At 40.1% G+C, this 288,358-nt stretch overlaps 25 protein-coding genes and 1 pseudogene across 25 annotated transcripts; 16 read left to right on the forward strand and 10 right to left on the reverse strand.

Annotated features, from left to right (window-relative positions):
• Nucleotides 1-6,998: 6,998 nt before the first annotated feature.
• Nucleotides 6,999-10,926, reverse strand: LOC105069976 (olfactory receptor 1L8-like; annotated as a pseudogene).
• Nucleotides 10,927-27,955: 17,029 nt separating this feature from the next.
• On the reverse strand, nt 27,956-30,982 carry LOC105069974 (olfactory receptor 1L8-like). The gene has a single exon (XM_010956225.3). It carries the CDS (start codon nt 30,905-30,907, stop codon nt 29,963-29,965), a length of 945 nt encoding a protein of 314 aa, XP_010954527.2. The 5' UTR covers nt 30,908-30,982; the 3' UTR covers nt 27,956-29,962.
• Nucleotides 30,983-33,864: 2,882 nt separating this feature from the next.
• Nucleotides 33,865-42,616, reverse strand: LOC105069937 (olfactory receptor 1L8-like). Its single transcript, XM_010956180.3, has 3 exons — nt 42,492-42,616; nt 38,340-39,549; nt 33,865-34,001 (listed from the first exon to the last, which is right to left on the reverse strand). The coding sequence occupies exon 2, from the start codon at nt 39,334-39,336 to the stop codon at nt 38,392-38,394; it is 945 nt and encodes a 314-aa protein (XP_010954482.2). The 5' UTR covers nt 39,337-39,549; nt 42,492-42,616; the 3' UTR covers nt 33,865-34,001; nt 38,340-38,391.
• LOC105069973 (olfactory receptor 1L8-like) lies at nt 42,512-176,271 on the reverse strand. The gene is made up of 4 exons (XM_010956224.2): nt 176,220-176,271; nt 97,239-97,319; nt 50,071-51,113; nt 42,512-42,627 (listed from the first exon to the last, which is right to left on the reverse strand). Exon 3 carries the CDS (start codon nt 51,086-51,088, stop codon nt 50,156-50,158), a length of 933 nt encoding a protein of 310 aa, XP_010954526.2. The 5' UTR covers nt 51,089-51,113; nt 97,239-97,319; nt 176,220-176,271; the 3' UTR covers nt 42,512-42,627; nt 50,071-50,155.
• On the forward strand, nt 59,033-61,497 carry LOC105069971 (olfactory receptor 1J4-like). Its single transcript, XM_010956223.3, has 2 exons — nt 59,033-59,040; nt 60,499-61,497. Exons 1-2 carry the CDS (start codon nt 59,033-59,035, stop codon nt 61,439-61,441), a joined length of 951 nt encoding a protein of 316 aa, XP_010954525.3. The 3' UTR covers nt 61,442-61,497.
• Nucleotides 67,525-68,463, forward strand: LOC123617183 (olfactory receptor 1J4-like). The gene has a single exon (XM_045517515.2). It carries the CDS (start codon nt 67,525-67,527, stop codon nt 68,461-68,463), a length of 939 nt encoding a protein of 312 aa, XP_045373471.2.
• On the forward strand, nt 78,560-79,498 carry LOC105069936 (olfactory receptor 1J4-like). Its single transcript, XM_010956179.2, has one exon. The coding sequence runs from the start codon at nt 78,560-78,562 to the stop codon at nt 79,496-79,498; it is 939 nt and encodes a 312-aa protein (XP_010954481.2).
• LOC105069970 (olfactory receptor 1J21-like) lies at nt 86,206-87,144 on the forward strand. Its single transcript, XM_010956222.2, has one exon. It carries the CDS (start codon nt 86,206-86,208, stop codon nt 87,142-87,144), a length of 939 nt encoding a protein of 312 aa, XP_010954524.2.
• Nucleotides 92,738-93,697, reverse strand: LOC105069969 (olfactory receptor 1J1-like). The gene has a single exon (XM_010956221.2). It carries the CDS (start codon nt 93,695-93,697, stop codon nt 92,738-92,740), a length of 960 nt encoding a protein of 319 aa, XP_010954523.1.
• Nucleotides 104,265-105,205, forward strand: LOC141577376 (olfactory receptor 1J2). Its single transcript, XM_074361435.1, has one exon. The coding sequence runs from the start codon at nt 104,265-104,267 to the stop codon at nt 105,201-105,203; it is 939 nt and encodes a 312-aa protein (XP_074217536.1). The 3' UTR covers nt 105,204-105,205.
• Nucleotides 109,413-110,354, forward strand: LOC105069935 (olfactory receptor 1J4-like). Its single transcript, XM_010956178.2, has one exon. The coding sequence runs from the start codon at nt 109,413-109,415 to the stop codon at nt 110,352-110,354; it is 942 nt and encodes a 313-aa protein (XP_010954480.2).
• LOC105069968 (olfactory receptor 1N1) lies at nt 114,196-117,846 on the reverse strand. Its single transcript, XM_074361436.1, has one exon. It carries the CDS (start codon nt 116,116-116,118, stop codon nt 115,174-115,176), a length of 945 nt encoding a protein of 314 aa, XP_074217537.1. The 5' UTR covers nt 116,119-117,846; the 3' UTR covers nt 114,196-115,173.
• LOC105069967 (olfactory receptor 1N2) lies at nt 127,273-131,105 on the forward strand. The gene has a single exon (XM_074362175.1). It carries the CDS (start codon nt 129,997-129,999, stop codon nt 130,951-130,953), a length of 957 nt encoding a protein of 318 aa, XP_074218276.1. The 5' UTR covers nt 127,273-129,996; the 3' UTR covers nt 130,954-131,105.
• LOC105069966 (olfactory receptor 1J4-like) lies at nt 140,350-141,434 on the reverse strand. Its single transcript, XM_010956218.3, has one exon. The coding sequence runs from the start codon at nt 141,428-141,430 to the stop codon at nt 140,489-140,491; it is 942 nt and encodes a 313-aa protein (XP_010954520.3). The 5' UTR covers nt 141,431-141,434; the 3' UTR covers nt 140,350-140,488.
• Nucleotides 149,469-150,413, forward strand: LOC105069965 (olfactory receptor 1G1-like). Its single transcript, XM_010956217.2, has one exon. It carries the CDS (start codon nt 149,469-149,471, stop codon nt 150,411-150,413), a length of 945 nt encoding a protein of 314 aa, XP_010954519.1.
• LOC141577377 (olfactory receptor 1J4-like) lies at nt 159,492-160,538 on the forward strand. Its single transcript, XM_074361437.1, has one exon. It carries the CDS (start codon nt 159,546-159,548, stop codon nt 160,488-160,490), a length of 945 nt encoding a protein of 314 aa, XP_074217538.1. The 5' UTR covers nt 159,492-159,545; the 3' UTR covers nt 160,491-160,538.
• Nucleotides 166,352-167,284, forward strand: LOC141577574 (olfactory receptor 1f45-like). Its single transcript, XM_074363177.1, has one exon. It carries the CDS (start codon nt 166,352-166,354, stop codon nt 167,282-167,284), a length of 933 nt encoding a protein of 310 aa, XP_074219278.1.
• Nucleotides 176,272-179,371: 3,100 nt separating the features above from the next.
• LOC105069934 (olfactory receptor 1Q1) lies at nt 179,372-180,316 on the forward strand. The gene has a single exon (XM_010956177.2). It carries the CDS (start codon nt 179,372-179,374, stop codon nt 180,314-180,316), a length of 945 nt encoding a protein of 314 aa, XP_010954479.1.
• An 8,453-nt stretch (nt 180,317-188,769) lies between these two features.
• On the reverse strand, nt 188,770-189,752 carry LOC141577575 (olfactory receptor 12D2-like). The gene is given in 2 exon segments (XM_074363179.1): nt 188,770-189,098; nt 189,101-189,752. Coding segments are annotated over 2 exon segments (981 nt in total).
• A 9,007-nt stretch (nt 189,753-198,759) lies between these two features.
• LOC105069962 (olfactory receptor 1J4-like) lies at nt 198,760-199,697 on the reverse strand. Its single transcript, XM_010956213.2, is given in 2 exon segments — nt 198,760-199,403; nt 199,406-199,697. Coding segments are annotated over 2 exon segments (936 nt in total).
• Nucleotides 199,698-208,378: 8,681 nt separating this feature from the next.
• On the reverse strand, nt 208,379-209,335 carry OR1B1 (olfactory receptor family 1 subfamily B member 1). Its single transcript, XM_010956212.1, has one exon. It carries the CDS (start codon nt 209,333-209,335, stop codon nt 208,379-208,381), a length of 957 nt encoding a protein of 318 aa, XP_010954514.1.
• A 17,800-nt stretch (nt 209,336-227,135) lies between these two features.
• On the forward strand, nt 227,136-228,220 carry LOC105069933 (olfactory receptor 1L1). The gene has a single exon (XM_010956176.1). It carries the CDS (start codon nt 227,285-227,287, stop codon nt 228,218-228,220), a length of 936 nt encoding a protein of 311 aa, XP_010954478.1. The 5' UTR covers nt 227,136-227,284.
• A 5,982-nt stretch (nt 228,221-234,202) lies between these two features.
• LOC105069932 (olfactory receptor 1L3) lies at nt 234,203-235,174 on the forward strand. The gene has a single exon (XM_010956174.3). The coding sequence runs from the start codon at nt 234,203-234,205 to the stop codon at nt 235,172-235,174; it is 972 nt and encodes a 323-aa protein (XP_010954476.2).
• A 24,041-nt stretch (nt 235,175-259,215) lies between these two features.
• Nucleotides 259,216-260,249, forward strand: LOC105069931 (olfactory receptor 1L4). The gene has a single exon (XM_010956173.2). The coding sequence runs from the start codon at nt 259,278-259,280 to the stop codon at nt 260,247-260,249; it is 972 nt and encodes a 323-aa protein (XP_010954475.1). The 5' UTR covers nt 259,216-259,277.
• An 11,278-nt stretch (nt 260,250-271,527) lies between these two features.
• On the forward strand, nt 271,528-272,556 carry LOC105069960 (olfactory receptor 1L4-like). Its single transcript, XM_010956211.2, has one exon. It carries the CDS (start codon nt 271,627-271,629, stop codon nt 272,554-272,556), a length of 930 nt encoding a protein of 309 aa, XP_010954513.1. The 5' UTR covers nt 271,528-271,626.
• A 9,509-nt stretch (nt 272,557-282,065) lies between these two features.
• LOC105069959 (olfactory receptor 1L6-like) lies at nt 282,066-282,995 on the forward strand. The gene has a single exon (XM_010956210.1). It carries the CDS (start codon nt 282,066-282,068, stop codon nt 282,993-282,995), a length of 930 nt encoding a protein of 309 aa, XP_010954512.1.
• Nucleotides 282,996-288,358: the final 5,363 nt, after the last annotated feature.

The following is a 288,358-nucleotide window of genomic DNA, read 5'->3' on the forward strand; positions in this document are numbered from 1 at the left end:
CTGTGCTGTTTAGGCAAATCCTTTTTGGGTACTTCATCCTACAAAACATATTAAAATGCATCCATACGCCGCATCTAATATAATTTATAAATGTATAGGTTACATATATGTTGAGGTGGGTTTTAGTTGACTAGTTAACATACTACATTTTGTAGACATTTAATTAAATGTGTATAACTACAATTTTATCATTTTATTTTAGTATTTTGGGCAACATATTATTTTTTTCTCCAATAATTCTATAACCTCTCGAAAAGCTCAGTGACCAGTAGGCATGGTACCCATGACTTTATTGGATTCCCTGGTTTGTGGGCCTGTCTGGATGGTCCTGCATCATCACTGTTGGGCAGTGTCCTTCTCCTTGGTCTGAATCTGACCATCCTTCTCACCCAGCCAGACAGAGGGTTCCCTTTTCTCCACATCCTTGACAACATTTGTTGCTTCTTGTCTTTTTGATAGTAGCCGTTCTGACGGGTGTGAGGTGAGATCTCACTGTGGTTTTGGTTTGCATCTCCCTGATGGTTAGTGACGTTGAGCACCTTCTCAGGTGCCTGTTGGCCATCTGTATGCCTTCTATGGGAAAATGTCAGTTCAGGTCCTCTGCCCATTTTTAAATGGGGTTGTTGGGTTTTGTCTTTTTTTTTTTTTTTTTTTGGATAGCAAGCTGTATGAGTTCTTTCTATACTTTGGATATCAGCTTCTTAGCAGGTACATGGACACTTCTAATCGCTGTCAAATGAGGGGGAAAGTAGGGCATCTCACCACTGAATGGGCTTTGAGCAGCGTAAAAGTTGGCAAAGGATGGGGTACCTGTGGGCATAACCTTTCATTTCTTCCTGCATTCTGTGCTTTCATCTGGGATCCTTGTCCTTCACCCTTTAGTGTTTCCTTTTAGTGTGGGACTTCTAGCAATACATGGTCATGTCTTTCTCTTCGCTGATTATTCACTCTGCTCTGAATTCTCAGGGCTGTTATGTAGCTAAACCTTCAGTGGTATCTTTAAAGAGGAAGGTTTGTTGAATATTCATTTTGGCTATTCTTATAGGTTCCTTTTTTTTTTTTTTTTTTTGTCTCCTATTTCCCCCTACAAACATCTCTACTCTTCTTGAGAAGAGTGTCACTGCCAGCCTCTTTTGTGGCCTGTCTTCTCAGCCCATCCACCAAGAACTTCTCTCTAGAAGTTATTCTTGCACAGCATCTCACTCACCCAGATCAGTGCAATACTTGCAACAACAATCCGATGTTAAAAGCACAGTGGAGACAGTTCTTAATCCCATTTGGACCCAAAGATAAGGAAGAATACTCAGTGAAAGCCAGAGAAGAAGAGGCAGACCTTAAAGGATGAAAATTAGGCATTAACTAAGTGGAAAAGAGAGGCAAAGATATTACAATCCCGTATGAAAACATGGAGGTGTGAAAAGTGTTGTGTCTGGGGAATGCGGCATGTGATCTAGGGCATGGATGGTGAACGCATAGCTCACATGCTACAGTCTCCCCCATTCCACATCCATGGCAGACATAGCTAATCTGTCACAGAGCATGATTCCTTGCTGGGACTGAGCAGAGGATTTGAAACATTCTGAAACTAGCACACTAGGCAGCTGCTCTTAATTAAATAAGGGTTGCTTAAAAGATGAAACTGATTTGTTATTCTGGGGGTGGGAGAATGATAAGTCATGGAGAGTAATGAGCCTGGAGAGTTGGATAGGACCCAAGTTGCTTTTGATGATGACGTTGGTGATTATAGCCTCTTGAGGAAGCCTGGAGAGTTCAAAAGTGAAATATCAGAAAAGTTTAAGTGCTCTTGGAACTGCCTCCATGGGGCCTGGTCTATTTTATGATCTTGTTAACAAGGCCCCAGAGAAACTCCATCTGACAATCCCCTGGCTACCTTGCTTCCAGACTAATTAGCCACTCAGGGAAGTTCTCTGTGGCTTAATTAAGTTACATCTGTAGTTAAAAGTTTGGCTTTTCCTAAGTGAACAGTGATTAGGAATTAGGCATGGATTCTCAGTGGAAACACAATCTTTGGTCACCATCAACTCAAAGTACCCCAGGGACAGAGATCCCTTCTCAAGCTCATCTGACGCATTTCCCAATTGGACAGGTAGGGACTATCTGGGTTTGGTCTGAAATTACACCTAAATTGAGGCACCAAGTTGAAGGGTGGGTCTTGCATGGCCATAGTCATCCCTTGTAATTTATTTTGTGTGGAAGGAGACAGTACAGTTCGAAGATGGGATTGGTAAAAGCCCCGAGGCAGAAATGTGCCTGATGTGTTTGAGAAATAATGAAAAGGAAAATGGTCTGTACTGAACGAGGAGAAAGATGCAGGAGATGAGACGAGAGTGGTCAAAGGGCCAAGTTCATGTAGAGCATTCTCGTAGAGCATTCTCGTAGTCCATTGCAAAGCTTTTGGTTTTAATGCTGAGCTGGCTTTATCAATATTTTGTTGTCAATGCATTTTGATCTTACTTAACAAACGTTTCTCTAGCCCAAGGTTCAAAATATTATAATCTTTATATTCTATAGTGTTTTATTTCTTAAAGGGAGGTTTTTATTGTACATAAAGTATAATTTATATACCATAAAATTTATCCAAGTTAAGTATTTTGTCCATGAGTTTTGACAAATGTATGCTGTTATGTAACAATTACAATCAAGATATAGAACTTTTTCATTACCCTGGAAATTTCTCTCTTTCCCCTTTGTAGTCATTTTTCTTCTCCCATTCCCAGCTCCAGACAAACACTGATCTGATTTCCTGGGTTTTTTCCCCCTGAATGTCATAGAAATAGGATTATATGGTATGTAACTTGTTTGTTTGTTTAGCTTCTTTCACTCTGTTTGCTGCTTTTGAGATTCATCCATGTTGTTGCTTGTATCATAGTCTATTCCTTTTTTACTGCTGAGTAATATTCCATGTATAGATGTACCATAATTTGTGTATCCATTAATCATTTCCTAGACTGTCTCCAATTTTTGGCTGCTATGAATAAAAATATTATAAACATTGGCATATATTTCTTTCTGTAAGCACATATTTTCATTTCTTTTGGGTAAAATACCTAGGAGTAAGATTGCAGTGTTTTATGATAGGTGTATGTTAAACATTTTAGGAAACTGTCAAACCACTTAAGCAATTGTTCCATTTTGCAATGAGTAAGATTTCCAGATGCTCAGGACTTGATATGGCTGCTTTTAAAATTTTACCCATTTCAGTGGCTATGTAGTAGTATCTCATTACAGTTTTAATTTGCATTTCCCCAATGACTAATGAGGTTGGACATCTTTTCACATGGTTATTTGCCACCTGTATGTCTTCTGTGGTTAACTGTCCAGATCTTTTGCCCATTATTTAATCAGGTTGTCTATCTTAATTTTGAGAATTCTTTATCTATTCTGGGTATAATGGTTTATCAGATATGTGTTTTTCAAACATTTTCTCTCAGTCTGTTGCTGTCTTCCCATTCTCTGAAGAGTATCTTTCAAATAGCAGAAGATTAATATTTTAATGAAACTGATTTTATCAATTTTTTCCTATGCTTTATGAATTTTGTTTCTTATTGAAGAAAGCTTTGCCTAATCCAAGGTTACAAAGCCTTTCTCTATGTTTCCTTTCATAAGTTTTATAGATTTAGCTCTTAACTTTAAGCTACGTTGAATTAATTTCTCAGTATGATGTGAGTTAAGGATTTAGGACTTAGTCTTTTTTTTTTTTTTTTGAATATGGATATCCAATTGTTCTAGCACTTTGTTGGAAAAAACAAAACCCTACACTTTCTCTAGTGTGACATTTCGAATTGCCATGACACTATTGCCAAAAATCAATTGCCTATTTACTTGTGGATCTATTTCTGAACTCTTCTGTTTGGTTGATCTATAAAACCAACAGCATACTGTCTTGATTATTGTAGCTTAGTAAGTCTTGAAGTTAGGTAGTGTGAGTACCCACCCCCTCCACTTTTTTTTCCTCAAATTAATTTTGTTTCCTCTAGGTTCTTTGGCATTTTCATATAAATTTCAGAAAAAGTGTTTCAATTTCTACAGAAAAACTGGTAGAATTAAAACAAATTTTGGCTTTTAATATTTTTATTTATTTATTTATGTATGACAAATAAATATGGTATGTATTTCAGGTGTAAAGCATGATAGAATTTTGAATGAGATTTCCTTGATTCAATAGGTTAAAAGGTGGCAAACTGTGATCCATGGCCCACTGTTTTTCTATTTTGGTGGGTTTTCTTCTCTGATTTAAAATTATTTATGTTTCTAGTAAATCTTACTTCTGAAGAGTTTAAGGCAGCTTGGAAGACCATGTAATATAAAAGATAGGATAAACTGAAAATGTTAGGCAAGAGCAAAAGAAGGAATAAACAAGGGTGGGGACATAAAATTGAGCCAGGAATGACTGAAAATGAAGATGGTAATGACTTGTTATGGATGTAAGACTCTTAAGTTTTTTGGCCAGTCACAGAGTTCATAATGACTAAAGATAAAAATAAATCAGTTGCTTAGATGAAATACAAACATCTAAGAACAGACACAACGCATGGACTTTCTTTTAATCACCTTCAGTGTAGACTTTTGGCAATCATGTTGGTGCATAAAAATTCACATAAGCAATAGTTTTGAGGCAAAAATAATACTGTCTAGATGTCTAGGTCTCCAGTGATTTGGGTTGTCCAATTTTTTTAGATTTCACATATGAGTGATATCATGTGGTATTTTTCTTTCTCTTTCTGGCTTACTTCACTTAGAATGATGATCTCTAGGTCCATCCATGTTGCTGCAAATGGCATTATTTTTATTCTTTTTTATGGCAGAGTAGTATTCCATTGTATAAATAAATCACAACTTCTATATCCAGTCATCTGTCAATGGACATTTAGGTTGCTTCCATGTCTTGGCTATTGTAAATAGTGCTGATATGAATATTGGGGTGCATGTCTCTTTTCAAATTAGTTCCCTCTGGATATATAGCCAGAAGTGGGATTGCTGAATCATATGGTAAGTCTATTTTTAGTTTTTTTGAGGAATCTCCATACTGTTTTCCATAATGGTTGCACCAAACTACATTCCCACCAGCAGTGTGGGAGTGTTCCCTTTTCTCCACACCCTCTCCAGTATTTATCGTTCGTGGACTTTTGTGTGATGGCCACTCTGACTGGTGTGAGGTGATACCTCATTGTAGTTTTGATTTGCAGTTCTCTGATAATTAGTGATATAGAGCGTTTTTTCATATGTCTATCCTCTGGTTGTTCCTGAGATTATCTCCTTAGATTTGGTTTCCAGCAGTTTGACAATGATAGCCTACATACCGTTCTCTTTGTGTTTATTCTACTTAGGTTTCATTGAACTTTTCAAATCTGTGAGAAAATCCTTAACCATTATCTCTCTAAATATTTCTCCTGCCTTTTCTCTCCCCTCTCCTTAAACTTCAATTTTTTGATGTGTTGAAACTTTCTCTATGGTACCACTTACTCAGATGCTCTATTTCCCCCCACTCAATTTCTTCTTTGTTTCAATTTGTATAATTTCTACTGACATGTCTGACAATTCACTGATGCTTTTTTGGGTACTATTTTCAGTCTCCTTATTAGCCCATCAGGAGAATTCTTTACACCCAATACTGTATTTTTTTTACTTGTAACATTTACGTGAGTCTCTTTTATTAAAAATATATATGAAAGTTTCTTTTTCACAGCTGAAACTGTCCATCTGTTCATACATTTTGCCTATCTTTTCCATCATGTCATTTAACACGTTTATTACAGTTAAATTAAACTCCTTCTCTAATAATTCTAACATCTGGGCCATTTCTGGGTCATGCTAGATTGACTATTTTCTCTCCTCATGATGGGTCACATCTTACTTTTTCACATGTGCAAAATAACCATAGAGAAAAAATAAATAATATTTATGTTCCATAAAAGACACTCTGTTTTCTGTGGGAAATGGAGTCAATCTAATCTACATTTGAGCAAGGTATGGGCTTTGTTGTGGCTTTAGATAGATCCATTTTATTATTGACTTCAAATGACATGATGGCAGAAATACAACCCCCTCAAGAGGGCTTGGGATGTGACTACATGTGGGGTTTATTTTAGCTCTCTGCTCTTTCCTCATCATTCAGCAGGCCCAGTGCACCTATGCCTGGTGAAGTGGGAATTTTGTGTGTGTGTGTGTGTGTGTTGTGTGGTTTGTTCTCTCTCATCTTTTCAGCCTCTCTTTAGCCTAGACAGAAACATTGCACAGGGACAGATTCTAGAGATACTTACCAGTCTTAGTCTGTTTGGGCTGCTATAGCAAACATACCATAGACTGAATTGCTTAAACAACAAATACTTATTTCTCATCATTCTGGAGGCTGGGAAGTCCAAGATCAAGGTGCTGGCTTACTTGGTTTCTGGTGAAGGCTGCCTTCCAGGTTCATAGATAGCTGTCTTCTTGTGTTTTCACATAGTAGAAGGAAGAAGGGAGATCTCTGGGCTCTCTTTTAAAAGGGCACTAATCTCATTCATGAGAGCTTCACCCTTATAACCTAATTCTCTCCCAAAGATCCCACCTCCAAATACCATCACCTTAGGGGTTAGGATCTCAACATATGAATTTTGGGGGGGACATAAACATGCAGTCTATTGCATTACCTGAGGCATGAACTTGGTGCATGAATTTGTACAGGCCCAGATCTCAGCTTATCCCTAGATGGCTCACTTCTAGCTTCGTAAAGCAAAGCCAACTTGGTTTTCAATATATTTCAAGATACTTGCTATGTAAGGGCTTAAAACAGTGCCTCACAGTGTACAGTGGGTGTGGATTTAAGCTAAAGAAATGATCCCATTCAGAATCACATTAAGGTAAGTTCCTGGCTATTTTATATAAAAGGCTATACTACAATTTTTTGTCCATTTGTCTGCTGATGAACAACTGGATTGTTTCTAGTTTTTCACTATTAAAAACAAAAGCTTCTTACACATGAATGCTTACAGCAGCTTTATTCATAATTGCCCCAAACTGAAAACAACCAATAGGTGAATGAACAATCACACTGTGGTACATCTATACAATGAAACATTATTTATATTATTGAACAATAAAAATAAATGGGCTATCAATTCACAAAAAGAGAGAGAGGAACCTTGAAAGCATACTGCCAAGTGAAAGAAGTTAGTCTGAAAAGGCTACATACTGTATGATTCCAACTATATGACATTCTGGGAAAGGTAAAACTATAGAGACAGTTAAAAAGATCAGTGGTTGCCAGAGGATTTTTGTTCTTGTTTTTGTTTTGTTTTGTTGTTTTTTGGTGATGAATAGGTGAAATGCAGGGCAATTTTAAAGCGGTGAAACTATTGTGTTATGCCTACAGCTCAAATTGTCATTGCACTAATTATGTACACACTTGATTTTAGTATTGAAGAATAAGGGCACTTGCTCTCCAAAGCGACTAAACCAAGTTATACTCCTAGGTTCACTGTCAGAGACTTTCATTGTTCCTCACACTCACTGAAACTCAGAACTGCCAGAAATATTTTTCCCTTGTCCACCTGTTGTGTGTACAATAGCAACTCATTGTGATTTTGATTTGTGTTTTCCTAATTACTCCTGAGGGTGGGCATAAATCATCTTTTTGTAAACAATCTTTCTAAATGAACCATAAGTTTTTCTTCCTTCTGAAAGAGGAGATATTTCATATAGTTTAATTTTTCTGATGAGTCATGGCCTCTATATATGCCCATCTGTCTTCAAGACATAAGAGAATGTTATCTTTGGTCAGTTTGCACTTAAAACGAATGGCCCCAGTTCCAAGAGCACTGAAACTTTTGTATTTCACATTCGAAGCCTCCTGGCTTCCTCAAGAGGTTATAATCACCCCAGACCGCCTTACCGTCTCGCTCAGCTTGACTAAATATTGGACAGGCTTCTTCCTGTCTCTATACCCTTGACTTTCCTCTTCTTGGAAAAATTTTCCTTCTAAATCTTTTCTCTGCCTCTTTGAATTATAAATCTTTTAAAAAGCCTCTTGCCAGTTTTACAGTCTAACTATGTCTTTCTCAAGGACCTGGGTACCATCTCTTTGAAATGTAACCATCAAGGAAGAAAGTGCCCCCAGCTCCCAGTCTGTGGGTGCCTGGCTCCACGTTGTAAAATTACCTTCTGTCATAAAGATATGTGACAGCAAATGCCAACTAGGAAATACATATGGCCTATGAATCCCCTCTAATGTCCTCCAATACTTTTATACTAGCTCATCCCAGTGCTTAAAAACTCTCCCAATCTTTCTTTCAATAGAGTTGAATTAGGAAGTGTTTTGGCCTCTCTCCTCTATTGCAATAGCCTTGAATAAAGTCTTCCTTGCCTGTTTAAATTTGCCTGATGTACATGCCAAGTAGATGCTTCTCAAATTTACCAGTCAGACAAGAGACTCATCTTCCCTGGAGTAGAAACAATAATAGGGTGAAAAAAAGCAAAGGTATTCCACTAAGCTCTCTTAACATGGGAGGGAAGATCAACACAAGGAAAGAAGTGCCCCCACCAAATGATGACGTTTAACATTGCTACTTTCACACGTTCACTTATAACATCAATTTTTCCACCCCAATCTGTTTTCATTTCTTGACACAGGATCAATATCTCCCCAAGATAACTGAAAGAGTAACATTTATGTTAAACATCAAAAATTATAACAAAATGTCTAAAACTAGAACATTTTCTCAGGTCTGTGTTACCTGGACATTGACTTTATTACAAAATATTATTGCTGTCAGTTTTGAAAATGGGGAAACTGAAGCCCTTTAGTATTAAGCAATTTCTCTAAATTGGAAGTGACCTTACATGTTATCTAGTTGAACTTCTGCCTGATGTATGAACTGTCTGTGCAATATCATTCTCTAGTGAAGATGGATTTCTTCTTTCTATAACTCTGACTTTTCAATTTCTTCCTTTTGCTCTGCTAGGAATTACCTTCCTAACTTTTAAACATACTAAGTTGAGTTCTGTCTTCAAAAGCCATTCAGAATAAATCTCATTACAGATGAGCTACCCTCTTTACAAAACAGGCAGATTGATGGGCAGTAATAATTTTGGAACTATGGATACCTCTAGGGTCAATGGCACCAAAAAGAGTCTCAGGAAGAGTGATGGACCAAGACCTGTCAGAGGTACAAAGGGAAGGAAACCCAGGCAGAGACACAGAAGTAGACCTCAGTTCTACTGCATATGGCTGGTCACCTGGAGTGCTGGACTTGAGTTGCTAAGTCAATTAGCTTTTGAGTACAAACTCTTGATAGTATTCTGTGTTCAGGACCCAGGATACTGTGCTGAGAGAGGTTCCAGAAGAGGAGGAGATGCCATCTGTTCTTTGCCTGGTGGCCAAGAAATTGTCCCTGCTCCTGGGAGACCCTAATCCTATAGGAAGACAACATGTGCATGTACCTGCACACACACACACACACACACACACACACACACACACACACTCACATGCATGCATGCACACACACAAGGATGTACTAACAACTCAAGCAATTGCACAGACGTTGAAACTGCTGCAAATTGAGTAGCTGATCGCAGTTCTTTCTTAAAATATGTTAAGATACTGGGAACTCAGACTTATTGAACAAGGAGAAATTTGGTCAAGAAAAAGTGAAAAATATTAGTTTTCATTCACTTGGAAGGAGTGAATGAGGAAAGAGAATGGGAAGGGGAATGAGGAATGGGTGCAAAAACTCTAGGCCAACCAGGGGGCCCTAATAAAGTGGCCTTGATTGGTGGAGATATATATATATATTTCACCAATATATATATTTCATTGTATTATAAATAAATAAGACTGGGTACAATATTCTAATCTTGTCATCTACACCATTTCTTATGAACTCTTGGCTTAGGTGTGCTAACTGCTATTAGCTTGATATACACACCAGGAAGCATCAGGAATGAGGACCCACAGGAGAAGACTCATTGATGAGCATGGCCACGGAGGTGCTGGCTAGGACATCCTCCTGCTCATCAGCCTCCTCAGGCCCCGCTTCATGTCTTTGTTCCTCAGGCTGTAGATGAAAGGGTTCAGCATAGAGGACAAAACTGTGTAGATGACTGTGGCCACCCGATCCTTGATGGTGTAAGTGGACAGGGGTCGGAAATAAACATAAATAATGCTTCCATAAAAGAGGGTCACCATGGTGAGGTGGGAGCCACAGGTAGAGAAAGCCTTATGCTTCCCAGCAGCTGACGGGATCTTCAGAACAGCAACGAGGATTCGTAGGTAAGAGATGATAACACATATAATGGGGTCATCAAAGTGATCAGCCCTTCTGTGTTAATTACAATTTCACTGACAAACGTGGAGGAGCAGGATAATTTCAGCAGAGGGTTGATGTCACAGAGGAAGTGGTGAATGACGTTAGAGTCACAAAAGAGAAGACAATTTATCAGGAGAACCAGTAAGAGAGAATGGAGGTGAGAGATGGAGCAGGAGAAGGCCACCAACAGAACACAACGATGGTGGCTCATGGCAGTGACATACTGGAAGGGGTCACAAATGGCCACATAGCGGTCAATGGCCATGGCTGCCAGGAGGTAACTTTCTGTGTTGGCAAAAGCCAAGAAGAAATACATGTGGGTCATACATGCAGCATAAGAGATGGTCTTCTTCTTTGACAGAAAGTTCATCAGCATTTTGGGGACGATGGCTGTTGTATAGCAAACATCAATAAAAGACAAAATGCTAAGGAAAAAATACATGGGTGTCTGGAGCTGAGTGTCAGAGCGGATAGCCAAGATGATAAGCAAGTTTCCCACCATGGTAACCACATACATGATGAAGAACAGGGCAAAGAGTGGCTTCTGGTCCTCCGGCCGGGAGGAGAGTCCCAGGAGGATGAACTCGGAGACACTGCTCGTTCAGTTGACCCTCTCCATGGTCCTGCATAGGCCAACAAATATAGAAAGACTCTAGATTTTTCAATTCAACAAGTTTCAATTTATTCCTATCTCTCTTAGGATTCCTATAGATGGTCCACAATTTTGTCTTCCCTTCCCACAAAAATGAGTTGAACAATAAAAGAGTTTAGCTTGTGTTAAATGCAAGGACATCAGAGAGTGGATTTCCCTTCAGAAAGAATCCCAGGTAGACTTCAGTGATGCGTATTTCTCTAGTTTCCCCCAAATACTTAATAGATATGTCAGGCTGAAGCTCATCTCTCTACTGTCCTTGCAAACAAAACAAAACAAACAAACAAACAAAAACAAACGACCAAGTGAATCAGGCAAATAAGGTGCATGCTGACACAGGCACACAGTGTTTATAGTCCCCCTTTCAGAGGGAATATTTTCATTCAAACCTGGTTTTAAAAAAGCTATATTATATATGAACCTGTGTATTAAAATTGTCCTAGATGTTGGGGATTTATGCTCTCACAATTATGCAACACCATTGTATTAGGAGCCCAACACTGAGATTATAAAGATGAGTGATTCTTCTTAAGCTCCTATTCATAAGGTGGTAAAAGTTGGGTGGGGAAGACAAACTTTTAAACAAATAATTGCAACACGGTGCTATAGGCGTAGTGACAGACACACTGGAAAACAACAAGCCTTGTGTGGTACCTCTGCCAAGAGCACACATTTTGAAATTAGCCCCTTCACCTTCTGGCTGTATGGTCTCCACCTAACATCTTTGATTCTTGGTGTCCTCGTCTGTAATCTGGGACAGTAAACACCTCCCTACTCCACATCCTCTCCTCCATCGCTTGCCTCACTTCTTCCTTTACTTCCTGCCCAAATCCTCTTCTCTGTCAGGCTTCCTGAATGCTCTTGAAAACAATTATTCTCTATTTCTTTGCACAATCCCAAGGCCTTTATAGCTTTCATTGTTTGACCACTCTTCACCTGAGTTTGTGAGACTTTGTAGGAGAAATATTTATTCGTGCTCTGTATGATTTGAAAATGAGTATGCTTTTAAGGCAAATAATAATTATGCCTAAGATATATTGAAACTTACTATAAGTTAGAAACTGAGCTACAGGCTTTATGTATATTACTCAAGACAAGTCTCTGATCTGGCTGTCAACAACATTCCCTTTTAACAGAAAAGAAATTTGAGGTTAAAGGTGTTAAGTGGTTTTCTCAAGATCACACAGCCCGGAAGGTCCAGAGCTCGGGTCCCAATCAGGCTGGTCTTAAACACAAAATGCTTTCGTAAAGCTTCAGAAGCTTACACCAGAAACAAAAGTGCAGGGATGTTTGTTTTCCACTGTGGAATTTTCCACCTTGACATCTTTAGTCCGGTGACCGACAGGCTTGGAAAATCAGCGTTGCACGTAGTCCCTTACTGTGATTGCCAAAGACAGGACCTCTCACAAGCCTCGTGTGGACCGGGGGCTGTATTTCTGCAGAGCTGTGGCAGGGCAGAAGGAAACATTCAGGATGTAGAGACAGAAGGCGTGGGTTCAAATCTTGACTCCACTATCTACTCACAATTTGTCTTTGGCAAAACCCTTTCACCGCTCTGAGTTTCTCTTTTCCCCATGCATAAGACAAAATAAAATCTGCTCTCAAGATAAGAGTGGGGAACAGGTGTGTGAAAGCAGTTTGTAAACTACAAACATGATATATGTCAGGGGGATGACTGGGAAGTGTTTGATGGAGAAGAAACTAGCCGTGGAGGAAAGAAAGGCGGAGCTAGACTACATGCAGAGACGGGAAAGGACTTAGGCTATGAGAACAGAGGAGGCTATGGCCAGAAGCATGGTGGGGGGTTGTTGCTGGAATCAATGCTTTTCCCATTTTTTCCATTCTATCTGGCACCCACCAGCATGGGCTTTGTTTCTTCAAGGATCTCCATGGTTTTGCCTCCTAGATATCTCATGAATCTTGCAACTCTTTGCATCTCTCCCACCAGCACTCTGTTGAAAGCCATCATTTCCCACGGAAATCATTCCAGTGTCAGCTGAATGATATATTTGGCTCCCATGTCTTCTCTTGACACCTCCTTCCCCACCCCTTCTGCACCCAGAGTGATCTTTTAGCAATAAAACTTCAATCACCTAACTTTCTAGGTTAAAAGTCTGTGACTGTCTGTCTTCCCAGGGCTGCTTTAACAAAGCACCACAAACTGAGTGACTTAAAATAATAGAAATGCATTTTCTCACATTGGAAGTCCAAAACCAAGGTGTTGGCAGGGTTGATTCCTTCTGGAGACTCTGAGGGAGGTTCTGCTCCAGATTCTAGCTTCTGGTGGTCGCAGGCAATCACTGGTGTTCCTTGGCTTGGAGATTGCATCACTTCAACCTCCGCTCCTGTCTTCCCATGTTTCCTCTGCATCCTCATGTGGCCTTCTCCTTTCTATGTCTGTGTCCAAATTCCCCTCTTCTTATTAGGATACCAGCCTTTGGATTAGGGCCAACCTGACCTCATCTTAACTTGATTACATCTACAAAGACCCTATCGCCAAATAAGGTCACATTCTTAAGTTCTGGATGAATATAAATGTCGGGGGGACATGACTCAACCCAGCGGAAAGTCTCCATTCATTTAACGTGTGCTGAGCTCCTAGTCCCCTCCAGCCTCACCTCATGCCTACTCTCCCCAGCGCCTTCATCCTGTCCCTCAAACGTGTCAGGTTCCATCCTACACTGGCTCTTTTTTTTTTTTTTAATTGAAGTATAGTCAGCTTACAATGTTGTGTCAATTTCTGGTGCACAGCATAATGTTTCAGTTATACATATACATACATATATTCATTTTCATGTTCTTTTTCATTATAGGTTACTACAAGATATTGAACATAGTTCCCTGTGCTATACAGCATAAACTTTTTGTTTATCTATTTTATATATAGTAGTTAGAATCTGCAAATCTCAAACTCCTAATTTATCCCTTCCTATTCCATTTCCCTCCTGGTAACCGTAAGTTTGTTTTCTATGTCTGTGAGTCTGTTTCTGTTTTGTAAATAAGTTCATTTGTGTCTTTTTCTTTTTGGATTCCACATATGAGTGATATCATATAGTATTTTTCTTTCTCTTTCTGGCTTAATTCACTTAGAATGACAGTTTCCAGGTCCATCCATGGAGATTGTCCAGCTATTTGAAGTGAATCACGGCGCTGTCATTTTCTGATATAGTAACTCAGAGAATTAAAGATTTTGCTGCAAATGAAAGACTGGGGTAATATCTGGACTGCAGAGTTGAACTTTTGCCTTAAAAATGGATAAAACAACTCTAATTTGAAAAGATATATGCACCCCAATGTTCATAGCAACACTGTTTACAATAGCCAAGACATGCAAACAACCTAAATTTTCATCAACAGATGAATAGATAAAGAAGTTATGGTTTATATATACAATGGAACACTACTCAGACATAAAAAAGAATAAAATAATGCCATTTAAGCAACATAGATGGACCTGGAGATCATCGTTCTAAGTGAAGTAAGCCAGAAAGAGAAAGAAAAATACTATATGATATCACTTATATGTGGAATAAAAAAAATGACACAAATGAACTTATTTACAAAACAGAAACAGACTCATAGGCATAGAAAACAAACACGGTTACCAGGGGAGAAAGGGTGGGGGTGGTGGAGGGATAAATTGGGAATTCAGACTTTGCAGATACCAACTACTATATATACAATAGATAAACAACAAGGTCCTACTGTACAGCACAGAGAACTATATTCTATATCTCATAATAGTCTATAATGAAAGAGAATATGGAAAGGAATATATATCTATAACTGAATCACTATATTGTACACCACAAAGTAACACAACATTGTAAACTGACTTTACGTCAATAAAAAAATAAAGCAAAAAGCAAAAAAAACCAAAAAACAAAAAACCCAAACCACCCCCAAGTGTCAGCAAGGTTGGTTCCTTCTGAGGGTGTGAGGGAAGGGTCTGTTCCGTGTCTCTCTAGTAGGTTTGTACATGGCGGTCTTGGCCCTGGGTCTCTTCCCATCCTCTTCCATTATGCATGTGTGGTTTTGTGTTTAAAAAAATCCCCCTTTTATGAGCACACCAGTCATGTTGGATTAAGGCTCATACTCATTTTAACTCGCTTACCTCTGTCAAGACTCTGTCTCCAAAGAAGGTCACATTCTGAGGTCCTGAGGACTCCAATGGGTCTTTCTGGGGGAACACAATTCAGTAGCAGTCTCTTTCCTGCTGCATAAGCCTCCTTGTTACCCACAAACAAAAGGCCAGTTTCTTCCTGTGTCTTCCTGAGCTTCCTGTGACGGGCCTATTTTCTTGCCTCCCTCCCTGCTTTCTTTCATGCCAGCATTTTTTTTGCTGCTTCTTGCCTTGGGGACTTACTGTTCTGTCGGTTTGAAGTGCTCATTCCCCCTGTTTGTTAGCTCTGGTGATCAGTGGGCACTAAGAGCAGACCCCCCATCCTTTTGGAAGCCTGGCCTGCCTTTCTTCCACCAGTTCTGGATCGGGCATCCTTTCGCAAACACACTACAGAAGTGAATCTTAGTGCTTACAAAACTGCTTTCCCCACTCGAGCTGCGCGAGGATGAGGACTATGTCTGGTCCTGTGACACCACCCGCCTGGCGTGCTGCCTGGATAAATATTTGTAAAATGAAAGAATGCCTGGATGGTCATTTAGGATTCTGAACAGATGCAAGGAAGAAATACAGTGGACCTCAGGTCACCGTCTTTAGAGTGGCATTCCATTGAATTCACAGCGTGCGGGTGGAGCAGAGTCCAGGCAGAAGTAGCCATGCCTTCTCTCCTGGAAGGCGCCCCCTGAGTTCTCATTGCTTCAGCTTTCAAACAGATATCCAGGGGCTCTGAGCTGGAGAAACTCTTAGCGATCATGCAGTCCAACCCCCTCATTTTAAATTGGGGCCTGGTGGGTGGAAGGACCTGATGATCACAACATTTTTATTGTCTGAACCAAGACCGGAACGCAAGCATCTTGGCTTCTCCCTGGAGAGAGAGGATGCTTTGCCCTTTTGGGGGCCAAGGCGGCTGAGAGCATGGGCTCTGGCCCACTTTCTAGGTACGGGGTCCTGTCCTTACCAGCTAAGTGGTCTAGGGCAAGCTGCTTAAGCTCTCTGCGGACATGGTCTTTCCACCAGTAAAGCTGGGATAATGGGGTTCCCCATCCCTTAGAGTGGTCGGGAGGACTCAGTGAACTCACGTGAAAGTCCAACGTCTGGCAAGTGGTCAGCACTCTCACCCTCAAAGTTAGCTATTTAGACTATGAGGCAGAGAGAAATATTTTGGTAAAGTAAGTAACCAGTCGTGGTGAAATGTTGGAAGTCTGCCTGCTCTGCACTTAAGTTACCCAAACATGTGAGAACCGGAGGCTGAGTCATCGCGGTCACTCACTCCTTTTTGTATACAGAGATAGCGCTGGATTTCGTCAGGTTAATTTTCACAATAACACATGGATAACCTTTTCCTGATTCATTGCTATCTTATCAAAACACTCAAAAAGTTTTTGATAAATCTGATGCATGGCCACTTTGGAACTCACTGTTCTCAGCTGGCGGGCAGGGAGGAAGGCGTACCTGGTTGGCGCGGATGGAAAACGGGGACTGTTTAGTCCCGGTTGCTTCCTATGTCCAGATGTTTTCTCCCTGAAGCTGTCTGTCCAGATGTGGAAGACTTTCCCATGCCATGTTGGCAAATTTATTCAGAATCCACACTTCAGCTAAAGGTTTCCAGCCTCCTTACATCCCTCCCTCACCTCTGCTAGAGGAAACCGTGTCAAGCATGGTGAACAGCAGGGTATCAGTTTCCTGACACTGTTTCAAATCCTTTCTCATTCCCCACCTCTGGACCCCAGCTGCATCCTGACTCCTCGTTTCAGAAGACAGAGCTACCCAGAGCCGCTGAGGACTCTCCCAGCCCTTAATGGTTGAAGGTCCCTTCACCGGGCCTCTTTGGGGCCCCTGTCTCTGTGGAACGGGTGCTGTGTCTCCCAGCTACTCCCCCGGGGAATTCTGCTCTGTGCCATCTCCCAAGTTTAGGCAGAGACGCAAAGCCCAAGGGGTTGGAGAGTGTTGGGTGCCACTTACATGGTGTTGAGACTATTCCAAGAGCCTCCTTGGATGCATGGTCGTGTCTCACTGGTGTGACTCAGCTTCCCCGTTTGTAGGGGACCAAGGGTTGAGGAACGCTGCTGGGCATTGTGGAAAACAGGGATGTCGTGAGAGGGGAATTATTATTTTGTTTGTTTTTTAAGATATGAGGTAGATTAATATGGGGGGACAACAGTTTTCAGGTGATGGAAAAATGTGTGGGGTGTGTGTGTTTGTGTGTGTGTGTGTGTGTGTGTGTGTGTGTGTGTGTGTGCGCGCGCGTGTGAATATCAGTCCAGGGACAAGCGAGGAAGTGAGGTCAGAGTTCCAGGTTGGTTTATGAGGTAGCCTCTTTGGGGTCCAGCGATACAGGTGATGTCACGAGCTCCTCAGTGTGGATTATCAATATGGAGTCGGAAGAATATTAAAATTGGGATGGCGGTTAGTATTGTTCTAGTCTCAGTTGCCATGGTAGCCCAGCAGCTCCTCCAGCTGTTGGCCTCTGTTAGCTGAGATGGACTCATCTGTCCTCCGGGGAGCGCTTCTGGCTTTTGGGCCAAGGAGGGGGAGGCAGACCTGGCCCTTTGGTTGCTGGGAAGCACCCCAAGGACTTCTGTACATATCACCAGAGCTTGAGGCATGGTCGGGGGGAGACTAGACATTCTGTTCATGTATATTTTGGGGTTCCTAAGTTTTAGAGAGTCACGTGAAAAGACCTAATCAAGTGCCTGGCTGGCTAGATGACTTCCTTCCACTCCTCATTTTTTTTTTTTTTTTTGGCTTCCTCTCTCCTCCCCCTCCTCCCTTCCTTCCCTTTCCTTTCTTTTTCTTTTTTTTTTTTTTTTCCACTTTATTTTCTTCTAAAAAGAATGGGTTGTTTAGAAAGATAGATACAACACAGGATAAAATTTAAAAAATCACTGAAGAACAAGAAGCAAAAAAAGTGACGTGTAGGAAAAAGGTGATGGCGAGTGTGAGGCGAGTGTACAAAATCAGGAGGAAGTTCTGATGCCTTTGTTAGAAGCGCATGTGATTCGGAGTTCATGAATGACCAAGGTGAAGAAGGTGCAAAGAGCATCTCAATGATTCTCAGCGTCCAAGAGGTAAAAACAAATTGATGATTTAGGACATACCCTACTCATTCTGGCTCTGTGATCTGAGAGAAACATCTATGGATTTTCATGAAGAGATTGCTGTGAAATGCAAAGCCAAGCCTTTCCAACAAGGTCCTCAGAGGAAACATTCTTCTCAAGTCTTCTGAAGGTCCTCAGAGGAGGCCTAGGGGGCAATCTGCCAAGATCTAATTGAGTCCCAGTGATCCTAGGGGATCTGTAGTATTTGCATGTAGTCTGCTTGCTGATAGCCTGGTTTATTTCAACATTAGTATTTTCTTATGGACAGTAGTTCTTAATTTACAGACACCCCTGACTTTCCTAGAGCAGTTGGATGGCCTAGAGGAGACTGGGTACTCTCTGACGAGGCACGTACATTTTATATGTAGGTAGAAAAGTGCTTTTTTTTCCCCTGGGGGATGATATACATCAATATAGTTAGATTCTCACAATGATCCTTGATTTAAGATAGACTGAACCATCTATGCAGAGGACTGATGCTCAGGAAGTACTCCATGAATCTCCATTAGTTTTTTTTTTATATATATATATACTTTAATGTATTTTAATAGCAAACTTACAGGAACAGCATAGAAGACAGACAACATTAAAAACACGTACTCACATGTAGGACAACTCAGAAAAGTATAGTGAATGGATGGAATCTACTGTATGATAAAAATGCTACAAACACCATTTAGTTGCCATCAATAAGAAATTTACTTGTTTGAAAAAAATCCAAATGCTGGCATTGTCCAGAAAAATTTAACAGGTTTATTTATAATTGTTATAAAGTTGAACTGCTGAAACTTGCTCACTGAAACATTTTGACTTGCATTAATGCTTTATGTCCCCGCATATTAAAATTCACACACAAATTAAAATGGAAAAACTGCCAATACCTGATTTCTGTCCCCTATTTTTCCACTTGCAATCATATACTTAGGCACCTTTTGACCCCATGGGAAAAAAAAATCTAACGTTCAGAAATACCAATAACAGGAAGAGATTTTTTTTTTAAAGAATGAAATGTTTCCATCATAGTGGATTCTTAAGCACGTTCTCCACGTATGCGGCGTGCTAGCTGGATGTCTTTTGGCATAATCGTTACACTTTTGGCATGGATAGCACACAGGTTGGTGTCTTCAAAAAGGCCAGACAGGCCTTACTTGCCGCCTGCAAAGCACCAAGAGCTGCACTCTGGAAGCGCAGATCTGTTTTGAAGTCCTGAGCAATTTCCCGCACCAGACGCTGGAAGGGAAGTTTGCGAATCAGAAGTTCAGTGGACTTCTGATAATGTCTAATTTCACGGAGTGCCACGGTACCAGGCCTGTAACGATGAGGTTTCTTCACCCCTCCAGTAGAGGGCGCACTCTTGCGAGAGGCTTTTGTAGCCAGGTTCTTCCTCGGTGCTTTGCCGGCGGTCTGCTTTATACCAGCCGTGGTATAGAGACCTCCTTACTTACCCTCTTTCTCCTTCGGTTGGAGCTCGGCAATCTAGAGGCAGCGCTGGCGTTGGAGAGCGACAGCGGCGCGGCGGCGGCTGCGAACACCTCCATTTGGTTTTAATAGTCATGTTAGTGGTGATGAGTTCTGCATTAGCAAGTGCCCAGAGGACCACTCTTCTGAATGTCTAGTAAGGGCTGAGCAATTAGCATTCACCGTCAGCCATGCAAGGCTAGGACTGAGATCTGACTGGGGAGGTTGAGGGGTCTTTGAAAATCTAGTTAATGCGACTGGGATCCTGTGGAGTGGGTCAGAACACCCTTGTCGGCTTAGGAGGTTAACTGACTTCTGCTTGGATGTGAGCCTGGAACATTCCCCTGATAAATCCAAGCCTCCCATAGAAGGGGAATCTGATGTCTGTTCTAACTCAATGCTCGAAGCCACCAAATTTCTTTGCCAAAGAACAGGACCACTGTCATTTTAGCCTGGAACTTTTTTTTTTTTTTAACTTTTTTTTTATTGATTTATAATCATTTTACAATGTTGTGTCAAATTCCAGTGTACAGCACAATTTTTCAGTTACACACGAACATATATATATTCATTGCCACATTTTTTTCTCTGTGAGCTACCATAAGATCTTGTGTATATTTCCCTGTGCTGTACAGTATAATCTTGTTTATCTATTCTACATTTTGAAATCCCAGTCTGTCTCTTCCCACCCCTGCCCCCTTGGCAACCACAAGTTTATATTCTATGTCTGTGAATCTATTTCTGTTTTGGATTTATGCTTTGTGTGTGCTTTTTTTTTTTTTTAGATTCCACACGTGAGCGATCTCATATGGCATTTTTCTTTCTCTTTCTGGCTTACTTCACTTAGAATGACATTCTCCAGGAGCATCCATGTTGCTGCAAATGGCATTATGTCGTCGGTTTTTATGGCTGAGTAGTATTGCATTGTATAAATATACCACATCTTCTTTATCCAGTCACCTGTTGATGGACATTTAGTCTGTTTCCATGTCTTGGCTATTGTAAATAGTGCTGCTATGAACATTGGGGTGCAGGTGTCATTTTGAAGTAGGGTTCCTTCTGGATATATGCCCAGGAGCGGGATTCCTGGGTCATACAGTAAGTCTATTCCTAGTCTTTTGAGGAATCTCCATACTGTTTTCCACAGTGGCTGCACCAACCTGCATTCCCACCAGCAGTGTAGGAGGGTTCCCTTTTCTCCACAGCCTCTCCGGCATTTGTCATTTGTGGAACTTTCTTTTTGTAGTACTGTGTTTAAGTTTCAGAAGTAGTGTATGCTCATTGTAGAATATTCAAATAATTCAGATGTTTAGTTAGTAAAATTCTCCCCTCCCAGTTCCAAAGAACTATTCCATTTATACACAAATAAGTACAAACACAAATATGAAACCATGCTTTTGTACTGTTCTGTAACTTCTTCCTTGTAAAATAGATAATGGCAGTATTCCATAAAATAACCCATGTTCTAATCTGCGAATTTCTGTATGTCCTTCCATTCATTTGTCTTACTAAATTTTATTCAATCATGTTTTATAATTGTCTGTATAGAGATCCTCCATATCTTCATCTGATTTATCTCTAGGTAAATCATTAGATTTGTCTCATTTTTCATGTAATTTAAATAAGATCTTCTTTTTAAAAAAATCATGTTTTTGTAGCTTTATGGAAAAACAATCTATTTTTGTACAGTGATTTTGTATCCAGGAACTTTGCTAAACTCACATTAATTATAATGATTTATGTATAAAATTTTTTAGATTTAATGAATTTATAACAGTGGTATCTGTGAATAAATGGTTATGTCTTGCTCTCAAATCTTTATGCCTTTTGTTTTTGTTTTTTTTTTGCCTTACTGTATTGACTAGAAATTCCAATATAGAAATTGTAATAGTGGGAATTCTTGTCTCATTCCAAATCTCAGCAAGAAAGCATTACCTGTTTTATCTTTAAATGTGATGTTTGCTATAATTTTTGTAAACTACTCTTTATCAAATAAAGTAAGTGTTCTTTTCCCCCTAGTTTGCTAAGTTTTTATTTGTTTTTGTTAAATTATAAATTAATGCTAAATTTCATCAAAAGTTACATCTACATTTGTTATACTAATATGATTTTATCCTTTATTCTATTAATGCAGTGAATTACAGTATTGATTTAGACTGTTTAAACAATAATGCCGTATTGAAAGAAATCCTACATGCCATGAAATACTTTAATTTTTGTATATTGTTGTATTTTATCTGCTAGTGTTTTGTTTGGGATGTTCATGAGTGAGATTGGGCTCTAACTTTCCTTTATTGTAACAACTCTTTCAGATTTTAGTATTGCAATGCCTATTCTGCTTGACCGTGAAGGCTGAGTCTTAGATAGGGACCGGGTGTCAAATTTGTGAGCCACAACAGGCTTCACTCAGCATCAATAAACATGACTTCACAGTAAGATAAATGAGGAGCTACACAACACGTACTGCAATAACACTGTGGAAGTCTTGTTTATCTTCTGTGCATCTTCGTACATCCAGAAAAATCTCCTAGGAGAATGTGAATGGTCGTGAGAGTCAAGCCAGGCTCCCACAGGTCAAGAATTGCACCAGGTCTGGGGTCTCTCTGGCTTTCATATCTTAATGATCATGTAGCCCTCTCCGGGATGTATTTTTAGGTCCTTCTTTTCTGTGCAGCTGCCCTTTGTCGATTACTGGTTACCCAATAACCAATCCCGCTAAAGACACAGCATCCTGGTTCACTACATAGCAGAATCCTAATTTATCTTACATCTGATATACTGCTATACATTCTCTGAATTACTGTTGCAAGATGTGCAAACAAGAGTCAAATCCTCAGGTTTTTCTGGAGGATGAAAATTGATTATGGTCCACTTGTTAATTATTTCCTTCCGTTTACCTCTGACTGTTGTCTATACTTCCTTGCCATAGATTCCTTAAGCATTTAAAATGCAATTCTAAATATAGTAACTTCTACAATACTTGATGCATGAAAATAGACCTCTTAAAACTCTGAAACACTAGAACCTCTATCATCCAATTAGGAATTGATATTCTTTTCCAACAATCACTATGTGATTGACTATATTCCCTCACAAGATTTCTGATATACCTTTTTCAGCTGGACTATATCCTCCCTCTTTTTTTTTATAGACTTCCACGGAGGCATTCGGTTGTATATATCACTTTTCTTAAGATAAAATTACCTTTTCTAGCCAATAAGTCTCCATGGGCATTATATCAATTGGAAATTTTAGTTTGACTTCCCCCCAAATCTTATAATTCTGGCAACCTATTTATTTATTTAAAAATAAAGTTGACATACAATATTATGTTAGCTTTAGGAGTGCTACATAGTAATTTGACATTTGCATACACTATGAAATGACCACCATGATAACTCTAGTAACACTCTGTCCCCACACAAAGTTATTACAGTATTATTGACCATGTTTCTGATGCTGTATATTACATTCCCCCTAGCTTATTTATTTATATATATGGAAGTTTGTACTTCTTAATCATCTTCAACTATTCCTTCTGCTCTCTCCACATCTGTTCCCTCTGGCAACCAGCTGTTTGTTTTCTATATCTACGAGTCTGTTTTCATTTTGTTTTGTTTATTTGTATGTTTGAGTTTTTTTAGATTCCATATTAATGTGAGATTGTACGGTATTTGTGCTACTCTGTCTGACTAATAAGTTCTAATTTCACTTAGCATAATACCCTCTATATTCATCCATGTTGTTGCATATGGCAAGATTTGATTTTTTATGGCAGAGTAATATTCCATTATATATATATATATATATATATATCTACCACATCTTTATCCATTCACCTATGAGTGAGCACTTAGGTTGTTTCCATATCTTGGCTATTGTAAATAATGCCACAATGAACATTGGAATGCAGATATCTTTTCAAATTAGTGCTTTTGTTTTCTTCAGGTAAATACACAGAAGTGGAATTGCTGGGTCATAAAGCAGTTCTATTTTTGAGTTTTTAGGGAACCTCCATATTGCTTTCTATAGCGGCTTCACCAATTTATGATCCCACCAACAGTGAATGACAGTTCCCTTTTCTCCACATCCTTGCCAAGACTTGTTTCTTATTTTTTTGATAATAGCCATTCTGACAGGTGTGAGGTGGTATCTCATTATGGTTCTGATTTGCATTTCCCTGATGATTAGTGATGTTGAGTATCTTTTCTTGTATCGGTTGGCCATCTGTATGTCTTCTTTGGGAAAAAGTCTATTCAGGTCCTCTGTCCATCTTTTAATTGAGTTGTTTGATTTTTTGATGTTGAGTTTTTTGTGTTCTATGCCTAGTTTGGATATTATTAACCTTTTATCAGACATATCATTTCAAATATCTTTTCCTATTCAGTGGGCTGCCTTTTCATTTCATTGAGAGTTCCTTTTCTTGTGCAAAAGCTTTTTAGTTTAACGTAACTCCATTTGTTCATTTTTCCTTTTGTTTTCTGAGGACAGATTTAAAAATATTACTAAGACCAGTGTCAAAGAGCAGATTGTATATGTTTTCTTCTAGAAGTTTTTTGACTTTGGGTCTTACATTTAAGTATTTATTCCATTTTGAGTTTATTTTTGTATATTGTGTAAGAAAGGAGTCCAATTTGATTTTTTTTTGTTTGTAGCTGTCATGTTTTCCCAACACCATTTACTGATGAAGCTGTCTTTCCCCCGTTGTATACTTTTGCCTCCTTTGTCATAGGTTAATTGTCCATATAAGTATGGGTTTAATTCTGAGTTTTCTATTCTGTTCCATTGAACAGTTTTTGTGCCAGTCCCATACTGTTTTGATTACTGTTGCATTGCAGTATAATGTAAAATCAGGGGGTGTGCTACCTCCAGCTTTATTCTTTGGTCTGTTCAGGCTGTCTGCCTGGCCTGGCAGGGCTTGGGGCTGCTACTGGCCTTTAGTGTGTGTGTTGAGCATCAGGCACTAATAGGCTAGAAAGAGAATTCCAAAATGGCATTTGCCAGCGGGAGTGTTATTGTGGTAGAACAAGCTAATAAAAGGGTGACACTATCAACTCCATCCCTGGGGCAGGGTTGTCCCAGTTACCTCTTGCCTCTCTGGGAGTCTCTCCAAGATCAACATGTGGATCTGACCCAGACCCCTTTCAAACTACTTCCTCTGTACTGGGACTTGGAGCATATGAGATTTTGTGCATGCCCACTAATAGTTCTAATAGCAGTCCAGCTCTCCTGAATGTAAGTCCAGCTGCTTTTCAAAGCCAGATGTTCCAGGGGCTCGACTTCCCAGTGCAGGACCCCCTGGCTGGGATGCCCGATATGAGGCTCAGATACCTCCCTCCTTGGGGACAGCCTCTCATTTGTGGGTTGCTGATCTGGGGATGTAGGTCCTGATTATATCGCATCTCTGCCCTTCTCACCTGTCTCATTGTGGTTCCTTCTTTATGTCTTTAGTTGTGATAAATCTTTTCTGCTAGTCTTCAGGGCATTCTCATATATATTTACTCTATAAATAGCTGTAATTTTAGGGTGTCTGTGGGAGGAGGTGAGTTCATGGTCTGCTTAGTCTGCCATCTTGGCCACCTCTCTGCAACCATTTCATACCTACATTCCATTTTTGTTTATTTTTATAACTCAGTCAGAAAAACTTTACTATGCCATATAGCTGTGGCAGAGAGATTAAATGACATTTAACACATCTACATTAGTTACTATAACAATGCCAATTTAACTTTTTTAGCAAAAATACCATTTTCTCATATATCATTTATTTTCCATAACTGGTATAATTACTAAAAGTCATGGCTCAGGAAATTCTAGGTTCCATGTGGTCTGGGGGCATAATTGTACTTCATTGGACAAAGAGCAAGTTTTATATTAACTCTGGATTTAGGTATCTTTGTAGAGAAGTGCCCATCTCTCTTCCACCAGGGTAATCCAAAATTGATCCTTAACCTGTTCAAATTCTCCCAATTATAATATAGAGAGCCAATTATACTTTTAACACTGGGGTTCTGAGGGAGGATCAGTAAATACCATGCTTACCAGTAAAATCTTGCCATCATTTAGGCTATCTTTAGTGTTCCCACAAATAAGCCTCCTCTTACCTAAGCCTGTAGCCCAGTTGGCCACTGCTGTTTAAATATATAGGATGCTATTTCCATCAAAATGGCGGCAGTTCCTTCCTGGGTGAGGGTATGTGTTTTTTTCTGACAGTTATTGACAAGCTAGTTGCTGAGTCAGTTTAGTAAATGCATATACATAGTCTATTCAAACATTGCTTCATCATACTTCCGGGCCATATGCCAAGTTCAGTCAGTTTCCTGGAGAGGACTCCCTCTAGTGACCATTTAGATTATGAGTCTCCAGGAAAGTTAATTTCTACTTGACTCTACACACTTAATCACGTTCCCAACTTCTCAAGTCCCTCTTAGTCCTCTGGGCCAATGTTATGCAATCACAAGTGTTGTTGTCATGACTACCCATGGCGTGACACTAATTCAAGCACACTACGTGCACCCAAATAGTGTTGTCTCCCTCAAGCGATTGCCAGGTGAGCATATTCACTTAGCAGGTGCAGTTCAGTTCAAGCATAACAAAGTCTTCCCACAAATATTTTTTCCTGAAGTTTCAGGGTGAAATCATCATTGATATGTGACAACTCCCTCACACGAGCTTTCACTTCTTAGACTTCATTGTGATTCCTTGAATTTCTGCCAGCATAATCTTCCACCCACATTCTTATTGGGTGTGATTAAAAGAGAAAATTCAATTCCAACATACTGGGCAGAAGACAGAAACATGTCTCCCTCAAACTTAGGAACCAGGGAGTCATCGTGGTTACAGAAACGTAATGTAGCAGCTGTTAGCTGACAGTCACAGTGTGTTCAGAAAGGTTAAAAGGCAGGAATCCTCTTAGTGCTACAGAGACTTAGCATGATAAACATCACAAAATATGACTAAGAAGATTCAACTGCAGGGGTCCTCTTAGGGTTACAGAGATTCAGTAGGATAAATGTAACAACAAAATGTCCCATTCTGCTATGATCCAGGCAGGTCATCAAGGAACTCTGATTGATGTATTCTTTCCAGATTATATAAATAAGGTCTCGAGAAATTGTTCTAGCGTGGCTTTGGTTCAGTTCTCCTTCTCAGGGGAGAATGAATCCTGGAGCATCTTGGCGGTGATTCAGTACCTCACATGAGAAAAACAGCTAAGAATATTACTATCATCCCCTGACCCTTTCCTACCATTATTTCCCATTATGTGATCTCTTTTCAACACTCACAGTCCTCTCACTTTTCCCAATTACTGCCTTAAACCAGACTGGGTTTCTTTGGCTAGAAATCTCTGGTTCAGCTATACTGCCCTCTACAGGCAAGTGGCAGCATGTCTTTTCACATATGGTATTGGCTATTGAGTATCTTCTTTTGTACAATATTCAAATTTGTGGCCACTTTAAAAAATTGAGTTGTATGCTTTTTCACATTGATTTGTTTGAGTTCTTTATATATTCTGGATATGTCTGTGTCAGATACATGCATCATGAGTATTTTTTCCCTTTTTACTTTCTTTTTTGGGGGGGTTTATATATATATTTTTATTGGAGTATAGTCAGTTTACAATGTTGTGTCAATGTCTGGTGTACAGCACAATGTTTCAGTCATACATGAACATACATATATTCGTTTTCATATCCTTTTTCACCATAGGTTACTACAAGATACTGAATATAGTCCCCTGGGCTATACAGTATAAACTTGTTTATCTATTTTTTATATATTAGTTAGTATCTGTAAATCTTCTCCCTTTTCACTTCTGGTTTTTTTTTTTGCAAGATATGTGTATTTATTTTTTAAAATTTTTAAAATTTCTTTACATGAACATACATATATTCATTGCCCTGTTCACTTTCTTAAGTTGTCTTTCAATGAGCAGAAGTTTTATATTTAATAAATCAATTTAATAATATTTTGTATTTAGTCCTTTTTGTTTCCTGATTATTTCCAATATATTCCCTCATCTCGCTTTGCTGTACACATGAAACTAACACTGTACATCGACACTTCAATAAAAAAGAGAATTAATAAAAAAAGAAATATTCACTCATCTCAGAATCACAGATATTTTACATATATATATTTATATATATTCTGGTTTTTTTTTTAAAGAAATTTTATAGTTTTAGTCCACACATTTAGGTCGATGAGCCACTTTGAATTAATTTTTGTGTATGGCGTGGAGTAAGGGATCAAGTTTAATTGTTTTCCATGTGCTTCTCAAGTTTCTCCAGCTGCATGTAGTCCATGAGCCCTACTCTCCCCTCAAACTGCATTGACACTTTGCCAAAAATGAAATGACTGTGTTAATAAAGATTTATTTCTGGGCTCTCTATTCTATTACATTGATCTATTTACGTATTCCTATATAAATCACACATATTAATTACTTTAGCTTTGTGGTCAGTCCTGAAATTTGGAAATGTGTGTTCTCCAACTTTGTGATTTTCCTTCAAGGTTGTCTTGACTGTTTGAAGGTCGTTTTCATTTCCATTCAGGTTTTAGAGTTGGCTTGTCTGTTTCCAAGGACAATGACTAAGCACCTGTGCCCAGGCTTGGAGTAAAGTGCCTGGAATCAGGGTCTGCTCTCCTAAAGCCCAAGCGGGGGCAGCGTGGCCAGGTTTGGTGCAGGCTATCTACAGACTGTGGTGAGGGGAGGGGATGACAAGGAACACATCAGAGTGACTGCTTATTTCCCACGGAAAACAGTTGATGCAGTAGAACAGTGAACTATGTCCTTAAAGTTCCAAAAGTTTTGGTACCTGGAATGCTATACCCTATTAAATTACCATTCAAATGAAAGAACCAAATAAAGATGCTGTTCAGATTTGCAAGCACCTAAAAAGTTTCTCTTCAGCTGGTATCTTACAAAGAAAGTCTCTCACCATTGCAATGGCCATCTAATTTATTAATAATTTTAAATTCCATGAGCTATAAATATTTATTTGCAAAAATTCAGACATTACAAATATGTATAAAGAAGTGGAAATTCTCTCCCTTTCTGTCCCCCCTCCTTGCACTTCCATTCTTATGCCAGAGACTATACACACATAGATATTCATACAATTTTTAAAAACATAGTGGATTAATACTTTTATACTTTGTTCTACATCTTTTATTTTTTCCTTTGGGGGGGTAATTAGATTTATTTGTTTATTTATTTGATGGAGGTACTGGGGATCAAACCCAAGACCTCATGCATGCTAAGTATGTGCTCTACCACTGAACTGTACCCTGCCCCACCTTGTTCTATGTCGTTGCTTTTCTACTTAATGGCTTTTCAAGGAAGTGATAGAGCTGTATTTGATTCTTCCAACATATTATATATTGTTACATTCTATATAATTAACCATAAATAATTTATTTATTCCCTTCTGATAGGATTTTAGGTTGCTGCCAATTTTTAATCTCTTAAACCGGGATTCATTGAAAAAAATCTCAATTCTATATACATTTATGATAATATTTTTACAAAGCAGACTTCTAAGAGTGGGAATTTCTAGAATAAGGTATTAAATCACTTATTTTTAAACATTTAGCTTTAGGGATAGAGGGAGGGGAGAAAGTTTCCAGCATCCTCCCTTCACCACTGTGGAATGGACAGTTTTCATGTCATCACTCTTTGCTTGTTTTTTTCTGGCCATTAGGGTTTTTAATTGCATGGTGAAAAAATAAGAGAAATTTGAAAAGAAATAAATCCATTAGCAAGATAATGAAGGAAGGATAGAAAGATAAGGAAAGAGTAACAGTGAAAACAATTTATAAGCAAGAAAGTTTTTTAAAGAGAAAAACAAGGAATTATAAAAACCCTCAATTTGAGAAAATTAGCTAAATATGCCCCACCTACTCTTTCTTCTCTTCACTCATTCTTTCCACCTTCAAATATTTTCAAAGACATTCAACAGGTATAAATTAAGTAATTATTTTTAAGCAGTATATTGAAATGTGAAGGCCCTTGGAGGATAAGTCTTAATAAAAGACAGAAATTTGTTCAGGAAATATCTGTGGGGAAAGGGTTAGTTTAAAGCAGTATTTGGAAGATGAGATGTCATGAATTTTCATAAGAAAGAGGGGAAATAGTAAGGGAAGAGGATTATGAGTTAAGCAGAGACAAGGCCAACTGGTGGGCCGTCATCAATGGATGTGCCTGCCCACAGTAGAAATAGCCTTGTCTCCCATGGCTTAAAAATGCTGACCTCCAAGAGCTTGATTGCTCACCAAGATCCAATAGAAACCAGAGTTAAGTGGAGCCAGTTCCACTGTGTGTTCATCAAGAGGGTGCTGCCTGGGGTTTCCTCCTGCCCATCAGCTTCCTCAGGCCCTGCTTCAGGTCTTTGTTTCTCAGGCTGTAGATGAAAGGGTTGAGCATGGAGGACAGAACTGTGTAGACAATCGTTGCCATGTGGTCCCTGACGGTGTAGGTGGACACGGGCTGTAAATAGACATAGAAGATGCTTCCATAAAAGAGTGTTACCACAGTGAGGTGAGAACCGCAAGTGGAGAAGGCTTTGCGTTTCCCAGCAGCTGAAGGAATGTTGAAAACAGTGATGAGGATTCGTGTGTAAGAGAAAGCAATGAATAGAAAGGGGGTCACCAAAATAACAGATCCTTCAATCATTATCACAATTTCATTGACAAATGTGGAGGAGCAGGACAATTTCATCAGAGGGCTGAGGTCGCAGAGAAAGTGGTGGATAACATTAGAGTCACAGAAGTTGAGCTGATTCAGCAGAAGTGTGTGTAGGAGTGAGTGGAGGTGAGGCAATGAGCAGGACAAGGCCACCAGGAGGACACAGCGGTGGTGGCTCATGATGGTGACATAGTGGAAGGGGTCACAGATGGCCACATAGCGGTCAAAGGCCATGACTGCTAGAAGGCAGCTGTCAGTGTTGCCCAAAGCATATATAAAATACATCTGGGTCAGACACCCAGCATAGGAGATGGTCTTCCCTGACAAGAAGTTGACCAGCATCTTGGGAACAATGGTTGTTGTGAAGCAAATGTCAGTGAATGATAGGAAACTCAAGAAGAAATACATGGGGGTCTTGAGCTGGGGGTCAGAGCGGATGGCCAGGATGATGAGCAGGTTCCCTATTATTGTGATGAGGTACATGGTGAGGAAGAGGATAAAGAGTGGCATCTGGTCCTCAGGCCGGGAGGAGAGTCCCAGGAGGATGAATTCAGAGACACTGCTGGTTTGGTTGACTCTTTCCATTGACTTGGGTCTAGTTATATACAAGAAGCTTTTTTTTTAACTTATTTTACATGTTCCAATTTCATCACCTAATCCTGAGAAGCCAGCAGGTCTTTGTTTCCTCTATTTTGTCACAATGAGCAGTTGTGCAGGGACCGCTTGTCAACCTCATGGTCTTTGTTGTACTCTTCCCTTCCCAAATCTGTGGGCTTCATATGGGCTTTATGTTGAAAGCTGGAGGAACAGAAGAAGAATTTTTCTTTAGAAATCATCAGACGTGGCCCTCTCTGATTCAAGTTCATTAGTTTCTATTCTGTGAAAAGCACTCCCTCTACCTCTCTTTTCTCCCACAAGAACATAATCATATAACCCACGAATGTTTGCCTCTTGGTAGCTCATGTTGTATTGGGAAGGTAAGTCATCAACAAAGAAAATATGCAATATAATATCAGGTAGGGATAAATTTTATTAACAAAATAGAGCAGTATATGGGGATGGACGGGACTGGGATGTATGGATGGAAGTATTTTAGATAGCGAAGTCACATGACACTCATTCCTTATCAAAGCAAATTCAGTTGTATAACACTAGAGTTCATCTTTGCATGTCTTGGAAACAAATAAGGGTTTGCCACTACAACCAACAGGGCAAATCTAGGAGGAATGCTGAATCCAGTTCAACCGTGTTATTTTCCTCCTCTGGGCACAGAATGAGAGAGGGTCCTCCTCCTCCACTCATGGGCTGCTGTCATCATCAGTGTGTGCAAATCTCCCCTGTTTTGCAGTTGTTTTTCCTTTCTTTAACCCCCTGTCCTAAATCACATTTGTACAGGATGGGCATCCTTTGCTGGCTATTCAATTCCTGTTTTAAAAACTCCTCTTTCGTATATTTATCCACAAATATCTATGAGACACATGTTTATATATGTGATTTTTCAGTCATATCCAATTTCCCAGAAATAGACATAAAAAAACCTTCATTTCTTGCTGCTACAAAAACCTCTGTAATGAGAGGTCTTTTATCAGCAAAGTGCTTTCAAAAAGTACTTTAGACTGAAGGAACATAGCAGATACTAACTACTGTATATAAAATAAACAAGTTTCTTCTGTAGAGCATGGGAACTATATTCAGTATCTTGTAGTAACCCATAATGAAAAAGAATATGAAAAGGAAGATATACATGTTTATGTATGACTGAAACATTATGCTGTTCACCAGAAACTGACACAACATTGTAAACTGACTATACTTCAATAAGGAAGAATGCAAAAAGTATGTTAAATCAACTTTTAGAGTCAGCTTATTTGTCTATACCTTTTGAATAGACATATTACATAGGGATTTTTATGCATTTTGAGACATTGGTTATTTACATATTCTTGGTTACCATAAAAATCTCTACAAAGTACACATTTATAATCATTAAAGTATTTCAAATCCTTTCTTTAGAGGCAGCATACTCTTTGACACAGGTTGAATGCACATTGGCCTAGCACAACATTGTATATTAATATATTGATTCATTGAACAAATAAATGCTTACACTTTAGTCATAAGATACTAAACGTCTTTAAACCTCAGTTTCCTCATGTGCACTATTGGACACAAATGTCCCCATTCTCATGAGAGTTTAGTGAGATAATGCATTTAAATCCCCGAGAAGAGGGACCAGTATATTGTAGACACTCAGGAGAAGCTGTTGATGCTTTTCAATTCTCAGTGTCACCTTCCTTTACCTGCTAATTCTAGCTGTTTTCAAAATCCGTCAATTCATATGCGTAAAACATGACATAGCTCACTGCTCAATTGTCGGGCTAATTTATGATTTTACAAGATTTTATGGATGAAACATTTGTGCATTGATCTTTGGCTGAATCAGGAATTAAAATTAATAATAATAACCAATATATATTGAGAAATTATTCCATGTCACACTTCTGCTAAGCATCCCACTAAGTCCCATAATAAGGGATTGTGAGGCACGTGTTGTTAGGAGGAGACTAAGGCTTACAGAGGGGAAGTGGCTTGCTCAAGGTCACTAAGGAAGTGACTAGCAATCAGGATTTGAACCCCACTCTGATTTCAGACTCGCTCTGGTTGCTCGTGCTTTTAGCCACTACGTTACCCCTCCTCTAGTTTTGGTATTTTTATTGTCTCTCACAATCAGGCACAGGCACTGTTTTCTCCATTTTGATAGGTTCTTACATGAATTACCCTTCTATCCCCCTTGACTGTCAATGTTTCTTCCCCCATGTTCAGAAACTATCCTTGTAGTTGCAAGAGAGGTGATCTATCTGTGCTGTAAAGATGGTGGAATTTGGAAGTTTGACTATCCATGATTAACTGGCCCAAGTTTGGCAGAAAAAATGGGCCATGCATGACCGGGGCATGTCTGGTGTGTGCAGCTGTGGTCATGCCGTGGACAGTGCCCTGGACTGAAGACAAACAGTAGGGGTTTGATTTGTCCTCCATCACCTGCTCACACACTGACTCCTGATTCACAAGTGAGATACCATGTCTGTAAAGCAGTTTATCAAACACAGAGCAATATTCAAAACTGAGTCACTTGTGAAAGGGCTGCCTGGGGAATGTGGAATACAAAAAGGGGAGATTTGGTGAATTACTGAGATTGGATGCTCCAGGTTGCAACACACATGCTGATGACTAGAAAAAAAGGAGGAAGGTTTTGGATCTGGGACTCAGGAAGAACCGTTCTAAAAGCACAGGGTGAGTGGATGTGGCTGGGAATACAATTTTTTTTCCCCTTTCTTTCTACTGATGAGATTTGCTTCTAGCAAAACAAATGGTATAGGTGGTCTGGAGGTCAAACTGGATGGACTTAAAACCAAATGGCAGACGGAAGTTTTACTTGGACCTTATGACTTCTCAATCCATGAATTACTTGAAACTATTGAGGAGAAAAGAATAAGGTTCCAAACCGGGTTGGAGTAAATGGGTGGCCAGCTTACGGAACTCACCTCCACATCCAGATGCTTTTCTTCCCTTCCCAGCCTCTCCAGAAGGTGATCTGCACCACATCTGTTCATCAGGTCCTAGTCTGCTTCTCAGCCAAAGCTCAGCTTCCTCATGTGTCTCCCACAAAATATGGGGCCGACTGAAAGGAGAGAAGCAAGAAGGGAGGAGCTGAGTTACTACTCCAAAGGGGTAACAGGTTTCCCTGCCTTGGCCTCAACCCCCATTTCTTCCCTAACGCCTGGTCCCCAGCACACCGCTGCTTCTCCGGGCTCCGGATCTCAGGAGGCAGAGATGCCGGGACTCAAGCGGGAGGGCTCTCCCGACTGTGGAAGCCCAGCCAGCTTCTCATGAGCCTCAGGTCTGCTCTGCTGGGCTCGGGGGCACCTGTTAGGCTGCAGGAGTTGTGGTGTGATGACCTCTCAGGGGAGTTTGTCCTGGGATCTCTGTAGGCAGAGAGCAGACTGCGAATCACAGGCTGCACAGCTGACTCCAAGGGGAGAAGGGGACCCCTGGGGCCTCCTGTTTAGATGCCAGGGCTAACCTCAGAGCTGCGTAGCCTCCCTCAGCATCTCCAGGGCGTGCTTCAGTTTCCTCAAGTGTGGGTTATCAAGGGTGGACAGATACTTATGTGGGTGAATATTTTTATTTTGGGGGATTCAGATGTGGACCAAGGTATATTCTCGAATCGAGCAAGTCATAAATCATTATGGGGAGTTCTCAGTTTTCATGGATCCAGTGGGGGTAGATCAATGGTGTGCATGTATTTTAGTGTCTGGGGAAGCACGTGTCTTAGATTTTTTGTCTGTGTGGGGTTAGGTTACTGTTAGTTCATATATGTTTAAAGAACAAGGTCAGGGAAATGTCACTGTCACACATAGCAATGGGGCTTTGGAAAAAATAATGTATATGTTTTCAGAATTTATGCTCAGAGCAGTGTTTTGAGGTTTAGTGTTGAGGAACGGAGGTATTTATTAGAAAGATGACCTTGCCGCTTAGGAGTTGCTTTTAACATGTTATTTAACCTCTAAACCTTTCATTTCTTCATCTGAAAAATAAGGTTAGTAACTCTTCCTGGCACTAAAACCAGAGGGAGAATTTCCTTTTGAATTTTATATAGAGAATATTGTGTATTGTGGTGAACGTCATCCACAATGATGTTATTGGAAATAAAACCCATTCTGCTGCTGCCCTTAGAGGAAACCACGATCTCTCACCCAAGACACCTGTGCCTTCTTCCTTAGCTTTGAGTTGAATTCAAAAAATTTAATCTTCTTATTAAGAGTAAGTACTGCATCTCAAAGGTTCAGCTACCCAGCAGTCCCTGAAAGTATTTAGCATGGGCAAGACGGTCTTATTAAAGCTTTCGATGAATTAATTTTTTAAAAAAGAGTAAGTACTGCAGAGACAGAGAGCCCTGCGTTGGAGTCCTGCCTCCTGTACTCTTCCTCTTCACGTGGCCTTTGTCTTTCTCTTGTTTCTATTCATTCATTCAGCAAATATTTGTTTATTTATTTATTTCCAGCTTTACTGAGATGGTTGACATATAACGTTGTGTAACGTTAAGTTATGCAACACAATGATCTGATATCTGTATTTACTGCAAAATCATGTTAGTTAACACACCCATAACCTCACAGAGTTACAACTTTTTGTTTATTTTTTTTGATGAGAACTTTGAAAATCTACTCTCCTAGTGAATTTCTTTTTTTTTTTTAATCTTTAAAATTGAGATATAGTTGATGTACAACATTATGTAAGTTTTGGGTGTGTAACATAGTAATTCACAATTTTTAAAGGTTATACTCCATTTATAGTCATAAAATATTGGCTATATTCCCTGTTATGTATAATATATCTTTGTAGCTTACTTGTTTTTTTTTTTTGTATCTCTTAATCCCTTACCCCTATCTTGCCCCTCGCCCCTTCCCTCTCCTCACTGGGAACCACTAGTTTCTTTTCTATATCTATGAGTCTTTAATTTTTCTTCTTTTTTGTTATATTCACTAGTTTGCTTTATTTTTTAGATTTCACATATAAATGATATAATACAATATTTGTCTTTCCCTGACTTATTTCACTTAGCATAATACTTTCCAAATCCATGCAAGTTGTTGCAAATAGAAAAATTAAGGGGAGGGGGTAGCTCAAAATGGTAGAGTGCATGCTTAGCATGCATGTGGTCCTGGGTTCGATCCCCAGTACCTCCTTTAAAATAATTAATTAATTAATTTAAATTAAATTAAACTAATTACCTCTGCCCAAGAAATAAAATAAAAACTAAATTTAAAAAAGGAAAATTATGTATATTCTGGATATGTCTCTTGTCAGATATATGCATTGTGAATATTTTTTCCCTTTTCATTTTCTTAAGGTTTCTTCTGGTGAGCAGAAGTTTTAAACTTTGATGAAAGCTAATTTTAAAAGTGTTCTTTTGTAATTAGTCCTTTTTGTTTCCAGACCTAGGAAACGTCATTCATCTCAAGGTCATAAATAAATTTACATATATTTTTCTGTTTTCTTCAAGAAATTTAAAGTTCTATTCCTCACATTTTGGTCAATGAACCCTTCTGAATTAATTTTTGCACATGACATGGAGTGAGGGGGCAGGTTTAATTGTTTTCTGTGTGCTTATCCAGTTGCTCCTGCTTAACGTATTGGATGAATCCTTCTCTTCCCATTAAACCACATTGGCACTTTGCCAAAAATTAAATGCATATAGAAATAAATATTTATCTCTGGGTTCTCTATTCTGTTACATTGATCTATTTCTGTGTTCTTATACAAATATTACACATATTGATTACTTTAGCTTTGTAGTAAGTCTTGAGATTTGATAATGTGTCCTCCAACTTTATGATTTTTCTTCAGGATTGTCTTGGCTGTTCAAGATCGTTTCATTTCCATTCACATTTTAGAACTGGCTGTCTGTTTTCAAGGACAGTGACTAGACTCCCGTGCTCAGGCTTGGAAAAGGGAGTGGAATCAGGATCCGATCTCCTAAAGCCTAAGCAGGGGCAGCGTGACCAGGTTTGGTGCAGGGTCTTCAGACTGTGGTGAGGGAAGGGGATCACGAAGCACATTGCAAAGACTTCCTGTTTCTCAGTGGAAACACTTGATGCAGTAGAACACTGAACTATGCTTTTAAAGTTCCAAAATTTTGGTACCCGGAATGCTATATGCTATTAAATTATCATTCAAGTGAAAAGCCATAATGATATTTTTCAGATTTGCGAGCACCCTAAAAAGCTTCTCTTCAGCTGGCATCTTACAAAGAAAGTCATTCACCATTGCACTGGTTATCTGATTTCTTAACAGTTTAAAATTCCATGAGCTATAGATATTTATTTGCTCAAATTTAGACGTTACAAATATGGATAAAGAAGTGGAAGCTCTCTCCTGTCTCCTCCCCTGCACTTTTTTCTTACTCCAGTGACTATACATATATTAGAGAAAGATAGATAGATAAAATTTTTTAAAATATAATGATTTATATTTTTATACATTGTTCTACATCTTGATTTTTCTACTTAATGGCTTTTGAAGGGAGTAATAGAGATCTGTTTGATTTTTTCAGCCCGCTGCATATTGCTACAGTCTATATAATGGATCATAACTAATTTCTCTATTTCCTTTTGAGAGGATTTTAGGTTTTTGCCAATTTTTATTTGCTGTAAACCCACTAAATAACTTTATTAAATTAAACTTCACTAAAATAAAATCTAAGTACCCAATATACACTTATGATAATATTTCTACAAATTAGTCACTTAAGAGTTGGAGTTTCTAGAATAAGTATTAAACATACAGCTTTAGAGATGGATGAAGGTAAGAAAGGTTTCAACATCTCCAGTGTGGGATGGATACTTTCTTTGTTCTTGTTCTTTCTGATCATTTGCAATTTTTAACTGGTTAAAAAAGTGAGGAAACTGAAAATAAATAAAGCCATAGCAATATAATAAAGGAGAAATAGAAAGCAGAGAGAAGCGAAAAAGTGAAAAGTTAAGTTCTAAACAAGAAAAAATTTTTGAAAGAGAAAAGTGAGGAATTAATTTTTAAAAAATCCTCAAAACAAGAAAATTAGCTAAAATGTACTCTGCCTCCTTTCCCTGCTATTCCCTGTCTTCTTTATTTCTTTCCCCTTTCAAAAGTTTGCAGACCATTCAACCATTATAAATTAACTCATGATTTTTAGCAGTATATTGAAATGTGAAGGCATTTGGAGGATAAGCCTTAAAGAGAGAGACATTTGTTGAGAAAATATCTGTGGGGAAAGGGTTAGTTTAAAGCAGTATTTGGAAGATGAGATGTCATGAATTTTCATAAGAAAGAGGGGAAATAGTAAGGGAAGAGGATTATGAGTTAAGCAGAGACAAGGCCAACTGGTGGGCCGTCATCAATGGATGTGCCTGCCCACTGTAGAAATAGCCTTGTCTCCCATGGCTTAAAAATGCTGACCTCCAAGAGCTTGATTGCTCACCAAGATCCAATAGAAACCAGAGTTAAGTGGAGCCAGTTCCACTGTGTGTTCATCAAGAGGGTGCTGCCTGGGGTTTCCTCCTGCCCATCAGCTTCCTCAGGCCCTGCTTCAGGTCTTTGTTTCTCAGGCTGTAGATGAAAGGGTTGAGCATGGAGGACAGAACTGTGTAGACAATCGTTGCCATGTGGTCCCTGACGGTGTAGGTGGACACGGGCTGTAAATAGACATAGAAGATGCTTCCATAAAAGAGTGTTACCACAGTGAGGTGAGAACCGCAAGTGGAGAAGGCTTTGCGTTTCCCAGCAGCTGAAGGAATGTTGAAAACAGTGATGAGGATTCGTGTGTAAGAGAAAGCAATGAATAGAAAGGGGGTCACCACAAAAACAGATCCTTCAATCATTATCACAATTTCATTGACAAATGTGGAGGAGCAGGACAATTTCATCAGAGGGCTGAGGTCGCAGAGAAAGTGGTGGATAACATTAGAGTCACAGAAGTTGAGCTGATTCAGCAGAAGTGTGTGTAGGAGTGAGTGGAGGTGAGGCAATGAGCAGGACAAGGCCACCAGGAGGGCACAGCGGTGGTGGCTCATGACGGTGACATAGTGGAAGGGGTCACAGATGGCCACATAGCGGTCAAAGGCCATGACTGCTAGAAGGCAGCTGTCAGTGTTGCCCAAAGCATATATAAAATACATCTGGGTCAGACACCCAGCATAGGAGATGGTCTTCCCTGACACGAAGTTCACCAGCATTCTGGGGACGATGGTCGTTGTGAAGCAAATATCAGTGAAAGACAAGAAACTCAAGAAGAAATACATGGGGGTCTTGAGCTGGGGGTCAGAGCGGATGGCCAGGATGATGAGCAGGTTCCCTATTATTGTGATGAAGTACATGGTGAGGAAGAGGATAAAGAGTGGCATCTGGTCCTCAGGCCGGGAGGAGAGTCCCAGGAGGATGAATTCAGAGACACTACTGGTTTGGTTGACTCTTTCCATTGACTTGGGTCTAGTTATATACAAGAAGCTTTTTTTTAAATTTATTTTACATGTTCCAATTCCATAACCTAATCCTGAGAAGCCAGCAGGTCTTTGTTTCCTCTGTTTTGTCACAATGAGCAGTTGTGCAGGGACCGCTTGTCAACCTCATGGTCCTTGATTTCATCTTCCATTCCCAGGTCCACTGGCATTGTAAGGGCCTTGTACTGAAAGCTAGAGAGACAGAAGAAGAGTTTTCCTTTAGAAATCATCAGAGGTGGCCCTCTCTGATTGAAGTTCATTAGCTCTTATTCTGAGAAAGGCACTGTCTCCATGCTGGGAACATAGCAATAAAACAGAGAAATCTTTTGCTTTGGGTAGCTCATGTTCTAGTTTGGAAGACAGATCAGCAACCAAGAAATATGCAATATAATATCAGGTAGGGATAAATTTTGTTAACAAAATAGAGCAGTATAAGGATGGAGATGGCTGAGGAGTGGAGGGTGGAGGTATTTTAGATAGTGAAGTCACAGGACACTCATTCCTTATCAAAGCAATTTCAGTTGTATAACACTAGAGTTCATCTTTGCATGTCTTGGAAACAAATAAGGGTTTGTCCCAATAACCAATAGGGCAAATCTAGGAGAAATGCTGAATCCAGTTCAACAGTGTTATTTTCCTCCTCTGGGCACAGAATGAGAGAGGGTCCTCCTCCTCCACTCATGGGCTGCTGTCATCATCAGTGTGTGCAAGTCTCCCCTGTTTTGCAGTTGTTTTTCCTTTCTTTAACCCCCTGTCCTAAATCACATTTGTACAGGATGGGCATCCTTTGCTGGCTATTCAATTCCTGTTTTAAAAACTCCTCTTTCATACATTTACCCAAAAATATCTATGAGATACATATCTATCTATCTATCTATCTCTATCTATCTATCTTCTATGCTTTTTTCCAAGTCATATCCAGTTACCTAGTGATGGACATCAAAATGGCCTCTGTTTTTTTTTTCTGTGCTATACAGAAGAAACTTTATTTTTTTAAATTTATTTTTATATATAGTGGCTACTATTTGTAAATCTCAAACTCCCAAATTTATCCCTTCCCACTCCCTTTCCCTGGTAACCGTAAGATTGCTCACTATGTCCACGAGTCTGTTTTTGTTTTGTAGATGAGTTCATAGTGTCCTTTTTCTTTTGGCCTCTGTTTCCTGATACTACAAAATATTCTGTAATGAGAGATCTTGCATCAGTAAAATGCTTTTTGAAAGTGCTTTAAATCAGTTTCGTAGGGTCAGCCTATTCATCCATACCTTGTGAATTACAGATTACATAGGGATTTTCAGACTTTGAGACATTAGTTATTTACATATTCTTGATTACCATAAAAATCTCTACAAGGAACATATTTATAATACCAAGGTGTTTAAAATAATTTTTTAGAGGCAGTATATATACTTTCACAGAGTTTAAATAGTCCTATTACCCTGGAATTTTTAATGCATTTTAAAATTCTTATATATTAATTTATATATTAATTTAACATTGATAAATTAATATATTAATTCACTTAACATTCGAATGCTTACATTTTAGTTGTAAGTTATTGCACATCTTTAAATCTCAGTTTCCTCATATGTAATATTGAACATAAATAGCCACATTCTCATGAAGATTTATTTATATACATATTTTTTAATATTTTGTGGAGGAGGTAATTAGGTTTGCTTATTTATTTTTAGAGGAGGTGCTGGGGATTGAACCCAGGGCCTTGTGAATGCTAAGCATGCACTCTACCACATGAGCTATATGGCCCCCTCATGAGGATTTAGTGAGATAACACGTTGAAAACATTTATAAGAGAGAGAAGCATATTGAAAACTCTCAGGAGAAGCTGTTGATCTCATCAGTCCCCGTGTCACCTTCCCTTATCTGCTATTTCTAGATGTTCTCAAAATCAGTTATTCACATGCATAAAATACCATATCCCTCACTGCCAAATTGTCAGGCTAATTTCAGAATTTTGCAAGATTTTATGGAAGGAATATTTGTTTACCATTGAATGATTTGAATGAATCAGTAATTTAAGTTAATAATCATAACCAGTATTTATGAATATGTATTACATATCAAGCTTATGCTAAGCATCTCACTAAATCCCATGATAAGGACCTGTGAGGCATGTGTTGTTAGCAGGAGACTAAGACTTATAGAGGGGAAGTGGTTTGCTCAAGGTCACTAAGGGAGTGAATAGCAATCAGGATTTGAACTCCAAGCTGACTCTAAGCTCATACTCTCAAACTCCTCTAGTTTTGGTATTTTTATTGTCTCTCACAGTCAAGGCACAGGCACTGTTTTCCTCATTCTGATAATTTCCTACATGAATTACTCTTCTATCCTCCTTAACTGACAAGCTTTCTTTTCCTATAGTCAGAATCTATCCTTGTGGTTGCAAGCGAAGTGATCTATCTTTCTGTGTTGTAGAGATGGTGGAATTAGAAGGTTTGACTATCCATGATTAATTGGCCAAAGTCTGGCAGGAAAAATGGGCCATGCATGACCGGGGCGTGTCTGGTGTGTGCAGCTGTGGTCATGCCGTGGACAGCGCCCTGGACTGAAGACAAACAGTAGGGGTTTGATTTGTCTTCCATCACCTGCTCACAAGCTGATTCCTGATGTCTTATGAATTACAAGTGAAATACCGAGTCTGTAAAAGAATTGATCAAACACAGGTTAATATTAAAAAATGTCATTTGTGAAAGGGCTGCCTGGGGAATGTGGAATACAAAAATTAGTGGAGCTATGATGATGAATTAATGAGATTGGATGCTCCAGGTCTCAGGAATGAGGAACCCCCATCCTGATGACTAGAAAACAGGAGGAAGGTTTCAGATCTGAGAGTCAGGAAGAACCATGCTAAAAGCACAGGGTGAGTGGATGAGGCTGGGAATACAATAGTTGTTTGTCTTTTCTTTCCTCCTAATGGGATTTGCTTCCAGCAAAACAAATGGTATAGGTAGCCTGGAGGTCAAACTGGATGGACTTGAAACCAAATGGCAGACGGAAGTTTTACTTGGACCTTATGACTTCTCAATCCATGAATTACTTGAAACTATTGAGGAGAAAAGAATAAGGTTCCAAACCGGGTTGGAGTAAATGGGTGGCCAGCTTACGGAACTCACCTCCACATCCAGATGCTTTTCTTCCCTTCCCAGCCTCTCCAGAAGGTGATCTGCACCACATCTGTTCATCAGGTCCTAGTCTGCTTCTCAGCCAAAGCTCAGCTTCCTCATGTGTCTCCCATGAAATCCGGGCTGACTGAAAGGAGAGAAGCAAGAAGGGAGGAGCTGAGGTACTACTCCAAAGGGGTAACAGGTTTCCCTGCCTTGGCATCAACCCCCATTTCTTCCCTAACGCCTGGTCCCCAGCACACTGCCGCTTCTCCGGGCTCCGGATCTCAGGAGGCAGAGATGCCGGGACTCAAGCGGGAGGGCTCTCCTGACTGTGGAAGCCCAGCCAGCTTCTCATGAGCCTCAGGTCTGCTCTGCTGGGCTCGGGGGCACCTGTTAGGCTGCGGGAGTTGTGATGTGATGACCTCTCAGGGGAGTTTGTCCTGGGATCTCTGTAGGCAGAGAGCAGACTGGGAATCACAGGCCACAGAGCTGACTCCATGGGGAGAAGGGGACCTCCTGTTTAGACGCCGGGGCTAACCTCAGAGCTGCATAGCCTCCCTCAGCATCTCCAGGGCGTGCTTCAGTTTCCTCAAGTGTGGGTTATCAAGGGTGGACAAATACTTATGTGGGTGAATATTTTTATTTTGGGGGATTCAGATGTGGACCAAGGTGTATTCTAGAATCAGGCAGATCATAAGTCACTGAAACCTCAGGGAGGTTTCAGTTTTCATGGATTCAGTGGGGTAGATCAATGGTGTGTATGTCTGGAGAGGCATGTGGATTAGGTATTTTTCTACGTGGGTTTAGGTTAATGTTAGTTTATGTACGTTTAACACGCAAGGTCAGGCAAAGGTTACTGTCATATGTAGCAAATGGGCTTTGGAGAAAGTAATGTTTGTATTTCATTGTTTAGGCTCAGAGCAGTGTTTTAAGGTTTAGTGTTTAGGAAAAGTGATATTTATTGGAATGCTGGCTTTGTCAATTAGTGTGTGCTTTTAACAAGTTACTTAGCCTCTAAGAACCTTAGTTACTGCATCTGAAAAGTGAGGCTAACAACTCTTCCTGGCACTAAAATCAGAGAGAAAATCTCCTTTTGAATTTTGTATAGAGAATATTGTGTATTATGGTGAACAACGTTCACAACCATGTTACAGGAAATAAAACACATTCTGCCTCTGCCCTCAGATGGAACTGCTGTCTCACACAACATACAAGTGTCTTTTCCCTTAGCCTTGAGTTTAATTTTAAACATTTGATCTAGATATTAAGAGTAAATACAATGGAGACGGAGAGCCCTGGGTTTTAGTCCCGCTTCCTCCGTGTACTATTCATGTGGCCTTCCTTCCTTCTATTCATTCATTCAACAAATATTCATTTATTTACTTATTTCCACTTATATGACATTATGTAAGTTTAAAGTATACAACATAAAGATTTTATATCTGCATTTATTGCAAAAAGATTACTCAACAATATTATTTAACATATCCATCACCTCACATAGTTACAACTACTTTTTTTCGTAGTGAAAACTTTGAAAATCTATTGTCTTAGCAGCTTTCAAATATACAACACAGTCTTGTTAGCTATAGTCCCCAGGCTGTAAATTACATCCCCCAAGTTTTTCATCCCTTTGACTACCTTCAGTCATTTTTCCCACCCAGGACTGCTCGCTCCTGGCAACCACCAATCTACTCCGAGTTATTTTTCTTATATTGCACATATAAATGAGATCATGTGGTATTTGTCTTTCTCTGACTTATTTCACTTAGCATATGTTTCAATATGTTGTTACAAATGGCAGGGTTTCATTTTTATGGCTGAATAATATTCCAGTAATATTCACATTTTTTTAATCCACTCATCCATTGATGGACATTTAGGTTGTTTCCATGTCTTGGCTATTTATAAAGCTCCAGTGGTTCAGATATCTGTCTGACATAGTGATTTCATTTCTTTAGGATGTATAATATACCCAGAAGTAGGATTGCTGGATCATATGGTGCCTCCATATTGTTTTCCTTAGTGCCTGTCCTAATTTACATTCCTACCAACAGTGCCCAGGGTTCCTTTTTCTCCACATCATCCCCAACTCTTTTTATCTCTTGACTTTTTGATAATAGCCATTCTAACAGGGATGTGGTGATCTCTCCTTGTGATTTTGGATTTCCTGATGGTTAACGATGTTAAGCTCCTTTTCATGTACCTGTTGGCCATTTGAATATCTTCTTTGGAAAAATGTCTGTTCAGGTCCTTTGACTGTTTTTTAGTTAAATTTTTATTTTTTGATATTGATTTGTATGAGTTTCTTATATATATTTTGGATATTAACCCCTTATCAGATATGTAGTTTGCTAATATTTTTCTCCATTCTGTAGGATGTCTTTTCATTTTGTTGATAACTGTTTTGCTATATGAAAGCTTTTTAGTTCGATGTAGTCTTGTAGTCCCAATTGTCTTTTAAATTTGTTTGTTCGTTTGTTTTGCTTTTGTTGCTTGTGCTTTGGGTGTTATATCTATAAAATCATTGCTAAGATCAATGTCAAGGAGGTTTTTCCTTATAGAAATGCAACGGATTTTTGTATGCTGATTTTTATCCTGCAACTTTACTAAATTTGTTTATCTATTCTAACAGTTTTTTGGAGTCTAAAATTTTCTGTATATATTATCATGTTCTCCGCAAACAGAGACACTTCTTTTCTGATTTGAATGCCTTTTATTTCTTTTTCTAATCACTCTGCCTAGGACTTTCAGTACTACATTAAATAGGAGTAATGAGAATGGGCATCCTTGTCTTATTCCTAACCTTAGAGGAAAACCTTTCACCAGTAAGTATGATGTTAGCTGTGGGTTTGTCATATACGGTCTTTATTATGTTGTGGTTTGTTCCTCAACTATTTGTTGAGGTTTTTATCATGTAGGGATATTGTATGCAGAAAAAGCATCTATTGAAAAAAATCATGATTTTTATCTGTTCTATTACTGTGGTGTAACATATTTATTGACCTGCATATGTTGAACCATCCTTGCATCAAAGGGATAAATCCGACTTGATCACGGTGTATGATCCTTTTAGTGTATTACTGAATTCAGATTGCTCATGCATTGTTTTCCCAGTTTGGTTTAGTAGTTGTGTGTTCTTGCTCACTAAACTTCTTTAAGAGGATTATTCTGAATTCTTCATCAGACAGTTTATTGATCTCCATTTCTTTAGGGTCAATTATTGGAGCTTTATTAGTTTCCTTTGATGATGTCACGTTTATTGGATTCTTTATGATCCTTGATTCCATGTTGATATCTGTGCATTTGAGTTAGTAATCTCCCCTTCTAGACTTTACAGATTATCTTCTGGTCACAGTCCTTCACCAGCCACCTCAGCCTGGGGTCTTGGATAGGTCAGTGGTGGTGTCCTTGGGCAGGCAGGGCTTGCTGTCAGGGCCCCTATTCGGGTGAGGCCATAGCCTGTGCTCTGAGGTCAGGGTGGTTCTGCTGGCTGAGCTCTGAATCAGGTAGGACTGCCAGCTGTGTTCCTTGGTGGGTGGTGCCACTGGTGGGACTCCTTGATTGGGTAAGGCTACGGATTGTCCTCACATTCACTCCTGGCCAGGTGGAGTATCAGGCTCTGATCCCTGATGGGATAGTACCTCTGGCTGGATTCTGAGTTCAGGCAAGGCCACAGGCAGGGCTTCCTGGTGAGATTAAGTCCTCAGACTGTGTTTTACAGTCAGGCGGGGATGCAGACTGATTCCCAAAGGTGGGCAGGCCTGCAGTACGGACTTCATGATCAGGCAGGCCACTGGCTTGCTCTGCTGTTGGGAAAGGTCTCTGACCAGGCTCTTTTGTTGGGAGGTGCCTCAAGCTGTATCCTGCAGTTGGGTGGGGCTAGAGTTTGTGCTCTGCTGGCAGGCGTGGTTTCTGTCTGGACTTCCTCATTGGTGGAGCCACAGAGTATGCTCTGTGATTGGGCTGGCACGCTGGCTGGGTTCCCTGTTTGGATGAGGCCATAGGCTGTGTCCAGCAATGGGACGAGGCCATAGGCTGGGCTCTACTTCAGGGAGGGGCTGTGGGCTGGGTTCTGAGGCTATCCAGGATTACTGTACTTAACACTTGGGCAGGACTACAGATCTGGTTCCCTGCACAAGCACAGCTGTTTCATAGGCTGAACAGCTGCCCAAGTTCTTGGTCCAGCGAGGCTGCAGGCTGTCTTCAGCAGTGGGCAGGGCTTCACATTTCCTTAACAGCTTGGTTAGGCCTATAGAACAGGCACTGGTACCACGAAGACTCACTGGCTGATGACCCTCATCAGGCAGAACTGCCCACCAGTCCCCAGCTAGGCTCTGCAGATGGGCAGAGTCACCGGCTGGAATCTCTGCTTTGGGTGCAGCTGCAAAGAGGAACGTAGTCTGCCAATATCTGAGCACTGGTGGCTGTAAGCCCTACCCTCCTTCTCTGTATAGTATGAATATACCATACTTCATAAAATGAATTTATCCATCCTACCATAGATGACAGTTTAGGTTACTTCCAGTTTGGGGCTTCATAAGTTTAGCCCCTGATGTAATGTTTAGACATATCTCTTGTTGTACATGTCCATGTGTTTCTCTGGAATATATACCCAGGAGTGGAATTTATGAAATATAGGTATCTTTACCTGTACTATTTATTAACAAATTATTTTTCAAGTTGATAGTATCAATTTATATTCCCACTAGCAGCATAATTTTCTGTGGCTCCACATTTTCTCAAACCCTTAATATTTATCCTCAGAATTCTAATTTTTGTCTATCTGCTGGGTGTGCAGTGGCTTTCCACTGTGATTTAATTTGAATTCCTCTGGTTATGAATGAAACTCAGCATCTTTTCATGTGATTATTGGTCATTTGGATTTCCTTGTCTCTTGTGAAATGTTTATTCAATTCTTTTTCGTAGTCCTCCTTCCCTCTCCACCTCTGGCTTTGTCTGTTTTTTCTTACTATTCCTAAGGATCTTTATGTACTCTTAATCTGAGTGTTTTTTGTTGGTTTTATGAATTTCAAATATCTTTTACTGTTCTATTATTTGTCTTTTTCTTCTATGATGCTTTTTGATAAATAAAACAGAAGTATTTAATTTTAACACAGTCCAATTTACTGTTTTCTTTTATGGTTAGTGTCTTCTATCTGTTTCTTGTTTTAGAAATATTTTCCTATCTTAAGGAGACAAAGAAATTCTCCTATATTATTTTCTAAAAACGAGTGGTTTTTGGTTTTCATATGTAAGTTTGTGATTCATCAGGAGTTAATTTTTGCTGACGGTGAGCGGTAGGAATCCAATTTCATTTTTCCATGTGGATTTCCAACTGTCTTAATTCCGTTTCTGAAAAGAGGCTCTTCCATGCCTCATTCATAAGTCAGGTGTAGAACAGTGTGTGGGTATGCTTCTGGGCTCTCTGTCTTGCGGCAGTTGTACTGTTTGTCTAGACCTTCACCAATATCCTCATTGCATTCATTACCAAAGGCCTATTGTGTGGCTAGTGATTCTCAAAGTATTGTTTCAAAATCAGCATCACCTGAGGACTTGTTAGAAGTGAAAATTCTTAGATCTCACTCAGACTGACTCAAGGGACATAGTCATAGGTCCATGGCCATGAGAGAAAAGTATTGGAGAAATGGTCTTGGAGAAAAGTATTTAGATCAGGATTTTCTCTTCTGAAGCCTAAGCGCTGATAGTGATAAAGGATAACTCTACATGTGTAGAGGTGAGATTTCTTCATGTGTGGAGTGTTTCCTCTTTATCTAGTTCCTCTCCAAAATGAGAATTAGGACATTCCATGGAGGGTCTCTGCTGATCTGACCTCCTTCATATCACTTCTTTCCTATTGTGATATGATATTATTGCTGTTTCAACAAAACAAAACTCAGTGGTGATGAGCAACAGAGCAATAGATTGTAGTTCACTTTCCTTAGTAATTAGTAATTTTAATTGTACAAAAAATATGTCTTTTAACAAATTCAGAGAGTACAGATAAGCACACACTGAAAAGCAAACTTTATCTCCTTCCCTATTCCAGGGTTCTTTCCTAGAATTAACCATTTTAAATGGGAGATTTTCTTTCTGGGTCTATAATTTCACCAGATACACACACACTTGTATATTTTCATCATATATACATACACATTCATATATATATGAGCCCTAATAGATTTATTCTTAAACATTTTGCTCTTTATTCATAATAATGTTTCAGGTCAGCGATAGAGATACACCTCATCATTTGTAACTATTATGTATTATTTCTTTCTATGGAAAAATTGAACCACTAATTATCTATTTCCTTATTGATGGGCATTTAAGCTGTTACTAATTTTTTTTCTATTACAAGCAATGATGCAACCAGTGAGTGTCTGTATATACATAGCTTTATACACTTGGTATAATATTACTAAAGGCACGAGTTCAAGAAATACAAACAATGGGACGTAGGAGGGATCAGAAATTTTCAGACAGGCAGCTTCTCACATAAAGGCCAAGTTAGTTTTCTCTAGGGGTCAGGGTGGGGGCGGTGCTTGTTAAATGCAGATTCACAGGCCCCACATGAGACCTGCTGAGTAATAGCTCTGGGAGTGATGTAGGAGAGTCAATGATAAAATACTAAGATATAAAACCTAAAACCACTGCATGAATAATAGAGAATGAAGGATGAAAACAAAAGTGAGCAGAATAAAATTCCTTGCCTGAAGCCCTGGATGACTCTTTACTTCCCAGAGGAGCCCAGTATGGCTCCGTCTGTCTCTGGAAGCTCTTAGTTTCATCTGCCTTCAGCATTCACATATGAGTTTTAACACCTCTTCAAAAGCTGCTGAGAATAAATCTAAGGACAGACAGTAAATCTTTCATTGGGAGGCAGACAGGTTTTTGAAGGGCAGTGATGGTGGAAATAGGGGACTCTCTAAGGTGAACTGAAGCTAAGAGAGGGGACAAGAGGAGCCAATGCCTTTGAGGCACAAATGCCAGATGACCAGGGTAGAGACCCAGAGGCAACTCGGCCCCTGGGAACACTGGCCTGATCATCGGGGCAGTTGTGTGCTGAACTACTAAGTCACTTGCTAAGCAGGACTAAGAGTTGGGCTTTTGCTCATTACAGAGCCCAGAACATTCTTCTGTTAGAGATAGGGAAGAAGGAAGAGTCAATGGGATCCCTGCATACTTGTGGGACCAGACGCATTCCTTGTCTGGTGGACATTTCAATTTTATAGGAGTTTCAGTCTTTCTGTCACTGCCTCTGTCTCTCTGCCTCTCTCTTTTTCTAAATCACTGGGATGACTTTCAAAAAGCTAGTTCATCCAGAAATTTCATTAAAATCAGAAGGCTATGAAGGGAATCAAAAGTCATTAATCAGATTTAAATTATTTCTAGGAAATTTTGTGGAAAACAAAAGTTTCAACAGCATTGAGAGCGAATGAAAATGAAGTGGTTTTCTGGAGAAGAGGAAGGTGGGAAGCTGATTACGGAATCATAATAAAGTTCCAATGGTTGATAGTTGCATGTGTAAAAAAGTGGATACAACCCAAGATCCATGACACATATGAGTGATAACCTGCTGACTTACAAGAGTTTATTGTGTGTATCAGGAACCAGCAGAAACAGGGTCCAGAAGAGACATGAACTCGTGAACATGCCCACAGAGGTTCTGGCTAGGACATCCTCCTGCCCATCAGCTTCCCCAGGCTCCTCTTTATGTCTTTGTTTCTCAGGCTGTAGATGAAAGGGTTGAGCATAGAGGACAGAACTGTGTAGACAATTGTTGCCACGCGGTCCCTAACAGTGTAGCTGGACAAGGGCTTTAAATAGACATAAAAGACGCTTCCGTAAAACAGGATCACCACAGTAAAATGGGAACCACAAGTGGAGAAGGCTTTGTGTTTCCCAGCAGCTGAGGGAATCTTGAGAACCGTAATGAGGATTCGTATATACGAAAAAACAAAGCATAGAAATGGAGTCACCAAAACAACCAGTCCTTCTGTCTTTATTGTGATATTGTTGACAAATGTGGAGGAGCAGGATGATTTCAGCAGAGGGTTGATGTCACAGAGAAAGTGGTGGATGACACTGGAGTTGCAGAAAGTGAGCTGATTCAGCAGAAGTGTGTGTAGGAGTGAGTGGAGGTGAGGCAATGAGCAGGAGAAGGCCACCAGGAGGACACAGCGGTGGTGGCTCATGACGGTGACATAGTGGAAGGGGTCACAGATGGCCACATAGCGGTCAAAGGCCATGACTGCTAGAAGGCAGCTGTCAGTGTTGCCCAAAACATATATAAAATACATCTGGGTCAGACACCCAGCATAGGAGATGGTCTTCTTCTCCGACAGGAAGTTGACCAGCATCCTGGGGACAATGGTTGTTACGAAGCAAATGTCAGTGAACGACAGGAAACTCAAGAAGAAATACATGGGGGTCTGGAGGTAGGGGTCAGAGCAGATGGCCAGGATGATGAGCAGATTCCCTGTTATGGTGACCAGGTACATGGTGAGAAAGAGGATAAAGAGTGGCTTCTGGTCCTCAGGCCGGGAGGAGAGTCCCAGGAGGATGAACTCAGAGACGCTGCTAGTCTGGTTGATTTCTTCCATGGAGTCAGCTAAGATAGAGGTGATCCTACAATTTAACACACATCTTTCTCTCATAATTGTAACCACAAACAAACCAGTAAGTCTATGTTTCTTCCTATCTTTCCTGTCCACCCATAGGGTCATGATTAGCTACCACACAGGCGACTTGTCAGCTTTGTGGTCCTTGATGCTGCCCTTCCTTCCCGACTCTAAGATTTCACAAGCTTCTTGTATTGATAGCGTGATCTCAAGAGGAAGAATTTTCTTTGAGGAACAGAATCGAACCTTCCTGATTCAGTTTAACATTAAACTTTAGAAACAATTTTTTATTGAGCACCTAGTCTGTGAAAAATATTCTTCTGGGAGTGGGGACACAGTTGTGAATATACCATAGAAAGACCTGTTTGTGCATCTTACCTTCTAATGGAGGATCGATTGATCGATCTATCTGTCATCTATCTATCATCAGATAGTTTGACATTTTATAAAGAGAAATAAAGTCACATAAGGGGATATTGACTTAGAGAAGTAAGGAGGGATTTATTTATTTTAGATAAGGTAGTTTTATTGTTCTCTCTATATCAAAATGAATTTTCAATGATGGATTCCTAATATATCTCTAAACCTCCTTGCCAAAAAGAGGAGCTCAATAAAATAATAAACAGGGAAATCAAAGGAATAATGAACCAAGGCCAACGAAGTGTTACTGTTGTGGTTATTTTATCTTCGGAGGCATTTATTTCAAAGCTTACACTTCTTAGTGAACTTCAAATTATACTATCAATCCATACAAATCTTAAGTTTTAAATTTACTTTTGTCTGATTTTTCCTCTAATTGCTTAAACCTAATCATGTTCCCACATCTTGGGCACCCAACCATTAAGCAAGCATACGTCCTTCAGTGCCATCATCCATTTGTTTATTTACCGATGTATATATCCTTGAAATATATATATATTATTGCCTTCTTTATGTGAGCTTTTCTTCCATTTACCTCAGTAATTCTTTGGCATATATCTCATTCTTGTTTTTTCTCTTTATATACATTTTTTTTGATATCGATCTCTGTTCTGGTTCTTTACTTTTGACTTTTTCCATCATATTCCAGCAGCACATGACTTAATATTCATGTCCCTAGTTGTCCCCTAAGCCTTTGCTACCATGAACAACGTGGATTCAAACATCCTCATGGCCACAAAGTGTTCTACATCATTCATCCAGACAATGAGACTGGATAGGCATTTTGAAAGAGCAATTCAAGGAATCATCATTCATTTATTCACACAACAATTAAATGCTTACTTTCCAGCTGGTTAACATCAAGCAAGTTATTAAATATTTTTAAACTTCAGTTTCCTCATCTGTAAATAGGGTATACTAATATTTACCATTTATGAGTTTTATGAGTTTTTCGTGATATCATGTGTTTAAAGCACTTAGAATGGTTCAGGGACAGAGAAAACATTTGATGCCACTGTCTTCTCCCTGTCATTATTATTGCCAATGAATTTCTCTCCAACCAGGTTTTTGGACATGTTCTCAAAAGTAACGAATCTAAATATTGAAATGACCCTAGTTCTCACACTCTAATTTTCTAATGGTCAAATTCATCTTATTATGAATCTACAATGCTTTTTTAGGTGGTGTATGGTTCATACTTTGAATAATCTGAGAGTGAATCAGTAATTAAGCACTTACCACATGCAAGTAGAATTTTGTTTCATTCTTACAACAACCTTATGAGGCATAAGCTATTATTATTGCTTTTTTTCTGATGATGAAACAGATATAGATTTAAAATAATTTGCTAAAGTCACACATCAAGTAAACAGCAGAAACGAGATTCAAATACCACACTAATTCTAAATCTCAAGATTTAACTATGATGCATTTTCTCATATTTTTGTAAAGTTATAAAAGTATCTATGAAACAATCATGTATAAGATCTATTTTTTCCCAATTTGACCATTTTCTATTTTAACACAGACACACACACACACACACATTTTTTCCCTTAAATGTTTTTCATTCCTCATTAAGAACAGACTTCTGTTGTTACAAAAGGAAACCTATTTTCTATGCTGAGCAGATTGTAGAATTTGAGAATTTTAATATCCATGATTCATTGGCAACAATAAGGGAGAATTTGGACTTTGATGTCTGGGACATTATGTTTTTATGGGGTTGAGGGTTTAGTAGGAAGTGCACTGAACTTGGAAGAAGAAAGTGGAAACTTGTGCCTGAAATTCATTACTTGCTCACTGAGTGATCTCAGGGGCCCTGAAGAGCTAAAGAAGTATCAGGTATAAGTGTGGTTTGTAAAATATACTACAGAAAAAAAAAAAAAAAGTATTCACGATGGGGATGCCTGGGGACTCAAAGTGATCAAGGCAGGTTAGATTTCCGGCATCTCATCCATGCCGAGTACTTAAGAAAATGGAAGGAATTTTCAAAAGTGAGAATCTGAGGGGATAATTCTGGAAGTCCTCTTATTGAGGATCTGCTTCCCCAACAACAATGGGATACCTTGGCCCAGGGATCAAATAGGGTGGTCGCAAAATACAAAGTTAGACTTAAATGGTAGGCTGAACTCTGTGATATACTTTATCCGTGTGATTCGTGGAACCGAATCAAATTCAAAAACTGAATTTTGAGTCTGAAGTAAGTACCTGATTGAGGCGGATGATCAGGTGGGTAGTCAGTGTACTAATGCTCACTTTCCACACCCAAATATATTTTCACCTTTCCCAGTTAAACAAAAAAAATCTGTTCTCCCGTCCTGAACCAAATTGGTTAAGTTCACTTATCAGTCAGAGATGATCTTTTTGACCTTCTAGCCAGTAAAAAAGCAAGAAGAGTTGCAAGGAAGGAGGAAAGAGTAGATTGCCATAGATTCTAAAGGAATGAAGCATTTTCTTGATATGCCCTCTCACCTCCTTGTCTTTTTCTCAACGTCTGTCTCACCATTTTTCTGTTTTTCTCTGCTTCCAACTGTGGAAGGCAGAGATGCCCAGACTCACAGTGGCAGGAACTCTCTTGGTTGGGGAAACCTGTCAGCTAGCTTCTCGTGGGTCTGGGCTTGGGCCTCCTGGCCGCCTCTAGGTCCTTGCTGGTGAGAGAGCTATGGTGTGCTTATTCCAGCCTGCCTCCTTAAGAGAGTTTGCTCCGTGACCTCTCTAAGTACAGCAATCACGATGGGCAGCAAAGGTGCGTGCAGCCGCCCTCAGGGGGCAGGGGACTCCCGGGGCCTCCTTCGGAAGACTGAGGCTGTTTTCAGAGCCTTTTAAACTTATCACAAAGTCTCCAGGACATGCTTTAGTTTCCTCAACTGTGTGTAATCAAAGGTGATAGAACATTTTGTGTGTGTGTGTGTGTGTGTGTGTGTGTGTGTGTGTGTGTGTGTGTGTTTAGTGAATAGGGCATGGGTTCTCTAGGAAGCCAACTTTGAGATGGAGATTAACATACAGGATGCCTATTAGGGAGTTCTCTTGGGATCAACATCTGTGGAAGGGAGAAGAAGGAAGAAGAATTGGGTGCAGGGACAAGTTGGGTTGTGACGAAGTCCCAGTGAAGGTCTCAGCTGACCCTGTTGGGAGCTCTGGAGCCAGGATGTCCAGGAAGACAGATCTTTATACCCACCATGTTGGTTATTGGACGTAGGCTGCTCTGGAAGGGAACATGCTCTTTGGTGAAGCAGTTTCTTTTAGCTGAGATCATCCCTAAAGAAAGCTTAAAGCCGAGGACTATCCTACAAGGCAACCATTGATGAACTCCAGTGTAATCATGCTTCATTTTGACCTGCACTTACACAGCGAGCTGACCCTTCTATAAACTACACCTAGGCTTTCCTGTCCTCTATCAGCTGGGTGTAGGGAATTCTATGCAGCCATAGCTTTCTTCCTTTTTTCTTTTTTCTTTTTTTTTTTTGGAAAGGAAGAAATAGCATTTTCTTTATTCACAAGTGAAGTGAATGTATGCCTAGAAAATCCAAAGATAATCTAACTCAAACTACTAAAATTAATAAGTGAATTTAGCTATGTCATTGTATACAAAGTTAATAGTAAAAATCTATTTTATTTTTACGTACCAGAAACAAGCAGGAAATGGAATTTTAAAAGACAATTTACAACATTATCAAGATATACAAAGTACCTAGGAATGAATGTTGCAAAATTCCTACTGTGAAAACTACAAAGTAACACTGAGAAAAATGTTAGAGTCCCAGAAAAGGGGAGGCATATACCATGTTTGTGGGTTGAAAGACTTAATGTTACGCCAGTTTCCCCAAATTAATCTATAAATTCATCATAATGCCAGTCAAAATCTGTGTGTGTATGTGTGTGCATGAATGCATGTATTTGATGAACATAGATTAAGTTGATTCCAAAATTCATACAAAAATGCAAAAGATCTAAAATATTTAAAATAATATTCAAGAAAAACTGAGCTGGAGGACTTTTCACTATCAGATAACAAGACCTATCATAAAGCTATAGTGGTTGGAACAGCAAGGCATAGCTTTCTGATTCCTCTCCGAGATCACTGGACCTAAAAATAATACTGATGTAAAGAGTTCCCTGTATCTTTGTAGTGTTTCTCTTCCAACTTCAGAATTATGTGTGTCTTGCTAAGGCTCCAACTTGCTAGCAATTTCTTGGTTTTCTGGTCCAATTACCATGGTGTCATTGATATAGTGGAGCAGCGTTATGTTCTATATGATATCCAGATTGCATCTTTTCAAACTATGTATTATATATAAAACATATGTGTGTATATATACACACATATACATGCACATATGAATGTATGTCTATACATAATAGGATATATATATATATGTATATATGTAAATACCTATACATCTATCTTCCTCCCATTGGTTCTGTTCTCTGTAGAACCCTGACTGATACCCTACTCACTATAAAAATTGGATTCATTTGGCTTCTTATGGTTTAGGTTTGCCACTTGGACTCTGTCATTCTCATTGCTATTGTCATTCTCATAGCTGAGGTCTATGACGGCATATCCTTCCATCAGTCTTACCTACAGAGGAAAGAAGAGCCCTTCTCCAAAGTAAAACATGGCAGAGGTGGGTATAGTTCAGTGGTAGGGCGTGTGCTTAGCATGCACAAAGTCCTGGGTTCAATTCCCAGTACCTCTACTAAAATAAATGTAAATAAACCCAATCCTCCCCTCACCCCTACACACAAATTAAAAATTTAAAAATTTAAAAAACTTAAAAAAGGAAAACATGGAAAGCGAAAGTCTTGGGTTTCTATTTCCCATCCACAGCCTGCCTATGATAGTTAGTTACTATCATAACTTAAAGTTAAATGAAGACGTGGGTTGGTGTGTTACACAGGGATGGTGTCAGGCACAGTGATTACAGTGAATGTTTCCTTTGGCAAATTGATTAAGATACTAGTCCTTAAGGCCAACTGGTTTTCAGGAAACTGGCTGAGTTTAGTGCTTTAAAACACGCTATCTCATTTAACCCTCACAGTAACCACATGAGCAAGGTGTTATTACCAGATCTAAGGAAACAGAACCTCCCAGAGCTTAAGCCCCTTGCTTAGGGCACCTGGTGAGTAAGTAGCAGAGCTGGCCTTGATCTCAGGTCAGTCTGTGTCTAGTGCCCTTGGGATCAATGTCACCACTCCACTACTTTCTGAACAAGCCTCAGCCCCCGCTCCAGGTGGCAGTGGAACGTGTGCTCTAAGGAGGCCAGGGCTGGCGATGTGGGAGTCTGCAAGGGCTTGACCTTGTCTGGGCCGTTCTGTGATGTACGGAGAGGCCAGCTCCATGCTGTGGTTATTCCAGAGGCCAAAGTGACCATGGTCACTCCTGCTTTCTGTGGCCTCAACGTCAACAACAAGGACACCTCCTCCTGGGACTCGTGGCTCAGCCCCTCGAGTCCCTTCACAGGTTACCTCTCAAGGGGAAGGCGAAAAATTGGGTAATTAGCTCAGGTAGGCTCCTTTGCTAATCAGAGCTCGGGGTTGTTTTCCCATCAGTATTAACCTTGTTGGTGAATGGAGATCTTGCCCACTTCCCTGCTGCTCTAAAACAGGCATGAAACATTCAGAAGACGCTTAGGTCACGAGATCTTCTTGCTCCTTGGATACCGGTTTTTTGAACAGAAAGTGAAGGCTCAGGAAACAGCCTTGACCACAGGTGTCTGAGCTCACCAAGGACCCTCACAGGTCAGAGGAAGATGGGGAACCATCATTCGGCACTAGATGTGTGTGTTTCGGTAAAAATGTGTATCACGTGTGTGATTTTACATTTGTACAACCCAGTGTATTTAATGGGTAACTGAATCACATACCAACTCTCTTCATGCAGGAAGGGCTAAGACAGATTATGGAGAGCTGGAAAAATCTTCTTGGTAGTGTGTGTGTGTGTGCACACGTGCATGTGTGTGCGTATAGGCACATGCTGTTTAGGTTTGTGTTTGTGTGCTGTGTTTGCATGGCTGTCTGCGTATCTGTGTGTGTATAAGATGTCCTTTTTTGCGTGGGTTGTGCTTTGTCTCAGTGACTAGGTGTAATGTTTACGTGTTGTGTTGTGTGTGTTTCATTTATCAGTTGTATGTAAATTTGTGTGAAATTATTACACAAAAGTGACTACATGTGTGTTTTTATGTATAAAACACTCACACTCTATTTTAACCTAGAATGAGTATAGAAGAGAGGGAACTAAAACCATGATAAGGCTGTGTGTGTGTGTGTGTGTGTGTGTGTGATAAATAGACTTTCAGCTAGTCTCCTCTTATATCATATCTCCTCTGATTTCAGACAAAGATAGGTAGTTCCAAGTAAGGTCCTTGTCAACCCAACTTTTAAGCCATTTGTTCATGGATCTGAAGCCCCCCACAGTGCTCTGAGGCACTTTTCTTCATCAGCTTTCAACAACGCCGTATTTCTACTCTTGGGAACGTGGGAGTGGTTAAGTGACTCTGGGTCACACACATCCTGATTCACATCTCTTTTTCTGATACTTCATAGCTTTATGACCTTGGGCTTAGCCTCTGCAAGGCTCAGAAGCCCGAGCTGTAAAATGTGATGTGATTTAACTCAGTATGTGGCATGTTATCAGCATGCACTAAATGGATGCTAGTACCACGATTATTTTTAAATGCACGAGAGCCTCAGCTTGCTCATCATTTCTTGACTGTTCAGGGCAGAGTATTTTGTGCAGGGGAGACATCCCAAGAGCTCCTGTCAAGCTCCAACTGACAGCTTGCTTGCTTCCTTCCGGTGTCCAGCTACCTCTCACACAGGGGGTGGCTTGCATCGGCGTTCTGTTCCTCCTGAACCAGTCATTGCCTGTGACGCTGCTACCTGACACGCAACATCTGGACTCCCTCCAGAGAGGCTTGCGTTCTGAGGAGAAGTTGGATCCAGTAAATCCCAGCGGGCGGCCAAGTATCAGCAGAAGGTGTACGTCACTGCCTTCCTCCTGGTCCCCGAGGACTGCGTGCCTGAGCTCCTCTCTGTTCTTGAAGAGGCTCCTCAGTCAGATGCCTCTGCCTTAGAGGGGTGGGGTCTCGCTGGGTCCCCTCTCTACATCTTATTTAACTCCCAGTGAAGGTGTTGCCAGGCCTCTAGTGCAAAGGCTATCAGAAGTCTTCGTCTTACAATCAGGATCCAAAAACTACTACGTGTTCTCAAGTATGTAACTTCATACCTATTTCCACAATATACTGTGAAAGAATTAACCATTGGAACGTCTACTTCACAGGCACTCGGTAAATGTTCACTGATTAATGTAATTAAACGCACCTAAAAGTACTGTACAAATTGGAAAAAGGAGCGCGAGTAGGTGCTTGTACATTCTGGTTTGCCCAAGAAAGTCTTGGTGTAGACCTGCTATCCTGCTATAATTATTATATAACTTCTCCTTTCACTCTTAAAAGTATCCTGACTTGGATAATAACATGTAGGATCATCATTTATCTCAGTATGAGTTGGTAGATAATCAAGCAGGTGGCTGGAGTAATTTTGAAATCTTGAAATAATCCCAAAACCAGACCCAGGATTTTCTGCCAAATAAATGAAAGTCAGGGCCAGTGAATGGCGAAGAGTAGGATCTCTGATCATACTGACGTATATAGAATTGTGACTGCATCAGGTATCACCTTTGTATCTTTGGACAAATTATGTAACCACCCTGAGATTTAGTTTCCTAAGGCTGAAACTGAACTTTATGAGTGCCTATGTCCTAGTTAGGAGCTCATTAAATAGCAACTATTTTCAATGCTAAGGTAAATTTTGAGAATTAGTCATAGTTAAGCAGGCGACTATAAATTTGACTAGATATCCCACATTCTACATTATCAGCAAATTCTTAAGTCTTTGGGAAGTTCCCTGGGAAAATTCTCAAGTCTCTCACTGTATGTATATGTTATATTGGAGGAAGAGAGAAAAAAAGGAGAGAAAAAGGGAGAAAGGGAGGGAGAGGGAGATGAAGAATAAGAGGGCTGGGTGGAGTGAAGAAGAAAAAATGTCTCTGAGATCATTGCCAGCAGGGAATCAAATCCCAGGGTCCATGGTCTGGGCTTTTGCAGTTTCCCAGGGAGTGTTAAAGTCCAGGAGGTTAACAAATATTTCAGGCCAGCAACTGGGTCTTGTCTAATGCCCACATCACTCTTCTGTTTTGTTGAGTTCCTGGAGTTTGATGCCAGATTTATCTGCTTACTACATCCTGCTATAGTAATAGCAAGCATTGTTGAGTACCTACTGTGTGCAGGGCACTGTCCTAAATGTATCACATGTATTCACTCCTTTAATCCTCAACGTTCCATTTTATAGAGGAGAGTGCCAAGCGCTAAGATGGCGGAGTAGAAGGACACATAGCTCCTGCCCTCCCATGAATACACCCAAAATTACATCTACAGACCCATCAATTTACACAGAACACCTACTGAACTTTGGCAGAATATCTCTTACCTGGAAATGGAGGAGGAACTGAGGTACACTGCAAAAGTGCCCAAGGCCACCCAGGTAGTAAATTGTTGAGGTTGGAATCCAATTTAAGCCTCTTGGCTAAGAAGCCCCAGCTCCTGGCTGGCACTCTGCAATGTACTCATAGAACGGAAACTCCAAGAGTCAGGGGGATGGATATTTTATTTTTTGTTCTATTCCTAGTGCCAAGAATAGCATCTGGAAGACCGTTGAATAAGTGAAGACATTTACACTGGTCTCCTTTGAAGGAAAATCTTGTTTGCCATTGGAATTCTGATGCATTCAGTGACCAGAGTCGGGCAGACAGAAAATTCCAACAGCAAATGTGCAGTTTGTCTGAGTTTTGACACAGTCTCCAGGAAAGAAAAGCACATGGCTGTAATGAACACATGGTGATGATAACCACTATGTCTCAGTCTCTGATGTTTTCTACTCCCCGTATCCCCAGCAGAGATTAAGAAGAGCATGAGGAGGGAGAACCGGAGCAGCGTGTCCGAGTTCCTCCTCCTGGGGCTCCCCATCCGGCCACAGCAGCGGGGCGTGGTCTTCGCCCTGTTCCTGGGCGTGTACCTGACCACGGTGCTGGGGAACCTGCTCATCATCCTGCTCATCAGGCTGGACTCTCGCCTCCACACCCCCATGTACTTCCTCCTCAGCCACTTGGCCTTCTCTGACATCTCCCTCTCATCTATCACTGTCCCAAAGATGCTGGTGAACATGCTGACTCAGCAAAAATCCATCCCCTATGTGGGGTGCATTTCCCAGATATATTTTTTCATACTTTTTGCTTGTCTTGACAATTTCCTTCTTGCAGTGATGGCCTATGACAGGTATGTGGCCGTCTGTCAGCCACTTCACTACACCACCGTCATGAGGGAGGGACTGTGTATCTTACTTGTGGCTGGATCTTGGTTCTTCTCGTGTGTCCATGCCCTGTTGCACACCCTCCTGCTGTCCTGCCTGTCTTTTTGTGCTGACAATACCATCCCCCACTTCTTCTGCGATCTCACTGTCCTCTTGAAGTTGACCTGCTCAGACACCTCCCTCAACGAGCTGGTTCTCTTCATCGAGGGTGGAATGATTGCCTTTCTTCCAATGAGTGCTATTTTGGGCTCTTATATCTGCATTGGGGCCACTATCCTGAGGGTCCCCTCCATCAAGAGAATCTGCAAAGCCTTGTCCACCTGTGGCTCCCACCTCTTTGTGGTGTTTTTGTACTATGGGACTCTTGCAATGAGTTACTTCTTTCCTTCATCAAATAATTCCAAGGTCAAAGACATAATTGCTTCAGTTATGTACACCGTGGTGACACCCATGTTAAACCCCTTTACCTATAGCCTGAGGAACAGAGACATGAAACTGGCTCTGGGGATAATTTACAGGAATAGGATTACTTTTGCCAAATAACAGTTGCCAGTTACGCTTTTAATTTTCCTAGTGATGCTTCTAGAGACATCGTCTTGAAAAATTGTGTGATTGTGGCAGACTGCAAGAATGGCCACAATATTTGCAGCTCTTCCTTGTATGTTCCTGTCATATAGGCAGAACCACAGTGAAAATCATACCCCAGGTACAGCCACTATGGAAAACAGCCTGGAAATTCCTTACAAAACTAACAACAGAGTTACCATATGATCCAGCAATCCCAGTGCAGGTATATATCCAGAAAAGATGAAACCTCTAATTTGAAAAGATACATGCACCCCAATGTTCATAGCAGCACTATTTACAATAGCCAGGACAGGGAAGCAACCTAAATGTCCATTGACAAATGACTGGGTAAATAAGTTGTGAGATATATATTTTTATAGATCGATAGATAGATAGGTAATGGAATACTACTTAGCCATAAAAAGAATGAAACAATACCATTTGCCCCAACAGGGATGGACCTAGAGATTATCATACTAAGTGAAGTCAGACAGAGAAAGAAAATATCATATGGTATCACTTATATATGGAATCTAAAAAATGATACACATGAACTTATTTACAAAAAAGAAACAGACTCACAGACATAGAAAAAAACTCTTTACCAGAGCAGAAAGTGGGGAGGGAGAAATTAGGAGTTTGGGATTAGCAGATACACACTACTATATATAAAATAGGTTAAAAAAACAGATCTTACTATATAGCACAGAGAACTATATTCGATCTCTTAACTATATGTTATAATGGAAAAGAAACTGAAAAAGAATATATATACATACATATAAACGGAATCACTTTGCTGTACACTAGAAACTAACACAACATTGTAAATCAACTCTACTTCAATGAAAAAAATATTGGGGGCATTTTTAAGGCCAGTTGTTTGTTTTCTTAATGTTGAGTTTTAAGAGTTAAAAAAAATTTTTTTAAATTGAAGTACAGTCAGTTACATTGTGTCAGTTTCTCATGTACAGCACAATGTCCCAGTCATGTATATACATCAATATTCATTTTCATATTCTTTTTTATTAAATGTTATTACAAGATATTGAATATAGTTCCCTGTGCTATACAGAAGAAGCTTTTTTTCAATCTTTAAGAGTTCTTTGTATATTTTGGACAACTGTCCTTTATCAGATGTGTCTTTTGCAAATATTTTCTCCAAGTCTGTGGCTTGCCTTCTTACTCTCTTGACATTGTTATTCACAGGGCAGAAAATTTTAATTTTAATAAAGTCTGTCTTATCAACAATTTCTTTCATGATGGTGCCTTTGGTGTTGTATCTAAGTCATGGCCATAGTCAAGGTCATCTAGATTTTTCTCTCATTTATATTTTAGAAATTTAAAGGTTTTTTGCTTTACATTTAGGTCTATGATGTATCCCTATGGACCTTTCCTGTTATGGGTACTTCCCATCCCTGCAACTTTACTGTGGGATTAGGAGCCTTGGTCGTTGGTTGTGGAGGGGTGCTTGCACAGAGAACATAGGAGTGGTTCCCTGATCTCAAAGTGTGATGGCTGCCTGGCAATTTTAGGTTCTTCATTCTGGAAGGCATGAGACAAAGAAAGGAGTTACTCTGAGTTCAGGAGTAATCGACCCTAATTATCTTGAAGAACTACAGGCGATTTCCCTACCAGTAATAACATTAAACAGGCAATTGTAGCTCTGTCACATGATGCGTAAACAGAGCAGGATAAGCAAGAGTTCTGACGAATGAAGATCTGGGTCTCCATCAGGGAAGCAATCTTGACTGGTGGTAGTGTTGGAGGAGGATAAAGGAAGTCAATATGGATGGTAAAAGAAGGTAATGATAAATTTCAGTTATAGCCTTGGGATCAGCTGTAGTGGCAAAGACTGTAGTTTGTTCCACTAATGCACCCTTTTAAATTCTGTTTATAGAGTGTATGACTGGCTCCCATCCTCCAGGCTCAGCGTGGGGGCACGGGTAGAGGTGGGTAGTACATGGTGTGGAATGTAGCTGATGCCCGCCCTGGAGCTCCTTGTCCCGCTTGGGTTATTGGAAGCGGCATTAGACAGTTTTCAGCAAGCTCACAGCGTCTTAGTGAAGTGCTTGCGTTTTTGCTCTGTCTGAGGGCTTTCTCTGGCACTGAGGGAGTCTGCAATCATCCAGCCAATGAAGATGTCAGTTCACATATGTTGGACAAAGTGGGGATAAAAGTGGATAGCTTAGCTGACTGAAATGTGAATCACATAATTTTATCGTTACTCTGTGGGGACAATTTAGTTCTTTCTTAGGGAGGGAGTAAGTTCTTACCAAGATCAAGAGAATTCATTAATCAATAAATTCAATCGTTCACTCCATATCAGTTCCATAACAATGTCAATGATTCTAGATGTAATTCTAGATGTAATATATATGTATATGTATGTATATATAATTGTTTATTTTTGGAAGATACAAAGAGAATGTGTCAAGAGCTGTTATTTATTTGCACTCATTGTGTGCTTTAGCGTGAATCGTCTCGTTTAATCTCAGTAATAACTTCGTGATGATGATGCAGTTGTTACCTGCACCTCACAGCTGATGAAACAGGGCTGAGAGGCTACTTAGTGTGCTGAGGGCCAACAGTTAATGAGCGGCATGGCCCAGGCCCAGTGCTTCTTCTGAGCATTGAGCCCAAGGACTCCACCTCCTCCCTCTAAAAACGCTGAAGTCTCTCCCAAGGGAGAGAAGGTACCTGCAGGATGTGGAGTTAAAGCCAGATTTGCGCTCTCGTGGTAGCAAGTGTAAGCGGTGTGGGGGTTTGCAGAAGCCAGACTTTCTGTTCCTGGACTGTAATGTGCTGATGGGAGAGGCTGACCCGGTGGGCTGGCAGCATTGGAGTTGTGGATGACTGAGCCATCCTCACTCCTGGAACTGTGAGCAGGTGGAGAGGAGCCCAGGGTGGCCCTGAGTCTGGGGTACCCTCTCAGGTGACTGTAGCAGCTCAGTCCCTCAGCCTCCGCACAGGCTCCTCCCCAAGGCATTGGAGGCAATTAGTCTACTTTGATTCTTTCCTTAACCAGGAGCTTAGGGACTTTTTATGTGTCCTCTCTGAGGCTTATAACATGGTATCCTGCCTGTGGCTCAGGCGCTCAAGGACAGTCACAGAAAGCTCAGGAGGTCACGGGCTCAGAGAGGGCTCTTCTTACTTTTTAGTTCATGGGGTTCTCAACAGAAGCTCAAGGCTCAGAAAACTGCTTGGATTAGAAGGTGCCTGAGCTCCCTGAGTGGCACAGGTCAGCGTGAGCTGGGAATTCTAGGTGGGCAAGACGTGTCTCTGCATCTAGAGGTCTGCGTATGCACTCCACGTGGGTCTGTGTGGCGTTTCTTTGCTCCTATAATGTGGATATATGTATGTTTTCTTCATGGGTTTTGTCTCTCTCTCTCTGTGTGTGTGTGTGTGTGTGTGTGTGTGTGTGTGTGTGTGTGTGTGTGTATAAGTGTATTTGCTCTGTTTAATTTGCAGGTAATGTTTATGGGGTAGTTCCTGCGAGTGAATAGGGCCCAAGTGCCTCACTCACCGACCACCTCTACCTACGTTGGGTGTAGGTCAGTGGAGACTAGAACATCTCATTTTGCAATGAGGCCAGTATGGGTGTGACCATGTATGTCGTGTGTCGCCTGAGTATGAAGAGGTGTGTCTGCACAATGGTATGTTTCCTGTATGATTTGTGTGTGATGTGTGTGACCTTGTGCCTTTAGTTGTTTCGTATGTGTGTTTGCATGTGTGAGTCTCTGTTCAGAGTCTAATGTTTATGCATCTGATGTGTGATCTGTATGTGCTGCTAGTTGTTTTATGTTTGTGTTGAGATTATACAAGTGTTTGTGCGTAGTTATGTGGATTATTTTGTGTGTATCAGCTTGTGTATTATTTGTGAATTTATCTTTATGAATCTTTGGGGAACTGAGCCATAAGCCATAGTCACTGTCTTAGAGATCACAGATAGTAAGAATTCAAAAATCAGTCATTAAGTGTGCATGTGAATGTGTGTTTCAGGTACAGGTTTTAGGGGCTTCAGGTTTGCCCCTGTGAACCCAGATATTCCCTTAACTGTCTTTCTCTACAGGGGCCACATCACTGCATTGGGCAGGCAGGTTCACATACATTTCCACCAGCCATGTACTCGTGGATGTGAGCTCCAGGTCTGCACTCTGTCAGACTGGGGCCCAGTCCTCAGTCTGATCCTCAAATGTTTCCGTGATCTTAGGAAGTGACTTCAGTTCTCTGAGGTTCAGATTCCTCACTGGTACAGAAGAAATAACTATTCCTACTTCACAGTCCTATTTGGAGGATTAAATGAGGCAACACATACAAAGTATTCAGCACATAATTGGTGCTCAGTAAAAGGAACGTATTTTGTTATCTTGCTCCAAACCCCATGTTTATGTATTAGGGGCTCCTCTATCACCATTGTCTGGGATGGGACAGGCAGAAGCCTGAGACAACAGGCCCATCCAAAGGCTCCCTCTCATACTTCAAGGTCAAGATCAAACCTCTCCAGGGCTCATGGCCCAGCTGCCTCCTTCACCAGGCCCTACCTGAATCAGGGTTCCTAGTTGGCTCCAACCATCTTGTTTTCTGCTGGTTTCTCTGTGAGGACTCGCACAGTGTATGTCAGTGCACGGCCACACCTCCACATAATGGTCAAGTCTCTGTCCTCCTTGGTGGCCATGAACTGAGATAACCAGTGTCCCTGAGCAAGTTCATGGTCCCTGAGGGAGACTTGCTGTCCTGCACCTATACTTGAGTGACGGTGTCAGTCTTGATTCCCTCTTCAGGGTTATGTCATTGGTAATCCTCACCTGCAACCTAACTTCCAAAGAAATACTAAATCTGGAACCCACCACCAAAAAACTGGGTAACATTAGGTCAGTCATTTATCTCTTTACCCTCAGTTTTCACATCTATAAAATAAGGATATAATAGTCGCCTTGTGTATCAAACAATCCTTAAATGTATAATTATTGCTTTGAGAGGAGTTAAAGTATGCAAAAGTTCTTTGTAAATTGTATGATGGACAAATAAATGTGAGTGGCAAATTTTTCTTAGAGGGAGTTAAGAACATTTTTGACAAAGGTAGTGGACATAATACAGCTTCTCTGGATATTCTAACCAGCGAGGGTATAATTTCTATGCAGAGGAGTTTAAGACATGGATTTTGGTGAGGCAGACAAATGTTGTGATTCCATCTGCTACACTTAATTATATCTTTGCACATTTACATAATACACAATTTTGTTTTCTTATAGTCAAAATAAGTATAATAATCTCATTTTTAGAGCTTTAATGTGGATTTAATTTGAAAGTGCATGTTAAACACTTGGAATAATGCCTGGTACTATTATTAATGTTGGTTTGGAAGCCTGGATTGGACACTTGATAACAGGGAATTTGACACAGCCAATTACACTGAAGTTCTGTGACAAAGCTTCAGTAATTCTTTCGCAATGTAGGTAGTTTCACACCCGTTTTAAGAGGAAATGACTGATACATCTTACCTGGTACCCTTTAAAAAATATTTTTTGTGTTTTTTGTTTTATGGGGGAGGTAATTAGGTTTATTTATTATTACTATTTATTTAGTGGATATACTAGGGTTCAAACCCATGACCTCGAACATGCTAATCATGCGCTTTTCCACTGAGCTATACCCTCCCCACTGGTACCCTTTTTCCATTTTGATCTCAGCAAATTATAGAGGTTTGAACCTGGCTTGTTATACAGATGTAAACTCCTTGAACACAGAGACTTCTCATTTCTTGTTCACTACTATATACTCAGTATGGGACAGAGCTGTTTTGCAATAAATATTTGTTGAATAAAGAATAAATTTCCTTTGGTTTCTTTGGAAAAAGACTTGATTATCATGAGGATTTGATCTATTGTTGGAGCCAGAATGGGGCAGACTGATTCATACAACAACAATTGTGAGAAATAAAGAGAAAAGTAGCTAAAATTAAGAATTTTCACACTAAAAAGGCCATTACTATAATGCTATGGCATGTTCACTGACATTTCCCACTTTCCCCAATTCCCACCAGAGACAAGAAGGGCATGAGGAGGGGGAACCAGAGCAGCGTGTCCGAGTTTCTCCTCCTGGGGCTCCCCATCCGGCCACAGCAGCAGTGCGTGGTCTTCACCCTGTTCCTGGGCGTGTACCTGACCACAGTGCTGGGGAACCTGCTCATCATCCTGCTCATCAGGCTGGACTGTCGCCTCCACACCCCCATGTACTTCTTCCTCAGCCACTTGGCCTTCACTGACGTCTCTTTTTCATCTGTCACCATCCCTAAGATGCTGATGGACATGCACACTGAGTACAAATTCATCCCCTATGCAGGGTGCATTTCACAGATATATTTTTTCATACTTTTTGGTTGTTTTGATAATTTCCTTCTTGCAGTGATGGCCTATGACAGGTATGTGGCCATCTGTCAGCCACTTCACTACACCACCATCATGAGGGAGGAGCTGTGCATCTCCTTAGTAGCTGGGTCCTGGGTCTTCTGTTGTATCCATGCCCTGTTGCACACCCTCCTCTTGGTCCAACTGTCCTTCTGTGCTGACAATACCATCCCCCATTTCTTCTGTGACCTCACTGTGCTCCTCAAGTTGAGCTGCTCGGACATCTCCCTCAATGAGCTGGTCATCTTCACTGAGGGAGGAACACTGTTCATCCTGCCTTTGAGTAGTATCTTAGCCTCATACATTCGTATAGGGACTACCATCCTGAGGGTCCCCTCCACTAAGAGACTCTTTAAAGCTTTTTCCACCTGTGGCTCCCATCTCTTTGTGGTGTCTTTATACTATGGGACACTTGCTTTTGTTTACTTTTTCTCCTCATCATGGGACTCCAATAACAAAGACGTAATTGCTTCAGTCATGTATACAGTAGTTACTCCCATGCTGAACCCTTTCATCTATAGCCTCAGGAACAGAGATATAAAACAGGCCCTAGAAATAGTTGTCAATAGGGCTAACTTCTTGAAGTGACAATGAGTAAATCCTCTAATTGCAGTCATGAACGCAGTGAGCTAGATCTCCTAAAATTATTGTATGGTTGGCAAATCTGAATGTGCGTTCTGCTGTCATGTGTAATGTTGTTAATGTCAATTAGGTCCAGTGTGTTACTTGGGTTGTTAAATATTCTTTTATCTTTAATTTTTTTCTGCTTGTTCATCATCTCATAAAATACGTTAAAAAATATTATGTGAGACATGTCACACAATTATAATTGTGGATTTGTCTTTTTCTCCTTCAGATATGTCAGTTTTTGCTTAAATACTTGTTATACTATGTTATTTGAGAACACACATATTTAGCATCATGATCTGCTCCTGGTGGACTGATCCTTCTATGTAAGATGTGCTGAAGCTGGCTTGCATTGGCTTCAAGCTGATTATGAACATCTCTTTCCAACTCCACATTCAATGACAACATATTGGTAGACTGAAATCAGCCAGAGAGGGGATAATTACACTATGGAAATTGGTCAATGCTACAAAGCAAAGCCCGCCAACAACAGCCACTTATTTATTTAACAGCACACCACTGCACTTCTAATTAGGAGACATTTCTCTTTAGCAATGGCTCCTATGGGTAACCATTCCTTTAGTTTATTAGTTGTTAGATTCTACTTCTTGTGTTTCTTTTATATATATTTCTTAGCTGCATCCTCTGAGAACATTCAGAAGCCTTGTAAGCAATGGACATACCTAACACTAAATTTGCTCTTTGAATATCATTCTCCTCTAAAAGGAACCGAAGTTACTTAGAAAAATGGCTGATTATAGGGCTGGGGCAAGGACATGACAAGACCAGGGCAATTTTGCTGAGCTTGAAAATAAAAAGTGCTCAATGGGTCATGAGGACACAGGAGCCAGCTCAGAGAATCTCCTGCTGAAGCTCAAATAATTTAAGCTTCAAAATGAGTAACATTGGTAATGGATGACAACTCAGAGCATAAATAAGAATTCATGAGTCCATAATGATAGAAATAAATCAATAAAACATGAATGGAGAATAAAGAGAAGTTCCTTCTTATAGGAGAATACAACTAATAAACATAGAGGAAATTACCAAATTAGAAAATCACCATTTGGCCACATTTGTAATAGTTTTTTTCATATAAGAATCACCAATCGATGCTAGATATAGTGGGTGAAATTGGAATAAGAAAAACACGGTTATACAGTCTCAAAATACCTACCCAAATGATACTCATTTAATTACAAATGTTGAAATAGTGACTTGCTGTAGAGAACCCGGCAGATACCACCCTAACCAATTGATCAAGGATAAAATCACTAGTAATTGGAAAAACTGATACCATGAGTCTTCTGAGGATACCCACTGAGGTGCACCTGCCGAAAATCTAAGGCTGCAGTATACATGCATGTGCACATACATATTTAAATAAATATGGTAAAGTATTAACCATTGGGCAATCTGGGTGCAGTGGATACAGGAATTCCTTGTATCATTTTTACAGCTTTTCCAAATGTGTGAAATCATTTCAAAATAAAGAGTTAAAAATCCTTTGTCTCAGATGGAACAATGTCCAAGAAGAGAGAAGTCCAGGGCACCACTGGCCTCAATGGCACTGCCTTTTGGGACTCCAGTCCCTCTGGCTCCTGGACATACAGCTTCTCAAAGGACAGTAAGAAATCAGCCAGAAACTGGGGGACTGTTTCAGTTCTCTCAGTAATTAAAACATTATCTTTTGACTCATTTATCTGGATCTGATTAAGGAAGGTGAAAGTCAGGAGAAGCACCAAGGCCACAGATATTTCTCCTATTTGTCTGGATACCAAGTGTCCTGAAAAGAAGCCACAGTTTGGAAGAGGTGTCTGAGGTCACCAATGAGAAGCACAGGACAGATGGAGCTGGAAATCTGCACTTGGTGGTGATCTGCCTGTGTGCTTGTGGGTCTGTGTATGAGGGCCTCTGTGCTCATAAGTGTGTGTCTGTGTATTGCATATGCTTACGTATGTGTTGTTTGTAGATGTGTGTGTGTGTGTGTGTGTACTATGTATCTGACTCACAGCCTGATTCTTTTCCTGAATTAGACCCAATCCAGGCTCTGTTTTAGCAAGTTATTAGCTTCCTAACATGCACTTAGGGACTTCTGAGTCATGCCCATGATCCTAAATATTTGCCTCCTGTTGTTATGACGGGGGCATTTCCCCCGCTGCGTGGGTACCATGGCTCAGAGGATGAGGGCTTAGCACCGGGGCTGCTGCAGAAAATGCCCGACCTCACCCAGGACCAAGGTCAGAGAGGGCTCAGCCTTCACTCAGCAGCGTGCGCTAGTGTGCGTGCGAGCTGCTGTTTGTGGGTGACACACTCGTGTGTGAGAGCAACTGCGTGCTGTTTGCTTTTGTTTTGTGTGCATGTTACCACGTGCACAGGTTGTTGCTGGTGGTTTAAAGTCTGTGCCTATGACTAAACAGGCTTAAGTGCCCCATGCTGACTGCCTTCACCCGGAAGGGTTTGGGTCAGAAGGGGTTGAAGCATGTCTCTCAGCAAAGGGAGTGTGTGTGCTGCTTGTTGTAGTGAGTGTGTGGCTGGGTGTGCACGTGTGTTTGCGGGCATCTGATTTGCATTCATGACCTTAATACTTCCTTAAGTGCCCTCCTTCTGGGGCACCACTGACTGAAAGAACCCAGCTCCGAACTACTCCCTGTTTCCTTAAAAGGATCTGCTATCATTTTCATATCCCTGAGTGTAACTGAGTCACTCAGAATTTTGTAAGCCATTAACTTTCATTAAATGCCCCACGCAAAGAAACCCCTGGTGTCATGCTATGTGAAGTTACAGAGCAGAATCACCATCAGATAGCAGTGAGATCTTGAGAAATCTACATAACTCCTTGGCCTCAGTTTCCAACATCTATAAAATGGAAAGAATTAGACTTCTTGTGAAAGTTACAGGCCTTCAGTAAATATTTATTCTTCAAATAGAAGTTGCTGTATTTGAGTTTTTTGCCAGTTGGAAAGTATATGAATATGAATAATTGAAATTACCATGGACAGGGGACTAAGAGAATTTTGAACAACTGTGGCTTCCCTGCAGCTCTAAAATATTGTAGGATGCTTGGCTCCTCTAACCAATGGAAGGGTAAGTTTCCGTGTGTAGTGGTTAAGAATCCGGGCTCTACCCAGAAATGAACCCACAAACTTTTGGTCAACTCATCTTCGACAAAGGAGGCAAGAATATACATTGGAATAAAGACAGTCTCTTCAGCAAATGGTGCTGGGAAAACTGGACAGCAGCATGTAAAACAATGAAGCTAGAACACTCCCTTACACCATACACAAAAATCAACTCAAAATGGATCAAAGACTTAAACATAAGACAAGATACAATAAACCTCCTAGAGGAAAACATAGGCAAAACATTATCTGACATACATCTCAAAAATTTTCTCCTAGAAGAAATAAAAGCAAGAATAAACAAATGGGACCTAATGAAACTTACAAGCTTCTGCACAGCAAAGGAAACCAGAAATAAAACAAGAAGAAAACCTACGGAATGGGATAAAATTTTTGCAAGTGAAACCGACAAAGGCTTGATCTCCAGAATATATAAGCAGCTCATACGACTCAATAAGAAAAAAATAAACAACCCAATCCAAAAATGGGAAGAAGACCTAAACAAGCAATTCTCCAAGGAAGACATACAAATGATCAAAAAGCACATGAAAAAATGCTCAATATCACTAATTATCAGAGAAATGCAAATCAAAACTACAATGAGGTATCACCTTACACCAGTCAGAATGGCCGTCATTCAAAAATCCACAAATGACAAATGCTGGAGAGGCTGTGGAGAAAGGGGAACCCTCCTACACTGCTGGTGGGAATGCAGTTTGGTGCAGCCACTATGGAAAACAGTGTGGAGATTCCTCAAAAGACTAGGAATAGACTTACCATATGACCCAGGAATCCCACTCCTGGGCTTGTATCCAGAAGGAAATCTACTTCAGGATGACACCTGCACCCCAACGTTCATAGCAGCACTATTTACAATAGCCAAAACATGGAAACAGCCTAAATGTCCATCAATAGGTGACTGGATAAAGAAGAAGTGGTATATTTATACAATGGAATACTACTCAGCCATAAAAACCGACAACATAATGCCATTTGCAGCAACATGGATGCTCCTGGAGAATGTCATTCTAAGTGAAGTAAGCCAGAAAGAGAAAGAAAAATACCATATGAGATCACTTATATGTGGAATCTAAAAAACAAAAACAAAAACAAACAAACAAACAAAAACAAAGCATAAATAAAGGACAGAAATAGACTCACAGACAGAGAATACAGACTTGTGGTTACCAGGGGGGTGGAGGGTGGGAAGGGATAGACTGGGATTTCAAAATTGTAGAATAGACTCCACTGTATAGCACAGGGAAATATACACAAAATGTTATGATAACTCACAGAGAAAAAAATGTGACAATGAGTGTGTATATGTCCATGAATAACTGAAAAATTGTGCTGAACACTGGAATTTGACACAACATTGTAAAATGATTATAAATCAATAAAAAATGTTAAAAAAAAAAACCCGGGCTCTGATCACACACATACTAGATTGGAACACATGAAGTAGCTACTATTTAATTTTTAATTTACAAAAATGGTAATATACATATATATATCAAGTTATATATGTATATTACATATTATATATCACGTATGCCATAGATACATACACACACGTGTGTATGTGTGTGTGCCATCTCTGTTTTCTACTTATGGAATTTTGTGTCTGTGGAATTTGCATCATTTATGTTTCTGTTCTTTAAAAGTTAAAATGGGTGAAGAACAAATTCTTAATGAAGCTGTTCAATTTTTTTTTTTTTAATCTGGGAATGTAAGGCTGATGTGTGGTATTAATTAGGAAACATAAGTAAAGCTCTTAGCCTAGTACTCAAATGTTCACCAAAATGTTCATCATTATTCTGAAAGCTACTTTGTGCTCTATTCTGGTTTGGGAGCTATTCTGGCGTTAAGCAATTCTATTTTTTAGTTGAAATATAGTTCACTTACAATATTATGTTAGTTTCAGGTATATTACATGGTCATTTGACATTTGCATACACTATGAAATGATCACCACCGTGAGTAACTGTCTGGCCCCCCAATTATTACAATATTATTGACCATATTCCTTATGCTGTATATGACATCCCCAAGGTTTGTTTATTTTATAACTGGAGGTTTGTACCTCTTCATCCAATTCACCTATTTTACCCCCTCCAGCCATTGCCCTCCCCTCTGGCAACCACCGGTTTCTTCTCTGTATCTGTGAGTGTTTTCATTTTGTTTTGTTTGTTTGTTTTTTAGATTCCACATATAAGTGAGATAATATGGTATTTGTCTTTGTCTGACTTACTTCACGCAGCATAAAACCCTCTAATCTATCCGTGTGGTGGGAACATGGCTGTGAACTGCTCCAAGGTGCACTTGAGTAACTCCCAGATGACCACACTGTTGCCAATGAAGGTGGCAAACATTTTTATCCCACAGGGTGAGATGTCACAGACAGTTGTTTTCACTTTTGGGAATACTTTCATTATTTTACATGTGGATATTCAGTTTCCCAGCACCATTTATTGAAGAGACCATCTTTTCCCCATTGTGCAGTTTGGCACACTTACCAAAGATTAGTTGATGGGCTGTGTGTGGGTTTATTTCAGGATTCTGTTCCATTTTCTACAGGTCTGTTTTCATGCCAATAACATAGTGTGTTGATTACTAAAAGTTTGTAGTATATTTTGAAATCAAGAAGTGCGGTGCCTCCAGCTCTGTTCATTTTTCCAAGGTTGCTTTGGCTTTTGTGGGTCTTTTGTGGTTCTATATGAATGGAATAAATGGTGGCAGTGGAATGTGTGTTCCAATACAACTAAGGGTCAGTGGTGTGGGACTCTACAAGGGCTGGTACTGCTCTGCCTAGACCTTCCTGCAATGTATGGAGAGGCAGATTCCATTGCTGGGTTCTTCAAAGGTCAAGGGTGTTCATGGTTTCTTCTCCTCCTCATGACCACTCAGAGGGGAAGCCAACATGTCACTGACATTAGGGACATCTTCTCCTGAGACTCCTGTGGTTCATCCCCTTTGGCCCCTGCACAAGATCCATCTCAAGAGGAAGGCAAGAAATTGGGCAATTAGCTCTGTTGGCTTCTTCTCTAATCAGGAGCTCCAGTTGTGTTCCCTGGGGTCTCAGTGCTGTTGGTAAATGTGGATCCCCCTGCTCATTGCTCTAGTTCTTGTAAACAGGCATGAAAGGTGGTAAAGGTCGTTAGGCCATCAGGCATAAGAGATGATTATTCAGGTGGCAGCCTGGGCCAGCAAGAATCCTCAGAGATCTCAGCAAGGTGGGGAACCATCATCTGGTCTAGATGTGTGCATTTGTGTGAGGACTAGGCGAAAGAGAGAGAGAAAATGTGTGTTTCTGTTGCTTGTATAACCATGTGTTTTCAGTGACTGATTCACGCACTGACCCATAGGGTGCTACTACTAGCCACAAGTGGCCATAAAATTTAAATTAATTAAAATTACCTAAAATTAAAATTTTGGTTCCTCAGTTGCACTAACTATATTTCAAGCCTTTAGGAGTCACACGAGGCTAGTGCTACTGTACTGGACAACGCAGATATAGAATATTTCCATCACTGTAGAAAGTCCTAGTGCTGGTAATAGACCATGGGCTTGGCTGGAAATCTACAATGCATGTGTGTGCTTGTGTTGGTGTGTGTATGTTACTTTTTTTTTCTGTAATTTGTGTGTGGTGTTTGACTTCATGTGATTCTTAGTGTGTGTGGTGGAGTTTCTGTGTCTGGTTTGTGCGTTGTCTGGGTGTCTGGCTGTGGTGTTTGCATGTTTTGTTTTAAACAGCTTTCAAGGTGTAATTGATACACCAAAAACTGTACATACTTAATGTATACAATTTGAGGAGTCTGGACATGTGCACATACATGTGAAGCTACCACCACAATCAAAGAAATTGACACATCTATCTCCTCTAAGAATGTCATGCCCCTTTTTTTGGTGGGAAACTTCACATGAGATCTACTATTCTAATGAATTTTCAAGTGCACAATATAGTATTTCTGACTATAGGCAATCTACTGTTACAGCAAGTCTCTAGAACTGTCATCCTGCATAAATGAAACTTTATATCAATTGAATAACAGTGCTACATTTCTCTCCCCCTAGCTCTCAGTAAGCGCCATTTATTCTCTGCTTCTGAGTTTCTTAAAGTGAAATCATGCAACATTTGTATTTCTAGCACTGGTTTATTTCATTTAGCATAATGTCCTCCAGGTTCATCCATGTTGTCACAAATGGCAGGATTTCCTTCTTTTTTCAAAAGCAAAATAATATTCCATTGTATGTCTATGCCATATTTCCTTTATCCATTCATCTGATGGACATTTGGGTTGTTTCCATAACAACTATTGTGAATAGTGCTGCAATGCACAAGGGAGTGTAGATGTATCTTTGAGATCCTGATTTCAATTCTTCCTGGTTTATACCCAGACATGGGACTGCCGGATCATGTGGTAGTTCTGTTTTTAATGTTTTGGGGGAAACTCCATACTGTTTTCCATAGCGGCTGCACTATTTTATATCCCCACCAACAGTGTAGAAGGGTTCCTGTTTGTATGTGTTTTAAGTTGTGTGACAAAACATTTCATTTCAAAGTTGTAAGTAAACTGGTGTGAATCCATACAAACCTCTACACTTTTGACTAAGATGAGTATAGGTCAGAGAGAGCCAAAAAGAAGCACCTTGGTTTTTTTTTTTAAATTATTGATGTGTAGTTGATTTACAATGTTAGTTTCCAGCATTCAGCAAAGTGATTCAGTTATACATATACATACATATATATATATATATATTTTTTTTTCTTTTCAGGTTCTTTTCCATTACATGTTATTACTTGTTTAACTATATACAAGAAATTGAATATAGTTCCCTCGACACCTTGGGTTTTGTTTATGTCACTGAGCATCATTCTGTGGGTCTGTTTTGTGTATAACACACTCACAATCTAATTCTCCTTGAATGGGTGTAGAGCAGAGAGGGCTAAGTGAGTGACTTAATGTGTATGGTTTTGACCTAATTAAACAGCCTCACAGCCTGACTCTCCTCTGGCCTCAGATCTAGACAGAAACGGGCAGCTCTGAACCAAGTTCTCTTTATGCTAAGTTGGTAGCAATTTGTCCAGGTGGTTTGAAGGCTACTGAACTTCTCCAGGGCTACAAATTTTCTACATTGACGTTTAATGATTTCCACATTTCCACTCTGGGGAACATGCTGGAGTCAATTTTGGAGCCTCGTCTAGTTAATCGGATGACTGTGAATTCTGAGTCCATGGTCCTACAGCATCTGTAATATCTCAGCTCTCCAGCCCCATCATTGGGCAAGTCCTCATGTCACTCACTTTATATGTGTGCTCAGAACTCAGCCATTTAAAAACACTGGAGATGGAAGAGGAGAGAGAGAGAGACAATGGCAGATACGAGGGAAGACATTTATTGGCAAATTTACTAAAACTTCAGTGAGTTACGTGCTGTGGATGTGCTAATCTTCAGGGGCCATGGTCTGAGCGTTTACTATTTCCTGAATGTGAGAGTGACACCACGGAGGTAAACACACATTTTCAGGAAGCTGCCTAATCCTGTTTGGTGGCCTCCTCATATCTTTATTATCTTTACTGATCTTGGTCACTCCTGCTCCCAAATAATGACGATTTATTTTGAGGGGGTCACTTTCCTTCTGACTGTTGTGTTTATTGATTTATTAACTTTGGTTGATATAATTTCCAAATTAAAATTGTTTATTGTGCTAAAATATATGTAACATAAAATCCACCATTTCAATGATTTTTTAAGAGTACAGTTTTGTGGCATTAAGTGCATTCACATTACTGTCCAACTGTCGCCACCATTCGGAACTTTTTTTGTCTTCCCAAACTGAAACTCGCTACCCATTGAACAATGACTCACTGTTTTCCTCCCCCACCCCCAGCCCCTGGCAACCACCATTCTACCTTTTATCTCTATGAACTTGACTATTTTAGGAATCTCATATAAGTGGAATCATACACTTTTGTGACTGGCTTAATTCACTTTGCATAATGTTTTCAAGGTTCATCCTCGTCACAGCTTGTGTCAGGATTTCCTTCCTTTTTAAGGCTGAATAATATTCCATGGTATGCATAGACCGCATGTTGTTTATCCAGTCATTTGTTAATGGACATAAGTTGTTTCTATCTTTCTGCTGTTGTGAATACTGCTGCCTTTAAACATGAGTGCACAAATATCTGTTTGGTCCCTACTTTTAATACTTTTGGATCCAGAATTTCTGGATATGGATATATGGTAATTTTATATTAAAGTTTTTGAGCAATTGCCATAATGTCTTTCCTCCCTTCCTTCCTTCTCTTGTAACAGTCATTCTGATGGTGAGAAGTGAGCTTATGTGTTGATCACTTATTTTGTATGCAGTACTTTTATTTAATTGTCCCAATAATGCTATAAGTTGGGTGGGTGTTTGTGTATGTGTGTGTGTGTGAGAGAGAGAGAGAGAGAGAGAGAGAGAAAGAGAAAGAGAAAGAGAGAAACTGGGATCAACAAGAATCAAACACAGCACAGAAGCAGTCTGGCTGCAAAGCTGTGCTGTTAGTCAGTACTCTGAGGTCCCTCACTAGATGTGGGTTCCCCAAAGGAAGGGACTTGTGTCTTAATAGTCACTCTCTCCCTTATGCCCATAATAGTGTCTCCATAAGTGTTAAAATAAAGAATGCATTGTTCCTGATTTCCGTGGAAGAGTCTGATTGATATCATATACTTTCTGCAAGTGACAGTGTCAGTGTTCGGACAGATCACACTGCACACTGTTCTCACCAGTCTGGGCGAGGCACCAGTGTGTGAGTGCAATGTGATATTTGTCTGTTCACTGACACAGCCACTTGGAGAAAGTATGTGACCTTATGGTAATTGCTATGCTCAGTACTTCTAAGTTCCTGATACTTCCCATTTCTCTTCACCTCTAGCAAAAACAAGAAGAGCATGAGGAGGGAGAACCAGAGCAGCGTGTCCGAGTTTCTCCTCCTGGGGCTCCCCATCCGGCCAGAGCAGCGGGGCGTGGTCTTCGCCCTGTTCCTGGGCGTGTACCTGACCACGGTGCTGGGGAACCTGCTCATCATCCTGCTCATCAGGCTGGACTCTCGCCTCCACACCCCCATGTACTTCTTCCTCAGCCACTTGGCCCTCACCGACATCTCCTTTTCATCTGTCATCGTCCCAAAGATGCTCATGAACATGCAGACTCAGCACCTATCCATCTCCTATCCAGGGTGTATCTCACAGATATATTTTTACCTATTTTTCGGTTGTGTTGATAGTCTCCTCCTTGCAGTGATGGCTTATGACAGGTACGTGGCCATCTGTCACGCCCTCCACTACACCACCATCATGAGGGAGGGGCTGTGTGTGCTGCTGGTGGCAGGCTCCTGGATTCTCTCCTGTGGCAGTGCCCTCCTGCACACCCTCCTGCTGGCCCAGGTGTCCTTCTGTGCTGACAACATCATTCCTCACTTTTTCTGTAGCCTCCCCATCCTAATCAAGCTGTCCTGCTCAGACACCTCTCTCAATGAGCTGGTCATATTCACCACGGGGGCTGCGGTTGTCATGTTTCCATTCAGTGGCATCCTGGTCTCTTATGGCTGCATTGTCGTCTCCACCCTGAGGGTCCCCACTGTTAAGAGGATCTTCAAAGCCTTGTCCACCTGTGGCTCCCACCTCTCTGTAGTGTGTCTATTCTATGGAACAGTTGTGGCACTGTACTTTTCCTCATCAGGCGACTCCAATGACAAAGACATGATTGCCTCGCTGATGTATACAGTGGTCACCCCCCTGCTGAACCCCTTCATCTATAGCCTAAGGAACAGAGACATGAAACTGGCTCTGGGGATTCTTTTCAGAAACAACAAGCTTTTTGCCAGGTGAGAATCATCTGATCATGTTCTTATTTCACCTACTGACCTTGTCAGAAATGCCTTCTGGAAAGGTGCCCACCCCTGCCTCTAGCAACTGCCCTTGAAATGGTCATTATGTTATTGGGCCAATCCCTTCCACTTTAGTCATATCTGTTGTCCATTTATTCTTTCATAACCCTCGATATGGCATTGCCCACAACACACAGTCAACCTGTAGTCTTCGAAGCACCCAGCTGCTTACTAGTCAGGTGTGAGACCGATCGTTCTTAATGGGTTGCCCTATTGTCTTATCTTCCTGAAGAGAGAAAGACTTGCTAAGACAACCACACATACCAACCACCTCTCCCCAAAGGAAAATGTGACTCTGGCATTTTATGCTTCCTTTTCAATGATAAAAACAGTTTTGTTTTAGGCTAAGGTCAGAGTTATGAAATAGGAAGTATTTTGGATCAAGCTGTACCTTCTCACATCCTAAGTTTCGGTTCCCCAGATGGCAGATGGTCAGAATTCTCAAATGTGTTATGGCATTTCACTTCTCTATAATGATATGAACATTTGGAATCTCAACTAGGGCCAGTTGAAGTTTTGTGGAATATTGTTTTGCTAGATTAAAAAAAACCCTCCTTAGCAATAGATAACATAGCCTTTAATTATCACTCACAATTCCTATCTGTTGAAATAAATTAGATAGAAACCAGCTCCTTATTGCCTCTTCCTTGCCTAGGGTTTTCTAAAGCTACAAATATTCAGTTAAGTTTCTCATGCTTAGTTTTAGTGAAGTCCAGAATGCTTACCTTCTCAATGCAGTATGAAGTTAATAAAGTACTTCTGATGGTTTGCTAAAACCTAAATAAACTTTAATTTCATTGCGTCTGTGACAGCAGGGGAGCACAGAGCAGTCAATCCCATTACCAAATTTCCCCATCCTAGGAAGACTATAATTTTTCCCTCTGAGCTGGATTTTTGGGTTTAGAACAGCCGAAGGCTGTCTAATTAATTTTAGTCTGGGAAAATGAGTGTTGTATTTTTCCCAAACAGAGATCTCACTTCTCATATGAAAAAGCTAAAGGCATGAATTTATAATTCACACACACAAAAATATTTACTGTGTGACTACTATGTGCTGGGCAATTTTCTACGTTCTGGGAATGCAAGTTAAAAAAAAATTACTCCCTTTGTACAGTTTACATTCCAGCCCTCCTGATCCCACTCGTCCTGCTCCTTTTTTCCATAGCAGTTTTTAAACCTTCTAACACACTATAAGCTTTACTTACTTCTTAAGTTGTCATTGTTTCTTTTCTGGAGTGTAAGCTCTACAGAAGATGGGTTTTTGTGTCTGAAATAAATAAATGATAAGTTTTGTTTGTAGGTAAAAATTGCTATGAATAAAAGAAGCATTAAAAAGGGGGAGGAAGATGGACATTTAGGCTGTTTCCATGTCTTGGCTATTGTAAATAGTGCTGCTTTAAATATTGGGGTGCAGGTGTCTTTTTGAAGTAGGGTTCTTTCTGTATATATGCCCAGGAGCGGGATTACTGGGTCATATGGTAAGTCTATTCCTACTCTTTTGAGGATACAATGGAATACTATTCAGCCATAAAAATTGACAACATAACACCATTTGCAGCAACATGGATGCTCCTGGAGAATGTCATTCTAAGTGAAGTAAGCCAGAAGGAGAGAGAAAAATACCACATGAGATCGCTTACATGTGGAATCTAAAAAAAAAGACATAAATACAAAGCAGAAACAGACTCATAGACATAGAATACAAACTTGTGGTTGCCAAGGGGGCAGGGGGTGGGAAGGGACAGACTGGGAGTTCAAAATTTGTAGATACTGACAGGCATATGTAGAATAGATAAACAAGATTATACTGTATAGCACAGGGAAATATATACAAGATCTTGTGGTAGCTCACAGCAGAAAAAAATGTGACAATGCATATATGAATGTTCATGTATAACTGAAAAATTATGCTCTACGCTGGAATTTGAAGCAACATTGTAAAATGACTATAACTCAATAAATAACGTTAAAAAATAAAATAAAGTCTTTAACTGTTAACTTGAAAAAAAAGGAGGGGGAGGAGGAAGAGTGCTGGGTGTGGGGGGTCATAATTTAAAATGATATGGTCCAGGAAGAGCTCATTGGAAAGGTAACATCCAAACAAAGACGTTAGTGAGGACCTGTAAGCCAGCCACAGGGGTATTTAGGGGAAAGCATTCCAAGCATGGAGATTAGCACCTAGAAATACTCTGAGGGGAGATGGTGCCTGACCTATTTCAGGGACATTAACTGGGTCTCTGTAGCTGGACAGGGAAGGCCAAGTAGAGGAGGGATGGTAGGCGATAAGTTTAGAGATATCAGAGGACCGGACTTCCAGGTCACTTCAGGTCATTGTAAGTGTATTAATCACAGGGAAACAGAATCAATAGGGTTGTGTGTGTGTGTGTGTGTGTGTGTGTGTGTGTGTGTGTGTGTGTGTGTGTGTGCGTGTGTGTGTTTGCAGAGAGACATTTATTGGAATTGGCTCACATAATTAAGGAGGCTAGCATGCCCCAAATCTGCAGGGTAGGCTGGCAGGCTGGAAACCTGTGGAAAAGTTGCAGTTTGAGGCTGAAGGCAGTCTGCTGACAGAATTGCCTCTTCTTTGGGGGAGGTAATGTTTTTGTTAAGGCACTCAACCAATTGAATGAATGAGGCCCACCTATATTGTGGCGGACAATCTGCCTTACTCAGAGTCTGCTGACTGCAATGTTAATCCCATCCAAAACATGTCTTCATCGAAACATCTAGAATAGTATTTAACCAAATATCTGAGTACTGCAGCCTAGCCCAGTTGACATGTAAAATTATCCATTATAGTAGAGTTTCTGGTTTTCAGTCTGAGCAATTTGGGAACCCACTGGAAGAGGATCGACACAGGAATACCATGGCCACACCCGATTTTGTTATTGTTTCTTTAAATACACCCAGATTTTTGGAGGATAAGTGACATACAATAAACTTCATATATCTAAAGTATAGAATTTAACCAGTTTTAACACATGTATACATGTAGGTAAACTTTGCCACAAACCATTGAAATCATCACTCTCTTGCTCTCTTTTTGCTCCTCCTTTCTGTCCCTAAACTGTTCCTTTTTTTTTTATTCTTATTTTTTATTGAAGTGTAGCCAGTTTACAATGTTAGTTTCATGTCTACAGCAAAGCAATTCAGTTATACATAAACATACCTATAGATATAGCCACTAATCTGTTTCTGTCAAACGAAGGGCTTTGCATCTTCTAGAAGTTTATGGAAATGCAATCATACAGTGTGTACACATTTATTGCTACTGTCTCTAACTCAGCATAAGCATATTGAGATTCACTCCTGTTGTACTGTGTATCAATAGATCATTCTTTTTATTGCTGAATAATATTCCATTGCATGAAAGGATGTACCACAGCTTTTTTGTCCATTCACCTGTTGATGGACATCTGGGCTGTTTCCAGTTTTTGACTATGAAATAAAGCTACTGTGAATATTCTTGTATACATCTACGTATAGATATACACATTCTTTTTCTCTGGACAAATACCTAGTCTGTGTTTGAGAGTTTCAATTCCTCTGTATCTTCAGCAACACTTGATAGGAGCAGTCCCTTTCATTTCAGCCATCCTAGTAGGTGTACAGAGGGGTAAACCAGTTTACAGACCTGGAGCAGCTTGATTGGAGGGGTGTCTGGGTTTCTTTGCAAAAGAACATTGTGACACTGGGTATTTTTGGAACTTCTTAATTCTCTCCAGCTCCATGCCTGATTTTTATCACACATCGGCACTATTCACCATCTACCTGCTATTCATTTTGCATTAACAATTTTTTCCTGCAACCCCCTGCCACATGGATATATATTCCATGAGAAGTTTTTCTGTTTATATTATGCACTGTTGTGTCTCCAGAGCATATATCAGTGTTTACTTTTGTGAGGGCCTTAATGATCATTTAAGTGAATTAGTGCATGAATGAACAGATGAATTCATTCAACAACAATCAAGCATCCATTGTGAGCTGTAGCCAATCCCTAGTGATATAAAGACATTGACCATAAACCTGAACATTTATTAAGCTTTCATTATGTGCTCATTTAACCATTCTTCGAACTCACATGAAGACTACAAGTATTATGTCCACTTTGAGAAGCCCGAGTCTCCGAGATCTTTGGTAAATTGCTCAGGCATGCTCAGAGTCTTTTTTTTCCAGAGCTTATAGATTCAGTCCCCCTGCTCCTGAACAAGGCACAGATCCTACCCTCCAGAACCTCACAGAGGAGTGGGGAGACCTATACATTTTTCAGGGGCTCTGTGTTCTGTTGGGAAGACCTACAAACTTTAAGGGCTTTGTGTTCTAATGAAAGCCTGTGTAGGTGTTGTGGGAGCCCGCAGAAGCCTGCTGAGGTCCTTACACTGCCTGTTGTACAGAGAAGCTGAATTCATGATACAGAGGCTGTGAGCAATGGGGACCCCCTGCTTCCCATCCGGAGACTTGACCAGAAGCCCAGGGTATCACCGACATTAGGGCCACTTTCTCCTGTGACGCCAGGTGCAACTCAGCCCATCTGGACCCTAAACCTACTCTTTCCCGAGAGGCCAGGAGGAAGCTGGGCAATTAGTCCCAGCTGACTGCTTCTCTCGTCTGGGATTTGTGGCTGTTTCTCTCTGGGGTCTCTTTCTGATGGGCGAAAGGAAATCTCTTTGCCCATTGTTTTGAAGCTGGTGAACAGACATGCGAGTCTGTAAAGGTCCTTGGGCTACCCAGGTCTGCCCTTTCTCTTTGGATCCTGAGTCTTCCAGACAGAAAGTGAGGATTCAGGCAACAGAATGAAGCAGAAGGGGTCTGAATTCATGACACTGGTATAGCTTGGAAGAGGCCTGGAAATCTCCAAAGTTGTGTGTGTGTGTGTGTGTGTGTGTGTGTGACCATCAGAGAAGTCATATGTATTTTGTATGTTTGTTGTGTTGTGTGACTTTATGTGTGTATGTGTCACTGACAAACACACTGAATGACAAACACACTAGGATATATGTAGGTCAGAGAAACTGGGAGTTTCCTCTCAGTGTGTGCTGATTTTACTTGCATTTATGTTGCTTGTGTTCTGCGTGGAAGACTTTGTGCATGGCTGGTGATCCGAGTATATGTGACTTCTTGCGACTGCAATGCCTGTGGTAGAGGATGCTTGAGAGTCCTGTGTGTGTGTGTATCTGTGTCGTGCGGGTGTATTTGGTTTGTGACTTTTGCATACATACGTGTGAAGCTGACTCACAACCTGACTGTACTCACTCAGTTTGAATATAAGCTGGAGAAATCTGTGAATTTCCATTTGGCAAGTGTGCGTCTGTGATAGTGTGTGAGTGCTTTTGTGTAACAGACCCACATCTTGACTTCCTTCACACTGAAAAGGCAAATATGTGTGTGTGTGTGTGTGTGTGTGTGTGTGTAACAGTCTCCACTTGCCTGAGACCAGAATTCACACAGGTTTCCTTTGGAAGGAACTCTTTGGCACCCATTTTTCAGTGATTTAAATACTCAAGCAGGACCCCCGGAAGCCCAATATTTTTGACACCCTTCTATTTTGGTAATGTAATTTAGAAATGAAATGCTCATTTCCAGTGTCACACATGTTGACACTCAGATCTTTGTTTGGCATAGTATTAATTAAATGTCAGTTATTATCAGCATGAAGATCAACAGTGGGAAATAGTGATGGTCAATCAGGTAACTGAACTCTAATGGACACCTCCAACCCTTCAGTATCTCCCAGCTCTCAGACCCCAGATCTCAGGTGTCTTCCTACCTCTGAATCTCCAGATTTGAGCCAACCTGGATATAGAGATGGATGTCCACCAGATATAGATGGAGATACAGGCAATGAAGTGAGGTTTACTTCTTGGCAAGAAGATAAACTTGCATTAAGGCAGGTTCCACCAGGGAATTTACCTCAGTGATAGGATGAGCTCAGAAACCCACCATAAGTTAACAATAGGTTAACACAAATTTTAGGTCAGCTTCTTGGTCTTTTGTGCTGACAATACTGTTTCCTTAAATTCCTGAATTTGATACTGGTTTTATTTTGGTAAGTTTTTATTTGGATACTTACTCTGTCATAAAAATAATCGATAAAATTTTGTATTTCTGTTATGCAGGACATTGTTCTTAGATATTAATGTGCATTGAATTAGAATCCACTGATTAACTCCATGAATGTGTGATATGGGATCTTCGCATTACAGAGACATAACACGAGGCCAAGAGAGGTTTAACATCCCAAGTCATACAGCCAGACGTGGTGTGGCCAGAATCACAACACAAGGAAACTGACTTCAGGTCCGTGCCTTTAGTCAGGTGTTCCCTAGAGGGTCAGTATCCTGAAGGAAGAGGTCCTGTATGTCCTATTTATTCTTGTATCTTTTAACTAGTAGCTTAGTGCCAGGAACATGGTTGATTAAGAAAAAGAAGAAGAATGAAATTTGCTCTGGTTTCCACTGAAAGGAACCTGCTGAGCACTGATGGTGTGTCACTTGCTTTGGCAACACTAGGCGATGAAAGAAATGCAGGCAGTTATTCTTTTTCTCCACGGGAAAGTAAGAAACCCTAGTGTGGTGGCCATAGTCACAACTTTAAAGTCTCTGACATTTCCCTCTGCCCTTCATCCCCAGCAGACAGGAGAGGAGCATGAGGAGGGAGAACCAGAGCAGCGTGTCCGAGTTCCTCCTCCTGGGGCTCCCCATCCGGCCAGAGCAGCGGGGCGTGGTCTTCGCCCTGTCCCTGGGCGTGTACCTGACCACGGTGCTGGGGAACCTGCTCATCATCCTGCTCATCAGGCTGGACTCTCGCCTCCACACCCCCATGTACTTCTTCCTCAGCCACTTGGCCCTCACTGACGTCTCTTTTTCATCAGTCACAGCTCCAAAGATGCTCGTGAACACGCAGACACAGAACCACTCCATCTCATATGCTGGGTGCATTTCCCAGGTGTATTTTTTCTTAATGCTGGGGTGCCTTGACAGCTTCCTTCTCACCTCAATGGCCTATGACAGGTACGTGGCCATCTGTCACCCCCTCCACTACATGACGATCATGAGTCAGAGCCTGTGCTTCCTGCTAGTGATTGTGTCCTGGGTCCTATCCTCTGCCAGTGCCATTTTGCACACCCTCCTCCTGGCCCGCCTCTCTTTCTGTGGAGACAACGCTCTCCCCCACTTCTTCTGTGACCTTTCCACCTTACTTAAGCTGTCCAGTTCAGACACCACCGTTAATGAGCTGTTCATCCTCACTGTGGGAGTGCTGGTCATTACCCTGCCATTGCTATGCATCTTGGTCTCTTATGGTCGCATCGGGGCCACCATCCTTAGGGTCCCCTCCACCAAGGGAATCTGTAAAGCCTTGTCCACATGTGGCTCCCACCTCTCTGTGGTGTCCCTGTACTACGGAACAATTATTGGACTGTACTTTTTCCCCTCAGACGATAGCTCCAATAACAAGGATGTGATTGTGGCTCTATTGTACGCTCTGGTCACCCCCATGCTAAATCCTTTCATCTACAGTCTGAGAAATCGGGATATGAAGGGAGCTCTGGGAAATATACTTGGCAGAAGATCATTTTCATACTGATAAGCATTGTTTCCCCTGTTAATTAAACTGAACACCTGTTCCATCCCACATGTGCAACGCGAGCATCCTTCCCTCCCTGATTAGCTGTTTCTTACTGAATCTTGCTCTGGCACTTTTCCTTCAGTCTGTTTCAACCTGGACATAGTTTTTTTCCTGTTTGAATTCTTTTGTTCATTATACAAAGGGAAGGTTTTTACAAATATCCTGCGTAACTACATTTCCTTCCCCCCTTTTTTATGGTATCCCTTGTCCTACAAATATTAAAATTTTTATGTAGTCACAACATTTTTTTCACTTTTATTTGTGGGGTGGGGATAATTTACAGACTTTATGTAGCAAAGCATTCTTCCCTTCTTAAAATAACAAAAATATTTCTTCCGGTTGTTTCACAATTTTATATTGTGTTTAATTCTGTAACACCTTTAAAATTTATTTCCTTAAAATTTTTAATTGAAGTGTAGTTGATCTAAAATGTTAGTTTCAGGTGTATGGTGAAGTGCTTCACTTTTACATATACATACATATTTATTTTTTTCTTTTCAGATTCTTTTCCATTATATGTTATTATAAGAAATGAATATAGTTCCCTGTGCTATACAGTAAGCCCTTGTTGCTTATCTATTTTATATATGGTAATGTGTGTCTGTTAAACCCCAACCCCTAATTTATTCCTCCCTGCCCTTTCCCCTTTGGTAACCATAGTTTGTTTTCTATGTCTGTGAGTCTGTTTTTGGTTTGTAAATAGAATTTGTATCATACAATTTATTTTTTGAGTGAACTTAATTAGAAATCTAATTTTATTTGTAATTTCTTTTTTGAATATTACTATACTTTTATTTTAAAAGCAATTTCCTGTTACTTTTTTATCCTTTTCTTATAAGCTTTAATTGAAACATCTCTTTTTCTGTGATTTATTTTTTTTAACAAACACAATTGTATATATTGAAAGTGTACAGTGTGATGATTTGATAAGCCAGAGAAAGACAGATACTGTATGGTAACACACACATGTGTAATCTTAGAAAAAAAAGTGATTTCATTGAAACAGAAAATAGAATGGTGGTTGCCAGGGGCCGGAGGTAGAGGGGAGTGTGTGATGTGCGTCAGATGGTTGAAATTTTTAGTTTTAAGGAGAATAAGTTCTGAAGATCTAACGTAGCATGGTGACTATAGTTAACACCACGATATTGCATACATGAAAGTTACTGAGGGTAAATCATAAACATTATCACCACACACATGAAAAAGTTCGCTAAGTGAGGTGATGGATGTGTTAATTACCTTGATCTTGGTAATCATTCCACAGTGTATATGTATATGAAACCATACTTTTGCTTATAACTTCTTACCCATGTGTGAGGTCAAATTCTGAGTCCTTTAAATCACTTGAATGTTTTTCAAGCTTGAGCAATATTTTTACCCACTTTACTGGAAATTTTAAGCTTTAAAAAATATTGGAATAGCATATAAACAAAAAACCATATACAATATATACACAGTTTAAATATACATGTATATATGTGTATATATGCGTATGTGTTCACATATATATGTGACATATCACCACACTTTAAAGAATAACATTAAAAGAAATGCTCATTTAACAATTTCTGGGCTTAATCAGTGGAAAACTAACAATATTGTTGAAGCCTCTAGTTATCTCCTCCTCAGTTGCATCTTCTTCTCTTGAAAGTACCCAGTATCTTTAATATTTTCAATATTCTTTTATTTTTCTTTAAAGCTTCAACACTTCTATATTGACTCCTAGAACTGCATATAAGTGGAATAATACTATATTTTTTCTTCTAGGTTTTGCTTTCGTTGTCTAATAGTGTCCTTGTGAAATTGACCCATATTGTGTAATGTTTCACCGTGAGACTATAGTACACATATCTGTGCTATTTTCTACGGCTATTTTGTTTATTTTCAGCATTATGCTCCTATGAACAATGTTGCTGCAAACATTTTTGTACATTCCCTATTGTGTATGAGCAAGAGATTCTGTAAATTATATACCCAGAAGAAGAATGACTGAATTATAGGCATGTACATTCAACTTAACCATCACTGCTCAATCTTCTCAAATAGTTGTACCAAGAAGCCAGTTTGAAAGGCTACATACTCTATGATTTCAACTGTATCACATTCTGGAAAAGGCCAACTATGGAGAAGGCAAAAAGCTTTGGTTACCAGGGGTTCAGGGTTTGAGGGGGAGATGGATAAATAGAGCAAAGAGGATTTTTAGGGCAGTGAAACTGTTCTGTATGATACTATAACCATGGATGCATGTCATTATGGATTTGTTTCAAAAATAAAAAAAATATACAGTACAAAGAGTGAATGCTAATGCTAGCTATGGATTTTAGTTACTCAAATATATTAATAATAGTTCCATCTTAACAAATGTACCACACGGATGCAAGATGTTAATAATAGGGGAAACTTGGTAAGGGTTGGGGGAAATATATGGAAATTTTCTCCTCCATTTTTCTGTAAACTTAAAACTGCTCTAAGAAATAAAGTCTATTAATTTTTAAAAAGTTATACTAATTAAATCTCCATCACCTGAGTATGAGAGTTTCTATTACTTTACTTCTTCGACAACACTTGGAATTAACAAATTTCTTAATTTTTACAAAGCTAGTGAATAGAAAATTATGTTGTATTGTGGTTTGACTTTCTATTTCCCTGATAATTTATGAGGTAGAGCATCTTAGCCTATGCTTACTGGATATTTGTGGCAGAGATGTCTGGTTATCCACCAAAATTTCATGATCTCCTTCCAAGTGTGACGTTGTCCCTGAGAGGCAGCTGCCACGTTTCCTCCTAGTCAAGGTGTGGCTACGTGGCCCATTCTCCTCCTTGGAAAATACTGTGTGTTCCTTCCTGGCCAGAATTTTAAAGAAGCGTGTGTGCCTTCTCCTTTAGCATCAAGGAAGCAAATTACCTGCTGCTCTGAGAGATCACTGAACTTTGTCCCTAAATTACCACATAGTGAAATGCCATCGATCCTCTAGAAGAGCCACACTGGACCATTCGAGCAGCCGCCGTTATCCTTCTTGGTACAAAATTTTCCTCTGTGAAATACATAATTATGGCTTTTCCCTGCTTTTCTATTGCACTGTTTCTCTTTTGTTAATTGCCTTATAGACAGACTTCACATAATCTGGAAATTTAGCCTTTGTCAGTTGTATGTATTGCAAATGCTGTCCATTATTGGAAGCTTATCGCTTTTGTTTTTTTACTGTCTAGCAATGTCTTCATTTTTAACATGATTAAAGTTATTAATGCATCATTTTATGATTTGTGTTCTTGACTTTAACATGCTTCCTTGAGAAAGTCACCTTGAAAATGGCAACTGTTCTATTTTACAGACAACAAGGAAGGGATGTGGCATCAGGAAACGTGCAGAGGCTGAGGAAGGGTGGACTCTGATTTCTTGTCAGAGGGAGCATCTTGAATTTGCATAAGTCTTAGGAACAGCCCAGTGGGACCTCCTCTGACACCATTTGCTGTAGATAATTCAGCATTAGATGAGTCTACCTTGTACTCTTGCCCAAAGGACAGAGTTGTTTAGCAAAATAACCCACAACAAGACTGATGAGGTACTGCAGTGTTGGTGTCAGAGTAAACACACTTCCAACTCAGAGATGTTACTATCAACTGAACACACACAAACAAATACCTTATGACCAGCAGCTCACATGCGCAAGGCATTGTCCAGAGTCTGGGGGAGGTTTATGATCTTGGAAAATAGAAGCTAGTTGAGTCTCTAGAGTAAAACCCATGCTCCTGACCTAATTAATACACCAGGATAAAAACCTGAGCTAGGCATCATCAGAATAGAATAACAGATGTGTATGTGTGAATGAACTATTATGCTGTGCACCAGAAACCGACACAACATTGTAAACTGACTCTATTTCAATAAAAAAAGAATAGAATGATAGCGTATCAGTAGTATGTGCCTTGATAACAGTTCAACGGGATCAGTTTTTGTTAAGCACTTTGGATATTTCCATGACCCAACAGGATTTTCTACTAGCACTGGCTTTCCAGTGTGTTTTACACAAACTATATCTGAATTTTGAAAAAGAAAAAAAAAGAAGACTTCCCTGTCTCATGTATATAGTTAGTGCGCTGTATTCGTATGTAAAATTTTTAACACTTTGCCTTTAGTTCTTGAAATACATGGAGCTGTTTTTAATGCAGTATCAGGTAAAGATTCATTTTTTTCACTTTATACAAAAGAGGGATTGGGGAGAAGGCTGAGAGTGCCCGCATGCAAGTCCCAGGAATAGATCGAGGGATGCATGAGACAGAACCTCCCCCAAATGAGTCCACTTTAGATCTGCTAACCCACAGTTGGCCACAGAAGCATGAATGAGACCAGGCAAGTCCAGAAAAATCACCTTCCTAAGCTGGATCAGCCAGACTCAACCAACCCTCAGATTCACAAGTAATGTGAATGCTTTCTCCGAAAGCAACATCTTTACCAGAATCTTTCATCTCCAGCTCTTAGCACTTTTTAGAACCATATCTAGGTTGAGAGGCTTAAGAATTATGAAACTGATCAGTGGGCATTTCCTATAGACACCTTCCCTTTATGTCTTACAGCTCATTGCTATCTGGTGGCTATCACATCTTGGTGCCTCAGCTGAAACTTCCAGTTTGACATCCTGAAACACGCCACTCCCTCTGCCCGTGATTATCAGGACAAGGTAGAATGCCGTGCATCTGAATAATTCTGATTTGTTAAGTCTCATGTAAAGCAGTATCTTCTCTAGGAAGGTTTTCATACATCCTCTGCTGCTAGGCAGAGCTAATTATTCCTCCTCAGGACACAGTATTCCATATAAATGATTGTAGCCCTTGGCTAAATTACTCTGGAATCAGACAGGCAAGATTCGAATCTTCTTTTCACTAACTGTGATCCTATAGTGTCCTTCACCTCTTTGAGCCTGAGTTTCACAATGGTTATCTCTGAGGGTTATTGTCAGGATTAAAGTAGATGATTTTAATGCATAATATGCTTTTGACCAGAACCTGAAACAACAGAGGTGATATTTATTTTGTTGTTGAACATCCGCAAGTGTCTGGGGAGAAAGGAAGTGTGCGCTTTATTCCTGAGGGACAAGAAAGCAGTGCTTTTATTATGTAAGGAGAGTAAAATGTAGTATGTTCTCCTTGCAAGTTCCCGCAGGACTCAGGGTCTCTGGATGCCTGGGTGCCTGGGTGCAGGAGGAGGCATATTCTCACCAAAAATGGGAAATTCGTTAGAAATGGAGATAAGGAAAGTCCTGACACATTTTATAAAACTTTAAAATTGGAGGAAGGGCCAGCCCTGACAGCTTCCATTTAATAACAGCCAAAGTGACATAGCATCCTCAAGGTATTGTACAATCCCCCTTACCCAAGAAAAGAGCAAGTTAGGTCTCATAAAGCACACCCCACTTTTACTGTTCCCCCAACAGGTGCAAGAATAGTATCAGCAAAGATTTCTGAGTGACAGCTAAGGAAGGAAGATAAGTAAGCGCTATTTTCAATCATTTGTATTTATACGTAATTGAGGAAATAAAATCATATGGATGCTTCAAAAGGAGGGTAAACGCCAGTTGGAAGAATACGTTTTCTTACTCAAGAGTTTTCTCAAGGCCCCTTTCATGTCTTTGTTTCTCAGGCTATAAATGAAAGGGTTCAACATGGGAGTGATCACTGCATACACCAATGAAGCAATTATGTTGTTGTCATTGGTGTTGTTGGATGAGGGAAGAAAATATAGACCAATAATTGCCCCATAGTAAAGAGCCACTGCTGAGAGATGCGATCCACAAGTGGACAAGGCTTTGCAGACGCCTTTGGTAGAGAGAACCCGGAGGATGGTGGCCCCAATGTGGCCGTAAGAAACCAGGACGCATGAGAACGGAAGCATAATGGCTGTGAACCCTGCAGTGAAGATTACCAGTTGGCTGAGGGAGGTGTCTGAGCAGGACAATTTGAGCAGGGCAGCGAGGTCACAGAAGAAGTGGGGGATGGTGTGCTCAGCACAGAACGACAGCCCGGCTAGGAGGAGGGTGTGCAAAAGGGCACAAATGCAAGCAGCAGCCCAGGACCCAGCCACCAGCAGGACACAAACACCCTGGCTCATGATGGTGGTATAATGCAGAGGCTGACAGACAGCCACATACCTGTCATAGGCCATCGAAGTGATCAGAAACCTATCCAAATCAGCAAAGAGTATGAAAAGGTATGTCTGGGAAGTGCACCCAGCATAGGGGATGGATTTGTACCTAGTCTGCATGTCCATCAGCATCTTAGGGACAGTGACAGATGAGAAAGCAGTATCAGTGAGGGCCAAGTGGCTGAGGAGGAAGTACATGGGGGTGTGGAGGCGACAGTCCAGCCTGATGAGCAGGATGATGAGCAGGTTCCTCAGCACCGTGGTCAGGTACACGCCCAGGGACGGGGCGAAGACCACGCCCCACTGCTCTGGCCGGATGGGGAGCCCCAGGAGGAGGAACCCGGACACGCTGCTCCTGTTCTCCCTCCTCATGCTGGTGTATCAGCGGAAGGGGACTAGTGGGGTGAGTTGAAGGGAAAAGGTAGAATGTCTTCGGATAAAAAAGTGATCATTGTGGCATAGCATAATGGAGATGTTCTTTTCATCTAGGGAAGGTCTTCATCCACATTTTCTTACGTTTGTACCATATTTTACCAGAAAATACAGAAAAAGTGTAGGTTTCTTTCTCAATCTGGTGCCAATCTTTGTAAATGCCAATACTGACAGTCAATGTTTATTCAATGTGGTCCTCACGCACTGTTCTAGTAGCTTATGCGTAGTAACTAATGCAGTAGTCTTAAGAATCTCAGCTACATAGGTACTGTTACTATTTCCACTTTCCAGATGGGATAGCTCAGGCAGACAGTCTCCCAGGCACTGAAGTAAAGAAGAGAAGCCAGGATCTGGACTCAAGAATTTGGACTCCAGAGTTTGTTCTCTGGAAGCAAACAGATTATTTGATGTCAGATGTCTCTTTGCCTTTGTAATTATGTGTGTAATGATCTGCTTAATTCTGTATCCTCTGCTTCTCTGCACATTCCATAATTATTTCTAATCTCTTCACTGGTTGCAGAGCCCAGAATCTATCAAAGACAATTAATGCATATACAACACAAATTTGTTGATCAAATAAAAGATGTCCTACCCAATCAAATTCATCATGGGAGCCTCTTTTTTTCAGCTATTATTATAATTTTTAATAAGATTTTATTTATTTATTTTTATTATTGGGAGGGGGAGGTAATTAGGTTTATTTATTTATTTATGTTTAGAGGGAGTACTGGGGATTGAACCCAGGACCTCGTACATGCTAAGCGTGTGTTCCACTACTTGAGCTATACCCTCTCCCCACCATCATGGCAGCCTCTTTAAGAAATTTACAACAAGTATTGTTCAAGACTCAGGTTTAATCTTCATAATCCTGGGGCCTTATGTTATTTATTATCCACATGGCATCACATTCAAAGTTGTACAATCTAAAAGCCAAACATAATTTTAAAAAGGAATTCTAAACTTAATCTTTAAAAATTGTGATTCGGTATGTTGTACTCCTGTAACTTATATAATATTGTACATCAACTATGTCACAATAAAATTTTTTAAATAAACAAAATAGAAAATTAAAAAAAAGAATTCTAATCTTTTTGGTATCTCTAAAATAGCCTCTAAGAGATTTATTTCCTAACCCAAATCAATATTTCTCAAATTTCTATGTATTTATTAAAAGAGAAGGTAGGGATTCACTATAACCTATCAAAACTTATTGTAAAGCTATGTTGATTACAACACACAATGTGTTTTTACAAACATAAATCAACAAGACAGTGGAGGGAAATAGCCTATAAACAGACACATGGATAATTAGGACTTGGCCTCCCCATCACCTTGCCAACTAGATTCAGGAGGCAACCGTATACCACCAGTCCTGGCTCCCCCACCCCCATCTGAGTGAAAGGAAGCCTGTAATTATGAACTAATTTAATTCAGTAGGTGAAAATTCATGTCAAATGACAACTTTCAATGACCACAGCAAAGTAGTCAACTGGTTCCCGATAATGTCAGAGCCAAATATAAAATCAGAAAATGAATGAATTCTTTACCATTAGGTCTCCCCAAACCATGAAAGATAGCTTGCTACTTAGTCCTAGAGGCAGAAGGCTTTCTAGACAGATTCCAGCACCTTGGTCCCAATCCTGGCCCCACAATCATCATGGATTATAGAAAATGAACAATGGAACCCTCTAATTTTCTTGAGATTCTTTAGATTTTTTGGGTCAGTTTTTCTTGGGGGTGCATGCAGAATTATGCCTGTGTAGTGTGATTCCCAGATCAGCACTGAGCCTTCCATATCTCTACCCAAAACACCAACCTCAATAGGCTCTGGTACCTAAAATTCTTTCAGCAAGAGAAAAAAAAACTTTAAGGTCCCAACTATGGTTTAGGTTTAAAAATTAACATTCTTGGGAGAGAGCCCTATGGCTAACTTACTGAGATAGAATGGCTGGGAACCATTAATATTTGGGGACCAGGTTTGGATGGCCAAAAAAGGGCACTGACCTCTAAGTCAAAGTAAGGAGGGAAGGAGGTTGGGGATTACAGGCAAAATAAAAGCAAAGGCTGTAGTCACTGAAGACAAATTTACTGTTCTTCCAATTTGGCTGAATAAATGCTACAGGGCTAAAAAATAGTCACATTGTTAATAAAATCTGATTTAGCACCTAAGTTGCCCCAGATGGTTTTCACTTCTTCCCCAGACCTTTCAACACAGGCATTCTGATCCTCATTTTAGAGAGGAGAACACTGGGACTCAGTGATAAAACCTGCCCAGTGTTAAGCACTAGTATATAGTGATCCTGGGATTTGATCCCACGTCTACTTAACTCAAAGAATATATTCTTCCCACTATATTACGTGCCTTCATTAACTCAAGAAACTAGTACTTGCTGCCTAAAAGCATTCAAGAATTTCAGGAAGTAAATCAGGAAGTTTGAAGACGAGTGAAAAATCTGTGGTTCCAAGGTATGTGCCTAGATGGTAACGTCAATGATAATAATAAAATGATAACAATCATTCATTCATTAATCACATGCTTACTGTGTGAATAATATAGGCCAGTTGCTGAGACATGTACTTTTTCAGCCTAAAAGGGCCATAAAAAAGCATTGTTTTCATTTAGCCAGTTGGAAACTCGGACTTAAGAGTGTAAGTAATTTACTGTAAATCATTCATCATAAAATTAATGGACAGATCATTCAATCCCGTATTTATCTGATTTCAAACCCATGTTTCTAACCACCATGCTGTACTGACTCCTATAGAGCATGAATTAACAAAATAAAGACACCCGGATACACGCTTCTTGTTAAAGAGAGGAAGGTGAGAGCTGTAATTTCCCCAAAGCTTTTGGGTGGATGTACTGTCTCAGTCCTTAAAAGATGATCATAAGTGAATAGAGAAACTAAGAGGCCAGCTACTGGATTTACAAAAACAGCTGTTCATAAAGTGAATTTCTCAGGGCTCCAGGACAAAGCATATCAACCCTTGGTCAGTATTTTTCATAGACTACCTAACTTCCAATAATAGGCAAAAGGTTAAAGCAACTATGGTACACACCCATTGCAAGTAAAACCACATAGCCAATAAAATGAATTCATAAAGTTTATGATATAATTTTTGAAGGAACGTAATGGAAAATAGTATATAGGCATGTTTAAAACTATTTGTAAAAACAATGCAGATTGTATTATCATTACTATTATTAAACCCGGAAGGTTTTGCTCTCAGCTTGCATGCATGCCAGATATTCACCAAAACTGTGAAAGAGAGAACAATTTCTTGGAGGGGAAGTACAAATGCAAAGGAATTTTAATTAGTATGTCTACCTAAGTCATTTGAGATGATACAACAAAGTAATAAAAAGTACTTTGCTCAAGTACAATCACGCGCAAGATTTTGTAGCAGATCATTCACACGCGTGCACACACACACACACTCACACGTGTTGCTGAGTGAAGTCTACGAACACTGCCCTTACCTTGCTCAGGAGAGATAAATTCAAATACATCAGCTCCAGGGTATGAACAAATTATTTATTTTCTCTCCAAAAGACCTTGACCTAGAATACGGAAAAAAAGTCATGAGCTCAACTCTGAAGTGGGAAGAAGGTACACTTTCTCACCAGATCCAAGACAATAACAAAAGTATCCATTTTATCAGCCCAGTGGGGACCCAGGGGACCAAGGCCACAAATTTCTGGTGAGGGACAATTTGTACACTTCTCTTAATCGTACCCAGTGGAGATGTGCCTTTGCCCAAAGGCAAAGATAGTCAACTCTTGTGGGAATATAAATGAGGACTCATTATTTGCAGCTTCATGTAAAGAATGTTCACATCTATGAGCTCATTTAATGGTCCCAATCACTCTTGAGGTAGAGAGTATTTTTCCCGTTTTATTACAATGAGAGTGGCTCAAAAGAAAATGGCCAGGTTACAATTCAAACCCAAACACACTAACGTCACATCTAAAGCCCCACTGCCCCATGATGTCTCTCCTGCAGTGGCTCTGCATCCCGTGGACCTCTCCCTTCCACATTCAGTCTGGAGCTGGGAGGAGAGTTGCTCCTTGTCCCTGGGAATCAAAACATTTAACATGGAATTATCACCTTTCTGTTTCTCAGAAATAGAGATTTTCTTCTTTTTATAGAGACATCTAAGTATACATAGGGATTTTTTCAGTTATGACGTATAATAATAACTGGCACATAATTAGGGCTCAAACTATGCTCTTTAACCGTAAGTGTGAGAGAAGGCTTCAGAAATCTACTCCACTTGGATTGGCAAAAATAAAGAAGAGATACACAACATTGTAAAATGACTATAATTCAATAAAAAAATTTAAAAAAAAAGATGGAGATTCAAGTGGTGGAGATAGCATTTTGTTCATTATTTTTCAATAATTCATTTATTTACTCATTCATAAAAACATGGTGTAACTAGCATGTGGGAAGAATTTTGTGAGGTACTGTGACCACAGATTTTGAAAACATATTTTATTTTACCTCAGAAGAGCTCCCAATCTAGCGAGCAGATAGAAAAAGCAGTGTCAAATACTGTAATGAAAGCAGGTCCTGAGGGCTATGGGAGCACAGAGGAGGGGGGCCAAACCCAAATTTAAGGGGTCCTGCAAGGTAGGCTTCAGGAAGTTACAAGTAAGCAGAGACCCTAGTCAATCCAGACAAGTAAAATATGACGTGGGTAGTGTAGAAACAGAGCATTTGGAAAGGAGAAAAACAGAGGAATAGGAAGAGAGATGGAGAAGAGAAAAGATGACAAGTTCAGGTAAACAAAATCAGGAAAATCAGAATGGTTAAGATGTACATTGCAACAGGGGAAGACGTTTGGGATGAGGCCAGAGAAATTAGCAAGAATGAATCGTACAGAACCTCGGAAACCATGTTGAACAATCTGTACTTTATCTCAAAAGAAAGGGAGAGCCATAGAAGGATTTGATCCAAAGACTGTCAGTGAGGGGAGGGTATAGCTCAGTGGTAGAACGCATGTTTAGCATGCATGAGGTCCTGGGTTCAATCCCCAGTACCTCCATAAAACAACAAACACCACCAAAGTTTGACAGCGTCATATTAAAAACTGTCACTATAAGTGAAGAATGGATAATGAGCACATGTTTGTAGTAGGTAGAGAGAATGTTGGCAGGGCAAGGATGGAGTGATGGGATGCAAGACTAGAAGCAAGAAGACTATTTGGGAAGTGGTCACAGTTAGTCAGGTTAGAGATTATGGAAGTCTGTCTGGAGAGACAGTGGAGTCGGAGGGAACTATATAGAGTTAAGCCTGCTTCAGAATCAGAATCTAAAGAATGTGGTAATTTTAATATGAGCTGATTTTTATAAGATGATAGAAAATAGGAAAATTTTGAAAGAGTTTAAAACCTAAGTTTATGGCTTGGATGGCTGAGTGTATGGTTGCGCTATTTACTGAGATAGGGGACCTAGAAGGAGAAACAGATTTGAGAAGTTTTTAACACACTGAATATGATGTCCCTGTAGGTCATGCCTAAGAAGAAATTCAGGGGGCAGGTGGATATGTTTTGGGTAGAGATAGAAACTCATGGCCATCAATATAGAAGAGGATAAGACTGTCTAAAAAGGAATAAAATAAACAACATGACAAGAATGGAGAGGAGAGAAAGAGGGAAGGAGACAACAGAGGAAGGAAAGCTCAGAGATGAAGATAGGAGAACGGGGCTGAGACCATGGGGAACACTGACAATCAAGCAAATGACAGAGAAAGAGTGTCCCCCAAAGGCATCGAAGGACAACTAGAGACATTGAAGGAAAATAAAAAATGTGGGACCATGGGAGCTAAGTGACGAAAGCCACCCACTGAATTTAGTAATAAGGAGGAGTTTGTTGATGTAACCAGGAGCAACGTCAGTGAGTGGTGGGAACAGAACCTAGATTACACTGGACAGAGGAGTAAATGGAAAGTAAGGAAGTGCAGAAGGTGGATAGTGGGCCTGAGCCAACATTGAACCCTTGCTGGATGGGTGGGGAACCATCTCCTGTCTGTATTTAACTGAGGACTGCTGGGGATGGTGGAGGGTAGAGAGTGTTGGTTTTTCTGGCACTTCTGGTCTGTTGTGTGTATAAGCAATTGTGTTTCAGTGGCCAAGGAAAATTCTCGAATAAATACAATATTTATAGTACTAGCCAGAATGTACTGAAATGGTGAGTTAAACAGCTCTGAGTCGGAGAGTGACAGCCTGCAGCATTTGCCTCCTGCGTTGTTCAGATCCACTGAAGTCTTGCTACAGAGTCTTCAAGATGGTGGCCATCGACTTGAGCTGATGGAGCAACATCAGTGCAACAAATTTAGATGACATGAGGTTTCTTAAATTTACTTTTGCTCTCCAGATCTTCTAAGGCTTATGCCAAATTTATTGTTGTGTCTACTGACCTTACGGATTTTTGTGCCTGAAAATGCTCAGCTCCTGTCACTTGATGTCCCATGGTTAGGTGCTAGGTCCCTACTAAGGTCCAGTAGCTTGCCAGCTGCTCCTGGATCCAGGAACACTGAGTGGCAACTCTTCTAATGGAGTTTGCCAGAGGCTCAATGTGGAGCCATCATCTGTTGTGGATGCCTCCAGCACCCTGGGTTCTGCTAACTCAGGTGACCCGATTAGCAGAGTCACTTGTACCACAGCCTGAACCAGCTGCAGAACCTTCCCTTGGTCTAGATCCTACTTACAACTGGCTGTCCATCAAGTCATTTGACAAACTGGTCAGAGCAGTATTCCAGGTGTGGTATGTGCTGTCTCCAAAATCTGAAGAGGCCTGCAGAGAGCTGTGAGAGGTGCAATAACTTGTCCTTGGCTTCCTAGTTGAATCCTGTCTTCATCTATCTCCTTGCAAGCTCCTCTGTGACCTTCTATTTCATGCTCCTGCCACAGGTCTTTCTTCTGTCCACAGTACGTCAGACCTTAATCCAAGGTGTCCCCATCCTGACTCATTGTATTTCAATCTGTCCAAACCTACCACACATAACTTTATCTACCTACTCTGGTCTGTACTTTGGTTACACGGCTTCCTGTATGCAGTATCAGAACTCCCTATCCAAGTCCTTCTGTATGTTTGACCAACCTACTGGCCCCACCACGGAGTTTCCCTCTCCAGTGCCCCACGTGTCTGGTGTGTCCTTCCCAGGAATTCAATGCCTATAGCCAACCTAGGTTCTGGTCCACTTTGATTTTGTTAAGTTGCTACTGGCTAATATTCTGGGAACTTCCCTCTCTGGCTTTTATCTAGAACGTTGCTGAACTCCAACAATTCTGAGTTGAGAGTGTCCCTGGTCCTGCTGGGGGGCGGGTACGTGAAATTGTGACAGTGATACAGGATCATCACAGCCAGAAAGAAGCTGCCCAGACCAAGCTTTGCTGTATCTGCCATCTCTTAAACCCAGATATTAAAAAGGCCAAAATAAACCCTCAAAGATTATCTTAAGCTATCAATACTTCTTTGTTTGTCCTCTACATCTCACTCCTAAGAATCGCTAATGCCACAATAAATGGTCATTTTCTTCAAAAGTTCCATTTCAAAGAACCTGAAGTTTTTAAATTTTGAGTCAACTTTTCTGGATTGTATATCAACATTTTTTTCCCTATTTGCAAGTTTGTGGATTGTTTTTGATCTACTTTCCTTCCTTCCTTCCTTCGTTCCTTCCTTCGTTCCTTCCTTCCTTCCTTCCTTCCTTCTGCCTGTCCGTCCTTCCTTTCTTCTTTCTTCCCTTCTTTTCTCCCTTCCTTGAAAACTATTTTTATTTGATGTAACCAAACTTAAGTTTGTCCAAAAAAGCAGTAAAACCTCCAGAGAAAAAAGTGATTATCCCTGCCTCTTGCCACTTTGCATTTCATAACGATCACCGGAGAGAAGAAATACAAAGTTACTTCCTTTGGGTTGCCTGGTGGGTATGGCGCAGTAAGAGCTTTTTGAATGGGATAAAGTTCCACCTAAATTCTCGGAGGCCATACAGTCATTTGGCTATTTGGACCTTGTGGGAGCCAGTAATTCTTTTTTTTTTTTTTTTTTTTAATTCGCTGGAGTTTATCCTGTGCCAAAGTGTGATTAAGGCTGGGAAACATAGCCTGGAGCAGAAGGGAGACTGAGGGTGCCTGAGATCCTTCCTCTATGGGCTCATTCTCTAAGGTTCCCAGCACAAACATCCCTCCCATGGGACACCTGTCCTAGAGGAATCAAGGGGGAAACTGGGCAATTAATCCAAGTCTGATGGATATTTTAAACTAGAAATTACAAGTTCTGCTCTCTGCCCCCCAGGGCTCCTTCCTTGGCTAGTTACACTTCTCAATTCATAGATCTGGGGCTGGTAGACAGAAGTGACAGTCTGGGCTTGTAGCTTTTTTTTTTTGATGCTCAAGAAATGCCGAGGACCTTGGAAGCTGATATTCAGATCTCCTAAAGAGAATCTCAGAACACATTTATCCACCAAACGCTGGATCATAAACGCAGTGAGGTCAGTACTGGGGATGGGATGGCTATTTTTTCTCAGCAATATATGGGTTTATATGTGGATATAGAAGACAGAACATCAGAAGGCTGACTTTGGCATGGAGGAGAAAAGACAGTGAAAAAGACAGAGAAAATGAGAGAGGGTGGGGAGGAGCAGAGATACGGTTTCAGGAGGAATTTCCACTTGCTGTAGATCCTGGCATAGTCCAGTTGATGAATGTAGGAGACAGGGTATTTTTGAGCCGCATTTGTGGTCCATGGAAAATGCTTCTAATGAGATAGTAACCTCACTTCCCTATATGTTAGGGAGGAAAGGGCTCTGTGAAGCTATTGCTTTGTTTTGTTGTATACAAGGTGGAAACTGAGGCAGGACACGGGGGTTTGTTGCATACTGGTGCCCAGATAACCAGAGTATTTGAATATACCTGAACTCTTTCCATCATTGGTATATCAGTTTCCTACTGCTGCCCTAAGAAATTGCTACAAACTTGGTGGCTTAAAAGCCCACAAATTTGTTATCTTATAGTTCTGGAGATCAGAAGTCTGAAATGTTGGCATTTCTTCTGAAGGCTCAATGGGGGAATCTGTTTTCTTGCCTTTTCCATCTTCTAGAGGCCACATGCATTCTTTGATCGTGGCCCCTTCCTCCACCTTCTATGCCAATAGCACCATATCATAAAATCTCTGTAACGGACTCTTCTGCTTCCCTCTTCTACATTTAAGGACATCCGTGATTACATCAAGCCCATCCAGATAATCCAGGATAATCTCATATTAAAGTCAGCTGATTAGCAACCTTAATTCCACCCAAACCTTAATTCCCCCTTGCCATGAACCATACGATATCCATAGGTTCTGGGCATTAGGACATGGACATCTTTGGGAGTTATTATTTCTGCTTACCATAATTAACTAGCAGGTGTTGTGTTAAATGGAAGGACCACCTAAGAGGGAGATGAAAACTTGAGATCCAGCTAAAATCTCACTTCTTTTGGCATCTTTTGATAATAGTCCTTATTTTGTAATGGGGTATTGTTACGTTGCATAGGGAGGAGAGGAAATGTATTAAAAAATGATATACTTTATAAGTGCAGTTTTAAGATGTTGTTGCATCATCACTTAACCTTCTGGGTGTTGACAGTAGAAAATAAACCATAAATAAATTTGTAAAAAATATTTGCTGGAAGTCAGATTGCTTTCTCAACATGACATGGGATTCCAGGGAACCCACAACCACCAAAGGAAAGGAGTTTTAATGACATTAAATGGAAATGTGTCTTTCCAGGAAAGTTGGAACAGAGAAGTCAGCAAGGGTGAGGATGGTGGAGGTTAGGAAGAAGAGATTGGAAATGTAGGAGAGACACAGATTTCTCACCATCTTTAAACCATATTAAGGTTGTTATATCTCATCTTAAGATCAATGGGACTCTTTTGAGGAGTCATTTAGGTTTTAAAAAAAGGAATACAGTTTTTTTTAATTGCTCTTTGGCTGCAGTAGGGAGATGGATTAACGTAATCCAGAGTTTCTTAAGGACCATCTCTGAACTGAAATAAACAAAATGTATATATATTGATGAGTGTTTTTAACAAATACTACACTTTGCATCATTTTATTTGAGAAATCTGCCTCCCATCTGAAATTTAACAATAGTTGTTGAAATCACATCTTCTAAATGTCACTATGCAATGGTTGATGATTTAGAATAGTCACCACGAAGCATTCTTGGGGCGATAACATGACTGAGACGTCATTTTCTGTGGTCCAGTCCTCATTGCTGCAGATGCAAGAATTCTATTTTGTCAGTGAACCAAGAAAAGGTGGCTCTTTTTAACATTCTCTGGTAATTTTTCTAATTGTTTTATGTGTCAACATATAAGGGACAGAGAAATATGTTGCATTTCCCACCTTCCATAATAAATTAAAGAACACATATTTTTTCATATGACTGCTAAAAATGATTATTTCAGAGATCTTAATATTCTCAACCATTCTTCACCCCCAGCAGACAGGAGAGGAGCATGAGGAGGGAGAACCAGAGCAGCGTGTCCGAGTTCCTCCTCCTGGGGCTCCCCATCCGGCCAGAGAAGCAGGGTGTAGTCTTCGCCCTGTTCCTGGGCGTGTACCTGACCACGGTGCTGGGGAACCTGCTCATCATCCTGCTCATCAGGCTGGACTCTCGCCTCCACACCCCCATGTACTTCTTCCTCAGCCACTTGGCCCTCACCGACGTCTCTTTTTCATCTGTCACTGTCCCTAAGATGCTGATGGACATGCACACTGAGTACAAACTCATCCCCTATGCAGGGTGCATTTCACAGATGTATTTTTTCATATTTTTTACTGACCTGGACAGCTTTCTTATTACATCAATGGCATATGATCGGTACATGGCCATCTGTCACCCTCTTCACTACACCACCATCATGAGGAAGGAGCTGTGTGCCCTCCTAGTGGCTGTTTCCTGGATCCTGTCTGGTGCCAGCTCCCTTTCCCACACCCTCCTCCTGACCCAGTTATCTTTCTGTGCTAACACCATCCCCCATTTCTTCTGTGACCTTGGTGCTCTGCTCAAGTTGTCCTGCTCAGACATCTTTCTCAATGAATTGGTCATGTTCACAGTAGGGGTGGTGGTCATTACTCTGCCATTCACATGCATCCTGGTGTCTTATGGTTACATTGGGGCTACCATCCTGAGGGTCCCTTCAACCAAGGGGATGTGCAAAGCATTGTCCACATGTGGCTCCCATCTCTCTGTAGTTTCTCTGTATTATGGGTCAATATTTGGGCAATACCTTTTCCCAACACTAAGCAATTTCATTGACAAGGACATCATTGTAGCTCTCATGTACACAGTGGTCACACCCATGCTGAATCCCTTTATCTACAGCCTTAGGAACAAGGACATAAAAGGTGCCCTTGGGAAACTTTTCAGTAGAGCAACATTTTTCTCACAGTGACATCCAACTTTTATTTAAATTAGAACCTAATTTTGATTCATCTCATAGATTTGATTTTCCATTTGAATAGATCTCAAAACTTTTACGTCTTCAAGCCCTAAGACAAATGATGGCATGTTGGATGTACTGGGTAAATGTTAGCTGACCAGAGTTTCGCTGTTAACAAGTTGACCTTATTAACAATGCTCTCCTTCATAAATAACTTTTAATCAGCAAATGCTAGATTACTTTTATTATTCACTTCTTATTTTTGCAAGTTGGGGGCATACATAATACAAAAATATACATGTTGGTTATTCTTTAATTGAGGAGAATTTTGGAAACTCATATATTTTGGGCCCATAATCTCAGGCTTTCATGCACCCCAGTATCTAAAGAATTAGCTATATTACTACACCACATTCTTATGCCAACAATACAAGATTTTCCTTTCGTCTTTATGGTCTATTACATCACAGAATCCAAACTAGTTGTCACTTAAATAAGGAAATTTTTACTGCCCATGGTATGAAATGTTACAAAAACAAACCTGATGATGGGGACCCTGTAGGGTTTCAAGACTCTTTGGGGATTTCCCCCCTGTCAGCACTGTGGGGTTGATATTTTTTAGCCCCCATAGACAATCAGTAATGAGAGCAAGCTTCATGCTGGCCTCCTTTGTACATATAACGAAATTATAGTGCATAATCTCTAAAAATGTCATTGCTGTCCTCCAAATGCCACTGCAGATTCAGCCCTGACTGTGCTTCATGGACCTCCTGCCCTCCCAAATGCAGAATGAAAGGAAAGCTTCTCAAACTTTAGCATGCCTAAGGATTGCGGGTGAGCCTGTTAAAACAGATTCCTGGAATCTACCGCCACAAGTTCCAATTCCATCGTTCTGGGATGGGGCCCAAGGACTGGCATTTCTAACAAGCTCCCACAGGACGCTGACGCTGCAGAGGTGTGAACTATGATCTGAAGAGCAATGGAGTGAAGAATTAAAGCATGGAAGTTCTGGGGTGCACATTTACAACAACTTACACGAATTCTGGTAGTGGGTAGAGTGAAACAAGAAAGTGCTAAAATTATTTTGGTAACAGAGGAATCAATGGTTCAAGTTGGTATTTTCAGATTAATTCTGGCTGCAGTAAATTCCTTTTTCATTTCTAGCATAAGAAGATATTTCCTGAGCTATCAGATTTTCTTTTCTCTTTCATATATAATATAGATGTACCAGACACTGCATATTGTTTCATATCATCACGCAAGACTATATGTTCAATGAAAAAAAATTCTCAAAGCTTTGAAAAAAATAACATCCTGTGTCCACTGATGGCTTCTGGTTTACATTAAGCCACATGGAATTTCAGTGTGACTTGTAACTTTGCTAATGTCACTTAAAAACAAGTTTAAATATTTTTAAACTAACAATTATTTCACCCATGCTGCCAAAAAATGTGCACTTCTTATGAAGCACTAGTTGATTTCAGAGCAGCTGTACCTCCAAAAAGGACACTTGAGTTCTTGATAGGACATTGAAAAGGTTTTATTATTTGATGTTATTCATGTCTAAAAGTCCTCATTTAACTTGCCGTGTTTCTTGACACAGCCCATAAGATAGCATTTGTCTTGAATCCAACCCATATTGTCGTTATTATGGGCATCAAGGCTACTTTACCCCAGTCTTTTCCTGTTCTCTTTGTGTGCACATGTCTGCCCTATGTAAAATGCAATATATAACTTCATACATAAATATAAGACTAAGTAGTATGTAACCAGCACCTGGAGTGATATTTAAGCCTGTGGTGATGCCCCAACTCTACCAGAGTTGATATTGGATATATGTGTAGAATATTACAACTTTCTTTTGTTATGCCTTTATTTCATTCCATTGGCTCTGACTTAGATGATCCTGTAGGTGAACAGGGACCATCTGGCTTTGTTGCCTCTCTTTCCACATGGCTCAACTTTCCATTCTTCATGTATCTTTCTGGGCATTTTCAAAGTTAGGTTCTTCTCTTTTTAAAGGAGCAAGCTACATGTATTGGGGAACTAAGACAATGGAGCCCATTAATGTTTATGCTTTGGAGATATTAAAGTAACTTTGATCAGGCAACTGACAAAAGAGATTTCAAGGCATAGTGGAGGCTTTAATAAAATTTCACAGTGAATCTTTGTGTTAATTCAACTAAAAATTAAAAGTTTTAAGTAGATTGATGTATTGATGTTGTATGTATTCTATGTATTGATACGCACAGAAGTAGAAATGGAAACATTATTATAATCAATTACTATAGAAAAAGAACTATAAAATTCCATATAAAATAAATCCCATTTATGTAAACATAAAATTTTGCAAATAAAAACCATTTTAGATGGATAAAAAATGAATAATGGAAGGGTGAAGTATTTTGACATTATCCTTTGTTTTCATGTCTATGTTTTTTGGATTTCCATCATGAAGCAGAATTAATTTTTAAGGCAGCAAATCAAAAAGGAATTTCCACTTGGGAGGAAAGTCACTCTTCACATTCCAAGCTAAGAGTTATCTAGGTGAGACATTAATCTGGTAGGGAAGGGCCAGTGAGGAGGTCTTTCCACAGCTCCTTCTGGGCTCACACTCACAGGGCATCCACCCTGATGTTATTTCCAAGGACAGTGTTTCCTCAAAGTCTGCCCTTAGAACCATCTGCCTCAGAACTACCTGACCCCAGATCCCATGGATGAGCATCTCCGGAGGTGGAGCTGGGATCTGCATCTTTAACAAGCTCCCCAGGTGATTCTGCGGAGGATCAAAGTTTAGGGACCACTGCCTGAGGGCATCTGTTCTGGAGGGAGTAAGAAGAACACTGAGCAATTAATACAGGTTTAATGCATGTTTCCAGCCAAGAGCTTGGTGCCCTGTCCCCTTGGGTCCTCTCCCTGGTGGGTAGAGCACAGTCTTCACATCTCCATTTCTGAAGCCGATGAATTGAGGAGTAGGCTCCAGGCTCATGACTTTTCTCTCTGAAGGCAGTGAGAGGTTCAAGGCCACAGAAGCTGTAGGCTAAATCTGGTCTCTGGGTGTCCTACAGAGAAGGTGAGAAACTAGTACATACTTCTGGCATTTAGAGGACTTGAGCATAAAATTCAGAGTAGAACTGGTTATCCTTCACCAATAGCCAACAGCAGGGGTGTGTATGTGTGTGTATGTGTGTGTGTGTACACACAGGTGCTCATCACTTCTCTGTGCTCTTGCTTAAGTCACTTCCTATTACTAATTACCAAAGACAAGGATACCATAATCACCACCACTGAGAGACCCTCATGCCTTTAAACCCAAGCCTTGGGGGAGATGGGGAACAGCCAGCTGGCCGTGTATATTAGTGGGCACATCCCCAAATCCCAGCTGGGAGCCTCATCTCTTCAACACATTCTAGATGTCAGAATGTGTGCTCCTTTAGTGAATGCAGCGTTAACCAGGCCTCTCTAATGCTTCTCTCCAAAATCTGTATCTCTAATATGGATTATGGATTTTCATGGAGTCATGGGAGCTTGCTGAATCAGGAGTTTGGAGAATTACATGACATTAAGTACTAGTAAATATATATATTTACACACACCAGTAATATTTTGAAGTGTTGATATTGTGAGACTGAGCTCAGAGAAACTTTGAGTTCAATCAACAGGTATGTTTCTTCTCTCTTTAACCTTTATACATAATGGAAACGTTGGCTATTTATTTTTGATCCACTTCCCTTTGAGTCTATGTTGTTGAAATTTCCATACACTTTACTAATGACTGGATTTTAAAGTCAGATTTCAAGTTTTATATGTTACAACTTGAAGGTCAAACATTATGATTGATTTTAAATATACAGAAACGGAATAGAAATTAGGGGGATTTTGGCTTACTCTGACTCTGCTAAGACAGTGTGACACTTTCTCTTTATAGACTAGACACAGCTGCAAACTACGACTTAGAGGCTGCCTCTCCCTTAGATGACGGAAAAATGCCACTGGGCCAGTGTCTCTTCTATATCTAACTCTCTTCTCTGTTGGTATGTTCTCTCATTTTACATGATAATACCATCCACTTTAATGGATTTTTGCAGGGACATGGCAATGCAGAATATTGGGATATTCACCAGTAGGAAGGAACTAATTTTTATCTGCCTGCTGTAAATCAAAATTTGTTGGTTTCTGCTTCTTCCCCTGTCCTTTCATCCTAGCAGACAGGAGAGGAGCATGAGGAGGGAGAATCAGAGCAGTGTGTCCCAGTTCCTGCTCCTGGGGCTCCCCATCCGGCCAGAGCAGCGGGGCGTGGTCTTCGCCCTGTTCCTGGGCGTGTACCTGACCACAGTGCTGGGGAACCTGCTCATCATCCTGCTCATCAGGCTGGACTCTCGCCTCCACACCCCCATGTACTTCTTCCTCAGCCACTTGGCCTTCTCTGATGTCTCTTTCTCATCTGTCACCGTCCCTAGGATGTTAACGAGCATGCAAACTCAGGATCAATCCATCCCCTATGCAGAATGCATAGCACAGATGTATTTTTTCATATTTTTTACTGTTCTGGACAATTTCCTTCTCACCTCAATGGCATATGATCGGTACGTGGCCATCTGTCACCCTCTGCACTACACCACCATCATGAGAGAGGGACCGTGCACCTTACTAGTCACTGTATCTTGGATTCTGTCCTGTGCCAATGCCCTGTGTCACACCCTCCTCCTGACCCAGCTGTCCTTTTGTGCTGACAACGCCATTCCCCATTTCTTCTGTGACCTTGATGTCCTGCTCAAGCTCTCCTGCTCAGACACATCGCTCAATGAGCTGGCCATCTTCACAGTAGGAATGGCAGTCATTATCCTCCCACTTACATGCATCTTGATCTCTTACGGCCACATTGGGACCACCATCCTGAAGGTTCCATCCACCAAGGGCATCTGCAAAGCTTTGTCAACATGTGGCTCCCACCTCTCTGTGGTAGCTCTGTATTATGGAACAATTATTGCCCTGTATTTTTTCCCATCATCCAGCACGGCCAGCGACAAGAACATAATTGCCTCTGTGATGTACACAGTGGTCACACCACTGCTGAATCCTTTCATTTACAGCCTAAGGAACAGGGACATAAAGGGGGCCCTGGACAAACTCTTCAACAGGGCAATAGTATTGTCTCAATGACATTTGCTCATCTTTATAATAGACACATATATTCACAAACTCCAGGTCCTACACCTGTCATCTTGAGCCCAGCATGGAACAAACACTTAGCAAATATTGATAACTTGAATTTCATTCGGTTACAATTATTCTCTCTCTTCCTAGCAATTCTTTAGTATAAATTGATAATTCTGAGTTGATATTATTGATTATTGTTCTTGTGTATTAGATTGAGAAGTTACATAGCAAGTAGAACTTATGTCTCTCTTCCTATTTCCTGGGAATCACATTAGTTCTTTTCTAAAAAAAATACCTCTAGAGAGGCAAAATTGACATGCAAATGTTGTGTATGTTTAAAATGTACAACTCGATGTTTTAATGTGTATACGTTATGAAATGATCACTCCAATCAAGTTAATGAATGTATTCATCACCTCCATGTAGTTACCATTTTATTTGTGTGTGTGTGTCTGGTGAGAAGACTTAATTTAAGATCCGCTCTACTGCCACCCCAGGCAACGTTGCCAAGGCCACCTTTGATGCCATCTCCAACACACTGATCCCGCTGATTTTCCCAAATGAAGCGTCTCATAGGTTTAGAACAAAGTTTGCTACATTTTGGAAAAACATGAATGTATGATATGGTCACAAGTTTACCAATTCTTCTGGAAGTTAATAATTATTGAGACTTCAGCTGACTAGTTTATATCCTTCTCAAAAGTTAAAGTTAACATTATTTCTTTCAAAGTGTAACAATATACAGACTTTTCTTAGAAGAGGGGAATCATAAATCTCAGAACCAGGAGTTACAGCATTTACCTGTCAGCTTTGGATATTATATACATAGATATTTTCATATTTCAATAAATTATGCATTTATTTAAATGTATAAATATAATACAATATAAATGATATTTATAATAGAAATATATAACATACTATAAATATTATTTATAATTATAATATAAATATTATATATAAGTATATATAATCTATATATTTATATTTAAATAAATTATGTAATCTATATGTCTTTATATAAAATATATGTTTATATTTAAATAAATTGTATATAGATAGATATATAATTTCAACTACGACATGTATTTTAAGAATAAAAATATGGTCCTATTTCGTCACAGATGGAAGGGGACAAGTGGGTCTACTAAAGAGTTAGAATCACTTCGCTTCTGAAGGAAAAAAATAATCCACATGTATTAGATGATTATTTTTGAATCCAAGGGGCTTTTTTTTAAAAGAAGAAGCTATAAATGAAATCAAGACAGAGCTAAATATACATAAAATTTAATTTATTTGTCATTAAGGATAAGAAGTTGGAGTTAATACCAGAAAAATAGCGGCTCTCCTTTTCTTATAGACTCTGTCATTCAAGAGCCACTTAGCGAGTGACCTGCTCTATGTCAGGCAGTGCACCCAGCCCTGGTCATTCAGAGCTGGATAAAGACACAACCTCCATGCTAAAGAAGGAGACGTTCCAGTAGTGTAGAGACAGGTGAGCTAAAATTGAGCATGAGTTTACAAGTGCTCTAACAGCATACTGCTGCTGATTGTGCTTACTACGCATGCTTAGTGTGTGTCAGGCACTGTGGTAAAAGCTTTATCTGTATTACCTATTTTAATCCTCATACAATCCAGTGAAGCATGAACTGTTATCTTCTGTGGTCTCAGTTGAGGAAACTGAGGCTTAGAGACAATGACGTCAGTAGAAGAAGTGGTAGCAGCACGAGGGAGGCTGTCGCTGATGCCGCCGGGACGTCAGTGAGGGCTTCACAGGGGAAGCAGGTCTGGAGCTGGGTGCGGAAGGAGGCTCAGGATTATGATACGTGATGGGAACAATGGCAGTCTAGGCAGGGGGACAGAGGGAACCAGGGCATTGAAACAGACAGCAAGTTCAGGGAAACGTAAAACGTTCGGTGTTGCTAAAGCCTGTGTGCGTATGAGCCAAGTGAGGATCAAGAGATGAGACTAGAGCAGCAGACAAGGACTCTGATGCCCTGGCAGGGAGTTTAGATGCTGCCTTGCAAGTGATCAGGTGCCGCTGACTGGGGGTGGGTGGAGGAGGGATGAAACCTGGGGAAGGTTATGTTCGTGTTTTATAAAGATGATTCAGGTGCCCAATGGATGAGGTGGCTGGGCAATGGAGTGGAGAGGCTGGAGACAGGGAGCTCAATTAGAAGGTCCCTGCACATCCAGGTAACGTGGATGTGCCTGAATGGAGACAAGGGCAGGGGAATGGGGGAGAGAGTGCCTTTGAAGCACTAGGAAGGGCTAGTCTGGTCTCAATAATTGATGGGAAGTAGGTGGTGGAAGAAGGACTAATCTTGATTTCTGGTTCTGTCAACTGATATTTGAGAACAGAATGGGAGGCTGGCACTTTGAGTTAATTTTGAATAGGTTTAACAGTCAAAGTGAGGGAACGAGTTTCTGACCACCTGCTTTCTAAAAACAGGTTCCAAGCAAGAAGAAACCAAGTACCCTAAATAGATAAGGGGCACCAGCAATCTCTTCATCACCCCGCCCCACACTGATCCCAATTAAAAGCACATCCTACTCACTCTACACACCAAAATACAGAGAGTGAGAAATAATGTCTGCTTTCGTGTGAATGCCTTAATGTCAACATCATATTAACCTTATTTAAATGAGGCACCTGAAAGGAATAGAAGTTTGAACTTAGGGATTAAGGGTGGGGATGATGGGATGTATCCAGGAACAAAGAAGTCTGGAAACTTGAACACAGCGGTAACTATTCTGGTTGGGTGGGAACCAGTCCCATCTCCTAGTCTGCCTGGGTCCTGTGGCAAGAACTTCAGTCCAGCCCCAGACAGCATTCCAACAGGTACCGCACTGTCCGTGGAGTAAGGTTTCCTGCGGGTCAGGATGAGTGAAGCAGGGGAGCTGGCTGGGCCAGTCTGAGCAGCAGGTTCAGGGTATCAGAGGGGGCATGAGTGCGGGGATAGCGGGTGCTGTGTCCTGTACTCTGACTTCTCAGCCTCCCTCAGGTCCATGAGCTCTGTCATCAGGAGCCTTAGAACTCTCCCGGGGGCTCCCTCCTGTGAGAGCTGATCATGGGAAACAGAGGGTATTTTCTTGCCAGTTCAAAGGACAGAAGAGAGCTCGAGATGAACGGCAGGGTGAGAGTGTCAGTGCCCCACCCGCTGTAGGACAACAGATGTCAAGAGAATGAAAGGAGAGTTCTGGATAAGGAGATGAGAGCAGGAGTCCAGGGTTGCAACTGCCCTAGCTCGGATTATCTGTGAGAGCCCTCCTCCCCAGTCAAGGACCCAGAGAGACTATCAGAAAGGAGATCCGGAGAGAAGAACAGATGTCCCGTTCAGATCATCAAACAAATGGAACCCTCAAGTACTAAGATGCGGCGTGCTGCTTGAAATGACTCACACCTGTAGTTTCCATTGCTGAAGCCTGGGAGAGTTTGAGTCCACGAAGGATGATCAGTAATTATTCATTGACAAAAATATAGGAATTATGAAACATTTTAAGACAGGTTGACTCTGAGAAACAGACTGCTTTGGGGAGGGTTTTTAGGCAGCCAGTAAATTTTGGCCACAGCAGAGGGAATGAGGAGTCAAAATTATATGGTCCTTATTTTTCGTGTGTGTTGAGGGGTAGGAGGTAATTAGCTTCATTTATTTGTCATTGTTTAGAGGAGGTTCTGGGGATTGAAGCCAGGACCTTGTGCATGCTAGGCATGGGCTCTTCCACTTGAGCTATACCCTCCCCCTATGTCCTTATTTTTAGACAATAGTATTTTTTAATGTTTTTAAGATTCTGAGAGGCAGAAGAAAACTTAGAGGGCCCTAAACAAGTTATCGTCTATTTCTGCAATTAATTTAAGCTGCTGGTGACCCTTTTAGAGCTGAAAGCAAACCTAAAGGTAAATAACCAAAGAGAAGTTGCCATGTTCACACCTACTAGTCACAAAAAGGATGCTGGCATTGAACATTTCTGACCAGTAGGGTGAATAGACAGCCCAAGGAGTCTGAACATCCTTCTTGGTAAAATTTTGGCAAACCACGGGAAATGAAGCAAGCAGGATGGAAATCTAAAGATTGAATTTCAGTCTTCTGGTGGGGAACTCTTTACCTATGTTGCCTCTCCTGGAATGTAACACCATCCTTTATTTCTTTTGTCTTAACCTCCACTTAGTGCTGTAAGCAAGACAGGTGTCACCCAATTTTTTTTTATTACTGACAAATTAATAATCTGGAATAAAAGTGTCATGAAAGCAGGGTCTTTGTCTTATTCCGTTCTCTGTCCCCAGCACTTACAACAGCTCCTACCATAGTGGAGGTGTCTAGTGTATATGTGTTTCATGAATGAATCTCAGAAAAAATATTTTTGTACTTTTTGAGTGGAGGAAGGACAAAGAGTGACAACAGGATTAATAACAACATCTGGCATTTGTTGAAAATTGACTAGCCACCTATAATGAAAAAGAATATGGAAACGAATGTATGTTTGCATATGTATGCCTGAAACATTATGCTGTACACCAGAAATGGACAGAACATTGTAAACTGACTCTACTACAATTTAAAAAAAAGAATCATGTACTGAAAAAAAAGAGAAATGACTATTATGAGCCACTATACTAGATGCATCTCTTAGTTTATCTCAGTTAATCCTCCAAGTCACCTTATTGGGTAGAGATTATATTCTCAGTCTTACAGATGAGAAGGCTCAGGCTCAGGGAGGTGGGGTCAGGGGATCACAGTCTTATGACTAGCGCATAGCAGACCCCGGACTGAAGCCATGTTTTTCTGACTCCGAGCCTATGTCTTTTCACTGAAAGTTGCTCTCACTGGGTCCAAGAGGAGAGAATTCTCCGACAACTGAGGAGCCTCTTAAGGGCCCCCTTCATGTCCTTGTTCCTCAGACTGTAGATAAAGGGGTTCAACATGGGGGTCACCACGGTGTACACTGCTGCGGCTGCCACGTCCTTCTCTTCAGAGGCCACCGAGGGAGGACACAGATAGGCGCTGAAGAGGGTCCCATAGAACATGCAGACCACACAGAGGTGGGAACTGCAGGTGGAAAAGGCCTTGCTGCCCCCGCCAGGAGTTCGGACCCTCAGGACGGCAGAGACGATGTGAATGTAGGAGATGACAATGCACATAAAGGGGATGATGAGCACTGTGCCTCCCAAGGCAAAAACCATCAGCTCGTTGATGCGGGTGTCAGAACACGACAGCTTCAGGACAGGAACTATGTCACAGAAAAAGTGAGCTATTTCTCCCGCAGCACAGAAGGACAGCCGAGCCATGAGGAGGGTGTGAGTCAGGGCAACAGCGTGGGTGAGGACCCAGCACCATGCTAGCAGGAGGGTGCAGACTCGAGGACTCATGATCCTGGAGTAGTGGAGAGGGCGGCAGATGGCCACGTAGCAGTCGTAGGCCATCACAGCTAGGAAGAAGCTGTCCAGATCCCCGAACATCAGAAAGAAATACATTTGTGTCAGGCAACCAGCATAGGAGATGGTATGACACTGGGTCTGAACATTTCTCAGCACCTGGGTTACTGTGGAGGATATCAAACCCATGTCAACAAAAGACAGATTGGCCAAAAAGAAGTACATAGGGGTGTGGAGGTGTGGGTCAGAGCCGATGGCCAGGATTATGAGTAGGTTCCCAGCCAAGGTGACAAGATACATACACAGGAATATTCCAAAGAATAACTGCTGTTGCTCTGGTGACCTTGATATACCTCGGAGGAAAAATTCAGAGATGCTGGATTGGTTTTCCATGACTCTGTAGCATCCAGAAACTAGGGAAAACAGTTAGAATGAGAGATTTCTTCTAAAACTCTACATGTGCTGTCTCCCAAACCTTCCAACTCCCAAATCTCCCTTTAAATTCGTTTTCATCCCCAATCCTGACTTCAGCTCCAATTTGACCCTACTTTCTTCCTTCTCTCTTTCTTGTGAATATTAATACTTTTTTCCTTTCCTCTCTGTTTCCCTCTGGTCAATCTTTTATACAGAGAGTTGTCTTCCAAGGAGACTCTGGGCATGTTCATCTCTGGGATTACCAGGTCCTGGACCAGGTCTATAGCCCGTATCAATTTCATCATTGTAGTAGTGTAGATGCAGGAGTAGACGGAGGTGAGCTAAATCTTACCTTCTCTTGGTAGCCCCAAATCCATACAAAATTGTTTTTAAAACTCTCTCAATTTCTCATTTTAGACTGAAGGGCATATGAAGAACTCATGTCCCCTTATTTCCTTATCTTTTCTTCTGAAATTGGAAATACGGGGTTCTGCATTTCCCCGCATCTGAGTTTTGTCATTGGCACCACCGTCATCCTGTAGCTAACATTCACTAGCCACGTGTTACATGTCAGATACTCAACTAAGCATTTCATGCAGATAGTCTCCTTTCACCCTTCAACCAGACTAGGAAGCAGAAATTATTATTCTTAAGATTGTATAGAGAAAACTGAGGCTAAGGATATTTGAGTCATTTGCACCCACAGCTTGTAAATTTCAAGACAGACTTCAAACCCATGGCACTGGATGCCAGAGATTACGTCGCCAATCAGTATAGATAGAAAGTGATTTTCTATCACCACATTTATGGTTAGTCCCTCAGTATCCCTAGTTTAACGTCTTTGGCCTCACTTGCCCTTCCTATCTTGTCTTTTATAGAATAGTGAAGTTTAAGAACTAGGAAGAACCTACAAGATCATATGGTCCTGAGATCCCCAAACATTGGTCATAATCAGAATCAAGTGAGATGCATGTTAAAAATACGGAATCCTCAGATCTTCTCAGACCTATTGAGTTACATTCTCTAATATATAGTCCCTGTGCTTAAAAACTAACTAAACCCTCCTCAGTTGTGTTGATGCTTCATAGTGATTAGATTCTTTTAAAAAAAAATTTTTTAGCAGGGAAGTAATTAGGTTGATTATTTATTTATTTATTTAAATGGAGGTACTGGGGATTAAATCCAGGACCTCGTACATGCTAAGCACACACTCTACTACTGAGCTATACCCTCTTCCACTCAATAGGGATTTAAAAGAATTCGTCTAATTTAACTCTTCCATTTAATTCACAGATTAATAAGCTAAGGTTCAAAAAAAGTGAAGTTATTAAAACAATTTACTTTGTGTCCTAGAAGATATGGTCCAAGAACCAGGGTTTTCAGGCTCTTCACTAGTGACCTTTCTTTGAAGGCAGCTATCCTTCCATTTTTCACTATTTTTGTTAATATTGTACAGACTAAATATGTTCCTACGACTGATTTCTATTAAAATCCACACTAAAGAAAAACTTGCCTACAGGTTATTAGAATATTTATTGAAACTTTGTTCATATTTTGAAGTTAATACTCCAGACTTTAATAGGAGAATTATCTGAGCACGATTACGTATTTCTTTACTCTCGACCCCTACACTAATTGAAGAACATACCTCAGAGCTATATCACCTCTTTTGAGAGACCGGAAGTCCACAAGCTAAGTTAATTTTCTCCCCTACTCCATCTTTTCATGGAGAATATGATGCCTCTAACTGGGCACATTCGAATAACCCTGTCCTGGAAGGTGACAGACTCTTAAGACTCAAATGATTGCGCATCTTATTAAGGGGAGGGTGCTTTCCTGACCTGCAGATCCTGCCTTCAGAAATAAAGTCTGTTTTTTTCCATTTAGCCTCTCAAGGGTACTAAAGTATTTTAGGACAGAGCTGCATCTCTTTCATTATCTCTTTTGCATGTAATGCCTTGATCAGTCTATTCCTATAGTGTCCCTCAGTCTGTGGAACCGACCAGTTGACATCAAAATATTTTCCAAATTCTCAAAAAAAAAAAAAAAAAGGTTCAGAACTTTCTATTGTAAGCCCAGCTTTTAACCTTTGTCCTTTTTTCTTCTCTACGTAAGAGTCTTATGCTACTATCTCTTGCCTTATCCCTTGGTTCTTCTTTCTCTTAAAGAGTTTCTCATCCTTCATCCTGACTATAGCCTCAGAAAACTGTGTAGCCCTAGAGACAGCAATGAGGTGCTTCCAGAACCTTGGGGCAATCTCTGCCTCTGTCATCTTGGCTGATAAGGTCCCTTTACTTACTTCTGCTGCTTCTTCACCTACTGTGTCTGCCAACAGCTAAGAGCTGGCTTGGACATGATGGAGAGATGATTCCAAAGGCACGACCTGCTAGCCTGCAACTGTGTGTCTCAAATTTCTCTTCTCACTGCTACCCTGCTTACTGAGAAGTCACTGTAGATGTCTTTCATTTGGGAAGAACGAGGGAAGAGCTCAGATTCTTCCTGCCAACCTTTGTGATGAGATTACGTGGAATCAGGATTCAGGGTCAAGAATAATAAATACAGGTGGCAAATAGGCAGAAGCATAAGTCAGATAACTAAACGGATGTAAGTTTGAGGGGGAAGGGAGCAAGAGAAAGTGAGACTAGGATTCCCAGTGAGGAGCCCAAGAGATCAACAAAGGATTACAAAGCCAAGTGAGGGCTAGGTCTGAAGGGGAAGTTGGGGTAATCATAGTTACCTTTTCCAGCTGGAACAGAGAAGATCAGAAAGAAAAGTGTCTGCACTGAGTATTTAAAATGATCTGGGGCACGTGGTACCCTGATACCACTCAACCCAGGTCTCCAGGAATTTTGAAGTATTTTATATTTTTATTTTGAAGCCTGAACAAGTGACTTGGAAACAGGGAGCTGGCTCATCAGGCTAATACCAGGAGGAGGCTGAACAGGGCTGTACTTTGGGCATATACCGACAGGGAGTCGCGGTAAAGGGTTCCCTAGAGCCTAGTTAGAGCTAATTGTCATAATAGCCCCATTTTTTTTTTGCCTCTGTATCTCATGTAGCAGACCAAATTAGTACAGTGCTGGCTTCATTAAAATTTTTGGAAGCTTTACTTCTTTCTCTTGATAAACAGAAACATTCAGGAGCTATGCTATTTGTATTGATTTTTAACCATGGCCTACGGCGAAAATTCATTTTCTATGTAAATAGATCTCCTAGCTGCCCTCTTGCAACAAGATTCCTGTCCCTAAGCTCTTTCTTTAAAGAAATCCAGGAACTTCCAATATCTACATATACAGTTTAGTGGCATATGACATGCGTTTCTTAAAAAATTCTCAAGCTTCTGGTTAAAGAGGTTAAATTAAAATCACCTTTCCATCTCCAAAACTACTAAAAGCAAAGTGATTTTTTGGAAAAGCATAAAACCCACAAGGACCCAGAAGCGTGGAAAGCAAACAATAGTAAATTCCGGAAGTTGGAAAGCAGACGGATGAGTGAGCGGTGATCAAGATGTTCTCACTGCCCTCAACTTGACTAAATGTTAGACAGTCTTTTCCTGATTATTGGCTGCTGATCTCAATGTGTTTTTTTTTTTTTTGAACATCTACTTTAGAAAAATTGCATTGTAAAATTCTTTATTTTCCTCTTTGGGATGTAAATCTTCTCCTAGGCTCTTGCCAGTTACAACCTAGTTCTTCCAACCTAGGGATGTTTTCTCAAGGTCCTGGGAACCATCCCTTTGAAATGTAATCATCAGGAAAGATAGAACCCCTGTCTCCTCAGTCTCTGTGAAAGTAGGAGCCTAACTTCATTAGAGGCCAATTAGCAAACACAGATGCCCTATACCATTGACCTACCTTCTTTATAACATCCTCCAGTACTTTTCCACTATCTAACTCCAGCTTTTAGAACCACACCCTGCCTTTTGTTTCAGCAGAGTTGAGTTCAGTTTCTCTCCCCTATTACAGTAGTCTTGATTAAAGTCTTCCTTGCTCATTTAACTCCATGTGGTGCAATTTTTCTTTGATAGTGGTAAATGTGTTAACAGACATGGAAAAGCTGAATACTAAACTGGCAGTAGATAAAACAAAAGAATCAAATCTTGTCAATATTGAAGAATCTACAAAAGGCCCAGAAACTGGAAGCTCTGAGTGCCTCTGGATCTGAGAGTGAATGGGAAATAAACTAAGAGGTGATAGCTATTTCGGAAGAAGTCGAACCCCTAGATTCTAGTTTTCACTCCTCACTATGGGAATACTGTCCTATCCTAGCAGAAATTGGAAAGTTAACTTTCTGGAGAATGTTGGGACCAGACGTTGCCATGTGCAGTTCAGATTAGTGACTCATATAAAAAAACAGGGGGATTAGATGACTATATATAACATTAATGCTCAGTGGTGGACTCACAGACATAGTAAACAATCTTATGATTACCAAGGAAAAGTGAGTGGGAAGGGATAAATTTGGGAGTTTGAGATTTGCACATGTTAGCCACTATATATAAAAATAGATATAAAAAATACAAATTTCTCCTGTATAGCACAGGGAACTATTCAATATCTTGTAATAACCTTTAATGAAAAAGTATGAAAATGAACATTTATTTATATATGCATGACTGGGACATTGTGCTGTACACCAGAAATCGACACATTGTAATTGACCATACTTCAGTTAAATAAAAAGAAAAGAAAAGAAAAAAGAAAAAAATGCTGAGTGGTGAAACCCACAGCCCTTTATCTGGGTTTTGCTGCCAGACCTCTTTCACAAATGCAGAATATTATAAAAATTTTCTTTGGAGTCCAACTAGCTGAGCAGGAAAGAATACTGGCATTGGCTTTCCTCAAAAAAGGTTTCCCAGCCAGATTACCCATTCATTTCTCTCTTGTTAGACATGGATTGCTTTCAACTTTGGTCCTTATGAGTAAGCTGGTAGGAGCATCATTAAACATGCCTTTTGTGGCCATATTCACTTATTTCTCTCAGATACACACCTAGAAGAGATATTTCTGGGTAATAGAGGAAGCAATATTTGGCTTTTTTATATGTAGACAAACTCTTTTCCAAAACATTTATACAATTGACACGCCCACGTAAGATAATTGAGAGTTCCAGTTGCTATATATTCTCAATATAACTAGTAGCATCAGTCTTTTTCCCTAACGTTTTACTACAGACATTTTCAAACATAACAAAGTTGAAAGAATTCTACAGTGAACTTTTTTAATACTATCCACCTTGATTTAAACTCTAACATTTTATTATGCTTACTTTAACTCATCCATCTATCCATAACTCTATGTATAGAGTTTGATCTTTAATCTATCTTATTTTCAAATCTATCTTATTTTAAAATTATTGAAGTATAATTGACATAAAATTAAATGCACCCTTTTAATGTGCACATTTCAGAGTACTACAAATTTATATACCTGTGCAAACACTACCACAATCTAGACATAGAGTATTTTCATCATCCCCTAAAGTTCCATTGTATCCACATCCCAACCAACCCCCTCTCCCATTCCCAGTCTCATGCAGCCAGCAACCTGAATTCTGCCATTATAGGTTAGATTTGCCTTTTCCAGAGAATCAAATAAATGGCATCTTAACTACTGTATCTGGTTTCTCCCACTCAGCACAAAATGTTAGAGATTCATCCATGTTGTGGCAAAAATCAATAATTTATGTTTTCATTAGTGAGTAGTATTCTATTGTATTAATATACCATGATTTGTTTATGCCTTCACCATTGATGGACATTTTGGCTGTAACTACTTTTTGGTCATTATGCATAAAGCAGCTATGAACTGCCAAATACAAGTCTTTGGGTGGAATATGTTTTATATAATGAGTGTATGTTTAACTTTATAAGAAACTTCCAGTTTTCCAAAGCAGTTGTACAATTTTACATTCCTTCAGCACTATATGAGAGTTCCAGTCACTTGGTATTTTTAACTTTCACCATTCAAGAAGGAATGTATCAATATTAAATTGTAGTTTTAATTTGCATTTGATGACTAATGATGTTGAACATCTGGAACCTTTTTCTTTAAACATTTTTTATTGATTTATAATCATTTTACAATGTTGTGTCAAATTCCAGTGTTCAGCGTGATTTTTCAGTTATACATGAACATATATATATTCATTGTCACATTTTTTTCTCTGTGAGCTACCATAAGATTTTGTGTGTATTTCCCTGTGCTATACAGTATAATCTTGTTTATCTATTCTACAATTTTGAAATCCTGTCTATCCCTTCCCACCCTCCGCCCCCTTGGCAACCACAAGTTTGTATTCTATGTCTATGAGTCTATTTCTGTTTTGTATTTACGCTCTGTTTTTTGTTTTTGTTTTTTTTTTGTTTTTGTTTTTTAGATTCCACATATGAGCGATCTCATATGGTATTTTTTTTCTCTTTCTGGCTTGCTTCACTTAGAATGACATTCTCCAGGAACATCCATGTTGCTCTAAATGGCATTATGTTGTCAGTTTTTATGGCTGAGTAGTATTCCATTGTATAAATATACCACCATTTCTTTATCCAGTCACCTGTTGATGGACATTTAGGCTGTTTCCATGTTTTGGCTATTGTAAATAGTGCTGCTATGAACATTGGGGTGCAGGTGTCATCCTGAAGTAGATTTCCTTCTGGATACAAGCCCAGGAGTGGGATTCCTGGGTCATATGGTAAGTCTATTCCTAGTGTTTTGAGGAATCTCCACACTGTTTTCCATAGTGGCTGCACCAAACTGCATTCCCACCAGCAGTGTAGGAGGGTTCCCCTTTCTCCACAGCCTCTCCAGCATTTGTCATTTGTGGATTTTTGAATGACGGCCATTCTGACTGGTGTAAGGTGATACCTCATTGTAGTTTTGATTTGCATTTCTCTGATAATTAGTGATATTGAGCATTTTTTCATGTGCTTTTTGATCATTTGTATGTCTTCCTTGGAGAATTGCTTGTTTAGGTCTTCTGCCCATTTTTGGATTGGATTGTTTATTTTTTTCTTATTGAGTCGTATGAGCTGCTTATATATTCTGGAGATAAGCCTTTGTCGGTTTCATTTGCAAAAATTTTCTCCCATTCCGTAGGTTGTCTTCTTGTTTTACTTCTGGTTTCCTTTGCTGTGCAGAAGCTTGTAAGTTTCATTAGGTCCCATTTGTTTATTCTTGCATTTATTTCTTCTAGGAGAAAATTTTTGAGATGTATGTCAGATAATGTTTTGCCTATATTTTCCTCTAGGAGGTTTATTGTATCTTGTCTTATGTTTAAGTCTTTGATCCATTTTGAGTCGATTTTTGTGTATGGTGTAAGGGAGTGTTCTAGCTTCATTGTTTTACATGCGCTGTCCAGTTTTCCCAGCACCATTTGCTGAAGAGACTGTCTTTATTCCAATGTATATTCTTGCCTCCTTTGTCGAAGATGAGTTGACCAAAATTTTGTGGTTTCATTTCTGGGCTCTCTATTCTGTTCCATTGGTCTATATGTCTGTTTTTGTACCAATACCATGCTTTCTTGATGACTGTAGCTCTATAGTATTGTCTGAAGTCTGGGAGAGTTATTCCTCCAGCCTCTTTCTTTCTCTTCAGTAATGCTTTGGCAATTCTAGGTCTTTGATGGTTCCATATAAATTTTATTATGATTTGTTCTAGTTCTGTGAACTATGTCCTGGGTAATTGGATAGGGATTGCATTAAATCTGTAGATTGCCTTGGGCAGTGTGACCATCTTAACAATATTGATTCTTCCAATCCAAGAGCATGGAATATCTTTCCATTTTTTAAAGTCTTCTTTAATTTCCTTCATCAATGGTTTATAGTTTTCTGTGTATAATCCTTTCACCTCCTTGGTTAGATTTATTCCTAGGTATTTTATTACTTTGGGTGCTGTTTTAAAGGGGATTGTTTCTTTACTTTCTTTTTCTGCTGATTCATCATTAGTATAAAGAAATGCAACTGATTTTTGAACGTTAATCTTGTAACCTGCTGCCTTGCTGAATTCTTCGATCAGCTCTAGTAGTTTTTGTGTGGACCTTTTAGGGTTTTCTATATATAGTAACATGTCGTTGGCATATAGTGACACTTTTACCCCTTCTTTTCCAATTTGGATCCCTTTTATTTCTCTCTCTTGCCTGATTGCTGTGGCTGAACATCTGGAACCTTGACCTTAGAACCCAGACATCATGTCATGAGAAAGTCTAAACTACACAGAGAAATGACATATAGGTGTTCCAGTTAACTGTCCCAGTTAAGGTCCCAGCCAACACTCAGCATTTACCACCAGACCTGTGAGTGAACAAGTATATAGATAGTCCAGTCTGCAGCCTCCTACCCAACAAGCTGACATTACATGGAGCAGAGAAGAGCCATTTAAACCAAACTGATCAAACTGAAGATGAGCAAAATAAATGTAATTGTCATTAAAGCCACTAAATTTGGGATGTCTGTTACACAGTGATAGTTAACTGGAACAAATTTGGGTAGTTATAAAGGTAATTTTCTTTTTGTCAACTTTTTCTAGCTTCATAAAATGAATTAACTGTTCCCTTTTTGTCTACTTTCTATAGCATTGGTCTAAGGTTAATTTTAATTTTTCTTTAAATGATTGAGAGAATTAAACAGTGAAACCATCTAAGCTAGGATTTTTATTTCTGGGTAGGTGCTGAAATTAATTTAATATAATAAATAAATGCAAGGGTACAGTTTACCATTGGGGTAATATTGAGGAAAACTGGGGTGATGGAAATGTCCTATGTTTTTATCTGTACAGTGGTACATGAATATATGCACATGTAAACATTTATTAACTTTTACAGGTATTATTTGTGTTTTTCACAACCCTTCAGTTTTTTTAAATATAAAGACAATGTGAGGAAGCTAATAAATTTCACATTTGAATAAAATGGACAAATGCTTCAAAAATAAAACTATATTAATACAGACAAAAGAAGAGAAAATCTGAGTAGTTTGATATCTACTAAAGAAATTGAATCCATTATCAATGGTCCCCAAGGGACTATCAAGTCTCAGAAGATTTCACTGATGGGTTCTTCCAAATATTTAAGGAAGAAATAACTACAGTCTGACACAAACTCTTCACCAGAATAGTAAAAGAGGAAAAAGTTTGTAACTGTTTTTATGAGGCAAGCATAGCCCTAATGCCAAAATCTAAGAGGTATATGACAAGAAAGGAAAATCAAAGACCAATCTTTCAAGTTTCAAAATTCTAAACAAAATATTTGAAAATTAAATCTAGGAAAAGACAAAAAGCATACTACACTGAACCAAAGGGTCTATTTCATGAAGCTAGGTTAGTTTATCATTTCAAAATCAGTGAAATTCATTTCCTTAATAAAAAGGAGAATAATTATTTCAAAATTTCAACAGATGCAACAAAAAGCATTTGATAAACTTCAACATCCATTCGCTGTAAAAACCTATAGGAAACTAGGAGTAGAAGGGACCATCCTTAATCTGATGGAGGATTTCTATAGAAGACATCACAGACTCGGTGCTGAAACACTGGAAGCTTTTCCCCTGGAAACAGAGTCAGGGACACTTTCATCACTACTGTGACCAACCTTTTTGAATTGGCTCCAGCTAGGGTCCTCCTGCCACGTGCTGCTCATGCCAGGAGAAGGAGACTGAGTTCAGTTCAGAATAAAGGAAAGTTTTATTCTTTGATCAGAGAATGGAGAGGTGCAAGCCGGAGCTCTAGAGTACACACTCTCTCTGACAGGCTGTTGGCTGGTTGCTTTATAAGCTTCTCCTGTGTGGTTTATCCATCAGTAGGTATCAGCAGCAATGAGAGTGAAGGAAACACAGCTTTGTGCGTCTGTCTGCCTCCTCTTAAGTTCCCAGGTCTTCAGTTTGAGAGGAACAACACACAGAGAGATGCATCTAAGGAAACACATTTTCATCAGGACCTTCTTTAGATGTCAAGATCTTGGATATTGGTTTGATGTTGCAGTGGGATGAGATTATGGGTTTGGGGAAGGAGTGAATCCATTTTTTAAAAATTTCCAAATTTTTTATTGAACTATAGTCAGTTTGCAATGTTGTGTTAGTATCTGGTGTGCAGTATAATGTTTTAGTCATACATATACATACATATATTCCTTTTCATATTCTTTTTCATTGTAAGTTACTACAAGATATTGAATATAGTCCCCTGTGCGATACAGTAGAAACTTGTTTATCTGTTTTATACATAGTGGTTAGTATCTGCAAATCTCGAACTCCCAATTTATCCCTTCCCACCCCCTTCCCCCTAACCCCACTCCTAACCATAAGTTTGTTTCCTATGTCTGTGAGTCTGTTTTTGTTTTGTAAATAAGTTCATTTGTGTCTTTTTGGGGTCTTTTTGGATTCCACATATAAGTGGTAGCATATGGTATTTTTCTTTCTTTTTCTGGCTTACTGGAGTGAATCTATTTCGAATGTGGGAAGAATGTAAATAATTTGCGGCAAGAGTTCTGGCCATGGTAAATTACAGAGGGCCCCAAATTCTTTCCTGTTCTTCCTACGGAGAGATGGGGCTTAACTTCCTTCCCTCAGTCACTGGCCTGGCTTTAGTGACTGTCTGACCTATAGAAGGCAGTGACAGTGAGAGTCTAGGATTTCCATGTAACTTCCACCTTGACCTCTTAGATTGTTTGCTCTCAAAAATGCCCTGTTTCAGAAGCCTGCTGCCATAATGTGAACAGCCAGGCAATGTGGAAAGGCCAGGAATAGGTACTCAGAACTAACAAACACATGGAGAATGCATGAGTTATTAAAAAGTGGAACTGATAAAACCGGCTATGTGTGAAAAATTAAAAGTAAAGTTAGATCCTTTTCTCTCACCATACCACAACATAATTGCAAGTAAATTAAAGATTTAACTGTAGTTATTAAAATTTCAAAGAAATAACTAGATGGAATTTCCCTGATCCATGAGATGGAAAGGACTTTTTAGTATAAAAGCAATGAAAAAAAAATCTCAAGGTCAAATATTTGCTGATGTTGACTGCAAAAAATAATTTTAAAAAATTGCTATACATATTGGAATGGCAAGGACCCACAAAAACACCCAGAATAAAATGTTTCAATTTTGTTTTATCACTTTTAATATTCACTTAAAAACACCCTCATAGAAAAAAAAAGACAAATATATTAACAGGATAATTTGAGGAATAATTAACGCATGGTTAAAAATTAGATGAAAGAAATATTCAGTCTTACTGATAACCAATCTTACTGATAACATGGACATTAGAACAATGAGATTGTTTTGTATCTATGAAATTATTAATGATTAAAAGCAACAGTGATACTGGAACAGAGTGTGGTGGTTGAGAGCATGGACTCTAGCCACTCCATCCTTTCTTCTTTTCCTCGTGCCACCCTCCCTCTCAAGGGCTCTCTCCAAGGTCCCATTGTCTCCTTCTGTCCCTTTCCCAATCTCCCTGTGCTGTACCCTGCCCCATCTCTCCCTGAAAAAAAAAAAAAAAGAAGGACCCTAGAGTCCTGCAGACCTAGGCTGGAATTCTCCCCTACTCCATTTAGTAGTTTTATGACCTTGGTCAAGTCATTTTCCTCACTGGGCCTCAGTGTTCTCATCTTTAAAATGGGGATGATAACAGTTCCTGCAGCCAAAGCTTGGGGGTGAGTATTCCTTGTGACCACATAATGAAAGTGTCCAATAAGTGCTAGCTAGTATTAACAAAACCAGAGGAGATGCAGCATGTTTAGCTGTTACCTATCAGACGTTATGACTGGTGTGTTCTATACAGGCTGCCTCATTTCACTGAGCGTTTAGGACTTCAGGAGTTGTTTTGTTTTATATATAAACACACACACACACACACACACACACATATATACACATATATAAGTATAGTAAGTTTACAATGTTGTGTCAGTTTCTGGTGTACAGCACAAGGCTTCAGTCATACATGAACAAACATATATTCGTTTTCATATCCCTTTTTCACCATAAATAACTACAAGATATTGAATAAGGTTCCCTGTGCTATACAGTATGAACTTGTTTATCTGTTTTATACATAGTAGTTAATATTGCTTTGTATTAGGAATACTCTGTTTAGAGAAATCACCAGCAGAAGTGGTCATATTTTAAGCTCCTGATGTCTCCCTCAACCCAGTTTTACCCAAGACAGGAGACAGGCACCAAATTGTCCAGTGCATAGGCAGGAGTTCCCAGGAGGCCAGCTGGTCAGGCTGAAGTGCATTGCATCCCAGCAAGAGGCTTCCGAGTCACATTCAGGAGACCCACATCTGAGAGCTGACCCCCTGGGAAAGAGAAGCCCTCCATTCCCCCAGGACCAGGCAGAGGTGGCTGGAGAACAGGCTGCACAATGACACAGAGGTTGGCTCTAATGAGCACGTTGGGGGATGGTTCCTCGGAGCCTTTAAAACCCTAAGAAAAACTCCTGTCTTCCCAGACCTAAGAAAGCCGAAAAAATGGTTCATACACTCCTGCTGTTCCTAATGACCCCTGAACTCAATAGACCCCAACCTTACTGACCGAGTCAGAAAATTCAAGGAGTTCCTCATCGTGAATTTACCACCCAGGAGAGAGAATCGGAGGACTTGAAGATGCCTAAAACTGATCCATACACTGACAGGTGAGAATCTGGAAGGGATAGGACACACATACACAAACATGCACACACAACACACACGACACACACCACTCCCTTCCTAGCCCAATGACTAGGCAGAAGTTTCTGCAGCAGATAATCTGAGTGTCTGCCTAGGGTCAGAAGCTTCTCTATGAACCAAAGAACAAATGGCATACCAGCATCTTCACAAAACTTCTAAGGCCAAGGCCAACATGAAATGACATCTCGCACTAGCTGGCTCTAAATCCAGGGAGAACAGAAGAGAGTGGCTACGTTCAAGCCGCGGCAACCAGAGCCCGATTCCTTTCCTGATTCTTCCCTCTGATGAAAAGTAAAATCAGAGCTTGAGTACCGGTGTAGGGTGGGGTCACAGAGCTTTTAGGCAGACATACCTGCATTCATTAACTATCTGATCTTGAGTACCTCAGATATCTCTAGGACTCAGTTTCACCATTTGCAAAGTGTGGAGGGCAACAATACCTACTCCATAGTCTTGTGAAGACCGAAACAGTGCCATCAAGGTATCTGGAACATATGGATAATGATTATGTCCAAGAGACCAGGTGGAATAACTGTTCTCAGAGTGAATCCAGGTACAGAGGAGCAAAAGGACAAGAGGACAGGGCTAAGAGAGAGAGAGTGATAGAGAGACAGGTGGCACCCCGGCCATGTTTGTGGGGAGAATGGGACATCACAGTCATTGCCCTCAGCCCCCAGATCCAAAGCCCCCAGACAGGCAAGGGTATAAGGACAGCAGCTGAATGGCTTGGGTGAAATTCTAGGGATTGGGGACATAAGTAGAAAGGTGACTATCTTGTCCTATTGTGTGTGGGGGTGGTGGGGAGGGGTGGAGGAGGGACCATGCACCTCCTTTTTACTCAGTAAGCAAAAATGACTTTTCCAATCTTGCCCTCAAGGATATGCTTAATTCTCACCTCCTCCAATAGCCTACACGGACTTCTCTGGTCACAATGATCTCTCTTCTCAGGACCCTCTTGTAGCATAAAAAGCACAGGTCATATTTGCATGGCTCTTCTCTTGCACGGTCTCTAAATGCCCCATGGATATTTTCTCACATCCCCAGTGAGATCCAGAGATTCTCATTGCCAAGTTCCTGTCTTTCTTTCCTTTTCTCAGTACAGTTCTGGCTACACAGATGCTATGTGTGAATTGATTAAACGGTGACCCATGGAAAGGTTTTATCTCCACACATAACAAGAACTACAGGGGATGGGAAAACCAAACCGGGTGAACCAAACTGCTATTTCAGACTTCCTCCTTCTAGGATTCTCTGAACGGCCAGAGGAGCAACCTCTCCTGTTTGTCACCTTCCTGGGCATGTACCTGGTCACTGTGATGGGGAACCTGCTCATCATCCTGGCCATCATCTCTGACCCTCACCTCCATACTCCCATGTACTTCTTTCTGGCCAACCTTTCGTTAACCGATGCCTGTTTTACTTCTACCTCAATCCCCAAAATGTTGGCCAATATGCATACTCAGAGCCAGAGCATCTCCTCTACTGGGTGCTTTGCACAGCTCTATTTTCTCCTTACATTTGGTGGCCTGGACAACTTACTTCTGGCTGTGATGGCATATGACCGCTATGTGGCCGTCTGCCTACCACTTCATTACAACACAGCAATGAGTCCCCAGTTCTGTGCACAAATGTTGGGCATGTGCTGGGTGCTAACCAACTGTCCCGCACTGATACACACGCTGTTGATGACCCGATTGGCCTTCTGCGGCCACAAGGCCATCCCCCACTTCTACTGTGATCCCAGTGCTCTACTGAAGCTTGCCTGCTCAGATACGCGCATTAACGAGCTGATGATCATCACCGTGGGCCTGCTGTTCCTCACCGCTCCTCTCATGCTGATCATCCTCTCCTATGTCTGCATTTCCTGGGCGGTGTTTGGCATCTCATCTCCTGGAGGGCGATGGAAGGCCTTCTCTACCTGTGGTTCTCACATCACCGTGGTACTGCTCTTCTACGGGTCTCTTATGGGTGTGTATTTGCTTCCTCCATCAACACACTCTGCAGAGAGGGAAAGCAGGGCTGCCATTCTCTACATGGTGATTATTCCCATGCTAAACCCATTCATCTACAGCTTGAGGAACAAAGACATGAAGGAGGCTTTGGGTAAACTCTTTGGCAGTTGGAAGACTCTCTTCTTACCTGAATAGTGATGCCCGATCCTGGTATACCAGTCAGCCCCTGCCCTCCATCATTTCAGTGATTTCACCACCCAGACTGATTTTAGGGGAAGGTTATCAGGTAACACTGAGGGGTGTAACAAAAGGCTATTTCCATTCCTTTACTCAGCTGTGGCGTGAGATGTTCTGAGTCTCTCTCCTGAACACAGTAAAGCAACCATTACTAAGAAAAGGACACCATACCCCGCTCCTCATTTCTAAACCAGGTTATTAGCCAGCATGAGCTAAAATATTCCATGTACCCTCTGGAGCCAAGTAATTCTGCCCTTGGGGCCATGGGATGAGGTGAAGGGATGTGAATACAAACATTTAATGAGCATTTACTATGTTCCTCATTGTTCTCCATATCCGTTCTTTGAGATAGGCTTGTGAAAAACTCTGACTCAGAATGTTAAATAACGTCCCCAAACTAGGGAAGCTTAATTCCAATATCCATCCTATATGTATTATACAACATTATGAAGATGGTGATGTATATTGAATGAACACAATAGGAGAATAAGAATTAAATTAACATATATTTTATGGTATTTCCTTGATATTTTATTTCTTTAACTTAAGAACACTACTTTCTGTTGTGATGGATGGATGAAACAGACTCAACATTTATGTGTGGCTACCGTGTACCAGTTTTGTAGTAAGTGCATGATTTGTTCTCTGAATTCTTTCATAAACCTTACCTTAAAATAGAAAATGACAAAAAAAAAAGTACAAATGATAAATCAAATGAGCACTGGAACTTTTAGGGCAATAATTTGATGAAAAGTAGTCTGGAGGAAATTGGTGTTCTAAGATGTCACAAAGCTTAATATTGTTTTTTTTAAGCAGTATTATTATAGGTTATTGTTTTCTTTTTATCTCTACATGTTTCAAAACTTGTAGATATCTTTAGAACCCAAATAAAATTTGGGGGTTGGCACAAAAAATGTTCCAATGATTAGTAAGTCACCCCAGAGTGAAAAAGAAACATCTAAACAGAGCTCTCCGAGGTTTCAAGATCAAGTTCATCCTGGACCAAGTTTTCCAAAAATGAGGCTGTGATGTTTTGATGCATTGTACAATAAATCTTGTTAAAGGAAGAAGATTTTCAAGGAGGAAGATTGCACCTGCATGCATTTCCCTTTGCTGTTGTCCTTTCCACACTCTGTCCCTTTTCCTTGGAATATAAGGGGTGGGAATAATGAGACAACTAGGGAAATCTGACTAGACCACCTGGCCTTGAACTGGGTCACTTGTCCCTGACCACTGCAATTTCCAGTACAGAAGCAAAGGTTAAAAAAAAAAAGAAAAACAACTTTTGTCTTTGTCGGTAATATCTCTCTTTTTTCTGAACAAAATCCCTACCTCTAATTATCCCCACCATTGCCCTCCAGTCACCCAGATACACCAGGATACTTACAGCCTATTCCCTTGTCAATAGACTCTGTAGTGATCTCTGTCAAAACTCTCATTCCTGGAGCTCTCAGTTAAATATGATGAAATCCCTTTAAAAAAAACATGCACTTGATTTGGGACTAAGGTTCATTCTTCCACAGGACTATTTATACTTTCAAAGGTGAACTTTTCTGACCAAATCAATCTCAAATGGATAGGATAGTCCTGAGTCCAGAAAATTTTAGGTGTCGGGATATTGCTGAATATAGTATGGTTATACCTCATCCATTTCTCCTTTTGTCATGTCCTCAACCTCTTCTGCCCCTTATGAGACTTAGAAAGTAAAAGGGGTACTGTTTCATCAGAGGGGATAAACATATTTATCCTAAATAAGGACTTCATGAGTCAAAAAGTCACTGGTGCTTACCTTTTTGTCCAAAAGTTGTATGTGTTTCATTTCACATTTTAAAACCTCTAATCAATATTTAGTATGTTTTGGTGGGAAAAATATTTCTCTTATAACTGAAAGTTTAGAGACTTTTTACCATATCTAAGAATCCCCCTAAATCCTATGGGATATAGATAGATACACAGATGATAGATAGATAGACAGATAAATTGATAGATAGACAGAGATACAGATAGATATAGATATTACAACTAATGCATTTTGGGAATGTAAATAATCCTTTACATATCACAGAATCATAATGTAAAGACTTTTGGAAGTAATACCATCCCTAATTTATATCTTAGACTACTGTTAGATAAAATTGCATTTGATTTTATTTTATTTTTTCACATTTTTATTGAGTTATAGTCAATTTACAATGTTGTGCCAATTCCCAGTGTAGAGCACACTTTTTCAGTTATGCATGAACATACATATATTCATTGTCACATTCTTTTTCACTGTGAGCTACCACAAGATCTTGTATATATTTCCCTGTGCTATACAGTATAATCATGTTTATCTATTCTACATATGCCTGTCAGTATCTACAAATTTCGAACTCTCAGTCTGTTCCTTCCCACCCCGCACCCCCTTGGCAACCACAAGTTTGTATTCTAAGTCTATGAGTCTGTTTCTGTTTTGTATTTATGTTCTTTTTTTTTTCCAGATTCCACATATGAGCAATCTCATATGGTATTTTTCTTTCTCTTTCTGGCTTACTTCACTTAGAATGACATTCTCCAGGAGCATCCATGTTGCTGCAAATGACATTATGTTGTCATTTTTATGGCTGAGTAGTATTCCATTGTATGAATATACCACCTCTTCTTTATCCAGTCACCCGTTGATGGACATTTAGGCTGTTTCCATGTCTTGGCTATTGTAAATAGTGCTGCTATGAACATTGGGGTGCAGGTGTCATTTTGAAGTAGGGTTCCTTCTGGATATATGCCCAGGAGCAGGATGACTGGGTCATATGGTAAGGCTATTCCTAGTCTTTTGAGGAATCTCCATACTGTTTTCCACAGTGGCTGCACCAACCTGCATTCCCACCAGCAGTGTGAGAGGGTTCCCTTTTCTCCACAGCCTCTCCAGCATTTGTCATTTGTGGACTTTTGAATGATGGCCATTCTGACTGGTGTGAGGTGATACCTCATTGTAGTTTTGATTTGCATTTCTCTGATAATTAGTGATATGGAGCATTTTTTCATGTGCCTATTGATTATTTGTATTTCTTCCTTGGAAAATTGCTTGTTTAAGTCTTCTGCCCATTTTTGGATTGGGTTGTTTGTTTTTTCTTATTAAGTCGTATGAGCTGCTTATATATTCTGGAGATCAAGACTTTGTCAGTTTCATCTTTTGCAAAAATTTTCTCCCATTCTGTAGGTTGTCATTTTGCTAGATAAAATTGCATTTTAAATGATACTAAATGATGCTGTACGGAGGTAGGTAAAGAAGATACTCTCAAATGCTACTGGTGGTGGGAATTAGATTGACATAGACTTCCAGGAAATGAGTTGATCATTCTTATTATGAGCACTGAAAATATTTGTACCCTGTGACCTACTCTTTCATTACCAGGAATTTGATCAATGAAACAGCAAAAAAAAAAAATTGTCAAGATTTTATATATAACGGTATTACTTGTAAGAGCAACAGAAACCACTCAGATTTTAGTCACTACAGCTTAGTTAATTAAATAATGGTATGTTGATATGATGAACTATTGTGTGGGCTTTCCAATTACTTGATAATGTGTTTTATTTATTTGTCTATATTTATTGAGGTACAGTATTTGGTTATGTATTTTTAACACAGAATAATGTTAACAGGAAACATTATTACCGAATTCATTCTAAATTCATTATTCATTATTCATAATATTTAGTTTAAAAAAAACTTGAACAGAGTACACCAAAATATTGAGTGGCTCTCCCAAGATGAAGGAATTGTGCCTGATCATTGTGTTCTTTCTTCAACGTCCATTTCCAACTTGTATTTCCCACACTTTCTGTACTAAAATATTACTTTAATAATCGTGAATTTAAATATATTTGAATTTTTTAATATTGACTTATTTTAGCCAATACCTATACTTTTCTTACCTGGAACTTGTTCTGGAGATAAAATCAATCTTTCCCTTTATGAGAGAATTACTAGAAAATTCCATGCTGCCAACAAACAGATACTAAATTAGGTTATTATATATTGTGCCACAAGGGAGAAAGGCTGAGAACTTCTTAAAGAAAATTAAGTATTTCAAAAATAAAAGCAATTTTTCCTTCTGTATTAGAAATTAGTTGTGATGTTTTCATGTGGGACTGAAGGAGTTTTCTATCTATCCACATGAACATAAGGAGCCTGGTGTCATAATTATTTCAAGATTAAGTCTACAGGTTGTTATTTATTCTATTATCAAGGTTCTGGGTAAGGAAGAGGAAACCACCTTTGGTATTTTAAGCAGAAGTGAAGTTAATTCAGGGAATTGGGTGCTTACAAACCCATTGAAAGTGTTATAGAATCACAGGCTCTAGGATGACTCTCCAAGAATTACCTTAAGAACAATAGTAATCTGACCTACATGGAGTGCTTCTATCTCTTACTCAATTGGGAAGAAGCGGAGTCAGAAGACGGCCTTTGGAACTATTGAATTCAAGAGCACATCAGGGCAGCTGCATCCCAAGGATCAGGAATCACCATCAAAATTACATGTTGACTCCCAGTAACCTGATGGCTAGACACTGAAAAGGGGGCTCCAGCTGCCACTCCCAAATCAACTGCCTCTCCGCATCTGTATACACACTGGACGTTGAAATTCCGTTCAAATAAAAAAATCTCCATGAAGACATCTGACAGTAGAAACGGCCAAAAAAGAAAAAAAAAAAAACCCACAACAAAAACCAGTCTTAATGCCTTCCACTTCATTTGAGTTGTCCATATTTCACGTAAGTGTGTCTATTCTGTAGAACTGAATCCACATCCAGGACCCAAACTGCAGAGGAGTCTAGGGAAAGTATTCCTTTCTTCTTTCCAGCCTATAAACTATAGAAAGTTACCCTATAACAAGGTCAGAATGGAATCTGAATGCCAACTGATTATTTCTCTAACATTTACTGATAAAACTATTGAATAATAACTTTTCTATTTCCCTCAGTTGGCATGTCTGATTGACAGTAATTTTTCATAAGGTCAAGGAAGAGGAACACCAGTGCTAAGATATTTAGTACAGTCCGGATTTTTCAGGGCATACAGATTGGTGGTAAAGATCACAAAATCCAAGAGCACTCAAGGAAAATATGGGGAAGAAGTTACCAGAAAAAGGGTAAAGGTTTTAATGGCCAAGCTAATCACCTTGCTCTGAGGTTGCTGACTATCAGCACATGAAAAGATGCTCAGTGTGCATTAGTCATTAGGGAAATGCAAGTCAAAACCACAATGAGACATCACTTCACATCCACCTAGTATGACTGAAATAAAAAGGACTGACAATAGCAATAGTAGGTGAGAATGTAGAGAAATTGGAACCCTAATACGTGGCTGGTAGGAATATGAAATGGTGCACGCACGTTGGAACACACTTTTCAGTTTCTCAGAAAGTAAACATAGATTTGCCACATGACCCAGCCATTCTACTCTTAGGTGCACACTCAGAGGGATTGAAAACATAAGTCCACACAAAAACGCCTCTTTCTGGTCTCCCTGTTTCAGCTGAGAAAAGTCAGAAATGTCCAATGCCAGCATCCTTTTTGTGACTAGTAGGTGTGAACACGGCAGATTCTCTTTGGTTATTCACCTTTTAGGTTTGCCTTCAGATCTAAAAGGGTCACCAGCAGCTTAAATTAATTGCAGAAATAGACGATAACTTGTTTAGGGCCCTCTAAGTTTTCTTCTGCCTCTCAGAATCTTAAAAACATTAAAAAATACTATTGTCTAAAAATAAGGACATAGGGGGAGGGTATAGCTCAAGTGGAAGAGCCCATGCCTAGCATGCACAAGGTCCTGGCTTCAATCCCCAGAACCTCCTCTAAACAATGACAAATAAATGAAGCTAATTACCTCCTACCCCTCAACACACACGAAAAATAAGGACCATATAATTTTGACTCCTCATTCCCTCTGCTGTGGCCAAAATTTACTGGCTGCCTAAAAACCCTCCCCAAAGCAGTCTGTTACTCAGAGTCAACTTGTCTGAAAATGTTTCATAATTCCTGTATTTTTGTCAATGAATAATTACTGAGCATCCTTCATGGACTCAGACTCTCCCAGGCTTCAGCAATGGAAACTACAGGTGTGAGTCATTTCAAGCAGCACGCCGCATCTTAGTACTTGAGGGTTCCATTTGTTTGATGATCTGAACGGGACATCTGTTCTTCTCTCCGGATCTCCTTTATGATAGTCTCTCTGGGTCCTTGATTGGGGAGGAGGGCTCTCACAGATAATCAGAGCTAGGGCAGTTGCAACCCTGGACTCCTGCTCTCATCTCCTTATCCAGAACTCTCCTTTCATTCTCTTGACATCTGTTGTCCTACAGCGGGTGGGGCACTGACACTCTCACCCCGCCGTTCATCTCGAGCTCTCTTCTGTCCTTTGAACTGGCAAGAAAATACCCTCTGTTTCCCATGATCAGCTCTCACAGGAGGGAGCCCCCGGGAGAGTTCTAAGGCTCCTGATGACAGAGCTCATGGACCTGAGGGAGGCTGAGAAGTCAGAGTACAGGACACAGCACCCGCTATCCCCGCACTCATGCCCCCTCTGATACCCTGAACCTGCTGCTCAGACTGGCCCAGCCAGCTCCCCTGCTTCACTCATCCTGACCCGCAGGAAACCTTACTCCACGGACAGTGCGGTACCTGTTGGAATGCTGTCTGGGGCTGGACTGAAGTTCTTGCCACAGGACCCAGGCAGACTAGGAGATGGGACTGGTTCCCACCCAACCAGAATAGTTACCGCTGTGTTCAAGTTTCCAAACTTCTTTGTTCCTGGATACATCCCATCATCCCCACCCTTAATCCCTAAGTTCAAACTTCTATTCCTTTCAGGTGCCTCATTTAAATAAGGTTAATATGATGTTGACATTAAGGCATTCACACGAAAGCAGACATTATTTCTCACTCTCTGCATTTTGGTGTGTAGAGTGAGTAGGATGTGCTTTTAATTGGGATCAGTGTGGGGCGGGGTGATGAAGAGATTGCTGGTGCCCCTTATCTATTTAGGGTACTTGGTTTCTTCTTGCTTGGAACCTGTTTTTAGAAAGCAGGTGGTCAGAAACTCGTTCCCTCACTTTGACTGTTAAACCTATTCAAAATTAACTCAAAGTGCCAGCCTCCCATTCTGTTCTCAAATATCAGTTGACAGAACCAGAAATCAAGATTAGTCCTTCTTCCACCACCTACTTCCCATCAATTATTGAGACCAGACTAGCCCTTCCTAGTGCTTCAAAGGCACTCTCTCCCCCATTCCCCTGCCCTTGTCTCCATTCAGGCACATCCACGTTACCTGGATGTGCAGGGACCTTCTAATTGAGCTCCCTGTCTCCAGCCTCTCCACTCCATTGCCCAGCCACCTCATCCACTGGGCACCTGAATCATCTTTATAAAACACGAACATAACCTTCCCCAGGTTTCATCCGTCCTCCACCCACCCCGAGTCAGCGGCACCTGATCACTTGCAAGGCAGCATCTAAACTCCCTGCCAGGGCATCAGAGTCCTTGTCTGCTGCTCTAGTCTCATCTCTTGATCCTCACTTGGCTCATACGCACACAGGCTTTAGCAACACCGAACGTTTTACGTTTCCCTGAACTTGCTGTCTGTTTCAATGCCCTGGTTCCCTCTGTCCCCCTGCCTAGACTGCCATTGTTCCCATCACGTATCATAATCCTGAGCCTCCTTCCGCACCCAGCTCCAGACCTGCTTCCCCTGTGAAGCCCTCACTGACGTCCCGGCGGCATCAGCGACAGCCTCCCTCGTGCTGCTACCACTTCTTCTACTGACGTCATTGTCTCTAAGCCTCAGTTTCCTCAACTGAGACCACAGAAGATAACAGTTCATGCTTCACTGGATTGTATGAGGATTAAAATAGGTAATACAGGTAAAGCTTTTACCACAGTGCCTGACACACAGTAAGCATGCGTAGTAAGCACAATCAGCAGCAGTATGCTGTTAGAGCACTTGTAAACTCATGCTCAATTTTAGCTCACCTGTCTCTACACTACTGGAACGTCTCCTTCTTTAGCATGGAGGTTGTGTCTTTATCCAGCTCTGAATGACCAGGGCTGGGTGCACTGCCTGACATAGAGCAGGTCACTCGCTAAGTGGCTCTTGAATGACAGAGTCTATAAGAAAAGGAGAGCCGCTATTTTTCTGCTATTAACTCCAACTTCTTATCCTTAATGACAAATGAATTAAATTTTATGTATCCCTGAGCTCTGTCTTGATTTCATTTATAGATTCTTCTTTAAAAAAAAAAAAAAACCTCTTGGATTCAAAAATAATCATCTAATACATGTGGATTTTTTTCCTTTGGAAGCGAAGTGATTCTAATTCTTTAGTAGATTCACTTTTCCCCTTCCATCTGTGATGAAATAGGATCATATTTTTACTCTTAAAATACATGTTGTAGTTGAAATTCTGTATCTATCTATACACAATTCATTTATTGTAGATATATATTTTATATAAATGAAACATATATTATATAATTTATTGAAACATAAATAATATATACCTACATATAATATTTATATTATGGCTTCATTACAAATAATATTTATAATAAGTTATATATATTTCCATTATAAATATTATTTATATTGTATTATATTTATATATTTCAATAAATACATAATTTATTGAAATATGAAAATATGTATGTATACAGTATCTAAAGCTGAAACATAAGTGCTGAAGCTCCTGGTTCTGGGATTTATGATTCCCCTTCTCTAAGAAAAGTCTATTTTTACACTTTGAAAGAAGTAATGTTAACTTTAACTTTTCAGGCGAATATAACCTACTCAGCTGAAGTGTCCATAATTATTAATTTCCAGAAGAATTGGCAAACTTGTGACCTTATCATACATTCATTTTTTCCAAAATGTAGCAAACTTCGTTCTAAACCTTATGAGATGCTTCTTTTGGGAAAATCAGTGGGATCAGTGGGTTGGAGACGGTATCAAAGGTGGTCTTAGCGATGTTGCCTGGGGTTGCAGCAGAGCAGATCTTAAATTAAGTCTTCTCACCAGATGTACACACAGATAAAATGGTGACTACATGGAGGTGCTGAATACATTCATTAACTGTGATCATTTCACAACATATACACATTAAACCATCAAATTGTACTTTTTTAACATACACAACATTTACATGTCAATTTTGCCTCACTAGAGATTTAAAAAAAAAAAAAAGAACTAATGTGATTCCCTGGAAATAGGAAAAGAGACATAATTTCTATGGGCTATGTAATTTCTCAATCTAATACACAAGAACAATAATCAATAATATCAACTCAATATTATTAATTCATACTAAAGAATTTCTAGGAAAAGGGAATAATTGTAACAGAATGAAATTCAAGTTATCAAATATTTGCTAAGTATTTATTTCATGCTGGGCTCAAGATTATACGTGTAGGATCTGGAGTTTGTGAATATATGTGTCTATTATAAAGATGAGCAAATGTCATTGAGACAAGACTGTTGCCCTGTTGAAGAGTTTCTCCAGGGCCCCCTTCATGTCCCTGTTCCTTAGGCTGTAAATGAAAGGATTCAGTAGTGGTGTGACCACTGTGTACATCACAGAGGCAATTATGTTCTTGTCGCTAGCCATGCTGGATGATGGGAAAAAATACAGGGCAATAATTGTTCCATAATACAGAGCTACCACAGAGAGGTGGGAGCCACATGTTGACAAAGCTTTGCAGATGCCCTTGGTGGATGGAACCTTCAGGATGGTGGTCCCAATGTGGCCGTAAGAGATCAAGATGCATGTAAGTGGGAGGATAATGACTGCCATTCCTACTGTGAAGATGGCCAGCTCATTGAGCGATGTGTCTGAGCAGGAGAGCTTGAGCAGGACATCAAGGTCACAGAAGAAATGGGGAATGGCGTTGTCAGCACAAAAGGACAGCTGGGTCAGGAGGAGGGTGTGACACAGGGCATTGGCACAGGACAGAATCCAAGATACAGTGACTAGTAAGGTGCACAGTCCCTCTCTCATGATGGTGGTGTAGTGCAGAGGGTGACAGATGGCCACGTACCGATCATATGCCATTGAGGTGAGAAGGAAATTGTCCAGATCAGTAAAAAATATGAAAAAATACATCTGTGCTATGCATTCTGCATAGGGGATGGATTGATCCTGAGTTTGCATGCACGTTAACATCCTAGGGACGGTGACAGATGAGAAAGAGACGTCAGTGAGGGCCAAGTGGCTGAGGAAGAAGTACATGGGGGTGTGGAGGCGAGAGTCCAGCCTGATGAGCAGGATGATGAGCAGGTTCCCCAGCACCGTGGTCAGGTACACGCCCAGGAACAGGGCGAAGACCACACCCCGCTGCTCTGGCCGGATGGGGAGCCCCAGGAGGAGGAACTGGGACATACTGCTCTGGTTCTCCCTCCTCATGCTCCTCTCCTGTCTGTTAGGATGAAAGGATGGGGAAAGAAGCAGAAATCAACAAATTTTGATTTACAGCAGGCAGAAAAAAATGAGATCCTTTCTACTGAATATGCCTATGTCTGTCTGCATTGCCTTGTCCCTGCTAAAGTCCTTTAAAGTGGATTGTATTATCATGTAAAATGAGAGAATTTGTCAATGGAGAAGAGAATTTGATATAGAAGAGACACTGGTTCAGTGGCATTTTTCCATCATCTAAGGGAGAGGCAGCCTCATAGTTTGCAGCTGTGTCTAGTCTGTAAAGAGAAAGTGTCACAGTGTCTTAGCAGAGGCAGAGTAAGCTATAATCCCCCTAATTTCTATACTCTTTGTATGTATAAAAACAATTACAATGTTTGACCTTCAGGTTGTAACATAGAGAAGTTTTGAAATCTGACTTCAAAATCCATTAATTAGTAAAGTGTAGAGAAGATATTTCAACAACACAGACTCAAACTAAAGTGGATCAAAAATAAAATAGCCAAAGGTTCCATTATGTATAAAAGTTGAAGAGAAAAGAAAGATATTTGTTGATTGAACTCAGAGTTTTTTCAAGCTCAGTCTTGTAATATCACTGCTTTAAAAATAAAACTATTACTGGCAGTTATATGTATTTTACTAGTACTCAGGTTAATCATTCTCCAGTCTCCTCCTGATTCAACAACCTCTCATAACCGCATGAACATCCATAATCCAAAATTAAAACAGCTGGTATCAAGCTATTGCATAGAGAGAGGCCATGATATGCTTCCTCCCTCTGTCTTTGGGAACTAGTATAAGATGTAACTTAAGCAAGAGCACAGAGAAGTGATGAGAACCTGTGTACACACACACGCACACGTACAGACACACACCTGCTGTTGACGAAGGATGCCCAGTTCTCCTCTGAACTTTATGTTCAGGTGATCTAGCTGCCAGGATTACAGACTGGTTTCTGAGCTTCTCTGTAGGACACCAAGAGACCAGGTTTAGCCTGCAACTTCATTGGTCTTAAACTTCTCACAGGCAGCAGAGAGGAAAGTCATGAGCCTGGAGCCTACTCCTCAATTCATTGGCTTCAGAAATGGAGATGTGAAGACTGTGCTCTACCCACCAGGGAGAGGACCCAAGGGGACAGGGCACCAAGCTCTTGGCTGGAAACATGCATTAAACCTGTATTAATTGCTCAGTGTTCTTCTTACTCCCTCCAGAACAGATGCCCTCAGGCAGTGGTCCCTAAACTTTGATCCTCCGCAGAATCACCTGGGGAGCTTGTTAAAGATGCAGATCCCAGCTCCACCTCCGGAGATGCTCGTTCATGGGATCTGGGGTCAGGTAGTTCTGAGGCAGATGGTTCTAAGGGCAGACTTTGAGGAAACACTGTCCTTGGAAATAACATCAGGGTGGATGCCCTGTGAGTGTGAGCCCAGAAGGAGCTGTGGAAAGACCTCCTCACTGGCCTTTCCCTACCAGATTAATGCCTACCTAGATAAGTCATAGCTTGGAATGTGAAGAGTGATTTTTCTCCCAAGTGGAAATTCCTTTTTGATTTGCTGCCTTAAAAATTAATTCTGCTTCATGATGGAAATCCAAAAAACATAGACATGGAAACAAAGGATAAAGTCAAAGTACTTACCCTTTCACTATTCATTTTTTATCCTTCTCCAGTGGTTTTTATTTGTAAAATTTTATGTTTACACAAATGGGATTTATTTTATATGTATTTAATAGCTTTTTTCTATAATAATTGATTGTAATAATATTTCCATTTCTACTTCTATTAATACATAGAATGCATACAAAATCAATACATCAATCTACGTACAACTTTTAATTTTTATTTGATCTCTTGTTGAGTTAACACAAAGATTCACTGTGAAATTTTATTAAAGCTTCTACTGTGCCTTGAAATCTTATTTGTCAGTTATCTGATCAAGGTTACTTTAATATCTCCAAAGCATTAGTTTCAATGCGCTCCATTGTCTTAACTCCCCAATGCATGTAGCTTGCTCCTCTGAAAAGAGAAGAACCTAACTTTGAAAATGCCCAGGAAAATACACGAAAAACGGAACTCCAGGTTGAACCCTGTGGGAAGAGAGGCAACAAAGCCAGATTGTCCTCATTCACCTATGGGGTCACCTAAGTCAGAGCCAATGGAATGAAATAAAGGAATAATGAAAGAAAGCTGTAATATTCTACACATATATCCAATATCAAACTCCTTAAAAATTTTTTGATTTCCATCATCACATCCCAAATAGACTAGAGTTGGGGACATCATCACAGCCTTAAATATTACTCCAGATGCTGGTTACATACTAATTAGTCTTTTATATTTATGTATAAAGTTGGGTAAACATTGCGTTTTGCATGGGGCAGACACACGCACACACAAAAGAAGACAAGATAAAAAGACTGGGATAGAAACCTGATGCTCAAAAAAAGACATATACCTAATAAGCCAATAATAGAAATAAACTGAATAACATGAACTAAATTATCTTAAAGAAGGCAGAAAAAGATGGGAAAGAAAATTTTAAAATCTCCCCCACAGTATTTGAACTGAGTGAGTTTAGCACGGTAGCCCCCAAACCAATGATTCTTCTATATCCTAGCAGTGAACATTGGGAATTGAAATTTTTAACATACTATTTATGACAGTATAAAACCACACAATAGAGATGGATAAATTTAACAAAATACTTGCAATACCAGTACATTAAAATCCACAAAACATTCATGAGTCCAATTAAAGAGGACTCAAATAAATAGAGCTATACCTTGCACGTAGATTGGATGACTCAATATTACTATAGAGCTGGTTCTCCCCCAAACTGATCTATAGATTCAATGCAATCAAAATCAAAATATCAGTAGACTATATTTAGCAGCTAATCCTTAATTTTATATAGAAGTGAAAGGGGGTCAGAATAGCCAAAACAACTGAAAAATGAAAAACAAACTGCCAGGCTGACTTTACCTAATTTCAAAACTTTTTATAAATCCATAGCAATGAAAATAACAATATAGATCAGTGGAACAGAATGCATAATTCTGAAATAGGTCAATACATGTAAGTTCAATTAATATTTTATAAATTCACTAAGGCAATTTAATGTGGAAAGGATATCGTTTCAATAAATCGTGCCAGCTCAATCAATATGTGTTAAATGAATATAGTCTCTTATGATGCACCTCATGCAAAATGTAACTTGAAATGGGTCAAATGTGTAAGTTTGTCAGTTTCTCATACAGTTAAATATGTACCATTGACCCAGCAATTCTACTCCTAGGTATTTTCACAAAAGAAAAAAAAAACTTTTCATTACAAAGGTTTGTAGGCATAGCTACACACATATACACATATATGTGACAAAAGTAATACTGAAATGCAGTGAGGAAAAGACGGCCTTTTCAACAAATGGTGCTAGGGTTATTGAATGTCCATATAGAAGAAAGATGAATTATAACTCACGCCATAAACAAAAATTACTTCCAGAAGGATTATAGAGCTAAATATAAAAGGTAGAAAACAAAAGCTTTTTGGAAATGACATAAGGGAATATCTTTATATATTTGGCCAGGCTAAAACAAAACACAGAAAGTACTAATCATAAAGGAACAAATAGACAAATAGGGCTGCATTAAATTTACAATATGTTGTTCAACAAAATATATCATTTAGATAGTGAAAAGGCAACTCACAGAGTAGGAAAAGTCTGTCTGTCTGTCTGTCTATCTATCTATCTACCTGCCTACCTAACTTTAACAAAGAAATCAAATCCAGACTACATAAAAGATTCTTCAAATCAATAAGAAAAAGGGTGGAGAAAAATGCAATACAAAAATAAACATAAGATTTGAATGGCTACTCCACATAAGAAAATATCCAAATGAACAAAAAACATAATAAAAGGTGGTTGAATTCATTTTTTAATATCAAAGTAAAACCACGAGGCACTCTCACACACTCACCAGCATGACTAAAATTTAAAAGACTAACAATCTGAGTCTTGCTGAAGATGTGGAGCAACTAAAACCCTTTTACGCTACAAATGGGAGGAAATGTGGGTAAAACTCTCTGGACTGCCATTGGGTTGTAAATTTCCACACATTTCCATGCCTAGGTACACACCCCTAGAATGTGCATTGTAGAATTACACATATTTGCTTATCAACAGATGCAAGAATAGCCACAGCAGCCCTATTCATAATGGTCTCCAACTGGAAAAAAACCCTAAATGCCCATCTATGTTATAATGGATTAAAAATTGTGGTATATTTATCTAATGGAATTCTACACAGAATGAGGCTACATAAACCAAATATACACTAAAGATTGATGAATCTCCCAAACAAAATGGTGAACAAAATAAATCAAACAATACTGATAAATTGTTCTACAGTAAATTTAAGAATTTCTGTTCGTCAAAAGATACGCCAGTTGCACTTGATGAGGAGAATAACACACAAAAGGGTTAGAATATTGGCCAAGACACTTGGGCTGAGACAATGTCGAGTCCCAGGGAGTAACAAGACGGTGCCTGGACCTTTCACCCAAATTCTTCCCTGGGGGTCACAGATGTAAGAGAATGGAACAATGGTAGCACAAGCCCAGAGCAGTGCCTCCCGAAGGGATGGACAAGAGGAACAGTCTCTGGGAGTCTGCAAGTAGAAGAGGAACCCTACTGGAGACGCCCTTCTCTTTAGGGATTCAGAGACAGCTAGTCTGTCTTCCCACTAATGGGAACACTGGGGCTTGCAAACCTGGAAACTATTCCCAGCATGAGTCCCCTCGGGCCCTCTCAGTTCCATTTACTGTGACTCCAGAAATCTACTCCACAGTGGCCTGTAACACTGGATTTCATTTCCATTTCACAAGGAGAAGAGGCCAAGTCTTCAGATGGAACTGTGATGTGAATTTGCCACTGTCCAACGAGAAAGCCTTCAGGCTGCAGAACCCCACTGCTGAATGACATCTGAGGTTGGCTGTGATCAGCTGGGTAAGTGCTCAGTCAGACAGACCAGCCTTCAAGGCTGGGCTCTACTGCTGACCAGCTGCCGCATTTGGGACAAACTACTTCACCTCTCTATACCTCAGTTTCCTTATCTGAAACAGACAGTTCATCTCATAAGATAGAGAAAATACAATGAGAGAAGTAAAGCCCTTTTAGCACAATGCCTGGCAGGAGATATTTTGTAATTTACCCCTAGCTCACAGAGGGCAGAGGCAGGATTGACCCCCGGGTGTGTTTTCCCCCAGAGTGTGCATTAAGTCATTCTGCCTCTTGCTATGGGGTGGGGGGCGAGAACGACTCAAGAGAGTGAAATTAAACTGGAAAATCAGAAGGCAGCCACTCTATGTCTTTCTGGAATGCCTCACCCCCCCCCTTTTTTTGGATGGGAGGAGGTAACTAGGTTTATTTACTTTATTTATTTTTAATGGAGGTACTGGGGATTGATCCCAGGACCTCATGCATGCTAAGCATGCTCTTTACCTCCCCACCAGGAGCGTCACACCTCTTGACTTCTCTTCTCTCCAAGTGTGTTCCAACGATCGCTCTGCAGATATATCTGTTTCTATAACCTCTGTAACAAAGGTTCACACAAGGCTGTGGCCCAGGATGCTGCCTCTTGGCCTCACTCTACGGGGACTCATGTCTTCAGAGCCCAAAACTAATGGCTAAATTCTCTGTATCACTAACTCCAAGTTTTGAAAAGACAACTGTCTGGACTCAGTTAGATCCCATGGAGCCCAGCTGACTCCATGGAACTGTGATGTGAATTTGCCGTTGTCCAAGGAGAAAGCCTTCAGGCTGCAGATCCCCACTGCTGAAGGACATCTGAGGTTGGCTGCGATCAGCTGGGCACAGATCACTCGTCTCCGGGCACACTGGTCTTCCTCTACTGACCCTTCCCTTCTCAGGACCTTCACGTATACTGGGAAGTTTTCATCCCTACTCTTCTTTCTTCCGCTCCTGATATAGCTAGTTACTACTTTAGGTCCCATATTCTATTTAACTTTCTCAGAGACGTTTCTCTGAACTCTTATCTAAAGTGGTCCTCCAATTATATGTTCTCAATGATACCACCATCTTTCCTTTTCAATATTAATCAGAGTTTCCGACTATATATTATTTGTTTAATTGTTTGTCAGTGTCCTCAGTCAGCCTGTATGTGCAGAGACTACGCCTGCTTCGATTAACCTTAAATATCCAGTGCTCACAGGCATTCCTGGCGTAAGGTAGGTAATCAGTAAAGGTCTGAATAGATGAGAAATTACAAACATGGCTGCCTAGACTCAAAGTGGGGGCATTCTAAAGGATGGATCTACTCCACATGGTTACATTCCCAAAGTAGTTGACAAATATCTATGGTATGCATGAGAAAATAAAAGCCTGCCTTAGGAGGTAGAATTTCATGATGGACTAACTTCCAGGTTTGATTGAAGAGGGATCTTAGTTTGAATTTTGACTTATCCTCTTAAGAGCTGTGTGATCTTAAGCTGGTCAATTAGCCTCTCTGAGCCGTCTTGATCTGATAATGTAGAGTAAAGATACATGGCATACAAGTTGTATGTATTAAATGATAGAATTCACTGGCACATAGTAAACATGTCATAAATGATTTTTATATCTACAGTCCTGCAAAGGGTCTCTTCAAAATGGTCATTTTCTCCCCCTTCTGGGAATAACTCAGAGTTATCCATACCACTTGCACTCTTCTTCCCATTCTCCTGATGTTTCCAGGACATTCCAGGGATTCTGCCATTTGAGAAATATTCTGGAGATCATTTCTCAGATATTTTTAGCTATATACTTTTTTCCCTTTTTTGTATGTATATATATTTATTGAAGTATAGTCATTTTACAATGTTGTGTCCATTTCTGGTGTACAGCATAATGCTTCATTCATACATGAATATACATACATTACTACAAGATATTGAATATTGATAAAGGAAATCACTTTAATTCTTTTCTGTTTAATTCAGAGAATTTTGCTATTTGTACCTCTAAGAGTGCAGCTGGAGGAGTGAAAAGCCTTTTACTCTAGAGCCCAGGTCACCACTATGGTTCCTTGGGCAAGTCACTACACTCTCTACATCACAGCCCAAATCTGCGCATTTCACTCCGTCTCTCTACCCTGGGCCCCACGTGTGTTTTCTTACTGGCCTCCTTCCTTGTATAGACATGCTGGCCCCTCCAACCCTTCTCTCCACGATAGCAGAATGATCTTTCCACACCATCAGTCAGATCATAGCCATCTGCTGCTTAAACAGCTTCCAGTGCCCACAGGTGTCTGATGGTATCGGGAGTCAGCATCCCACAGCAGCCCTGCCCCTACCTACCTCCCCATTTTCCTGTCCTTCTTACACTTGAGCCACACTTCTTTCTGCCCCTCCAAATACGTGTGTTCATCCCATGTTTGCACTTGCTGCTAACGCTCTTCCCCCCCAATTCTTTACATGGCAATCTCCTTCTGACTCATTCCTTCATTGTGAGTTCTTTGCTGATCACAAAATTCAAAGCAATCTGCTAGTGATTTCCACGTTTTGCTTTCAGTTTAGCACTTATTTTCTTGTTTATGTAAGTGTTTGCTTATTACATGACTCCTCTGACTAATATGTGATCTACATAAAGGCCAGAACCATAGTTTCATACTTAAAGCAGGGGCGGACACATAGTAAGTACTCACTGAATGTGGAGTGAGTAAATACATTAGTTCTGGGTGCCTCATCAGAGGCAGGTTGGTAAGGAGGTTAAGATCATAGATTCTAAAGTCAGAACTGCCAGATTTAAACTTTACCTCTGTCTCTTTCAAAACAACTCAGTTCCTTCATCAATGAAATGGGTATAATAGTAATGGTGTCATGGATCTCTTTCAGGTTTAAATCAGATAATGCATGGCTATTAATATCCTGATTCCATCTTTATTTTATGTTTTTGTTTCCATCTAGACAGTATTAGGGCAAGAAAAGTTTTGGAAGCGTCATCCTTGCTTTTATTCCTTAGTTAACCCCAGGGAGATGGAAACAGGAAACCACACATTCAGTGTTTCTGAATTCCTCCTCCTGGGCCTGTCTGAGCAGCAGGAACAGCAGCCTCTCCTCTTCGGCATCTTCCTGAGCATGTACCTGGTCACCGTGGTGGGGAACCTGGTCATCAGCCTGGCCATTGGCTCTGATCCACACCTCCACACCCCCATGTACTTCTTCCTGGCCAACTTTTCCCTCACTGACCTGGGTTTATCATCGACCACGGTCCCCAGGATGCTGGTGAACATCCAGGCTCACACGCAGACCATCCCCTACGCTGGATGCCTGTCTCAGATCTACTTCTTCCTGTGGTTCATTGGGCTAGATGTTTTCCTCCTGGCGGTGATGGCATACGACCGGCTTGTGGCAATCTGCCACCCGCTTCACTACACCTTGGTCATGAGTCCCAGATGCTGTGTCCTGCTGGTGGTCATGTCCCTACTGCTCGCTCACTCATATTCTCTAACCCACACCGTTCTCCTGGCTCAGTTGTCCTTCTGCGCTGACAACACCATCCCCCACTTCTTCTGTGAGCTTCTCCCTCTATTGAAGCTCTCTTGTTCTGACACTTATGCCAACCAATGTGTGCTGACGTACTGGGGAGGGGCACTAACCATCCTGATCCCCTTGCTAATCGTCATTTCTTATGTCCGCATTGTGGCCACCATCGTGAGAGTCCCATCAGCAAGTGGGAAGTGGAAGGCCTTCTCCACCTGCAGCTCCCACCTCTCGGCAATTTGCTTGTTCTATGCGTCTGCTGTTGGGGTGTACTTCGTCCCCTCCTCTGCTGATTCAGCCAGCAAGGACAGGATTGCAGCAGTGATGTACGCTGTGGTCACCCCCATGCTGAACCCATTCATCTACAGCCTGAGGAACAAAGACATGAAGGATGCCGTGGGGAGACTCCTGAGCAGAAGGCCACTGCAATCTCCATGAGGCCAAAGACATCATTTGGGGAACTCAAAGGGCATCAATTTATAGAGTTATTTTGGTGCCTCCATTCCAAATCCTGCATCTGCCCTTTGCTAGCTTTCCAACCCAGAGCAAATTAAATAACCTCACTGAGCCACAATTTTCTCACTCACAAAGAGAGGTAATAAAATATTCTCAATCATGCAGTGTTTCCAGAAGTTTTGGAAGAAAAAAATACATATATGTAAATGTACTTAGATCTTCATTATTTTCAGCAGTATTCAACATACGCCTTTGAGGTAAATATTTTTGCCGTAAGAAGAGAAAGCAAAAGCTCAGAAAGGTTAAATTATTCACCTGAAGTTATACAGCTAATAAGTGGCAGAGTCAGAATTTGAACCCACACATCTGACTCCAAAAAGCATATAATAATAGTTACACTAGACCTACCTGGATGTGAAATACACATGTTCTTCTCCATCACTAGTTTCCTCTCTCTCTCTCTCTCTCTTTTTCTTTTTGCTTCCTTAACACTGATCATATGCACAGTTCCAGTCAACAGCTTCTCCCAGTACTAGCAATGATTTGCAAATGAGGTAAGGCAAATGAGAAGCTGGAGGAGCACGGGAGGAAGGAGTGCAGAGTGCATTGGTGGTTTCACATTTGATGGGTTTGGTCCCCGGGGATGCGTGTGAATCTCTGTTCTGTGTGTGGTGGTTGCTCTGGGGTACCTCCTGGGAAAGCTGGGAACCGTGGCAGAAGGGATTCAGAACGGGAGGTGGAGTACAGCCATCTGTGATTCCGAACTGGCCCAGAGAGTGCATGGCCTGTATCACGGGGTGGGTGGTTTGACTTCTATGAGCCTTTGGGTTTCAAGTTCTTCCTAAGAGGGTTATTAGCTCAGACTGCTGGCTCCCAACCACCAAGATAATCCTTGAGAAACTGAGAAAAACCAAAAGCCCAGGAAATCTTAGCAATCGCATCAAAATGTGAGAAACTCAGGGGGAAAGGGAAGTTTTGAGCTGGAATGTGATGAGGGGGCAGAAGGCCGGGTTAAGACTGGGCACAGGGAAGAGGTCTCTCCCTCCATGAGAGGATGTTGGGGGAAAAGCGGATTCAAGTCTGTTCTTGCCTCTCCCTGGCTCTCCCTGGAACAATTAGTGTGTTCCCTTGCTGAAGAGACGGATGGCAGAAGTTTAAACATCTACACAAAAGTCCTGGATAGTGAAACTGAACAGAGTAGATGCTGAGTAACTAGTCAAAACCATTCACTCTTCAGCTTTTCCCACCAAATATCCAGGGTCGAGGTATCACTACAAGGAGAGTGTTTTTTTTTTTTTTCAAATCATTTCTGTTTTGAAGGTAAAGTGGTTTGAAGGTAAAGAAAGAACAAAAAGTTGGTAAATGGAATGCTAAAAAGCAGGAGAAAACAACTGTAGCTCATGATTAACGTAGCTTTCCTACTACGACTCAACTCACCTTTGCCTTAAACTCCCATGACTGGCAAGGCTTATGTTATTTCCCCTCTGCAAGAAAGAATACCTAATAGTCCATGGGAAATGTGAATTCACAGTACAACAATAATGCAGCTACCTCAAAAGCAAAACAAGAAAGTACACACATACAGTATAAAAAGAGAGGACAAGAAATGCCAAGATCCATGAGACTTATGGAAATGGGCACCCGCCCACCCCAACATTCGTGGGGTCATCTCCAGTCTTTCTCCTGCTCTGTTGGGGATTCACAGTGTGAAAAAAATCCCATCCTGCTGCTGTAGTCATTGATGGATGTGCCCTCACCTAATGGACAACTTTAGAAGAGGGACAACAATTATTAAAGAGTTTGGAATAATGCAATGCTGGGCACCCCGAAGGATGGAGGGATGGGCACCCACATCAGTCCTGAGCAGACTACCACTGACACTGATACCTGGCATTTATTCCCCAGGGAGCACCAGAAAATTCCCTACACCCTTGAATTATTCAAGTGACTACTATTAAAGAGTGCTTAGATGACCTAAAATTCTTGTCTGCTCTGAGGAGTACCCTGATACCCAGGTCTCGACTTCCAAAAGTAACAGACCCTACTCTGGAGTTAAGCCCACATTTCTGAGTCTCCAGGGCCATCTCTCATCACTGCAGGACTCTCCTCAAAAGACCTGATATTGGAGACTCTGGTATTGGCTTCCCAATGACTAGTGTATATGGTTTCAGGTAAGAATCCCAAGGAATTCCAGGCTCTTCTATGACAAGCTACATGGTGCATCTGGTCTCCTTCCCCCCAGAACCAGGTTCCCAAGGTGTGGAACCCACTGCCCCATTCTCTGATCTAAAACAATGGCAACCTTTCCAGCCTCATCAGGGACATAGAATGTCCTTGAAATCCTGGCCACCACCTATCGACAATCACCCTTATACAACCATAGTGGTCCATTTGCCACCACACACTAAGCAAACTGTTGTGGCCTTGATGGATCATGGCTTTCAAATCACAGACTTTTCAAATCACAGACATCCCGGAGACCCCACTGAATTTAATGACAGAACTCGCTATGTTCTCCAGGGTGTCACTAAACATAGACGGAAGGCAAACAAGTCTGCCTTACCCTGACCATGGCAGAATAACTTCATCTAACTTTTCAGTGGTCATAGTTCCCACCCGCCTTGGATTTCCCGTCATCTGGATGAATGTTCTAACTGGCCATGTGGCCACTAGAATAAAATTAAAACTTTGGCCTAAACTGTTGGCTTCACCCAATGAGATTCTGTGCATCTGCCCCTACGTCTTAAAATTGTTACTATAGCTCAGTATAAACTGAAACAAGGCCTTCAAGGATTGAGACTATTTCTACTTGATCTTTTAAGAGAAATGATAGTTATCCCTGCTATTTCTCAACTTAACAGCCCAGTTTGGCCTGTTCTTAAGGCTAGAAGGAATGAATGGTCACTTGCAGTAGATTACAATAACCCCAGTGCTGTGGTCCCATCCATTAAGAGCTCTGTAACTAACATAATTAAAATAACCAAGGCCATTCACTGGCAAGTAGTTCTCTGTTATTGAGTTGCTCAATATGTTCTGTTAAGTGACAACGTTAACAACTCCTGGCCTCAGTTTGCATTCACTTATGAAAGGATAAAATATACCCATGCTTGGGTACTCATAGGGTCGCTCAGTGGTCCAGTCACACACACAACCTCTGCTGGCAAGCCTTTGATCAGACCTAGCTGTACCCAGGCACCCAGGTATAGCATCACACTGGTGACATCCTCTTAGGAGGAGATTCACTAGACACACACAGAACAAACCACTGCACTTACTAAGAGAGGATGGGATATTTCCCACCTAAGGTTCAGGAGCCTGCCACCTGAGTTAAAGTCTTGAGCATCATCTGATCCACTGAGGGCCATTCCATTTCTGACTAGGTACAAAGGTAATTCATAACTTTGCCAGCTTCAGTCAATCTCAAGCAGACCCAGCACCTATCAGATCTCTTTGGCTTTTGAATGCAGCATACTCCCCATTTACAAATACTGCTAAGGTCTATTTATGGGATCACCAGCAAATCAACCCACATTGAATGGGCCCCATTACAACAGAAGTCCCTAGAGTTGGCACAGATGGCCATTTAACAGACATTTTCTCTAGTGTCTACTGGAGACTCCTCTATTACAGAAACTCTGGCAACTACCTCCTTTGCTTCTTGGTGTCTCTGAACCATCCATAATGGCTACAAGTTGCCCATGGGGTTCTGATACAAAAGGTTGCCTGCTTAGGCCCCATGTTATACACCATTAGAGCAACAGTCGCTGGCTGCATCCTGGGCTCTCCTGGAAATAGAATTTCTCACACGATCTGAAATTATGATCTTCTGCACCCAGGTGCCGACTCTGCCCTGGGTCATGGAAGCAGCACCCTGCAAGCTCAGCATGGACATGGAGGCCTCCTTGCCAAAATAGAAATTGTACCTACAGGATGGAGCAAATCTGAGCCCTCTGGCATATTCCATCTGCAGGAGGTGGCCTCTCTTGTTCTCAGTCCCTTGCCAGATGCCACAGTCCCAGAGGAGGTCCCCCCTCTCCTGGATCCCTTGGCTACCTGAAGAAGCCCTTGGGATCAACTAAGTGAATAGCAAAAGGAGTTCGTATATTTTATGAATAGTAGCACCACAGTCACACATGATGGGGATCACTGGAGAACTGCTGTTTTCATCCCTCAACTGGGATTTGCTTGATCAAGGATGGAATCCAAGGGTCAACACCATTGGTTGAACCCCAGGCACTCACCTTGGCATCGGAGGATGCCTTGGGCAGTAAATGGCCCCAATTACATATCTTCAGAAACTGGCCACTGTTGGTGGTTTAGCCATTTGTTCCGGCCAGTGATGACAATTTCACATTCAGGGTTGTCCTCTCTGGATAAAGAACTCTGGGAATTCCTTGCCTCTCAAATATGAAAAATAGAAATTAGGATCACACATGTGTCTGTCCACACCAAGACTCAAGACTACTGAGACCCAATCTAACGCCCAAGCTGAGAGATAAGCACAAATTTCAGAGACCAGGGCCGAAACTTCCTCAGGTAACAGACCAGATTCCATTCCTTTCCTTTTGGTTCAACTGACCTAGGAAACATCAGGTCATAGAGGAACATCTGCCCTTACGTCTTGGGCTACGTGCAAAGGGTGTTCCCTCTCCTCTGTCACAGCCCACATGGTGGTGAGCCTATGCACCCTATGTCAGAAGACCCATCGTTGGCTCTATAATCGCTGGGGTGGTATCCCATGGAGATTCCATAGTCACTGGAAAATAGATTTTATTGAGCCACTGCCCCCAACTGCCATCACAACTACCCATGTCTTGACCTCAGGGGACACCTACGCTGGTATCTAACTTGCCCCCCCGAATGGACATGCCACTGCTCAAGGTACCATACAGAGCCTCGCTAAAACACATCTCATTCCTTTTGGAATTCCAGACAATGCTGATAGTGACCAAGGCACTCACTTTTCTTCTCAAAATGCACAACATTGGGCTCTTAGACAAGGCGTTCAGTGGGACTTTCACCTTCCCTATCAGTCCCCAGCTGCTGGTTTTATAGAACACCACAATGACTTACTTAAACTAACATTCCAGAAATTGCAAAATAACATATGGTCTTCTAAATGGGTACCCCTCCTATCAATGGCCCTCATTATACTAAACTCTGACCCTTGGGGCTTTCTGCTCCATATCAAAACAGAGGGAAATCACTCAAATTGCCTTTCCTTGCCCTCTGTGGTGACATCTCACATGTCAGGGTTTAAGAAGATCATTTTGAACTAGGCATCCCCACCTGCCCACTCCCCTTTCAACTGTTCCTTTTTGGTCTTGCCCCCATTACAACTGGGATGGAAGCCAGACTAAGGACAGACAGTTATGAACCACTGACTATTTAACGCCCTTAAGCTCTACACTAGAGCCACTCTGGCACCCTGATGATCTGCTTAAATCACAAGCAATGCCAACATTTTCTGACTCTAAAGGATATTTATTTACTAATGCTAATCATGATCTCACTCGAAAGCGGAGATCATTGGTCCAAGCCACACCTGCAGCTGTGTGAATAGCAGAGAGAGGTCAAGAAAGATCAAAACTGGTCTCATCCAAGAGCATCTTCTATTAAGGAATGCAGGCCCTCCTCAGACAAATAGACCTGGAAAGGGGGTGTCCACTGGTCCACACTATGCCCATATTGGTCAGCAGCCCCTAGTCATCGCAACACAGGCAAAGTTGTGCAGATAGCACAGTACATGGTCTGTTTCTCTGGCAGAAATGTTTCCCCAGTCCTGCCCCTTAACCACTACAATACCCCAAATGCATTCCCTCTGCTTTGCCCAAGCAAACTCGTGCCTCCTTGCACTCAGCCAGCTCTCCCCCGGGAGCCCTTTGTGTCAGTAATAAACTTTCACTTAACTTCCCTTCCTGTGTGAAGCGCCATCAGCCTCTGACATGTGAACCAAATTATGTGCCTTCTGATAACATGTACTGTGTATGCCTATTGAAGATCTATAGCCTGAATCTCTCTCTCTCTCTCTCTCACACACACACACAAATATAACAAAGCAAAATGTGGTAAAAATGTTAGCCTTTCTGGAGTGTGGGTGAAGGGCATCAAGGAATTCATTCTATCATCTCTGCAACTTTTTTCTAAGTCTGAAATCATTTAAAAATTAATTTAAAAAAATTCTGAGTCTCAGCTGAAACCATGCCCAAGATAAGTTCGAGCTTGGAACCATACCCAAGAAGGAAGGACTCCAAGACACCCCTGGCTTTAGGGAGACTGTCCCCTGTGACTCCTGTCCCGTCTGGCTCCTGGGCATGCTGCTCCCAAAACAGCAGGAAGAAATTGGCCAATTAATCCATGGTGGCTCCTCCTTTACTATGAAGAGAAGCTGAGGATTTGAGCACAGCCTGGAAGAGGTGTCTCAACCCACCGACGACAAGCACAAGTCAGAAGGAGCTGGAAATCTGCACTCAACAATGGGTCTGCCTGTGGGTTTTGTATGAGTGTGTCTATGTTCATGAGTGTGTGTGTGTATTGTGTATGCTCGTGTATGTGTTGTTTAACAGCTGTGTGTGTGTGTATCATGTAACTGACTCAGAGCCTGATCCTTTTCCTGAGTAAGACCCAATCCAGGCCCTGTTTCAGCACATGCAGACCAAGTTATCAGCCTCCTAATGTGCAATCAGGGACTCCTGAGTCATGCGCATGAGCTTAGACACTTGCCTCCTGTTGTTACAACGGGGGCATTTCCCCCGCTGGGCGGGCGTTACGGCTCAGAGGATGAGGGCTCAGCACCCGGGTGGCTGCAGAAGATGCCCGACCTCTCCCAGGACCAAGGTCAGAGAGGGCTCAGCCTCCCCTCAGCAGTGTGAGCTAGTGTGTGTATGAGCTACGGTTGTGGGTGGCACTCTTGTGTGTGAGAGCAGGAATGAGTGTTGTTTGCTTATGTCTGTGTGAACGTTACCATGTGCACAGGTTGGAGGTGGTGATTTAATGAGTGAACAGACTTAACTGCCCCACACCGACTGCCTCCACCAGGAAGGGTTTGGGTCAGAAGGGCACCAAGCACACCTCTGAGTTAAGGGAGTGTGTGTACTGCTTGTTGCAGGGAGTGTGTGGCTGGGTGTGCATGTGTGTTGTAGGTGTGTCTTGTGAGATTTTTCAATTGTGTGTGGCCTCATGTGCTTTTGGTGATGCGTACATACAGTGATGAATTACATATATACAGTGAGTTGTGTGTTTCACCAGGTGTGTCATACTTGAGTGTCAGCGGTGCACTGTGAGTGTGTTTGTTGGTGATACATACACTGCTTTGTGAGTTATTTATGACTCGTATGTATACGAGTGTTCATGAACTGAACCACATACTGGTTATCCTTCCCCTAGAGTGGAACTCAGACACAGGGACCTGGAATCCTCAGACCAGCACTGTGTGTGTGTGTGTGTGTGTTTGTGTGTGTGACAGAGAGAGAGAGATTTGTAGGTGTGTTTGGGGGCCTCTGATTTGCACCCATGACCTCAAACATTTCTTTACACGACCTCCCTCTGAGGTAACTGGGGTCATCCACTGAGATGACCACCAAGAGACTGTTTGCTGTAAAAGATCTGCTATCATTTTCATATATCTGACTGTGACTGAATGGCTCAGAGCTTTGTACCCCTTTGCTTTCACTTAATGTCCAAGGCAAAGCAACACCAGGCACCAAGCCCAGTGACGTTAGAGTGCAGAAGCCCAGCAAATGGTGGCAAGACCGTGGGAAGTCACTTAACTCTTTGGCCTCAGTTTACATAGCTATCTATACAACGGATGCTTATGGCCTGCAATAAATATTTATGACTCACATAGAAGCTAGTGTGTGTGAGAGCCTTTTGTTAATTGGAAAATACATAAATATGAATGAAAGGAATTATCTAGACAGGGCACCAAGAAAATATGGGACAACTTCAGTTTCCTTACAGCCCTAAAATAACTCAGAGTGTCTGTTGCTCATAACCAATGAAAGGAGGAAGTTCCATGACTTTAAAGGCATGGGTTGTACCTACACAACAATATTAGATTGAACTACATCAACTGATATTTGATGATTTTTAACCCTCAGAAAATGGCTATTTTATGTATATATGTATTTATTTTCTTATATATATATACAATATAATTATATTTTAATCAAAATATATATGGGATATATATATATACACACACACGCACATGCATCCCATATATGTGCACATATGTTCCATATATATATTCCATCTAAGTATATGTATATATGCATGTATGTATGTGAATATATTACTATCCCATCTCTGACAGCTAGTTTTGTAGGTCTATGGAATTTGTATCATTTATATTTCTGTTTCCTAACAGCTTAAATGGGAAAGAGTGCTAAATTTTAGTACAGCAATGAAGTTTTGTCTGGTAGCGTAAGGCTGATGTGTGGATTTAATTAGTAAATGTATGTCAAGCCCTTAGCATAGTGGCTGGCACATAGTATCATCCCTATTACAGGAGATAGTTCGTGGACCCTTCTGGCATCGAGTGGGTGTCAATGGCTACCCATTTCTCGAGTGCCGATGACTTTACAGCTGTAGGTCGATGGGACCTAGCCAGGGTCCCAAAGGAGAGTGACAAGGTTCCAACAGCACCACCTCAGCACTGGAAACAGCTGAGACCAGTTTGCAAGGCTCATCCACTACTTCTGCCACAGTGAACTATTGCGATTTGGCGCTATCTCAGAGTCACAGACAACCCCAGTATGCTTATTAAAAAGTACTCATAGAGGAGAGGGACTTTACTTTTTTGTGCACTGCTGCATTTCCCGGAGTAGAGGGCTGGGCTCAGACTCCATGTTCAGTAAATAATGGTTGAATGAAACAGTGAATGCCCTCTTGCCTCTCTGCAATGAGGTCTAGTTGGCTCCTTTTGGGTGTGATGTTTTCCTAGATCCAGACTGGGACAGAGCAAAGATGTGTGCCTCCACAGGTGTGAGAAATTAATAGGAAATTCATTGAAAAGTTTATTGTTTGCTCATAAAATTGTAGTATGGAATGCATCCCTACTGTACTTTCTGATATTCCTAACCCTCCTTTATCCCCAGCACATAAAAGTACAGCATGAGGCCTAAGAACCAGAGCAGCGTGTCCGAGTTTCTCCTCCTGGGGCTCCCCATCCGGCCACAGCAGCAGTGCGTGGTCTTCACCCTGTTCCTGGGCGTGTACCTGACCACGGTGCTGGGGAACCTGCTCATCATCCTGCTCATCAGGCTGAACTCTCGCCTCCACACCCCTATGTACTTCTTCCTCAGCCACTTGGCCTTCTCTGACGTCGCATTTTCATCTGTCACTGTCCCAAAGATGCTGAGGAACATGCAGATTCAATGCCAATCAATCACATATGCCGGGTGCGTTTCACAAGTGTACTTCTTTATATTCTTTGGTTGCCTTGACAGTTTTCTACTTGCAGTGATGTCATATGACAGATATGTGGCCGTGTGTCACCCTCTCCACTACACCACCATCATGCGAGATGAGCTTTGCATCATCCTAGTGGCTGGATGCTGGTTTCTCTCTTGTGCCCACGCTTTGCTGCACACCCTTCTCTTGGACCAGCTGTCCTTCTGTGCAGGGACTGTCATCCCCCACTTCTTTTGTGATCTTTCCGCTGTGCTCAAGTCCTCCTGCTCAGACACCTCCCTCAATGAGCTGCTCATCTTCACTGAGGCAGGACTGATCTTTACCCTGCCATTGGGTGGTATCTTGGGCTCCTATATCTGCATGGCAGCCATCATCCTGAAGGTCCTCTCCTTCAAGAGAATCTTCAAAGCCTTGTCTACATGTGGTTCTCACCTCTTTGTAGTGTTTTTATGTTATGGGACCATTGCAGGTGTTTACTATTTTCCCTCATCAGGCAACTCCAAAGTCAAGGGCATAATTGCTTCTTTGATGTACATGGTGGTCACCCCTATGCTAAACCCCTTTATCTACAGCCTGAGGAATAAGGATATGAAACGTGCACGTCAGAAACTTTTCAGGACCAAGGACAGCCCTTGGTGTCGTTAATTAAATCCCAATGTCATGGTCACTCATGGGGGCTGTAAAGTATCTCCTTTAAAAGCAGCAACTTGCACGATTCTTATCACTGACACCATTTTCCTCCCATTTCATTTTACTTTTCCTCTCATTTGTTTCTTTGCCTGATGTTTTTCTTCCCCTACCTGCTCTCTCAATTCTGTGTATTGTTTCTGTAATGAAATTTCAAGCCCTCCTATGATGTTCACTATAAGCCTGTGAGACTTTTCAGCCCATTTCTCTGGGCTCTAAGATGTTTTCTTGTATCCATCTTTTTCTTCAATAACCCTCTCCGAGTAATCAAAACTGTGTGGTATTGGCACAAAAACAGACATATGGATCATGGAATATAATAGCCCAGAAATAAACCCACAGACTTACTGTCAATTAATCTTCAACAAAGGAGGTAAGAATATACAACAGAGAAAAGACAGTTTCTTTAGCAAGTGGTGTTGGGAAAACTGGACAGCCAAATGTCAATCAATGAAGTTAGAACACTCCCTCACACCACACACAAAAATAAACTCAAAATGGCTTAAAGACTTAAATATAAGACATTCTAAATCTCCTAGCAATATTCTCCTAGGGAAGTCTACCCAGTCAATAGAAATAAAAGCAAAAATTAACAAACAGGACCTAATTAAACTTATAAGCTTTTGCACAGCAAAGGAAACCATAAACAAAACAAAAAGACAACCTATGGAATGTGAGAAAATATTTGCAAATGATGCAACTGACAAGGGCTTAATTTCCAGAATATACAAACAGCTCATACAGTTTAATAACAAAAAAAAAACCCAATCCAAAAATGGGCAGAAGACCTAAACAAGCAATTCTCCAATGAAGACATTCAAATGGCCAATAGGCACATGAAAAAAAATGCTCAATACTACTAACTATCAGAGAAAAGCAAATCAAAACTATAATGAGGTATCACCTCACACCAGTCCAACAGCCATCATTAAAAAGTCCATAAATGATAAATGCTGGAGAGGGTGTGGAGAAAAGGGAACCCTCTTACACTGCTAGTGGGAATGTCATTTGGTGCAGCCATTATGGAGAACAATATGGAGATTCCTCAAAAAACTAAAAATAGACTTATCATATGATCCAGCAGTCCCACTTCTGGGTATATATCTGGAGGAAACTCTAATGAGAAAAGAAGCACACAGCCCAATGTTCATAGCAGCACTATATACAATAGTCAAGACATAGAAGCAACCTAAACGTCCATCAACAGATGACTGAATAAAGAAGTTGTGGTATATTTATACAATGGAATACTATTCAGTAATAGTAAAGGATAAAATAATGCCACTTGCAGCAACATGGCTGGACCTGGAGATCATCATTTTAAGTGATGTAAGCCAGAAAGAGAAAGAAAAATACCATATGATAGCACTTATATGTGGAATCTAAAAAAAAAAAAAAAAAGACAAACGAACTTATTTACAAAACAGAAACAGACTCACAGACATAGAAAACAAACTTATGGTTATCGGGGGGGAAGGGAGTGGGAAGGGATAAATTGGGAGTTCGAGATTTGCGGATACTAAAATATAAAAAATAGATAAACAACAAGTTCATACTGTATAGCACAGGGAACTATATTCAATATCTTGTTGTAACTTATGGTGAAAGAGAATATGAAAACAAATGTATGTAAGTTCCTATATGACCGAAGTATTGCACTGTACACCAGAAATTGACACAACATTGTAAACTGACTATACTTCAATAAAATATATATTAAAATTTAAAAAAAATTTAACATATATGGAAGCAAATACATGTATGTATATGTGTGTGTGTGTATATATATATATATATGCATGATGGGACATTATGCTGTCTGTACACCAGAGATTGACACATTGTACCTGACTACACTTCAATTTAAAAAAAAAAAAGAAAAAGAAAGAAAACAGGGCAGATCTTCCATCATAATAAATGCACAAGTTAAAAAATTTTTTAGGAAACGTTAAAAGATCTTTGAAAACTAAGAACGGTCAAATAGCGTGATAAAATTTTGGGTTGGGCCAATAAGCACATGAAAATGTGCTCAACATTGTTAAGACCTAGAAAGATGAAAATTAAAACCACAGTGAGATACCACTTCATACACTCTAGAATGGCAAAAATGTTAAATAAACTCTGTTGTAAACTGACTATACCTCAATTTAAAAAAATGTTAAACTCTCAGATTTCTATTGTGAGAGAGTATTTTGTTTTCTGACTTATTTACCTGAGAACCAAAGTTCAGAGAGGATAAGTGAATTTCACCATCTTGGAGCAGTGCATTTAGAGTTTGAGGACTGGGACTGGGCAATGAACCAAGGTTTTTCCCATAATGGATGTTTTAGAGACTGGTATTCCCAGATGTCTCTGCAACTTCCAGCAGGGAGCTCTGGGGATTGCGCCAGAAACTACACATAGATAATTTCTCTTTTCCTGGGTTTCTATTCAGTCTGATTGATTCAGGATCTGCTATCGTTTCTCCTTCCTTGGTGCAGTGAGGGTTCCATGTTCCGGGGCTCCTTTCTGACTTATACACAGGAGAGGATGTTGTCTTTTTATCTGGCCCTCTGAAAGTCTTCTCCACTCTTGACAAGTGGTAACTGAGAGCACAAGAGTCAAACTTCTGCCTCACCATGGAGAAATGATGAGCCCTTTCTGGTCCAACTCAGGACTGACAGTAAGTCATTGGCCATACTTCCCCCTTGTCAGTAGGTCAAGGGAAGCAGAATGGTCCATTGGAAATAGTTCCAGGAATCCTGGTTTTGGTACCAGTTGTAGTGCAGGTCTTGGACAGATTACAACAGCTCTTTGAGATTCGGTTTTCTCATTCATAAAACAAGGGAGTTGTATTCGATGGCTTAATAGCCTTTTGTCCCTAAAGGATGAAGAAACTAGGTGTCTGATCCAGAGGACTATTTCACTGGGTTATGAATTTAATCTCTGGCCCCTGAAAGCACAATTGCATGAAATCTTCATAGCTTCTTGAATAACCTCTTTGACATGTGGATGGAGTATGTCTGGTCAGCTTGGCTGTTTTCAAAAAGGAAAAAGCAAGAGATTTGGGGGAACATTTCTCAGCATTGGAAAGGGGCACAAAGAAGCAGATTCAGACCAATCAGCAGATATGTTCATACTAAGTCTAAATTCCAAGTATTAACTTCCCTTGCAACCTTTTGAAATTAAAACAAAACAATATTTAGTTTAAATGTAACCATGCATTCAGTGCTTGTGAAAATATGTGATTAATTAGAATTATGAGTTCAACATCCATAGTACTTCACAATTTTGAACACTTTCTGTGTACTAAAGAAATAGACTCACAGACAGAGAATACAGACTTGTGGTTACCAGGGGGGTGGAGGGTGGGAAGGGATAGACTGGGATTTCAAAATTGTAGAATAGACTACACTGTATAGCACAGGGAAATATACACAAAATGTTATGATAACTCACAGAGAAAAAAATGTGACAATGAGTGTGTATATGCCCATGAATAACTGAAAAATTGTGCTGAACACTGGAATTTGACACAACATTGTAAAATGATTATAAATCAATAAAAAATGTTAAAAAAAATTTATGCACAATAAAAGGAACCTATTTAAGTATAAAAAAAAATAAAAAAATAAAATGTATGCTAAATGGCCCCAGATCTTCAAGTAAGAGTCATTTGTTTTATTAACTATTCTGTAAGTAAAGGGCAATGCTGGTAGCTAAATAATAATGCTGTATTGTTTCATCATAGCTTAAAAAATCATCTTACTGCCCATCCATTCACTATTTTATTCAGTAGATGATTACTAAGTGTATAGTAAGAAGAAGCAAGATGGATAAAAATGAGTCCCTGGCACCAAGGCACACCATCTAATGGGGATAAGCAACTAATTATAAGGCAATGTGTCAAGTGTTCTACCAGAGACCCATATAAAGGGATGTGGGAACACAGGGGATAAAGCAATGAACTTTACCTTCAGGAGAATGTAAAATAGTCTCAGATGTTGACATCTGAACTCTTGCCAGGTGGAGAGGAGGAGGAGACATCCAGGAAGGCGAAACAGCTAAGAGCAAAGGCCTGCAAGCAGGACCTGATGAGTTGTTTGAGGTCTGTGGGCAGATACATGGTCAAGAGTGTGGGGTGGCATGGCACAGGGAAGGAAGTGTCACTGGACAGATGGATGGAGACAGAGTCACAGAGGGTTGATTATGTCATGGATAAAAAATATCACGGACAGTTTCCTGAGCCTCACAACAGCCTATGACATAAATTTAGTTATTTTTCTCTACAGAGAGGAGAATTAAGGTACAGAGAGGAGAATTAAGGTTCAGAGAAGGTAAATGAATTATTCAAAGCCATGTTATTAGGTTTGATACAGAAGGCTAATCAAGATTTTCTTACTGCAAACTAAATGTTATCTTCTTTTACTCTATGTAACCTATATATTCGCTTCAGAAACAAATAAATGAGTCCAATGCGGCGGTTTTAAGATTTAAGAAATGCTCCCCACATGGTTGTGAAATGCTCCTCCAGCTCAGACCCACAGGCCAGGGTATTACATCATCTGTCACAAGCTGAAACCAGAAGACATATCTTTTTCCTCAGTGTCAATTGTTTGAAGTTTTATTAGTTTATTTGCCCACAATATCAGAAGAGTTCTGGTAATATTAAGCCATTTTGGTAAATTTTTCATTTGGAATCAGTGTAACTGTTTTTAAAATGGGTTGTACGTTTCTAACAAACAATGAGATTCCTGAAGGTTAATTACCCTTAAGTAAGATAAGTGAAAACTGGAATAAACATTCATTTATTTCTGATTCTTACTGGAAAGGAGATAGAGCTGAATGAATACAACAAAAGATATCACTGCACTTCCTGCCATTTACTAAGCTCCTGAATCGGGACTTGGTTGCAGCCGGGGGTAGAGGAGACAGAGATACCAGAAAGGAAAGATCCTGGGCCTCTCAGAGTAAAAGTCAGGGTCTGAAGCTTCAGCTTTGCAAGTTTAGAAACTGGATCTTTTCCCAACATTGGGCTGGACTGAAATGGACTGACTCACATCGATCACACTCACAAAAGACTGATCCATCAAGCCAAAATTATCAATATGTTCGTTTGCCATGAGAACCGTGACTGCCAAATTAAATGGATACTTAAATTCTCTCAGGGGATAGATGTGTTAATTAGCTTAATTATGGTAATCATTTCACAATGTATATGTATGTTAAAACATCACATGGTCCACCTTAAATATATACAACTTTTTTTGTCAAATTATATCTCAGTATAAGTTGCAATAAGTGAATGAATGAATGAATGAATTAAATACTTAGGTGGTACATTTTCTCCTTATTGGAAATATGCATAAAGCTGAACTACAGGTATACAGTATATGATTAGTTTATGAATAATTATTACACATTATTATATAATAAACTATATTAATTCTTTTAATGCAATTTTAATTTTTAAATTAAGTCAAATATTATTTACTTGATTGTATCATTACTCAGTGGAAGAAAAAAATATATAGTGATAGGATGTGTGCAGTCCAAAGCACACTTTTATATGGTGTCTGACATGCTTCATGGGGACACTGAAGTTGTTTGAAGGCGACTTGGATATCTGATCCAGTGCTGACAAAAATCTGTAACTTTATAGTCTGATCTAAACTGTCTTTTTAAATGTACACAATTATAAATTCAAACTTTACCAAAACAGAAATGTCTAAACCACTTATGTTTTTCAAACAGGGCTTGAGAGTACTTTCAACCCAGTATTATTTTCCTTTTTTGCTATTTATATTATAGTAAAATTTATCTCATACAGAATTCCAGACATGGACAGAAGAAACCAGACCAGCACCCACGAATTTCTTCTCATGGGAATCTCTGAGCGGCCAGAGCGGCAGCCTCTCCTGTTCGGGCTTTTCTTGGCCATGTACCTGGTGACTGTGCTGGGGAACCTGCTCATCGTCCTGGCCATAGGCTCTGATGTGCACCTCCACACCCCCATGTACCTCTTCCTGGCCAACCTGTCCTTTTCTGACATTGGTTTCATCTCTACCGTAATTCCCAAGATGCTGGATGATATTGGCTCAGGAAGTAAACTGATTTCTTATGGTGGGTGCCTGACCCAACTCTATTTCTTTGGCTTATTTGCAGATCTAGACAACTTCCTCCTGGCTGTGATGGCACTAGATCGCTACGTGGCCATCAGCCAACCCCTCCATTACACCATGACCATGAACTACCAATGCTGTGCTCTGTTGCTGGCTGGGTCATGGGTGGTCACTATCATCCATGCCCTAGTGCACACCCTCCTAGTGACCAGGCTTTCTTTCTGTGGCTCCAATGTCATCCCCCATTTCTTCTGTGATCTTGTCCCGCTCCTAAAGCTGGCCTGCTCCAGCACTTACATCAATGACCTGGTGCTTATGCTTGTGGCAGGAACACTGCTAATTGGACCCTTTGTCTGCATCCTTACATCTTATTTTTACATTGCATTGGCGGTCCTGAGAATTGATTCCCCAGAGGGTAAGCAAAAGGCCTTCTCCAGCTGCACCTCCCACCTCTCCGTGGTCTCTCTGTTCTACAGCACAGCTATTGGGGTCTATTTATGTCCTCCATCATCCCTCTCCGGTGGAAAGGACAGAGTCTTCTCAGTCATGTACACAGTGGTGACCCCCATGCTGAACCCCTTCATCTACAGCCTGAGAAACAGGGATGTGAAGGGGGCCCTGAGGACACTACTCAGAAGAAAAACACTCTAACCCTCTTTCTAGGAGCCTCAGGGTCCTGACTCCAAAACTCAAGGTCTGAGAGTTGAAAATGGTCTCCTGAGAGCCCACCCACTGTAGCTTCCTGAACCAGAGACATCTCTTTTCCTCATGTTTATATTTCAAAGTACAGATTGACATCTGAGGACAGGGAGGGAACCAGTGATATTAGTAACTGCTAATCATCTTTGTGATGTGCCCATGCTCTGAGAGGTTTACTGTCCACTTTCAAAATGATTGTTGTTGAGTTTTACTATATGCCTCAGAGAAGTCCACAGGCGGTGGGCGGGGTTGGGGTGGGTGTTTATCCACATACGAAATGAAAATTAAAGTGTAAATTTTTGTTTAGCTCAAGTCACAAAGGAACTATGGAAGATCACTCTGGCCCAAGAATACAGGAGTCATTATGACTGGTAGAATGAAACACAAAGGAAATCATCTGATATTTCATTTTAAACAGGCAGTGTTCTATAGAAGAATAAGAATGGAGCTTTAAGTCCTGGGTTCCAGTGCTGGCTTTGCCATTAGGTACTGTATGACAGCTAGGTAATCACTTCACATCTTTGAGTCTTGGTTTCCCCTTTAGAAAATAAAGTGATTGGATTATGTTAGGCTAAGGCCCTGCATTCATTTATCCCAGTTCTTGTAATATTTGGTGTTGTAGTGACAAGAATTCAAGACTTGAAGTCAGAAGTTACAAGTCAGAACCAAAAGTCCACCACTTCACAGCATGTGACTTGAGGAATATTCTTCCTCTCTGGGTTCTGATTTCTTTATCTGTAAAACTGGAATAACATCTACAGTTGACCCTTGAACATTGCAAGGGTTAGGGGCACCGATGTCCTAACAGATTTACAGTCGGCCCTCTGTATCCTCGGTTCTGCATCTGGATTCAACCAATCATGGATTGTGTAGCATTGTAGTATGTATTTATGGAAAAAACTCCATGTATAAGTGGATCCACACAGTTTAAACCTGTGTTGTCCAAAGTCAATGCTGCGTGATAGGATTACTCTGAGTGATAAATAACATGTGAACTTACTCGGATCATGGTAAGTGCTCAATACATATTTATTGACTCTAAATCTTCAGTTCTATTATTTATCCTAATCAATTGTAGGAATTCTCTTCTCTCTCTTTGTCAGGACAACCCTCAATCACTCACGCTTCTGGAAGCCCTGTTTCCCAGTCTTTTTATGATTTCCCAAGAATCTCCAAGGTGATTACTTTCTCTTGTATATATTTTGGAGGTCTCTGAATATGGAGATGGAAAGTTCTTTAAAAAGAATTCTTTCATTCATTATTTAATTCCTCCATATCTGCTTCGCCCGGGGTCACCAAAGGCTGTTATAATGTAGAGAGAAGACTGCGCAAGCATTGGGAGGACTGTTTCTTCCCAGGCTTGATCTGTACTTGCAAGTGGAGGAAACTCAGTCTGTGTAACAACTGCCCTAGCTTGCTCCCTTACTCATTCTGCCCGACAACACTTAATTGATTCATTTGAGCACATTCAGCCAAGACTCTCCCTGTTTCTTCTTGAAAACCAGCCTATTTACAGGGAACATATGCTCTGCTGTGTACTTCCAAGGACAAAGAGCCCCTTACACACATCACGGAGGCCCTCTCCAATCCAGCACTACCTGCTCCTGGAGTCAATTAGAAAAACATTTAAGTTCTAACCCCAAGTCATGTCTCCAACCTAGACATTATCTGTAGTAAAGTGGCAGTTTGGCCCCGTCTGTCTTTGTCATTATTCGTCATTTGATTAAGAACTCAACTGGGTGTGGTGTATTTATACAGTGGAATACTACTCAGCCATAAAAAAGAATAAAATAATGCCATTTGCAGCAACATGGATGGACCTAGAGGTTGGCATTCTAAGTGAAGTCAGCCAGAAAGAGAAAGAAAAGTACCATGTGATGTCACTCATATGTGGAATCTAAAAAAAAAAAAAAAGAAAAGACACAAATGAACTTATTTACAAAACAGAAACAGACTCACAGACATAGAAAACAAACTTATGGTTACCAGGAGGGTAAGAGGGTGGGGAGGGATAAATTGGGAGTTTGAAATTTGCAGATACTAACTATTAAATATAAAACAGATACACAAGTTTCTTCTGTATAGCATAGAGAACTATATTCAATATCTTGTAGTAACCTATAATGAAAACGAATATGAAAATGAATATATGTATGTATATGCATGACTGGGACATTGTGCTGTGCACCAGAGATTGACACATTGTAACTGATTATACTTTAAGTGAAAAAAGAAGAAGAACTCAACTGGGAAAGAAGGGGACTTTGGGGGGCTCCTTCAAACACTCCCAACAATCTGAAAATCACAGCTCCAGCACTCAGGAGCTGGGCGATTCTAGAGTAAGTTCTTTAATCTCTCTGAGTCTCCTTGTCTGTAACAAGAAGGTAATAGCATAAGTCTTCATAATTTTGAAAAATATTAAATAACTGAGAAAATGTAACTAACGTGCTTATCATGATACCTGGCACGTAGGAGGGACTCAACAACTAACTGCTTCCCTTCTTGTGCCACTGCTGTTGTCCTTTCGCCACTTGTCATTGTCATTGTCGTAGGTCTTGTCAACTTGACCCCTCCCCTGCTGGTTAATCAGAGCCAACCAGTTGAATCACAAGCTTTTGAATGGTTGTAGCTTCTTGCATTCTCTAAAAATAATACCTATGGAATTTGGAAAGCATGTTCCTAGGCTATTTTATAGCCAAATAGCTTCCACAATGAAAGGAGACATTCTAATTCTTACTAAGAGAGAAAGAGCTACAAAAGATGTTTTTAAGCTACCATATTGGTATATATCTTGGTTTGGGGTCACTCAGAAACAGGCCCTGAGATAAAAGTTTGAATGCAAGCAGTTCCTTTGGAAGATGATCCCAGGAAACACCAGGAGGGAGTAGGGAACCAAGGCAGGAAGGGGAAGGTAGGTAGTAAAGAAACACTATCAAGTCAGTTACCACTGTGAATACTTGGAACTTAATATGGCTGAGAACTCTGGAACCACTGTAGAACACAGACTTTGAAGTTATCTCACCCAAGGGATCCAAGTTATTTCACCCAACTCTCATCGGTTGAGGTTGCAGGTTGCTTCCAAGGAGAATTAATTCCTTAGCACTTCTACCCTGCCATGCATGCTTATCTGGAACTCAGGAGACTCACTGGGACACCAACAGCTGCCAGAGACAGCTCTCAGACTGAGACAGGCACTGGCTTCTGAAAGTAGGCAGGGGAAAGTCATATGCTTCCTGTCAGTGTTACTAAAATGATAAGAATTGAGGGAGCTTGGGTGGGGCACAACAGCATCTATTAGAGTTTACCCCTTGCACCACCAGACCCACCCACATGGCCTGTACTAAGTTCACTGCACCCTGTCATTGCTTCTTTAGAATGGTGGCCAACCATAGTTTCTTTTTGAAAACAGACTATAGGAGGTTTAGTAGGACAAGCTGTAGCCCACACTGCTGCGGTTTGCCCCAAGGTCATAATTGGTATGTCACCTTCCTCCACCAGTCCTCTATCTCCACTGTCCTTGTTTAGCCCTTCTGATTGTCCAGTGGCATACTTTGTATATTGGTTTACTTATTTATTTTAATGGAGGTACTGGGGATTGAACCCAGGACCTCGTGCATGCTAAGCATGCACTCTACCACTGAGCTATACCCTCCCCCTGCCGTGGCATACTTCAGATCAGACTCCAGGTTCTCCGACTCTGGAGCTCATGCCCTGTTAGCTGTGTTCAGTGCAGTTCTCTGTTGTTGCTGAACATTATTACAGTTCCAGAGTAATTCTTTGTGAAAGCATCTAACCGAGGAGACAGCAGATGGAAGTGGATCTGAATTCCAGGAATGCTGGGGAGGGGCCCCAATGAAAAGGGTTGTTTCTCTTATCTTCCTGGTAGGAAATTACATCTTCCCCAGGCATTTCAAGCAGAAGTTGTGTGAAGACATCCCTGAAATCCACAGCTGAGTATTATATCTCAAAAATACACGTGCCTCATTACCAATTATATCACGTTGTTCGTAAGAATTTATCTAACAATGGTTCACTCTTAGCAGTTGCCCTGCATTCTTCTTATATATTTTTTTCATCGCTGAGCAACTCTGTACCTGTACTATAGCATAGCTTTGGGTCATCAGAAGAACAACTGAAATCAGGATTCTCTGCCCCCAGTACCCATAATAGGTCTGATTCATACAGCCATTCACAGTTATTACCAAGCATGGAAGCACCACGTGGCGTCCTGGTGAATCCCATGAGTTCCAGACACACATCTCCCTGCTCCCTTAAATAACAGCAATTTGATTTCCTCATAATAATTTGGATCAAATGCTAATATGGTCAGAATGTTTGTGTCCTCCCCCCAAAATTCTTTCTGCCTGAAACACTCCTCCTCTTCTCCCCAATTCTCACTCATTCTTTAGATCTCAGGTGAAGCAGCCCTTCTTAAGAAAGTTGAATTAGATCTTTGGGATTTACATTTTCTAAACTCCCTGTACTTATCTTTCAGTGTACTTATCTCAATGATGTTTCAATATATAATTGCCTAAGAAACTATTTATTCTTTCATTCATTCGTCAGGTATTTTCTAAGTCCCTTGTATGTGCCTGACACTCTGCTGGACGCTGGGTCTGTCATGAAGAACAAAACGCATGTTGCCTCTGACTTTATGGAGCTTGTAGTCTAGTGTAAAACATCTTCTATGTTTTATCGTAAGTTCTAGGAAAGTAGGAGTTCTGTTTTACTGATTACTGCATCCCCTGAATCCATAGGATTTTGCTAAATAAATAAAGAAAGAAATATAGAAATTAATGAATGAGTGAATGAGTTCTCTTTGGAATTTCAATTATTTTTTGAAATTTAAAAATTTCTTTTTTTGTCTCTAATTTTTTTTTTTACAGTTTGGTGATTCATCACAAAGCAAACACCTAAGTATCTTCCACTCATTCAAGGAATGGATCCTTGCCAGGGATCCAGAAACTGTCTTCATACCTCTAGCAAATTGCTACCCCTCTCTCCCTCATGAAGGTAACCACTATTCTTTGACTTTTTATGTCAGTGGCTTCCTTGCTTTTCCTTTTAATTTTGCCACATACACATGTGTGCCTAAACACTATAGATTGGTTTGTCCTGTTTTTGAAATTTTTTGTTGTTTACTTTTTCCAGCTTTATTGAGATATAATTAATAGATAACACTGTAAATTTAAGATATAGAACTTAATGATTTGATATAAAGATATATTGTGAAATGATTACCACAATAAGGGTAGTTAACATATCCATCACCTCACATAGTTACCGTGTGTGTGTGTGTGTGTGTGTGTCTGTATATGAGTGTGTGTTAAGAACATTTAAGATCAGTATCTTTTAAGTATATGACACAGTATTGTTAACTACAGTCACCATGATGTGCATTATATCTCCAGAACTTAATCCTCCTATAACTGGAAATGTATACCTTTTGACCAAACTTTCCCCATTTTACCCACTCCCAGCCCCCAGAAACCACCAATCTACTCTTTGTTTTTAAGGAGTGCTGCTTTTTCAGATTCTACGTATAAGTGAAATCATACAGTATTTGTCTTTCTCTGTCTGTCTTATTTCACTTAGTGTAATGCCCTCAAGGCCCATCCATGTTGTCACAAATGGCAGGATTTTCTTCCTTTTTATGACTGAGTAATATTCCATTGTTTATATATATACCACACTTTATCCATTCTTCCATTGACAGACACTTAGCTTGTTTCTATATTTTGGCTATTGTGAATAATGCTGCAATGAACATGGGGGTAACTTGTATGGTTACTGTGAGGATTGAAAGATATAAAAGCATTTGAGCACTTTAAACAGAATGCCTAACACATAGCAAACACTCAACATGTAACTTTTTATTATTGCCAACTTGACGCATTGAATGATGTCTGTGTCCATGTGAGTTTCAGATATTTGAAAGCTGACTGATATGAGAGATGATAAGAAATGTCCTTTTTCATATTCTGGGGAAATTAATAACTTGTGTTCCCAGAATGAAGAGAGTGTAAGTAAAAGGGAAAACATCCATGCAAGCTGGATGCTGAGAGCAATTAGAGAGTGATGAGAAAAATCAAGCAGGAAAACCTAAGAGAGTATTTCTCAATCACAGCATAACCCCTACAAATCAGTAATAAAACCACAGCAACCACATAGAAAAAAAGAAACAGGCAAGAATATAGTTGGAAAATTCAAAGAAGAAAAAACGAAAATGGTCAAAAAATATTTTTAAAATTCCTCCAGCAATACTTCCAGTTAGCATTTCCAGTTATAGGAAAATAGATGCAACAAAGATGCCGTGAAGCACTGCCTTTATACTAGCTCCGCCCACCAAAAAAAGGAGGCAAATGGAATGAGTAGGGAAATGTGCACTACTTGTGGTACATCTAATAATCTATGAAATACTTTAAAAATAATGAGGTAGATCTCATCATGACAGAGAAGGTCCATGACATATTGATGAGAGAAACAAATAAAATACAAAAACAAATAATCCCATCTTTATAAAAACAAAATTATACACACATATGTGCATAGAAAGTGTCTGAATGGGTACAAGTCAAAACATTGACCACGATTATCCCTGGAAAGGAAGGGGGGAGGGGAGAAACAGACTCTCACTTTTCCTTTGATGCACGTTTCACTGCTACGTGTGTGCTGCTTGAAAGGAACGGAAGAGGCTACATCTTCAAGGACTCAGGCAAGGAGATACCCCATCCATGCCTTGACCATATCTAGGTTTTTCTGGGATTCCTCCTCAAAGTCAAATTTAGGAGCACACGTCAGAGAACCCCACGTCCAGGCTGATCCCCCAGGTCCTGATCACCCTCCTGGGATCCACCCAGCTGCCAAGCCACAGTCACTAATAACAATATTAATACTAATATTGGAAGCACTGTTTCATGGGCCCCACTCCCCAGAGAAGGCAGTGAGTTTGGACAATGACACACTTGGGACTACGTGTTGGTGAGAACCATGGAATTCACACAGAAGCATGTAATAAAAAACCTCCTGGCATCTTTCCCAGACATGCCTTCCTGCCCTGACAGGCAGAAATGCCCCCAGGATTCTGGCTGTTCTAACCCTGCAGTCCCTCCCCGTTCCCTTCCTTTCTTCTGTGCGGGGAAACCTCCGTCTTCCCTGAGTGGCCAGCTCTGAGCTGCTGCCAAAACAGTAGGACACAGGCTGCCTAAGGGACAATGTTGGTGCCAAGTCCAGCCCATTCCAGCCCGGCCAGGGTCCACGGTGAGGTGAGTGTCTGCTCAGGACCGCACACTCAAATAGCACCTCAGACAGGTCCTACACGGGCTCTCCATAATTTCTGGACAGAGGACAATCTTTCTCAAATTTGATCCTTCACACGCAGTATTGTGTGTCTTGTGACATTTGTCTTGGGTTCTCCAAGTCATCCTTTGTCTTTTCTTTCCCTTATAGTATCTCTTCCCTGTCCCATCCTCAGATATTCTGTGTCTTTGTGGACTCTCCTACCTCCCCTCATTGAAATCAAGCCACGAAAAAGAATGAATGATTACATAGTCACAAGTGTTCCCTTCCCTGAGCCATAAAGAAAATACTGAATGGAATTACAGAGAACTCAATTCGTTGGGGAGGTATTGTAGGTAATCAGGTCTGAATGAAGCAAAAATCAGCCTCTGGACCTATTTGTCTACTTTGTCATGTTTAACAACTGACCCAGACTTTTCTGTCCACTTCTGACAATTAATGATCAGAGAAATTTGGAGAATAGACTAAGTCATGTTAGCCAAGTGCCTCTTTTATTTACAAAGGTCTCTTTAGCATGAGAGGCAACTCTTTTATCAGGGAAATCTATGGATCAGACTGTCAGAAGTTATGGGGATCTATTCTAGAAAGAAACCCAAGTTCCAACAGAAATTTAAAACAAACAATTTCTCGTTGTTTCATAAGACTTGGTAAAGGGCTCTTATGTCCATGGTCTTTTCTGCTTTTTTTTTTTAATATAAAGCCTCTGGATTGAAAGCAGATATTATTCTTCCCATTTCCCAGATGAAGAAACTGAGGTCCCCAAGAGTGAAGTGATTTTCCCAAGGTCTCAGAGAATATGTTAGTGGCAGACCTGGGGCCAAAGCCCAGATCTTCCAATTCCTGGGACAAGATCCATTTCTGCACAACCCACTGCTTTTTCTTGATCTACATCCTTATATGAAGCAAGAGTCTTCTCAAGAAGCCCCCCCATTTTTGGCTTCCCAGCCCCTTCCCCACACCACATTAGTATCCTCTGCCCATAAGGAGATGACACACTATACTACAGGTCAGGCAGGATGATCTCTGCCAGCTACAAGGGAGACAAGGACTCCAAGGTTCCAGAAAGCTCACCCTCCCATCACCTCTGGGGCTCGCTCTAGCTTCAGTACAGCTGTCGTAGGAGCTATAAGGACATTGCCCCAGCTGACAGGCATAGCCAGCTATCAAGCAGAGCTCAGCCTCGTCCTTGAGAACTGAGACCAGCCATCCCATGTTTCCTAAACCATAAATTCAGGGCCACTCGATCCAATTTGGAGAGTCCAGTTACAATGACAGATTAACAACGGGGAACCAAGTGCAGGAAGAGAATGAAACACAAACGTTAAATGGGTGAAGTGGGGTGAAAAATCTGAAAATGGGAACAATAATATCTACTCTCAAGTTCAAGAATGAGGATTAAACTAGAAGAAAATATGATAGAAATTGATCGCTGGCCAAATGCACACAATAGCTCAGTGGAAAAGGGAGAAACAAGGAAGGAGGAACTGGGACAGTCAGGGAGAGCTTCAGAGATGGCAGAGCCTAATGTCAAGTGCATGGACACTAATGTCAGATGGAACTGAATTCAACTATCAGTTCTACCACTTACCAACTCTGTGGCTTTGGGCATGTCGCAGAACCCCTCTCAGTTTCAATTTTTTCATCTACAAAATGAAGATGAGAATTGCTGTGATCACCAAATGAAAAACACATACATAAAGGTCTCAGAACAATGCCTGGTTTATATAAGTGCTCAGTAAATGTGGCTACAGCTCCCAGTCCTCATTCGTTACCATAACGTACTGAAATCAGTTCAGAATAGTTCATTAGCATATTATAAACTTTCATATTCTTGTCATTGAAAAACCTAATATTCAATCTCCCAATGCTTCCATGGTGAAATTCGTTAACTTGGGGTATGAAAGCAGACAGACCCAGAGTAATGAATAAACCCATTTCCATGAGGCAGAGGCTAAGGAAAATGAAGTGGGCAGTGTGGTGCAGCCCGGCGTGTACGAGCACTCAAGGTATCCAGACATAAGTGTGAAGTCCAGCCGGACGACTTAACACTGAGTTATGCTGAGCAAATCACTTCACTTCCCTAACCCTTGGTTTACTCACCTGTGAAATGAGAATAATAAATTTTTTTTGTGGCGGGGGAGGGGGGCTGGGGCGGGGCAGATAACTAGGTTTATTTATTTATTTTTTAATGGAGGTACTGGGGATTGAACCCAGGACCTCTTGCATGCTAAGCACATGTTCTCCCACTGAGATACACCCTCCCCCCTATAATAAATGATTGATGCAGCTAGAAGTGTGTCAGGATTGCTACAGGGGTGATATGAGATAAAGCTTGTGGAAGTGCCTTACACCGGGGCAGTTCTTTATTATTTGTACTTTCTCTCCCAATAACCTAATTGTGAAGTTTAAGAATTCTTGGGATAGCCATGGACACAGCGCCCTTGTGGGCTGTCTACTCTAATCTCCATTCAAAAGACTATGAATTGACCAGACCAAATCATCATGATTACCCTGTGATGAAAAACCAGACACAAGAACTTTGCATAGTTCTGGGAACCACATTTTAAAGACAGTGACAAACTGGAGCAGGTTCACAGTGGAAAGACCCAGGTGGAAGAAAGAATGTCCTTCTAGAAAAATCTATTGCCTCTGTGCAGAACAACACTGAAAAATTAATGGGACTAATTGCCAGTATTCACTGAATGCTTGGAAATATTTAATCTACATAACAACTTTATGAGTGGCGTGCTACTAATAATCCCCCATTTTACAGATGAGAAAACCTAGCCTCATAAAAGGTAAGTGACTTCCTCAAGGTCACACGGCTTTTGTATGAAAGAGCCAGGGTTCTAGCCCAGTGTCAGAGCTTTTAGCCACTGCACACTGCTTCTTCGTTAACTGATGTTTAGATTTCTTAAGGACTTGTTCTGTGAGATTATAGAGGACTAAATGCTAAGTAATATGACGGAAATTAGTGTCGCATGTTATCAAAAATTATTTTTAGTGCTGTGCTGATGAGTAGATTAGGTCTCCTTCAACTTTTGTTTTTTTTGAGAGCAAAGAACTGGAAACTCCTTGATCTTCAAATGGATTTGTTATCTGCTCAGTAAAGTCATTCGCTTTCTGAATAGTTCAGATTGTCTCTTCACTTGACTCCTTTGAGATTTTTATATCCAGAGCCAATGCATCTAGTAAGATTTGGGGTGGATGAAAGCAAATCTTTTATTTACTAAGCAGGAGACAGGATAATGCAGGAGGTGATACCTTGAAGGCAAAATGATTTTAGAAAAGAGACGTATACAGCTGAGAATTTGGTAGCTAACTCTCCTAAAACCATGTCTGCGTAGTCTGAGAAGTCTTTGGGTACCACACGGTTATGTGTTCCCCAAAATAGAAACTGTTAAACCAAATTACCTCTGAAATCTCTTTTAACAGAGATTTTCCTTGATTATGTAGCCCATCAACAAGTCATTACCATGAATAAGATGTCCTGGTTTTAACTGGGGAGTCGAGTTATATTGGGTAACTAGCATGGCCTTTGGAGTTAAAATTAAAATATAACTTTAAATTCAGATTTTGCCCTTTATAAGCTTAAACTTTCTATACTTCAGTTTCTAATTTGTAAAACTGGAATAATAGTAATAATAATAATAATAATAATAATAATAATAATAATAATAACAATAATAATAACAACAACAACAACCCTGTGGGATTATAGTAAGAATTAAATGTGATAATGCAACAAAGCCCTTGCTTCAGGGTAAATGCCCTGTAAATGTTAACTATGATGACAGTGGTGAGGTTAATGAAAAATCCAGACCTCATTATTTTGGAAAATAATTAAGCACTTGATTCCTTTATCAACCCCATTATACCTTATGTGGTTTACACTGGAGCACAATAGTGTTAGTAACTAAAGAGTCTGATCAGAGATCCAAGTCTACAGAAGTGATCATTGTTGGAAAACAGCATGAAGTTTTCTCAAAAACTAAAAATAAAACTACCATACCATCCAGCAATGCCATTTCTGGATATTTATCCAAAGAAAACAAAAACACCAATTCTAAAGGATATATGCATTCCCAAGTACATTGCAGCATTACTTACAATAGCCAAGATATGGAAACAACTTGGTGTCCATCAGTGGATGAATGGGTAAAGAACATGTGGTATATATAGACAATGGAATACTATTCATCCATTAAAAAAGAGAGAATGAAATCTTGCCATTTGCAACAACATGGATGAAACTTGAGGGCATTATGCTAAATGAAATAAGCCAGATGAAGACAAATACAATATGATCTTATTTATACATGGAATTAAAAAACAAACAAGCTCATAGATACAGAAAACAGATTGGTGTTGCCAGAGGTGAGGGTGACAGGGTTGGCAAAACAGGTGAAAGGTGTCCGAAATTACAAACTTCCAGTTATAAAATAAATAAATCATGAGGATGTCATGCACAGTATGGTGACCACAGCTAATAACCCTGTATTGTGTATTTAAGAGTTGCTAAGAGAGTAAATCTTAAAAGTCCTCATTACAAGAAAAAACAAATTTTGTAATGCTGTACGGGGCTGGATGCTAACTAAACTTATTGTGATGATCATTTCACAATACATATAAATATCGTGTCTTTATGTTGTACACCTGAAACTAATATAATGTTATTTGTCAATTACACCTCAATAGAACAATAATAATAATAGTAATCTTTTTGTTTAGTGACAACAGATGGACAATACCAACTGGACCAGTGTATCCCATTTTGTTCTCTTGGGCATTTCCACCCACCAGGAAGAGCAGGTCCCGCTCTTTCTTCTTTTTCTATTCATGTACACAGTCAACGTTTCTGGCAACTTTGCCATCATCATATTGATTATCTCTATTCCACGCCTCCAAACTCCCATGTACATCTTCCTCGGCAACTTGGCCTTGGCAGACATCTGTTTCACCTCCACCACGGTCCCCAAGATGCTGCAGAACATTTTCTCTCCTACAAAGACCATTTCCTACATGGGCTGCTTAGCCCAGACTTATTTCTTCATTTGCTTTGCAGCCATGGAAAACTTCCTCCTGGCTGTGATGGCCTATGACAGATACATCGCCATCTGCCACCCTTTCCGCTACCCTATGATTCTAACCAGAATGCTGTGTTCACAGATGGTGGCCACGTGCCATATCCTGTCCCATCTTCATGCCCTGCTGCACACCCTTCTCATGGGCCGACTCATCTTCTGTGCGGATAACAGGATCCCCCACTTCTTCTGTGACCTCTACCCTCTGATGAAGATTTCCTGCTCCAGCACCCAACTCAACACCTTGATGATTCACACAGAAGGAGTTATGGTCATCAGTGGAGCTCTGGCCTTCATCATTGCCTCCTATGCCTGCATCAGCTGGGCGGCCCTCCAGAGTCCCTCAGCCAAGGGCAAGTGGAGAGCCTTTTCTACCTGTAGTTCCCACCTCACTGTGGTGGCTATATTCTATGGCACCCTCTCATGGGTCTACTTCCGGCCCCTTGCCAGCTATTCAGTGGCCACGGGTCGTAACCTGACGGTCATGTACACAGTGGTGACCCCCATGCTGAACCCCTTCATTTACAGCCTGAGGAATGGAGATGTCAAGGGAGCTTTCAGAAAACTGATGAGGAGAATATGGACTTCTTTATTTAGATAAAACCCCCAAATATAGTTCCAAGTTTTATCTATGATCCTGGGGAAACAGTTTTGTCCCTCACATACGTTTCCTTTAGAACGTCCCAGTAATATCTAAATTATCTAAATAATCATGGTTTTTTTTCACTGGATATTGTCCAGGGATATCCTTTTAACCCAAAGAACACAAAACTATGTACTTAGTGTAAAACAGAAGCATGGTTTTAATTACAGATGAGAGTGGTCTCTAGGCCTGTCATTTAACACCAGTATTGTAACTCTCCGAGTTTTCAGATGCAGGCAACAGAAACCAATTCTGGTTGATTCATGGAGGAAATAAGTTTATTGAAAGTATATGTGAAACTCATGAACTTCCAAGAAGGCTAAGCAACAAGGCTCAATAAAATGGACAAGAATAAGAAATGTCATATAGGCAGAACCACAGTCAAAATCATATCCCAGGTGCAGCCACTCTGGAGAACAGTATGGAAGTTCCTTAAAAAACTAAAAATAGACTTACCCTATAATCCTGCAATCCCACTCTTGGGCATATATCCAGAGAAAACTCTAACTCAAAAAGATACATGCACCCCAATGTTCATAGCAGCACTATTTGCAATAGCCAAAACATGAAGGCAACAATGTCCTGACAGAGGACTGGATAAACTGGGATTTCAAAATTGTACAATAGATAAACAAGATTATACTGTATAGCACAGGGAAATATATACAAGATCTTATGGTAGCTCACAGAGAAAAAAATGTGACAATGAATATATATATGTTCATGTATAACTGAAAAATTGTGCTCTACACTGGAATTTGACACAACATTGTAAAATGATTATAAATCAATAAAAAATGTTAAAAAAAAAAAAAGGAAAGAAATTGTGGTATATATGTATATGTATATGTGTGTGTGTGTGTGTGTGTGTGTGTATATACACATATACACAATGGAATATTACTCAGCCATAAACAAGAATGAAACAATGTCATTTGCAGCAACATGGATGGACCTAGAGATTATCATATTAAGTGAAGTAAGTTAGACAGAGAAAGACAAATATCATACAATATCACTTATATGTGCAATCTAAAAAAATGATACAAATAAACTTATTTACAAACCAGAAATAGACTCACAGACATAGAAAACAAACTATGGTTGTCAAAGAGGAAAGGGGTGGCAGGAAGAGATAAATTTGGAGTTTAGGATTAACATATATACACTACTATACATAAAATAGATAAACAATAAGGACCTACTGCATAGCACAGGGAACTATATTCAATCTCTTGTAATAACCTATAATGGAAAAGAATTTGTAAAAGAATATGTGTATATGTAAAACTGAATCACTTTGCTGTACACCTAAAACTAATACTACATTGTTACATCAACCATACTTCAATAAAAAATAAATTTAAAAAATTGTATCTCAGAATTGGCCTGATGAGGTCACCACATTAGCCACCAGCTAATCACAGCCACTTGTATCCCCACCAACACTACCAGCAATGGGCACCGGGCATAGCCCTTGGAGGCCTGAAAACCAGACGTGACCTCCTCCAGAATGCCCTTACTTAGCTGCTCTTTGTCCTTTTCTTCCATTATTTCCTCATGTGTATGTTATTGATAATAAGAGTAATAGTAGTAGTAGTAGTAGTAGTAGTAGTAGTAGTAGAATAATAATAATAATAATAATAATAATAATAATAATAATAATAATAATAATAATAATAATAATAATAATAATAATAGAATATCCACATATGGTACTTACTGTGAATGGGTCACTGTCAGGGTGCCTCTACATCTATTGTACTCATCAAATCCTTAAAATAACCTTAAATTATAGATACTATTTCTCTTTTTCACAAATGGATAGCTGAGGTAGAAAGTAGTTGAAAAAATTGTCAAGGATCACTATAGTGTAAGCCCTGACAATTTGTTTTTCTTTTTGTAATGCAAGTGCCTGACTTAAGCATTGAATGAGGAAGCATCTGCTTCAAAGGGTATCTTGACATATCACCAGCCACGTGGGATAAAGAGCCAACTCCCACCCAACCCCACTTCCTTTGTTTAGAGATGTTGGTTGATTTAGATTGACAGATCATTTGGGCCACTTGATTTTATTTTTCCTGTGTTTTAAATCCCTGCTCTTCAGGAACATCCATGTTGCTGCAAATGGTGTTATGTTGTCATTTTTATGGCTGAATAGTATTCCATTGTGTAAATATACCACATCTTCTTTATCCACTCATCTGTTCATGGACATTTAGGCTGTTTCCATGTCTTGGCTATTGTAAATAGTGCTGCTATGAACATTGGGGTGCAGGTGTCATTTTGAAGTAGGGTTCTTTCTGCATATATGCCCAGGAGCAGGATTACTGGGTCATATGGTAAGTCTATTCCTGGTCTTTTGAGGAATCTCCATACTGTTTTCCACAGTGGCTGCACCAAACTGCATTCCCACCAGCAGTGTAAGAGGGTTCCCTTTTCTCCACAGCCTTTCCAGCATTTGTCATTTGTGGACTTTTGAATGATGGCCCTTCTGACTGGTGTGAGGTGATACCTCATCGTGAAGTAAGCCAGAATGAGAAAGAAAAATACCATATGAGATCACGCACATGTGGAATCTAAAAAAAAGAAAAAAGAAAATAAATACAAAACAGAAACAGACTCATAGACATAGAACACAAACCTGTGGTTGCCAAGGGGGCAGGGGGTGGGAAGGGACAGACTGGGATTTCAAAATGTGTAGATACTGACAGGCATATGTAGAATAGATAAACAAGATTATACTGTATAGCACAGGGAAATATATACAAGATCTTGTGGTAGCTCACAGCAAAAAAAAAAAAAAGTAACAATGATTATATGTATGTTCATGTATAACTGAAAAATTGTGCTTTACATTGCAATTTGACACAAAATTGTAAAATGACTATAACTTAATAAACAATGTTTTTTAAAAAAATCCCTTCTCTTACGACTTTACATGCATCAATAAAGAGCGAAGCTGGGAAACCTTGGGCCCCCACCTTCAACCCCAACAAAAGCAGAACCCCAAGCCCATGCTCTCTCCATCTCTCTATCTGCAACTTCATTGGGCAACCCCAGGTGTGCCTTGTACTTTCCGGGACCTGGGAGTAATAAACTTTTTTTTTCAAAGCTTATCAGCAAACTGCTGAGGGTTTCTTGCAATCAGAAGTATGCTGTACACCCAGAAATTGACACAACATTGTAAGCTGACTATACTTCAATAAATGTATATACAAAAAAATACAAGAATGAATACTTAAAAAAAAAAAAGAATTACAAGTGTCACTCCAGCCCACTGGTTATCAGTAGGAACAAAACAATCACACAGCAAGTAATGCTGAACCTGGAATTCTAATCCTTAGTATCTGTCTCCAGAGCCCATCCCCTTAACAACTGAAGCACCTTCAACTAAGCCCTTTAGCATTTTCCCTTGGGCTACTGAACTCTCTTTTGTTCTGACCTCTTTAAGTAAAATAACTTTGGGGAGATCACATGCTTGCACAAAAGAGCTAGTTATTTCTATTGTTTCAGTGTAATTATAAATATGGCCCCTTATCTTTCAAAGGGGTGCATTTCTTTACACCAATGATGATCCATCTGAAAAGGAAATCAAGAACACAATCCTATTTACAATAACATAAAAAAATAAGATAATTAGAAATAAATTTAACCAAGGAGGTGAAAAATATGTACACTAAAAACTATAAAACATTGATGAAAGAAATTAAAGCAAGCACAATTTAATGGAAATATATCTCATGTGCATGGATAGGAAGAATTAATATTGTCAAAATATCGATGCTACCCAAAGTGATATACAGATGCAACACAATCCCTATCAAAATTCCAAAGGCATTTTCACACATACACACACAAATTTTAAAATATGTGTGGAACCATGAAACACTCTGAATAGTCAAAGCAATTTGGAGAAAGAACAAAGCTGGAAAATCGCACTTCCTGATTTCAAACTACATTACAAAACTACAGTAATAAAAACAGTATGGTATTAGCAAAAAAAAAAAAAAGACCCATGGACCACTGGAGCAGAATAGAGATCCATAAATAAACCCAAGCACAGACAGCCAAGTAATCTTTGACAAAGTTGTCAAAACACACAATGGGGAAAGGATAGTCTCTTGAATAACTGGTGTTGGAAAAACTGGATATTCACATGCAAAAGGAATGAAACTGGACTCCTAGCTAATACTAGCCATGGAAATTAATTTGAAATGAATTAAAGATTTGAAATATAGGACATGAAACTATAAAACTTCCAGAGGAAAACAGGGGAAATGTTTCTTGACATTGGTCTTGGCAAATTTTTTTTTTGGTTACGTCATCAAATCACAAACAAAAAGCAAAAATAGACAAGTGGGACTATATCAGACTCAAAAATTTCTGCACATCAAAATAAACAATCAACAAATTGAAAAGGCCAACTATGTAATGGAGGAGATACTTGCAAACCATATATTTGATAAGATTTACCAGCCAAAGCATGTAGGGAGTTCATACAACTCAAAACAAAACAAAACAAAACAAAACAAAACAAAACAAAACAAAACAAAAACATATAATCCTATTTAAAAATGAGCAAAGGACCACAATAGAATTTTTCCAAAGAAGCTACACAAAGTGGCCAACAAGTATATGAAAAAGTGCTCACCATCACTAATCATTAGGGAAATGCAAATCAAAACCACAATGAAATTACCTCACACCTGGTAGAACGGCTGTTATCAAAAAGACAGGAAGTAACAAATGCTGGTGAAGATATGCAGAAATTAGAACGCTTTTACACTGTTGGTGGGAATATAAAATGACGCAGCTGCTATGGAAAAGAGTACAGAAGTTCTCCAGAAAATTAAAAATAGAGCTATCACATGATCCAGTAACTCTTCTTCTCACTATATACACAAAGGAATGAAATTAATGCCTCAAAAAGATATCTGCACTCCCATGCTCACTGCAGCATTATTCATAAGTGAAAAGATGTGGTAACAACCTGAGTGTTGGTCAGCAGATGAACGGATAAAGGAATTGTGGCATATAGTATACACACAATGAATATTATTCATCCTTTAAAAATAAAAAGGATACCTTGCCATTTGTAACAACATGGATGAAACTGAAGGACATTATGCTCAGTGAAATAAGCCAGACCACAGAAAGAAAGCAAAACTGCATGACATCTCTTATATGTGGAATCTTCAAAAGTCAAATACATAGAAATAGGTTACAGAGGCAGGGAATTTGGGGAAATGGGTAGATGTTAGTCAGAGGATACAAAATTGTAGTTATATAGAATGAATAAATCAAGAGATCTATTGTACAGCCTGTGGGTTATAATTAATAACACTGAATTGAATCCTAGAAATTTGCTAAGAGATTAGATTCTGGGTGCTCTCACCACACACAAAAAAGGTAACTATGTGAGGAGATGATATGTTAATTAGCTTGTTAATTAGCTTACTAATCACATCAAATTATCATGCTGTATACCTTAAATATATACAATGTTTATTTGAAAAATAAAATTAAATGAAGAAAATAAGGAAAATTTCTGGTGTTCCTGCCTCACTCCTTGATGACTTCAACATCTGATACTCTAAATTTCTCCACCACTATTTAATTATTACTTTTGGAAATACAATTATCCACAGAAACGGCTTATGTAACTAACAACTTAGATTCTCAGTTCCTGAACTGTTGAGCTTCAGCAATCTATTCCTTTACCCCCTCTCAGTCCCCGACTTATGTGCTCATATCCTAGATGCTGCCATTATAAATAACTGAACAACTGGTGAAATCTCAGTTTTAAACATCTCATTATCAGCTTCCATTCCTTCACCTAATTTAATTTAGTTTTCCAACTCCAACAGTTCTCTGACACCAGTGGGATCTCTTATGCTTTGAAATTATTCTTTATTGTCTACTACCTAACTTAAACTTTTCCTTCTCACTTTAACAAGAATACGTTTTATGGTCCAGCACTCTAAACACCTTCTTGTAAACATCCTTAATTCTTTTGTTCCCTTTTGCTCTACCAGGCAAAACCCCAGCCCTAAGCAAAACCAGCCTTTTGTTTATTCATGACTGTGCTTGATTTGCTGAATATTATGGGAGAGTATCACCTAACCATACTGATCTGACTAATTTTAAACTTGTGAACAAAGTATCCAGATGGGCATTCAATACTGGCAGTGTTGGGGCTTACCATAACATTTCCCAGTACTTTGCTTTCCCAAATGCTAGCATATTTCATGTCTTTCTGCAATTCTCAAAAACAACCCAGTTCCTACTACTCTCCGTTGGAATCTCTTCAAGTCTTCCTGCCATCAAATCCACCAGCCCACCTGCGTCTGAATCCCCATGCCCTGACTTCTTTTATGTTGCAGGGGAAGAAATGGCTTGATTCTGTCGACTAGGGGGGAGATAAGCACAGACTAAAAGTTGAGAATTGTGTTTTATTTGGCAAACTTTCTGAGGACTCCAGCCTGGAAGGCAGCCTCAGCTAGCTCTGAGGGACTGCTCTTGAAGAGGTAAGGGAGGAGCCAAGATATGTAGGCGTTTTGCAACAAAAACCAGGTAGTCAGAACATCCAAAGATTGCTTAATTAAAGAAAACCAGACAACTCTAATAAACTTAGTGCTTTTCTTTGTATGGGAAGATGCAAGAGTCTGGGCTCATTGAAATCATTCCTTTGATATGGACCTAGCTATCTAAGGCCAGTACCCTGTTCTTTCACATCCTGAGTCCCCTCAGGGCTCACCATGGGGGGCAGTGGTGGGGGCTGATGGCTTGATGACAGTAGCATCCTTTGTTTGTTGATCTGACAGACAACATTTTTCAGTCAGAGTTCCTAGACAAAATCATCTCCTTCACAGATGTTCATCCTCTTTCAAACACTTTATTCTAGCAATTAATTACTTTCTCTCTTGAATCATTAATTTTCCGTTATATACTGGATCATTTCTGTCAGCAGACAAACATATTTAATGTCACTAGTCTTTACAAATACTAGAAGAAGTTCTCCCTCGACTCGTGTCCTTTTCAAGGTACACACCACTTTTTGTCTACCTCCTAAAAAAAATACTATACTGAAGAAATATCTATCATCACAGCCTTCACTTACTTTCTTGCAATGTTATCAAGAAATGACTGTAATTGTCATTGCCCCAACACTTCACAGAACTGCCCTTCTCAAAGCTTTCAATAATTTATATCTTGTAAAATCTAATAATCAGTTACCTGTTCCATGAATGACCTCTCATCTCTATTTGAGAGAGAGTGATCACTCCTATATTCTGGAAATACTCTTTTCTAGGATTCTGACAAACTTACCTGCTTTCTTCCCAGTGATGGCCACTTCTCATTTTCCTTTGCTACTTCCTCTCTCAGACCTCTAAATGTTGGAGTGCACCCCCATCTCAGGGCTCTGCTCATAGTTCTCTTTTCTATACTCTCTCACTAGGCCATTTTATCCAGTCTTGTGGTTTCAAATATCATCTACATTTTGTTATGACATTTCTGTCTTAAGATAAGACCTCTCTATGAACCTCAGTAATTATGGATTCCACTGCCTATTAAACATCTCCACTTGGATAGACACCACAAAGTTATCACGGCCAAAACAGAGTTATTGATTTTGCACACCTCCACCCAACCAAATCCACATGCCCTCCACTTCCACAGAACCTTCCACAAATAAATCAACAGCATAATATTTCCACCTATTTTCACAGTCCATCCTCAATTCTTCTTTTTCCTTCACACATTACAGCTGGTTTATCAGTGTGTCTAAAGAGCTCTACTTACTATTTGTTCCACATCTGACCACCTACTCCTGGTGTTAGAGTGAAGACTCCTCTGGTCTCTATTATCAGTGACACAAAAGATCAGATGGAATATTTCGGCCACTACATGTATTGAACTGCTTCTTATGACTGTGAGTTGAGAATGACAAGAGATCACAAAATTGTCCCAATTTTACAAGAGGCTTAGGCTACTCTATGGTTTACTCAAAAATCACTCTTCTAGATGACAGTATTGTAACTCACTTTGACTTCTCTCTGGAAAGCAGCACGTGCCATGCCTTCGCTAAGGTGATCAAAGTTCTGCAGGCCATACTGATTTGTAATAGTTTGGCTTAGTCATCTCCTATGTCCCATATTAGATCTGAAAGATGAGAATTTCAGGTTTGCTGATTTTAAAATATCTTTTCCTTTCCAGCGTGGTGAGATTCTGGGTCACTCAGTGGAGGACCAGAACGACTTATTCACAAACTCACTTCTTCCCAAATCTCAACAAGAGGAAGCCAGCAGGGAAGATTATTCCACAGGAGTGTGAACCACACCAGTTATTAGGAGTGTAATCCATCTACGTGAGGCATTTTCAAGTTAGATCTTAGCTCCTCCTTGGGTTCAGGAGATGTGCTGACATTTCTCACTTGCCTGGGAATCACGTTGGACGTTTCCTGAGATGCAGAGTTTCCTGAAAAGCCTTCGCAGAGCACCCTTGACCTCCTGGTTCCTCAGGCTGTAGATCAATGGGTTTAGCATAGGAGTAACTATCGTGTAAAAGATGGCAACCTGGCGATCCTGGTCCAAGTCATAGCTGGACGATGGCCGGAGGTACATGCGGGTCACAGAGCCATACAGGAGCAGCACAACCAGGATGTGGGAGCTACAAGTGCACAGGGCTTTGCCCAGGGCAGCAACTGAGCGCATGTGGGCTATGGCAACACCGATGAGGCGTAGGAACCTAAAATGAAGAAGAAGGGGCTGACCACCACAGCCACACCTTCGGTAAATATTAGCATTTCATTGACCACCGGTCGGGTGCAGGAGAGCTTCAGCAAAGGGGTGATGTCACAGAAGAAATGGGTGATTTGATTGCCGCAGAAAGTTAAACGGGTGACCAACACACTATAAAGGAGGCTGTTGAGGCTGACGACCACCCACAAGGTCAACGTGTTGCGCAGACAGAGGCGACGGCTGATGGTGGCCGAGTATCTTAAGGGGTCGCAGATAGCAACATAGCAGTCATAGGCCATGGCAGCCAACAGGTGGCCTTCCATGCTGCCCACAGCCATAAAAAAGAAGAGCTGAATCATGCAGCAGTTAAAGGAGATGGTTTTATTCACAGACAGTGAGTGCACCAGCATCTGGGGAACAGTGATGGTTGTCAGAAATATGTCAATAAAGGAAAGTTGGCTGAGCAGGAAATACATGGGGGTCTGAAGCTTGGGGTCGGAGAGGGCAACAATTACTAATAGGGCATGGCCCATAACGGCCACCAGGTACATGGTAAGGACAATCCCCAAAATAACAGGTTGCATCTCTGGCCAGCTGGACAGGCCCAGTAAGACAAATTCAGTTACTTCTGTCCTGTTTCTAGTGGCCATAAGACACGATCCACATCACCTGCAAAGAGCAAGTGTTAGGATCAAATAATGCTGACATTTACCCGGGGATCTCTTTTAGGAAACTCCTCTTGCATGGATGTCCCTAGCTTTCCAAAATGATTTTTTCTTTAATTTCTCTCCCTTGCCATTGTTTTGGGATCCATCCACTCACCCACCCACTCTTTAGTATATTCTAAGTTCATTTATTGACCATTGAAAATCTCTCAATTTTATTGATACTCAATAGGATGAAATCACACACGGTCCCGGCTTTCGTGAAATTCACTGTATAACAAGGAGGGCATCACTAAACACATAATTTCTTTGGTGCTTGCTGCGTGCTAGAGAGCAAACTAAATATCAAACATTTGAGCCTCACAACAATTCCACATGGTAGAATCTACTTTCAATTTCATAGTACAGATGAGAAAATTAAAGCAAAGAGAATACTCTACCGAAGGTCTTAGAGGATATGAGCAACAAACCTGGACTTAACCTTGATAGTTTTATTGGACTTAAGCACCACACTTCACTAGTGATCAGAGTTGGAAAGAGAAGAGAAAGATGTCAAGACTCCAGCCAGATGTCTGAGTCTCCACTTTTGATGGAGCACTAAAGTGAAGATCTGGTCCTAGCTTTGGATGTCCAGAAACTCAACTTTGTTCTTTTGGTCAGGGAGCTCTCTTGTTCCGTTACGTCAACTGAACCTACCTGGGATGAGAGTAAGAATGATGAATATAATCGTTGATTTTATTAATGATTTATTTTCAAGGAATAATACAATCTGTCAGTGGATGAGATTCTCGTGACTTTTCAGCTTAGATTTTCCCTACCGGTAGATTTACATGGTACGAAGAGGTGACTTTTTGAGGTTGCTATAGCAATAAGGATCTACTTCTTCATGAATGGGAGAGAAATAATTTTAAAATAGTAGAGTGTAAGAGAACATATAATAAAAAGAAAAGTTCTCTTACCCTAAGTTTACACACCTCCATGTTTAGTTTTACCTCTTCTGATGGTTTAAACCTCTATGCCTCTAAAAAATGTGCTACTTGCTTATACATCTAAGAAACAGTTTTATCAACTTAAGATATCTTTCAGCTCTCTATTTTGAAAAATGAAGTTTTACTTTTTTACATTATCCTCACTCCTCTTCCTCCTTTCTCCAATTTTGCAATGATTTCAGCTCTTCAATTAGCTGGTTTTATCCTTTTAAATGGTATGCTTAAGTCTACATTCCATCCACTTATCTTCCTCACTCTTGCATCCTCCCAAACTTTGGAAAGCTGTACCTTGATCTGTATATTGTCAAGATTGAAAACATACAAAAGATGAGTTGTAGCCACAGGTAAGTCTTCCAAGTAAATGCTGAAAATTGGTGGAAAATATTTACATCAGCATAACTACATAAATATTTTTCCCTGCAGAGCCAAATGACGTGCTATGGTTGCATTTATTCTTGAATGAGTCCAGTGTTCCACCCCACCAGAAGCGAATATTCCTAACATTCAGATAAAGAATCAAAGCCATTCTAAGGACATTGCTCTTGGTGCTTTCTTTACTCTAAAGATCACTATATTAGTATCAAGGTATTTAGATTTCAGACTTCGGAATATTTTCTGGAATGAAAAGGAATATTTCATATTTATAGAGTGACAGTTCATCAAAAAGAAATGACAATCCTAAACATATGTGCCTATGACAAAGTCTAAACTGAGGTAACTGAAGAGGAAAATAGACAAATCTACAATTATACTGGCAATGTCAGTACTTTTCTCTGTTAATCATAGAAGGTAGATTAAAAAAATTGGTGAAATACAGAAGATGTAAATTGGGGCTAAATAACATTTGTGTATCATCCTACCCCAAAATAACATTTTCTTTTCAAGTTGAAATGGAGCATTCAACAAGATGGATCATTTGTTGGATTAGTAAATGTCTCAATATATTTAAAATGTCTTAAATCGTGAAATAGTGCAGAGTATCTTCTCTTAACAAATGAAATTAAATTGTTAACTTCATTAATTCACAGAAAAATTTTAAAAACACAGTTTGAACAACAAATGGTTTAAAAACTCAGAAAATATGAATTTAAAAATTCATATTTCATTTGAATAAAAATTAAAACTAATTCAAATTTTTATTAAAGTGGTGCTTAAAGAGAAAATTATAGCTTAAAATATTTATATTAGAAAAGAAAAGCATGAGCTATCAGTTACTATTACGCACCAACTAGAAAGACTGAAATTAAAAATTTAAAAACCGAAAATACTAATTTTGATGAGACTGTGGAGTTACAGGGCATCTAATGCATTTTACTGGTGGGAAAGTAAAATTGTACATTTAAAAAAAAATAAAGATCACATATTGAGCAGGAGCTCAAAAGATAAAACTTGCGTATTTCAGTGTGTCTTCTTTTGTCTTTATTTCTTCCTGTATCCTTCTCTGTGTCAGTGGATGTAGCTCCAACTATAAGCTCTTGTGACCCCATTATGCATTCAAGGCAGTGGCCACCCACGGATACTTACATGGAGGTATAGGTGAAGGTGAACGAGGAGACAAGATGGAAGGAAGACAGATTGAATAAGTCTCTTCACGGGGACAAATTGAGAGAAAATGGTCTCCAAGAAGGAGAGGGTGTCAAAGTACAGATTTATCCATTATGAGGATAAGAATATAATCACATGGAGTCTGTTTTCTTCCAAGCAAAGCAAAACTGTATTTTGAGATCAATTATATGCAAAAACAGTAATAAGCAGTGGTATTGCTCTTGTTGGCTCACTTCTTCTATACTCATCGCTCCAGCTTTGTCATTTTCCAGTATCTTAACATTTTTCTCATCAGAGTCTGAGCTCTGTGGATCCTGTTCAGGCAACTTTGAGAAATCGAGGATACTGATGTTGGGAGAAGACAGAGAGAGGAATAGTTCATTTAGGAGAGAGGTGAAAATATACACATGTATAGATTTGGACACCTCAGAATAGGAAATTAAACTGAAATATGGGAGAAGAACAAAACAAAAGGAAGGACCCCTGGAATGAGACAGAAAAACATCTCAGGTTTCCCAGTTCCCCACCTGGTACCTTAGGGACGTACAGAGTCATGAAGAAGGGAGAAACCTTGAGTGTCAAACCCTAATCATGCTGATTCTTGTCTTTCTTCTTTGATGAAAGCACCAAGGGACAGATGAGTCTTCACTGTTTTATCAATATCTAAATGTTAGGAATACACTCTCTATAATGCCTTCTTTTTTGGTTGTGGGGTGTGTGTGTGTGTGTGTGTGTGTGTGTATGTGTGTGTGTACACATGTATGTGTTTTGTTTTTTTAATGGAGGTACTGGGATTGAACCCAGGACCTTTGAATGCTAGGCATGTGCTCTACCACTAAGCTATACCACCACCCCCCCAATATAATGCCTTTTGAGCTAAATTGTATTTCTAGTCTGTTCCCCTGTGTTGATGAATCTCAAAGGTTAATCTGAGATTTATAAATCTGAACCTCTTTATCTCTGTCTCAAGAATGTATCTTCAAAATTCTCACAAAATTTGGGTCCTCTGTCACAGATTTCTTGCACCTGGGAACTGTGAACTGTCCCTGCCCTCTCTGGTTCCATGACTTTATTCTCCATCTAAACCTTCACATTTTTCACTCAAAAACATATCTTTCTGTGTCATAATTGACAATTCCTCCATCCCACTGCTTCCCTTGACTGCAATATTTGTACCTCATTCTATTCTTTGGGTTTTTGGTACCAATATCACACTATTTTCTACAAGAGGATTACAATTTCTTATTTTCTGTTCCCTTTCTGTTTACTGTTATGGTGCAATGTAATCTTAATCTCACCTTTTCTCTGTATCTAACATCACACACTCAAGTTAGAAAGTCTGGGTAGAGCTGTGTTCCTTCTTTTCCACATTCTCACAAAATTAGGGGTTCCCTTCTTTGTCATTTTCTATAACAAAGCTTTCCTATAGAACAGCTCGCCCCAGTGAGGCAGCCTCACTTACATGTACTCACTCTGGGACCCTACCAACCCCAAGAGGCTCCAATTTTGTCCTGATGAAATATTAATTAGAATGGGATGAGCCCTTGTACCTTCCTTTATCAACTCAGATTGTCGCTCAGGAGTCTGCTTCTTCTCCTTCCTGATGTCATACATCTCATGGAGGCAAAAGCCATAAAGATTCTGAAACGAGCTGTGTCTGCAGGGAAGGTCTACCCTTTGGGGGCCACCGTAGCCTCCATAATGACAATAGTTAGGCAAGAAAAAACCTTAAGGGAATCTTGATTCCCATTTCATCATGTCAAGAAGCCATTTTTCATAACTTATCCTTTCTGCAATTATTCAGGTTTTGTTATTAATCCAAACATCTTAACTCAGCTGAATTAACTGTAAGGCATGAGGCTTTATGATACTGCAGTGGGACAACTCTGATGGCCATTGTGTTTCCATTCTGCTCACCAATTACTTTCTCATTTCCAGCCCTCACTCAACTGCATCCTTTTGCTGGATTTCATCTAGCTGTTTTGCCTCATCTATATTAAAACTATCAATCATCCTCAGAATACGTGATTTAAACAAGTCTTTGAGTAAAAAATAGACAGCAGGAGGTAGATCACCACATTGAAAAAATTGAAATTTGTCCATCTCCTCCAGGTTATCCATTTTGGTTCCATACAGTTTTTCATAACATTCTCGTATGATATTCTGTATTTCTATGTTATTTGTTGTAATTTCTCAATTTTCCTTTCTTATTTTGCTTATTTGTGCTCTCTCTTTTTTCTTCTTTGTGAGTTTGACCTGAGGTTTGTCGATTTTATTTACTTTTTCAAAAAAACAGCTTTCGGTTTGATTGATTTTTTCTATGGTTTTTTTAATCTCTATTTTATTTGTTTCCTCCCTGATCTTTATTATTTCCTTCCTTCTGCTGACTTTTGGGTGTTTTTGCTCTTCTTTTTCTAGTTCTTTTATCTGGTGGGTTAGATTGTTTATTTGAGATTGTTCTTCTTTTTTGAGGAAGGCCTGTATCACTATAAACTTCCCTCTTAGCACTGCCTTTGCTACATCCCATAAAATTTGTGTGGTTGTGTTTTCATTATCATTTGTCTGATATTTTTTAATTTCAACTTTGATTTCATAATTGGCCCATTGGTTTTTTAATAGCATATTGTTTAATCTCCATGCTTTCCTTTTTTTCTCCTTTGTTTCTCTGCAGTTGATTTCTAGTTTCATGGCATTGTGGTCAGTAAAGATGCTTGAGATAATTTCTATCTTCTAAAAATTGTTGAGGCTTCTTTTGTGCCCAAGTACATGATAAATCTAGAAAATATTCCATGTGCACTTGAAAAGAATGTATATCCTATTTTGGGGGGGGGGTGTAATGCTCTGAAAATATCCGCCAACTTTAATTTTTCTATTGTAGTATTTAATTCCCTGTTGCCTTATTTATCTTCTGTCTGGAAGATCTGTCTAGTGATGTTAATGCAAGTTAAAATCTCTGACAATGATTGTATTCCCATCAATATGGGAATATTGATGGGAATATGTACATAAAATATGTACATAAAAACATATGTATATTTTATGTACATATTCCCATCAATATTCCCATATTGATGGGAATACAATCATTGTCAGAGATTTTATGTACTTAGGTGCTACTATATTGGGTGCATATATATTAACTAGTGTAATATCCTCATCTTGTATTACTCCTTTAATCATTATAAAATGTCCTTTTTTATGACCTTTGTTTTAAAGTCTATTTTGTCTGAAATCAGTACTGCTACACCTGCTTTTTTGGCTTTTCCATTTGCATGGAATATCCTCTTCCATCCTTTCACTCTCAATCTGTATGTGTCCTTCTCCCTAAAGTGGATCTCTTGTATGCAGCATATTGAAGGTTCTTGCTTTATTATCCAGTCTGCCACTCTATGTCTTTTGATAGGAGCATTTAGTCCATTAACATTTACAGTAATTAATGATAGATGTGTGTTTATTGCCATTTTGAACTTATTTTTGCAGTTGATTTGGTATTTTCTCTTTGTTCCTTTCCTCTTCCTTTTCTGGTTTGGTAATTTTCCTTTGTATTCTCTTGGATTTTATTTAGTTTTTGTGACTCCCTTGTAAGTTTTTGGCTTGTGGTTACCCTTTTTTGTAAGTCTATTAGCCCATTACTATAACTGTTTTTATTAAACAGAGAGTAATATAATCTCAAACCCATCCTACTGAGAACAAAAAATTTTAAAAAGAAAGAAAAAAACCTCTATATTTTCTTGCTTCCCTCTCCCACTGTTAATGATTTAGATGTCTTCTGTTATAATTTTGTGTTTATTCTATTTGTAATTCATGGTAGTTTTCCCCTTTCCAGTTATGAATTTCTCATTTTTGTAGCATCTTACTTCTTTTCTATTTAGAGTAGAACTTTCAATATTTCAGCATGGGTTTAGTGTTGCTAAACTCCTTTAGTTTTTGCTTGTCTTTGAAAATATTTATCTCTCCTTCTATCCTTAAGGATAGCCTTGCTGGATAAAGTATCCTAGGCTGCATCTTTTTTTCACTCAGGACTTTGAATATATCTTGCCACTCCCTTCTGGCCTGTAGAGTTTGTGTAGAGAAATCAGCTGAGAGCCTTATGGGGGTTCCCTTGTAATTCACTCTTTGTTTTTCTCTTGCTGCCTTTAGGATCATTTCTTATCCTTGACTCTGGCCATCTTGATTATGATATGTCTTGGTGTGGGTCTGTTTGGGTTCTTCCTGTTTGGGACCCTCTGACTTCCTGTACTTGGATATCTGAGTTCTTCTTTAAGTTTGGGAGGTTTTCAGTCATGATTTCTTCAAATACTTTTTCAATTCCCTTTCTTCTTTCTTCCCCTTCTGGAACCCCTATTATGCATAGATTGGCACGCTTTATATTATCCCATAGGTCACTTATGTTTTTTTCATTAGTTTTTATTTGTTTTTCTCTCAGCTGTTCTGATTGTGTGCATTCTGTTGTCCTGTCTTCTAGGTCATTTATTCATTACTCTGCGTTATCTAGTCTGCTTTGTACAGCCTTTAGATCAGCTCTCATCTCAGCCAATGAGCGTACCAATTCTACTTGGCTCTTCTTTATAGCTTCAATTTCATTTTTGACATATTTTATATCTCTAAACACTATCTCTTTTAGTTCCTTCAGTACATTGATCATTCCTTTTTTGAAATCTTCATCTAGTAGGCCATCAATGTCTATTTCATTGATCATTCTTTCAGGGGATTTCTCTTGCTCTTTTAATTGGCAGTAGTTCCTCTGCTTCTTCATCTTGCTCATATATCTCTGGCACTGTGGCTTATGGAGTATCAGTTACCTATTGTGGTCCTTAAGGAGTTTATTTATTTATCTGTCTAACACCTTTGCAGGAATAAAACAGGTTTTTGACATCTTTGTCTTTTGAAGAGGGCAATGTTCTGTCGGAGTTCTGCAGGTGCTCTGGTTGGCTGAGTGGATCCATGGATGTGAGTTTTGGTGTGTTTGTGGGAGAGGGTGAGCTACAAGCATCCTTCTACTCCACCATCTTGGCCCCCTTCCTCAGTCTCATTGGTTTCTGATTTATTCTTATTGTGTTTCTTTTTGCTCAAATGTTCAGATACATGTATATTTTATTTTCCCTTTATTTTTACACAAAAAGTAGCATGCTGTAGATGCTCTTTTACACATTGCTGTTTTCACTTCAAAATTTGTCCTGGAAGTCCCTCCATATTTATTCATAGATTTCTTTATCATTATTTTTTTCATACCTGCAAATTACTTAACTGCATTGATGTTCTGCAGAGTATCCTTTTGAGGTTCTAGAATAAGATAGTGGTGTTGAGTGTGCTAAATGCCACTGTATTGTATACTTTAAATGGTTAAAATGGTAAATTTCATGCCATGTTTATTATACTAAAATTTAAAAATGTTAAGAAAAAGCAAGATCAAATCTCTACATAAATCACAGAAGAGAATTATAAAATAATAACAATGTATGATTAATAAGTAAACAGAGGAAGGGATAGAATAACACAATACATACTTAAATAATCAAAAGGGAAAAAGAAAAGAGAGAATAAATATGAACCCAGGTATCTCAATTAGAAAGCATATAGAAATATGGAAAATATAACTTCAAATGCATTCTGGCTACATTTGATGTTAATAGATCAAATTCCCTAGAAATACAATGATTGTCAATCTATATAAAAAGAGTAAAACCCAGTTTCACACTGTTAGGGAACTAACTCTAACACTTTACACATCTAAGGACATAGAAAAGTATGAAGTAAACTGATGGAAAAGAAATACCATGTAAACACCAATGAAAAGAATGCTGGTATATCCATATTAATATTTTAGGAGGTAGTTGAGATATTAAGGTAGGAGCCATTGCTAAAGAGAAATATCTCCTAATTAGAAGTGCAGTGGTGTGCTGTTAAATGAATAAGAAATGGCTATTGAGGGTGAGCTTTGCTTTGTAGCATTGACCAATTTCCATAGTGTAATTATCCCCTCTATGGCTGATTTCAGTCTACCAATATGTTGTCATTGAATGTGGAGTTGGAAAGAGATGTTCATAATCATCTTGAAGCCAGTGCAAGCCAGCTTCAGCACATCTTACATAGAAGAATCAGTCCACCAGGAGCAGATCATGATGCTACATATGTGTGTTCTCAAATAACATAGTATAACAAGTATTTAAGCAAAAACTGACATATCTAAAAGGAGAAAAAGACAAATCCACAATTATAATTGTGTGACATGTTTCACATTTTTTTTTTATGTATTTTATGAGATGATGAAAAAGCAGAAAAAAATTAATTAAAGATAAAGAATATTTAACAACCCAAGTAACACACTGGACCTAACTGACATATTAACAACACTGCACATGACAGCAGAATGCGTATTCAGAGTTGCCAACCATATAATAATTTTAGGAGATCTAGCTCACTGCGTTCATGACTGCAATAAGAGGATTTAGTCATTGTCACTTCAAGAAGTTAGCCCTATTGACAACTATTTCTAGGGCCTGTTTTATATCTCTGTTCCTGAGGCTATAGATGAAAGGGTTCAGCATGGGAGTAACTACTGTATACATGACTGAAGCAATCACGTCTTTGTTATTGGAGTCCCATGATGAGGAGAAAAAGTAAACACCAGCAAGTGTCCCATAGTATAAAGACACCACAAATAGATGGGAGCCACAGGTGGAAAAAGCTTTAAAGAGTCTCTTAGTGGAGGGGACCCTCAGGATGGTAGTCCCTATATGAATGTATGAGGCTAAGATACTACTCAAAGGCAGGATGAACAGCATTCCTCCCTCAGTGAAGATGACCAGCTCATTGAGGGAGATGTCCGAGCAGCTCAACTTGAGGAGCACAGTGAGGTCACAGAAGAAATGGGGGATGGTATTGTCAGCACAGAAGGACAGTTGGACCAAGAGGAGGGTGTGCAACAGGGCATGGATACAACAGAAGACCCAGGACCCAGCTACTAAGGAGATGCACAGCTCCTCCCTCATGATGGTGGTGTAGTGAAGTGGCTGACAGATGGCCACATACCTGTCACAGGCCATCACTGCAAGAAGGAAATTGTCAAGACAACCAAAAAGTGTGAAAAAATGCATCTGGAAATGCACCCCACATAGGGGATGGATCGTTGCTGAGTCTGCATGTTCACCAGCATCTTTGGGACAGTGATAGATGAGAGGGAGATGTCAGAGAAGGCCAAGTGGCTGAGGAAGAAGTACATGGGGGTGTGGAGGCGAGAGTGCAGCCTGATGAGCAGGATGATGAGCAGGTTCCCCAGCACCGTGGTCAGGTACACGCCCAGGAACAGGGTGAAGACCACGCACCGCTGCTGTGGCCGGATGGGGAGCCCCAGGAGCAGGAACTTGGACACGCTGCTCTTGTTCCCCCTCCTCATGCCCTTCTTGTCTCTGGTGGGAATTGGGGAAAGTGGGAAATGTCAGTGAACATGCCATAGCATTATAGTAATGGCCTTTTTAGTGTGAAAATTCTTATTTTTAGCTACTTTTCTCTTTATTTCTCACAGTTGTTGCTGTATGAATCAGTCTGCCCCATTCTGGCTCCAATAATAGATCAAATCCTCACATTAATCAAGTCTTTTTCCAAAGAAACCAAAGGAAATTTCTTTATTCAACAAATATTTATTGAAAAATAGCTCTGTCCCATACTGAGTACATAGTAGTGAACAAGAAATAAGAAGTCTCTGTGTTCAAGGAGTTTACATCTTTATATCAAGCCAGGTTCAAACCTCTATAATTTGCTGAGATCAAAATGTAAAAAGGGTACCGGGGGGAGGGTACAGTTCAGTGGAAGAGCGTGTGATTAGCATGCACGAGGTCATGGGTTCGAACCCTAGTATATCCACTAAATAAATAATAATAATAAATAAACCTAATTACCTCCCCCCATAAAACAAAAAAACACAAAAAATCTTTTTAAAGGGTACCAGGTAAGAGGTATCAGTCATTTTCTCTTAAAATGGGTGTGGAACTCCCTACATTGGGAAAGAATTACTGAAGCTTTGTCACAGGACTTCAGTGTAATTGGCTGTGTCAAATTCCCTGTTATCAAGTGTCCAATCCAGGCTTCCAAACCAACATTAATAATAGTACCAGGCATTATTCCAAGTGTTTAACATGCACTTTCAAATTAAATCCACATTAAAGCTCTAAAAATGAGATTATTATACTTATTTTGACTGTAAGAAAACAAAATTGTGTATTATGTAAATGTGCAAAGATATAATTAAGTGTAGCAGATGGAATCACAACATTTGTCTGCCTCACCAAAATCCATGTCTTAAACTCCTCTGCATAGAAATTATACCCTCACTGGTTAGAATATCCAGAGAAGCTGTATTATGTCCACTACCTTTGTCAAAAATGTTCTTAACTCCCTCTAAGAAAAATTTGCCACTCACATTTATTTGTCCATTATACAATTTACAAAGAACTTTTGCATGCTTTAACTCCTCTCAAAGCAATAATTATATATTTAAGGATTGTTTGATACACAAGGCGACTATTATATCCTTATTTTATAGATGTGAAAACTGAGGGTAAAGAGATAAATGACTGACCTAAGGTCACTCAGCTTTTTTGGTGGTGGGTTCCAGATTTAGTATTTCTTTGGAAGTTAGGTTGCAGGTGAGGATTACCAATGACATAACCCTGAAGAGGGAATCAAGACTGACACCGTCACTCAAGTATAGGTGCAGGACAGCAAGTCTCCCTCAGGGACCATGAACTTGCTCAGGGACACTGGTTATCTCAGTTCATGGCCACCAAGGAGGACAGAGACTTGACCGTTATGTGCAGGCGTGGCCGTTCACTGACATACACTGTGCGAGTCCTCACAGAGAAACCAGCAGAAAACAAGATGGTTGGAGCCAACTAGGAACCCTGATTCAGATAGGGCCTGGTGAAGGAGGCAGCTGGGCCATGAGCCCTGGAGAGGTTTGATCTTGGCCTTGAAGTATGAGAGGGAGCCTTTGGATGGGCCTGTTTTCTCAGGCTTCTACCTGTTCCATCCCAGACAATGGTGAAAGAGGAGCCCCTATGACACAAACCCCCACAAGGTGGTTGGTGAGTGAGGCACTTGGGCCCTATTCACTCACAGGAACTACCCCGTAAACACTAGCTGCAAATAAAATAGAGCAAATAACACACACACACACACACACACACACACACACACACACACACACACACACACACCACGGAGAGGGACAAAAACCATGAAGAAAACATACATATATCCACATTATAGGAGCAAAGAAACGCCACACAGACCCACGTGGAGTGCATACGCAGACTTCTAGACGCAGAGACACGTCTTGCCCACCTAGAATTCCCAGCTCACGCTGACCTGTGCCACTCAGGGAGCTCAGGCACCTTCTAACCCAAGCAGTTTACTAAGCATTGAGCTTCTGTTGAGAACCCCATGAACTAAAAAGTAAGAAGAGCCCTCTCTGAGCCCGTGACCTCCTGAGCTTTCTGTGACTGTCCTTGAGCGCCTGAGCCACAGGCGGGAGGATACCATGTTATAAGCCTCAGAGAGGACACATAAAAAGTCCCTAAGCTCCTGGTTAAGGAAAGAATCAAAGTAGACTAATTGCCTCCAATGCCTTGGGGAGGAGCCTGTGCGGAGGCTGAGGGACTGAGCTGCTACAGTCACCTGAGAGGGTACCCCAGACTCAGGGCCACCGTGGGCTCCTCTCCACCTGCTCACAGTTCCAGGAGTGAGGATGGCTCAGTCATCCACAACTCCAATGCTGCCAGCCCACCGGGTCAGCCTCTCCCATCAGCACATTACAGTCCAGGAACAGAAAGTCTGGCTTCTGCAAACCCCCACACCGCTTACACTTGCTACCACGAGAGCGCAAATCTGGCTTTAACTCCACATCCTGCAGGTACCTTCTCTCCCTTGGGAGAGACTTCAGCGTTTGTAGAGGGAGGAGGTGGAGTCCTTGGGCTCAATGCTCAGAAGAAGCACTGGGCCTGGGCCATGCCGCTCATTAACTGTTGGCCCTCAGCACACTAAGTAGCCTCTCAGCCCTGTTTCATCAGCTGTGAGGTGCAGGTAACAACTGCATCGTCATCACGAAGTTATTACTGAGATTAAACGAGACGATTCACGCTAAAGCACACAATGAGTGCAAATAAATAACAGCTCTTGACACATTCTCCTTGTATCTTCCAAAAATAAACAATTATATATACATACATATACATATATATTACATCTAGAATTACATCTAGAATCATTGACATTGTTATAGAACTGATATTGAGTGAACGATTGAATTTTTTGATTAATGAATTCTCTTGATCTTGGTAAGAACTTACTCCCTCCCTAAGAAAGAACTAAATTGTCCCCACAGAGTAACGATAAAATTATGTGATTCACATTTCAGTCAGCTAAGCTATCCACTTTTATCCCCACTTTGTCCAATATATGTGAACTGACATCTTCATTGGCTGGATGATTGCAGACTCCCTCAGTGCCAGAGAAAGCCCTCAGACAGAGCAAAAACGCAAGCACTTCACTAAGACGCTGTGAGCTTGCTGAAAACTGTCTAATGCCGCTTCCAATAACCCAAGCGGGACAAGGAGCTCCAGGGCGGGCATCAGCTACATTCCACACCATGTACTACCCACCTCTACCCGTGCCCCCACGCTGAGCCTGGAGGATGAGAGCCAGTCATACACTCTATAAACAGAATTTAAAAGGGTGCGTTAGTGGAACAAACTACAGTCTTCGCCACTACAGCTGATCCCAAGGCTGTAACTGAAATTTATCATTGCCTTCCTTTACCATCCATATTGACTTCCTTTATCCTCCTCCAACACTACCACCAGTCAAGATTGCTTCCCTGATGGAGACCCAGATCTTCATTCGTCAGAACTCTTGCTTATCCTGCTCTGTTTACACATCATGTGACAGAGCTACAATTGCCTGTTTAATGTTATTACTGGTAGGGAAATCGCCTGTAGTTCTTCAAGATAATTAGGGTCGATTACTCCTGAACTCAGAGTAACTCCTTTCTTTGTCTCATGCCTTCCAGAATGAAGAACCTAAAATTGCCAGGCAGCCATCACACTTTGAGATCAGGGAACCACTCCTATGTTCTCTGTGCAAGCACCCCTCCACAACCAACGACCAAGGCTTCTAATCCCACAGTAAAGTTGCAGGGATGGGAAGTACCCATAACAGGAAAGGTCCATAGGGATACATCATAGACCTAAATGTAAAGCAAAAAACCTTTAAATTTCTAAAATATAAATGAGAGAAAAATCTAGATGACCTTGGCTATGGCCATGACTTACATAAAACACCAAAGGCACCATCATGAAAGAAATTGTTTGATAAGCCAGACTTCATTAAAATTAAAATTTTCTGCTCTGCAAAAAACAATGTTAACAGAGTGAGAAGATAAGCCACAGACTTGGAGAAAATATTTGCAAAACACACATCTGATAAAGGATAGTTGTCCAAAATATACAAAGAACTCTTTAAGATTGAAAAAAGAAAAGCTTCTTCTGTATAGTACAGACAACTATATTCAATATATTGTAATAACATTTATTTTGAGCATAATCTTTATTGAACAGATCCAAGTATGAAATGTGTATGGGAACATTTTCTAGGATTGATCATGTACTTGGGCACAAAAGAAGCCTCAACAATTTTAAGAAGATAGAAATTATCTCAAGCATCTTTACAGACCACAATGCCATGAAGTTAGAAATCAACTGCAGAGAAACAAAGGAGAAAAAAGGAAAGCATGGAGATTAAACAACATGCTATTAAAATACCAATGGGTCAATGATGAAATCAAAGTTGAAATTAAAAAATACCTTGAGACATTTTGGAGTAGGGTTCCTTCTGGACATATGCCCAGGAGCAGGATTCCTGGGTCATATGGTAAGTCTATTCCTAGTCTTTTGAGAAATCTCCATACTGTTTTCCACAGTGGCTGCACCAAACTGCATTCCCACCAGCAGTGTAGGAGGGTTCCCCTTTCTCCACAGCCTCTCCAGCATTTGTCATTTGTGGATTTTTGAATGATGGCCATTCTGACTGGTGTGAGATGATACCTCATTTTAGTTTTGATTCTCATTTCTCTGATAATTAGTGATACTGAGCATTTTTTCATGTACCTATTGATCATTTGTATGTCTTCCTTGGAGAATTGCTTGTTTAGGTCTTTTGCCCATTTTTTGGATTGGGTTGTTTATTTTTTTCTTATTCAGTCGTATGAGCTGCTTATATATTCTGGAGATCAAGCCTTTGTCGGTTTCATTTGCAAAAATTTTCTCCCATTCCGTAGGCTGTCTTTTTGTTTTACTTATGGTTTCCTTTGCTGTGCAGAAGCTTATAAGTTTCATTAGGTCCCATTTGTTTATTCTTGCTTTTATTTCTATTGCTTGAGTGGACTGTTCTAGGAGAACATTTTTGAGATGTATGTCAGATAATGTTTTGCCTATATTTTCTTTTAGGATGTTTACTGTATCTTGTCTTATGTTTACGTCTTTGATTCATTTTGAATTGATTTTTGTGTATGGTGTAAGGGAGTGTTCTAGCTTCATTGCTAGAACATGCTGCTGCTGACACCTGCACCCCAATGTTCACAGAAGCACTATTTACAATAGCCAAGACATGGAAACAGTCCAAATGCCTATCAACAGATGACTGGATAAAGAAGCTGTGGTATATTTATACAATGGAATAGTATTTATTTATTTATATATGGAATAGTATTCAGCCATAAAAACTGACAACATAACGCCATTTGCAGCAACATGGATGCTCCTGGAGAATGTCATTCTAAGTGAAGTAAGCCAGAAAGAGAAAGAAAAATACCATTTGAGATAGCTCATATGTGGAATCTGAAAAAAAAAGCATAAATACAAAACAGAAACAGACTCATAGACATAGAATACACACTTGTAGTTGCCCAGGGGGTGGGGGGTGGGAAGGGATAGACTGGGATTTCAAAATGTAGAATAGATAAACAAGACTATACTCTATAGCACAGGGAAATATATACAAGATCTTATGGTAGCTCACAGAGAAAAAAATGTGACAATGAATGTATATATGTTCATGTGTACCTGAAAAATTGTGCTCTACACTGGAATTTGTCACAACATTGTAAAATGATTATAAATCAATAAAAAAATGTTTAAAAAAATGACTCTGCTAAGAAAAAAAAAGAAATATCTGAGATTATATGAGAATTTGAGAGTTTCTTGGGAATGCAAACTGTTGTGACCAAGACCAACTGGGGTGTTGGACTGGTTAATTTAAAATTCCACAAAGATCTTCTATCCTGGTTCAGTGGCTTTTCTCCTGGCTATCTGTTCTTGTTGATGATGTAAACCTTTACCTAGCTTTTAGAGTTCCAGTAAAGTTGCTTCTAATGGTATTTGCCAAGTTTTTTGGTGTTTGGGGGGAGGAACTATCCCTGGAGTTCTGTCCTCTGCCATTTTTTGCTCCAAATGGCTCTGCTGGCAGTCAAGGTCTCCCAGTCTACACTACTTGTCTTTCATTGCAATATGACCCATTCCCCCACTGAGTTATGTACAAGTCTTTACAAATTGACCTACAGATTCAATACAATCTCTGTCAAAATCCCAATGGACTATTTTGTATAAATGAAACAAAGCAAGCTTAATATTCCTATGAAATTGCAAGGAACTATGAATACCCAAAATAACCTTGAAAAAAACAAAAGAACAAAGAGGACTCATCTGTCCCTATTTCAAAACTTATTACAAAACTAAAGCAATCAAAAGAATGTGGTACTTGCAAAAGGATATATAATTAGACTCCAGAAATAAACCCATTCATTTTTGCCAATCAATTTTTGACAAGGGAATGAAGAACATTCAGTGCAGCAAGGATAATCTCTTCAACAAATGATGTTGGGGAAACTGGATAAACACATATAGAAAAATAAAACTGAACCCCTATCTTACACCATATGCAAAAATTAGCTCAAAATGGATTAAAGACTTAAACATAAAATCTGATACCATAAAACTCCTAGAAGAAAACAGAAAAGAAGCTCCTTCATATTAATCTGGACAACGGTTTTCTGGATACAACACCAAAAGCACAAATAACAAAAGCAAAAATCAAGTGGGACTACATCAAACTAAAAAGCTTTTGCACAGCAAGAGAAACAGTGAAAATAATAACGCAAACTGCAGAATAGAAGAACATACTGGGCAAACCATATATCTGAGAGCAGTCAATATCCAAATATATAAAGAACTGACATAACTCAATAATTTAAAAACAACCAAAACATCTGATTAAATAATGAGCAGAAGATCTGAGCAGACACTTTTCAAAGAAGACATCCAAATGGCCAACAACTACATAAAAAGGTGCGCAACATCACTAATCATCAGGGAAATGCAAATCAAAACTGCAGTGAAATAGCACTACACACATGTTAGAATGGCTGTCATCAAAAAGGCAAGTGTTGGCAAAGATGTGGAGAAAAGTGTACCCTTGGGCACTGATGGCGGAAATGTAAATCGGTATTGCCAATATGGAAAACTATGGAGGTTCTTCAAAAAATTAAAAATACAACTACCATATAATGGAACAATTCCACTTCTGGGTATATATCTAAAGGAAATGAAAACAGGATATCTTTAAAAAATATCTGCACTCCCACGTCTATTACAGCACTATTCACAATAGCCAAGATACGGAAACAACCTAAATGTCCATCAATGGATGAACAGGTAAAGAAAATGTGGTTCATGTACATAATGCAATATCATTCGGCCATGAGAAAGAAGGAAATCCTGCCATTTGTTGCAGCATGGATGGACCTTAAGGGCATGATGCTAAGTGAAGTAAGTCAGACCGAGAAAGACAATACTGTATGACATCACTTATACGTGGAATCTAAAGAAGCTAAACACAAAAACAGAAAGTAGAATGGTGGTTATCAGAGAATGGGGGTCTTGGGGAGATGCTGTTTAAGGGTACAAACCTGCAACTAGCAGATAAATGTCTTGGAGATACTAATGCACAGCAGAGTGATTATAGACAACAATACTGCACTACAAACCTCAAAGTTTCTAAGAGATTAGATCTTAATTGCTCCCACCACAAAAAAGACATGATAACTATATGATGTGATAGAGGTGCTAGCTAACGCTATGCTGGTAATCGTATTGCAATATATAAATGTATCAAATCAACACATTGTACACCTTAAACTCACACAATGTTATATGTCAATAAATTTTAAAAAATTATTGTGGTGAATATCGTAAGAGCTAACAAAATTGAGGCCAATGTCCAGTTCCCCAAAAGCTAAGCACAGCCAATTTGTTTTCTCTATTGAAATAGTTTGCCATTCCTTGTTATATGCAGCAAAGTATTTAGCTTGCATTTTCTCCACATTTTTTACTTCAAAAGGCAAATTAAAATTAACTTCCAGTATATAAAATAGAATTCACATGTATCGGAATAGGATGCTCACATCATGAGAGGCCCATGGAAACTGGGGCTCACATGTGGATCAGCAGAATCATGGCCCCCATGTCACACTCACTTCTGGGCATGTATTTGCTCACTTAATGAAAAAGGTATAAAATTGCCATCTCAGTTTACCTAAACTGTTCTATTCCACTAACTTTCTGATATGTACCAACACACTTCCCACAAACAACCACACCAAGTTAAATGTGACTGTAATTAACTTCACTGTCTCTGCTTTAGTTCAGAATTTCACAATAATATTCCCGTATGTCTTCAAACCACTAGAATTAAACAACCCTGGCCTAGTGACTCATTTCTATCCAGTCTGACAACTGAAGATAAATGGTCTGAGGGATGGTTCCAGAGGCATTCTGATGAGGGAGCCCTGAGCCCAGCTGGCATGCATGTGGAATGTTCACAGCTGTCAGAGCTCCACACTTACAAGAGCTGAATCTGAAGTTCCATGAACTGTCCAGGCCATCCCTCCCCATCAACTCCAAAACCAGTGGTGCTCAAATCTGCCTATGTCTCTCCTCACCTAACCAGCATGGATGGCTCTTAGGCAGGCTAACCGGAGTCCACCCTCCCTCCTCCAAACAGCCTGTGGAGTGCACCCTTGACATCCTTGTTGCGGAGGCTGTACACAAAAGGGTTGGCCAGAGGTGTGATGGCAGTGTACATCACGGCAGCCACCATGTCCTGATCCTGAGAATTCTGGGAAGGAGGCTGGAAGTAGACCCAAATGATGGTGCCATAGAGGAAGCCAACAATGGTGAGGTGGGATCCACAGGTGGAGACTGCACGGCGGCGACCGGACGCTGAAGGCAGACGTAGGATGGTGGCCCCAATGCGGACATAGGAGAGTACAATGAGGGCACAGGGGCCCAGCATGAGGAAGCCACCCTCCAAGAATATGGCCAGCTCATTGGGATGGATGTCAGAGCAAGAAGCTCTCAGAAGTGGTCGGTGGTCACAAAAGAAGTGGGGAAGTTTAACGTTGCCCTCAGCATCCTCAGCCCAGTGAAGAGGCAAAAGGAGTCCCACGTGCAGCATGGTGTGCAGTACGGACACCACCCAGCTCAAGACCAATAAGCGGGCACAGAGTTGGCGATTCATCACTGAATGGTAGTGGAGGGGGTCACAGATGGCCACGTAGCGATCCAGAGCCATGACAGAAATAACAAGGGTGTCTGTGACTCCAAATGCATAGAAGAAGAAGAACTGGGCCAAGCAGCGGGCAGCAGGAAGGGCTAGGTCATTAGTGACCAGATGGGCCAGTAGCTGGGGCAGGGTGACCGTGGACAGCCCCATGTCTACTACAGAGAGACCTCGGAGCAGATAGTACATAGGTGAGTGCAGCCTGGAGTCCCAGGAGATGAGCAGCACGAGAGTCACGTTCCCCATTATGGTGGTCAGGTAAATAGCCAAGAACATGAGAAAGAGGACCCTGTGGGGGACCCTAGCTCTTGAGAACCCGAGAAGCAAGAAGACTGGAGAATGTGAGGCATTGGAGGCACAGCCCATGATGAGTGACACTGAGCCTGCCTGAAAGAGAGTTTTAATCAAAAAGCAAGTCATAGGTCATAGGTTAGGGATCATAACAATTCTAGTTAATTCTTCAAACTCCTTAAAGTCTTAAATTCAACTGACCATGATGGGCCCTCCATCTAGATCTGTGACTTCACTCCCTTGACGTGTTATAGCATTTTCCCCCATATTTCTTCCTTTTTATCCACCCTAATTGGTTCTTTTACATAATCCAAATACCCTGATAAAGTTTCTCATACAGTTGCAAACAATACTCTTTTTGTCCAACTACTGCTTACCTCCTTCCAGCAGCAAATTTCATGAGAAAATTCCTACACTCACCGTCTCTAGCTCCTCATCTTCTGTTCACACTTCATCCTGCTGTGGTCCCCATGATTTCTTCCATCTGAACCTGTAAGGAGCATAATGTACCATTTAACATGTAATATATACAGAAATGGTTCTTTATAAGCAGTTGGTTTTTGTAGTGAAATTGTTTCAGGTTGTCATGAAATAACTTGGTGTTCCTCTTTATTTGATTTTGTAGGTTAACTGCGTCATCAGTTCCATCCATCTGACTGTCCAAATGAAAACCTGGGGGAATCTCTCCTTCATTTCCTCATCTCCAATCACTCCTTGACATCTACATTTTCCCTTATATCCGCCCTTTGCTCTCAGTCCAGTAACACTATTTAATTTTCAGCATCTCTAACCAGTACTAATTTCATAGCCTAGTTACCAGTTTCTCTACTAATCTCCCCTGATAGATCTTCCATATTTATGCCAAAATAAAATTTCCAACGTGTGATTTCTTGTTTAAAGGGTCAGCACCTTCAAAATAAAATCCAAACAGCTTGATGTGACTTTCATTGTCAGTACGTAACCTAACTAACCAGGCTTATGCTGAGCCACCTACCCAGTACTTTTTAAACTAGGCAGTTTTTTACTAGTTTTCTGAACATGCTAAGATCTCACATTCCTGTAGATCTTCACATGTTATTCTGAGAACCTCATCTTCCTGAAATAGAAGGTCTAAATAACACTTTCCCACATAGCACAGATAGAAGTTTAAAAAAAAATCAATAATCAGCCTTTTAAATTCATAACTGAGTTTTCAAGAATTTTAGGGAAATGCTGGGTAGGTGGGAGGGGACACAGTATCAGTCTTTGGAGTCCAGAGGCTTGTTTTAACCCCCTTGTGGGATAAGAGATAAGTTCTTAGGCTTGTGTGAGGCAAGTGGTAGAAACTACCACATAAATTAAGAACATTCAAAAAGTTAAACTTTCAGTGAACAAATACGTATGTATATACATGCATATATACACACACATACAGATACACCACTGGCTATAGGAGACCCAAAGACCCTATCTTTCAACCTGTACTACATGGAGATGAAAATGTCTCCCATGAGACTGCATTATGGGTCTGTACAGCACATGGACACATGGAATGGATAAAACTGATATACAAAACACAAATGATGCTAAAACCTGCAAATTGATAGACTAACATAAAATTCACTCTCAGACTGGTAAAAGCGTTGAGGTATCTTGTAGAAGCAAACACAAAACTTCTTCTCAAGGACTCACTAACACTATACTGTACAGGAGTCACACAAATAAAAACTAACCAAAAAGATGAGCTCACAGTTCAAAATTACAAAACACACACAAAAATGCATTCAGTATGAAGACAATCAGCACATAATAGGATTACCTCCCTCTAAATATCATAAATTAACGAATCTGTAAGGAATTATAAATTATGTTTAAAATGCTTTGTGTCTAAAAGAATGAATAAAGACTATAAGAAATGAGATAGTATTTAAAAAAATACAATGGATTGGGGAAAGACCCAAAAAGAAAGACTGGAAAATAAAAATACTGACATTCAAATTAAAATCTCAATGAATGGGCTGGACAGAAGCTGAAGAGAGAAGCTAACTCCTACACAAGACAAATTTTTAAAAATCCATCCATAGACACTATGTTAGGGAAACTCACAAGCAGCAAATACAAAGAATGTATTAAAATCAACCAGAGAGAAAGGAACTATTACCTACAAAGGAAAGACAGACTTTCTGACAGAAGATTTCTCAGCAAAAAGACTCTAGAAAATAAGAAACTCTTCTCAGTGCTGAGAGAAAACACCAAACCCAAATTTTACATCCTTTTAAACTATCCAACAATAAAAATATTTTGACATACACTATTCTGTCTTCCATGGAGTGTCATCCCATCCCCTCAGGGCCCAGATTTCAACCCCGCAAGATAACTGGTGAAAGGCTACTCATCTTGAAGACTCAGGGTTCATTTCTACTCAAAGCTTTCATTGAATCCCAGCACAGTATTTCACTAGAGCATTTTTCACTCTTCCGTTCACTGTGTGACTATTGATTTTGCCTGACTCCCAAAGTAGACTGTTAAAACACTTGAATACGTATGTTTATCTGCATACACAGATATATGTGTATATACACACACACACTTGTGTGCATATATACAGATAAATGCATATATTGGTCACTGGATTCTTTATACCTAGCATAAAGCCTGGGAATTACTGGGTGATTATTAAATATTTGTTAAAGAAATGAAATAGATTTTCCATTAAAGGACAGTAGTCTGCAGTTATAGCAAAGGCTTTGAAGTCAGACTTACATGGAATCTAACTCCATTTCTGCCACTTATCAGTTGTGTGATATTGACAAGTTATGTTTTCTTATCTGCCAAAAATAGTAATCAAACAGTGTTTACCTCAAAAAGTAGTGAAGATTTAAGGAGAAATTCTGTTACAACAGTGCTTGGGGAAAAAACTGAACCTTGTGGAAGCAAAGAAGGAAGCACCTTTTTTCTCACACCACTATTTTGAAAGATCTCATTTTTAAGGACTAAAAGTCCAGTTCAACTGAACACCAAAACTTCAAATCTCAATCAATTTAAACTTTTCTTCTTTTCCCAAATGGAATTCTGCTCTAATTCAGAAACCTGTATGAGGGAAAGAGGGATGTGGCAGACTTCATTACTGCAGCATATTTTGCATCCTACCTCTAAGATGTCTGTGGCTAATGCGGAGTCAAAGGAAAAAGAAAAAGAAAGGTAAGGTCTCATTGAGTGGTGCTGTTGGTACAGATTGCAAATACAGAATCATTCTCTTGGAGCATCGTATGAGCCCAGCGGAGAGCACCCATAGGTAGCTATTGCCACCAGACAAGACTAATCAATCCAGAACCTGGCATCTCTTAGAGACCTTATTCATGATTGATACCTGACTGTAACCCTTTAGACTTAATCTCCTAAGATTGCCTCATCCTAACAAGAAGCCCTCTTGGGTGGGATGCCTTTCAAGATGACACAGCTCATGCATCTTCATCGGATCCAGCTTGCCCAAGGAAAACTCACACGTCTTATTCCAGTAAACTCTGTAAATACAGCTTCCTCAAACTATTCTCCATGTGCTGGCAGGAATTGCACTTGGACCCTTCCTCAAATGCTCATTATGGACTTAAATAATGTATTTAGATGCATTTTAGTTTCCAAACATGTTTTCTTAAACTATCTTTTCATTATTGATGTCTAATGTAATTATGTAGCCAAACAATTAAATATCTATGAGGTTCGGTCTTTGAAGCTTTACGAGACTCACTTTGTAGCCTAATATGTGGCTAAACCTATGGGATACAGAAAATGACAGCCCCAAACAAATTCACAATTTTTAGAATTGAGGTGGCATTCTCAGTGAATGAGGATGGGTCATTCAATTAAATATTGTAGCACAACTGTATATACTTATTTTAACTTGTGGTCTGCTCCTATTATGAACATGAAGGCAGAGCCCCAGGCATTGATAAGCTTAAGTCTTCAACACATTACGTTAACTGAAAATTTCCAGGATGATAGGAGGGTATGACAGATATGAAATTTTAAAACATGCAAAAATATTTTATTACTTTGGAAGACACTTATAACATTTATTATGACTACTTTATTTAAGACAGTGAGTTCCTCCTTTGGGGAAGAAGGAAGAACAGAGGAAAGGAGACAGAAATAGTTTGGATTTTAAATGTATCTGTTACAGTTTATTTTTTCAAAATAAGAGTTGAAACCAAAAGGGGTAAATGTTAAGTTTTGTTAAAGTTGGATACTAAGTATACGTACTTCATTGCCTTGGTCTCTATGCATTTTTCTATATTGTGAATCTTTTCCTATTAAGAATATAAACAGTAAAGATGAGGAGATAGCAACTGAGATATAAGTGCCTTCTCTTATATTCTATTTATTTATTCCTTCATAACATTAAGCACACATTTCTAGCTCAAAAGAACATCCACCACAGTGAATTCAATCACGCACTCAGCATCAAGATATTCAAGCTAGTATACCATGGAGAAACCAAAATTAGGTAAGATCTATGTTAGAACTCGGAGAACTAGAGATTTCTCTCCAAAACAATTTTCCAAAACCTGTGGGATAAAAAGAAAGATGCCACAATACATGTGCATTTTAACTGTCAAATCTACAAAAATTCAATAAGTCAAGAAGTTTCCCTAAATTGTTTTTCCCTATTCCCAGGCGTGTTCCATGTTTCCAATTACCATTCAGATTCCTGTCTTACTCTGGTATGTTCTATAGTGAGTTTCTGATGGAAATTCTTTCTTTAGGGGCTGAATCTAGAGATCTAGAGCCAGAGAAAAAATTTAGACCGGACTCTGGGATAGGAGGGAGAAATCTTCAACAAGACTGTAAGAGACACAGGTTAAGGGTTCATAATTGCCTACACTCCTCCAGCCTCAGGAGCCTTGGACTGGATTAATCATAATCCATGGTTCATGGTACACCCTCTTCACTGGTCTGAGCATCACCTTCTTGCTTGCTCCCTTGGCTTTGAATATGATTATAAACAACCTTAACTTACTGTCCAACACAGAAACTAGAACACTGATTATAATTCGTATCTATGAAACTCTCCATCACCTCTTCCTGTCATTCCTTACCTAAGGTAACCAACCTCTTCAATCTCAGGTTAATAATTCTCTCTCTTTTGTTAATATACATTTATCTTTCACATACCTACTATAGGCATTCTAAGAAGAATATTGTTATGTTTGAGATGATCTGAAATTTATAAAAAGGAAACAAACTTTAAGTAATTTGGGGTGACCTGGTTTTACGCCTCAGTATTATATGACATGGATTCACTGATATTATTGACGATGGCTATCGTTCGTTTATTTTTCATTGCTATACAACAGCCTTTTGTGTGAATACACCACAGTGTATTTGTCCATTCTCTGTGATGTGTATATGGATTGTTTACTTGCTTCTGCTACACAGAGTATGGCTCTGAGCTGACATAAGTCTACATGTCTGTACTCTGTTACTATCTTTTTTACATGGGCAAGTGCCTCAATGTGTCGGAGTCTCAGCCTTCTCCACCATAACGTGGACGTAGAAACTACTTTTGCAAAGTTGTTAGAAGAATAAAAATGCTTATTAGTGTTTAAAAATTATAATTAATACCATACGCTCTATCAACTATTTACTCCATTTCGTATATTTAGAATAATTAAATATAGTTAACTTATAAAGTAATTCATTCAGTTTTTTGCTTCCAAGGTTATCAATGAGCAGTCTTCACCGAATACAATGATATGTAACAGTGTTAGAAGTAGTAGAAATAGTAGTAGAATAAAGAAGATACCCAGAGACCTTGCTACATGCATGGTTTTTTAAAATCTGTATTCTATAAAGTAGATACGATTTTATTCTCACTTTACAGATGAGGAAACTGGGGCATAGAGAAATTAAGCCACTTGTTTTAATATTGTGCAGTTCGTCAGAGGTGGAACAGGAATTTTAACACAGTGAATTGGACATATTGACGACTGCTTCTCGCAGCCCTTCTTATTTTTCCTTCTCTACTGATGGCATTATTAACCACTATACCCCACATTCTTGATATTTGTTTTCTTCCAGTCTCCTTAATATGGTAAAATTGTGAATTTCATCTTCCTTCTCTCAGTGGTGGGATTTTTTCTATCTATAAAATTTTCTCTTCCTCTCCCATTCCCTTCACTACGAAGGGTCCCCAAGGGCAAATCTAAAGAATGTATACAGTCCTAGAGCCTCACTGACCAACTTAATACTGAATATTCATAAATACCCATCTCCAAACCTGGCTGCCCCCAGTGCTATGTAAAGGGCTGGAGAGTCCATGCTAGTTCTTGTAGAAGATGAAATACACAATGAAGCAGAGTATACAGGGAAGGCTAATACTATAGATGAAAGACACAGAGAAAACAATAAGGCTTGGAAGTGAAAAAGAGACAACAGGACTATCAAAAGAAAAGCAGGAAAGGAGGTGGAGTATGGAGCAGTGGACAAAGTGTTAGATCTAATTACTACAAATAATTCACATTAGTGACTTATAATAATTTATACGAGCAATTGTAAAGACTATTTTTCTCACAAAGCACAGTTATTACTTTAAACAGTGATTAGCAACTGTAATCTGCCTCCGGAAATATCTGAGCGGAGAGAGAACAGAAGGGATGTGGTTTTTAAAAAATTGATCTGAATGCCTGAACTTGTCTATGGTTCCTAGAAGATAATTTTGCCTAGATCAAGTCCAGAAGGTAATCACGTGATCCAGAAGATCATTTATTTATCACCATTTGGTGATGAATTTATCTGTTCTACAAATATTAATTCCTTACCTATAATGGGAAATTAACACAAACTACATAAAGACTCAGCCATGAGAAAACCACAGTATGGAAAGAAAAAAAAAGATTAAACATTGGATGAATATAATGTGATAAGTGACATGATAAATACAAGCAAAGAAGCTTGTGGAAGTTATTTGGAGCTGGTCCCATCTCAGCCTTAGGTAAGGTCAGGGATGAGCTGAAGTCATGAAGAGATCCCAAAGAGGTAACAAAACCACAACAGGATGTAACACGTAAAAACGCTACTAGTTCACATCAAAACTGTCCTCTGTTGTACTCAGAGGACAAGTGGCCTTCTGAATGAATAATGTGAATCTGATATAACTGTGTGTGTGCATGTGTGTGTATCTGTGTGTATGCTGGATATAAGTTGTATGTATGTGACAAAAATTCAGAAAATAATTATTGAAAAGCAGAACTTAATCTGAAATGAGAATTTCTTCTGTTTAGTTCCTTAAGTTCCATATTTCTACAAATAACGCTGTCATTTCTATGAAGAGATGATTGAAAGGAATGCTGTACATTGGAGACATAAAAATGAAGACACAACAGAGAAAAGAATAAATAGGAAGGGAAAACAAAGAAAGAATGCAAAGTGGTGGGAAAGAGAGAATGGAAATCTAGAATGGAAAGAGTACAGAGTGAATGGATGAATGGAAAGAAATAAAGAAACAAGAGGAAGAACTTCTGAAATGAGAAGAGACAAGAGCATAATAGAGGATGGGAAACTTTAATGATTAGAGCAGAGATAATGAACAAAAGTAAAGATTTGGGGGAGAAAGGAGAAAGTCATATGGATAATGACTAAGAGAAAGTTGGGGATGTGGAAAGAGCAGAAGGAGGGCATAATGGAGGGGGATCATGAAATTGTATAAATATAAGAGATGTGTAGGCAGGTGTGAGAAATGGAACATCAGAATGGGAACAGAAAGCAGGGCTGGTGAGAGAGTCTGTCGGGGTGAGGAGAGAGGAATGGCTGTGAGGAGATAAAGGAGAAAAGATGACATTAAACAGGATGGGTCCAGAGTGAGAGACAGGTTATTGATAAAGATAAGAATTGGTCACGGGGAATGTGGAATGAAGGCTAGTTTCCTCACCCACACACTCACCTGGGAGGAAAGGACTTCTCTGACCCTGGACTTAGTTGCTCCAGTCTTCTGTCAGATTCCAGGTACCTAGCCATGGTGCTGAAGGACAGATCAGTGCATGGGACTCAAAGTCAGGACTAGTGAGGCCAGGTGAGATTTAGAGATTGTAGGGCCCCAGAGATCCTTCCCCTAGAGCCACATGGGGCCTGCCAGGTGGTGGAATTCCTGCCACCACAGAGAGCAAGAAAGTACAGACATACTCTCAAGGGAATCCGGCTAAAAGCATCTCGACTCCCTAGCAACAACTTCAAGCCACTGATCCTGATGGGATGGGAGACTACTTAATGAATGCCCAGGCATCACAAATGGCAAACATTTGTGTCTCATTACCCAAATAACTTAGTCATCACTCCATCTTCTTCCTGTGATATAAAAAGCATGATGTAATGTAAAGTACATCTCTGGAGCCAAATAAGAGTAAATATAATTCTGAAATGTAACACTTATAAACTCTGTGAATCTGGCACTTAATTAACACCTATGAGCTCTAGTCTATTTGTGTATAAAAAGCTAATAAATTCTAACTTTTAAATAAATAATTTCTTTAAGAATTATAATACTGTATATAAAATTCTGATTGTAGGGACTGCCAAGTAATAAAAGGCTCAGATAATAATTGTTCTTGTTGTTCCCACCATTACTGCTATAATCATTGTGGGTATTACACAACCAAAGTGAATTCAGGTTTTTCAGATGTTGGTAGGATACACTATGACTAACCCAATTCCTCTATCTGACTATATGCTTCTGGAAGGAAGGGGCTGTGATTCATTCACCTCTGTATCCAGTGCCTAGCATGGTGCCTGGCACAAAGCAAACACTCAAGAAAGAGTGACTGGATAAATGGCCAGCGAGTGACCATCCTTCTCTCATTCATCCTAATTCCCTACCCAATGCAATGCCCTATCTTGCCTATCATTCTCCAACAGTGTTTACTAAGAATAAATATTTATGAGATTAAGTTATTTTTTCTCATTAAGTCCTTTGTTTTCACAATGAATTAGCTAACCCATTCTCTAAGCTTATTACTAGGCTAATTAAACACCCATAATCCATAAAAATAGGAATCAATGTGTCATTAATGTCTTACCATAATAAAATATGCTCTCACACAGTTTTATGGTATTTTAATCCTAGTAATATAAGTGAAACAGAATAGACATGGTGCTCAGTTGATTAAATTTGGGAAGCAGGGACTCAGGCCCCGGTAGCAAGTAATATAATTAGGCCTCTTTTTAGAAGCCTAATTAATGAAATTCTAAGAGCCTGAATTTGTATATTTATTTATCATGGTGGTTGAAACAAAGAATAAGATAAAAATAAGATCAGCCAATTTTGATGTTGTTAAGGAACCCTACATACCATTAAAATGGCTTGTCCCAAAATAAAAATGAAATAATCGTCCAAAATCCTTCATAATATACCTGTTGAACAATTTAATTTTAAAGATTAAACTCTTTGAATTGAAATATATTATATAAAATAAGTCTTTAGGGTCAACTTTTTAAGACACTGAAACTTTGATACATTGAGAAAACAATTTACTGTGACAGAAATTAATTCAATACTTTTCCTTTTCTAAACATATTAGCTTATTAGCAAAGAAAAAGATGTTTCCTAGTTTGTACATTCCAATCTAAAGAAAAATGGAAACAATTATAAGAATTTTGATTTCTTATGAGTTTATTTTTTAAATAACCATTTCCATTATTTACTCATTCCATTCAAAAGTCAATCATTAAATTCTATGTCTAAATTAAAAGTGTTTTTCAGTATCTCCCCTAAAATAAAGATAAATTCAGAGACTATTTTCCTATTAGTGATTTCAGAAATAACCAGACTGGATACTATTTAATGTGAATTTATGTAATAGTGCAACTCATACCTGCCTACTAAAAGTTGTCTATCACATTCTTTAAAATTGGTTTTATATGATTTTTTAAATATTTTATTTATTTATTATTGTATTATTTAATTATTTTATTGGGGGTGGGAATTAGGTTTATTTATTTTTTAGAGGAGGTACCAAGGATTGAACCCAGGGCCTTCTGCATGCTAAGCATGCACTCTACCACTTGAGCTATGCCCTCCACCCTGGTTTTATATGATTGATTACTAGAAACGTTTGGGCTAAGCATCTGACTTTATTATCTGAAACTAGTAAACAAGACTTGAAATTATTAATACCATTTTATCATATATAAAATCTCTATCTGCACTTATCCTGTTGGCAAAGTTAGAAACTAGGAAGAGATTAAGTTTAGAACTGGATTTGAATTTAAAATCCCCACTATTAATGCCACCCCTATCAACTTAGTTTCACTTAAACAACACCGTATGTCTTTTAACTAGTTTTATTATTTGAAATGGGTCTGTAACACTTGGTTTGAATTTAATTTGTAATCTGTATTAAAGTGTTAGAGTTAAAATGGTCTATTAGTAAATTTATTAAGGCTTATAGTTTTCCATTTGTACATACGATGCTAACTGATACAATAAAACATGTTAACCCAGGGAATCCATGGGGTTTTTTTTTTTTCTTTTTAAAGGAATCTGTATATTACATAAGTTTGATGACTACTGTTCTAGAGGACTTACCAAAAAGTGGTCCAAAAGTGACCCTCAACATTTCAATACATAGAGCTTAAATCCCTGGGGACGGGAAGGATGTAGGGGAATAACTTACATCTCTTCTTTCCTCAAGTTGTAAATTATGAGACTTAGCAATTGTGATCGCCACACAGAAGTCAAAAACTTTTGCTCCAAGCTGAGGGTCTCTGTTACACTAGGCTGTAATTTCTACAAATTCGGATTTATTTTGAGTCCCAGAATTCCTGTGCTCAAAGCAGCCAGGAATAGGCTCAGGACTCAGGCCAGATAGAGGAGGAAGGCGCATCAGGCCTGTGAAGGATGGGTGCTGGAAAAGAGTTGGCTGACGACATGTTGTAAATTGACCAGGATGAAAAGGGGATGCATTCCTCCAGGAAAGAAAAGGCTCCAAGGTATATGAGAGGGTAATGATGATAAGATACCAGTTAATACATGTTGAGTGTTGACTATGTGACAGATGCCATGAAGCACTACATATTCTGTTCATTTTATGCTCACAATAGCACTTCCGAGTTAGTACCATGAAATGCAGTATAGCTAGCTAAGTGTTTAGGCTAATAGACTGCGAAGTTGTAACTCCACCCCTGCCTCTTACCAACCATGTGACCTTAGGCAAATGTCTTAATCTATATGTACCTCAGTTTTCTAATCAGTAAATGAGGGTAATAACAGTTCATACCTGTTAATGAGTAATAAATGAGATTGTGTAAAATGCTTAAAACATGGCCTTATACATAGGAAACAGCACACAAGAATTGCTATTCCTGTTGAAATATTTCAAAAGTAGATAACATAGGTTCTCCACAGTCTTAATTTAACAAAGATTCAGAGCTGGTTTTGAGTTTAAAATCCACCCTATAAATGCCACCGCTGTTGATTTAGTTTCACTTAAACAACATCACAAGCCTTTTAATTAGTGTTCTTATTTGAAATGTGTCCACAACACTTGGCTTGAATTTAATATGTATCTTTATTAAAGTTTTAGAGTTAAAATGATATATTAGTAAATTTACTACTAAATTTATTATTAGTAAATAATAATGAATTTTTTATTATTTACTATATATATATATATATATATATCTTTGTTAAATTTTAATTTTAAATTTTAACAAAGATTCAGTTCTCAGTATGCCTGAAACTGAACCTTTTCTTAACCAACAACTGTGGCATTTTCTTATGGCTGTGATAACTGGAGTTATAAAAACATATTTCTCCAATTTCATAATCTTTATCTCATTCACGACTTTGTCATGAGTACATTATTCAAACCACTTGTGCTCAAGATACTCTTATAAATCAGGGAATACGAAAAGGAAGATACATATGTATATGTATAACTTAAACATTATGCTGTACACCAGGAATTGACACAACATTGTAAACTGACTACACTTCAATGAAAAAGAATGCAAATTTTTTTTAAAAGGTACTGTTAGAAATTAGGGGAAAAGAAGCCCTCATTTAACTGAAAACCTGCTTATGTCAAGACTCTCTCAAAGGAAACCATAAACAAAATGAAAAGACAACCTAGAGACCAAGAGAAAATATTTGCAAATTCTGTGACAGATAAGGGCTAATCTCCAAAATAAACAGCTCATACAGCTCAATAACAAAAAGCCAAACAACTCAATCAAAAAATGGGCAGAAGATCCAAATAGACAATTCTCCAAAGAAGAAATACAGATGGCTAATAGACAAAAGAAAAGATACTCACACTAATTATTAGAGAAGTGCAAACCAAAACTACAATCAGATGTCACCTCACACTGGTCAGAATGGCCATCATCAAAAAGTCCACAAACAATAAATGCTGGAGAAGATATGGAGGAAAAGGAACCCTCCTACACTGTTGGTGGGAATGTAAATTGGTCCAGCCACTGTGGAGAACAGCATGGACATTCCTTAAAAATACTAAAAGTAGAGTTGCCATATGATCCAGCAATCTCACTCTTGGGCATATATCTGGAAAAAATGGAAACTTTAATTTGAAAAGATACATGTACCCCAATGTCCATAGCAGCACTATTTACAATAGCCAAGACATGAAAGCAACCTAACTGTCCATCGACAGATGACTGGATAAAGAATTAGTGGTATATATATATACAATGGAGTACTACTTAGCCATGAAAAATTGAAATAATGCCATTTGCAGCAGCATGAGTGGACCTAGAGATTATCATACTAAATGAAGTAAGTCAGAAAGAGAAAGACAAATACCACATGATATCACTTACATGTGGATCTAAAATGTGACAAAAAATGAAATTATTTACAAAACAGAAATAGACTCACAGACCTAGAAAACAAACTTATGGTTACCAAAGGGGAAGCAGGGTCAGGGAGGGAAGTATTAGGAGTTTGGGATTAGCAGATACAAAGCACTATATATAAAATAGATTAAAAAAAACAGGGTCCTATTGTATAGCACAGGGAACTATATTCAATATTATGTAATAAATGATAATGGAAATGAATAGAAAAAGACTATATATAGATACATATATTTTATATATGTGTAACTGAATCACTTTGCTGTACACCAGAAACAAACACAATATTGTAAAACAACTATACTTCAATTAAAATTTAAATTAAATTAAATAAAAATAACAATATTAAAAGAAAACATAGTTAATTTTATTTTACTTTTATTTATTTATTTATTTTTAATTGGACTATAGTCAGTTACCATGTGTCAATTTCTGGTGTCCCAGGCAACAGTCCCAGGCATGCATAGACATACATATATTTGAAAACATAAGTAATTTTAAATAAGTGTGGGCACATGCAGACTTTCTAAGCACAAGCAAAAATTCAGTAATAAATTTTAAAATAAACTTCATGTTCATTATATAAAAATTTAATATTCCCAAATGGCAAAACATGTATACTTTTAGTAAATGAGAAAAAAACTGAGGAAGATATTTGCAGTGCATATGGCAAACAAAAGGCACATTTTTATTAAGGTGCTAAGTACAAGAATTACAATCTAATAAAACAAGAGCATAGGATATAAGCAGATAATCTATAATAAAGGAAATTAAAATGTATTTTAGACAATTAAAATATGTTTAAAATTTTTTAACAAAAATAATTTTTAAAAAGTGCAATGACCGTCCATCTATTTTAGCTTACTATGTCGAAAAACATCAAAATACATTCTAGTCTTCTGAACTATTCAAGAGGCAGGGGAGTCAATGAATACATACATTGTTCATGATGGTAAATTGATACAAGGTCTTCAAGGTGAAATTTATAAATATATATAAAGTATACCCTTTGACCAGAAATTCCAGTTCTGAAACTTTATCCTACAATCATACTTAGAGAAGCCAAACAATAGTAGCTAAATGTCTATCTACTTGTTTCTTGTTATAGACACATGCAATTGAATACTGTAAAAGAGAAGCTGTTAAAATGAGTAAACCTACATTCAATAATTCAAGAAATACTTGTAGGGAGAGGGTATAGCGCAAGTGGGAGGGCACATGCTTAACATGCATTAGGTCCTGGGTTCGATCCGCAGTACCACCTCTAAAAATAAATAAATAAATAAACCTAATCTCCCCCTCCCAAAAAAATAAAACCACTTAAAAGAAGAAACAATTATATAAGCTTACCATGCTCCACCAGAGTTCTAGGCGCTGGGGATACAGCAGTGAGCACAGAATCTCACTGTGGAGTAATATCCAGTATAAAGCAAAAGTTCTCCATTTACTGGTGTATAATCATGTTCAAAATATATCGTTAACTGAGAAAAATCAAGGTGCAGAACTTTATGCGTTGTGTGATACTTGAGTGAACATATGTGAATGGCTGTATTTGCATAGACTATCTATTCTATGGATGTTTAGCCTAGAAAGTGCTATCTGGTCACCTGCCTCTGCATGGTTCAGGGAAAGGAGAAAAACTTCTCCAGTCTTATGTAATGCACCATTTGAATTTTTAATCATACATATTTTCAAAAATATATATTTAAACATTTTTAAACAGCTACTTAGCCACGTTGGCTTTTATCAGTGTGACTGATTTCAGACCAGTTCATCTGAAACAAGCACAGATTTATCTTCCATGAAGATACCTCCCATGAAGATCTGGACACTGACACACAGCAATGCTATCCTTGGTTTATTCAAAGGAAATGAAATCAAGATCTCAAAGAGATACCTGCACTCCCATGTTCAGTGCAGCATTTTTCACAATAGCCGAGATATGGAAAACAACCTAAATGTCCATTGACAGATGAATGGATAAAGAAAATGTGGTATACACATATGGTGGAATATTATGTAGCCTTAAAATCTTATCATTTGCGACAACATAGATGGAGGAGGACATTAAATGAAATTAACAAGACACAGAATAAAGTTTTGCATGATCTCACTTATACGTGGACTTGAAAATACTCAAAGTCAGAGAAGCAGAGTAGAATGATGGTTCCCACTGGTTGAAGGAAGGGAGATGTTGAGAAGTAATGGCTGAAGGACACAAAGTTCTGGATAAATAAGTTCTGGATATCCACTATACAGCATAGTGCCTATAGCTAATACTCTATTGTATACTTGAAATTTTCTAAGAGGGTTGTAGAGCTTACATTGTGTTCTTAATAATAACAACAATAGAAAACGTGGGAGGAAAGTTTGGGAGGTGATAAATATGTTTATGGCCTTCAGGGTAATGATGGTTTCACAGATGCATACTTATCCCCAAAGTCATCGAACTGTATACATTAAACGTGTAAAGCTGTTATATGTCAATCATACCTCAATAAAGTGCTTTAAAAATTTTTTTAAAAATCTACGTATTAGGGTTATTAGGAGGATAAAAATGAGTCAGTACTTACAAAGCACATGGAACAGTTCTCATAATAAGTGCTTTATAAATGTTTACAAAGGCTTGTGAATAAAAGAATTTTTGAAAGGTTGAAGGAAAACGAGGCAAAATGGTGCTGTAGTTATCCTTCTGGGTTATAGAAAATAGATTATTACTACTTTTCCCCTTAGTACTTTCATAATTTTTTTTAATTTTAAATTACCACAGTGAAAAAAAATGAGGAAATACTGCAAACGCTTACTGAGTAACTGCTATGTTGAACAAAATATTGGGTGAGCCATAAGTGGGCAGAAACTGCCTGTGTTTTATATTCCACTGTATCACCAGCACCTAGCACAATTCCTGACATAAAGTAAACCTTCAAGAAGTATTTATTAATTAACTAAAATTGGAGTAATCAGACATTAATAGGCATAATTACTTATCTCAAGGAATATGCAGTCTAGTGGGATATAGCTTAAACTAATGACACGTTCTTTTTGAACTTCAATAAATAGTTCATATTTGGGGCAATATGATTTATTTGAGAATTGTTATTTAGCACAAAATTCCCAAATCTTTTTTTGCTAGTATCATGAAAAAGCAGGAGAGAGGCGGGTTAAAAGCATGGATGAAGTCAAGCAGGAGTGACATAACCCCATGAGAAGTTTCAAAAACTGATTCTATCACTTACTAGCTGTGTTACATTGGGCAATACACTTTCCCTCTCTGAGCTCAGACTCTTCATCTCTAAAGAAAAGAAGACCACCCACTGCACGAAAGTGATGCAATAATTAAATGAGATACTACATTTGCTTCATTTAGCTGAGTGCCTAGCACAGAGCAAGCACCCACTAAATTATTAATTTGTGGCTTTTGAAATTAACGTATAAGCAGGAAGACAAAGAGATTGAGATATTGCTTAGAATGGAAGTCCAAAGCATTAAAAGAGGACAGAAGACAGACCCAGTCCAAAGGTAAGTCATCAAGCAAAGTATCCTGGAAGAGGCAGAATTTAGGCCTTGCAGGTTAGGTATGGTAGATGAAGGAAAGTATAAGCAAAGGCGTGATAGTATAAATGGGTACGAGGGTGATGAGTCATAAAGAATGGGATGTTCTTGGCCGATGGTTGTACTGGGGAAAGGGAGAATTTGAGTCCTAACTTGGGAATCCTGCAGTACACTCAAAGTGAGATGCCCCAAATTACCAGGAACTTGAGATTCCATAAAGCATAAAATATATTCATCTGGTGGTTTTCCTGAGTGGAAAAGCAAAGGTCATACATCAGTATTTTACAAGTAGACCCGGGGACAGAAGACTAAAGAGTAAATTCTGGGACCTAAAGCCTCAACCTTACTAATTTTCATATTCTGAAGTTCTAAGAACATTGCCCAACCAGGGGCTTCTTCTAAGCCTGGGTGATGGGAAAGTGACGGTGACATCAGATGTTCACATCGTTTTAGTCCAAAGCTATGTGGACTCTGAAAAAATGTTCTCCGATCAACCCTATATGTTGTCTTTTGGTGTAAACAGTACAGTTCTAAGAGCAATGCTCAGGAAGTTTGGGAGAGCCAGTCACTGCATCTCTGAACACATAAGTGTTCTTGTTGTCCTAAAGGAGTTGTGTCAAGAGAGAGAGAAAGCACTGACATCCCCAGGCTCTCTGGGGAAGAAACTCCAAAGCTTTAGTAATTGTTGGCTTGTTTTCTAATGTCTCCTCCATCTGAACTTCAGGGACTTCTTGACAGTCTCAAAGGATGCTCCCTTGAGGATGGAGTCTATGAATGACTAGAGTCCCCTCAGCATGTGGAGGGTCTAGGGGAGGCAGGAACGATACCCTTCAGATTCTTGAGGGTTGAAACCTTGTCTAAGATCAGGTGACTTCTCTGTGTTTTTCTAGGCAGCCTATAACTCAGACAGGAATATGGAAAGGAATTGCACCAACATGAACAAGCACAAACCACCATCAAAATTTTTATATCCAGGGACTGGGCACCCAAGGATGGGATTGATATTATCATTAAAAAATGTTTTTACTATCTTCTTATCTCTGTCTGCTTATCTTTTATAGCTTCAGGCTTATCTTTTCACTCCAATAAGGTTTTATGAAAAGGTGAGGGGTATAGAATAACTGTTGGATGATCTCATATTTTGATGTCTCTTCAGATGATTTTCAGCCCCCAAAACAATTGATGCAGAGAGAAACATCTGAATGAAAGAAAATCATCATTCTGTCAGCTGGCAATTAAATGGGAGAGCCAACTACTGATCATCCTGCCATGAATTAACTACTGAAAATCCTCAAATAAAAATAATTTCTCCAAGATTCCCCTCCTCCCCTTCCTGGGAACTCTCTCCCACTCTCATTCTCTCTCCATGTCTCTCTTCTTTTCTCTTTCCCATTTCTGTTTTCCCTGTATTACTTTTTCTTTACAGAAGAGAACTGAAAGGAGGTTAAAATATATATCGATTTCTGAATTCCCGACATTAATGGAAAGAAGCCACAATCCAGGTAATTGTGATATTTTCAGCTGTTCTAATTGCTGATAGGAAGAATAAATGGAAAAATTCTTGGATAGAATATTTCATGTGTTGGAAGAATCTGTTATAATGATAGCTTATCTTTAGGTGAACCCAAGATGATGGAAAGAAAGAACCTAACAAGACCCTCTGAATTCATCCTCCTGGGACTCTCCTCTCGCCCTGAAGACCAGAAGCCACTATTTGCTGTGTTTCTCCCCATCTACCTTATCACAGTGATAGGAAATCTGCTCATCATCCTGGCCATCCGCTCAGACACTCGCCTCCAGACACCCATGTACTTTCTCCTGAGTATCCTGTCCTTTGTTGACATTTGCTATGTGACAGTCATCATCCCCAAGATGCTAGTGAACTTCTTATCAGAGACAAAGACTATCTCTTACGGTGAGTGTCTGACACAGATGTATTTCTTCATTGCCTTTGGAAACACAGACAGTTACCTCCTAGCAGCCATGGCCATTGACCGCTACGTGGCCATCTGTAATCCCTTCCACTACATGACCATCATGAATCTCAAACGCTGTGTCCTGCTTCTGGTCCTCTCCTTCTGCATTCCACACCTCCACTCCCTCCTGCACATTCTCCTGATCAATCAACTCACATTCTGTGCCTCCAATGTTATTCACCATTTCTTCTGTGACGACCAGCCAGTGCTAAAAGTGTCCTGTTCCTCCCATTTTGTCAAAGAAATCACAGTCATGACAGAAGGGCTGGCGATCATCATGACCCCCTTTTTTTGCATCATCTTCTCTTATTTGAGAATCCTCGTCACTGCTCTGAAGATCCCTTCAGCTACTGGGAAACGCAAAGCCTTTTCCACCTGTGGATCTCATCTCACGGTGGTGACCCTGTTTTATGGAAGCATTAGCTATGTCTATTTCCAGCCCCTGTCCAACTACACTGTCAAGGATAGAATAGCAACAGTTGTCTACACCATATTGACACCAATGTTAAACCCATTTATCTACAGTCTCAGGAACAAAGACATGACGCAGGGCTTGACGAAGCTCAGGCACAGGGTGAAATGCCAGTAAGAGGAGCTGAGGTCTAGGACAATCCTACAAATCTCTTGCCCCTGACTGCAGGCTTTTCATACATCTGTGGCTAGATTCTGAAGGATGGCATTTTCAATGATATTTCATCCCTAATGGAAGAAAGTTTATTGCATGGGTTGAAGCTAACATGCTAAAGCTGCTCCTGAATATGATGCCTACATCCCGGTGGTCTCTGATATTATCTGGCTGGGACAACATGTACCTGAATCATGTTCTCTGTGCTTCGATCTAAACCTCAGTCAAACTTCTATTCTCCTTTCCAGGGAATCACATCCCTTACCCAGAACCCTAACCCTGCTGAAATCCCCCCTGTCCTTGAATTTCATCACTATAAACTCCTGAGAATCCTTATTCATTAGGCTGAATTTGCTGATGTAGTCATTCAAAGCTGTTTGAGAGAGTGTGTGTGTGTGTGTGTGTGTGTGTGTGTGTGTGTGTGTGTGTGTGTGTGTGTGTGACTTCAGCACACTAGCCCAAGGGCTTCTCAAGCAAGATCTGTCTCCCATTATAAAGGCCAGAACAATGACCTGTGCATTAGAAGGAGGGGTAGGGGAAGAGTCTATGACAAGAGGGGGAAGGCTGCTATTGCAATAGGGAAAATACCCACCATGAGGTCTGCAAAGGTCTTAAAGTGTGGGCATAAAATGGCTTTTTTTAAAAGGGAGAAGGAAATGAGGCTAGAAAGAACCATATGTGGAGACATGGCATGAGCTGGTGACAGTTGTGAGACTGGATAGCTGATGAGGGAAAATTTTTTCCCCAAGGTCAGTCGATGCTACAGAGGGACCCTTATGGAGAGGCTGTATCCTGACTGTGGCTGAGGGTGGGCCAAAGATCAGCCATTTTCCATAATACAAAAGGATGGAGGAATTTCTTCCAAGTGTCACTGTTTTCTGGGAGCACGGGGCTCAAGTAAAATTCAACATTGTCACAGGGATTTATTGTAAGCATTCACAAGGTAAAAAAAGGGAGACATAAATCTTAGCTGTACAAACAGATCTCCCAGAAGCATAAGAACCAAAGCATGATCATGCCCTACTGAGAAGAAACACTGGATGGTTACTCGGGGGGAAACGCAGGACTCATAAATATGTCATTTTGCTGCCCTTCCACGGTCCGTTCACAGAAGGAAGTGGTGGTCATGAGAAGCACACATAAGATAAGAGGCTTTCCTCCATTGCTCTCACATGAAGACGTGCAGGAGACAGGGGTCAACCAGCTGGGGTGAATTGGAGACTATGGAGAGGGTAAGCAGAAATTAACATTTCTGAAATGAAAATTTCCCTGCACTAGGATTGTCAGAGGGTGTTTATCACACATTTATGAAGGACCAGTTAGAACCATTCCCTCTATGAAAATATTGACTCCCCCCAAAACATGCACACACGCACACTCCAAACATCTCCAGTAATCCCTGCTCCACACAGAACTACCTTGTATGAGTATCTGGGAAAGGGCTTAGAGCACATCTGGGTCAATGCAGAGAGTGACAGAAGCAAGAACTTAACAAACAGAGGTCACAATATGATTACAAGCCACTCGGACTTGCAGAAATCTTGGCAAGGGTTTAAACTTCCATTGACTGTGGACTGAGGGATTCCATCTGACCCTACCTGAATCTTCAGCAGAGACACCCCTGATGTTTAGACTTCATAATAACATCCATCAAATATAGAGCACCTAACTGTCAAAAAGACCACGCTAGGCACTTTACATACATTATTAACTCTCTATTAACTCTGATAGAATCGCAAATTCATTATTTCCGTATTTCAGATGTGATACATGATGATTAGAAAATGTAGATTACTTGTTGAAGATCAAACCACTCTTAACGTCAGATCTGGGGACCGAAATCCGTTCTGTCTGCCAATTATGGTTTCTGCTCTTAACCCCTATCCTGCCTTCTTAAGGGTGCATATGTGGCTACAAAGTCAAATTTCTCCAAATTGTTAATCCTGCCTTCCACAATTTCTGGGGGGAAAAATCAATTTTAGGTCAATTTTAGGTGGAGCCCCTATTTGGCATTCTTGAAAACAGGACTCAGTGGCAGAGATGACTACAGCTTTTAGAAATATGCAGAAATCTCCATGGTACTTTAAACTTCTGCAGGTTGTGAAATGGGGCCACTGAGCCACATTAACTTAGACCTCAAGAGGAAGGGGATCTCTGAGTGGCTGCTGTATAATTAGAGCTACAACCTGATGAGTGCTTTTTATGTCTTTGGCTCTACAACCTGATGAGTGCTTTTTATATCCTAATTCCAAGAATGATATGATGCTATATAATATTATCACACTACAGTCATTTGCACTTTACAGGTAGGTGACCAAGGTTCACAAGAGTTAAAGAACTTGCCAAGATTTGGTACTAAAGCTAGCACACAAACTCTCATCTACCCAACACCAAGATCCACGACCTTAACCTCAACCATATCATGCTATTCTAAGGGTCCAATATAACTGAGGACAGCTTTCTCAAATATACTAATCCTGCCTTAGGCAATTTCTGAAAAGGATTTATACTGTCTAAAAAGAGAAGGTTTGTATAGATTACAGTCAGTAGTTAAGAGAGGTCGTGCTTCAGAGCACTGCTGAGGATTAAACAAAAGGAACTGATTGCAATGATGGCTTCACAGGTGTAAACATATGTCAAAACTCACCAAATTGTACACATTGAATATCTGCAGTTTTTGTATATCAATTATACCTCAATAAAGCTATTTTTTAAGGAGAGGAAATCTTCTCTTTTTTTAATTAAAGTTTAGTTGATTTACAATGTTGTGTTAGTTTCTGGGGAATAGCATAGTGATTCAGTTATAATACTTTTTTTCATATTATTTTTTATTGTATCCTATTATAAGATATTGAATGTAGTTCCCTATACTGTACATTACTACTTTGTTGTTTATCTATTTTATGTATAGTAGTTTGTATCTGCTAATCCCAAACTCCCAATTTATCCCAACTCCCCCTTTCCTCTTTGGTCATCATAAGTTTGTTTTCTATGTCTGTGAATCTCCTGTTTTGTAAATAACTTCATTTGTATCATTTTTTTAAGATTCCACATATAAGTGATATCATGTGATATTTATCTTTCTCTTTCCAACTTACTCCACTTAGAATGACGATCTCTAGGTCCATCCATGTTGCTGCAAATGGCATTATTTTATTCTTTTTATGGCTGAGTACTATTCCACTATATATATACACCACAACTTCTTTATCTAATCATCCGTCGATGGACATTTAGGTTGCTTAGAAGAGGAAGCTTTCAATATTTGAATGCATAATCAACACCAAGAACTATTCTAGGCACTTCATGTAAGTCAATTCTTTTGGGGAAGAAAAAGCTATGAGGAAGATCTTACTGTCTATTAGATATGGAAGAGGAAATGGGATTCCAGAGAGGCGAAGTGACGTGCCAAAGTCACTATTCCAAGTCTGGTCCAACTCAAAAGCCACACTCTCTCAATTAAACCAGGCTGTCCAACCCTGTCCCCAGTACACCTCCACTGCTCTCTGGGCAAAGTGCAAGCCTGATGCTCTGTTGATTGAGTCATTCTCAGAAAAAAAAGTGACAGTTAATCTGAGAGATGAATGAGGAGACAGATCCAGTCACAGAAAACTTGCAGGGAAGGAATGTCCTGAGAATTCAAAAAAAAAAAAAAAACTTGAAATGTTCAAGGAACTGAAAACAGCCAGTATGACTGGATTACATCAAACAATGGTTAGAATGGAAGAATGGAATCACCTTAAAATTTTCTGATAAGGAATTTAGATTTTATCCAAAGTATGATGAAAGTCATTTGTTGCGGTGACAACATGATCTAAATTCCATGGGGGTGAGAATAGTAGAGTTTCTTTTCATAGAATTGTTGCAAACAGTCTGTTTTATACTTTGTTGCTATCATTTTTTCCTTCTTTTGGTACATAGATCAGCTGTTGTTAAGGTTTTGCTTTTTATTTTCTTATACCTTCCTCACTTGGAGAGTGTATATCCAAAATTTGGGTTTATTAATTGTTATTTTTAAATTTTAAAAGAAATATATTGTTACACTTGAACAGACCAGATAATACAGAAGTGTTCTATAAATACAAGGCCGCAGAGTACAAGCATCGACCTGACATTTGCAGCAACAGTTTAGAATGGTCCTCTCTTACCATCATGGAGTCAGGGAGGCTGAATCAGCCTCAGAGGAGTTGTGAACCCCCAGATGTTAGACGGATCAGAAAACTTTCAGTGCTCTACTCTTGGAAATAGATGCTTCTGTGCAGCCCAGGCCCCCCAACACTCTGGAGAGACTATGATTGCAGACTTTCTGATTCCCTCCTTCAAGAATTAATTAGCCCCTTGACGTAGTCCCTTGAATCCCCATGACATGAATTCCATGAGCAAATATGTGTCTCCCCCTAAAAGAACATTGAATGGACCTGTGCCCAAATGCCTCCAGCACCAACCCCTTCAAAGCCTCAACCATTATGGCAGCCAACACACAGCCCTCGGTGCTGGGCAGAGCCCCTCCTCCCCAGCACACCCACCCCACCGTCCAGAGACCAACATAAAGCCATTTTTAAAACCCATGTATAAGAAACCCATTGAGAGACAAGCAAGGATTTAAGTTTAAAAATAAACCAAATCCACTCTTAAGCAAGGGGAGTATAACTTCCCACTCCTTGGTGTGGACTGTGTATAGTGACTTCCCCCAAAGAGGACGGTGTGAAGTAGGGGAATAGCTTCACCATGGAGAAGCCTCGCAGACACTTCTCCATTCAGGTGACCAAGGCCAACCTCAACAATCATAACTCATGTTGCTAGTATCACAAGGGTATCACCAGGCTGAAGTCAAGGTGCAGACTGGGTTGAGTTCCTGTTTGGAGGCTCTGAAGAAAACTATGCTTCCAGATTCCACATATCAGTGATATCACATGATATTTGTTTCTCTCTGTCTGTCTTACTTCAGTTAGTATGATAATCTCTAGGTCCATCCATGTTTCTGTTAATCTCTAGGTCCATCCATGTTGCTGTTTTATTCCTTTTTACAGCTGAATAGTATTCCATCGTGTGTATGTGTGTGTGTTTATACCACATTTTCTTTATCCAGTCATCTGTTGAGCACCCTCTGTGGTAAAGGGTGGCTGCTGGGTACTATGGGACCCTAGTCTGAAACATCCAAGGGGAAATTATGTCTCTTCTCCCCAGTGCTCTGGATCACCAGTGAATAACGGAGTATGTATCTCATGGTAAACGTATAACAAATATTTATGGGCTGATTGGTGCAAACATAGATGAACTGAACATTAGTCTTGACTTCCTGAACTCCAAATTAATAAATTTAATTGAATCTAAAATGCCACCAATTGTAAAATGCATTATTTTAATGTACTATTGAGAAAAATGCTCCTAATTATTCGTGACTTGCCATAGACTTAAATGCATCCCAATAGGAGATGTTAGAATGTGAAAAAATATAAGTTTCTGAATCAATAAAATATGGTATTACTGATAAAATAGCTGGATGATGAACAATATAGCACATAGAGTATGTAACAAGGCCTGGAGTTGAATCAGGGTTCCAAAGAACTCTCGAGTTTAATCCGGCAAAGAAAAAAAATAAGGCAACATTTTGGCTCCATTAATCATTTGAAAGCCGTTTCTTAACATAAAAATTTTAGTTTTGTCAAGGCAAAACAGAGAGGCCTTTTAGTTCAGGAATTCAACAACATGGTTTGGCTTCAAGTAGTCCTTGGTTCAAGCTATATTTTGCCAGTCACCTTATTTTTTTAAGTCACTTTTAAACGGAGACAATTAGCACACATGGTATGAGGCTGTTAATAGTGTAAATACACTATTAACAACTACCCAGTGTAAGTACTGGAGGGAAAGATGCACGTCCTAGATGACGTAGGAACCATCAGTTGACACCGTTGCTTATCTGCAGGTGCATACAAGTCCCTGGGAATGTCCAACCTGACAAGACTCTCTGAATTCATCCTCTTGGGACTCTCCTCTCGCCCCGAGGATCAGAAGCCACTCTTTGCTCTCTTTCTTGTCATATATCTGGTCACCTTGATGGGAAATCTGCTCATCATCTTGGCTATCTGCTCTGACCCTCAACTCCAAAACCCCATGTATTTCTTCCTGAGCATCTTGTCCTTTGCCGATATTTGCTACACAACTGTTATCGTCCCCAGGATGTTGGTGAACTTCTTATCAGAGACAAAGACCATTTCCTATGCTGAATGTCTGGCACAGACAGATTTCTTCCTAGTCTTTGGAAACATGGACGGTTATCTCCTAGCAGCTATGGCCATTGACCGCTACATGGCCATTTGTAACCCTTTCCACTATGTCACTGTTATGACCCACAGATGTTGTGTGTTGCTGCTGACCTTCTTCATAGCTTTCTGTTACCTTCACTCCCTCTTACATGTCCTCCTGGTGAATCAGCTCACCTTTTGTGCATCAAATGTTATCCATCACTTTTTTTGCGATATCTACCCTGTTCTGAAGCTGGCCTGCTCTTCTACCGCTGTCAATGAAGTTGTCGCCATGACAGAAGGGCTGGCCTCGGTGATGGCCCCCTTTGTCTGCATCGTCATCTCTTACCTGAGAATCCTCATTGCTGTCCTCAATATTCCCTCAGCTGCTGGAAAACGCAAAGCCTTCTCCACCTGCAGCTCCCATCTCACTGTGGTGACGCTGTTTTATGGGAGCATTAGCTATGTCTACTTCCAGCCACTGTCCAGCTACACTTTCAAGAACCGGATAGCAACCATCATTTACACTGTATTGACACCCATGTTGAACCCGTTTATCTACAGTTTAAGAAACAAAGACATGAAACGGGGCTTAGAGAAATTGCTAAGCAGGAATAAGTCTCAAATGGATAGGCTTTCTACTGCAAAAGCCAACAGAACCCTTGGACCCTGATTGCTGGGCATGGATGTGTATACACAGATGCACACTCATGCACACACACATCAGCATCTGAGGCAAGTCTTTTGTGGAGAAATACTGTTTCATCAGTTGGAGCTGCACCTCGTAGTTGTAGGTCTCTGTCATGCTGTGGTCTCTGCCATGCCGTGGTTGGTCAGTTCTACCCATGTCTGGGTACCGATGTTACAATTGTAGACTCACCCCATAATACTTATCCATTCTAGAAAATCGCATTCTCTTTGCTCCTTCCATATTTATTTGGAACCCTCCTCCCATATTTCCATCTACTTATTACTTCAGCCAAGTTTGGTCACCTGAGTTTTTGTACACATCTATGTAGACATCTATATATGTGCAAAGAGATTTATGCATACATAACCTCTCTGTTCTATTTAAACTTGTAGAAATTTTTTGCAGATGTATGTGTGTGAGATCTCCCTATCAGACCAAGTACTTCCCAACGGCAGAGTCTGTGTTCCCCAATCATACAATGATGAAACTATGGTCCCTTTTTAAAAAATTCTCCAAACAGCTGGATATTCTGGGTTACAGGGTCATTAGATTCACAACAAAGGACATCAATCACTTAATTGACTATTATGAAACCAGCTCTATGCCTTTACACATTTTGGTCTCTGCTCTCCCTCATATTCTCAGGGTGAATTAATCACCTGACTCTTTCTGGGGCTCCTTCCTATGTGTTCTTCTCTCAAGAGGTGTCTGTATTTCCATGTCTTTTCTATCTGTTGATTTTTTAATGGAATCAGAAATACTTCCCATGGCCACTGGAGGCAGAGTCAAAAATCAATGGATGTAAACTAATAGTAAGACGCTTTTGATTCAGAATGACTGACACAAAAGACCCTCTCAGTTTAGGTGGAGAATCAATTACATACAAAAGCAGTCAGACTCAGACAGAGAAAGACAAATACTATAGTTTTCACTTATATGTGGAATCTAAAAAATGAAAAAAAAAAATTGGACAAATACAATAAAACAGAAACAGACTCACAAATACAGAGAACAAACTAGTGGTTTCCGGAGAGGAGGGGAGTGGGGGAGAGGATAATAGATGAAGGGGATTAAGAGGTACAATCTATCAGCTATAAAATGAATAACAGGAATGTAATGTCTAGCACAGGGAATATAGTCAATAACATCATCATAACTTTACATGGTGTGTAATCTATAAAAATATCAAATCACTATGTTGTACACTGGAAACTAACATAATATTGTAAGTCAACTATACTTCAATGAAGAAAGAAAGAAAAGCCTTTGGATGAATTACTTTACTCTGTGTTGTTATGAAAAACAGCAGTTTAGTGTGATTATCTCTCTCTCTCTGGGTATTTGTATTTTAATAGATGAAAATGTCTAAGTCAAACAACAAATCTTTCATGGTATTTTAGACAAGGAATTGATGGATGACCTTAAGGCTTTGAAGGATAGAATGAGGAGTCTTTAAATCCCTTTGATTTTGCCTCAATCATCCCTAACCTAGGGTTAAGGCAGAGTGTGGGTAAGGATACATTGCTCAATTTCATTCCTTTATTACATGTATGGCAAACTAGTTTTAATTTCCATGCCAACTCTGATCAATTGATAAGGACTTTCTGCTTTGCTACAGTGAAAAAACGTGTGCCTACCTCTGGGCTGAGTGAAGAAGGATGAATAAAGATTGATTACAACGTCTGCTATGGGCTTGTACCTGTAACAAGTGAATTTTCACAGTCACCATAAGCCTCAAAACTTGGGCACGCAGAAATGGAACGTTTATTTTTATAACTCCATCTCTAAAGCTTAATTTTATTTTTGTTTTTGAGCCCTCAGTCTACCCAACTGGAACTCATTTCTGACTTTTCTCAACCCAGTGAAATAATTTCTCAGTGATTTTTAATATATAATTTAGCCCCATTCATTCATTTCTCACCTCTCCTAGCTCTCATGTCATGTGAAGTTCCAAGTTCTGTTTCTAAACTTTCAGGGCTTATGCAACTTCCCCCCGATGTCTCCAAAGACAGAACAGTTCTTTTCTCAGACTAGTCTCTCTTTTGTCCCTATACAGGAATCTGTGGCTGACATCTGAGCTTGCTCCATTCACCTGTCACCATGGATGACGGCTCGGGCTTGGTTTTGAGTTTGGCGACTGGCTTTCATTACTCTTTGCTCCTTGTGATGATGATCCAGTGGGGACATCATCCTTAGCCATCGTGATGGCTTCTGCCATGTCCCCTGCATGTTAGTCTCCTCTCCATCCACGTGGCTTTTGTCTCTTTCATTCACCTCATTTGAATAAGCCACTCTGGCCTTTGGAAATTCTTTGGGTTATCTCAGGGAAAATGCTGAGGTCCATATCTAGTCCTCTGGTGTCTACAAATCCAATGCCATCATTTTCTGTTGCTTTTTTCTAATCCTAAGAGCATAAGGAGCACCAGTATAGCCCTCATATTGGGAGCAGGGCACACAGCCAATCTACTCACAGGTTCATGGGTTTAAAAGACCTTCCAAGAGCCTCTTTAGCTTTATCTAAACGTGTTCCTTCACTTTGACTTACCTTCAACTCTTCCCTGGGTTATACTGGGATCCCGGGTGATGACTCTTGAAAACTAAGAATTTGGTGTCTCATGTGTTGGTGTTAGACTGACTTGTGTCTCCCTCAAAATTCATAAGTTGAAGTCATAATCCCCAGGATCTCAGAATGTGACTGATTCGGAGATATGTTCTTTAAAGAGATAATTAAGTTAAGATGATGTCATTAGGGTGGGCCCTAATACAATATGAGCGGTGTCTTAATAAAAAGAGATTAGGACACACACACACACAGAGGGAAGACCATGCAAAGACACAGTGGGGAAGAACCACAGAGAGAGACTTCAAAAGAAACCAACCTTGACAATACCTTGGTCTCAGACGTCCAGCCTCCAGAATTGTGAGAAAATAAATTTCTGTTGCTTAAGCCACCTGCTCCGTGGTGCTTTGTTATGGCAGCCCTGGCAAATTAATACATTTTTGATAATTTTGCTGATAACCAAGAAGTCAATAGTACTTATTGTCTCAAATTTTAATCCACCGCATAGGCTTTCCACATGTCTTCCATTCTGGCTATAAATTAGTTTTCAAAACCTGAAAGTCTCTAATTCATGGATTATCTAGGGGAATATAAAACTGAGAGCTTTCCATAACCTCTAGCTTGCCTGGGAATAAGATCCAGAACTCAATTAGTAAGAGATTGGGGTGCAAAATTCAATGTTAGAACAAAAAGACAAAGGAACCCTGATTTAAAATGAAGCCTCAAGTAGGTAAAGAATTACTGTAACCAAAGGACCTTTGAAGGTGTACCTGCCATTTGCCCATGAATCACATGGGAAATAAGAGAGAGTCTTATCTTCTGGTCAAGCTCTGAAGGGGCAGAACTTGGGACAGCTCCTTAACTTGCCTTCTAACATGGATGAGGTCAAGACTGAGTCCACACTTAGTCCCCAGTAAGTAACATTTTACTTTACCTGACTTGAATTTAACCAAGTTGCTTTTCCATTTCTTTTGAACACTGTTAATTAGTCTACCACCTATGAGAGCCTATTTGAAGGTTCTCTTTGAGTCAAAGAAGAAACAAAGAAAGATAAGAACCTCAGATGCACTGCTAGGTAAGACCCAAAAAGTGGGAACCAAGTACAACCAAGACAAATATAGCTTGGCTTCTCAGTAGCTGGCTTATCAGCCATTGGTCAATCACTGTCCAGGCAGCCTTGGGTCATACAAGAGGGAACATGGGTGGGTCTGTGTGAGTGTCTGTATAGGATTTCTCTCTCTGTAGGGGATTTCACACAAGGTCATTTGCTCAGACAGACTGTGAGTGTCTCAGGGGCCCAAACATCCCCAGTGCACTCTTGATGAATTTTAAAGGTAAGAGGAGTCATGAGATGACATGAGGCTGGGGACTATGAGGTTGTTGGTGCCCATGGGAATTCCCCTGTAGTGGGCTGGCTAGAGTGCACCCAGCAACAGGTCTTCCAGTGGAAGACAGAGTCAGAATAGCAACTAAGGTACAAAGCCAAGGGTGAACTTTGTAATTTCTAGATTCTAAAGGATGCTTGGAATCTAGCACTTGGAATCTAGTTCCCACTCCTCAGGGCTTTGGGAAGGGGCTAGCGCAAGCTTTGCTGCCATAACCAGCACTCTGCCTCCTGCTTCCCCAGTCAATGCAGGGAGAGGGACAAGATGGCAGAAGCACATTGGTCTTTCAGAGAGGAGACAAATTGTTTGCCCCTTCCCACAACCAAGAAGGAAAGCCCCTTAAAATCATTTGAGACATTAGGGATGAATGCAGGATGGAGAGACTGTCATTTAACTCCTCAACTGAATGGTTCCTAGTTGGCAAACTTACAAATCTACCTGCTGGCAATCTTCACTCAGTGGTACAGGTCAAATGAAAAAGAATGAAATGATGCCATTTGCAGCAACATGGATGGACCTGGAGATGATCATACTTAGTGAAGTAAGTCAGACAGGGAGAGACAAATATCACATGGCATCACTTATATGTGGAATCTTAAAAAATGAGACAAAGGAACTTATTTACAAAACAGAAACAGACTCATAGACATAGAAAACAAACTTACGGTTATCAAAGGGGAAGGGGGACAGGGAAGGTTAAATTAGGAGTTTGGGATTAGCAGATTCAGACTACTATATATAAAGTAGATAAACAACAAGGTTCTACTATATAGCACAGAGAACTATATTCAATAGCTTGTGATAACCTATAATAAAAAGGAATATGAAAAAGAATATCTGTATGTATAACTGAATCACTACTGTACACCAGAAACTACGTACAACATTGTAAATCAACTGTACTTCAATAAAAAATAATGTAACTAAAAAAACAGTACAGGCCAAGGCCGAAAATAACAAATATAGTTGCATAGAATAAATATTATCCCAGAAAACAAAAGAAATGTGGGAGAAACAGATGCATCTGTAGGGGAGCTTGGAGGAGTTAAGGCATGAGAACTATTTGAGGAATAAATGAAAGGGCATGAGGGATATTCAAAGAAGAGGTCTCAGGTCCCACTGCCCTCCAGTCTGGTCAAATGGAGTCTGGTGTGGTCACCTTATGTCACTGATCACTGTTTTGCCTATAACAGGCTGTGCAGAGTAGAGAGAGAGAAAGAAAAATTGTTAAAACAGAAGCACCACTGTTGGTGAACTCCCTGTCTGTTAAGGAAATTCAAGTAATAAAACCTACAAAATCCATGCACTCATACACCCACATACACACACACATGCACACATACACACACACACACACACACAATATCCATCATTCAAACATATCCAGCAAAGTGGCTATATATAAGCGTTTACCCAGCTAGTGAGCTATATACACCAGTATGCACAATCACCAATGATCAAATTTGGGTGATGCAATTCAGAGTAGATTTGGGGGAACTGGAGTTTCAATAGAATTTTGATTAAACAGAAGAGGAGTGATTTCCCACAAAGAAGTACTGTGGTAGAGTGAACCTCTGACTGAGGCATAGATGAGATTTAGCTAACACTTGCTCCTACCAGAGAGATCATAAAGCAGAAAGAAACAAACTTCCAGGGGCAGTGACAACACATCAGCCTAATTAAGAAACTGAGCATTTCACCATCATCTGTAAAACACCTGAGTGAGTATACCAACCACCGGTATCTAATTATGAGTATTAGCCCCCCTGAGGGACTCAGGGTCCAGAGACTTAGAAGAATTCTCTTGAAGACCAGAAGAAAGTTATTTGTGCTGACCATCTGCTACTCCATGTCCTACTCCATATCTTTGGTCCTCAGACTGCAGGTAAATGCATTCAACACGGAGGCCAATATGGCAGAGATCCCTGTCACAACCCCACCCTCAATACTGCGGCTGAGTAGTAGCCTGAAATAGACACAAGTGATACTCTCTGAGAATATCTTAAAACTACCACAGGTGAAGAATGCTTTGCATTTCCCTGCAGCTAAAGGGATCTTGAGAAGAGCAATGAGGATTCACAGATAAGAGATGATGATGTAAATTAAGCAGGTCATCACAGATGCCTGAATCTGTATCATGCCTACAATTTCATTGACAAAGAGTTGATCAATGTCAGCACTGGATTGACATCACAGAAAAAATATAATTAGATGATACCGGAAGTGCAGAAGGTAAATCAGTTCATCAGGAGGAACTGCAGAAAGTTATGGAGCTGAGAGATGGAGCAAGAGATGGCCCAGCAGAAGGATGCACTGGCAGGAGATTGTGATGGTGATAAAATGGTAAAACTCACTTGTGGCCACATTGCAATCAATGGCCATGGCTTCTGGGAGGTAAATGTTTCTGTTTCCAAAGATCAAGACAAAATATATTTATGCCATAAATTCAGCATAGAAAATAGTCTTTGTCTCTGATAAGTTTACCAGCATCTTGTGGGTAATGACTATCATGTAGCAAACATCAGCAAATGACTGGATGCTCAAGGAGCAATACGTGGGGTCGGAAGTCGAGAGTCAAAGCAAATGGCCAGGAGGATTCACAGGCTTCCCATTAAAGCAATGAGGTATATAAAGAGAAAGAGGGCAAAGAGAGGCTTCTAGTCCTCAAACCAGAAGGAGCATCTCTGGAGGGTGAAATCAAATTGTATGGTTGAGTTTCTCCTTCCCATGGATTTGAATTCACTTGCAGATGAATAAACAATTTCAATAAATTCTGCCAGATTAGATTCTTAGCAATTCACACTCTCTGTAAAAATATGTAAGTCTGCATTTCTCCATATCTCTACCAACACTGTATGTTACTAATCTGTATTATCTCAGTCTAATGATGGACAGTGGCATCTTAGCGCGTGTCTCCCTACTGATGCAGGGAAGAGACTTTCCTATCTTTACTGGGCTTTTGCATCTCCTCCTCCTTAAATTGCCTGATTAAGTAATTTTGCCCTTTGGGGAGATTGTGGTCACTTCCTCATCAAATACTAGGGTCTGCAAATTGAGAATATTAAAAATGTGTTTCCTAGGTATATTTGCAAGTATTTTCTTCAAATAAATTATTCATCTTGCAGTTTCAATTATAAAATCAATATTTCTTTACTTTCCAAGTGGACTAGTTTGTAATCTTTTCTTTCATATTCTGAGTGATAAAGTATGCTATTTAATAATATTAAAATTCTATTCTAGTATTTTATTATTTCAGTTTTAGACCTATATTTGTAATCAAAAAGTCTCCAGTACTATATATGTAACAAGTTCCCATATATACTTGAGTCTATATCTGGACTCCTTGTTCTGTTCCACCAATTTAATTACTCTCTTTGGGTCAAACCAGAATGTTTGATGGCCATAGCTTTTAAAACTACATATTAAATTAATTCTTTCTTTGAATCTGATTTTTCAATAAATTACACATTTATTTCTTCATGTGAACTTTTAAAAATTGATGAGCTCTTCTTCTTTTCTCTTTTGACCAGTCATTCTCCTGTGTAGTATCGCACATGAATTACAGGATTTAATGGACTGTGTATAAAGTGCTTAGGCCAGTAGCTGGTTGTTAACAAGCGTTCAGTAAATGTTGTTTTTGCTGTTACTGTCACTTAGTCTGTTCCCTTCATTATACCTAATGTGATCAGATGGAAGACTTGGATTTGATCACAAGAAAGTAAGAATTTGCTTCATTTTAAGCTATGTACACGTAACTAGTTGAGAAATAGAAAGAATATTCAGTTAGCTCTCCAGCATCCTCTGCATTAGGATTCTGTGCCCAAAGTCCAGATGACAATAAACCATTACTTTGCATCCACTTTGCCATTTTCCCTTGGGCAGCATTTCCCTTAGCAACCTCGTGGAAAGACACAGCTGGATCTTAGAGTGGGATCCAAATATTCTTGAGTTCCCTGGCCATAGTGCTCTCATAATTTCCATTATCTGGTGAGCTAATACTTTTTTCATTTATTTTTAATAAATTTAAAGATGCCAGCAATGTACAATAGGGTTATCATGGTAATGGAAAGTTAACTAGCACAAGTCACCCACCCACAATTCTGACTGATGGGAATTAATAACATCATTTTAAAGATAAGGAAGCTGAAGTTCAAAGAGGTGGAGTGGGAGGAGGGTATAGCTCAGTGGTCCTGGGTTCAATCCCCAGTACCTCCGTTAAGAAAATAAATAAACAAACAAGCCTAATTACCTCCCCCCAACAACAAGAAAAAAAGAGGTGGAGTGACTTGCCCAAAATCACGAGCAGGTAAGTGGTAAACAGAACTCAAATTCAGAATTGATTAAATCCCAAATGCCTACCCAAACAATATGGGGAGAAAGGGAAAATGTCTGAGGCCACACCTTAACCTTTGTGAGGATATCACCAAGGACAGCCACGACCTTCCTTGGAGTCTCTCCTTGGCTTCTATTCTAGAAGAGCTCTGAACCACATGAACCACTGTTCTGATCAGATCAATACTTTGCCCTCAAGGGAACGCGTGTTTTTCTGACTATACAGTGGGGTGGGTATGCCTGGGTTGTCTATTTCTCTGACCAAGGACTATGTTGGGATCAGCTGTGGCCCTGGTTACATTAAGACTGGCTTGATGTATTTAATCAGGCTTCATTCCCAATAAGTCATTTACAAGGAGAAGCCAAACTTTTATCCCTGTACTCTATTTAATTGGGCTGTAAGGAGCTGCCCTGAGTGGTTAATTAGCATCAAAGTAAAGGAGCCTAGAGGTTCACTAGCAAGATCTCCCTTGAGCCTCGTTAAGAATGCTGAGATTGGACCTCGTCCCTCTGAGGAAGCTTCCACAGCGACAGTGGCTCAGAAACTTTTCTGACACGTTGTCCTGAGTGAAGTCTCCTGGTTTTCCTCCTGGGCTGCCTGCTCTCAAGGGACCATGTTCTGCTTTAATTCTAGAAAAAGGAAACAAGATGCCATAACTCAGAGTCTGCCTCCTCCCATCTGAGGCCAGTCCTCCAAGGGTAGTGCTGGAGGGAGCTACTGAGTACCAGTTTTAGAGGAAGGAGATTTTTAAACCAGCTCCAGCCAGGACCCTTCCCCCTTGTATTCTTTGACTAACATCCTTGAGGCAAGTGATTCAGTTCCCCCATTCCTTTTCATCTCCTAATTTAAAACCTTTGTAATAGTGTCTACTTCATCAAAAGCAGCAGTTCTCAGCCCCCTCTGCACAGTTAGCATCACCTGGGGAGCTTTTAGAACGATCCTGATGCCCAGGACCACACCCCAGACCAAGTAAGTCAGAATCTCTGAGATGCAACCCAGGTGTCAGTAGTTTTAAAGCTCCCAAGTGATTCTAATGAACAGCCAAGTTTGAGAACAGCTTTCTCTTTAAAGAAACCCAGTTGCCTTAAGAAATTTGTTAGAGCTACTGTTGTGATTTTAGGGTTCCACAAATTAATAACCTTCTTGCCCTGTCTCCTAGGTATGTTTTTACATATCATGAGTTTTTTTGGTTTTTTTTTTTTTAGTTTTTTGTGTGTCAATAGTTGATGCTGAGAGAAGACACACAGAAGGCGCAATGTTAACAATACCTGAACTCTATGTTTCTGGTCTTTCATATTTCTATTTCCCATTTTTTATTTCAATACACAGATAACACATGAATATAGTCTATTATAAAGTAAAAACTGGAAGTTCCTTCTGCATCCCACCCACAAGCCTATTACACACAGAAATATATCTTTTTTATTATTTGTGGTTTTCTTGTAAATTATGTATTTGATGAGGGACTTGTATCCAGAATATAAAAAGAACTCTTTTAACTCAACAATAAAAAGACAAATAACAAAACTTAACACTGGGCAGAGGATTTGAATAGGCATTTCTCCAAAGATATACTAGTGGCCAATAAACATACAAAAAAATGATGTTCAACATCATTAGTCATTAGGGAAATATAAATCAAAAATCACAAAGAAAATAACCAAGTCCCACTGCACAGCACAGGGAACCACACTCAACATTCTGTAATAACCCACAATGGAAAATAAGATGAAAAAGAATAAATATAAATATATGTGTGTGTGTGTAACTGAACTACTCCGCTGCACCCTAGAAACCAACATAACATTGTAAATCAATTATACCTCAACTTAAAAAAAGAAAGAATTATATCTTAATTTTATTTAGAATTATTTTTTCTTTTTTTCAATTTTTAAGTTTTTATTGCAGTGTAGTTGATTCACAATGCTAGTTTCAGGTGTACAGCAAAGCAATCCAGCCACATATATATATATACACATACATAAACATTCAAACACATATTTTCAAGTTCTTCTCCATAATTGCCTACCACAGAAAATTAAATATATTTCCCTGTGCTACACAATAGGTCCCTGTTGTCTATCTTCTTTTAGAAATATATCTTTACATAGGCAAATATAAAGACTAACAGAATTGAAATCACACTACATAAATATATTACCTTGTAACTTGAATTTTGCTCTCACAAGATGTCTTGGAGATGGTTCCAAGTCACTACTGTCTACACAAGTGTTTTTAACTGTTCCATAGTATTTTAATAATATTTTTATAATATGAAGCTACCATAATTTATTTAAATATTTCTTTATTCCTGGACATTTAGAGATGTTCTATTTTCTCTTGTCTCTGTTACAAATAATACTTCTCTTAACACCTTCTACATATACATTTTTCAAATGTGCACTATGCTTTATACACATAAAAGTGCAGAGGTTGGGAAATTTAAGTTTTCATGTGGAATATTTGGTAAATATCATTGTTCCTGTCATGATTGGAATATTTGTCATTTTCTTATTGATTTATTGGAATCCTTTATATTGTATGGATATTATATATATTGCATCGCATGACTATACTATTTTGTATGTCTGAGATATACATATATATACACATATATACATATATATTTTCTCCAGGTCCTTTGCTTCTCTCTTTGTTCATGGCATCGTTTATCACATGTTCTCACTTTTATGTCATCAAATCTGTCAGTCTTTCCCTTCAGAGTTTCAGAGTTTATATTTTGCTGTGGAAGGTTTAGTCCAACCCCAAGATTATAAAAATATTCTCCTATATTTTCTTGTTGTAGTTTTATAGACTTTTGCCTTTTAGATCTTCAAATCCATCTGGAATTTATTTTCACATGTGATATAAGGTAGCGATCTGAATTTATTTTCTTCCAATTGAATATATAATTGTCCCACAATTTTCTTTTCTGCCAGATTCAAAAGGCTAACTGTCTTTTTAGATAGGTGTGTTTCTGGATTCTGTTCTTTTCCATCAGTTTGATTATATGTTCCTATACCAGTACCATGCCCTTTTAATTAACAAAGCTTTGTTGTATGTTTTTCTGGCTTGGAAGAGAACTCCACCCTTACTGTTTTGCTTTGTTTTTCAAAATCATTTTGTTACTTTTCTGTATTTTCTCTCCTTGACAAACTTTAGAGTAGACTTGAATTTTGTTAGAATCCTATCTGAACTTTGTGGTTCTATTGAATACAGGTATTGATTTGGGAAACTGACTTCCCATATTGTCATATTCCCATATTGTCTTCCTGTCCAGCAATGTGGATTATATGACCAACTGGTCACCCTCTACTACCTACCACTTATGGGACTTTGCTGTTAGTTTTCTTTGGGGAGATACTATCCTAATGAGACTTTTTATATCAACAAATTTCACATAGAATACCTCCTCACTGCTCTAGGGGATGCCCTGAACGAGGATATTATCATCACAGAGCTTCAGACTGAGACAGTAGTCATTTCCTTAAATAATGTAAATGACTGTCTTCGTTGGACTGTGGCACCTTTGGGGAGATTATTGATATTAGCTCCTTTGTAGAGTTACGAAGTCTGGCAAACCTACGGTCCTCTGGTGTGTCCAGATACAGGTTGTCAGGGACTTGAACTTGGGAAAATGAGAACATGGAAGTGGGGAATTTCCTCTGAAAGAAACAAATATGCCTTAAGATTATGCTGCCAGGATAAGGAAAGAAAAGATCACAGTGGGATCCCCTTCAAAAAGAGTGCACAGCCAATGGCATTTAGGGACAGTGAGATCTGCCCTCCACTTTTATGACTTTCTGCATAGTGATCTCTTTGTGTTACCTTCAAGTTGTGGTAGTCTGTGAATACAGCCTTAAGCAGTGTATATAAGGGCTCCCTGCTGTCACTAACCCAAGGTGCTACATTAGTCCTTGACAGTTTCCTTCATTTCTACTCCCACCTTTGAAAATAATCCCTTCATCAATCTCTTCTCACTTGGAGTGTTCCCTCTCTTTCTGTCTTGGACTGACTGACAAAAGGTAAAAGATACTAGAGGTAAATAGACCTATGATGAGTTCAAGATAATATGCCAAGTGAGAGGTGCTAAGTCCTGAGCTAGGGCAGTGGCAGTGGAGATGGAGAAGGGAGAAATGGTGAGGAGGAAGTTTTGACCAGACTTCGTGATTCATTAAACAGGGAAGGATAAGGATGGTAATAAGAGGGAGGGTTTAAAGGGTCTTTCCAAGTTCCTGGCTTTGATGACCTGGTAGATGGCTATACCAGTCATGGGATGGGAAGAAGTTCGGGTGTAGGAGTCATAATGGAGATATCCAGTAGCTAGATAGACATATAAGGCTGTTGCTCAGAGAGAACTGCTTGGAAATATACTGTGGGAAGGTAGAAAGACAAAGTGGGCACAGGTTTAGCCTAGAAAAAAAGCAGCTTTCCCTCCTTCCATCACTATCTCTCGCCCGTCAGAAATCCACACAGCCCATCCACAGGGGTCTCTCTCCCTGACAAATTCATGTCGCCAAGCTCTCCACTTTGCCCACTAGAGAATTTCTGCCAGAAAAAAGGAAGTCTCTGGGGAAATCTTTGGTAATTTGCACTAACTCCATGAATATCTAATAACACGGATCCCCTCTTCTCTTCTCAGCCTCCAAACCAACACAGCCCACCTCAACCCAGGTCCAATTCGAGTTAACAAACACTTCCTGAGCACCTTACTATGCACTGCACATGGTTTTAGGCACTGGAGATTCACATATTCCTAGGACACAGTCCCTTCCCTCAAAAGGGCTCACAGCCTGGTGGGAAGTCTCCACTCACTAGGTTGGACAAACAGACAACTACAAAACAGTGTGAGGGCTGTGATGTTGCATGAGCAAAGTGTTGTAGGATGCTAAAGGCAATATTTGGTTAGTTTTATCTGAGTCCAGAAAAGCTTTACAAAAGAGATGGTACCTAAATAAGGCCTTAAAAAAATTAAGCAGAAATTTTCAAAATAGAAAGGAGCAAGTTTGAAAAGTGTATTTCATCTGGAATGTGTCACCTAGAGACATCCATGGGATATTCTGAGGGAGTATAGATGGATGTGCTTGCTTAGAGCTCAAAAAATAGCTCCTATTCGGTACCCTGCAGTGCCTGTCACCATAGCAACACACATGGTTCTCAGGCTATATCAGAACCCAAGCAATAGAGCTCAATAGGATGAAGGAGGGAATAGGAATGGGCAAGAAGGTGGATGCTGAATAACACAGACACATGCACACCATCATCATCGTTAACATTTGTTGAGTGATAACTCTGTGCCAGACAGGACTGGCTACAGAATTTTCCAGGTCCGATGCAAAATGAAAATTCAAGGCTCTTTGTTCAAAAAGTGTTCAGAGTTGTTTTTGTTTTTATTGAGTTATAGTCATTTTACAATGTTGTGTCAAATTCCAGTGTAGAGCACAATTTTTCAATTATACATGAACATACATATATTCATTGTCACATTTTTTTTTCACTATGAATTTTAAGACAATGACAGCAGAGCATTAAACCAAGCAAAGCATCTGAGCACAGGTAGCATATTCATGAAGCTAACTTTGGTGCCAGGCAAACTAACCACTGCAAAATCAAAATCTTAACTGGTAAGACAATGACGTCAAGATGGCGATTAGCCCTAATTTATAAATAGGGGAAACTGAGGCACAGAGCAATCTAGTAATTTGCTCACTATCGCACAACTGGTAAGCAGTAGAGCAGGGATTTGAACTCAGGCATGAACTCCAAAGCCCCTGCTCTTAATCTAACGCCAACTTCCTCCACCCCATCCCAGTTCCCTGCTCCTGTGACTTCACCAACTGTCACACCAACCTCAAGACTATTCCTGTCTGACTGACTGGAGGTTAAGGGACTCATCCAAGATCACACGGTGTGCGAGTGATAAACCTGGAGCACGAGGTAAGATGAAGCATGTCCAGAGCTTGCCTCTTAACCTCTATGGCACAGCCCCACTGTCAGATTCAGATCCTGAATTACCACTTACCTCACCTTGAGTAAACTCTCACTTCTAATCTCTTTTTTCGGAAGTAAAAATTGAGGCTAACCCAGAAACAGACAAACATAAACACAATCAACTGATCACTGAAAAAGGAACATAAGCAGTTCAATTAAGCAAAGAGTCTTTTCAGCAAATGGTGCTGGAACCACTGGCTATCCACATGTGAAAAATTGAATCTAGACACAGACTTTATGCCTTTCACAAAAATTAACTCTAAATGGATCATAGACCTAAATGTAAAATGTAAAGCTTTGAAATCCCAGGAGGTCACATAGGAGAAAACCTAGATCCCTTGTGTACGATGATACATTTTCGACACAACACCAAAGGCACAATCTATGAAAAAAAAATGATTAGCTGGACTTCATTAAAATTAAAAACTTCTCCTCTGTGAAAAACTGTCAAGAAAATAAGATAACCCACAGACTGGGAGGAAATATTTGTGAAAGACTTATCTGATTAAAGATTGTTATCCAAAATAGACAAAGAATTCTTAAAACTCAAGAGTAAGAAAGCAAACACTCTGATTTTTAAAATGGGCAAAAGATGTGAACAGGTACTTCACCAAAGAAGATATACAAAGGGCAAATAAACATATGAAAAGATGCTCAACGTTTTATGCCATCAGGAAAGTGCAAATTAAAACCACAGGGATGTACCACTACAAGCCTATTAGAACTGCCAAAGTCAAGAACATACCCATTATTCTAGTACAGTACTGTGTACGTAAATAGTTTCCAAAGTCACCCTCTTTGGGTATGTCCCTATTCTCCTGATGAATATGTCTTAATATTCTTTTATTTATGGCTGGAGAAGAGGGATGTAAAGATCATTGGTAGAAAAGCAAGAGCATTGACTAGCAGCATTTTTTTTGTAAAAATTAAAAGTTTTATTAACGTTTTAATGTTAAGATAAGGTGTTCAAATATGACTAGGCAGATTTAACGTCTCACTGTGACTTACTAAAATCTGTGCATCACGAAGAGTTCTATGTAAAATAAAATTTTCTATTTGTCCAAAAAAAAAAAACCATACCTTTAATCACCAAGAGCTGGTGAAGACATAGAGCAAGAAGGAACTCTCATCTATTGCTGGTGGAAATGCAAAATGCTGCAGCCACTTTGGAAGGCACTTTGGAAGTTTCTCACAAAACTAAACATACTCTTAGCATACTATCCAGCAATCATGCCACTTGATATTTACCCAAAGGAGTTGAAATCTTGAAATCTTACATCCACACGTAAAACTACACATGTTTATAGCAGCTTTATCTGTAATTGCCAAAACTCGAAAGCAACCAAGATGTGCTTCAGCAGACGAACGGATAAATAAACTGTGGTACCTACAGACGACAGAGTATTATTCAGCAACGAAAGGAAATGTGCTATCAAACCATGAAAACAGAGGGAGAATCTTAAATGCATATTACTAAGTGAAAAAGACCAAACCAAAAATACTACGTGATATATGATTCCAACTAAATGACATGCTAGAAAAGGAAAACTGGGCAGACGTTGAAAGATCAGTGGTTGCAGGTGTTAGGGGAGGGAGGAATGAACTGGCAGAGCACAGAGGATTTTTAGGGCAATAAAAGCATTCTTAGGAAACTGTCCTCCATGATATGTATCATTACACATTTATCAAAACCCATAGATGTGCAGCAGCAAGAATGAATCCTAATATAAACCGTGGGCTTTGGGTGATTCTGCATCAATGTAGGCTTATCGATTGTAATGAATGCACCCACTCTGGGGCAAGGTGTTAGTAATAGGAGAGATGATGTGCATACAGGGATGGGGGATATGGTAAACTTTGTTCTTGGTGACCAGTTTTGCTGGGAACCTATAATTGTTCTAAAGGATAAAGTCTATTTAAAGAGAAAAAAATGGAAAAAATAAAATATCTGTCTAAAGTTGTGACTGAGATGTCACTTACAGGTGAGGACAGTGTGGGTTAGGGAAGATAAATAACTTGCCCAAATTCACCCTTTTAATTGGTGGAATTGGAATTCAAAAAACAAGAAGCCTGGCTTAAGAAACAAGAAATAAATTGCTTCAGAAGGGCAAACAACAACAAAACATGAGGCTCAGAAAGGTTAAATACTGCAAAAGCTCACACAGCTTGAAAGAGGCATAGTTGGCATCTGAATCTACTCAGTCTGGTGCCAGAGTTTGTACCTTAATCCCTTCCCCACCACATGACGCCGGCACCAGGCACACTCTTCCTGCAGACACAGACCCTCGGCGTGTCAGAGGCCATCACCTCTCCTTCCAGCCTACACGCTGACATGCACAGGCCCACAAGTGTGCCCAGAGAGCACACAGAGTATACACACACACATGTACACAGTACACATGCGTGTGCATGGACACACATTTACCCCTGCGGCTGCATGGCCCTAATGCCCTTCCCTGGGGTAGAGGCTACACCTCTGGAGCCCAGGCTCCCCAGTCTCCCAGACACAGAGCTCAGCGAGGGCATCAGCAATGCTCTCCTCTCCTGGGAAGGCTGCAGGGCCGGTCCCCCCTGGGCTCTGGCACGGGGGGAGGACACGCCCCTGGTCTCCAGGTCTATCAGCAGTTCCCACTGTAGGCGGGGAGAAGCACCAGCACATCTGTGACGTGAGATCAGCACTTCAAGCTGCCTCCCTCCTCAGAGGTTTGGAGCCTGATCATAACCCGCAGGCAGGACCCCCAAGCCTGGTGAGGACCCTGAATCTCCTCTGTCAAGCCCACAGGTAGGCAGGCTGAGTGGTCTTTGTGGGGTCAACATCTTCATTTGATCTTCCATTTTTCTAACCCTATTTCTTTCCCCTATCTCAAAAGCCAGGAAACACTGCCTCTCCTCTAGTTTTTCCTCTGTCTCCCTTTAATCACGTATCACACAATTTGGAGAACCCTGTCTTAAAGGGCACAGCCCACTACCTGCAACCCAGAGCCACAAAGTCATCTCCTCCAGAAAATGAGGTCAGGAGGGGGACAAGTGAAGAAGAAAGTTCAATAATGCAGGGTAAGGAGCATCGTTTCTGAAGCTGGACTCCACCACCACCTGGCTGGGTGGCCTTCCTTCCACAAGTCACTTCAATTCCTCTACCTCACTTTCATTATCTGCATAACGTGGTGCCATAAAGGCTAAATGTCTTAATATGTGCAAAGATTTTACAGCAGTGTCTGGCTCATGTAATCACTATGGAATTGCTAGCTATTATACGACCACGATTGAAGATATACATGGGAAGGGGCTGCAATGAAGTGGAGGGTCTCAAGGTGAAGACATCAGAGGGAGGCATTGCCAGCTCAGCAGGGGAACAGAGGAGGGAGGTTTTCAGCAAAAATTCCACTTGAAGCACCTCTGGGGGATCAGATGGATACCAAAGGTGTGTTGAGACAGAGAGAAGACAGTTATTCACAAGAAGAATTCCAATGAGCACATTTAAAAAGTCTACTTGCTTTGGAATTCAGAGTTTAACACCTGGGAAAGGCTGGGCAAAGCTTTAATCTGATATGGGAGTAAAAACTAGGCAGAAAGGACAGATTTCAGAAAGCCAGAAAGGGAAGGAACACTCTGAAAAGGGGAATGGGAGGTAGGGGTGGGAGTAGAAGGAAGGAAATGAAAGGATCCCAATGTGTGGGAGCAAAGCAGGGAGGAGGAGGAGCGGGTCAGCAAGGAGGCTTAAGGCAGTTGGCAGGAAGAGGACATCTGCTTGCAAAGGACACACCAGCTGAGTTCTCTACCATACGATGATGGTTTGGGGAAGAGGGATGATAAAGCGGTTTAAAACACACACTTTGCAATCAGGCATACCTGAATTTGCATTTTATATATACCAGCTGAGCGACTCTCTGAACTTCAGTCTCTTTATCTATAAAAGGAGGATAATAAAGCTACTAATATCATAGCACGATTTTGAGGATTCCCTGAGACAAGAGCTAAGCACAAAATCCGTCCAGTAAAAGTCCAGTAATTTTTTTTTTCAGTTGAGCACTTTTCAGCTGTGCTTGCTCATTCAGGGGAGCAGATGCATGAAGGATGGACAATTTTGCACCAATGTATTACCCACCAAACACTTTTATATCCTATTTAGGAACTGCATTATGCTCTCCAAGTTAATACTTCCTGGTTTCAGATGGGCTGGTGACTAAGAGAAGGGCCCTGCAGAAGTGCTGAGGAATCAAGGAAGGGAAAACCCACCTGAGATCATAAATGGCCACAAATCAGAAAATTCCAGTGCAGAAGGTAGACAACTACAAAAATAGTCTCTATTTCCCATCTATCAAAGAAGGAAGTAGATACCTTTAAAGGTGCGATATTGTTATTTAAAGAATTCCTCCAGTAACTGATGACAAGTCATTAAAATGTCATTTCTCTAGCTTATTGTATGAGCAATAGTATTAAACACCACAGAAAGCTCTGCCAAGCTCCTTCACTCGACTCTCTTTTTTATTTTGCCAGTTATACAAAATTTTTCATTACTACCCATTATACCTTTCATTTACAAAGTCCTATACCATATAAAGATATGTTAGCATATATTACCTTATTTCAATAATAAGAAGGTGGTAAAATAATGTATATAATTAATAATGAACTCAAGAATGTACACGATCCAACTGAGTCATTATCATTGTGCTTTTGAAAGAAATGAAAAATGCTTTGATTTTTACTGTTAAATTGACTGTGAATGAAAACCCCACGCTTCTTCGTAATCATCACAAAGCAGCATCCTCCCTCCACCTTACGTGGGTCATGTAAAACATACAGCATGGGGAGGGAGGCTAGACATTTGGGAGGGAGCACAGGCACGTCACTGCTGAATTCTAGCCCCCTCCTTCATTGACACTGCATTTTCCCATCAAAATCTCAGGATAAGCAACATATGTAATTACCTCCTCTAACTATGCTCTGGGAGCAACAAAGAAGTACTGCAGGTAGGTGGAATGAACGTTCACCTGTAAGACTGCTCAACCAACTGCAGTCAAATCCATTGAATTCTTTTCAGGTCTATCTTTGAAAAGTTTTCATGGACAAATGGGCAGGGTCCTCCTATCACTACCCATGTCCAGGCCATGCAGGGCTGCCTTTGTTTTACAGCTTTACTGAAGTATAATTGATATACAAACCTGCACATATTTAATGCATACAATTTGATGCCACGATGTTATCAAGGTTATAAAGAATATATCTCATGTCATTTGAGTTCAGTGACAGAAATAGGCAGGCAGAAAGTAGAACCACTCTCATCTTATTGATGGGTACACTGAGGTGAAATGACCTGCCCAAGGCATGAGGAAATATACAGTGTTATCAGCTTCAGCTAAGTGGGAAAGGGTCTAACTACTGTCCTGAGAAATGTCACAGAGATCTGGGGAATTTCAGTTTCAGGACCAATGCGGGTCAGCTAGCCCTTCACCACCAGGGAAAATAAAGTCCAAGGAATGAGGCTGAAAGACACGGAGGGCAAAACAAGGGAAGGAGGAGGGAAGTCCAGGGTCAAATGCATATATTTCCCAGAGATGGGCTAAAGGGCAGTTGTGTCTGATTGGCAGTATCTATTAAAATTTTCTATGTTCATAAACTCCAACTTAGCATTCCATCTCTCAGAATATATTCCATACCATAGAAACTCTCTCATGAGTGCAAAACATTCATATACAAAAATATCCACTGCAACACTGTCTATAAGGGGAGAAAAAGCATTGTGGATAATATGACCCCATTTCTGAATATATGTGTATATATCCATGCAGAGAAAGAAACTTTTAAACGTGCACACAACTCTAGTTCTCTGGGAGGTGGAAGTATAGGGAACACTCATCTTAATTATAAAATGTGTTCCTTATTTTTAAAAGCAAACACATAATATAAAGTTAAATATGGAAAGAACTCCCCACTCCATCCCTTCATTCTCACTTCAGGAGCCAACTACACTACATAAACACACACCCACACCCCACAACAAACACAACATATAAAGGAGATATTTTTCTTTACAAAAAAAATGAGATTCTTCTATATCCATTGTTCTGCAACTTGCTTTTGTCACTAAACAAAATCTCATAGGCAGTAGTGTAATGGTGACAACACAGCTTGGCAATGTATGACTTCTACTCTGCCATCAGACTGCCTGCATTCAAATCCCAGCTCCACCACTGGCTAACTAGGGGATCTGGTAAGTTCTTTAACTTTGCTAAACTCTCATTTTTTATCTGTAAAATGTGGAGATAATATGCCTATCTCTTAGAATTTAGAGACAAGAAAATGATAGAGATGTGCAAAGCACTTATCTCAGTGTGTGAAGTGTACTGAGTGCTACTCCGTGGTGACGAACGTTAGTCATCTCATTTCTTTAGAGACTGTGGAGTATTGAGTAATGCAAATTCACTATAAATTGTTTTAATAATTAAATTATTTGTGGGTATTTAGGTTGGGTTATCTGTGTGTTGTTTTACTTGTACTGTTTTATCTGGTATTATAAGCAATGCTACAATAAAAAATGTGTATAACTTTATGTATATAACTTTGTTACACATAACTTTGTGCTACAGCTATATGACTATTTTTAAAGGATAGATTTCTACAAACGGTATTATTGGATAAGGAAGTGCAGATTTTCAAATCTGATAGAGACTCCCAAAAGGCTTATACTGATTATCCTCTCATGACCAGGTATGTGAAGGTCTTTTTCCTTTTGGAAATTGTCCCCAGAAATTTATGGATAATTGTACTTTAGTCTAATTTACATTTTCTAATTACCAATTAGGTTGAACATCTTCTCATATGTTTTCTTTGCTAAATGTGTTGCAGATATTTCCTTTGAGTCAGTAGTTTATATTTTAGCTTTCTGTATAGTCTCTTTGGGTATAATTTTCACATTTATGAGTACAGTACTTTGTCATTCATGCCTCCACATTTTATTTCTTGCTTAGAATGGCATCCTTATCCTGAGACCAATAAAATATGCTACTTTTTTTTTGGCCAATATATTTTATGGCTTGGGTTTTTTTATATTTATATAATTCATTTGTTTATATGGGTTTAATTTCTATCTGCAGGTTAGATAGAAATCTAGCCTTATTTTTTCCAAATGTTTGTCCAGCTGTCATAAATGGCACTTAATAGTCCATCTTTTCTCCATTAATATGAAAAAATCTTTATTATATGTTAAGTTCCATATAGATCTAGATTTTTATATACATGCATAAATACAGGTATACAGAATTCTTCATTTTGATCCATTGATTGGTTTTTCTCTGTGTTAACCGTTACCTTATTGATTTTCATTATCACATGTTTGATTTTCAGTTCGAAAAGTTCTCTGTCATTTTTCCAATTTTTTTTCAAAATTATCTTGTCTTTCCTTAGCCATTTACTAATCTAGATGAATTTCAGAATGACCTTCTCAAGTCCCATTAAAAATTCCCTTTGGGTGTTATTATAGGTGAATTGCATTTTATTAATTTGAGAATTGGCTTTTTTCCAGATTCATAGAGATACAATTGGCATGTAACATACTGTAAACTTAAGGTGTACAATGTGATGATTTGATACACATATTAATTTCAAAATGATTGCCACAGTAGGGTTAGTTAACACCTCCACCATCTCACACAATTACCTTTGTGTATGCGTGTGTGGTGACAATATCAAGATCTACTCTCGTAAGAAAAGAGAGGTCACCGGGGGTGGGAGTTGTGGGAATTTGGAAAATGTTGCATAAGAGTGCAAAATTGCAATCATTAGATCAATAAGTGCTGGAGATTTAATACACAGCATAGCAATTACAGACAGCAATACTAAATTATACATGCACTTCAAAAGTAGCTAAGAGACTTGATCTTAATTTTGATCCCACCACAAAAAAAGAAATGATAATTATGTGAGGTGATAGAGGTGTTAGCTAATGCTATGCTGGTAACTACCCTGCAAAATATAAATGTATCAAATCAACACATTTTACATCTTAACTTACACAACGTCATATGCCAATTACATGTCAATAAATTAAAGTTTAAAAAATAATGTACTCTTTTATCAAAGTTCAAATATATAATACAGCATTGTTAACTGCACTACCATAGATCCCCATAACTTATTCGCCTTGTAACCGGAAATTTGTACCCCATTTCCTCCACCCTTCAGCCCCTGGAAACTACCAATCTACTCTCTGTTTCTAAGAGTTTGTCTTTTCTAGATTCAGTCGTAGGAGAGAAGGAAATCCTACCACAACAATATAGATGGACCTAGAGGGCATTATGCTAAGTGAAAGAAGTCAGATAGAGGAATACAAATGCTGTGTGTGGTATCACTTATACGTGGAAACTAAGAATTGACATTTTAAAACATTGAATCTTTCTTTTCAGACCGTCCTTTCTATTCTGCCATAGTTTCTCCAGATAGTTATTTCTCATCTCTTTTTTTTTTTTTTTCCCCTTCTTGGGTTTGTTCCTAATTATATTTTGGACTTTCATGCCATTGTCAATTGAAACTCCTTTCTTTTTTACATTTTCCTAATAGAGGAAAAGCATTAATATTTGTATACCTACCTTGTATCAGGACACTGGTGAAATCTTCATAGATTTTGAAAGTTTTCAGATGGTTATTTTGGATTTTTCTCCATAGACAGCCAAATCACTTTTTTTTGAATGACAATTTCATTTTATCTGATATTTATGCCTCCATTTCATTCATTTTGCTTTTTCAATAGCTTAGACTACCATCCAAGCAATGTAGCACAACAGAGGTAACCAGAGGCCATCTGCACCTTCTCTTTGCATAATATTAGTAAGAATGAGACTCTTACATTCCAAGTTTTATATTCCTGTAATATTTGAATGTTTAGAACGAGAACTTCATAGTTTCAAACACAAAAAATATTATTTATTTAAAGAAATAAATTCAGTAACATAGGGTATGCCTGGTAGTACAGTTGACCCTTGAACAACACGGGGGTAAAGGGCATTGATCCTTCCCACAGTCAAAAAATCACATGTAACTTCACAGTCAGCAGGCACTCCATACCCATGGGTTCCACATCCACGAATTCAACCAACCCATGGATCATGTAGAACTATACTACATATTTATTGAAAAAAGTGGACCCCCAAGGTTCAAACCCATGTTGTTCAATGGTCAAATGTATTCCTATTTTCAGTGGCATCCCTGAACCAAAAACTTAGACTTTAAGTGTCCAGATCATTGTTAGCCAAACAGAACTGCTTAAATCAACATTAAGCAAGTATTTGCACTGAAGACATAACAAATTCTCATCTGAACTCTGTGGGACCAGGGAGCATTGACTAAATCTGATGCTCATTTTGGTCCCATGCCCACCACCACCACCAACCACCACCACCTCTGGACATATGAGTAGGAAAGAATTGTGACGCGAGGACCTCAGTCATGAGGACTATTGTATGAAGGCATCCCGATTCAAGGTGGGACCCAGCAGCCTCTTCCACTATGACAAGGTGAAAAATGGGGGGGGGGGGGTTGGCTAGGGAGTTGGTCATGAAACAGTCTAAGATGAATCTTCCAAAAGAGAACTGAGAATAACTCAGACAAGTTAGGCTACATAGAAGTTCCTAAGATAACATGGGAAAACTTTAGTTTCTCATTTAGGAAGCAGCTTGAAATTGTTTAACTTCCCACTTGCTGGATTTTGCCCCCTGCTTGAAATAAATATCCTAACAAAGAGCAGTGGGATTCTTTTCTTTATAGGCTGGAGGTTAGGGAAGAAGCCCTCTTGATCAAATTGCCCTTCACATCTCTCCCATGGCTTCTCCACACCCCGTCCGGGACGAGGTCAAGGACATGGAGACACAGAACTACAGCAGCACCTCGGGATTTATCCTCCTGGGCGTCTCTTCCAACCCTCAGCTGCAGAAGCCCCTCTTTGCTGTCTTCCTCACCATGTACCTGGTCACCCTGGTGGGGAATGCACTCATCATCCTGGCCATACACTCTGACTCCCGGCTCCACACCCCTATGTACTTTTTTCTCAGCAGCCTGTCCTTCATGGACATCTGCTTTACAACAGTCATTGTGCCCAAGATGCTGGTGAACTTACTCTCAGACACAAAGTCTATCTCCTATATCGGCTGCCTGGTCCAGATGTACTTCTTCATGGCCTTTGCGAATACTGACAGCTACCTGCTGGCCTCAATGGCCATAGATCGGCTGATAGCCATCTGCAACCCCTTCCATTACGATGTGGTGATGAGCCCACAGCGTTGCCTCCTCATGCTGCTGGGTTCTTGCACCATCTCTCACCTGCACTCCCTGCTGCGTGTGGTACTCATGTCCCACCTGTCTTTCTGTGCCTCCCATGTCATCAAGCACTTCTTTTGTGATACCCAGCCTGTGCTAAAGCTGTCCTGCTCTGACACATCTTCCAACCAGATTGTGGTCATGACTGAGACCCTGGCTGTCATTGTGACTCCCTTCCTGTGCATTCTCTTCTCCTACCTGCGAATCATCATCACTGTGCTCAAAGTCCCGTCTGCAGCTGGGAAGTGGAAGGCCTTCTCTACCTGTGGCTCCCACCTCTCCGTAGTGGTTTTGTTCTATGGGAGTGTCATCTATGTCTATTTTAGGCCCCTGTCCATGTACTCAGTGGTGAAGGACAGGGTAGCCACAGTTATGTACACAATAGTGACCCCCATGCTGAACCCATTCATCTACAGCCTGAGGAACAAAGATATGAAGAGGGGTTTGAGGAAATTAAGGGACAGAATTCACTCATAGAAAGAACAACAAGACAGGTTGTCATCACTGGGGGATGACCTAAGAGATGATCACAGTTTCCTTCCTACCCATTTTTCACATGGTAGTCAACGAGATTATAAGAGGTGTTAAATCTCAGTAAGAACATTGACCTTGAAGCTAAAACACTTGCTTCTACAATGACCTTGACCAGATACATGTTCGATCCCACTTGTTACTGTTAAGAATTCAGATATCAGGAAAACAGTTTCTGCATTCACATACAGGGAAAAGCTATCTCCAAGTAACTCCTCCATAAGCTTGACAATGGTCAGTGCTCAAGGAACTATCAAATCCTACTAGTTTTTTTAAAGACATTGTATGGGCTTCCTAGAGTATTGGGAATACTTCTTGAACTGCCCTTAAAGATGGGTTGAATTTTGACGGATGAAAACTAAAGAACAAGGAAATGGATAGAGTATTCCAGACAGTGGAAACCATCCAAGCAGGTAAATGCAATAAACATCAGAATGTGTTTGAGACACAATGAAAAGCCCTATGAGGCATAACTTGAGAGCAGGGGGAATAGGATGGGAAAAATAGAAGACTCTACGAAGTTGACTTACTCCTCCCACCAGCACCAAAGTATCATCACTGTGTGAATTCTCAGCACTCCACCCCTCTTCCCTTCCTTCTTAATTCTTCTTTTCTCCACGTGGCCAGATTCTTACTAAAATGCTCATTATACCCTATAAAAAGCAACATGTGTCAGCCAGAGTAAGCTAGGTTATGCTGTGGGGAGAAAAAAAAAACCAATCTGAAATTCCTGGGACCTTAGAACCAAACCTTTATTCTTTACTCACACTGCATATCCACCATAGAAAAGTAGAGAGTGCTGCTCAGTTAAAACACTCAGGCACCATAGCTGATGGAGCAGTCACCATGGTAAACATTAATTAAGTGTTAATTATCACTCTGTCAAAGGCTAAAAAGACTCTTGAAGTTTTTGCACTGGCAGTTAAACACTCTGTCCAGAAGTGAATCACACCACTTTGACCGCTACTGACTGTCCACAACTAATCTCATGATCCCACTCAAACCCAAGGGAGCCAGAAGGCACTATAAAACGATGTATCTGTAAAATAAAGAGCCAGAAATACTTGGTGAACTGCATCAATGAACACTCATAATCCTAATAACACACAAATACATAGGTGGATGTGTTGCCTAATCAGTCCTTCTCTGATTATGTTATTGTCAATAACAATAGTAACTTAAGATAGATATTCTCTCCAAGGAATCCTTTTGCCTCAATTATTTCAACAAGATTTTACAATCACCAGTTCTTATGCATCATAATCTTGTTGATGCAGGATCTGAATTTGAATACAAGTTTTTTGGTGTAAAAATATATAACACCCTAATGGAACACAGGGACACCTAGAACCAACATCCAGGTCCTTGCCATCGCTGTCACTATGTCCTCTTCCAACTATCAGGAAACAAATCAGCAATCCAAGAAATGGACTAATTTTGCAACAGCTTTCATATTTGTACAGGCACACCTGCCTTTCACCACTGTCTCCCACTAATCACTCAGCTTTGGGGGTGCTGGCCTGGGAAATCACTACCTTTTCCATTTCCTCTATTAATGTGTCAGTTTTCTCATGCCCTACCAAGGACATAAACCACTTTAGAATGTAAAGAATGCTGGCATATATTAAATAAATAAATTCATAATTACACCTTCTGTAACTATAAAGATTATTAAGTCCTTTTGGTCCCAGGAAACCTATAGTTTTTTAGTTCTGACTTCACTTGGCCATCATTTCCAGATTCCTTTTTCTCAACAACACATAGGCACTGAGAAATCAAGATCTTTTACTTAGACGCTTACAGATATTCCAAGAAGTTCAAACTAGAGAGAAGTAGATACTTAGTGACCATGAACTAGCACTAGCACACCCAGATGAAAGACTAGGCCTAAGCGTCTCAGGCAGAGCTAGAGTGTTGTGTCTGTCAAAGTATGAAGCGATTCCCACAGGATAGCCTGACACCATTCAGAAGGAGTGAGCTGATATGGGAGCGTTGTATCTGGTGATTTTCATAAAGATTTTGCCATCCAAACAAAGAAGCCCAGACATTTACTTGGGAAGTCGCTAATACCCACTGGCAAGATTAAGTAAGTCCTCTCTGAAAGTAGATATAATCAGAGGAAATATCTAAGCAGACCTTCTGAACACTCACCAAGTTGGGTGAATCTCTTCTGTATTGTCCTTGGGAGGAGACCAGGAAGATTCTTAACAACTGCTTAACAACTCTTCCTTCCACCATATGGGTACCCGAGAGGCTGGTTGAATACAATAGTAGAGTAATACTATAGGTATGTCCTTTGAGGAGAAAATCATGAAGGGAAATGTATTGGGTCCTACTACTGTAAGCTAATTACATATACCTAAATATTGACCATTTTGCTTAATACTGATCTAAGAAGAATTTAGTTCTTTGAACCTATTTTGCCTGTTTATTAGACTGAGGGACATAAACAAGAAAGATGAAAGCTGAGGAGGGCCTAGGGAAGAGTGCTGAGTATTTCTGACATTGAAGAGTCTGATAGAGAAGGTGTCAGCAAAGAGGACTGACACAGAGTAGTCACAAAAGCCAAGAATAGAAGTTTCAAGATACAGCAGCTATTAATCCACATCAAAATACAATGAGCATTTCAGCAAAATAAGCCTGGAGGATTGTCCATTAGCTTGAGTGACAAAAAGGCCACTGGTGGCATTGGTAATAAAGTTTCAATGGAGCAATGGAAACAGAGCCCGACTGGAGTGGGTTAAGGAATCACTTGTGATTCTATACACTAGCGATGAACAATCTGAAAAGGAAATTCATAAACACAACCACATCACTAGCATCAGATGAATAAATTACTTAGGAATAAACTTAATCATGGAGGTGAAATTACTTATACATAGGAAACAAAAATATTTGATAAAAAGAAATTAAAGAAGACCCAAATAAATGGAAAGATTTCACTTGTTTCTGGATAGGAAGACTAAGTATTGTTAAAAAGTCCTTAACACGCAAAATGACCTAAGGGTTCAATTTCTATAAAATTCTAAAATCCTAATTGTCTTTCTGAAAGAAATTAATAACAATATCCTAAAATGCATATGGAACTATAAAGGACCCAAAATATCAAAAACAATCTTGAGACTGAAAAACAAAGCTAGAGACCTCACCTTTCATGATTTCAAAATACATTACAAAGCCACAGTAACCAAAACAGCGTGGTATTGGCATAAAGACCAGTGGAACAGAGCAGAGAACCCAGGAATACAAGGAGGTGAATACCATCAACTAATTTTCAACAAAGGTATCAAGAATATACAATGACGAGGCTACAGGCATAACCCTCCCAGACTTCAAACAATACTATGAACCTACAGTAATCAAAACAGCATGCTATTGGCACAAAACAAACAGATGGATCGATGGAACAGAATAGAGAGCCCAGAAATAAACCCACATACCTATAGTCAATTAATCTTTGACAAAGGAAGCAAGAATATACAAGGTGAGAAAAGACAGTCTCTTCAGCGAGTGGTGCTGGAAAAGCTGGACAGCCGTGGTAAATCAACGAAGTTAGAACAGTCCCTCATACCATACACAAAAATAAGCTCAAAATGGCTTAAAAACTTAAATGTAAGACAGGACAGCATAAAACTACTAGAAGACAACATAGTTAAAACATTGTCTGACATAAATTGTAGCAATGTTTTCTTAGGTCAGTCTTTCAAAGAAATAGAAATAAATCAAAAATAAGCAAATGGGACCTAATCAAACTTTTAAGCTTTTGCGCAGTGAAGAAAACCATAAACAAAATGAAAAGACATCCTACAAACAGAGTCCACATAAGAGACTTCAGCAACACAATGGAACAAAAAACCTCAGAATAAAAACACAAAAAGGGAAGGAAGAAGAGCTTCATTTTGCCTGCTTGATCCCATCCCCCAAGCTGGCATTGCTCAGCGCCAAGGGGAACTTCCCAGCTGGACAGAGTTTCCCTCTCAGGAAAAGGAAGAGCAATCAGCTTCCCCAGCCTTTGAGGGCACCATAGGAGAGTCCTGCTTCATATGACTTAGAAAGCAAAGCTGGGACATAGAGACCTCTAGGAGGAAGGGAGAAAAATAGAGGCTTCCTGTATCAGCCACGCAGTAAGAGAGACTGCAGTTCCCAGTGACCTGCTCAGCAAATGACCCCAGTAGCTTTCTCAACTGAAGTAACCAATGGTTGGCTCAGCCATCAAGATCCCCTGCAGATTTCACCAGCTTTTGCTGTCAAATTCATTGGGACAGAAAGTAGAACAGTAGTTTCCAGGGTCTGGAGAGAGGGAGCAATGAAGTGTTCTTATTTGATGGACAGAGTTTCAGAATTGGATGATGAAAAAGCTCTGGAGATGGACGGTGATGATGACTGCGCCAGCATGAATGTACTTAGTGCCACTGAACTATACATTTTAAAAATGGCTCAAATGATAAAAATTTATGTTATATATAGTTATTTTAAATGTTTTTTAAGGGATGAATTAATAGGTGTGGCTACATCAGCACCAACTAACCAGCAAAGAACTTTTTGCAAAGACCTGGGCTCTTCTCTTGACTCTACAAATTCTCCCCCACATCTTGGAAGAAGCCCCAGACTTTCTCTATGCATTTGCCTCTGTCCTCTTAGAAATCACTAGAATAACAAGTGACTAATTATCTGGGATGCTGAAAAAACCACAGCTATGGTAGCCTGAGCTTCCTTGGTCTCTACTGAGAGGTCTCTACTTGTCTCTAAGCACAGCATTTAATGAGCTCCCTGTGGTTGGTGACTGGGGAGGCTGCCTGTTTCCTTGGGGTGAAGTCACATGCAGAACAGTCAAGTTCTTCCCAGCCCCCACCCAGTCCCTTAACATCTGATGGAACCTGAAAGTCAGGTGGCTGATAGTTGGGGATGGAAGAAAGGCTCATGACTCCAGTGCCAGGGGCCACATTGAGGGGTTGCCTCTTAGGAGGGAGAAGAAAAGTGGCCACTTCAGGAATTGATAAATTCATCTCTAGGCTGAGGCAACCATCACAGGCACCCAATAATGCAGGTCCAGACACCTCTCACCAGAATCTGGGGCTTTCCTTTTCTCGACCTGATGTGAAGATTCCTTCTATGCCCCAAGCTACCCAATCCTCCTCTAGACATCAGGGCCAGCAAGACTGAGGAGAAGGTGCTTCAGTCCCCCAAAAACCACCCTGGAGGTCACTGACCCTCACCTGAGTAAGTAGCTGGTATCCTCAACTATATCCAATCTAGAGTATATCTATCCTGGAGAGTCAGAAACTTTAAAACCCCCCTATCTGATATATTACATTTTTACAAAGAAGGAAAACGCGTTGCTCACTTGTATGTAGCAAGTTAATATCATAGTGGGGACAACAAGCCAGGGCATCTGATCCTTACCACACTGAAATAAGAAAGATTCCTTATTTCTTTGTCTGAGTGCCTCAATCTCCTCCACACACCTGTTTCCCTTCTCCATTCACAAAAAGGAGGAAGGATTTGCTATGAATGGGTGAAACTCCACGCAAAGGGATCAACACTTCCAGAGGCATGGGGTAGGCACGCTGAGGCTGATGGGTAAAAGTCCAGCTTCCATCCTCCCAGCCTGGCTTCAGAATGTCCCCAAAGCCAGTTCTGCACTAAAGAGAATCCACCTCAAGGGCTTTTACCCCAATTGCAGAGAAGCATGGGGCATAGGCTGTGGGAAAGGCTGAAACCTGAGAAAAATGAGGGAGAAGAAAATTCTTAAGACCTGGTGTCAGTTCATAACCTCGGGAGCTTCCTGGACGAAGTCTGAAACCAGTCAAAACCAGCCCCCATACACGGAGGGCAGGGGGAGACCAGAGAAGGAGGCAGACCCCTCCAGGTTGGTAGGTGGCAGTTTCAGGAAGCAGGAGAACTTACTAACGAGGCTTGTCTTGAGTGGCTGCAAGAGGAGTAGCTCTCTGCACCCGCCCCCAGGAATCTGAATGGTCCATGTAGAGGACTTAACTGGGTGCAGTCAGTGTACCATCCGGCTGGTCTCAACAACACCTTACTCCCTTAAGGCTATATCCTTGCAACAGTAGGCAGAGTGCACATTCCAAGGACAGGGTCGGGAGTGAGGAGCCTCTCATGGCCCAGGTCCAGCTCAAGGGCCACTGGCAGTCACATCCTCTCCATGACCTTCTCCATCACTTGGGCTGTCACAACCGCTCTTCTGCTAACTCATGCTGCAATATTAAATGACCAACCTCCTTCTTTAGGCTTCAATTGGCCCTCTGCAAATTGATCAGCATTTGGGTTTGGAAATTTTCTTGAGCTCTAAAGACTTATCTTCAAAATTAGTCTTTTAAAAAAAAAGATCTGTAAAAACCCGAAAGCAGAATGTTCCTGGGTAAAGAGGAAGACTCCTGGGACTCTGGAGCCCTCCCGATTCACACTCTACCTCACCAGGGACACATGTGTCACACGGGAGGGCCAATCATGGGAGAGAGGAGGAATGTGACTAGGATTTGAAGCTGTGTCCTGTCGGGGAAGCGGGGGAAGGGCAAGGGAAGCAGGAGACAGTTAAGATGGGACACTGAAGACTCAGGGAGATGTGGTCACTGTCTTCACACATCTTCAGGCTGACTCGGTGTCTCCTCACCTGTGTTCCCAAAACCTCACACGCCTCCTGGCACTCAGGAAATGCTTGAACACTTCACAAAACAATAATTCCACAAGGACAAGAAAACAAAATCGTGGTCACTTGTCATAACTGGAGACAGTGAAGGAAGGCTATTGGAAGTGGGAGGCTTGGAATTCTTGACTCCTGCCTTCAATACCAAAAAGGTAGATGTGGCTCATTAGGATTCCTGAAAATCAGAAGGCAGTGAGTTCTCTGTCACTAGATGTATTCAAGCTGGATGACCACTTTCAGGGCTAGCATAGGTTTCCTGTTCTGGGTGACGGTTTGGAAGGGATGGTCTCTGAGTTTTCTGCCACCTCTGAGAATATCTAAGTCTATACACAGTTCTGCAGGCATTTCAGAACATCTATTATGTGCCAGTTTCCCAAGCTTTATATACACAAATCCATGAAATCATGTTGTTAAAGGGCAAAAATAATTAAAGTTGATATTTGTCAGGAGTTACTCTGTGCTACCTAAATTACTAACTGATTTACGTTTATCTTATGATGATCCTCAAAACTGCTTAAAGGCAAATACTGTTTAATTCTTGTTTTGTAAATAAGAAAATTAAGGATTAATGGTGAAGCAGCTTGCCTAAGTCACACTGCCAAAAATTGGAAGGGCGGGGGCTTGAACTCTGGACTGATCTCAGAGCCTTGGATCCTGGCCACTAGGCTGGGCTTCGTGGAGTTTGCAATTACCAAGAGGAGTTGAACTCAACCTAGTCCCGCCCTTCTTGTGCCCTGAGGCTCAGAGGTCTGCAATAGGCTTCTCAATGCCCTCTCTGCCGTCATCATTTTGCTTCTCTCTTTTTTTTTTTTTTTAACATTTTTTATTGAGTTATAGTCAGTTTACAATGTTGTGTCAATTTCCAGTGAAGAGCACAATTTTTCAGTTATACATGAACATACATGCATTCATTGTCACATTCTTTTTCGCTTTGCTTCTCTTTTTTAAATTTTTATTTTATTGTGGTTAGAACACCTAACATGAGAGCTACCATCCTAACACATTTTTAAGTGTTGTATTGACTGTAGGTACGATGTTGTGAAGCAGATCTCCAGAATTTACCTTGCTTAACTGAAACTTTATGCCCGCTGATTAGTAACTCCTCATTTCCCCCTTCTCCTAGCCTCTGAAAACCATCATTCCACTCTTTGATTCTATAAATTTGACTATTTTAGATATCTTATATAAGTAGAATCATGAAACATCTGTCTTTCTGGGGCTGGTTTCGCTTAGCATAATGTCCTTAAGGTACATCCATGTTGTTGCATATGGTAGGATTTCCTTCTATTTTTAAGGCAGAATAGCACTCCACTTTAGGTGTATCACGTATTTCCTCTATCCATTCATCTGTCAATATATATCTAAATTATTTCCACATCTTGCTACTGTGCATAAGGGTGCTAATATCTCTTCAAGATAGAGATTTCATTTCCTTCAGATATATAACCACAAATGGGATTGCTGATCATATGATAGTTCTATTTTTTTTAATTTTTGAGGAACCTCCATGTCCCAGGGTTCCCTCTTCTCCGCATCCTCACCAACACTTGCTGTCTTTTATTTTTTTATATAATAACTGTTATAACAGGTATGAGGTTTTATCTCATTGTGGCTTTGATTTGCATTTCCCTGATGGTTAGTGATGTTGAGCACCTTTTCAGATACCTGTTGGCCATTTGTATGTCTTCTTCTTTTTTAAAAAAAAATTTTTTATTGATTTATAATCATTTTACAATGTTGTGTCAAATTCCAGTGTTCAGCACAATTTTTCAGTCATACATGGACATATACACACTTGTCACATTTTTTTCTCTGTGAGCTACCATAACGCTTTGTGTATATTTCCCTGTGCTATACAGTATAATCTTGTTTATCTATTCTACAATTTTGAAATCCCAGTCTATCCCTTCCCACCCTCCGCCCCTCTGGCAACCACAAGTCTGTATTCTCTGTCTATGAGTCTATTTCTGTCCGGTATTTACGCTTTGTTTTTGTTTGTTTGTTTTTTAGATTCCACATATGAGCGATCTCATATGGTATTTTTCTTTCTGTCTTCTTTAGAGAAATGTTTATTCAAGTCCTTAGCCCATTTTTAATTAGGTTATTAGTTGCTTTTTGGTTTTTTTGTTTATTTGTTGCTATTGAGTTACATAGGAGTTCCATCATTTCGCTTCTTACTTAAAAATTCTTGGGCAAAGCCTTTGGGACCACCTGACCCTGTCACACATACACATACATGATTATCCTGCCCTGCTTGCCTCTGGCTGCCCTCTTCTCCATTTCTCCCACTGCCTCAGCTCAGAAACAGCCTCCCTTGGCATCAAGGAGGATGCATAGACATAATCGTAAGCTCTGGAGAGCTGACAGCAAACTAGTCTCTTATCCCACATCAAATGACCTAAGGAAGGTCTTTGCTGAGCTATCTGAAACCACGCTCAGTGACCTGGTCATGGGGAGGCTGTCAGCATCAGGCCCCTTGATTTATCCGTCACTCCTGCAGGACAGGCCCACAAAGCAGGAAGCCCACCAGAATCTCTGTTCCTCCCCCTTCTCTCACCAGGAAATTCTTAGACCTCCTGTTCTGCAGCTGCAATCTCGGTCCCCTTTCAGTGGCCATCCCAACTATTTCACACACAAACACGTTCTTTTACCTCAACCAGCCCAGCCAGGTATTATATATTAAACGTGAGTATGATTTTCCATTGTTTACTACTTGCATTATATATTACTTACATAATTAGTCTTTCTACAGCACCCACTCATTAACAAAACACTTCTCAGACACATTCATTCATTTGATGCCCACAACATGCTAATGGAAACGGTATTGTCCTTCTCCATTTTTCTATGAGAAAAATAAATGAGGCACAAAGACTTTCCAAGGAGGACAGCTGGAAAGTAACTAACTAGAACCCAAATCCTGGACTATTTCCCCTGATTCTCCTGATCCAAAGAATCTGATTCTGGTCACTGAGGCAACACGTCCCGGTCATTCAAAGTGCTGTCAAAGTTTCTTATTCTGAGTTTACTCTATCAGGAAATATTTAATAGGCAGAGAGTTAATATAGAATAATGGCTAAGAACGGGACCCAGAAACCAAACTGCTTGGGTTGGAATTATAGCCACTTCCACGTCTTGGACAAGTGATTGAACATCTCTGTAATGATTCTGTAATTGTTTCCTCATCTGTATCTGCCCGAGGTCTTAGATGGACTAAGTCATCCTACAGACCTAGCTCATGGTAAATACTCTCATTGTGTTCAGTACTTTTATTAGGCACTGCTTACGATACGGTGGTGAACCAGGGACACAGTGTCGAAAAGGCAGTCAGACCCCTTCCAGATGCCCTCGTGGAAGTGACATCCTGGGCCTCTCCCATGTCAGTCGGGTCTTGCTGTGCCCTTCCTAATAGGAGAAATCTCCTTAGTCCAAAGTTCCAAGCACTCTGGGAAAAAAAAAAAAAAAAAGATGCTACAGACACCTATGCCGCTCCATCTTAGGAAAGTGTCTCCAGAGATGCAGATAGTACGGATCCTTCCAACAATGCAGAGAATTTCATGTAAGGACTTAAAACATCCAAAAAAAAAAAAAAATCATCGGTACTCAGTGTCCTTGCGTGTAGACTTCTTCTCACTCTCCTTTTTGACCCTTTATTGGGGGTCACTGAGAGGCACTGGCAGATAACTGCCTGCGTTCTGCTCTGGCACCAATCCTGATACTAGAAAGATGCACATTAGGAGCCCAAGTCCAGGGACATAGAGACTGACTCAGCTTCAGGTCATTCTGGCTGATAACCAGGATCTGATCCTGGGTGTGAGGGCAGATAATTGAGTGCTGATCATGTTCCATTGCAGCTGAGTCCCTGCCCTTATAAATTGCTGAGCAGAGTGACAATTCCTCCCAGATGGGGGTCCTGCTTTGTTCTCTCCAGATCTTGTTCCTCTATGCCCATTTCCAGGATAAGAACTCTGATCCTGAAGGCCAGAACTTTGCTGTCTAAACCCCTCACTGTTATCCGCCAGCATATCTGCACCTTTTATATAGTTCTCATGCTCAAACAGCCACCTAGGACTCAACTCAACTCTAATCTACTGTCAAGATAGGCACCTGTTACTTCCGTGATGACTTCCTTAATACCACCCACCTGCATGAAATAAACAGTTTAACCAAACCAGACAGATGCTCTCCTGCTGCCAGAAAGCGGTCTGTCCCCATACTAAACTAGTTTCATCTCCCAGAGTGTCGGAGACTTTCCAGTTTCATGACACTCCTGCTATGACTGTTATTCAAACTCCCAAACCCATTCCACAAAGAGATTGGAGCCGGGAGTACCAGCTCTAGGATATATATGTTTTCTTTAGGGAGAAATTAAGACAGACTGATATTCATTTTTAGGAAACCAAAAAGAGAAAAATCCTGGATAAAAAACAGAATAGCCTGAGATTTCATCATTTCTGTCTTTATGGATCAAGGAAATGAAAGTTCAGGAGGTGACTTCGTGCTCAGTGTAAATCAGTGACAGAGCCTGACGGGAAAGCCAGACCTGTGTGACCATACACCTGTCAACTAAACTAGCCACTCCTAAGAATTTATAACTGGGGACTCCAAGCCAGGACACATGCCTAACATTCCTCCGTATTTTCTCCCTGCAGGACAGCAATGACAAAAGGAAACCAGAGTCACATCACTGAATTCCTCCTCCTGGGACTGACCAGTGACCCCAAAAAGCAGGTGTGGCTCTTTGCCAGCTTCCTGGCCATGTACCTGGTCAATGTGGCTGGCAACTCAGTCATCACTGCCGCCATCCGGGGGGACGCCCGCCTCCACACCCCCATGTACTTCTTCCTCTCCAACCCGTCCCTGGTGGACACCTGCTTTACCAACGTCATCGTGCCAAGGATGCCGGCAAACATGATGAGCAAGAACAAGAAGGTCCCCTTTGCCCAGTTCCTCACCCAGATGTATTTCTTTGTGGCCTGTGCAATCACTGACAGCTTCCTCCTGGCTGTCATGGCCACTGACCGCTATGTGGCCATCTGTAACCCGCTGCACTACACCGCAACCATGAACCCCGGGTGCTGTCTCCTGCTCGTCATAGCCTCCTGGGTGGTGTCCCACCTCCACTCACTCACCCACACCATTCTCATGGCCCGCCTCTCCTTCTGTGGGCCCAACGTCATCCACCACTTCTTTTGTGACGTCCAGCCACTGCTAACGCTCTCCTGCTCTGACACCTCCGTCAATGAGCTGTTGGCCTTCACAGAGGGCTCCTTTGTGATTATGAGTCCTTTCCTCTTCATCATCGTCTCCTATGTCTACATCACCCGCGCCGTCCTGAGGCTCCCTTCCGGGAGAGGCAGGTACAAGGTCTTCTCCACCTGTGGTTCCCACATCACGGTTGTGGTGTTATACTATGGGACTGCCATCTCAGTGTACATCCGCCCCTCGTCCACCTACTCAGTGACAAAAGATCGTGTGGTCACTGTCATTTATACAGTGGTAATTCCCATGCTGAACCATTTTATCTATAGCCTTAGGAACAAGGACATGAAACAAGCCTTGACAAAGCTGGCGAGGAGAAAAGAATAGAATAAGAAATACACCCTTTATGGGGAGGTAGTCTGAAATTACGTAAATATTTCATTCCTCATCAAACTTCCTCCCATCTGTTCATGTACCTAGACTGGTATAGACTTATGGCTTCTTACTTTATTCAGTGAGTTGTAATTTATTACTTCTGTACCCTCTTCGAGTACTTTCTTGCTTTCCATCACATCAAGATATTCCAGACTTACCTTGTACTCTCTCTGCTCCAGTCCTGGAATCAGCCATTTCTCCAATGTGGATGCAAGCTTCACCCTGCTCAGACTTTCACAGTACCTCCTCACCCATTTTGGGGTCTGACTTCCCCTCTCTAGAGTGTACTTCACATAAATGTCCTTCTCACCTAATGTTGCATTGCCCTCAGGCATGGACACCCTTCTAACCTTTTTTGATTTTGATTCTCCATACTGGGGAATTCACAGTGACACCTGTCTCCTCCTGTTTGGGTTCTGACTCCCCACACTGGGTTTCCCCCTTGCGCGGAAGCCCTCTTTCTCACTCCACATGAACTCCAACATCTCATGGCAGCTGCCCTCATCTTGGAGACCCTCCTCCCTTGTTCGTGCTCTAATATCCTATACCTGGCTGTCCTGTGCATAGGCGCTATCTCTGCTTGGACTCTGTATTAGCCTGGGTTCTGCAGATGAACAATACAAAAAGGATACTGGAATATAAATATAAAAATTAAGGAATAGGCTTATATGATTATGGAGGCTGAGAAGTCTCAAGATCTGCGTTGACAAGGTGGGCAGCCAATGGTATAGTTCCACTCTGAGTCTGAGTCCAAAGACAGGAGAAGACCATGGTTCCAGCTTGAAGACAGTCAGCCAGAAAGCAAATTCTTTCTTACTCGGCCTTTTTGTTCTATCCAGGTCTTCAGTGGAAACTCATGAAACTACATGCTTTGCCATTGTAGGCACTTGGTGGAAGCTTCTCAGAGATTCTCAAGAGTTGCAGCATCTTCCAGACAAGATTTTAAGAGCCATCTGCTTTGGTGCCTCTGACAGAGATCTTCAGTATCAATCTCTCTTACCTCCAGCAGAAGCTTCTTTGAACTTTGTTCCTCTCATTCTTTCAACAATTCTGTGAGCTCCAAATTCTGTATCAAAACTTATGGCATCAGGAACACACCTGTTTTTCTAGGTGGCTGGTACAAGTTTCCATATCAAAAGTTGTTCCAAAGAGACAGAAAATTAAATATGAGATTCTGGAATTGGTTATTCAGTCTACTTAGATCTGAAGGGAGAAATGACCTCATGGCTAGCGGGAAATGGGACACTGTTAACCTGTGAAACCCATAGGCAACGTAGTTACAATCACTTGGGAGACCAAAGAGCCTAAGCAGTAGGACATCATTATGGAAATAGGGTAAGGGGAGTGGGGTGAACTGGCTGCTTCAGAATAAAGTAGAGAATTTTGAGGAATATGACAAGCTCAACATTTTAAATTCCAACCTCATGCAACAATGAATATATTTATGTTCATGTATAACTGAAAAATCGTGCTCTATACTGGAAATTCAAACAACATTGTAAACTGACTATAACTCAATTAAAAAATAAATTAAATTCCAACCTCAATACATAAATAGAAAGCTAAGAGTTTATAATTTCCCTGAAAAACAGTCTTCTTTCTTCTTTCACAGGATCAAGATTTTTAAAAACTAAACCCAGAATCTCATCCTGTAGGTGATTGAATTATAATGCAAATTGAATTTAAGGCTGTAAATTACACTAAAGCTTACATTAAAGTTAGGGAAGTGCTTGGAAAAGAGTGATTTCCTGAGAGTTGGAATGGGAAGCTTTTGGTAGATTGCAGTGAATCTGAGTACGTGGAAACCCCAAATGTCACTGAGCTTCCTCTGCTAGTATACGCCATCCTTTCTCCTCTTTTGAGGAAGTTACCCACCCCTTGCCCTAACAGGCTATAACTTTTCCTAAGGCAGTCATCTTGCAGAGGAATGCCGATTCTTCTCAAGATTGGTTTCTACCACCCTTCATTATCTCCAGACCCATAATGAAACTCAGAGCTTGGCAAAACCATCAGTGACACAACAGATGTTACCTATCATAGCAACAGAAAAATGGGTCACATCTATGAGAATGTGTTCTAAAGATATTAGTCAAGGGAAGAAGTGAAATGATTTTGGTTTAGGCTGAATTTATTGATGTGGGTACCACCGGAGATTCTGAGTCCATCGTGTCAGCTCAAGTAACCGAAAGTGGATCTAATAGTTTCCTCAATTGGTTAACTAAAACCTGTGCTTCACTGAGTAAAGCTGGGAACTCCCTGGTACACTGCAGAAAGCATGGAGACCTAGGAATGCTGGAGTATATTTATATGTCACCTCCCCTTAACTGTATATCACACTGAAGGGTCTAGAGGATGCTTCCTTTACCAAGGCTTTGAGAGACACATTGGTGAGGAAACTACATGTCCTTGAGAGCCTCTGTGGTGCATATTCTTTATACACAGTGACAGATGGCATATAGGAGAGATGACAACACTAAAATGGGCTCCCAGAAGTCAATGGAGGTGACAGCATCCCAGAACAGGAGAGGCCAGGTGGTAGCACTGACCTGTCAGAAATAGGGAAGGCATGGTTCCTGTAATGTTTAAGAGAGGTCAGAAATTAGAATGCATTGACCTGCAGAGTTACTGGCAGTAGGTGATTATGGTGTCCCTAGGACTGAAATAGACAGGCAGCCCACAGAAGTCTTACTTAAATTGTATAAGAAAAAAATCTCAAGGTCTGGTAAACCAAGGATTGACTTAAATCATCACAATATATAGTCATAACTCCTCACCAATTCCAAGTCTTAAGTGAGTTCATAGACTGAGGACCAAAAAAATGTGTAACATAAATCTTCCTAGTGGCCTTCTCCATAAAGACCTGCAGTCCTATACCAGGTTTATTGTTCACTGGAAAAGGAAATACCTGGATGTTAGGTGATCACTGGACACTGTCTCTCTGATTTCTGGGAACCCAAAATACTACTGGGGTTGACCAGTCAGAGTGGGGTTTATGGAGACCAGGTGATTATTGGATTTTTCGCTCAGATCTATCTCACAATAAACACAATAGAAAGTGCAAATAGGTTTTACCAATGTAGTGGAAGAAAAAGATTGTTTAGCAGTTGTGGTGGTCTTAATAATGCCCCCCAAAGATGTCCAGGTCCTAATTCTCAGAACCTCTGAATATGTTAATTTACAGGTAAAAAAAAAGACTTAGCAGGTGTGATCAGGTTAAGGATTTTGAAAAGGGAAGATTGTTCTGAATTATTCAAGTGGGCCCAATGTAAACAAAAAAGTCCTCATCAGAAGGATGCAGAGGGACCAGAGTGACATGTAGAAGACGTGATGATGGAAGCAAGAGGTCAGTGTGATACGAGGAAGGGGCCTCAAGCCAAGATATACCAGTGGCCTCTGGGAACAGAAAAGGGCAAGGAAATAGATCCTCCCCTGAAGCCTCCAGAAGGAACCATTCCTGGTGACACTTTAATGTAGATTTTCCTTCTTTTCTGAAGGGAAAAAAAAGAGCTATTACAGTCTCCCTGTTACTGGACCTTTCTGAGAATATCTCTTGCCTGAATTGTTCACCCATTACCTGTCACCTCCAAACACTTTATCCACCCTCATGGCCTCTCGTTTTCACAGCCAGCTGTGTCCACCCGAAGCATGGACTCTGCTCAAGGTTTTATCTCCTCCATCTAGATCCATCTCTCTACTAATCTCTGAATTTCCCACAAAGGTCCCTGAATAATTTGGATTCACATTTGGCTGAAAGTAATGGAAAACCTTACTACAATGGCTTAATCAGCTGGGAGGGAGAGGGGTTATATCCATGTCAGTGATGATATGTCTCAATCTCTTGACTCTTCATATAATGGCTGCTTCAGCTCAAACCAAAATGCTTGAAATTAGTGAAGAAAAAAAAAGGTAGGGGGAAGATAGAGAGGGGACAATCATGTATGACTTATGTTTACATCTTCTCATTGATGAGACTAAGTGGCATGGCCTCCTCCAGCTGAAATAATGGCTGAAACTCTAATGTATAACTTTCACAGTCTGAATTCTCAAGGCAGGCAAGGGGAAGGGGGATTGGATTGAATATTGGGTGACCCAACCTACAGTGTCTGCTTCATCCCACTCTGATGAGCCCTTCTCTCCAAGAGTTGGTTGGTCATCTTTCAGGGGAGATGAAGCCAGAGAACAGATGAAAGCACATCAGGTAGACAGGGAGTCTCTACGTGACTGTGGAGAGAAGCCAGTTCTATATGAATCAAAGGAAGCACCAAATGAATCACATTTAAAGGTGAGCAAATATGGTGGCCTTTCATGTAAGAGGAAAGATGGACTTGGAAGACAGTTTTTCAGGCAAGTGAAGATGGAGAGGCTATGTAAATATGTGATGCCAAGGGAAACACACATAAAAATTCACATAGCAATCAGGTGCTACAAATGGCAAGAAACCAATGATGTCTGTGGCCTCAGGAAGTACTTATAGGTGTTGAAAAACAGGAATAGGGCTAGTTCACACAAAGCTATGAATAGCAAGCTAAGGAGTTTGAATTACTTTCAAAAAATAGAACAAGCCCAACGTTCCAGGCTTATCTCTGGTCACTCCAGTATATTCACTCTAAGCTTGATTTGCATTTGGCTGTTTACAGACCCCTAGACACAGTATGCCTGCCCAGCAGACTGCCCCTCTGCCTTAAACGTTCTTCCCCCATGACTCTCAAGCATCAGCTCAAGTGTCATTTCTACTCTAAATGTTTTTCTCAACCCATCCCTAAGCTCCTGGCCTCATCCAAGAATCATTTCAATGCACATTTTTCTATACTTCCAAGATTCCTTGCACACTCTTATTTTATAAGACTGATCTCTCCATATTGTAATTACATGATTACATGACACTCTCCCTACTAGACTATAAGACTAGGACTCACAGTCTTATTGATATATTTGTTTCTAATTTCTAACATAGTATGGAGTGAGCCAATGAATTGAAGGTTTTAATCAAAGAAGCAACATCATTAAAGGCTAAAAGCTCTCTCAGAGTACTTCCTGGCTTTCTTATTCTAAGAAGCTGATTGATACAGTGACGACATTATATCAGCTATGGTTGGAATATCTTTAAGTTTCCTAGTTTGCCATTTCTGGGCATTAATGTATTTTTTAATCTTAAGACTTAAAACACTTTATAAACATCATTTTGATAGTACATCAGCAAGAACTAATCCAGTTTGGAATTACTTTTTAAGTTCTTCACAAAATTTCTTAAAAGAAATACTGTGCCTCGTAGATTATTTATTAGTTTAACAAATGGTTTTGAATGCTCACCATGAGCCAGACTCTGTGATAAACACAGTATGATACATCAGTGGGCTAAAAAGAAGACATGGCCCTACCTTCATTGAGCCATTTGACCCGTGAAGGAACAGCTTGGTCAGCAATACCAGAATAAGGAATGGGGAAGAGCTAAATTTGTAGAGCATCTAAGGATGAGCTAGCACGCTGGAGGAGAAAATGAGAAGGAGACGTCAAAGACGTTTCTAGGTGCAGCTTCTGCAGAACAAAGGAGAGAAAGTGTGGAGTTTAGGAGCAGGACAACCTTGAATTTGAACTTAGCTGCATCACTTCCTAACTATAGGGATTTCAGGGAAGTTATTTAATGAGACTGAGCCTCATTTCTCTCATCTATGAAAACAAGGATACTGCACTTGAAGAGCTGCATATAAAATGCCACATAATCATTCAATAAATGGTTATTATTATGTGACCATATTCTCTTAATTCTCCAGGCAACCCTCTCTGGTATACAGGTACTGAAAAACCCATGTTGTTGATGACAAACCTAAAATTCAGAGAGGCTAAGAGTTTTGCCCCAAATCACAACTAATTGGCCGACTAGAACCCGGGCACCTTCACTCTCAGGATCCTTTCCACGGTACCACACATCATCCCCCAACATCCCAGGGACAGCCCCGGTCTAAGTCTTCTCTATTTACCTACCTCAACCCCCTTGAAAATCACAATAATAATAAGCCACTAATTACCAGAGATTCGAAGAAATTTGTCACCCCGGAATCCTGACTTTCCACAGTCTTTACTCTTCTCCCAAGCCTCGCTTCTTAATGAGCTCCCTGGAGGTGGTAGATGGAAAGGCTTCCTGTCTCCTTGGGGTGAGGTTAGGTGAAAGGCAATCACCTTGTTCCAGATCCCCACTCTTCCTCATCATTTGAGTAAATCGGCAGGGGCCAGTGATGGTAGCTGAGGATGGGAGAAAGCTTTGGGTTCCAGATGCCTGAGGCTACATGGAAAGATTATTTCTCTAAAGGGAGAGAGAGAAGTGTCTGTGATGACAATCATACACACAAAACTCTCAGTGTGTGGTGAGTCCTGTCTGCTCCCACACCAAACCTGGAACTTTTCTTTCCTCACTCAGTGTGAGCACTCTACCTCCCTCCCCAGCCCCACCTTCCTCCCCTAATCACCAAGGCCATTGAGGCTGAGGAGAAGACGCCTGGACTCTCCAGTGGCCACCACGGAGGTCGCCATCTATTTACTGAGTATGTAGCCATTATCTTCAACCCCATCACTATGCCCAAGTCTTACAAATCCTAAATTATTAGAACTGAAAAACCATTTTGCATAACATCGTCTTTTTATAAGGATGAAATATGCGACTCAGCACAGGTGAGACTACAAACCAGGTCATCTGCCTGAACTTCCAATGCCACAGTCTCCACACTTCTCTGTTCCTCCTTCCCCATTTATATAACACAGGAAGGATTTGTCTTTTGTGGGTAAGACCCCAAAGAAGGAGGCTCTGTACTTGGGATGGGACAGATGTAACTGCCCTGATGTTGTCAGGCATACCCAGCTTCTGTTGGGCTTGCCTAGCCCCTAGTCATCCCCCAAGGTCTACTGAGAAGGCTCCAGATTCTATGGCCTCACCCTGACCTCTGAACATCTTTAGAACAGCATGAGCCAAGAGCTGACACAGGAGAGTGGTAAGAGAAGATGGTGGTACTGGGTAAGTCACTCCCTCTCTGAGCCTCAAGTTTTCCATGCATAAAGCGACTATGTTGTTTTCAGCTACATCTTCATACTATTTCTTATGAAGTAATTCAATGTGTAAAACACATAGATAGTAGAATTGCTCTGATTAAAGAGAGAGACCTGGAGTCCCTCCCATTCAGTGTGCCCTCAGCTTCTCAACCCCTCCTGGGGTGGCCTCTAAGTCCCCTAAGGAAGCACTGTTTGGATACCTATGAAATGGATAAATCCTTAAGATCACTTTCATCTCCAACAACCTAAAATTTTACAAATGCCCCCCAGGAATTTACAATCCAAAAGGAAATACTTGACCATCACACAGGGAGTTATAGCCACGCCAGCCAGTAGCTTTAAAAGGTGACTGTAGAAGGTGAAATGTCTTAATGCCAAGTCCTGTTGGGTAAGATTTGGAAGAAACTGGGGAAATTTTACCCGGAGAATAAGCCTGGGGACATACTGCTGTTTTCAAACATCAGAATGGTTGTCATGGTCCTTCTGCGTTCCCAGTGCCTAGATTCTCATTCAGTGAAAATGTGTTAAGTGAATTATAAACCAATCAATCAAGCCGTGAAAGAAAAGCATAACTAACGTCACTAGCAAAGAGTAAAGTCGGCTAACAGACGATGCTGGTTCTGTCAGGCCTGGTGGAATCCTTGGCTCTTATATTTCAGTCCAAGATATAGACTCGATCCAAATCCCAAACTTTTCCCATCAACTCTCCTGATCCTTGGAGACTAGTCTCCCACTTACTAATGAAAACCCACAGTCTTGCAAGAGGTGATCAGAGGTGATGTATCTTGTTCAATCTATCAGCCAGTATTCATTGTCCAGCTGCTATGAACCAGGTACCGTGTAACTCACTGGAAAATAATGGCGAGTAAAACAGACTTAAACCCTGCCTTGGCAGTGCTTTCATCATAAACCTCTCCAGCTGCTGTCTCGGCCCTAGTGGTCCCTTTCGTTTGGACCAAGCACGAGGTATCTCAGAGAGAAAGGAGACACTTCAGAAAACAATGCTACTGTATGCACGTACTTGTTAAAATGTTGTAAGAGAATAAAAAGTCTGAGTTCTCCTAAGCAGGGCAGTGAGTTTCATTCACGATCAAAAACATCATTAGTCCTTAGGTTTGCTTTTGAATCTTCAAAAGGACCAGAAAGATTATGAGGACACAAGGAGTACAGGATGTGGACTCTCTCTAACTCAAAATCTGCATCCCTAACTCTACCCTCCCTTATCTGGGGTTATTTGACCACTATCAGCAGGTTTTCCTTTCTGTTGTCGTCTCTGAAGCCAGTCCTGTCCCTAGGCAGGGTGGACATAAGGAGTGCATGCTCTCTAACTCAGCTTTCTCACTGTCGACCCAGGTAGCTGCTAGCTGGTTCTAAATCTGTGCCAATGGTTCTTGTCTTGCTGCATTTTAACTGGGTTCCTACTTGGTAGATAGATGACCAGTGCTTCAATTCCTGACAGATGGGAGCCTTCCTTTAGTTTCCCCTGCTCTTGCCTTTTGGAGACACAGAGGAACTATTCCTGAACCTCAGCACCATCCTATTCGTATGTCTCAGTGTTTTTTTGCCAGAATGCCGCATCTTCTCACATTTCCATCGCCCACAATACGACCCTTTGGACTCTTCTTGCCTGTATGAGTATCCATCTTTTAGTTCCTGTTTCTTCCTTGACACCATGCACCCGCCTAAACCACCAGGCTCAATGTTGGGTAAATAAACTGTCCATCTGCCAGAGACAGTTCTCCAACTTGCCACTCACCCTAGACAGTTCTCTGCCCTGAAGGAAGTGTCAAATTTCTGGGTCCCCATCCTCCAAGTCAAGCCTTCCTCCCTATAAGTAAACTTCTAAATGCATTCCAAACTACTTTTCTTTCAAGAAGGGTTGGACTCAGGAATATAATCTCTACAGTGTTTATGTGATTTATTTAGGGAGAATGTAGGATATCCTATTTTCCTTACATAGAAGAATTAGAAAGAAATTCTGGCCAGAATTATCTGGCCAGGAGGCAGTTGGAAGTTACCAGGGTGATTAGTAACTAAGGCCAGATAGAGCAAAAGGATCTCTTAGATACAACCTGGGAAATCAAGCAAAATGATTACTTTCTGAACACTTTTCCTAGGATCTTTACCATTTATCCAAAGAATGTGGGTGTTACAAGTTTTGTCTTCCGGACAAGGAATGAGACTTGAAGTACCTTGTTCAAGTTAACGAGATGAGTCAGATGCAAAGTTGGAATCGAAATCAAGGTGTGTCAACACCAACCGTATGGAGTTATAGAATATATGATGCTTTACATGAATGACCCCCCCCTTGTGTAATGCACAAGCTGAACAAGTTATGCACTATCCCCTCTAGAAGATTGAAGACCCCAAACCACAACACACACCTAACATCCTTCATATTTTTTACTTGCAGGACAGCAATGGTGAAAGGAAACCAGAGCCATATGACTGAATTCCTCCTCCTGGGACTGACCAGTGACCCCAAAAAGCAGGTGTGGCTCTTTGCCAGCTTCCTGGCCATGTACCTGGTCAATGTGGCCAGCAACTCGGTCATCATTGCCACCATCCGGGGGGACGCCCGCCTCCACACCCCCATGTACTTCCTCCTCTCCAACCTGTCCCTGGTGGACATCTGCTTTACAACTGTCATCGTGCCACAAATGTTAGTGAACATGCTGACTCAGAGAAAGACCATCCCCTTTGCCCAGTGCCTTACCCAGATGTATTTCTTTGTGGCCTTTGGGATCACTGACAGCTTCCTCCTGGCTGCCATGGCCACTGACCGCTACGTAGCCATCTGTAACCCGCTGCACTACACCGCAACCATGAACCCCGGGTGCTGTCTCCTGCTCGTCATAGCCTCCTGGGTGGTGTCCCACCTCCACTCACTCACCCACACCATTCTCATGGCCCGCCTCTCCTTCTGTGGGCCCAACGTCATCCACCACTTCTTTTGTGACGTCCAGCCACTGCTAACGCTCTCCTGCTCTGACACCTCCGTCAATGAGCTGTTGGCCTTCACAGAGGGCTCCTTTGTGATTATGAGTCCTTTCCTCTTCATCATCGTCTCCTATGTCTACATCACCCGCGCCGTCCTGAGGCTCCCTTCTGGGAGAGGCAGGTACAAGGTCTTCTCCACCTGTGGTTCCCACCTCACGGTTGTGGCACTATTCTATGGGACCATAACATCTGTGTACATCCGCCCCTCGTCCACCTACTCAGTGACAAAAGATCGTGTGGTCACTGTCATCTACACAGTAGTTACCCCCATGCTGAACCCTTTTATCTATAGCCTTAGGAACAAGGACATGAAACAGGGCTTGAAAAAGCTGATGAGGATGACGGCATAGCATAACCCCTGTATGGTATGTCTCAGTGTTCATTCATTCAATAAGAGCTCATGAAGCACCTGCTCTGTGCCAGGAACTACACTCAACTACGAAAATATTGCAAAGCTATAGCAGCCGTAGCTCCTGTCTTCAAAATGAATTACAGCTCAGTAAGGGAGAGGTGATAACTGCTATCAAAGGTCATTGTGCTTTTTGGTAAAAAGAAATAAAATGGGACCTGGATATTGATATCTGACTGTATTATACACATAGTCTCCTTCTTTTTCTTTTGCAGTCTCTGGCCTTCAAAGTCAGGTGCTTTGAGGGCTCGTCTTCCCGGTGCAGGACCCCTGTGCTGGGGACCTCATTGTGAGGCTCGGACCCCTTGCTCCTCGAGGAGAAACTTGGCAACTGTGACTATCCTCCCATTTGTGGGCCACCTACCCCGGGGCGTGGGTCTTAACTACACCGCATCTCTGCCCTTCTTACCCATCTCGTTGTGGTTCCTTCTTTATATCTTCAGTGGTGGGAAAATCTTTCCTCCTAGCCTTCAGGTCATTCTCATAGACAGTTGCTCTGTAAATAGTTGTAATTTTGGTGTGGGAAGAAGTGAGCTCAGGATCTTCCCACATCTTTCTACTCTTAGGTTACTTTGGAATATTTACATAACCTCTCTAAGCTTCAGTTCCCTACTCCTAAGATTATACTGCTTGAGCTGGAAGCCCACATTCACCATTTACCAACTCTGTGATCTCAGGCAAGTACATTAACTTCTCTGTGCCTCAGTTTTCCATATGAAAAATGAACTGTTGTGAAGACTAAATGATATAATAAGTGTTCTAAGATATGTATTATTGATTTTGTATGTTTTAATATGTGGAACAGGGTCCTGCATATAGCAAGCTCTTGATAAATTTCAGCCATTATATGAAAATATATCAAATCACAGCAGTGTTCTCCTATGGTAGTCTACTGAGGCAATAGAAATAAAAGCAAAAATAAACAAATGGGACCTAATCAAACTTACAAGCTTTGGCACCGCAAAGGAAATGATACATAAAATGAAAAGACAACCTACAGAATGGGAGAGAATGTTTGCAGTTGATGCAACTGACAAGGGCTTAATCTCTAGAATAGTCATCCAAATAGCTCATACAACTCAGTAATCAAAAAACAAACGACCCAATCAAAAAACGGGCAGAAAACCTAAATAGACATTTCTCTAATGAAGACATACAAATGGCCAATAGGCACATGAAAAAACACTCAATATCAGTAATTATCAAAGAAACGCAAATCAAATCAAAAGTACATTGAGATACCTACTGAACTCTGGCAGAGTGTCTCTTGCTATAAAATACAGGAGGAGTCTCACAAACTCCAATAAACAACACATTCACACTGTATAGCACAGGGAACTCTATTCAATATCTTGTCATTTATAGTGAAAAAGAATGTGAAAATGAATATATGTATGTTCATGTATGACTGAAGCACTGTGCTGTACACCAGAAACTGACACAACACTGTAAACTGACTATACGTCAATAAGAATAAATATATATATACACACACAGAAAAAAGGTCTACAAATAATAAATACTGGGTATGGATAAAAGGGACCTCTCCTACACTGCTGGTAGGAATATAGTTTGGTGCAGCCGTTATGGAAAACAATATGAAGAGTCCTTAAAAAACTGAAAATAGAGTTATTCTATAATCCAGCAATCCTACTTTGGGGCATATATCCCAAGGAAACTCTAATATGAAAAGATACATGCACCCCAATGTTCACAGCAGCACTATTTACAACAGCTGAGACATGGAAACCACCTAAACGTCCATCAACAGATTGTTGCTGGCAATTTGGTTCTTGTCTTGTCACAGAAAGAATTCAGAGATGAGACACGGAGGCTGAGAAAGTAAAGTGAGGATTTATTAAGGGATAGACAGTATGCTTTCAAAGGGAGAATGGGCAGGCTCAGGTGAGCAGCCGCCCTGAGTTTCGTTGGTTATATAGGATAAAAAAAATGAATAGGTAGAATATTTATTGAAGAGGGAAGGATTTAGGATATTATTCCCTGATTTTCATCCCAGCTCCACGTTCCAGAGGGGAGGAGGGATTTTTGTCCTTATTTAGTCCGGATCGGAAGTGTCATGGCATTGTTGCATGATGGGTACTTCTAGTCTGCAGGGCTAATTCTATTGTAACGAGGGCATAATAAGCAAAAGGTTACATTTGGACAGTGGAGATTCCTGCCTTTTCCCACCTTTCTTTGCCTGCCTCCAGGACACCTGTCACCCCAACATGTATGACTTCTTATCAGTCCCGAGGTTCCTTTACTCTGTCTGCCCAAGGACCCCTGTTGTTCACATAATGTATGGTTTCCTGCCATTTGGCCCGTGTCCCCATCTTTCTGCTCATACCTAGCTATCTGCCTACGCTAACAAGATGACTGAATAAAGAAGCTGTGGTATATTTATACGACGGAATACTACTCAGCCATAAAAAATAAAATAATGTCACTTGCAGCAACATGGGTGGAAGTGGAGATTATCATACTAAGTGAAATAAGCCAGAAAGAGAAAGAAAAATACCATATGAAATCACATATATGTGGAATCTTTAAAAAAAAAAAGCAAAAAAGACGGACACAAATGAACTTATTTACGAAACAGAGACAGACTCACAGACATAGAAAACAAACTTATGGTTACCAGCAGGGAAAGGGGGTGAGAAGGGATAAACTGGGAGTTCAGGATTTGTAGATACTAACTACTATATATGAAATAGATAAACAACAAAGTCCTACTGTATAGCACAGGGAACTATATTCAGTACTCTATAATAGCCTATAAGGAAAAGAATATGAAAAGGAATATATATATGTATAAATGAATCATTATGCTGTGCACCAGAAATTAACACAACATTGTAAACAGACTATACTTCAATTAAAAAAGGAAAATATATCTATGGCCCCTTCCCAACTGACAGTCCAGGTTTTATAATGGGATTGGAAATAGTCATATGGTCATACATCCGCCCACTGAGTTCAGTCCAAGTATTTCCTGGGAATTCACTATAAATTATCCTGTCCTTAGGATCTTGTCACTGTGTTGTCAATTTTCTTAAGAATTACAATGAGTACAGCGAAGGCCTCCACAATGTCCACGGTAACAAAATGCCACTGAGCCTCCTTCTTCCTTCCCTCCTCTCTCCACACTACCCTCACTTCCAATGGGTTTCACATAATTTCACCATCAAACAAAAACTCCATGAGGAATGCTGTCCCTCACTTCAAACTTCTGATATACAAATGACGGCTGTGGGATGTGAAGGAGATGAGTGAAGAAAAACTAGGGGAAAAAAAAATAAAAACTTGATCCAGAGGAAATCTGATAAGAAAAAAAAAATGTAGCAATCTTCCTCAAGAGGAAAAGAAAATATCCAGCATGATTCTATGAATGTTTTGTGCCAATCACAGTCCATGGACAAATAATGTTGTGGCTGGAATCGCCCGCCCTTGTGGTCCTTACGACGATTGCAAGACACCTTTCAGCAGCAACCATCAGAAAACTTTGGGGAAAAGGGCACACCTGGGGCCACAGTGAAGTCGAGGGTAGAGAGAGAGGAAGGGTGGGAAAGAGAGTGGGCGAAGAGAGAAAGAGGGAGAGGAAACTTATATAAGTCTGGGTTCTACTTTTATTGGGATAGGGGGGTGGAGGATTAAGGAGGCAGCCCTGTTCTTTATCTAGTCTAGTCGATGATGTGTTAATTCAAGATAGCCATCTTCAAGGTGGACGCCTCAGGCCATCAGAGTTTAAGTCAGGCACTTGCATGACAAAAACCAAAGCCAAAGGTCAGGGCTTACAGGGCAATGAACCTTCAAAGGGATACAAGCTTTCAGTCATAAGATGAATAGATTCCAAGGATCTGAGCCACAGCATGGTGACTATAGTTAACAATACCGTATTGTATGCTGGAAATTTGCTATGAGAGTAAATTTTAAGCATTCTCACCGCAAAACAAATATGGTAACTACATGAAGGAGGTGATAGCTGTTAATTAATGTGACTGTGGTAATAATTTCACAAAATATATGCATATCAAGTCATTCTGTTTTACACTTTAATTATGTACAATTCTTTATGTCGATTATAGCTTTATAAAGCTAGAGGAAAATAATACTATTAAATGGATCTTAACTGACCAGGAGTTTTTGCGAGGGTCTGCCCTGAAGCAAGGTGCAAAAGGAGGGCACAGCCTCATCGAGAAGCTAAAGTTATTACCTAGGTGAGCTTACAGGTTGTATCAGGAGAGCCCGTGACACCTATGACACACTGTAGAGAAGTGGCCAAGGAGAACAGTGGTTTCGGATTCAAATCGTGGCTCTGCTGCTTATTTTTACTAAACCTCGCTTTTCTCATCTATGAAATGGACTCGAGAGCAGCCAGCCTCCGGAGTTTTGTGAAAATCAAATGAGTTTCTCTGTGTAAAGCAGGTGGCGGGTTGCCTGGCCCGCTGTGAGTGCCTGGAAAAGGTTAGTTGTTACGATCATGATAACGCTTGGAACTTTATAATTCGAGGGAGATAAACGAAGATTTTTAAAAGAAACAAGGGCAAATGGGAAAGGACCGGTTAATGAAGATGTTACGGAAATGAAAGGCCAGCCAAGAAACAAGCACCACTCAGAGGGTTGGAGTACTCAGATTTATTATGCCGGCGGGCTCAGAGGGACTTCTGCTCCTAAGCTCTGAGCACCTCCAAGACGTGTGCATGAGATTTTATACGGTTAAGTACAAGCTTGGGGTATTCGGCCAATAGGCATGGAACAGCTTTAGCAACATCATTATCACAAAAGTAGAGGCAGTGAGGCAGCAAACCAACATTTCAAGGCCAGATATGTCTCTTTGAAAATCCAGCTGGCTAGCAAAAACATGAACAGGGAATCAGCAAACCGACACTTATTAACTTAGATTCACGAGTTAGCCCAGCAGAACTCAGATCAGTAATCTGACACCTGTTACACTTAGATTTGTGACTTAGCTTGTTAGCCCAGCTGGGCTTTTCCTTCACAAAGATATTTGTTCATCAATTTTAGGAACCCATTTTCTAAGAGCAAAGTCAACCATCAGGGCAAGGTTGCTTTCAGGCCAGAAGGCATCCAGGCGGAACTCAGAAGACTGAGTGCCGGGTACGTTGGGCACCTCTTGGTACTCCCATCTCTACTGTAACTCTGCATGGACCCAGGCGGTAACTCTGGCCTGAGAAGGGTACGCTCATCAAGGTCTTAGAACCCCAAGAGAGAAGGTTTGGGCCATGTCAGCCCCCAAGACACCTGCAGAGGTGACAGCTGAGGGTGGGAGGAATTTAGAACGGA

Source organism: Camelus bactrianus, chromosome 4, assembly GCF_048773025.1.
Source record: "Camelus bactrianus isolate YW-2024 breed Bactrian camel chromosome 4, ASM4877302v1, whole genome shotgun sequence".
Lineage (NCBI taxonomy): Eukaryota > Metazoa > Chordata > Mammalia > Artiodactyla > Camelidae > Camelus > Camelus bactrianus.

Excerpts from the sequence above, each read along its gene's own strand:
- LOC105069934 (XM_010956177.2), top strand. The coding sequence starts at position 179,372 with ATGGACAATACCAACTGGACCAGTGTATCCCATTTTGTTCTCTTGGGC.
- LOC105069935 (XM_010956178.2), top strand. The coding sequence starts at position 109,413 with ATGAGGAGGGAGAATCAGAGCAGTGTGTCCCAGTTCCTGCTCCTGGGG.
- LOC105069973 (XM_010956224.2), bottom strand. The coding sequence starts at position 51,088 with ATGGAAGAAATCAACCAGACTAGCAGCGTCTCTGAGTTCATCCTCCTG.
- LOC105069974 (XM_010956225.3), bottom strand. The coding sequence starts at position 30,907 with ATGGAAAGAGTCAACCAAACCAGCAGTGTCTCTGAATTCATCCTCCTG.
- LOC141577377 (XM_074361437.1), top strand. The coding sequence starts at position 159,546 with ATGAGGCCTAAGAACCAGAGCAGCGTGTCCGAGTTTCTCCTCCTGGGG.
- LOC105069936 (XM_010956179.2), top strand. The coding sequence starts at position 78,560 with ATGAGGAGGGAGAACCAGAGCAGCGTGTCCGAGTTTCTCCTCCTGGGG.
- LOC141577376 (XM_074361435.1), top strand. The coding sequence starts at position 104,265 with ATGAGGAGGGAGAACCAGAGCAGCGTGTCCGAGTTCCTCCTCCTGGGG.
- LOC105069970 (XM_010956222.2), top strand. The coding sequence starts at position 86,206 with ATGAGGAGGGAGAACCAGAGCAGCGTGTCCGAGTTCCTCCTCCTGGGG.
- LOC105069960 (XM_010956211.2), top strand. The coding sequence starts at position 271,627 with ATGACAAAAGGAAACCAGAGTCACATCACTGAATTCCTCCTCCTGGGA.
- LOC123617183 (XM_045517515.2), top strand. The coding sequence starts at position 67,525 with ATGAGGAGGGGGAACCAGAGCAGCGTGTCCGAGTTTCTCCTCCTGGGG.
- LOC105069965 (XM_010956217.2), top strand. The coding sequence starts at position 149,469 with ATGGAAACAGGAAACCACACATTCAGTGTTTCTGAATTCCTCCTCCTG.
- LOC105069966 (XM_010956218.3), bottom strand. The coding sequence starts at position 141,430 with ATGAGGAGGGAGAACCAGAGCAGTATGTCCCAGTTCCTCCTCCTGGGG.
- LOC105069959 (XM_010956210.1), top strand. The coding sequence starts at position 282,066 with ATGGTGAAAGGAAACCAGAGCCATATGACTGAATTCCTCCTCCTGGGA.
- OR1B1 (XM_010956212.1), bottom strand. The coding sequence starts at position 209,335 with ATGGGCTGTGCCTCCAATGCCTCACATTCTCCAGTCTTCTTGCTTCTC.
- LOC105069933 (XM_010956176.1), top strand. The coding sequence starts at position 227,285 with ATGATGGAAAGAAAGAACCTAACAAGACCCTCTGAATTCATCCTCCTG.
- LOC105069937 (XM_010956180.3), bottom strand. The coding sequence starts at position 39,336 with ATGGAAAGAGTCAACCAAACCAGTAGTGTCTCTGAATTCATCCTCCTG.
- LOC105069969 (XM_010956221.2), bottom strand. The coding sequence starts at position 93,697 with ATGAGGAGGGAGAACAGGAGCAGCGTGTCCGGGTTCCTCCTCCTGGGG.
- LOC105069967 (XM_074362175.1), top strand. The coding sequence starts at position 129,997 with ATGGGAAAACCAAACCGGGTGAACCAAACTGCTATTTCAGACTTCCTC.
- LOC105069932 (XM_010956174.3), top strand. The coding sequence starts at position 234,203 with ATGTCCAACCTGACAAGACTCTCTGAATTCATCCTCTTGGGACTCTCC.
- LOC141577574 (XM_074363177.1), top strand. The coding sequence starts at position 166,352 with ATGGACAGAAGAAACCAGACCAGCACCCACGAATTTCTTCTCATGGGA.
- LOC105069931 (XM_010956173.2), top strand. The coding sequence starts at position 259,278 with ATGGCTTCTCCACACCCCGTCCGGGACGAGGTCAAGGACATGGAGACA.
- LOC105069968 (XM_074361436.1), bottom strand. The coding sequence starts at position 116,118 with ATGGAAAACCAATCCAGCATCTCTGAATTTTTCCTCCGAGGTATATCA.